A 265,469-nucleotide genomic window follows, 5' to 3' on the forward strand; every position below is an offset into this window, starting at 1 on the left:
GGTTTTTTTTTGTTTATTGTAAATAAATATGCAACTCATGAAAACTAATGGTCAATTAGGTTATGTTAGCTACATTATAAATACTTCAAAACATTGTGGATGGTTGATTTGGTTAGGATAGCTACATTAAAAATACTGTGAAACCATGTAAACGGTTTCCTAGCGCTGGATAGCTACATATTAAAAAGTTAATTGCTAAGCAACCATAAAATGATTTTACAGTTTTTTTTAATGTAGCTATACTTACCTAATATAACCAACCATCCACAGTGTTTTAAAGTATTTTTAATTACTTCTTGCTAATTTTAAGAAAAGAAGGCTTGCCAACGTGATGACGCAGTCCCCGCTACCTCTGAGTATTTAGACGTGATTTTGTTCAGTTCGTGATCTCAGGGAAGGTTCGGCCTTGTGGCTAGAGGTAGGAGTCAACGCAGTAGGGCCCCCCGAGCTTTTGAGGCCACTCGGGACGCCTGAATAATAACACAAAACTTCTTCAGATAGTTCGTGAATTTAATACAGCACAGCCCAATACATGGTGCTGCCCGTTCTGGCCGTAACGGTTTGCCCGACGCGACTAGTCAGTGGCGGCTCACGATTCTTATGCGCGTGAGGGGCAGACTCGTTTACGTGATGCGAAAGTTACAAAAGACACTCTGACATGGCACACGATATTTTGAAGCACAATACACTACACTAATACCTACCTCTGGATTAAGTTTGGTGGCGCACTGCCGTACGACGGTGATACATAAGCCCTGACATGACGAATTACACTTAGGCGAACAACTATTCCACTAATACATTACACTTGATAAACTGGGCTAGCAGCACGTAGGCCCGTGTCTCCGGCGACTCTACGTGGTGTCTAGGTGTGTCCCAGGGACTGAATCGTTATTAAGTCTGATAGCACGTGTCGCCTGCTGGCTGCCCCGTGCGGGCCAAAACTAAATAGCCGGTAGGCTAGGTTGGGCGTGAAGCGCCGACGTGAAATCACATAATCTCCCCACAGTACTTACGTATGACGTGGAACACTCATCTTGAGCACTGATTGAATTAAGTTAAGTACCTCATGGTAAATTTAGGCCGACCGCGGAACTGTACAAAAGGTTGAAAAGAAATTACACTATGGAAAACTACATGTCGGTGAATGCAAAGTTTGAAGGTTCCGCGTTGCGCGCAGGCTGCCGGCCTGGTTGAGCTCTCGAAGGACACTAGCGGTGTCGCCGCGCGCGACCCCCCTCCCCCGCCAGCCCTCCCGCGGAAACGTGTGAATTTCGCGGGAAACTGAACCGGCCAGGTTCGGGACAAATCGCACATTGAAACATGATTTTGCAAAGACTTAATTATTAATTAATAAAAAATAATGTTTAATAAAATCCTGTGGAAAAACATAATTATAACAATTTGTTGTAGTGCGGCGGAAGGATATGCCACACCCGGCCGGATCCTTCCGCCGGCGCAGCACTCGTTGCATGGCGTTCGCCTTGTTGCACGAACTGCACTTTGCTGCGCGCACGGGCGCGTTCGGTGCACACGCTTTTGCGAGACGTTGATGAGGCATAGCGGTCTATGCGACAGAGGAGCATTGGCGGTCGGCGTCAAATGCCCCCCCTTCTCTGAGACCGCTATGTGCATCAACGCCTCGCTTCACACGCTGAGCACTTCACTGACGTTCGCCGCACTGCGAGCCCTACACTACGCGGCGGAGTGGTGGTGTGTTGTGATGTAAACATTCTGCCCTGAATACCTCTCCCACTCAATGAATAATAAGGGGTTACGCCCTGACCCGTGTCCTTTCCCCCCCTGGGACTGGGCAGCGACGTGCGCCTCTTCTAGCTCAATATGGTGACAAGTGGGTGGGGGGGTCAGTGTGGTCGGGGTGTGGCAGGGTGGTGGAATGGATGACGTGGGCGGGGGGAATGATAGGGGTCCGGCCACGAGTGTTGGCACCCCTGGATCGCCCCTTACGGGCCGCGCCCGGGTGGAGTAGCTCGACGGGGACCTGGACCACTCGTAATCCGCCAGGTAGGCCGGGGGTCGGCGGGCCCTCTGTGGTCGTGTGGTGGGGACTGTGCTGGTAGGGGTCTCCACTGTGCAGAGTGTGGTAGGTCCCCTCGTGTCCGGTTGGGTGGTCGGGCAGCTCGCCTCCACGGCGGGGACAGGAGCGAACTCCACCGGCTCGCTGTCGTCCGCGCAGCACGTCCTGACCGGGGCCCGACGTCTGCGGGTGGGGCGCCTATCCCTACTGTCCGGCTCCTCCTCCCCCTCCTCGGGCTCGTCCACGGATACCCGGAACGTGGCGTCCGCCAGGCTGAGGTCCAGCGGCCACAGTGGCTCGTCGTCCTCCTCCTCACAGACCTCCTCCCCCTCCTCGTCAGGAAACCAGACCAACGGATTCCCCACCTCCTCGGGGACGTGCGGAACTGTGGCCAGCGGCACCGGGGACCTGCTCGGGGTGTCCCGGAGGTCGGGTTGGTTGCACTCATGTGCCTGATCAGGGCTACCCACGTCTGTGTCGCCCGTGTGCATGTCCCCCCGGGTGGTGGGTTCAGGTGCTGCTCCTTCCCGCGGCGTATCTGTGGCTTCCTGGAGTGTGGGGGATGGTGAAGAGGGGGTCGTTGGGCCAACTCTGACCCCGTGCGCGACTACGCGCAGGTCGTCCCGGTGCACTTTAGCGGGCCGCCCCCTTGGCATCCGGACCGCATAGGATGAGGGGCCCGTCCTCCACAGGACCTCCCGCGGCTCCGACCATCGGGGCGCCAACCCCGCACAAAAGTTACGCACCCCGGACGACAAGTGGTGCTGCCTGACATATACCAGCTGACCTGGCTGGATGGGGGGTGGGGGGTGACTAGTCATGGGCGTGTGGGCCGCCAGGAATTGGGCCTGCCGTTGTCTTGCGTGCTCCCTCCCCTCCTCATGATTGGGGGGCGCCACCGTGCCCATGGCAACATCGGCCACCCTGCTTTCCCCGGGCAAAGCCAAGTTCTTCCCGTACAGAAGCTCGGCAGGGGAATGACCGGTGACAGCGTTGGTGCGGCGCCGGAGGCAATACAACAGCTTCGGCAGGTGGACGTCCCATTTGGAGTGGTCGTCCCCCAACCTCAGCCGCAGCTGCGCCTTGACCTCCTGGTTGCGCCTCTCAGTGGGGTTGGCCTGGGGATGGTAAATGGGGGTGGTGTGGTGGTCGAGACCCCAACGGCGACAGTCAGCTCTCCAGCGCCTCCCGCTGAACTGACAGCCGTTGTCCGTCAACAGCACGCGCGCGAAACCATACCGCGGGAATATCTCGTGGTCCAGCAGGGCGGCTATGGTTCCGGCGCGCACGTTGGACACCGGGAAGGCCTCGACCCACCGGGTGAAAATGTCTGTGATGACGACCAAGAACCTCCTTCCCCGGGTGGTCCGCGGGTAGGGCCCCATTATCTCCAGGGCCAGGGTGTGAAACGGGTCGCGGGGCCGTCGGGGGCGCTGCTGCTCCACCCCGTCAGACCGCCTCGTCTTCCTCTGCTGGCACTGCTGGCAGCGCCGCACCAGGTCCCGTACGTCCCGCGTCACCCCCGGCCAATGGAAGGTCTTACGGATGTCTAACTGGGTTTGGTGGCACCTGGGTGTCCCGCCAGCTCGTGCGTGTGGTGGAAGCCCATGACCTGCTCGCGGGCACCGAGCGGCACATGAAGGCGCCAGGCGTCCATGTCCCCTGGTACCCGGGTCTCCAACACCCCGTCCACGCACCTGTGGTAGGGGTGAACCTGCTCCCCACATGACCGCACCTCGGCCTGTGTGGGGTCGTCTGTCCGCTGGGCCTGTTTCACGAATTCCACTAATCCACTCAGGGTCTCCACAGGCAAGACGGCGGGATGATCGGGGGCCCTTGGGATGTGAAATAAAGTTGCGGGCGCCTCCCCTGGAGTGACCGGCGGCGCGACTCCCCCTGGCGGCAACAGCCCCTCCCAGTCCTGGTCATCCTGAAACGTGTTGTGTGGGTCGGGATGGCGCGACAACTCGTCGGCGAACTGGTTGTCCCGTCCAGGGACGTGCTCGACCGCGAAGTCGAAGTTCTGGAGCATCAACGCCCACCTCGTGAACTTCGACTTGCGGCCCTGGGCGGAGTCCAGCCAGCGGAGACACTGGCTGTCCGTCCGCAGCGTGAACCGGCGGCCCTCCAGGTGGTGGCGGTAGCGGCGCATAGCCCAAACGACGGCCATGCACTCCTGCTCGTTCACATGGTACCCGCCGTTCGGGCTGGCCGAACTTGGCGCTGGCGTACTCCACCACCCGGCGCACGCCTTTGTCCCCCACCTGGTATAGGACGGCCCCCATCCCCTCCTGACTGGCGTCTGTCTGAAGGAACAGGGGAAGGTCAGGCTGCAGACGGGCAAGCTGGTGGCACTCGCGGAACTGCCGTTTCACCGCATCCAGGGCGGCGTCCGCTTCGCTGGTCCACTGAAACCGGAGCTTGGGTGACAGCAAGTCCGTCATCGGGGCGGTGACGCTGGCAAAATGCGGAATGAACGAGCGCAGCCAGTTGAGAAGGCCCATCAACTTCTGCAGCTGCTTGCGGGTTCGAGGGGCGGGTTTGGACTCAATAAGGTTCAGGTGCTTTGGCAGAGGGCGGCAACCCTCCGCGTCCACCATGTGCCCTAGGTACTCCAGTTCAGCCGCGCCCACGTGGCATTTCTGGGGGGCACACGTGAGGCCGTGTCTGGCCAGCCGCTCAAGGACCAGGCCGAGGTGCCGGGCGTGGTCCTCCCACGACCGTGACCAGATGATGACGTCATCCAGGTACGCGGCGGCGAACTCGCCCGCGTACCCGTCTAACACACGCACCATCATGGCCTGGAAGGTCGCGGGGGCGTCCATCAGCCCGAACAGCATGGCACAGAACTGGAAACGCCGGCCGTCAGGGGCAGTGAACGCAGTCTTCGGGCGGTCCTCTGGACGTACCGGCACCTGCCAGTACCCGGACTTGAGGTCCAGGGACGTGAAGATGCGGGCGTCGCCCAGCCCTGCCAAAGCGTCTGTTATTTTGATAAGCGTTGGTGGGGCGGGTATGGTTACTGAATTGACTGGTTTGAAATTCACACAAAAACGCATGGAACCATCTTTCTTGTTCGCCATGACAATCTGGCAGTTGTATGGCGACTCACTGGGTTCGATGACTCCATCGCGTAACATTTCTGTGATCTGGGTCTGGATGACGTGCCTTTCAGTGGGTCCGAACCCGTATGGTTTTACGAACTGGGGTTGGTGAGGTCGGGTGGGGATGGTGTGTTACGTGGTTGTGGTACGGCGGAGCATATCTGTGGCCGCAAACACCTGTGGCTGTTGAGACAAGACATTGTTTATGAGCTCTACATGGGCAGCGGGCACACCGTTCCTCAAGTCCGCGAGCGTGATGGGTGTCCCCTGCTCGGCAGGTGGCCGATAGCCCAGGCTGTAAACTGTGCGCCGCTCGTGGTGGCCAACGTGCAACCTCCCCTCCCTGACTTACACAGTGGCGTCCTCCTGCGCCAGCCAAGGCAGACCTAGGATCAGTGTCTCCCGTAGTCCCTCTACTACTAGTGCTGTTGTGTGACTAACATGGTCCCTGATAGAGATGGTGATGTTCGCGCGACCGACAATACGCGCTGTCGCCCCCTGCGTCGCTAACTGTACCTCCTCCGCCCCTGAGTCAATGTCCCGGACGCTCGAGCATTGAGCCGACACATACGTGTGGCTGGCGGCCGTGTCGACAAGTGCATGCACTGGCTGTCCATCCATCCTGACGGGAATCCGGAGTAAATGCCCTGCCCCAGGTCCCAACTGCCCTAATTGGAACGACTCACCGCACTGCTCCCGGGGCGCTGCCGCTGCCGTCCGGCGGTCCGCAGGTGCTGCCGGTGTCGCCGGGGCCACCTGGGGTACGGTGCGGCTCGCCGACGACCCGGTGCAGGCCGCTGACGAGTCGGGTGAGCCGCGCCCGTCCGTCCTGACGGGGCGTGCTGGTGCGTACGTGGGTACCGCAGGTGCTGCCGGTGTCGCCGGGGCCACCTGGGGTACGGTGCGGCTCGCCGACGACCCGGTGCGGGCCGCTGACGGGCTGTGTGTGCCGCGCCCGTCCGTCCAGACGGGGCGCGCTGGTGCGTACGTGGGTACCGCAGGTGCTGCCGGTGTCGCCGGGGCCACCTGGTGTACGGTGCGGTTTGCCGACGACCCGGTGCGGGCCGCTGACGGGCTGTGTGTGCCGCGCCCGTCCGTCCAGACGGGGCGCGCTGGTGCGTACGTGGGTACCGCAGGTGCTGCCGGTGTCGCCGGGGCCACCTGGTGTACGGTACGGCTCGCCGACGACCCGGTGCAGGCCGCTGACGAGTCGGGTGAGCCGCGCCCGTCCGTCCTGACGGGGCGTGCTGGTGCGTACGTGGGTACCGCAGGTGCTGCCGGTGTCGCCGGGGCCACCTGGTGTACGGTGCGGCTCGCCGACGACCCGGTGCGGGCCGCTAACGAGTCGGGGGAGCCGCGCCCGTCCGTCCTGACGGGGCGTGCTGGTGCGTACGTGGGTACCACAGGTGCTGCCGGTGTCGCCGGGGCCACCTGGGGTACGGTGCGGCTCGCCGACGACCCGGTGCAGGCCGCTGACGAGTCGGGTGAGCCGCGCCCGTCCGTCCTGACGGGGCGTGCCGGTGTGGCAGCGGACACCGCAGGTGCTGCCGGTGTCGCCGGGGCCACCTGGTGTCAGGTGCGGCTCGCCGACGACCCGGTGCAGGCCGCTGACGAGTCGGGTGAGCCGCGCCCGTCCGTCCTGACGGGGCGTGCCGGTGTGGCAGCGGACACCGCAGGTGCTGCCGGTGTCGCCGGGGCCACCTGGTGTCCGGTGCGGCTCGCCGACGACCCGGTGCAGGCCGCTGACGAGTCGGGTGAGCTGCGCCCGTCCGTCCTGACGGGGCGTGCTGGTGCGTACGTGGGTACCGCAGGTGCTGCCGGTGTCGCCGGGGCCACCTGGTGTACGGTGCGGCTCGCCGACGACCCGGTGCAGGCCGCTGACGAGTCGGGTGAGCCGCGCCCGTCCGTCCTGACGGGGCGTGCTGGTGCGTACGTGGGTACCGCAGGTGCTGCCGGTGTCGCCGGGGCCACCTGGTGTACGGTGCGGCTCGCCGACGACCCGGTGCGGGCCGCTGACGGGCTGTGTGTGCCGCGCCCGTCCGTCCTGACGGGGCGCGCTGGTGCGTACGTGGGGACCGCATATCGAGCCAGCCTGTCCCGGTATCGCTGTAGGAATTTTACGGGGTCTTCGTGCTCCTGCCCTCCGAACTCCGTGTCGCAGGTACAGGTGGCGAAAAAACCCTGCCGCGGCATGAGATGTTGGCAACCCTGGCAGAAGGCATGCGTGGCATACCCCTTCCATGTCTATGCTTATCGCTCTGTCACGGCTCATGTTCATGCTCATGTTCGGCGCGTAGCAGCTGCGCAGCTGCGCCACCTGATCCGTGTGCGAGGCGCGCGGACTTCCGCTCCCACAGCCGTTATCTCGCCTGGCGCGTAATTTGATGCGCGTCTGGCGTGTAACTTGACGCGCGCCTATCGCCAGGTGCCCGCTCCTTTGGCTGTCTGCGCGTCGCGTCCGTTTCCGCGCGATTCCCGACTTCCTACGCGAGCCCTTACTGGTACACTAATTTGAGAAAAAAATTTGAAAAATTTGAAACAAAATTTGGAAATTAATTTTTAGAAAATGAAAGCCACACTAGTTGGGCGCCAATTTGACGCCGTCCCCGCTACCTCTGAGTATTTAGACGTGATTTTGTTCAGTTCGTGATCTCAGGGAAGGTTCGGCCTTGTGGCTAGAGGTAGGAGTCAACGCAGTAGGGCCCCCCGAGCTTTTGAGGCCACTCGGGACGCCTGAATAATAACACAAAACTTCTTCAGATAGTTCGTGAATTTAATACAGCACAGCCCAATACATGGTGCTGCCCGTTCTGGCCGTAACGGTTTGCCCGACGCGACTAGTCACACGCGCAGCTCACCTCCTCAGTGGCGGCTCACGATTCTTATGCGCGTGAGGGGCAGACTCGTTTACGTGATGCGAAAGTTACAAAAGACACTCTGACATGGCACACGATATTTTGAAGCACAATACACTACACTAATACCTACCTCTGGATTAAGTTTGGTGGCGCACTGCCGTACGACGGTGATACATAAGCCCTGACATGACGAATTACACTTAGGCGAACAACTATTCCACTAATACATTACACTTGATAAACTGGGCTAGCAGCACGTAGGCCCGTGTCTCCGGCGACTCTACGTGGTGTCTAGGTGTGTCCCAGGGACTGAATCGTTATTAAGTCTGATAGCACGTGTCGCCTGCTGGCTGCCCCGTGCGGGCCAAAACTAAATAGCCGGTAGGCTAGGTTGGGCGTGAAGCGCCGACGTGAAATCACATAATCTCCCCACAGTACTTACGTATGACGTGGAACACTCATCTTGAGCACTGATTGAATTAAGTTAAGTACCTCATGGTAAATTTAGGCCGACCGCGGAACTGTACAAAAGGTTGAAAAGAAATTACACTATGGAAAACTACATGTCGGTGAATGCAAAGTTTGAAGGTTCCGCGTTGCGCGCAGGCTGCCGGCCTGGTTGAGCTCTCGAAGGACACTAGCGGTGTCGCCGCGCGCGACAACCCTCCCCCGCCAGCCCTCCCGCGGAAACGTGTGAATTTCGCGGGAAACTGAACCGGCCAGGTTCGGGACAAATCGCACATTGAAACATGATTTTGCAAAGACTTAATTATTAATTAATAAAAAATAATGTTTAATAAAATCCTATGGAAAAACATAATTATAACAATTTGTTGTAGTGCGGCGGAAGGATATGCCACACCCGGCCGGATCCTTCCGCCGGCGCAGCACTCGTTGCATGGCGTTCGCCTCGTTGCACGAACTGCACTTTGCTGCGCGCACGGGCGCGTTCGGTGCACACGCTTTTGCGAGACGTTGATGAGGCATAGCGGTCTATGCGACAGAGGATCATTGGCGGTCGGCGTCAGTGAGTATTCGGGTATGTCCAGAAGGATGTGTGAATCGTAGGCTTCCCGCTCAACGCCGCATCAGTGCACATCATGAAAATTAAAAAATTCCATATCTCCTAAAGTATTTGGAATTTCTGATCTCCGCCGGGTTTAATGAAAAGAGGAAGTTAAAGAGCACAGAATAAAGGTATTTTCGGATTTTTTAAGTTTTTTTTTAAAAAAATCGCCAAAAAATGAATATTAAAAAATTCGATATCTCCAAAAGTAATTGGAATTTTTTATCTCCGCAGGCGGTTCTGAAAAGAGGACGTAAGATAGCATATAATGAAAGTTATTTCATATTTGTACGATTTTTTTTGGCGCTAATCCGTACAATACAGATTTACCCGTAAAAGTAGTATAATTATTTCAGAACAATGTTGACATAAAATCCCAAAATACACCATAAATTTGATAAATACACTTACCTGTGAAACGACACCGATGCTCCTTTGACAGATTTTTCATTACAACCGTAGGCAACACATTTCTGAACCCATTTCACAGGCAGCTGCACATAGCTTCAATGTATCCTAATAGCAAAACAACAGAAAACGGCCCACAATCAGCTGTTCGCGGCGGGAGGACATGTTTGCCTCAACTTTCAGAAGGCATGCTGGGTCTATGTTATATATACGTCGTTGTTTCTTCCTGTGTTTGTTTAAATTCAAAAAACAAATACATAGATATATATATATAAAAGACATAGAGAAGAAAACCAATGACCTGAGGAAAACCTTTGGTAAATGCATAGAGGTAATATGGGTAGAGAGAGCGTGACGTCACAAATGCGTGTTCAACATGGTTGGCTCGAAAAACACGTGACTTAAGGACGATTGCTGTTGTTGACATATCGCATCGGGGCGAAAATACGTGTTATGTGCTAATTTTTGAAAATGGTTCTGTATTGCTGTGCGTTTGGATGCAAGTCAATACATCATAAAGGAAGCCAGCTAAGTTTTCACAAGTAAATATGCTTATTTACGTGAATATTAGCATTAAAATACGCTGGTGTTTGGTACTTGAGAGCTATAATTGGCTTTTTATCTCTCAGTTTTAATCTTTTTCAGTTTTCCGAAGGATGAAAACCGTAGAAGGTTGTGGGAAATCAAAGTAAGACGACAAGATTTCAAAGCAACTTCGGCGACAAAAATATGTTCCAAACATTTCGAAGAGGAGTGCTTCGATACAGTGAAGTTTGGTGGTACATGGCTAAAGAACACTGCTGTTCCCACAATTTTCGATTTCCCTCCGCATTTGCTTACCACTCTAAACCCGAGGAAACCAGTCAAACAGTTGTGTTGTAGAGGAATGTCACGACACTAATGGAAAGAGAAGTAAACAAGGTTATGTCCGAGATACGACAAAGGCGACATACTCGTCCGAAACGTATGTGTCAACAGAGGCAGAAGGTAAAGAAATACATCACTTAACAAAGTTATAATCATATTTCACCTAAATGTGCAACAAAGTATTGCATCCACTTGTTGTGTAATCATTTCGGCTAGTGATCTCCGGATAGTTAATTGAATGCATCATTGTTATACATTGATATAATATGCAACACAATGTTGTAACCTAGCTATTCTATTTGAGTAAGTTATAGGCCTACACAAAGCAATATTTTTTTATATTTATTTTTATTAAATTCCTAAATAAATTTGGAGTACAAGTCTCATTGGATGTAAAATAAGTCAATAATAATAATAAAATTTTATATATATAACATAAAATAGGTAAGACAGATAAGTAAAAGATACAACATACAAAACAATATAAGAGTATACCTAAAGATGTAAAGGATAAATTAGTACAAATGTACATAAAAGAGTAATAATTATATAAATAAACAGACACGAACAGATCCTTTGAGAACTCCATGGTAAATGATCCGAGTATTAGAAGTTGAATTTGTTCATGTCATGTTATCTTTTGTAATTACACTTTGTATTCTAGAATTAAGGTAAGATTTAAGTAAATTTTTGAAATTATTTCTTATTCTATAGTATTCCAGTTTTTAAATAAGGATTTCATGATTTACACAATAAAGCCTTAGGTAGGTCATAAAAATTTTAATAACACCTTAATGATTATTTAGAGCTAAGATTTCCGTGGTTAGTTTAAATATTGCATTATCAGTAGATTTATTCTTTTCAAAGCCTAATTAAGACACAGTTAAAGTATTATAATGCATTATAGGTTTTAAAAGTCTGGTGGACTCAAGGAACAAATGTGTTACAATTTAAAAACAAAGAACATACATTTACAAGTTTTTGGAACATTAATTAAATTAACCTTAAAATAAATATATTCCTTCTTAAGTAACTGTGTAACTACTTTGCAGATTTTTTCGATTAACAAGTTTTTTCCAGCCATGTTTGGTAAAGTATTTTCTCTCAAATTCCAATACATCCACCAAACCAACATTACTATAACTAGGTACCACAAATTAATTTAACTTACTGTTTTTGTTTAACTTCGTTATTGACATGTGACTCAAATTTCAGTTGGTGCTGATGTAGGATACCCACTACTACTACATCCTTGGTTTAAGTGAGCCTTGGAAGTTGCAGTTGTAAATTTCTGAGGGCATTTTAACTTTCATTATGACTTTACACCTAGAGTAAATACCATACTATGCTTATCAATTAGTATTACATCCACGATTGATACAGTGAAAATGTTTAACAAAACTGGTGCACTATTGATATTTTATTGATGACTTTCTTTATGAGTAGGCTTATGATAGTAGTGTTTTAATGCACACACGTTAGCCTATACTGATTTCATAGAGTGTGACTTGATATGTTTTGTAGAATTATGCATAAAATACTATCTATCTGTGGCACGCAATTGGGTTGTGGACTGCCTGGTTGCCATCCCCTCTTCTCCCACTCTATCCTCCTTCACAGTACATTATCCTTTATTATGTCCACTAATGGCGTTCTAAACTTGTGTGCTAAATTCATGATTATCATTATATAATAAATTCTATCTGTCCTTGCTACAATGAATGAAAATTAGTCAATTTAACCCCTGTAATGTTTTACTAGATGGTGTCAACTATCATATAAAAAAATTTATTTAATTTATGTCACTTCTGTGTAGTGTCTGTTTTGTGTTATTTGATCGAGATGTGAGTTTTGTGTTCAAATTGTGTGTTGAATATTTTTTCATTAGTTGTGCTCTCAACAGGTGGCACCAGTTATGTTTCTCCAAGATACCAATACATTGGTGACTTAAATGAACAGGATATTCAGTCTCCGAGGAAGGCCAAGAAGTTTCTTGCTATTGTGAAAAATGGACTAAAGAACCACAGAAATAAGTGTAATGCACTGAGGATGAGAAAAAAAGACTTGTGAAGAAGTTTATAATTAAAACCACTACGAAATTGCAATGCATTAAGCACTAGCCTTTACATTAATCAGTAAGTTCGGTCTAAAGTCATAATATAACTTTTGCATCACAGTAATGCAACAGTTACACAAAGCAATATTATTTTATTTATTTGTATTACTTTCCATAAATCTATTTGTAGTACAAGTCTCACTAGATGTAGAATAAATCAATTATAAAATTATGCACAATTCATACAAAACTAATTCACAGATTCACACACACAATACAAGGCATAAACAAAACGTACACGTGGAAATGGTGAACTGCGCTATCACATCTATTCAAGGGCGCCCATAGGATGAAAAGGGGGGGGGGGGGGTGAGCAGACCTTCAAAAAGTGCCAAAAATTACTAAAATTTGCCAAAAATCTTCAAAAACACCTAATTTTTTTTCTTTTCCTGAAAGCTATGGTGAGGGGGGCATGGCCCTCGCCTGACCATAGGTATGGGCGCCCTTGTATTTATTACAGTGCATTTTAAAGGAGCAAAATTATTCAATAACCTACCGCAGAACATTAAGGAAATAAAAATTTTTCAACAATTTAAAAAAAAAAGTTTTTAACTTGCTACTTCAAGAATGCTACTACTCCACAGCAGACTATCTAAATAGAACAACATTAACTTCCACTTTATACCTACTTTATTTTTGATTATTTATAAATACAATTTCAATGTTTACGAGATACAGTACACTCCCGATTATCCGCGAAATTAAGTGGCGGGGCCACAGCGGATAGTGAAAATCGCGGATAATCCGCAAAAGAGCCGAAAAAGGGAAACAAAAAAGGAAATATTAATTTCAACTTAATATATTAAAAATTTATTTACAGTAAAAGTTACAATTTACAGAAAAAATTATAAAATAATGCTAAAATTGTAGTATTTAACTGAATAATTAACATACAATAAATTTCACTGATATAAACATAAAAGTGCTCGGTACTTACTTCGTAACAAGGATACAGTACATACTGTACGTACTCAGACACTTCATTAGACATTAAAAAGCACAACTCTTAAAATTTACAACTTTTTGGAAAAAAAAATCAGTCAGTTGCTTTTGTATCTTGCTTTGGAAACATCTTTTCTTAATTCTTGATTGAATTTCCGCAACATAAGTTTTTCAGCCAACTGCGCATCGTCGTCTTGTTCCTCTAAATAGTGAAGCAATGCGACGATGTGTTGCCAAGCCGCTTCGTGAGTCATCTGCGCCTTCGCACTGAGCTCGCCTGTGGTGGTTTACTGTATACTGCACACCATACACTCGTCAGTAGAGTTCAAATTTGCTCACTTGTAATAAAATACAGATTTACATATGTACTGTATTTGTTTCGTAGCATGCGCGGATAATAGGGAGTTTACTGTAATTCGTAATTCATATCTTGTACAATATTTGTCTCTACTGTATTACTACTTTAACTTTATGCATGTAGTAATGTTAAGATATGTTTTAATTGTATTGTAAAATATGTAATTGTAACTGTACTACTACTGTTTAAATTGTAGGGCCTAACTGTATACAATTGTATTATTGTATCAAGCCTATACTTCTACTTGTATTAATGTTTCTGCAACCATTTTGTGTTAAACTTGTGTCAACTGTCAAATTTAAAATTTTATCTTTAGAAGCTGTATATGTACCTGTAACACCAGTTTTATTATTTTTTTCCCATGACTGGATTTTTGGTATTTTTAACTTTTACTGTTTGTATGTTAAATTATATTTCTTGATGTGTCCTATACCATTTGTGCAAATGTCTGTATGTTCAGATGGACTAAAATAAATAAATAAATTAACAATAAATTATTTTTATATATACACACACACACACAACACATCAGGTAAGACAGAGTTTCATTTGTATATGAAAAGTAGATTTTTAAGATCTTACTATATTTCACAAAGTCTTGATTTTATTTGAAGAGTTGTTAATGTTTTTACTTTTTTCATTTTAATTTATATATTTAATTTTTTTTAATTTTTACTATATTTTTTATAATAAATTTTATCTTCAAGGAGACCCGTATTTCTAGATTTTAGATATGTCTCTTTTAACTTGACAAGATTTAGCTATACCCTTTGTTAACCTTGGACAGTGATGTAACCGGGGGGGGGGGGGTGTTACGGAAACCCCCCCCCCCTTTTTCCCTTCAGGGTTTTAAAACAATAAGAGCCAGTGAAATCAAAATAAGAAAATTATAAGCAATACACAAGGTTACACAGGGATTAATTTGAAAGTATTATTGTAATCCTCATAGTGGCCTACAACAATGCATCCCTCCCCCCTCTTCCCACACAAATCCAAAATATAAAATGTTTATCTGTCTTTTCTCTAGCAAAATCACTACTTTAATTTATGTGTGTAAGTAATGGACTTATATAAGTGAATTGTTTCCTAAGATGTTAGTGTGACAGAGTTTTATTTAACTCAATGAAAAATATGTAAACAAAACTTAACCCACCCACCCCCCTTTTCATAAAAAACTGGACCCCCCTCCCATTTCACAAAATGGGACACCCCCCCCCCCCCTTCACAAAATCCTGGCTACGGCCCTGCCATGCATTTTGATATATAGATTTTTTGGGAGTACTACAGTATTTTATGGGGCAACAAGCATTGAAATGAAATAATAAAATCTTTTGAAAATTGTTATAAAGTTGTAAGAATCAGATTCAAACATTAAAGGCTCCCAAGATTTTGACTAAAGAAAATTATAGTAATTTAAGAGAGCTGTCATATATTTGTTTATATCTAACTTTTGTTATAGACTTATTTACATTACTTAAATTATAATTTATGTTCAAAACCTGTGGATCATGTTCAGACTGACCATTTAAAATAGCCCCTTTACTAAATGAATGATAATTTTTAGTTATTCTTAAATATATTACCAATAACTGTTGCTGTTGAGAATGTTATTCTATTTGGAAAATTACCACATTGATCATACTGTACGTTAAGAAAAGAAAATTTAGCAATTTTTTTGTGAGTACTTTCCACCATATAATTCACATTAAATCACCTCACAAAATAAAATAAAAGTTAACTGAAAAAAAAATTACATTTATTTGCCAGTAACCCTGCTAGGTGCTCCCAGCTATCCCTCACAGAGAGGTGGGTGACAGCACCTCTAACATTTTGATTAATTAAATTAAGAGTAATATTATTTAACTTATCTTAGGAACTATTTATTTTACTCATAATTTCAAAATTATAATCAAAAGTGGTTTCTATTTGAATTTTTTTTTGTAGAATCAAACTAGTTACTCACTAACCTATTTAAAAGTTATATTTTTTTGTATAGTATGTATTACAATTTAACAACAAAGAACACATGTACGTTTACAAGTTTTTTGGAACAATCATTAAATTATCATTAAAATAAAGAGGAACATCATCTTCCTTCTTAAGCAACTGTTTAACTACATTGCTGAATTTTTCACTCAAGTCTTTTCCAGCCTTATTTAGAGAAAATCCATGTTTGGTAAAATATTTTCTCTGAATAGCACATCTAACACTCCCAAAGGTATAAATACTCTCATTTAATGATCAGCGAACGCCTACAGAATCGTTACGTTCATGCTTTTGTAATTACGAATCTGAAACAAACTTTGAATTCCCGCGCAAATTATCCTTAAGTCACGTGATAGGTGTTGACCACACAGTTATACATGTCATGGTATAGCCAACGCTCCCTCTACCTATTATACCTCTATGGGTAAATGTATATGTGAACGGTTAAGACTAAACAATCTCATGATTCTGCACTTATGTGTGCGAAGTTACAATAAACATGTGGCAGAGAACTGAACATATTGGGGTGGAGGAATATTTTTGGGTAAAGTACGATGGGTAAGTAGGTATCCAATGACAGTCAAGCGACTCCTTGAGGGAGAATGCCAAGGGCGATCTCCCCCCTCCAATGTTTGTGCATTGTAGACTAAGATCCCGACTAAGGTTGACCTTCACAAATCTGTTTACAAACGAAATTTTTTTTTTATTATTATCATATTATAAGAATAAACATATCGTAAATAGGTTGCCTAATTGAATTAAGTCAAGGTTACCCTTAATTAAAATTAAGGTAATAAACATTTTCTTAACTTTTTTCTTATTTGTTAACAAAAATAAATCCATATTGATTGAGAGTAGGAAGCCTAAGGAAACGACATCCCTCGGCCTAAGGTCCCTAATTTCCTGTTTACGAAAATGTCCTGTTTTGCCAATGTAGCTCTCGTCGGTGAGGAGTGAGTTCAGGCCAACGTAGCCGGGACCGAAAAATACGGGACCTGGAGGGAATTTTACGTGGGGAGGAGGAACGGTAGGTAATTCCACGGATTACTCGGCGATTTCCGTTTCCACGAGCCCCTTTTATTTCCGTATAGAGAACCTGCCGCAGCCTGGCCGGCACGTCGCGGAACGAGCGCCCTCCCCGCCGTGACCCGGACTCCCGGAAATAAGTCTCGTCCTTAGAATACGTCCCAACACGAACAGAGGAGGTAACCCCGTAGCTAATGGTTCCGGTTACGATTGTTCCATATTGATTCACAGCGCGTACGCAGCCCGTCACGTAAGAGGAATAAAGACCAATGAGTGCTCGTACTGACTGAGATGTTCGGTGGTCCGGAGAGGCACTTACACAGCCTATAATGTAGGCAGGAGAAGTCCTGGAAAAACTCGTAAAACTGAGTACGTCCAGCGATATAACGAATGCAGCTCAGCTGCAGAGACGACCCGTGACGTTTCACTGTCGGCGAACTTCGAGATGAGAAACGCGTCTCCCGAGCAGCGCGGAGCGGAGCGCACGTCTGCTCGCTCTTGCGTCTCGTTCACCACTGCCGTCCCCCGCCCGCTAGCGGGCCGAGGCCCGCGGGCCGCGGAGGAGGGGTGGGGAAATCGTCCGGCGTGAGAGAGGCCCGCCTCGCGGTGCGCCAGGCTGCGATTACATTACTAACATAGCATTAGCACTTGAAAGAATCACAGAATTATTAAAACATGACAAGTAATTAATTAATAAAACGAAATACACATGAATTAATTAGTTACGAATAAATGACAAGTGAAGTATTCACACAATGTTTCAGACGTGAGAGTTTTGTTACGTTACAAAATACACGCAATTGTGGAGGCTCGTGACCACTTAAAAGTACATAATAAGCATAATTATTTACAACACAAAAAAAAGCCCACTGGCATGCTAGGGCGCACGCGGGTGCGTCCCTGACCGTAGAACTTCACAGACGGTGCACTGGGGGGACAAACCTCCCTTAGGACCACGTCGGTGGACAGGTACGGCCTCTGCATCTGGGAGGGTACGACGACTGTCGTCAGAACAAGAAAAGGTTGGGTTGTCTATCTTTGTCTGGTCCCTACTATAGAATTTCCAGGTATGAACATGTAAGTAGATAATATATATTTACACTTGTATGTTTTTTATTGAAATATATGTAAATATAAAGATAATTTTTAACGAACACGATGGTATTAATTTGTATAAGTAAATTTGGTCAAGACTTGTAGTTGTCGTAATTTAAAACAGAATGTGTCAGAGAAACATTGCACGAACTATTCAGAGTGATAGACAAGGATGCAGCGTAGCAGCTGTTCGTGATGTAATTACTGCTTAAAAGAGAGTGCACATGAACATTTTCATACATGAATTACCCTTTACACACCTTTTGGTTTCTAGATCATGGATTATTAAATCTACCAATACCTTTAGTAGTACATATTCATATGTTTTTCATTAAAATGTGAGCTCGACTCGAAAGTGTTCTTAACACGATGGCTGACCTCCGTAGCGTAGTCGGATGCACACCGGCTTATTGTGCGAGGGGTCCTGGGTTCGAGTCCCGGGTAAGGCATGGGTGTAATATTTACATGATGATAATTGATTACCTACGAATTACTAATGATGATTCCACTATGACACAATGGCCCTTTGCCCAATTGGCGTCAAGCTGTAGGCCACGCATAATGTTAAAAAAAAAAAAAAAAAACATAATGGAATTATCCCGTCCTGGTCCTACTCTCTGGTTCTTACATCTCGTATTTCGGTGTGTGGTCTTTGGTTTTTTCATTGGCGTTTTGAGAGGTAATGTTGTTTGTTTTAAAAGCTGAACTTAACAAATTTAAGCAATTAATTCAAGTTTTGTAGATCGTATAAATATTTATTTAAGGAATAATGGTTGTAGTGTCTATATTGCAGTTTTAATTAATTAGGTTGATAAATTATTTGTTAACTGCAATTTGTCTTAAGTTAACATGGTCTGTAAGAGACTTAGAGACTGTTTTTGAAAGGTTTTTCAGGAGAATGGCTGATAAAATAATATTGGTAGTTTGTCCCAGTAGTAACGTCGTTGTTGTTTCATACATTTTGGAACTAAAGGAGTTTCCTGATTTGTGAGTTTATGCTAGTAGTCTTGCTACAAACCCTGTTAGAAATAGCAGTAAATAGAATGTCTTTAGGATAGGCTTGACAATTGCAGAGGGCTGGATTTTTGACATGGTGGAAGCTATAGATGCGTGCCTTATAGATTTTTGAGAAAGCTTATAAAAAGATGCCACATGGCATAGTGAGGAAGATGGATATATCTATGAATGAAAAGATGGTAGTAACATAACTGGGAGATTTCTTTAGGGTTAAGCTGGAATCGCAATGCCCCGACGGGTCCGACACGACAGGCCCGACAAACTGTCATGCAGCATCTCAGCACGACAGATTTAAAAGCGTAGGGTCACAATACCACGACAAAAATAACCCGACGATTTTCAATTTGGCCTTCGGCAAATCGTGCCAAGCTAAATACTTCAATTAAAATGCATTATAGAATGCGCTAAAAACAAAGTAGGCTCTTTTATTTATTATTGACAGTTGAAGTGCAAAAAAATATTTAGTCGTCTGCGATACGAAGTAAGGTTAAGTTGTTTTGTAAAACAAAGAGTAAATTATTATACTTACAAGGAAACAAGATAAAGATATGTCAGTGAGGGACAGAAAAATACTCCTGATGTTAGCTGTGCGAAGAATTAAAAAGATGGATTCTAAAATAACGTCTTTAACCATAAAGACTGTGATATCTATTTATGTTTATACAAACAGACTAAGGCAAGCTACAAATTTTTCAATTTACCCACACGTAAAACGAAATTTCACTTTTCAGCAAAAAGTTTTACCAAGTAGGTAAATATTTTTGAAATTTAGTTCTGTACTGTTTCCTTTCCGTTGCCGTTTTCTTTTCTGTCGGTCAGCCCGACACAACGAAATTAGAAATAGAATCTATTCCTTGCGGGGCGTCGGGGTGCGTATTTTGTCGGGCTGACGTCACGGCGAGCTTGTATTTCATTGGCTATTGAACTTGTCGGGCCTGTTGTGTCGGGGCCGTCGGGGCATTGTAATTCCAGTATTATGAAGCAAAGGGTTAGGTTTGGGTAAGGGTCAGGAGAGTTTCGTTTACGTATAAAAAGAACAACTCTAAAATACTTTGTTTATGCTTTAATATGTTTTCGAATCATTTGGAACTACTGTGTGTGCGCGCTTGCAAGGATGGTGGACGGATCAATTGGAACCGATGGACTGGCGAAACTGATGGCTTACATCATGTTGGACTGTGGACTCGACAGCCTTCAGTCCGAACTGCCGTTTATGGGAACAGCATCTCGCCAGTCCAAATGTCAGTTTAAACAATCAGTCCATCAGCAGATTATGACAGAGGTTTTTGTTTCTACTCTTTGGTTGCTTTTCAATGTTTTTTTCTAACTAAGTATAACTACAATTGCAACATCAAAAGAGTTTTCCGTATTTGACGATGAAACTATACAAGCAACATCAACTACAAGACTGATTATAAGTGGGGAATGCTTCTGTTTGGTCTGAACTGAGCACCTGCACTGATTGTGTGTGTAAAGGGCCTCGATTCATTCCAAACTGTCCGTTCGGCAGACCTGTCCGAACTGGGAGCTGGACTGTCTTGTGCCGGGGCCTTTAGAGGGGATTGGGATACTTCATGTAGTTTTCAGTTTTATAGAGTTATATATTAAATAATTTTACTACGTGACTCAAAATATTATTTTTAATGCAAATGTCAGAAATCAAAGATTCTGTAATGAAATTAGTTATTTAAAAAAACTACAAACATACAAACAAAAATAGAAACTTTAAAATTTCCCATATAATTTCAATACAATCTTCTTATTAACTCCATTGATTATCAAAACAAGACCTTTGTTTACTAAATTTCTCCAAAACAAACACAGATACCACACGGAAAATAAAAAAATGGCCACATCAATAACACACATTGTAATGAAAGCTATAAACTGTGATTTCTCAAAAAAGATTAGGGATTTAGAAATGCTGTTTTCAGGGTAAATACATGCCTCTAATGTTCAAAAATATATATTACAATTTTATTTTCACTTTATATAAAAGCCTCTCTGTAAGAATATTAGCTAAATTATTTATTGTTAGCATCTTTGTATTTCTTTGTTATTTTTCCGAATAGCAATGCTTTCTCAGTTATATTGGAAAACTAGGAAACCTTTTTATCAACGTCAGCCTGCACTGGCATTCATTTTGTGTCAAATAAATTTTTGAATTAACTACTCCACAAATGATTTCCTGCATTAATGTTGTCTTTCCTGCAGGTGAGAGTGACGAAGATGTCTGGAATAGCTATTGCTAGACTGGCTGAGGAGAGGAGGGCTTGGAGGAGGGAACATCCTTTTGTAAGTTTATATTGTTCTTGTGTTCAGCGTAGTGTGGTCTGTTTTTGACAAATTGAAAATACTTGTATTTGAGTCTCAGCTATTATACCTCAATTAAACTTCCTTTAATCTCCACCTTTGAAACTCCTACAACCTCTCGCGTCAATCACCTTCCCCTCAACCCTGGGCCAACTCTCCCAAACCGGAGTTCCTCCCTCCCTTTTAAATTCCATCCATGGGCTCTACAAGCCCTCTGCAGCCTGTTCCCAGCTTGCCACAGCCTGCTTTCCCCTGACAGCTCTAAATAGCCTCACCAGACTTTCTGTTTGCCTCCTCTCTTTAGCGAACCCCGCCCAAGGTTTGCACCCACCAAATATGGTCTGTGCATCTATCTCCTATCCCCTCCGCAGTCTCTCTTTGCTCGCATACACTTCCACACCACACACTGCACTTGTTTCCTCCACCCCAGATATTAGTATTCATCCGCCCCTACTCTCTCCTGCCTCTTCTCTCTCGCTGCAACTCGTTTCTTATAAATCTTTGCAGTCTCGTCTTGCTGACTTGTAACCTCCTCCCATTCTCTTCTGGCCAGCGCCCCAACATTGCAAAGTCCCGTCGCAGTCTTACATGTGTTACTGTACTGGTCGTCTACTGTAAAGAAAATCAGATAACGTACATGTTTACCGCCGTGTGGCATGTACTGTTGTCTGCTTTGTTTGTGTACATTCAACAAGTCTCTGTGAAAGACTAACCTGAGAAGTAAAATGCCCCTAAGTGTTAAGTTAACTATTTATCACGATACGGTTGTGAGGGAACTAACATCACCTGCCACTGAATCCAGGCCGGGAATCAAACCTGGGACTTGTGGCCACCAGCCATGAGCTCCAATCAGCTGTGTTGTTGCCAGGCTTAAGAATTTTGTGGGATACCAGAATACAGTTACACTTTCCAATAAAAAGAAGCGACGTTCAAATATACATGCACCATCCTCAATTACCTTCAACCGTTATAGTGCATTGTGTTATTAGATTTTCATTAGATAGTTTTGAGAGCTTTCTTGAACCTTATCAAAATGGTCTCTTTGCAGGGTTTTGTTGCACGGCCCATGAAGAACCCGGATGGGTCGTTGAATCTGATGAACTGGGAATGTGCCATCCCTGGTAAAAGAAATGTAAGTTTTCATATAATATTGTATATATATGTTAAGCATGATCATACATTTTTCTCGTATGTTAAATATATAATAATTTATAACATCTCAGTGCAGTAAATTATCAATTAATGGACATTAGGGTAATAGATACTAAATCTAAGTGTTATTGTAATTTGTTGAGTTTAAATTTGCAAAATGGATGCTGACCTTGCGTTTACACAGGTTTCCACGTTACTGCTAGTGCGCCGTAGTAAGTTCCTGCACATGCAGGCTCTACTTTATATCCTAGTGCTGCATCTTGTGAATACATCAGTAATGTGGTTTTAGGTTGATGGGAGTTGTAAGGTCACAATGATAAAGATAAAGATAAGTCTTTAAATCATATGCACCTAGTAAAGTGTGAGTGCGGGATGTTTACTTTTATTAGTGGTATATGTGCAAACCATTGGGAAAGAAAATCACAGTAGTTTTAAGATTGGGTACTGCCCGCAGTCGTGTAGGAGTTTGCATGAAATTGGAATAAAAAAGTTAATTTTATTTTTGCAAGGGGAATGTTTCATTGTGTATTATAAGTTTTTCAGTTAAAATAGTTTTTATTTAAGTTTACACTTGGTTGTGTTTGCTGCCCTACACAACACTAGCCCTAAGGTAAGTAAAAGCCAATAATTGTTTTGTTTATATTAGTCCTTTAGGTGACTAAATTCGATGCAACCACAATTAAAAAAAAATACATTTCATATTCTGATAAACTAATTTGGTTAAACTTAAGTTAAAAAAATTGACACCAACTTTTGTCACTGCTAATTGCACTTGTATCACTGAGGTGGGTATTTTTATATTGTTCACGTATTTTAAGGTTGAAATTTCATTTTGCAGGTTTTTGTTAATCTTTTACGAGCTTCATAATTATGTTAACACAATGTTTGCTAGCTACGTAGGTATAAAAGTGAGCAGACCATTTTTACAATTTGCGAAAATAAAACCAGAGAAGTGTGCAGTTCGGGTCCATGCCGTAGATTTTTTGTGTAAACATCAGGATAAAATAATAAGTTTTTTATATTAGTATGTAATTTAATTATCAATCTCTTTAATGCAACTTGCATTTTCTATAATTCCGAGAATAAGAGACGACATCTTTAATTATTTTGTAATAACGCGCGTGCGCCTACACCGGTACAATGTCACAGGCAAATAAAATACTGCGTGACAAACACATGTACAGACATTATCTATCTGTTTTGGACTTTACCATTGTTTACTCATATTAATCTCATAGTTATTAGAGATTCAAATCTGACTATTTTGTTGTGCAAGTCTGTTGGACCAACTATCACTGTAATGAGCAAAGATGTTTTTACGTCAAAAATTATACGACAGTTATATATATATTTTTTCCATCGTAACTTAAAGAAATGTGTAAAGTTTTGTACATACTTTTTTGGTGATAATATAGTTGCCAACTATGTTCGTCCCAGTGGCAGTATGTAGTTGCTGGGCAGTAGTATAAGATCAGAATTTGTTGTAGAATTCCACATAGCTTTTACTATCGCTCTTATAAAGAGGTTTACAATTATATGAGAAGTGACTTTTATGTTATCAGGGGTATGGAGTTTATTACAGACTCAGTTTTAGTGGGGTAATGTGATGGTAAGAATTGATAACATACTAATTGTTAAAAATATTTATCATTTAGAATAATCAATTTTAGTGTGTATTGTAGTAGTTGTTTTCAAAGATTGTGTTTTCTTGGTGATTTAAAATTTGACTTCTTGCACAATAGTAACTGTTGGTTTTTTAAAATAAATGGCATGACTTTCTGGATTGGTGTAACCGTTACGTTAGTTTTCAGTAGTTTTCGTCCTGGTGGTTTGAGACACTAACCTGTTAATACATATGAGGCCCTGGGAAAATATGTTTTTTTATGCCTTAAATTTAGATAAATGATTCATAATTGATTTAAAGATTTTTTTTTTTTTTAATAATAATTTTGAGGGTTCATGTTGGCAGGCCAAGTTCCCCTTATTTCTCTTTTATGATTCCCGTATTTTAAGTATGTAAGTTATTAGCACAGTGTTCTCTTAGCAGTGAATATATGTGTGTGTCCTTAAAGTAGTATTTAGTTTACCATGCACAGTTCAGTAGAATTTTATGTGTAGTGCTAGTAGGAAAAGCTTGGGGGGGGGGGGGGGAGGGGGAAATAATGTAAATTGGTGTGACGCCTTATTTCAATTTCATTAAATATTACCATTTATTATCATTAACAACCATATCAAAGGTAAGTTTATTAATAAGCCAGACGGTACAACCTTTAACTTGTTAATGTCCTGGATTTACGTTGGACATGGCTTAATCAAAAGTCATTAGGTTTGTGACATGGTATGTTGGAATAATAGTAATAAATAATAATTTTATTTTTCAATGTCCAGTTTTTTTTTCTAGCTCAGGGAGAAAATTTTGAAACTACTTGCTCAACCTCTGGGTGTGAGACGATTTATATTGTGCTTATTATTGATAAAAAAAAAATATTAATAACTTCAATTCATTTGCGTCAAGAATGCGTATGCTATTACATTATAGTATATAAATTTAACTCTCATTCTAATTAAAAACAAATCATATCTGTACACTTACTTAAAATCCATCCAATCGTCCTATATTGATCAAGCATTATTCACAAAAAAACAAATTAAATATACATGGCCTTCCCAAAACCTTTCCTTCTTTTTTTTAATACATTCTCGTATCCCATTTCCATAGAGGTACTTAGCTTATAACACAGCAACAACGATCAAAAAAAATTAAATGCTGAGAGAAATACGACAAAGATAAAATAAATAAATGAAGTAATCACAAACTGCACAGATATGCAGTAACGACTGTGATGGTGACGTCACATTGGGGAAAGCAATGTAGGATTTTCGTCACCTTTCACAGCTTTGGTGTCATGTTGCAGACACCCTGGGAAAGTGGCCTCTACAAGCTGCGTATGATTTTTAAGGATGATTATCCTTCAAGTCCACCTAAATGCAAGTTTGAACCACCTCTGTTTCATCCAAATGTTTATCCATCAGGTTAGTTCATATAAAATGTACGTAACTGATAATTTATACTGTGTGAAAAAATTGTTCTAGCTTTAAGTGGTAATTAATGCAATATGGATTGACATAGGGTTGTCTGTTGTCTTTCAGAATCCTTAAAATTCATGTTGAAGAATCCTTTCTGAATCTGTGATTTTAGTTTTTTTATAGGTGGAGAGAATGGTGGTAATGGGACATTTATGTGTTTTTATTTATTTGTAATTTTTTAGTTTATGTATTGTAGATTTTTTGTTGCTTTTAGTGTGAGAAAATCTTAAAACCTGTCAAATATTCCTGCTTGTAATGAAGACAATAAACAGAATGTGTTACATAACCTGAGTTTTGGCATAATAAAGTGTGTCTATGTGTGTGCGTACTGCAGGCACAGTCTGCCTCTCTCTACTGGATGAGGAAAAGGATTGGCGCCCAGCTATAACAATCAAACAAATCCTGCTGGGCATACAGGATCTTCTGAATGAACCCAACATTAAAGATCCCGCCCAAGCTGAAGCGTACACCATTTACTGGTGAGTGCATGTCACTGGCTAGATGTAAAGAAAGCATATCAACAGAAACTCACTAGCGTTCAAATTTCTGCAATTTAGGTAACTCTTTTGATTATTCATGGGCAGATTATACATTATGATTAGGCCATTATCATCGGCACCTGTGCTGCAAGCTTATTAGATTCCAAATAAATCCCAGCAAAAATTAAATAGCAATGAAAAGTAACATTTATCAGTAGATGATGTGTATGTGCTTCGCCATGGATGTGTACAGGCAGAAAACACTTCCACTGCTTATCGTACATGAAGGGTGCAACATACCCTTTGTTAGTGCTGCTGTATGACATGACATATGATGAACCTATGTCAGCTTTTTAAATTTAGAATCTTTTATACATAGATCAGTCAGTAACTGAGTGGGTTTTGGATTTCATTGTTAACCCGTGAAATTATAGCAGGCCATATGAATGATTAATAACTCAATTAAATGAAATTGAAATTAATAAAGAAACATTATATTGACAACATTGACATTTTATTCGTTCAAAAGCCATGGTAAAAGTACACTATCTTGGGGAATGGTAGCAGGTATGAAGAAAAAATTGACCTAGTAACTTCAGAGGTTATCAGTATTGAATTTTTCATTTACCTACTTTATATCTAATATTTTTCTTAGAATTTTTTCTCTTGAATATTGAGTCCTTTGACTTAGAAGTTGATGGTATTAGTGATAGATATGGCTTATTACAAAATAATCATATTTGTTGCAAGAAAATTGAACCGGAAAAAAAAATGCTTTTAACGGAAAGTAAGGTAATGCATTTAACAATTTCATCTTTTTCACAACAGTTACAAGTAAAAATTCCTTTTCTTGGAAACTCACAAATTATAGACTAAAAATCACCTGTAATTTCTTATTTGCAATTAAAAATAGCTTATGCCTTTTGTCTTTTAATGTGTTCTGTTATGTCTTTTAAGTAGTTTCTATTCTGTATTTTTATGTTATAAATGTTGGCTTATCTTGGGCACTGCTTATTTGAACAAAATTATTTTAAAAATGAGATAGTAGGCATTTTTTGTGTATTAAATTTTCAAGAACTAAGTGTAAAACAGATGTACATAATTGTTGTATTTATGAGTTACTTACCTCACAAAACTTTATGATGTATGGTATTTAGTCTTAATCTGCAGTTGTGTGTCTATAATGGCAGTATTGCATTTTCAGTGAGTGGGCATACCGGCACATGCTATCTTGAACAGTACTGTATTACTTGATGATTCCTGCTCTTCTTTGCTGTGTTGATCAACTGCAGTGTTGTTGCGTTAACAAAGGCATGTGTGGTGTTTGCAGCCAGAACAGGCTGGAGTACGAGAAGCGAGTGCGGGCGCAGGCACGCGCAATGGCCCCACAGGAGTGAATCGTCTTTTGCAGCTCATGATCAGCAATGAAGAATTCTCTGTCAGATACAAGCTCTTTTTTGTGCTGTTAAATGCAAGAACTCATTGTGTGTGTGTTAAAAGAAAAAGACATTGCATATGCACATTTTATACCCAATTTAATATGTTAATGATTTAATTTTTATACGAACTGAAATGTAGTATTTTAACACCTAGCGAAGAAGTTTCATATGTAGTTCAAACAGTAATTAATTTAATTTATTCATTGTAGGTTAATGTTATGTAATGGGTTAGATTCTGAAGGTAGAGAGTCTCCAAACAAGTAGGTATTTTAACTATACATAGGCATTATATTTTCCTATAATAGACTTCTTAGCACATCTTAAGTCATGAAGTACAATCTTTTTTCTGTTTTTAAATAATCATCTTTTATTTTTAATGTACTTGAATGATTTATGGTAGTGTTTCAAATTGTACATCCATATGCATACTAGGTTAAATAAATGAGTGGTTTTCGTTATGTATTTGTGTTAGTGCTTTTTATGTTAGAATGAATATATACATAGCTAACATTTGTAATTCGAACCACCAGTGTAATTGTGGTTTTAAGACTGCATATCATCAGTATCGTAAAGCACTAAGATTGAATAAATGTTTTACATCATTGTTCTGGTTTTATTTTTGTGTAGTTATTTTACCCTAAAGATTATAAAAAAATTAAAATATCTCATTCTGGTATTCATAGTTACTGATGCATAGCAGTTAAATTCAAAGCTTAGCCAGTGTTGTAACAATGGAAGTGCGAACTTGTATACAAGAATGTATTAAATCTATCACCGGTCCATTATTTTCTTTAATTTATTAATTTCCTTTGATGTGTATAAGTAAAGAATATTTTGAAAACCATTTTTTTTAAATAATTTTTCTACTTAAATTAAGCACTTAAGCTGCAATATATAGCATTTTACAGCACACACAAGCGCACATCTTATTGTCAAAAGTTTTAATTCATTTATGTTAAAGATGACCAGATATACAAATTTTTTAAATTGATTCAAGTTCAATATTTATACTGATGATTTGCAGAAATATTTTATTTAGGTGCTGTAAAATTAAGTGTACACTGCAATAAGGTAACAAGCACACGGGCCGGGGCGGACGTGTGATCCCGCAGGGAGACTTCAACTTTTGTACTTCTGATTCATTCTGGTAACTATAATAATTCACTAAAACCTCTTTCCTCTCTCCACGTGCCACCGTGCCCTTTTCTGGTGCAGGGCTTATCCCGGTCGCTTTAATTTTTGCTCGCCACGGAACAAAGGTTCGCGACGCAGTCATCTTACGGTTCGGGCCGACTTCCGCGAACAGAACTTTACGTAATTCATCGAGAGTACGCCTGCCGACTGCAATCTTAAAGACTTTGCCACTTAATATTATCTTCGTGGTCCCGCGACTCACACAGGTGACCCCGGGCACGAATCTATCTACAGCTCATCACGGGAGTGGCCGTTAATCCACCCAAACTCTTCGTTGACCCACAAATCAATGTAGGGACCTTGTTTGCAAGTGTCGCAATGTAACGTCCATGTAATATGTAATTAATTATCAGTGCGAGTGTATGTAGTGCCAACGTATTTTTTTGTCCAGTGTAATAATTGTGTAACCTGTGCCCCCATCCACACTATGTGAGATGCGAGATTAAAAAACCAGCACCTAAATACCGTTTCTTTATTTCGTAAGCGCCTCCTGAACAATTAGGAAACAGTCCTCTATACTGTTTAGGGCCAGTGCTTGTTAGGAGTAGGGGCTCCCTCCCACCATCAATAGCCGTCGATCCTAGTGGAACACGCAGGGGCAAAAACCCACGACCACCTCGGTTAATCCTCGAATCAACCTGGCGCCCGCTGGAGATTTCCTTTAGAGCCACTGAAAACCACTAGGACCGCCACAGGTCTCGATCCCGAGACCGCGGGTAACGGCAGTCTGTAAAGTCGGTTTACGGACAATAATTTTATGTGATAACGTCATAAGAAAACATTGATGAAAAATTCCATACATTTTAATTTTCAAATTTAATTTACAGTTTTTGCAAATAATTTAAATTATTTGATTAAATGTAATTACGAACAATTAGTTAAAAATTCCGCCTTAAACTGTTTGACATTATAAAAGTTTTTCTCACACAGTGGTTGGCAGGTTCTTGCACGCTCGGCTCAGGAGGAACGTGACAATTTTTCGTGCGTGCAGCCGGCGTTCATCGATTTATAAGACGTTACCACGTCAAAAAATCTAATGATAAATTATGTGGCTGAAAGCTTGAAAAAGCTTAAATATTAGATTAAGATTAAAGTTGCAGTTACTTGTCAAAAATTAAGATAGGCCCCAGGCCTTAAGGGTAAACACTGGCATTCACAGAATATGGTGCTTCTAAGGGGGTTTACATGCTTGTATGATGCACATTGCGTGAGCACAAACAGAAATTAAAGAATAATTAACAATGCTGGCCGCATATAACAACACTGAACACCCTCCTGTGTCGGCATTAGTGATGGGTCGTTCGTGAACGATTCGTTCAAAAAGAACGAATCTTTGAGAGAACGAAATCTTGCGATTCGTTCGCGATGTAAAGAACCGGCTGTTTGAGAGCCGGTACCTTGAAAGATTCGGAAGAACGAGAACGAGATGAGAGAACCGGCCACGCGCCCGGTCTGATTCGTTCGTGAAATTATTCATGACGTCAGGAGTCTGAAGAATTAGTAATCACAGCGTGCGCATGTTCACAAGAGCAAACGATAACTGATCAAATAAAATAGGGTAGGTAACATGAAAAGTATCTATACCTGAAAATGTCAATTGTTAAGTAGTGGTTTAAAATTGCTTTTTCACATTCGTATACACAAATTTGGGGAAAAAAAAAAGAAAAAAAAACGGTATGGATTAAAAATAACAGGGAAAGTAACCACAAAAGTTCACACTTACCATTTTTGGGTTAATTAATGTACTTCATTTGTCTCTCTTCATACTGAATCGCAGTAGTATTAAATTTTTGTCTTTTTTCCTCTAAATGTGTTGGTCTACATGTAAACACTTGACTGTCAATAGAGTGTAAATAGTCTGTATATTAATATTTGTAACTTAAAAAGTAATAAAATATAAATAATCTTGTTTCATTAGTTACGACACCTGATAAAAGAGCCAGATCCCATACACAGAAAAGAACGAGATGAACGAATCATTTCACGGAACTGATCCTAAAGAACCGATTCGGTCAAAAGAACCGTTCTGCCCATCACTAGTCGGCATAGTTACATCTTTGACTCGGGAGAGGGTTAGAGGTGTTTTCCGCCAGTGGGATCTGGTACTGGTAAGTCGGAGACCGTGTTTGTTTTACCACAGGGGGTACGTAGTCAGTACATAATAAAAACAATTAAAATCAAATTGGAACATTTTAAAGACTTGATATTGATTAAGTTGGAGTTGCTCACCATATAAATGCTATAATGTTATGACATAAATTTACGATTCACTTTTAACACTTTAATATACATATGTTTATAAAATTCGCAATAAAAATTGTTTGTAATAATGCTTTAGGTATACACCGTTCACACTACGGACGTCTTAATCTCAACCAAACGCAGTATCTTCCACTATTTGTTCCTAAACCTATGCAAACGAGCTCTAACTACCACCACGAGTATAATTATTTTATTCAAGTTCTTTTATTTTCTACCAATTCTTGATTGACACGAGTTCTCTATGCTGATTTTATTTAAGTAGTATTGAGTATCAAGTTTAAGGAAGTATTTGTATTGAAAATTATTTTTAATATCGGAATATATTTCAGTATGATTCAATATAGTTGAGTAATTCTTTTGGTTGTACTAGAGACAGTATTGGAAGTAAATTATTTTTGATCAGCTATTGAAATTTATGTGATTCAATAGCATTTTATGTTTAGTTGTCATACAAATTTTATATATAAGTTTCAGTGTGTTGCCACGAAAATCTTGAGTTTTTTTTTATCAAGTAAGTAGTAAAGCATTGTTAATGCATATTTAGGGGGGCGTGAGCTTCTGGTTAGGCACAAACGTTTGATGAGTGTTTACAATTAAAAAATAAATTCACCCTCTGCGGCTTCGAAATACTACACGAAATTACAGCTCAAGTAATCCTTTATTTGTAGATTGATCTCGTTTTCTATGTTACAAGGTAGGTAGAATTATCTAATTTGAGAATATTTTTATGGCGGGAGGTAAGTTTGCAACGTATTCCACGACTATGTACTCATATTCCCAAGCGGCGCAGTATGTATGTGGGACAAGGTAGAAAGAATCCTTATTACACTTTGTTTTGTTTAATTAATGATTGCACTTTGACAATTTATTAAAATCTCTGTACTCACTGGCAGGGGCTATGGTTTTATTTATTTGTTTTTATACGTTTCTGGGTGCTTCTTGGGCCAGTTCCAAGTTTAAGTGTTATAATTTTGCTCGTATCTGTATGTGTAGGTGTGCAAAATATTGGGGGGGGGGGGGGGGGGGAGGACGTAGTCCCTCCAGTTTGTCGTCCAACTGGTTAAAAATTGCAAGTGGCTATTGTACTCCAAAGAGCAAGTCACTAGGATTTCAGCATACAAATAATGTTTGATAATCCTGCGAAGGGGCTTGCTTTTTACAGTGGATTCTAAGTTACTCTGTAGTGAGATCTCGGAAGAGTGGGAAATTTTTGGTGAAAATTATTCTTTGCCTTTGTTCCAACTCCAGTCTCTTCAAAGACAAAAATAATTTAAAAAAAAAAAAGGGGGGGGGGGGGCATGAAGTGTTGCAGGTAGATGTGTTTGTCTTTCACACTTGCTCCTGTTTTTAGTAAAAGGGGTAGAATTAAAAAAAAATGTAACTCCCTTGTTAGACACACTATAAAATTCATTAGAATTGTTTGTAAACATTATAAATTTATGTAAAACTTTTAACTGGAACAATTTTTGGTTAGACGTATAATTGCTGTAAGGGGTTGAAAATGAGGGGTAGAATAAAAAAAAATCAGAACTCCCTTATTAGGTACACTATCAAATCCTTTCAAATTGTTTGTACAAATATTTTTTTCAAAAATTTTTGTATAAAGCAATTTTTTTTAGAGGAACCGTTCCTGCAAGGGGTTGAAAAAATGAGGGGTAGAATTAAAAAAAATCAAAACTGCTTTAGTAGGTACACTATCGAATCTGTTCAAATTGTTTTAAATATTATTATTTTTACCTAAAACTTTGTCTCAAGCAATTTTTGATAGTACAAACCATTACTGCAAAGGGTTGAAAAAACTGGGGTTGAAATAAGAAAATAAATAAAAATTTTCTACCATGTACTCTATTGAATTAACGTTTATTTTTGTTTAACTTTTTAAATATTGTGGAAAACTTTTGTCTAAAGTTAATTTTATATCACAAAACATTACTGCAAGGGGTGGAAATAAGGGTAGAAAGACATGTTAAATAATTTTTATTTGATATACTATCAAGTCCATTATAATTTATTGAAAAACTCCTAAAACCATTTCATTTTTAATAAAAAGACTTGTTTTAAAAGTATTGTGGTGTAAATCAACTAACCTGGTGTATACTCACTTGTGTTGTGTGTTGGACACTTTGTGCCAGTTACACCATGCCAGTTTCCTCGGGGTGCTCCTGATTCTCCCCACGTCAATTGTCACTGATCCATTGCACTCATGGTTACAGTTCTTGGTCTTCAAGCTGGCTGAATTTGGAACTCCCTGAATGGCTTAGCATCCCGGGCACGTTGCTTGGTGTTTGTTGATTTACCCAAAACACGTTATGAAGGGATGTTTTGTGAAAAAAAAAATGTTTGAATCAGGGTTGACTGATTTAAACCACTATGGTTCAAACCAAGTGTTTTGGTTTTAAATAATGTATTTTTTAATAAAATATCTTAATTTTTTGAATAAAATGTCTAATTGTACTCTAATAACAATAAAAGTTTGCTAATTAAATTTTCTTGTTATTTACAGGGAAAAACAAAATACTAATCAAGAACTTATCATTTAAATTATCTGAATAAGTTGTAAATTATAAATAGCTAAATACTCTAAAATTAAATTAATTTGTGAATTGTAGTCAAAAATAGGAAATAAATAAATTTATAAATTTAAAAAAAATTCCTATTTTGTGGGAAATCCATGACTACTCTAAATCCCTATTTTGTGGGAAATCCTTTTTTGAGAATCCTTCTCCTGTGCGGAAATACGCTTTTTGTGGTTAAGTCCCAGTGCAGATTTGCTGGACTTAAGTTCTTTGATGTTATATCTTTGCTAATTCAATATGAGTGGCAATAAGTGGGATGTTTAATGGCTGAGAACAAATAACTAACATAAAAAAAAAGCTGGTTTAAACAAAACACATAACTGATATAATTTTTTTTTGGTGTATGAGAAATAATTACACATTCTTTGCATATAAAAATGTTTTAATGTTCATTAATACATTGTTACAAACATTTTTGCCTGTAATGGTATTTTTACATTGTTGTTTTGCAGGTTTTAGTAGCCTCCCTGATGTCTGGGATTGCCATTGCTAGACTAGCAGAAGAGAGAAAGGCTTGGAGAAAAGAACATCCATTTGTAAGTTAGAATTATCTCACATGAGAATGTTATTTTGAAATTTTGTATTTTAAGCGAACTGCATTTTTGAAATGAGAAAAACAAATACTAAAACATAATCATCTTTCTTGCCAAATTTTGAGGTTATAGCAAAAATACATACTAATATTACTAGAATATTATGTATTTCATGGAAGAATATATTCTGTAGCATTAATAAAATACTATGCAGGGTTGGCAGTCATTTTCCCAACGTGCTGGTTTCGTGTTGTGTTTTTTTAATAATAAAACCCATTTGAATAAACCAGACTTTGGTTTATCTATAACAAATAAATAGAAATAAAAATGGGATTTTGTGAATTTCAAATGGGAAATCTGGAAAACTCTGGGAATTAAAAAAAAAAGTTAAAAACCTTGGAAGCAGTGGGAATTTATCAATATCTTAGTTACAGAACAGTAATTTGTCATATTAGCATGTTTCATAGGCGTATCCAGGATTTTTTTTTGGGGTGGTTGGTCCATATTTGAAAAACTCCATAGACTGTAAAGATTAATTTTTACAATAATATTTAAAAGACCATAGACTTTCATCAGTAACTTTTCTTTTTTCCCATATTTTATTCTACAATGTGACCTATAAAACCAACCTATTGCATTACTTATTACTTAAAAATAAAAAAATACCATATTAAAAATTAAAAATTCCATTAACCGGGAACTTGCGGAACATGTGTGATGATGTGGGTTACATCGGAAGATCTCAGGTTTCAAGTGACCCCAAAGGAAGAAATCACACGCTGAAATGTCAGGGGATCTTGGAGGCCAGGAAATGTCTCTGTTCTTGTAGATGAGATGACCAGGAAAGATGTTCTGTAGCACGTTAATGGAAATCCGTGAGGTATGGCGTATGGCCCCGTCCTGTTGGAAAAATGTGTTTCCAGTTACATGATCAGCAATCTGTGGCACTTGGAAATGGTTTAACATGTGACTATAACGTATCAGTAACAGCATTGCCGCGATCGTCTTAAAAAAAATAAGGTTCGATGATTCCAAATGATGATACGCCGCACCACACTACCACTTATTGATTGTGAAGTGACTTTTCATGAAGTGTGTCAGGATTTCCACGTGACCAGAATCTAAGGGTTTGCTTGTTAACAAAGCATGACAAAAAAATTGACCTCATCGCTCATGATCAGATTGTCGCACAGGCCTGGGTTGTCATTCACGAGTTCCAACAATTCACAATTGCCATGTAGCTGTCTTTTTTTTTATAAAAAAAAATGCCATTTGGCAAAAGCACGTGGTTCACCGGTCCAAGATGCTATCTTGACTGGATACAGATATCAGGGTCAATGGCAGAGGTTTGTTGTCCATTTGGCACCTCTCCAGTTTTCTGTTTCCTAAAGTAAATTGCTATTTCTAGGGTTGCCAAATAGCCTGTTTCACTGCTGCAGCTGGTATTTTCCATCATGTATTCATGTGTTTTTATTAACATCAGACAAATTTAAGTGATACAAACAGCTGTGTATTGATTTAAAACAAATTAAATGTTGTATGCTTAATCATATTAAATAATGTATTGTTTCAGTTTCAGGAAACAAACATGTTAGTTTTCTTTTTCTAGCTGGCAGTGTCGGTTTGTAGTGTTAATGGAAATTATTACTTTGCAACTTTATACCTCAAAATTGGGGGACTATAAGTATCAAGGTGAATAGAAACAGTCTGCTCAAGGAATCTTAATATAAATATTTTTCAATGAAAATTACTAGTCTATAGACCTCTTAGTACTTCACTAAAAATATCCCTTTGAAATATAATATCCCCACTTGCTTTTAACTAGAAAAACTAACTGTAAAGAATTAAGTATAAATTAAAAAAAAAACATTAAAACATGAGTTATGAAATTTAATATTTATAGAATCTTCATAAGAATTTTATTTGAAATATTAGTTGGTCCATTAAAAAATTTAAGGGAAATGTTATGTCAGATTAGAGATTACTTAAATCCAAAGTGCATGCTGTTAAAAGAGAAATAAAAGAAGTCTTACTAATGTAATTAGTTTTAAATAATTAAACTGCCTTTAATATTAAAGAAGATTGAACAGTAATTTTTCTAATTTTCTCGAAGTATTTTACAGATTTATTTTCAAAATAGTGTTTCTTTGCTTTATTTTGTACAGTATAATTGAGTGTTGTTTTTTTTCTTCAGGGTTTTGTTGCCCGTCCTGTTAAGAACACAGATGGTTCACTGAACCTGATGATGTGGGAGTGTGCTATTCCTGGAAAGAAATCAGTAAGTTAATAACTTCAGGAGAATCTTATAGAGTAAGATCATGATGATATTGTTGTTGTCTAATGTCTATACTAACTTATGCTCTATTGCAGGGCTAATATTCATTAGTAATAATTTGTGAGAACAGTAGACTCCCGATTATCCGGGTGCGGGTTATCCAGTTTGCGGGTTAACCATGCCAAATTTTACTTCCATAAACCAAAAACACAAAAATAATTTTTGAATTTTTATTTATGTGCACGCACAATGGAAACAACACTTGTGTAACATTAAATACAATGCAATTAATTAGTAATGCAAAAAATTAATAATGTGACGAATCAACGAACAATATTTTGCCCTTTCCTTAATCAATTCGCTTCCTGTAATGCATATTTATTTCCAATGGCGCCCAAGCATTCAACCAATGTTTCTGTTCCGCCATTCCACTATTCAGATTGTCAGCAGCAGCTCTGGAGAGAGAAGCCAGAAGCTTTCAAGATAAACATCACCAGCAACAGTTAGAACACTAGGGCGAAGGGGCGGGCTTGCATCAGGATGGTAGCTGTGTATATCTACTCAAAAAACATGTCTTACCATGTCAGGATGTTTACAGCCAGTCACATTTTTTTAACAGATTCATACAAGTTTCCTTTGCCAAGTGTTGAATGTGACTAACCACCGGACGGCCTCAGGGTTGTGTGCTGTTTTCAAGACAGCTATAAAGCCTTATTAATTTACGGACAGTTCTAATATATTTTTTTCACGGTTCCTCAAAAAGAGGTCATAATTGACGGGGTCGTAAGATTAGGGTTTTACTGTAGTCATGTTCTCTTAGATTTTTAGGTTATGGTGGACACTCTTTTTTTCAGTAATATCGGCTGAAAATTAACAAGTGTACCGTGTATCTGCAGAAATGCCGATTCAACTAAAAAGCTGCAAAATTGGCTTATATGTTATATTGTATCACTCATAGAATTTGTTAGATATCAGTTACTTTTTAATGCTAAAGCGGTATCCCTTAACTTCGCCACTTAAAATAAGGCAATAAATAAATAAAAAAAACTATGTGACATTGCAAATTATTTAAGAATTTACATGGTTTAAAGTAGAATAATTTTTGTTTTGTTTTAGTGTTATGAGAGACTGTAATGCATTGAATATTGTAAATTGCCAAAATTAGCGTGATTTTTTTATTGTATTTTGACCAAATTATTGTGATTTTTTTGTCAGACACCTTGGGAAGGTGGCCTGTACAGATTGCGCATGATCTTCAAGGACGACTACCCTTCAAGTCCACCTAAGTGCAAGTTTGAGCCACCTCTTTTTCATCCAAATGTTTACCCATCGGGTGAGTTTGCATGGATGGTCTGTTTCTATGATTGTTAAATTGTAGTATAATAGCAGTTAGTGAGTTTATTGGAAATCGGTGGAACACAAATGTTATGGATTTACGAGCTGTCAAAATACCCATGTATCTAAGAAAAAATTTTCTAGGTACAATGTTTCTTAGTATTGAGGCCTTTAGCATGCTACAGTAAATGATGTTCTGTGTATGTTTTCTCAGTGTCACAAGTTCAGGAAATATGTTTTTCCATGGAAATTAAAACAATGATAATGATGTTTTAAGCATAAAAGTTAATATGGCACTTTTTTAAGTACATATATTTCTGACTTTTTATCTTCTGCAAAAATGTTTCTCTTAAAAATGCTAATTTTTTACATTTACATCTGTACTTCAATGAACTTGAAACATTATTTTATTTTATAAGCAGCGTTAGGCTTTAATAGACATGAGCATATGGTTTTTTTTTAAAGGTTTTTCAAGTATGAAGGCTTTGCCTGAAAAGAATGATTTCTCACATATGATAATACTGTATGTATCAGCTGAAGCAAAGCAGGTGCATACCTGAGTGAACATGAGCTGAAGATTGCACCCGACTTTGTTCAAGTCCTGTGACACAGCCCAGTTTGTGTGGTGTTGGTTTCAGTTATGATGAGATTTGCAAGTAGCTAAATAAACAAAGTTGTGTGTTATGTGTAGGGACTATGGAAAATTGGAATTTATTATTTTCTTTTGTTTAGAATATTATTATTAAGTTTTAAATAAGTTAAATGTTTAGAAACTAAATTTTATTCATTTATACAAATAAATCAAAAATTTACAAATTAGTAACATTCTCATTTGGTTTTGTACAAAAAAAAATTTTGTTCATGCCTTTATAGGTTAAAATCACAAAATTATTACTTAAAAATTGATAGCACAATCCAGAAAAAAATTGGATTTTTGGTTGGAATGTATTTTGAAGTATTTTTAGGTACATCAAGGATGTATTTTTCCTGTGTGAAGCAATAAAAATAATTTTGCAATAATTTTGTTTTATGTTGTTTTATGTTGTTTCAGGAACAGTTTGCCTCTCGTTGTTGGATGAAGAGAAAGATTGGCGCCCAGCGATAACGATAAAACAAATCCTGCTGGGCATTCAGGATCTTCTGAACGAACCCAACATTAAAGATCCTGCCCAAGCTGAAGCGTACACCATTTACTGGTAATTATGTATACTGAAATGATCTAGGAAGTAATCAAATTCTCCAAAGATAATATTCTGTTTAAATGTTTTAAAAGACAATGCTGTCCATGAAATTTAAAGCCAAAATAAATTCATAATGTCAGCAAAAATCATATTGCCTGCACCACCACTATCATTTTCAAAAAAATGGTAGTGTTATCTAGAAAAACAAATATTTTAACTTGCAACATACATTATTGCTGTTCTATTTTGGTTAAAATGACAAAAATGTTTCCGTGACTGAAACATGCGGTGTTATTTGCCAACTTTTCTAAGAAAAAAACCAAGCTGATATCAGTTAACTATAGTTGGTACATTTATGTTTTTGAGGGTAAGGGTAGTGTGAGATGTGGGTAAGTTGGCAGCTGTGTTGAGCATCGTGAGATGTAGTGTGTGTGTGTTTCTGGTGTTTGCAGCCAGAACAGGCTGGAGTACGAGAAGCGAGTGCGGGCGCAAGCACGTGCAATGGCCCCGCAGGAGTGAACTGCTCTGGCAGTCCCGCACTTCACCATCTCTTCAGACGGGAGCATCATCCTCATTTCAACACTGCAGCCGGCGAGCTAGCTCGCAGTGTGTTGTTTCTTCTATCACCGTTCATTTCGATCCCTTGCATAATGTGAGACTGCAAATTAGTGTGCAGTTTCATATCTTCCAGAAAAGGAATCTTTATTTCCTTTGTATTAGATATAATTTTATACGTGTTAAGTGAGACTGAGTTTATTACATGTGTACATTGTAGTTAACTTGAAACAATCATTTCTGCATCTTATTTACTAAATGTGTTGTGTTGATACCAAAAGCACTATGAAAATATTTGCTGCTTATGTATTCTGATGTTAGAATAGCCATTATTTTGTAAATTATAATGCTTGGAAAAAGGGTAAAATGTCACAACATAAATATAAAAAAAAAATATTTATGTCCTGTATTTAATACATTGACTTAAAGAAATTAACAGTGAAATGCCCACAGTGCGTGACTCATTCTTCGCTACTGACGAAGATTCAGTATGAACTCACTGAGTGATTGAATGAGCATGAGCTTGAACACATTTGTGTTTAAAATTATTTAATTTGATATTGCTGTGTGTTTGTCCGACAGTTTCAGGAAATTGAAGATAAAAATATGCACCTGTTTTGTTATAGATGACAAAATAGGTGTTTTTGGTAGGTAGTGTTACGCAGCACGGCACAGGTTAAAATGTGAATGTACCGAAGGCAAGTGTAATAGGAAAAAAATAATTTAATGTATTTTTTCTTAGTATCTTTTAATTATTCACTGATGTATAAGGGCATAGTCAGGAGAGGCAGGGAGGGATCATACTTTCTCTAGAGGAACTCATTAACCAGCCTAAAATAACGAACATATGGCTGAGTTTATGGCCACTGTATATGATAAATTATAGCGTAAGTATTCTTCTTTTTGAAGCAGTAGTACATTGTGTTAGGATCAATCTTATAAGTCTCTTTTTATTTAAAAATTTTGAAATTTTGAGAAAATCACTTGAAGGTCATCAGACAAAAATGTGTATTAAAGTTGAAAACTTTTCTGGTGGAGGAACACCGGACCAGTCACTTTTCTTTGACCCTTTGGCGCAGGAGGGGGGAGGGGTTAGACCAACAAAAATAAGACTATCAAAAATTTATTCTTGTTTTAGCTTCTTTTGGCTCCAACAAATCCTGTGAAAACTACCAAATTATTTACTACAATTCAACCAACTTGTATAAAAAATTTTTTTAGCAATTACATAATGAATGCCATGTTATGTATGTCATTGTGTCATCTTAACATTGTAACAGGTGAATGAAAGTATTTCCATTATTTGTAGTATTGTTTGTTGTAGGGTAGTACAGTTTACTGATATGGGACTTTTGTTTCATGCAACGATATGGTAACAGGCTAAAAAAGTTATAGGTAGTCAGCGAATGGTTTATTTTATGTACCTAATTGAATTACTGCTTAACCGTATACAGCCTAGGTTTCTTAATTGGTGAAAAGTTAAGGTTTCCATTGCAGGCTCGAGTATGTTTAAAAATGTAAAATCAAGCATTATGTCTTTTTTAATACAGGAAGGAGGAATCAATGGTGCAACAGGTTTTAACAGGTTTGAAATTTGTTTATGTTTTGTTTGAAAAGATTTGATTTGTCATATGACAGATATTGCATTATGTGCTGAAAAATCCTGTGCTCTAAAATATACAATTTTCTTTGTTTAAACTTCTGAAAAATTAATGTAGACACATTTAATATTGGCATGTTCTTTACGATCTTATGATCTGCTTATCTTATTGGGTGTTTTGATTGGTACAGAGAAATTTTGTTGTTCAATGTTCGTAATACTTAAATGAAATATTAATATAATTTCACTACAGTTGAAAGTTTAGTATAGAAATTGCTTATTTTACATAATAGTTAATAATTTTACCAAATTGAAGAAACAAATTCTTGTGAATGAAAATGAACAATTTACCAACTTTATTCTTCATATCATTTTGAAGCAATGTTTTTCTGATTTAAGAATTTTAAGTTATTGTAATTTTTGCCTTTTAACTTTGTAAACATTTGTAATAAAAATTAAAAAGAAAAGTATGCTGAAAATTCACAGATTACGTATGGAAATCAAGTGCATATTAAGTGTACATTATTTTTTCTTAAGAAACTTAGAATCTTTTAGATTTTTTATTCAGGAAAAACTTTTTAAAAGGGTCAAATTAGGTGTGAAGTAAAAAATAACATTATTTGAACTTAGTGAGCAGGAAAACAAAGATTTATCATACAGGATTTTACTGTATATTCTTCTGTATATGAACAACAATGTCTGTTAATTTTTGTAAAGGATGGACTTGATTCTGTACATGTCATGTTACAAGCTAGGAAGAATACATTAAATAAACATTTTTGTATTTTATGCTTTTTTTTGTGAAGCCTGATTCAGGAGATTTCTCCCCTTCCCAAATCCAAAAAAATATATCATTTCCACCAACAAAAGGAATGAAATTGAAAGTAAACAGCTGGCAAAGAGATTATAATCCCCAATAATTTGTATGCTTCTCCTTTATCCTCTTATAAAGCCCAAGAATTTAATTTTTCAAGTATTTACATAACTATTCTGCATCATAAATGGCACACATTAACTTTGGTATAAGATATTTTTATTGAGATAGGATTACAGTAGAGTCCCGCTAATCCGAAGCCCGCTAATTCGAAATTTGCCTAATCCAAACAGGCCTAGGACAAAAAAAAATTAATTTTTATAACATTTAAGAACTAGGAAAAGTAAAGAAAAACAAGTTTTTCAAGTAATGTTGTACGTTTATTAATATGTACATAAGAAACTTATAATTTATCTATTTCACTGTCTAACTGAAAAAATAAAAAAAAGGATTATGTACATAGTACTTAAACACACATGTACGTATTGAAAATTTTTGAATTTACTTACATACTCTATGTAGAATTCATGTTCTATACAGGATTGACACAAAAAAAAAACTGAAAAAGCAAACCATTATCTAAGAGGCACAGTCTGTAATCTTCCTTTGAAGCAATGCACTAAATCGGCTTGAAGATGCAATGTTTCGCCAACGCCGCATAAACATAACAACTGTTGGGGTTCCATCGGCATGTTGCTTGACGTAGCGCAAAACCATATCAAGGGCAGTGGCTGCTGCAGTGTGAGAAACAAAATCAGTCGGCGCGTTCCCTTCCTCCTCACTGTCGTCTGCATCGAGATCAGTTGACGTTCCCTGCACAGCTATTACGATATCTTCATCTGTGTATTCCTCGTGGCCACAGTCAATAGCCGTCCACTTTTCAACGCACTCATCTGCATTTTCGCAACCTGGTACAATTTTTTTTACTAGTTGAAGAAGTTCAAACTTTTCTTTTGCCGAGGGGAAGACCGTTTGGACAAACTCTAAATCAGGCCAGAGATTTTTCCATGATTACTGTAAAGATTCCTTTTGTGTTTTCTCCCAAGCTTCTGCTACCCAGTAAATGACATCTTTGATGGTGATTTTCTTGTGTTTATGCAAGATTGTCAGTTCTTCATTCTCTTAAAGCAGGCTACGAAGAAGCATTTTTCTGTAATTCTGTTTCAAAGCCTGCAAAACTCTTTGGTTCATTGGCTGCAAAATTGAAGTGACGTTAGGTGGGAGAAAAATGGCTTTGATATCACCGCAAACCAGTTGCATTTCTTCAAGATGTGACGGAGCATTGTCTATGACATGAGTAACAAAGCACTAGAAGGCAATCTATTTGCTTTGTTAAAAGCCTATACTTTTGGCACAAATTGTTTTTCAAATCAGTCTTGAAACAAGACACAATCCATCCAAGCTTTCTTTTGGTTTTTGTAAAATACGGGAAGAGTGTTCATGTTCATGTTTTTAAAACAGCGTGGTTTGGCCGATTTGCCGATAACCATCAGTGGAAGCTTATTTGTGGCAGAAGCGTTGCAGCAGGCTAACACAGTTAGACATTGTTTATCAATTTTAAACCCTGATGGAGATTGTTCCTCTTGCGATGCAACTAGCTGTATATGATGTGTCACCATCCATGAGCTTGTTCAAATGAAGCGCTTTTTCTTAAATCAGAGGGCCAGTGATAGGGATTCCTTTTTGTCTTTCTTGGGTAAACCATAAAAAAAGTGCTTCGTCCAATTTTTCGTAAGAAGACACTGTCATTTTGCTACGTTTTTCAATAATTTTTTCACTTGTGGTTGTACAAAACTGCTCAATTTTACCTCTGTTATTTTTCCAATCGGAAATGGTTGCTTTGCCGACACCGAATTCTTTCGATATTAGAGTGGCATTTTCACCTTTGTCAAGTCTTTTCAGCACTTCCAGTTTTTCTTTTAATGTACATGAGTTATGTTTACGCTTGTTTGTCATGATGACCAACAGCAGGGACAAGCACAGAATGTAAAAAACCACACTACACACCGCTCACAAGGGCTCACAAAACACAGGGCAAGTGCGCAGTAGCAGGTGACACAGTAGTAGCATGTGACGCACTGACTGTCTGACTCCTCATTGTTGGGAACGGAAGAGGAGAGGAATGCGCAATCCTATGCGGGAAGGGGGATGGGAACTTTATTTACTCTGGTTGAAGGTCACTGCCCTTCCACTAATACACACTCACGAACAGCCCTTCAATTCGACCTAATGTTGTCACGTAATGTAGGCTGTTGGATTTGTTAAACTCAGAATATTTGAAATGGCAGTTTAGGCTATGTGAGTAATTAAAAATATATGATACTAAATATGTATGCTAAATAATAAAGGCGTATTTTTCGTCTGACCTTACATACATATTTGAAATATCAGACACTAAATACGCTTCAAAAAGACAATTATGGCATTATATGACAAAATTCTGCCTAATCCGAACAGGGTTCGGTCCCAATTCGGATTAGCGGGATTCTACTGTATATTGATATTTATATGTACAACCTTATTTTTTAGTTCAACATTTTATTTGCTATATTTTTAATTAGTGTAGATTTTGAAAAAAAAAAAAATGTCATGGAGGGAAAAAAAAAGGGAGTGGAAATTTATTCAATGTTCACCCCTACATAATTCAAGAGGAGTCATTTATCCATGCAGCCTCTATTCCTTTCCATATCAGGTTTTTATTTTGTTGACTTGATGTCCTTTAACACACGTTCTAGACAACTTAGTAAACAAGTTGAGGTTTTTGGAGAAGAAATAGGCCATTTAATTTTGGTAGAAAATCAGCCAGCCCAGCATTTTATGTTATATTATGGAACAGTGTGCCACCTCGTCCATCTGTCAACATTTTAGCCGGCAGTAGACATTGTGGTGTACAAATTACTTTGCAACATGAGTATGAATGTGAATGGTTCCTGAACGCTATTACTAGACTAGATTTTATGGTTTTATTTTTAGGCCCTTTTTGTTTTTAAAATTGGAGTGTTCTGTTTTATTGTTTTTATTATTTTATGAATTCTGCTTAATCATAGGGGTAACATATTAAATTAACAAATACATTCATGATACTTAAATGTTTTATAATATTTATTTCACCAATACAATGTCATTTTGACTGAGTCTATGATGCACTTTTACAATATAATAATTTGTAATAAGCATTACTACTTCGAACAATAAAATTAAATCTGCAAGCATTTGTGTGTTTGAAAAAAGTACCAAAATGCAAGTTAATACACCATTTTGCTCAGAAATGCAACTAAAATCATGAATTTAATGAGCATTTTTAATCAAAACTTAATTTGTCACTGTTCTCTGAGCAATGTATTTCCCTTATTTTACACTTTCCCACATTATAAAACATTTTCCAACATCCTCTTGAATAGTGTAAAAAAGGGGTTCTACTGTATTAAAAAATATGTCTCAAGCCATCATTTTTGTAGGCCAAACTGCTACAGTTCACTCAAGCTAGCAATGCTGCTGCGGTACTGAGGCGACCCCTCCATGCTTTCTCACATCGGACTCTGATCCTGGCAGGGAGTTGCAGTGACCAATGTTGCTACTGACATAAATATTTGCTAAGGGAGGGGGTGTTCCTGTCTCCTCCAATACTGAGTGCCTCGGCTCAGGCTGATTAGCTGTGTGCCTTGCCACTAAACAGTGTGCTTGCAGAATGAATGAATGAATCAGGGGTCAAAATGGCTTGTCACTTTGTCAGACTTAAGGATATTAGAGACATATGAAGGGTGAAAGAGATGGTGCAGCAATGAAATGCATTGGTAGGGGATACTGAATCATGTTGATAAAACCCACCAGCTCCCTGCTACTTCTGCTATGTTTACCAGTTGGGAAAAGTCTGGGTTGACCAGACTGGCAATCACACCCAGACCATCCTGGTGGGAGGGGAGTTATCTGACCACTAGATCATTGTAGCTTCATTTGCTTAAATTACAGAGCTTAAGTAGATTCTGATCAGTTGAAGTACTACCTACTTGACAATTCTGAATTGAGCTCAGGTTTATAGAAAATTTTTTTTTAAATTTAAAGTCCTTGTTTCACACATTTTTAAGAGGAGTGTTGTTCCAAACATAAAGAGTTTCATGTAGAATGAACATAGTGTTGGTGTCCATGAGTTACAAGTATGAGGATAAGGTAGTGTATCTGCTAGAGTATGAGAATATCATGAATGAGTTATCTGGGGTATTACTTGTATCCAAGTTCTTTGTAATTACTTGTGTTTAAAGAATTTCCTGCAGGTTTAAGGTTTGTCATGACTTAGGCCCATTTTACAATTACACAGAAACAGAGACGGATCTCACGGAACAGAGGCAGCCAGACCCCGGAGACATACCCTTACGGATTAGCTCTGCAATGCTGAGCTTTCCCGTTTAAATTGCTCTGAGCGACCAATAGAAGCCAAGGAAGTAATTTTGACGTGACAACGTCTAATAAATCGATGAACGCCGGCTGTACGCACGAAAAAGTGTCCCGTTACGCACATTGTCCCGTTACGCTGTGTCCCGTTATGCTCATTTTATATTGCTCTTTGCTAACCTGAACCTCCTAGCATTGCGACCGAGTCCGTGGCGTAATTCTGTTTTCATGCATTTCAATGTAACATTTTCATTGCTCTTTGCTAACCCGTTCCTGGTTCCTCCTAGCATTGCTGCAGAGTCCGTGGCGCAAATATATTATTTTTGACTGCATCTTGGTGTTGGGTAACCCATTTTCCTTCACATCATCCTTGAAACACTCCCATTCGTTTCCTACTTTTCCTATCAGCGTCCTATCCTTAATAGAATAACACAGATTGGAAGAAGTTAAATAGCAAACATGTATAAAAGTTATAGTTAAAATAATCTCTTCGTTAAAGTAATAAACATATTTGAATTAATGAGTGCAAATAAAAGTAAATTTATCAATTAAATTGTAGATTTCATTTCACTCCATCTTTGTATCCATACAAAATAGTGATAATTCAATAAAAATGATTCAATTTTATTCATAAAAGTATGCAATCATTTATTAATGTTTTGTTATGACATTGTCACGTTAAAATATCGTCCGTACAGACAACCAATTTTTGTTTATTATACATGTAAATTCTGCAACTGCAATGATCTTTGAAGCTTTTTTTTTTTATTAAATTAATATTTCGTTCACGTTTCCGTGCCATTGTAAAACGGGCCTTACGACCAAGGTCACGTCGCAACGCCCTTTGCTGTGTTGCTCGCGCAGTTCATAGCCCCGGCCTCCCCTCCCAGGGGAAGCGTTGAAGCGGGGACGGGGAGGCCGCGGCTCGTTATCAACGCAGTAACGGTTGAGACGCGCGGGAGTCGATACGCGCGGCGCCGCCTCTAGTCGCGCGAATGGCACAGCGAGTCTGGCGGTGAGCGCGCACAGCGCCGGAGGAGCACAGACGGTATGTGCTGCAGTGGCGGACCGGGCTCCGAACTGATGGGGGAGGAGGGCGTCCAAAGGGCTATTTTAACATCTCTGACGTCTTGACAAGTCATTGTCAAAACTTTGGCTTCATCTAATTTTAAGATTATCTACTGACGTTAACAGAAAAATTTCACCCAGCACGGTAGCACATTTGATTAATATTTTATTTATTCACAAAGAAATTGAACTGACTTCGAAGGTTAAGTGGGGAATGGAGTAGATTTTTTTTTATCATTATAGTTTTTTTTTGGGTAGGGTTTCGTGGAGGAAGGAGTGGCAGTCGTAATCTCGCCCCATCCAATAGGACCGTATGATGTCGCTATCTTAAACTGACTTACTCGTTCGTGGTATTTCCTGAAATATCAGTATTGCTTATTTCGTAACAATTTCAATTTTTTCCCACAACACTCTTGGAGACGCCAAACCTATAAAAACCAAGCAACCTAAGTCTTCAACTCCATTAGCTGGAGCAGAGCAAGCGGCGAGTCCAGGATGATAGTAGCATGTGCACAGTGAGCGTGCTTTGCCGGGCGGAAAGAAGTGCAGTCGTTAGCCAAGGACTCAGCTCGGGAGATTGCGGAAGGAATCTGTTCTGCCTGTGGCAAGGAGCCGTCCCAGCAGTGGCCTGGGGCGACTTCGGGAAGCCAGAGAGAGAGCAGATGTCAGCAGTTCGAACTCCGGATTCCTCACAAATGTGAATCCAGTTTTTTAACACGAAGAAAGTACGTTTGAACAAGCTTGGCTTCGTGTGGATCCCCTCGCGAGCCCAAATTGTATTGTTTTGTTTTATTTTTGTGGTTGTACAATGTTTACTTACATTCTTAAATTAACGTGTTAAAAGTTTTCTTTCGTCAAAAGTTTTATTAAACTATTAAAGTTCAGTATTTGAAACTGGTGGGATCTCGGATAAAACGCCTAGTTTGGCCGGAAAACGCGTTTTTAAGAAATTTTCAAAGTTTTAAAAATGTACGATTTTATTGTTGGAGGGTTTAGTGGGCAGAAGCAGAAGTCCTACCCTAGTGTAAACAAATGTGTAAATGTTCCAAGGCCAATCTCTGGCATGCATCCTTGTTTGTGTGAAGGCCCCCCGTGAAACGTTTTTCTGGAGCCACCCTTGGGCTGTATGTAAGAAAACCACCGAAAATATGACATTTTAAAAAATGTCTTGATACATATCAATTTTTTTACACATAAAATATACTTACAGGTATTTGAAGTCGTAACATTCTATTATATTGTTGTGGAACAATGTTTGAATTTAATTATAGAGTTATTTAAATTAACCAAATTTTGGAAGTTAAAATGGACGGTGGGCGAGATCCGGAAAGTTGTACATTTTTAAATAATTTTTTTTATATATACCTTTCACCATGTTAGTGCCACGCCCGGCCAAGCTAAAAGCCATTATGTTTGTTCGAACGACCGTCAAAGAACGTTGTGAGGAATGTGCTACTGAACTCAACACGAAGCTTTAGACAGTGTGCTCGTTCTGACGTCTTTTACGTACCGATGGAAAATCACTAGTTAATTTAAGTTCCCATTTTAATGTCACCGCTGGTATAATATAGGCCCCGTACGTGGCCGCAGGTCAAAAGGGATTCATTTGTTTAGTTCATCACGTGAAATCAATTCCATCTTGCGTTTCGAAGTCTTGAACAAAAACTTTCTAATTCAATATGCTTAAATGTTTTTTTTTTCTCCTATTGACAGCCCAATTATACGTATCCTTTGCTTCATAGCTTACTCAATTAATTACAGCTGATGTTTTTAAGGTCCAACGCGGCCGATTGTTTGAATGGCAATGGGCTGCTTAAGGCTCTAGCCACGATCGTTGAAACAAAATTTCAAAAAAATAAATTTTTATTGTAAATTGCAAAACGTGACGGACGTTGCTGTGAGATGCTGTGGGTAGGAACTCGTTTGCCCCACCAATCACCGCCCCGCATCACCGTCTCACCCTCCAGTTCTCTCTGATGGCCGCAAGGTCGACGAGGTGTTAGACATGCATTTTGCGGACCAAGTTTCTGTTACGATAGTACGTATCTGATTATTTATTACATGCACACACATACACTACCGTGTAAAGTATTTAAAGTGTGAAGCAGGTTACTTGTGATTAGGACGGTATTATATGCAAAGTGGTGTTAAGAAATGTGGAATCGATAATATTGTATAAGTACCAGCGGGTTGATAAGACATTGAGTGAAATTTCGAGAAATTAATTATTTCATTGGACCTTTACATGCCACCCCTTCCTCGAGCGCTTTTAATAAGACGAACTACTCAACGACTAATATTTAAACTTGCAATTTGTAATACCACACTCTGAGTGATTCCTTCACAACTCACCCTCTATACCTCGAGAAATATTAAGCAGGCTAGCATCTGGAGGTCTATAGCTTTAATTTGACAGCTTTGTAGGGCCATTTCAAGACCGTAGCCAGGATTCTGTAAGGGAGAGGGTCCGTTTTAAGCATGATATCGTGTTTTATTATTAATATTGCCACGCTAAAATATCAGGGAATAGTAGGTATATAATTTTATATATCAGAAGTTTACACATAGAAATTTAAGTAATTATTATTCTTAAAAGAAAACTGAACAGAGCATATTAAATTTTACTTTATGTTTTTTTTAAATAAATTGTTACTGAGTCAATAATTTTCTTATTAAATCTTCGCTTGCTAGTTTTTAAACCCTGGAAGGGAGGGGTTTGGACCTCCCCGCTGGCTACCTTGATAAGTTATTCTTTCACGGCAGCTTGCAGAGTTAGGTAAGTAAAACCTAAGCAAATACTTTGCAGGTTCATCAAACGGAAGAAAATTTTCCTTTGCCTCAAGTCACGACTTTTTTAAAAGTGACTAGTATTTACATAAACGAATACATATAACTGAATAAAAACTGTTTGAATGAGAACACTGATAGCACTGCGAATTAATGCAGTAAATTAAATTTTCCTGTGACAAAATACTAAAACAATGAAACTTTAAATAACTTTGTAAATAATTTAAACATTGCATTACGGTGCACGAGCCATGTAAAGATGACAGGACACCGGGAAGTGGAGGTCTCGGAACCACGTGTTAGAAATGTTGGTGGATAAATTATGAATCAAACACTGGGTCTCAGATCAACGCTCGAATGAAATGACTCTGCCATATGAACGCGGTTCCTCACACCTCTTGCATACCTAATTAGGTATTGTTTAGAATGCACAGTAGAAACTATACTGCAATTGTAAGCAAGTTTGATTTTCTTACAAGTTGGATACGAAAACATGAAATAATAATAACAACAGGTGTTCAAAATATGTTGAGCATTGATTTCAGGTCGCACGAAGACAAATACTTTAGCCTCACGTGAGCTGTTTTGTTGGTTCGATCCCAACTCGCGACATTAATCAAACTCATTATCACGGAGCCGGTATCCAAGAGGTTCGAAGCTCGCTGTGACTTGCGAAGCACTGTTTGGTGCCGAACCACGGGACGAAAAATCATAACTTTACCTGTAGCCGTTTTGTCTGTCTTTTATAGTGTAAATGTGATGGTGTTTATAGGGCAGCGCCCTAATGTCTGGTCTTATTCCTCCTCTTAATACAGTCACCCAAAATGAAGCGCGCAAAACTATCAGGAATTACAACTTGGTGCTTCTGCCGTCAGAATACTTGGTCTTACTTCCCCTCCCCCCTCTTCTAACGAACTGTTCTCACCCCGAGTCTCGAACCACGTGTGCTGAGGCATAGTGGATATACGTAACTAGCGCGCTTCATTCACTCCCGATAATACACTCGAGACACGGTCTTCGGCAGAATAACGGCTCCATAGTCCGAGTCATTCCGAAGCCCGGCGACAGGCTGGTATGTGGTCTGACTGCCACGAGAACACACTGCACCAGGCATGCTTTCCTTCTTCCCACACCTCATGCCTGATTCTTGCTGGGGGCAACATGCGTGTTCGTTTGTCGCGAATGATGCTTTTTCTCTCCGACATCCGACGCTGGCTTCCTTGTGTTATATTGCGATCCCAGCAAGGCTTCGGGAGGGCTAAGACAAGCTACATGGCAGATAATGGCCTTGGGATATTTACAAGTTTACGGCCACAAATACTGAACTTTTATAGTTTCATAAAACTTTTGATACAAGAAAAGTTTAACAACTGAATTTTAAGTATTTAAGAAAACATTAATATACCTTCAAAAAGAATGCAATAGGGCTCGGGAGGGTGTATCTCACTCTTTGGAGCAACATTGGCTCTCTTTTGTCCCAGAAAATGCTGTCTGTTCTCGTGATGCTCCAGCCTCTTCAGTGACAGCCAGTTGATGCCTGGTCTTGCAACTGACTCTTTACTGTATGCTGGATTCAGTTGGAATGGACGTGTGGTTGGTTATTCGCACTCAAGAACAGGGGGTGCTCAAGTTACGCTTTAAGGCTCAGTCCCACGCGCCTAGTGGTTATTATTTTTTATTAATTACTATTAATTAGGAGATTTTAATAAATTCAACCCAGAAGCTTTCTCGTCAGATATTTTTCAACGCAATTTTCGAGTTGTAAAAGGTCACGCAAGTGATCATAATAAAAATGACATGTACCGCAATTATTTTAGTAATTGTAAGTTACATGTTAAAAAAAACTTGAGATGAAACACAAAAAGGAAAGAGTGCCGTCGAAATAAATGTACAGGAAAAGCCAGAAATAATAGAAATGACAAGAAAATGAAATAATCAATACGGCGCGTGAAACAAAGCCAGGAATTATAACAGACCATCGCCTCCGTCTGTCATCCGCCCGTCAATCACGTGGTTTGCAGTCAATAAGATGGTCGTAAAAATTTCATCCGTCCGTCAAAAGATATTTTTTTAAGGACGTACGGTCGGAATCTTCCGTTTGTCCGTCGTCGATGTACGTCGTTATTTCATTCGTCCTCCAAAATATTTTTCCCAAAATAAGTGCTCCCTTCAACCTGTGTTTTCCTCTCAGATATTTAACTCAATATTGTTTGGTTCATGTACGTATTGTATTATAAAATCCTTGGATTAAAAAGTTTGGACGCGAGTTTTGACAGCCCCAATGTTACTGTACGCAATACACATGAACGAACCGATGTCAAACTCCTCAGGCCTGTATTCTGGTGGCAATTGCCTGGCATCCGTCCGTCAAAGGTATATGAGTCTGCTAAACGTTTGACGGATGGATGTATTATATTTCCCGGACCCCTCTGAGAGGCGCAGGTCACGGGATCGACGGCTAGTGACATCGTGGAGAGACCAGGTGTGTGTGTGTGTGTGTGTGTGTGTGCAGGCACCATGATGGTGACGAGGACGCTGTGGAGGAAGCCTCGCTCCAGGGGCTCCAGCCCGGGCCAGCCGGCCCCCGCCAGCAGAGGCAGCGAGTGAGTATTCCGTGGCCGTCAGGAGCGAGGCTACATCCAGGCTGGCTTCTCCGCCCAGCTTCAATCCCCGCTGTTTGGTTGCTCCTTTCACGTTTGTTTTTGAAGAGATGTTATCTAATTCATGGGCGTCGCAATGATATTTTTTTTGGGGGGGGGGGGGGGGGGACTTCAATTGATTTAGTTGTTTAGGAATATCCATGCCCTGGAAAAAAAAGCGGGGGGTCCAGGGGTCCACCCCCGGGAAAATTTGGGGTTTGAAGGTGCAAAAAGGTGGTTTTTAGGTATTTTCTTTCCTAAATATTCTAATTATAGTTGGTTGCAATATATAGTTTCTTTTTTATAAAAAATATTTTCAGAGAACACATTTGTAATAAAAAAATAGTTAACATATCTGCTGGTGCTATATCCACACAAAATCATTAATTTAAACATCAGGAGAAACCTGAATGTTACACTTAAATGCCGCAGCAGTATTAAGAATATTTCGCACATTTACACAAACATAAGTAATAAAGTGATTATATTCACTATTATTATAGTATCTCTCCTCGGTATCGGACCTGATTTTGATTTTACACGAAGATCGAATTAAAAAGTGCTCACGTTACCACGATTGGACTTAATGCACCATGCGAAACATATGGGTTATATCACAGAAATCATATTTTAATATAACTACGAAACTAAATATATTATTGGAGGGGACGAAATTGAAGACTTTTATTATTGAGGGGGGACGTGTCCCCCCGTCCCCCCCGGTTGCGAAGCCCATGTCTAAGTGAGACTGCAGAAGCTATGTTGTATGCGTTGCCCAGTTGTTGAAAGCCATTTTATGTGACAACGTGGTGGGTGACGCAGAGCCTTAAGGGCTGCTTGCACACCCAGGTAAGTAAAATCCACTTAAAAATCTTTGCAGGTTAATCAAATGGATACATACTTCACTTTGCCTCAAGCCATGACTGTGCAAGCCGGCATGAGTGCCGGTCTCACACGCCATGTTCACTTATTTTCCCTTCATTTTCTCGTCATTATAGTTAAGTTCGGTTCCTGTAAATTTAAAACTAGGTATACCGCTCTTGAATTTGTTGTTCTGTTACAAATATTTTCAACACATATTCACTAAGTGTAATATAATGAACGTAAAAGTCGCGCAAGTGTTTGTAATTGTTTACTGCATTGATATCACACTTTATTAAATATCAATTGAAAATATTTGGAACAGAACAACAAATACAAGAGAGGTATGATGTTAAATGTACGGTTCCATGAGTACTTTCAATAATATCTATCGGATGTTTCATGCTCGAATATTATGAAAACAAGCGTTATAGCCACTTTAACTCTTCTGAAAACACAGTTTAAAAAACCGAATGAAACAGAACTATTCATCCGCACTCTTTTCGTAACCGGACACCACTCGTATACCTAGAGCACTGTTTTAATAGCTTGGTTTTTCCTGAAGCTCTGTCCAGCCGTGTGTCCGGGTAAGGAGGGCTCATGAGCCCGCTAAGCCAGCGGTAGACATAGAGCCTGGGGTATCCAGCATTCTGTGCGTTCACGGGAGGCGGAGTGTTTCGAAGGAAGCGTTATACGATGCACCGTGTTTTGATGACGTTCCAGAAAAAAAAATCTTTTAATTCAACGAACTCATTTCACGCCATTAACGGCTTCATCATAGAAGTAAAGGTCTTAAGAGGGCTTTCCACGGTTGAGGTGAACATGGTTATGAGGACAAGGGGATAGGAGAAGTCAGTAGAAAGAAGGAAAAATAATGACAAATATTTCGAATAAAAAGCCGAAGAAGGTATATTTTCGTGATTATTTTTTTGGTTGAGAAAAATTGGTTCTACGTCACTGAACTCAAAAATTACTAAGCAATCCTCGTGGACAGCATGGACCAGGCAGCACCGAAGTTTCTCAAAACAGATACTACCTGGACTATTGCTATCTTCTTATATGGATTCTTAAATTACCTCTTTAGCTAATATCAGCTACGAAATGTTTTTTATTTTGAAATAAATTTCCTTGACATGAAATTACTGTGAATATTGTGTGGTGTTGCTTGATATACAGCTCGAGCAATATTTTTTTTTCTAATGATGAACATTTAGTTTGCTGTAGTAAGATGACGACCTGTACCAGGGTGACTTGATGTAAGATTTTGGACATACGCCATTGCTAAAGCACATGCACGGTATGTCTGTAGAAGAAAACTACAAAAAACACAAAAGACAAAAACACAAATTAAGCAAAAAATTGCTGTTGTCAACAGGATATAAACACCACATAATATTCCATAACAGGAATATGGTCAACAAACAAAGAAAAACAAAGAAAATGGACTAACAGAACGAAAAAACACCCACAAATGATGACAGCACAAAAATATTGAACCCAAAAAAATTCAGCACAACAGTTGAAACGTGACAAAAACACAGCAAAACGAAAATACGAAACAAGCACAATAGTTTTCTAAAAACAGAAACAAGCTACGTTTCGGGAACTGCTATCTGCTCCCGTCCTCAGGCAGAGACGCACATGGTACGAACACAGAGGTGCGACCAGGGTGTAGTCAGTACGCAGTCAGGATGACCGGACCACAGTGGGCGCGAGGAGTGCGGCCGTCTCTTACCGCGCTCGCGTGCGGCCCTGCAGCCCTCTTGACCTCGCCCGGGGAGGGTTCTTGCCCCCGAGGCCCCGCCTCGCTTCCTGGGCGCCGCACGCCATGCTCGCGTGTTCACGGACCCTGGCCGGCAGACTTGCGGTCACGTACACTTCCCGCTTCACAGGCCTCTGTCGTCTTACAGGGGGAGAAAGGGAAGCGCCGGGGGGTATGGGATAAGACCGGAACATTTTAAAAATAAACTCCAGAAAACAATGCCATCATTCTAAGTTATCTTAAGAAATAATAAACTCGGCTTGGTTTTATTAATGCTAACGACCAAATTACGGCGAGAATCGCGCCATTATATGAGGCATTAAAATTTAGTATATAAATCATGAAAGCTCAAGTAATATTGATATTTAAATTAGGTGCTAATAAAAATAAAAATTTTCGTTTTCCCATTAATGTCCTTATTTTCATAGGAAAACTAGACAAGCAAGGACTACAAAAAAAATAAAATGGCGGACGAGGGGTTTGCTAGGCGCAGGGCTGGGCGGTTGCCCGGCTTACCTGGCCTGGAGACGCACTTTCACTGCAGGAATGATGCTTGACCACGTCTCGTTGTTGTTGCAGTTAGAGATCTTTAATCCGGCATGTTTGGGACCGCGGCCATGCTGTATTAAGAGATTTTTCGGGAGTATCAAACTTCAATAAAGTTGAAACGGGAAATGTGGAAATGTGAACTGCAACCCGCTAGAAAACAGGAAACTCTGTATTGAAATGCAAACTGACATTAACGACGAGCTCTGAGCAAAATAAGAACGTCGGCAGCGCAGCAAGTTCAACAAATCGAGGGATGTGCCGAACTAGAGAACGGCGGATTAAGCAGTTTTCACAGAACGTATAAATTAGAATGAAAGTCGTACCACACGGTCACTTCAACGAAGTACAGTCCTTTAAAACTGTTTCCACAATGCAAACACTGCTCTTCAGCCAATGTTCTGGGTGTGTGGGTGTCATGGCGCATGTACAGTTCCATGAGTACTTTCAATAATATCTATCGGATGTTTCATGCTCGAATATTATGAAAACACGCGTTATAGCCACTTTAACTCTTCTGAAATCACAGTTTAAAAACCGAATGAAACAGAACTATTCATCCTCACTCTTTTCGTAACCAGACACCACTGGCTGGCGCATGTTCCCCGCTGCCGGCGACACACAGAAGCGCGCGGCTCCAACACCCTGCAGGGAGTCCACTCTCTCGGCAGTTACACACCACCAACCTGGTATCATCACGGCATACAGACGTCTTCACACGGCTTCTGGATTCCTTGGCAATTGTGCCGTATTTTTCGCATGAACTTAACAAAACTGTAGGAAATAATAAATTATTATTCGATTATGGTTACATGTAAAAAATATAACGCAATAAAAATACCAAAGTCACACTACAAAACATGTCTTAACGTGGCCTGTTATTTAACAAAAAAAATTGTAAATTAAATAGGGAAATAATGTATAAAAACCCAAAATTAAGTGGACTAATTTGCCTTAAGGTGCTGCATCCCGTTTTTTTATTTGCGTCAAACACAGTTAACCTTTTAGATTTTTGAGTGACTTATATCAACAAAATATTAAAAAAAATGTATGGCATACAAATATATATAGATAATTACATTTATTACAGAACTGAATTTTTTTTTATGTTTAATGAAATATTTAGGTAAAATAAACTCATGATAAAATTTAAAACTCTTTGAGAAAAAATGTTAATTTAATTTACTGAGCAGTTATTCCACTCAAATTTCAGAATTTTAAAACGCTAGATAAAATTAGTTTAAATTTGCTGAAATAAATAGAAAGGACGATGACGACTAGGAGGCAGCTACTAGAAACGTCGTGTCGCATGAGCTGCGGCTCGCTTCCAGTGCTGCAGCGGACGAAGAAAGTCCGACAGAGATTCCTGGCGGCAACTGGGAGAGGCATCAGGTGGCACGGAGAGACTCTGATCGAGTCTTCCACTGGACAGGAGCGACTGGACAAGGGCAAGAGCTGTGACACCATTTCCACGATCTTCTGCAATACCACCTTGTAACGTCACCCATCGGCAGTTTCTTCCCAGTTGCCACTTTAACCAACCACCAAATTTCAGGCCGTGAGTTTTGGAAAGCTCGTCAACTTCTCCGATCTTCATGGTTGCGTGCTTAGTGGGCGATGGCTAACGCTCTGCCCTATGCTGAACTTGAAGATTTCAATCCGCAAGCAGATCATGCTTAACAGGGAATAGAAAAGTAGCCATTCACATCGTCGAGTGTGCTAGCGGTGCCCGGCGGGAGTCTGCCTGATTGCATGCTGTGCGGGAACTTGCAATTGCGACTTACAAGGAGGATAGTGATTCATTTCCTGTAAGGCGACTGCGTGAAGAGTAATCACGTTCAGAACAATCACGAAGACTACCGGCTGTCAAGGAAAGGTCACGGAAAGATCGTTAAAAATTCCAAGATGTATCCAGTATAAAAAAAAAAAATTAGACGCACGATAGCGCAGTGGGCATTCTTCTTCCAGATACTCAAAGAGTTGTGTGATTATCCTGAACACGCATCTTTCGAAGTGCTTGTCGAACAAGAGGCACAATTAATGGCCTATCTTCTCTTCCACGCAACAAAAAGGGGATAAAGCACGTGGTTCATATGGATTACACCTCGTTCGTGGTCCTTTAAGGTTGTCAACCAATTCGAAACGAGGCCTTTTTTTGGGAGCGCAACACTGGGCGGAACAACGGGTGTTCCGTGATCAATTATTAACTGCGTGGACACCACGGCGGTAGCCCTGACCTCAGGTCGCGGGGTCGATATAGCGTGGGTCGAACAGTGCAGCAGTTTGCTCCGTCACGACCGTAGATAACGCGGAGTGCTGCGCCGCGTATTGGATTTCAGGAACTAGAACTGCCGAAGAGCGTTCGGGTACTTCGTGTCTTGCACTCCGAACGCGACGAAAATTTTTAGTATTTGCAATGACTTGCGTAACGTTTGAGACACAGTGAACGGACAAGAGTTCTTTGCAATCTAAGGCGAATATGTGAAAATTGTTTCAAACTTACCGAGCCAGGGATCGTAAAGGCGCCACGCTCAAATTAAGGTCGAGGGTTCGATTCCAGCCCCGTCATCAAGGGCGCCCATACCCGGGGGCAGGGGGGGGCCGTGGCCCCCCCCCTAGCTTTCAGGGAAGGAAAAATATATAGTGTAGTCAGGTGTTTTACTTTAAAGAAAATTATTTAAATTCGGTATTATGTAGAAGTGATTCAACACGAAGATATTATTGTATATCGTTTTTTACATGTCTATTTCATTTGTTATGTTAGTTCAAGCATTAGTTTCTGCTGCTGCGATATAAGGTGTTGTGTACAGGGAGAAAACGCTGTTCAAGCGCAACGCCCGTGGCGAGTCATTCCCCTTCGTATTCCTACCCAAGCTCGCGCGATAACACAACACAACAGATTTAGACCAGTCAGAGTTAGACGACGCGACAGTTGACATGTGCTTGTAGACGGCGAAATGTTTTGCTACTTTTTCGTCATAATAATGTGTATGTTCACAAATAACATCTCAAAACAGAGATTTTTCAATAGTCTTTAGGTCTACCTACAGTTTTATGCATCTGGTCTAGATTTAGTTTAGTGTATTCAGTCAGTATAAATAACTTAAGTGCAAATAAATAAGTGAAAAGTGTAAAGATAAAAACCATTGTTATTATGTAGTGTTTCTTAGTTTTCCTCATTCGTCACATCCGCTCAGAATATTCACAATTTTTAAGGTAAGCTAACACCTTTAAAGTTACTCAAATAAGAATTATTGTTCAGAAAAGTCTACAACGTAAAATTTATGTTGGAATTTTTAATTTAGAGGAAAACCACTTTTTCCCTTCAAAAGTGTTTAAAGGGATAAGGATTCCGCTACCTTCAGTAGACTCGAAAGCAATTTACACTGGAATCTCGATTTTACGTATGCTCACAGTCGCTTGGATTGCATTCGTAAAATCGTTATCTTCATAAAATTTCAAACACCCCACCCTGTGAAGATACATGTTATAATTTATTGAACGGAATATATATAATATTAAATAGTAAAAACAATGACTGCTGTCTGCCCTCTGCCCTCCCCTTATTTTTTTTTTTAACATTCCACAACTTGCTTCATTGCACGAGTGATATAAAAGCGACATCACAGCGACTAAACACAGTTGCACCACGCATTGCATCATGTTAACTTTTGTGTGGTGACAGTAGGTTGTCCGACATGCCTTTCTTGGATATCTTTCCTTTTCGTAAGACGCGTGTTACTAAAATAAATTTATATTTGAGTTTGCAAACTTGTCCACTCCTTGCCAGAGACGACTGAACACAGACGAGACTATCCAGGGTCGGGTTGATGAGCTGGAAGAATTCCCTGCCTTGCATTTTTATGGACTTCACCTTATCATATTTATCAGTTAATCTTTAACAAATCAGCTTGAAAAATATTAATGAACGCACTTTTAGTAACATAATCGAGGAGAACAAGCACACAGTTCAGTGTACACCTGTACTGTTTCATAAAAGTGATCATAGGTAGGGACTGGAAAAATTCGCGGTTTCAATGACCACTAGGATAGACTAAACGATTCTCCTATGTACTCTGGCAACTATCACATGGTCATTGGCTACCGACTCGGGGAAACTGTTTACTGCGATTCTTATGATTCGATACTTCTTTTGTTGAGTGTTTGCCATTGGCTCAGAGTCCTTCAGGTAAATTGCGGTCCAATCACTGACGCAGCATTAAGCTAAACGAGTTTGGATTCCAGCCTGTCTCGAAAGGAATCCGCGAATTTTTACGGTCTTTAATCATAGGCTTATTTGGTGAAAAAAAACGCTGCTCTTTAACGACAGACATTCATTAAAAACACAGTACATTTTAGTGCGAGAAGCCCTTGAATTTGTGATAGCCATAGGGAATTATTTGTTTGTATAGTAAGTTAAAAAAAAGCTTAGTTGAAAATCCGCTCGTCACGTCTACTTGCTGCGTCACTTATACCATTTTTGAGCGTTTTTTACTGGGAAACCGATGCAGCGAAGGTAATTAATGCGAAAATTGTCAAGATAATGCCTAATGGCTTGGGTTGCTGGATATTAGCGGAAAGGAGAGGAAGTAGCTACTCAATATCGTTTCTTTCTCTCACGCTTCTCAAGGTTTCAAGCTCAGTTGCTATGTTCACGAGCTGGAAATGTTGGAATGGGTAAGGAATGTTGAGTATAGTTCATTTGCGGTAAAATAAATATTTTTACAGCCTTGGCATAATTTTTCAATCTAAGAAATTTCGAACTTTGCGACAAATAAAGTGTACCTAGTCCATTTTTTTCTTTTCGATTTTGAGTTTGATGCCGCAATAACTTATACAATATTCACTAACGGTAAATGGCTGTTGTATTAGCTTTAAAATATGAATACGCTGTGCATTAAAAATTAATATCTTTATATGTTTTCATAGTGTTTTTTTAATTTTTTTAAAAATATATTTTGGTGTCAAATTTTCCGAATTTTAGATGGTTCCTGAAAAAAATGTATTCGTAAAATCGCGGCTTCGTTCAGTCCGGGCTCCGTAAAATCGAGGTTCTAATGTACTCTTAATTCTGAAGTTAAGTTCTGAACATGTTATTTAAGGGTTTATCAATGCCGTATTTACGCGCAGGCTATCTAGGCTGTAGCCTATGGGCCCGCACCACAAATGGGGGCCCGCACCACACGACACGAAAAAAAAAAATTATACTGCGATGTGGATCTTCTTATATTCTTAAAATACGCGTCGACATAGTATGTCCAGTTGTTTTGTGTGGATTAATTGCGCCGAACTAAACTCTTCTGTGGAAAGCTGATATATGAGTTATGTCAGCATTTAGAAATTTTCGATTATTTTCATTGGTTTTGGTGTCACTTAATTCCTTAACATCTAAATACTGTTTGGTTAAATAGTCTAGTTTAATAATAAACTAATTTTTTCTGTGCTTTACTACTGAATCCATCTGTGCTAATTTTAAATGATAAGCAATTATGATTCATATCGAAACATAGTAATATTCATTTAATTGTGAAACAATTTTTGACTGTAATTATAAGCGTAGTTCAGGTGTTACATTTAAAAACAACTGTTTTCTGACTGTGATAACATACTCAAATCGTTTCTCTCCCAAAGTTGAATCTTTTGATCAACACGTTTTAAACTTTATAATTATTTTAATTTAATTTGTACGCGACATTTATTTAGGGGTAAAGAGAGCAATTAGTTGAAGGACTGTATTCTTGATATCCGTGTACCCGAGACGCTTCAAAAGTATAAGGACTCTATTCCTGCATTTGTGTTTCTAAAAATTCATTTGTTTCAATAAAATAGTTAATATTTAATTAATAAAGTAGCCAATAAAGATTTTTTTATGGCGAATGAGTACTGTGGTCTATTATTTTAGTAACAGGACAAAAAATTTTAACAGGGTCAGAACTGGAACTATTTTATGGCTAGTAACAAGCCGCAGTTAAGTCTTCCAAAATATTAAAAATACTTAATACCCCTAAGTCTGGCCCCCCCCTACAAATTATCATATGGGCGCCCTTGCCCGTCATGTCTCAGTTTGAGGGCTCAAATTTGGTGCTCACTAGTTCGAAAACTACGTAAACGTTGGAGGTCATATTCCTTTAAGTCACGTGTGTGACGTAAGATCCTTACATTTACTTTTTATTCATATTAGGGTCTCTGGAAAATTTACTGATTTTAAAGATAATCAAGTTACTCTGATAAATATGTTACTATACGCCAGTTAGGAAGTGCAACAAAAACTTAAATAATAGCAAGGTGTTGCTATTGGACAACGGCATGCTAATAGTTTATTGACAAAATTAGAAAACACAATTTTGCTACAAGAATCTTTCGTGATATCAAATACTGGTGGTAATACTCGGGATCAAGCTTTCTACACACTCACTCACTTATGCTGTAAGCAAAAATATTGGTACAGTTAAATTCAGGCAAATATATTATCACAAACACTATGTAAACAATGCTAAGGGCGGAATATTAAAACGACTGAGCTATCGCGAAAAATTAGAGGTTATAATAACAACAACAATATTAATTTACCGGCTCTTTAAAACAGACGCACAGAGCTCGCATTAAAACTTTAAGCGTAATAAAGAAATGCTCACAAGTAGTGCCAGCTGTAATAGTAAAAATCAAAGCAGCCAAAGAAGTATCAAAGCTCTTAGTCAGGCATGAAAAAAAACAACAACTCATCATTAATAACGCCTAGTATGACTTAATTGTTAGCAACATACGTGATGAAATATGAACTGATACAATAAGAAATGTTATCGAAGTCCACCGCGGCAAGTGCGGTTCTTACAAATGTTGTTACTCGGCTTCGGTTATTATCTTGTCGACCAAGTACCGGTGGTTCACGCCTCCCCAAGCGAGTAGTCCACCTCGCTCTGTGACGTCATCAGCCCGAACTCGTTCAGTTACTGGCCACGCTCCAGAGCAGTGGCGAGGCGTGAGGTTTACATGAGGGGAAGCAACAAATCCGTTCACATCATAACATGAGGGAGGAGGGGGGGGGGGGGGGGTCCGGGGGCCCTCCCCCGGGAAAACATGGATTTCAAGGTACAAAATGGTGCTATTTAAGTAGTTTTCTTAACTGAACATTGACTATTCCACATGTAGAAAAATTGACATTTTTTTTAAATAATTTATTTTTAAAAAATAATGTTTGACTTACATTATTCTGATAGTAAAATACCTACTCTACATTACTTATATACTAAGTGGGAATGTAGTATCATCGATATCTGGTACAAAATATATAAACATACAACACATGGCAAAGTAAGTACATAAAATAAAGAGAAGAACCTCATAAAAATTTACTAGAATAGTAAAAATTAAATCTTGGTATTTTTCGTACCAACACAAAAGAAATTATCTTCATACGTGATCAGAAACTCTGTTAACTGGTACGTGTACCAAGAAACTGGCACGTCAATCATTCCTGAAACGCCACGATTTTTTTTCCTAGACTAAATTATTCTAAGTGTGTAAGGGGAGGGTCCAGGTTAGGGGAGGACCTAAGTGTGTCTCAGGCCGAAGCCTATACACTCTACCATGCGGGTTTTTAACCATGCGGGACAAGGGCGCGTGCATCGTGTGCTATTGGGGTTTACTGGCCAGCCATGGCTGCGATTGGCGCCATGACTGACGCCCCATTGGTCGCCTAGCTTAAAAGCTAGCTAATGTGACCCAGGTAAAACCTGCATAGACACAGGGAAAACCCTGGGCCGGGTCATGCGGGGATCAATTAACATGCATTAAGCAAGCAGGTAACTACTGGACAAGAGGGAAGAAGGGTCCAGGTAAGAAGAGTTGGAGGGGCTAAAAAATCAACCATGCTGGAGTTGGGTGATTGGGCTTTGCGGCCCGCATTTAAATGTTGGGTACTCCTGGGTTATTATTAACCAGGGTCGCATGCGCCCCCAGGGGCGGGCGACTTCAATCGTCAGCCCAGCCCAGCTGCCCAGGCAGCCACAGTTAAACCAGATGTGGGCAGACGAGCCAGTAAACCGGCTCGAACTGCGGGCGTACGGGGCGAAAGGCAGCCTGACATTGCGCTATCTTCATCTTCCTTCTTCCAGTCAACAGCCAACAACCTTTCAAGCCAGGGTGGGGGTAAGTCGTTCAGGCGAATTAAGTATCTTGCGAGTCGGACCCTCTTGTCCTCCAAAATCCCGGGACGGTTGAAGGTCGCGCCGCCCAGGCTACCACTGGCTCCAACAGGGCCCCAACTTAAAGGCGCCGCCATCTCTTCCTTCAGAGTTACGATGCTGTTCAGTTCCGTTGCGCGCGCGGCAGTTCACAGCTCCGCAAGTTCCAGCCCGCAGTTCGTCTACACTTCGCATCCAGGGCACATCGAGCTCCCCTGCGGTGCCTTCGCCGACGGAACTGCTTTCTGCCGCGCGCCGAGCTGCATTCAGGCTACCCTTCACACCGACAGCCGTAATAACGACTCCACAGGCCGGCCATTGGTCCGCGGACTGCTATTGGTTATTCACAGTCACCCCAGCGAGATTGCAACTCTCGAGCTGGGATCCCGTATCCGCCACCCGCGGGACGCGTACGCCCACCAATCCCCCACGCACTGCTAGCCAACAGCCCGCGGGAGAGATGCGCGCTCCCCGAGAGACGACCGCCGACTGAAACGCGACCTCTCCACCTACCCTGCCGAACTGTGGCGGACATAGCCGAAGCAGTCGGCGGAATAATTCCACCGTCTGCTTCGGCCATGTTCGCTTCAGTTCGGCAAGAAAGCGCTACCTTCGTAGCTTCTACCACGTGTTTTTACAGCCAATCCCCTCCCTGAACCTTTGTACCATGCCACCCCCCCTTCCGAAAGGAAACTACTGCGGCAGCCTTCCTGCTGAAAGCGGTCCTACCAGCGCTTCTAAACCTAGCAACGCTTCTAAAACAGCATGTTTTGTGTGTCAACGAGTTCTTTTCTTATAGCGCACAGCGCACAGTACTGGGTCCCAAGAAGATAGTGTAAAAAATACATACACCTAACGGCACGAGCCAAACTAAAATACTATTCTGAATAAAATATTTATTTAAAAAATACAATGTCTGGAAACTGCCTGGGCAAGCATTGCTTGCCTTGCTTGCCCTGACGAGACGCCACTGCTCCAGAGATGCCGGCGTGGTCCAGCACGAGCAGTCACGGACCAGCGGGCTCGTTCACCTGAACTATGTTACACAGCGCAGAAAACAGACACCGTCCAGCTAGTTGTTTCTTGTGCGGGAGAGATATGTAATGGGTAGTGGAAGACGTCGGAGATGTTATGAAACAATTATGGGTGTCGTCGACGACTGTCATTCGGCATAGACCAAAGTACATGTCATCATTTGCAACGTCACCTGCCTCACCCTCACCGTAGGGTCCGGTCCGGTACTTACACGCCCCTATCCTCTAGTAAAAAAAAAACTATACTCGCTGAGCGAGTACCAATATCCACTCGACTTGCTCCTCTTTGAAGAACGCGCCGAGACGTTCAACTCCTGAGATGACGCTTTGTAATTGTATGTTTAAACTTGAGGATCGCTGGGCTAACCAATTTTGACAAAAACCGTAGGCGTAAGTGTAGGAGGCCGGGGGCAGCGTGACGTAGGCGTGAGGCTGTACTTCGGTGGCGGTCGGGCTGCCTCGCCTCCGCTCGGCTTGCAGACGTAACGGACTTCGGTAACCAGAACGTTCTTAAACTTGAAGCCTAAGATGCATATCAAGCTCTGTCCCTGCCCGAACACGCCCGAATATTCACCTTCGGCCAACCTCGGGTTTATTTATATATATTTATATTTCTCTGTTTATTTTAATGTAGCTATACTAACCTAACTAACCGTCCATAGTGTTTTAAAGTGTTTTAATGTAGTTAACCTAACCGAACACTTTTAATATTTGAATTCATTTTCCTGCGCAAAAATAAAACAAATCCCGAGGTTGGCCGAAGGTGAATATTCGGGCGTGTTCGGGCAGGAACAGAACTTGATGTACATATTAGGCTTCCCTTCTTAAACAGGCTCGGCCTCCACCTGGCGCGTTCCTCCGGTGACGTGGTGGTCAAACGCCCTAGGGCCTAGACTATTGGTCGATAGCCGGGGCCAACTTTACTGGTCCTGTAACTACTGGAGCACTGCCGGAGCGTGGCTGGTGGTGTTCCGACAGAATTAAGGGACGAAACAAAGTACAACTTTACAGTATGGGTGACAACCATCCTGCAACAATGTGAGTCATGACTTACATCGAAATACACTGATCCAATGTTCTGGTTAAAGTTCATTATTCATACTCGCCAGTCAGTAGTATGTTCATTAACAGATTTTTGTCATTCAGAAGCATTCGATTATCGAAATCGCTGAGTTAGCTTCTATGCGTAGATCTCATTTTAATAACTGCTTCAGTGTATGTTCTATTAGTTTTAAATTAATTTACGTATAACATAATTGTAATTAATTTATAATGTTACAAAACCGATCAATCGATTTCTATACAAGTAAGACGTATTTTCATGACGACGAGTGTGGAATGCTTGTCATTTTCTTACGAGGAGCTTCACCACATTGTAGGTCACTGGGTCGGGGTCCCGGCTAGCCAGGACGTGCACAAAGAATTTAAAAGAAACAATTATTGTCAGCGAATGATGGTTGCGACAGCGAGAGCACCTGCAGCGTTTCTCACGTTCTTACGGCCGTCCTCCGAGTACACAAACTGACGAAGAGAAATGGCGTGGAATCGATTATTCCGTAACACGCCGTGCCACTCTGGGAGCCACATGTCATTAATAATTCCTCGACTTTTTCTATCGCACTGTCCATCTCCGCCAACAAGTGGCGTTCCGAGCTATCGATTAAGAACTTCACTTTTAGTGGAGGGAAAAAATAACGCAGTAAAATTGGCAATTACTAACATACATCAGAAACTACATATATTAAAATAATATGTCAATTTAAGGGTGCATTTTAGTAAGCAAACGTTATGGCTATCAAAGAAATTGTCAGTATGATCATAAAATAATAATGAAAAGATTCTATGAATTATTGTAATTTTCCTTTTAAAACTGAATGTTTTGAGGATTATTTTATCTACACGCATTACAGTTGTAACGGAAATTTCGTCAACAACTTTCGAATTTTCACTAAAAAAAGTCCATTATTCTTTTCTCGAGCAAAATAATTACTTAAAAATACTATTTGTAAACGTAGGGTTACTAAATGTCTACTATTCCATGAGATTTTAATATGACAAACAGTATTCTTTTAAAAATTAAATTTTTTTTAAACATTGGTACTTACTCGTAAAAAAATGATATAATTGTTATACTGAACTCCCTCCTTCATAATATCCTGGCTACGGCCTTGTGCATACCAATATCGTTAACTTGTAAATGAGGGGGGGGGGGGGGAGAATACAAAATACAGCAGCTATTTCACATGTGTAGAATTCCCTTGAAAATTTTTCCTAAATTTTGGAACGCGATTTGCATTGTTGTGTCAAAACGGTATTTTAACAGTAATTATTGAAAACTATAATATCAGTCCTTTTTCGACTCATAAATCGCCACAGACTTATGTTGCGAATAGAAGCCTGAAGATGAGGTTGTGATGCCTCCTAGCGCGGGAACGCCTGTCGAAATTACACCCACAAACTGGTCATGCTGGGTTGTATTGAAGTGGACGGCAGTGTCTAGTGCGTGGATGTTGAAGATAGTGGCGGCGCGTGTCGGCGCCGTTGTCCGCAGGTGCCGCCACGCCTTGTTTACGAGTGCGTGACTCGGACTGTGTTACCCGGTCAGAGGCGTGGCGTGTGCGTGGCGTGTGCGTGGCGTGGCGTGAACAGGGGTGGACAGGTCGGGCTCACGCGCGCTCAATCACGTGTTCTGCCGCCGCCTCTCTGTCTCCATCCTCGGTGCTTGGTTATAAGTGGAGAAACCTGGAATTCCTTAGCGTCTGAAGCATTACTGTTATTCATGATTTTTTGTTAACCATTTTATTCCATTAAGACAACTTAACTATTTACTTGATTGTGATGGTGAGTGTTCCCTCTTATAATTTTTTTTTGCTCGTGTAAACTAACAACAAACAGAAAATCTGCATACTCGCCGGGTACCGAGTAAGAAATACAAAAAAAATTTTCAGATGAGTTCATTTAGCCAACTACATATAAAACAATATAGATGGGTAAATAATTTAATTAAATGCTTACGTAGCAGCCATAACCCACGTATAATTGGAGAATTTTATGATAGATTAAGATTGCAATGCATACATAATTTCACTTGTTTGGTTCGTTTACAGGAAAAATATGCCAAGTTGACTAAGTTCAAATGATGAATAATAGGCCATATCGACAGTCGAAAGACTGAAAATGTTCATTGAACTAGTCGCACGTGTTCATGTAAACGCACAGCATCCAAAAGTTTTGCTTCCGCAGTTTTTAAATTTGTACCTGAATGACAGGAAATTTAGAAAGGTTTTTCGGTCAAGGTTACATTAAGTTATGAGTATCTACTATGTATGTAAGAGTCAGCGACACTACATTGCTAAAACTTGCAGTAAATTTATGAACTTTTCAACTAGTATTCAGTTTAATTAAACAAAGAGTTCTTCTTAATTTCAGATAATTGTGTCTTTGTAGAAACAACGCCGTATTTCGATTTCAGATCTCTTTTTTCCGGCATAAACAGGTTAAATGTACACTTGGCAGAAATAAGTGTGATTTTTTTTGCAGTCTTCTGAACAGTTTTTGAATGCTCTTCATGTATATACTAATATTATTGTTGTGAATCCATGTTCGAAGTATGTGAACTTCGTAATCAGGGGCGCAACAACAGGGGGGGGGGGGCAAAGGTATTTTGCCCCCCCCCCCCTCTGAAACTTTGAAGTGGGGGCAAACGGGGTTAAAGAAAGTGCTGTGTAATCAATTTTTAGATAATAAAACTGCTAAAATAGCACCATTTTCCACCTTGAAATACAAATTTTCCCGGGGGAGGACCCCCGGACCCCCCGCTTCAATAGGGGGATCGATGATTCTTTATAAAAAGGTATATTGCCCCCCCTTTGGAAATTTAGTTGTTGCGCCCCTGTTCGTAACCGTAAATTGACGAAGATAACGAAATTGTTTTGAATAGCTCTGGGTAATGTGTAACCAGTTATTCAGGTTCTTCGTGACAATTTTTTAACAGTGTAGAAACATAAGGGTGCACGAAGGGGCTAAACGACTGGGAAATAGATGGCTGCTCAGTCGGAGTGGAGTGTGATGACTTGAGGTTGTCCTCCGCCATGTTGAAGGGAGTGGCGGCTACGCGCGAGCGTGCGACACGGGACGTGTGTGTGTTTCAGCAGCAGCAGCACTGCCAGCTCGGACAGGCTGGACCAGTCGGGCCCTCGGAGTCACGTGGTCTCGCCTGACGACAGCATCAACGTGTGTGTCCGGTACGCCGCCTCCAAACACGAATTTTCCTAACCTAACTAAAACTAAGTGTATTTTGGAGGGGTCCGGGTTAGGGAGGGACCTAAGTGCGTCTCAGGCCGAAGCCTATACGCCTAGTCATGCTGGGATTAGCCATGCAGGAAAAGGGTCGCATGCATCATGTGCTAGGCGAGAATCATACGAAGCACAACGACTTCTCGGGATGCCCGAATATTTACCGTCGTGTTACCTGGGTGCCCGAACAGTTCCGAAGTTTACCGAAGTTCGCCGCCATCTTGGGAAAGATGTCGAGGCATTTTTTTTTCGTAGACTTTAATGATGGAGAAATTAGTTAACTCTCAGGCTACATTAAAAATACTTTCAAAATAGTATGGATGGTTGGTTAGGTTAGGTTGGATACAGTAAAAATGTTGTTAAATGTTGTGAACAGTTCGATAGCTTAGGTTAGCTACACTAGAAATAATATAAAACAATGACAATTTATTACGTTGAATTAGTTGCATTTTAAATGGTCAATTCTTGTCCACAGTATTTTTTTATGTAACTAACCTAACCTAACCAATCGTCCACAAAAGTAAAAGTATTTTAAATGTCGGTAACCTTACCTACCATTTTCACCTTACCTAACCACATATTGAAATGGTAAACTACTTGCAGTTTGGATTTTTTTTTCAGACAAGCTTCTTTCCTTCAGAATTACCAATTAATTTTAACCAATCAACATAAAACTTTCAACCAAATACTTACAGCTCGTACGCGAAGAAATGAAATTTAGGGTTCAACTCCTGGACGTTTTAATTTTAGGTAAACAGAGAGAGGAAAAACTGCGACAAGGTCCCTGGCATTACTGTAGCAAGCTATCTACAAGCACAGCAAGGGCAGATAAAAATAAAACCCAAGTTACACGAAGGTAAATAGTGCTTGTGCTTCGTAGGCTTCCCCTCCAGACGCCTCTCCCGGTGGGACGAGCAGGTGTCGGTACACAGCACAACGTGGGAGGCACTTCTTTGAGTATTATCTATGGGTTGCTGTTGGTTGCGTGATCGCGAGGTGTAAGCCCACGGAATGGAATAACGATCTTCGGCTCTCGTGACCATTGTCTGGAATTGCTTGGCTCCTGGGTTCTAGCGTCGAAGGCGCAAAATATCACCGACTTTTCGGTTGACCTTGCAGTCGCCATCTTCAGGGCAGCAGTTACTTACTGCTGCCGACCGATTGCAAAGCCCGACAGAAGCGTCAGCGAAATCTTTGCCTTTGACGTGGCTAGAACCCAGAGGCCAAGCAACTTCACACAAGAGAATTAGTTTATGTTTACTTACTGGATGATGTGCATCTCTCCGGCGGCTTTCTAGTGCACTCGGCCGCTAAAACCATACTATTTCTTATTATTTATCTACATTTTCTTTATGAATAATATCTGGATGGAACTATACTTACAAAATTCCCTCAATATCCATGAGTAAGATATTTGGTCTACGAATAAGAAAATTATCATCAAAATTGTTACGTTAGTTACAGCAACCAAATATAGTTTTTTTTTTCAAACTAAATTTTTTTTTATACATCGGGAAACCACCCCAAAAAATTGGTGAACATTAGAAATGTACTTATACAATTTCCATAGTTTTTTAATTTTATATTTTATTTTAACAGATCTTTAACATTGATGCCAGTATGTTATATAAAACGCAGATGATAGACACAGGCCACGGATATTGGAAAAGGTTACGACCATCACCTCTGGTAAGGAATCATCAAGAATTTTCCTGGAGTAATTTCGGGATATAATGGAAAACCGAAACAGGAATTTGAGACTTTACTCCTCAATTTCCATAACTTTATTACATGTGTGGATTTTAATAAACTTTTACGTAAAGACCAAGTGTCGTTGAAACTTCTATTCCATCCTTCCTTCCTCGATTCCTGTTTCAACATGTGACAGGTTCCAGCCCGACTATATAAACGTTAGTCTTTTTATATCACCTAATGCTACATTCTCATTGGGCCAAATGATTATGCTGTTCCTTATGAAATACCTCGTCATTTCTACTGCTATTTCATTAACGCTATATTAAGCCGTACGTGCACAAAGGGAAAGGAAGTAGACTGTATTATTATTCTTAATTTTTTGAAAAAGGAACTAAATAACGAGGAATAAAATCAGCCTTCTGGTGAGAAACTCTTTTAGTGGTTTCCCAGTCATAGGTTACACGAAATTATACTAGGAACGTGATAAAATACTTAAAAAAACAATGCATCAGTTTTAGCAATATGAAGTTCATTCAAGTTTATCGAACAATTTTGAAACAAATCATTGAAGGAAGAAAAAACGCAGCCCATTGACTGGATGTATATGTAGTTCCTCGTATGATACAAAAGTACAATATTTTTGAGTGGCTGCCAGCTAAATCGGGATGTTTTAGTTCATGTACAACTCATTATTTTTTTAAGTGATAGAATTTTTTTTCTAATGTTTCGGCAGTGTGACTTTTCTGCACCTTCACTAACGCATACTTATAAGTTACGTAATTCACGTGCCGCAGCAAAGTTATATTTTAGACATATGGTGGAAGGATAATGAAGGTAAACCTTAAGCAGAGCTCTTGAAATATTCATTCAAACGCAATAGACTCATTGGTTTGGTTACAATTTAGGTTACTGGTTACTGGTCGTGAAAGTTGAAAAGGCCAAACAACCACATCTGGTGTGGTCGAGTGCCAAACCTCAGCACCGAAGTACCTGGTCGCCGCCTCGATGTTGCTTGCGGTAGGGTCGATGCTCGCGAGAACTACTGCCGCGGGACACGCACCGCGGGCTGCCCTGCCCCTCCACCTGAGGATTTCAGTCTCCAGGTTCCTGTGAAGCCACTCTTCTAGCCCAGCGGGTGCTGTAGTGGTGGAGGGGACATGTTTTCTGGATCTGGTAGCTTCAGTAAGGCGGGGCTCTGGACTATACAGATCTGTAAGCAGACTCCCAATCTACCCTTAAAGGGCGCACATTTGGGAGGGGTGGAAGGCGGGTGCGTTGGCCTTCGGGCCTCCGAAAACATGCCCTGCCCCTCCGAGCGAGCCGGCTGGCTGCTCGTCCACTCGCTCACAACATGTCTGCCTTCATATGACGGTTTTTCGCGCAGATTTATAGAGGTTTTCATTTACTTTTGAAGTGAAACTTCTTTGCTGAGGGCCCTACAATTTTCGAACGTTACGAAAATTACGAGGGGAATAGTTAGATACGTGGTGGGGGAACCGGTAGAGGAGGAGAATAGTTAGTTACTTGGTGGGGGAACCAGTAGAGGAGGAGACGACAGGGGAGAGGTAGAAATGACGCAGCAAACTTGCACACTTGTATGGTTGCACACTTCCACACTCGCATACTTCCACATTCGCATATTTTCACACTTGGATACTTTAGTACTTGCATACTTGCATATAGGTATATTTTTTGATCTGCGACCTCAGCCAAAGAGATTTAGGTTTCCTATACCTAATATTATAATAAGCAAGAAGTTTCACTTCTGTCGCACGTGGACTCCACGCACACTCTTTATTTAGGTCTAAATTAAATTGAAAAATTACAAATATTATCAATTGATGTGTAACATATTAGCTCTCGTTAAACGCCATTTGGCAGGAGTAATATCGTGAATGGAACGGAAGTCGCATGGAACGGAAATTTGTAACCACGGTGCTGCCATCTGTGGCGGATGGCGTTAATCTAAGTTCATAGAGACAAGGGTAAACGTTATAGTATTAACTTTTTAATGAATTTTAACAGAATCATCAATATCTTAATACAATATTTTGCCGAAAATTAGGTCCAAACCCGGGGGTTTATAATTTTTACAAGTCTTTTTCGCATTTTTATTATATGGTTTACAATTTCGGTCTGCAAATGGAATTGTTCGTTAGTCAACGTAACTGCTCCTGTAACGAATTCTAAAAACACAGCAACGGCAAGGTAGTAAGTAGGGATAAAAGTAGACCAGTCTCGAACTTTACTCGGTAAAGTAGAGCGAGCTGTGAGTATCAAGACGGCGCGATATCACGAAGCGAGTTTTTTTTTCTCGCAACTGGAAGGTTGGCAGGTGCTCAGCTAGTAAACTCCTCTGTGTAACCGACGCTTTAGACGTTTAGACGATGCCGACGGCTGGTAGGGTCGTCAGCTATCGGCGCGAGGTGGCGACCGCGCTTGAAGAGGGTAGCACTGGGTCGTGTCACTCTGCAGTGTCGGCCGCGACTCGCGCGGAGTGGGGGAGAAGGAGCAACACGTCACATCCGGTTCCCAGCGAGAGAAGGGAGTTCCCCGCAAACAGCAGATATCCGACATGGCTGGGATTATAACTCGGGGCTTTCTAGTCAACTGAAACAATGGCCGGGTGTTTTAAGACAAACATTTTCGTGAATAATTCGTAAAAATACGCACAACTTTATTTTTATTGTTTTTTTAATAAAAAAGAAAAATGAAACGAAAGATTCAAGGTGTAAATAATGAATAATGCTAAACAGCTGTTATGTTAAAATTAAAAGATTATTAAATACTTGAGCATCAGAAAATTTACTAAATTAACTTTAAATTAGTTCATATACATATTTGAGTAAGTTCAATTAATGTCATGTAGAATAGTACACCTTAAGTTATTATAAGTATACTATATATTTAAAAAAAAAAATGTTTCGATCTCATTTTCCTCCAGCCTTTGACTTACTACATGCTCTGTAAGTTGTTGCACTGCCGCCATGCTGGCTGTTCAAAAGTTGGGAATTTTAAAGACTTTATAATTAACAACAACAACCACCACCATCACTAGCGTAACTCATTGCACTGCTTTTATTCCTGAAACACATTTCTCCTGCGAGTTTGCAGAGATTATCACCACGAGAATCATCATAATTTCATCATTATCCAAACAGCCGTTCAGATAGCATGGCCAGAGAAACCAGAGATAGCTCGCGTGCAGCAACGATATGCATGTAGGTTATGTTTTAGAGCTACCATAGCGCATTAAGAATTACATTGTTTTATTTACTAAAGATGACTCTATTACTATCTGTGTTCACGTGAACTATTTGTTCAAGAGTTCGACCGCTAAACAACAAGGAACAGCGGAGTGGAGACGGGTCTACTATTCAGTTCCCCGGCAATGGACAGATTTTGGTAAGTTTCGACATCAGAATTTAACAAGTGGTTATAAACATGTTTTGTTAGTAGTCATAGATCGCCTAACTTTGAAATCATAATACAGAGCAGTAGGGATGGTATCGAAATGTTGCATGAATAGTTCCAACGTGGAGAAGACACTTTGTTAGACTTTACGGAGACAACAAATACATTCGGAACAGTTCTTGGTATCACATGTTCTAAACAATGTCTAGTTTTAAAGTTTCTGTGGTTAAGGGGTTTACAAATGAAACTTTTATAATTGCATCATCCAACGGCAACCCGAAATGATGAAATACAATATGGCGACAGGAAATGTAATCCAAGATGGCGTCCGGAAATGACGTAATTCAAGATGGTGGAGGTGACATCAGAAGTCAAAGATCGCGACAGTGATGTCAAGGCTCAAAAGTCACGAATCAGAAATCCGAAGCCCCAAGCCCCTGTTCTCGGAACCCATATTTCTAACTGCTTGAGTTGTATGGTTTTTTCCAATCTCTGCTCAGAGTGGTTTACTAAAATTGTTTCAGTACTCTTACAACTGATCCGTTAAATGAAACTAGTGAAGGAATCGTTTTGTAGTGGGATACCATCATAGCATTTGCCTAAGGCGAATTCGGGAAACCAACCACGGGAAACAGAAATCAGAACAAATTTTTGGCCCAGTTGTTCCAGAAGCCGCGGGCCCTCGCCTCCCACTGAGACGAGCCAGGCTCTGTTTCCGGCGGGCCACACACCGATGTTTTACAAGAGGGAAACTTGGTGGACGTTTCCATGAGCCAATTGTTTATCTCGGGGTATTACCGGTCCACCCCACCCAACCAACCGAAAAAAACCTCACTTTATCACGTTAAGTTGCGATCAGTAAAAAAAGGTGACAGGGACTCGAGTACCTCAAATCCCCCCCCTCCCCCCGGCGAAGCAAAAGTACGAAGAAAATTGAATACTCGTTCGACCCCAGATATAACCAATTCTAAGCTACATTTATCACGTAATGCTCTTAAAGCAGGTGGGAGAATTTGGAACTATGGTGTTTAATATTCTGAGGCCTAAGTTTTGTTTTATTCAGTGACTGTTACATACTTTGATTGTTGAGTAACTAACTCCTTGGTTTCTGAGCCGAGGCCACGTCTGTATAATTGATGACGTGCCCGAGGTCCCGACGTGCCTGTAATCAGCCATCGTCAAGGCGTTCGACAAGCTCGAAGGCGGCTGTGACAAAGCGCGCCGCCACGGAAGACCACGGTGTAAATGTCTGAGTGCTCGACGCGGATTGGCCGCAGATGGGCGACGCGAGCGCGGGCAGCAAGCCGCGCGTGTTCTCGTACAACGTGGTGTTCGAGCCGGGCGCCAGCCAGCAGGACGTGCTGGAGTTCTCCGGCGTGAAGCGGCTGCTGGAGATGGCGCTGGAAGGCTTCAGCTGCACCGCCTTCTGCTACGGCCAGACGGGCAGCGGCAAGACGCACACGCTCACCGGCCCTCCCGGCATGGTGGGTGGCGCACACTCGGCAGCCCCTCTTCAAAAAGTTATATTTGCACGTCAGTAGATAATAGATTTTGTTATAATGATGTTACACGGTGGTCAGGGGCGACGGAAGACTGCCATACTGGAAAACTACCATAATGACAGAATTCCGGAATTCCGCCTGGCCTCTTCGAAAAAGGCGGAAAAGTACCATAACGGAAAACTCCCATAACGATACGGAATTCTGCCATATTTATTTGTACACTCCATGGAATGAGTACAACTGCTTTGCTCTCGAAGTAGCATATAGAATACGTCGCTAGGTAGAGCTGTTAACCCCCTAGCCAGCGGTTTCTAGCGGTGATTTTCTGTAATTCGTAATAAATCAACTCTACAGATCGCGCACTAGTGTAAACAATCGTTTCCAAAAATGGGTTATTGGAAGCAGCACTTTATACTTATAACCACGATCTGTATAAAAATAAAAATATGGTAGTTTTCCATTATGGAATTTCTCCTCCTGTTTTGACAGGGGGCGACGGAAGACTGCCATACTGGAAAATTACCATAAGTTAAATAGTAACGCAACCGTACAGTCTTAATACTCAAACGATATGAGTAAATTATGTCTATTATCGTAGGAAAATATTGTAGAAATAAGCAGTATACAAAGTCTTGTGTTTCTAATTCATGTGTTAACTCCAGGTCACTAGTTGAAATTAAATGCAATCTAGTGACCGAAAATCACAATTCCCTGACAACCGACGGTTATTAAAATATTGCATGATTTATATCATATGTTTGAAATGCCACGACAGATTGTCACCATCAGGCGTATAGCCATCTATAGTACTGAGGTGACAATTCAATTGATCTTATTTTACGTCATGTCTATCAAAAGAACGATAAAACAAACTTAAGCATTAATGATTTCACAAAAAAAGTTAATGTTACTACATCATTAATAATACCCACATTATGTTTCTGGTGGGATGTTAGGGTTCAATTTTCGTGGTCTGACTTCACTACGACCTTACTTTTTAATGGCTGTGGTGTTGTGTTTGTCGTGTCGGGGCTGTCACAGGATATTGTGATTCCAACATTATGTTTTCAGAATGTTATGAAAAACCACTAGAAGAGTATTTTAACATATAGGAAAGGTTCGAACATAATTATTTAAAACAACAAAATTATAATAAAAGTCAAATCTCTTGTTAAAGGATATTTTACTTTGTACATAATATTTCTTTTGGACGGAAATAAACATACATAACCATTAAATGAACTTTTGATACTGTAACAGTTAAAAAAAATACATACTTTATACTATTACATGTAGAAATAATACACACACATAATATTTAAAACACAGTATTCCAACTTTTGTTACAATTAAAATTACAAATAATTAAATAGCGATGTAACTGCGACGTGCACAAATATTTAAAAAAAACTTTCTGTGGTTTTGTACTCATAGAAGTTCATGTTTAATAATCCCGATGATTTAATTAGGTTTCTGAGGGTTTTATTGTATGAAATAAAACACATGCTCATGCTTAACCCTGAGGTAAGCTATTTCCAAGAATTCTGTACTCAGGAGTATTACAAGTTCCAATAAATATTTTTGTATTCAAATAATGTGAATATTTCTAAATACGTAAACAAAACTCCAAAACTAGTGTCATCTAAATTCTAAGTCTTCACAAACTGATCGATTTAAGGTCAGTACTATCATTACCTGAAATTCCGGCGATGTTAGTATGAAAATGTATCTTTTAATTTGACACCTCCAACACTATCACAGATTTATTACTTAATTTAAGATTTTGAAAACTCATATTCGCAAACAGTTGTTTGAATAGCTTTCCAGTATTAGCTGCGCATATTAAGCACGGTCAAACAAAAGAAAGCCAAAAGTGATATAAAAAAGTTAACTTTTCTGTGGTTTTAAAACCAAATAAATAAAATGTTTATACAATAACTTCATGCTTGTGAGCACACACATATTTTTACTAAACACACACTTTTAAAATCTAACATTTATTTCAAAAAAACGTTACTATCGATAATGAAGGATTCTTACATTTTTTTTTTACTAATCTATATTTATATATAATTATTGTACAGCGGAACTGTATGTTTATTTGCAGGAAATCGACTAAAAAATTACCAGACTAGTTATACAAATTATATTTCACTGCTATGATATTATATAATTTATGTTGAACGAACAACATAAGAACACATAAATTTGTTCGTTACCGAGGTTAGATGTTACTGCACGTACTGCACGTGTTGATGACACACGAAACTACAGTAAACTCGTGGAATAACATCATGCCAGTGTTAAGAAGACTGCAAGTATCAGCTCTACCACTCTGGTTCTGGGGTAGAGCGCCTGCCTTGTGACTTGTAGGACCCGGGTTCGCGCCCCGGCTCATCCAAGGCGGATTGCCCAGACAAAATGGCGGCATTTTCTCTGGTAGGAATACAATCCATTGTAACAAGTCAGGCTACCAAAGAAACGGTGGGTGGAACAGAAAAAAACCTTCCAGGTGGCTTCCAAATGGGGAGCCCGTTTCTTTTCTTGGGCTCCCCATGCGGTGGCCGTTCCGGGGGTTTCTCCGGGGGAACGGAGTTTTGCAAAAAAAAAAATATATATATATATATATATATATATTAGTGTTTAGTAACTGTAGCATTATCATTCTAACATGTTATAAATAAACAAACAAACATTAAAAATTGTTTGCTCTTGTACATAAAATATTAGAATTAAATATGTATCAGTCAGTGAGTGGTTCTATACCGATGTTCAGCCATTTATCGGTATATATTTTATTGAAAATATTATTGTCAGTTAAATTTTAGTCACAAACTATTAACTTTATGTAGTATTTTAGAAGTTTATAATGGAAAAATATTTTTATATTTTCATATGCAACTAATAGTACTATCCTATATAACTCGAAGGTATTAAAAGTGGACACCAATTTTAAATTTTAATGTCATTACTTTTTACTAAAGGTTATACAGTAAATGCTATCGTATTTAGGGGAAATATCTTACTGAATAGTTTCACAAACATGTTTTCCAATTATATATATTTTCGTCAGCATCTTTTCTTGATCAATTCTTCATTACATTTGGAATATCATTGATTAAATACTAAGGAGTTGTTGGATATAACCTATTACTTTGAGGAACACCGAATACCATGAAAGTGCATTTGCAAATTTGATTTAAAAGCGTCTATTTGTAAGATAATTAAAACACGTGTATACCACGTATTGCTTGACGGGGACCAAAACTGATAATTTTTGCTTCACGTTGAAATAAATAGAATATTTGATTTATATCTGGATGTTAATACTGGTACACATTGTTACAATTCTGCTGTTAGTTTATAGTTTTACTAAATATATTTTGGCAGCTAGTTTCCGAAGATTTATTCATAACAGACTTTTTTTTTATGGTTTGGTCATTATGGGTACATGGTCTAAAGGACACACATCTAGGGCTGCATTAACTTTGAATATTGACAATTCAAATAGTATCTTGTGAGTGCATATTAACGTGGGACCGAATAACCACAAATAAGTATGTGCATGCACAATGTTGTTACCTTGGAGGGGGGGGGGGGGATAGCGTTGCAGTGGTAGAATGCCGTTAGTTTATAAAGATGGCTGACTGTGAAATGTTGACGCCTGTGCTCTGTGGTTTGTTCAGTTCGACAGGAGGGTGGACCCTTACTCCGAGAACCACGGGCTGGTGTTCCGCTCGTTCATGTACCTGTTCCAGCTGCTCAGGGAGAGGAGTGAGCTCCACTTCGTGCTCAAGGCTTCCTTCCTCGAAATATACAACGAAAAGGTAACGACAAGTTAGGAGCTAGTGTGATGTTTGAGATTGCTCGAGGTTTCACGTTCGGCTATGTACGTGGTGCATGGAAATGTAACTTTCATAACAAGCGAATTCAAAGTGTTCTCGTGTTGCAAATTCACTTATAATACGAAACTCGGATTTCGGACGAAATTTAACGTAGAATTTTCTTTAAAAAAAAAATAAATAATAATAATAATAACAATAATGACGAGCGTGATGAATATACGCAAGGAGGGTTTTCAAGTAATTTTTGGACGCGAATCACGTGTACTTTCCGCGCCTGCCGCTAGAATTCGCTGCCGGAATTGTAAAAGTGGTTTGTAACGTTCGCTATCAAACCATTTAATTAGCAGAAAGTAATTTTTTTACTATTATGATATATTCGCGCCGATAAAAGCAAAAAAAAAAAATTGAAAAAAAAAAAACAACTAAACCCCGGCTTTGGACCTGAGATTCTCTACAAGGAATTTTATTAAAATGCTGCCCATCTTGTAAAAAATTCATTAAACCGTTAATACGATATGCTTTGTCACTATGAACTTATATTCGCGCCATCTGCCATAGCATTGAACAAATTCGTCAATAATTTATTTTATCCAATCTCAATAAATAAATTATAAACCCAAGAAACTTCACTGCTACAACATAGCAACACAATACAATTATTGTATAAATCCTTATATATTTTTAGTAAAGTTCAGAATATATTGAGTAATTGCCATGGTAGGACATTTCTTAGCGTGATTTAGTTTTGGTTGGGTAGAAGATATAATGTGTCGTATGGCATTAAAAATAACAAAACTAAAATTCTGTTAGAATATTTTCGAGCTACTTTTCCTGCTGCATTGTGCCAGTTATGTAAAATTCCGCTAGGGACATCTATATTGTAGATCCGCGTGGCACGGTAGTGTGTAATTTCGGAGAGGACATATTGGAAGAGAGGTCCCAGGACAACGCTCTAGCAAACAAGAGTGGTAATTTCCGAGCAGTGTTCAGTTTGCACAGGAAGTAGGTCGCGCGCGCCGCAGTGGAGTCTCTCTGCTCGTATCTGATCCGGCGAAAGGTGCGGGCGTGTTGCCCACCAGCGCCCAGCTGTCACGTGACATGGCGGCAGAGAAGCGCGCATGGCTCTGGTGTGTGTGACATGCACTCGCCAGTCTGCCAGCAACCACTCCGACTCCTCGGCTTCCTGCGAAGGAACACAAGTAACGCTCACAGCAGCAGCAGTCGCTGAAAGGCGGCAACAATCCCGTACCTAAAAGCAAATATTCGATGCAAATGCAGAAATAAAAAAACACTTTCAGAGCTTCAGTAATATTTCACTTTTGTTAATAATCTATATGGAAATTTACGGAAATACGTTAAGTTAATGTTTTAAGTATAAGAAGGTGTCAAACTTTAATTGCAACAATGCACCGCCAAGAAGGTTTTATGAACAATGAAGTTAAAATTTGGTACTTCCGTGATGTCATATTATTTACTGTTTCGGTTATGAATTTTAAAATGGGCTCTGGTTAGATCGGTCTCTTGCACCTCTCTTTCCCCCGGTCCACAAATCAGCATTAAAATTGTGTGGTCTGAAGTATACAGAGTGAGTCTGAATTCAACCGAAAAGCATCGGATGCAGATTCATCAGGGAAAAATGAGTTGAAAACATATTTACGACTTACGGTCTAAAGTGCTTCCCAAGACTGGTATGAGAGCTTATGTAGTTGGAGTTGAACAACTAGTTTATTACAAATAAAGAGAAACTATTTAAAAACGGAAAACTAAATGTCAATATGATGATTCATCGACAAAAAATAAAAACACATTTTGTTGTTGCCTTGAGCCGCGCTGTTTCTGAGAAATGCTAGTATCAAATAAAGAACGAAAAACTTCCAACTCGTGGCAGGTTTAAACACGCACAAGTCCCGTTATGCCTGTGCTGCACAGGGGCACTAATAGTAAAGTGAGGTAAACGCCTACGAAAGTATTTGGAAAATAAATTTAATTAACAATAAAAGTTATTTTGAAGTGCATGTTAATAATTCACCTTTAAAAATCACACTGTACTTCCGCGTCACAAACATTTATTTAAATGTAATCATTTTGCGATGGTCGTAGAACCTTGATTAATAAAACATTGTTCAGACCTCGGTCCCTATTATTTGAAATAAACCATTTGTTCATTTACAGCCTGTAAAACAAATGTAGTTTTAAATACAGAAAATGAATTACCATTTGGTTCTCGGGAACATATGCAAAAAAAAACTATACGCTTTAATTTAAAAGTGTAGTATTATTTATAAAGGTGGTTAGGCTCTTAATGTTTTTAAGGTTATCGTATTTTGTATTGAATTGAGTTCATACTGTGTACTGCACCACAAGTTTGTGGTAAATCGCATGCATCACAGATTTTCCTGATTAATTACAACCGTAGGTCAAAGTATATACCTTGTCTGCATATTAGCGATTTTTATCAAATTGCCAATTGATATATTTAATACAATCAATTTGGCGGTTTTTTTTATGTGAGGTTCGAAAACTCCCACAAAATAAAGCAATGCAAGTTTTAGGCATTTCAGAGTTTGAACCTCAAATAAGCCGTGAAAGTTTTGTGTTCACTTTTCTACCACTGCCAAAAGGGTAATTGATTTTACAAGCTTTACCCCTAAATATTGTGTAGGATTCACAATCTGAACCGATCTCACACAGTTCCCACATTACCTTAGGGCAGGACATGTTCCAAAGTGCTGACACCGCGCTAATCACGTCTCGTGCGCGGCGGCGGGCAAGGCCACGGCTGACGTGATCAGCTCCGCATGATTGTGGCATATCGATAACTTTGTATGACGCAGGTGAAACGCTCGCGATCAATAGTGCCAACCAACCACTGTTAAAACCATCTCCATGTAGCTTACATGTTGCCTCTGACAAGGCGTGTGTGTGCCCCTATTATGACAGATGGATACCTTTTACGATTTGTTCATATTTTATAACTATAGTTTCACGAAGGCAAAAGACTCAGCTATTTTCTGTAATTGTCATTGTTTTAGATTTTCCAAACGGCTCGGTAATGATTTGTGACGCAAAAAGCTACATGAAACTATATGAAGAAATCAATGCAGTGTTTTATACACAGGCTCACGCGTTTTAGGGCTGATTTTGATTATTTTCACAGTATTCCTACAACACAAAGATAAACTCGTGTCCATTAATACAAAACTGCTTGTTTTGACGCAACTGACATAATAAATCAGTATATGTATGTGTAAACATAACATACTTAATATATAATGTTATATCATTTAGAAGTAGCAGGTATTCGTTAAAAAAAAAAAGCATATTTACTCCTTTTAAAACCCATTTCTGCCTTTAAATATTTATTGAAATTGCCGCTGAGGAAATATGAGTTTATAATTATTTATTTTCAAAAATATAAGCGGGTGAATAAAATCAACATTAATAGACGATATTAAGTTGTTGTTTTTTTGGGGGCGGGATTATTTCCATGGGAAGTACCACAAAAATTTTAAAACAAAACTGAACATTAAGTCCACGTCATACTTGGAATGGCTCACACAATTGCATTGCTTTATTGAAGACTGGCTGGGGGTTGCGGACAAAGAGACGGCAGAGCCGCGCGGGTCGTGCTTGCAGGTGATAGACCTGCTGAACCCGGGCACGGCGAGGAAGCCGCTGGCCGTGCGCTGGTCCAAGAAGTCGCGCGGCTTCTTCGTCGAGAACCTCTTCACGGTGGACTGCGAGGAGCTGGACGACCTGCTGGCCGTGCTGGAGGAAGGTCAGCCCATAGAGTACACGGCGGCGCAGAGCGAGTCTCTGGCTCACGGTTTGTCACTGCGACTGTCGGAACACATCTGCGGACGTGAATATACGACAATGGGAAGCCTACTACTCACGTAGTTTCGGTCCCCTGCAAGAATTTCCGAAGATTTCAGAAGTTTTGCGTTTTGGTATTAACGCCACTTCAGCCGCTAAATCAGAAGTTTCCAATGAAAACAAGCATGTTGTGACTGACCTAACATAACCTAACCCTTAGATTTTTTTAAATTTAAATTTTTGAGAGAAATTCGAAGTTGCACGAACGTGGTAGGGAACCGAAACTACGTGAGTTTTAGGCTTCCCATACGACAATTATTGCGTTTGTTTCTTTTTTGCTTATTCAATTTAAATCAAAGTTTTATGATTCATATTTTCAAAATAAAATATATTTTGGCTATGGTACAGTTTCACATGACAAAACATTTAAATGCTTACTTCATTTTAATATTTTACGTTAAAATAAAACTGGACACGTTTCACGGAACAATTGCCTCTAAAAAAATTAGCGAGATGCGTCCGCCATTATACACGCTTTCGACAGTTCTAATGGCAAACAGGTCGTTCAATGTTGACGTTAAGTTCAGTAACACAGTAACTAATCTTGCGAACCAAAACCTAAAGTAATAAAGCATACCAGTATGCATAATTTTATCTTAAAATTAAACAATTATTTTGTAAATTGTAAACAAACCCCCCTCCCCCAGTTTTTATTTTGCCAAATCTTAACTCCTTAGAATTTTATTTTAACTTCACTTCAATTCTAACTTCGCTGACCAAACATTAGTTAACATCAACAAAGCATAATTTGCTACGTAGTGCCCTTTTAAAAACAAACAAACCCTCACTACCTAATGGTTGAGCTTTCAGGCTGCAGGTTGAGGGAGGCATCACGCCGCCTGTTGTCCTCGGAGTAACCCCGAGGCCCTGTTCCGGCATTCGGCCCGCGTTCAGTTGCAGTCAGTAACGGCTGCACGGGTATGCAGCATTGGGCAACCACTCCGGGCCTTGGACTGCGGTCCGTATGTTCTGTCTTGCAGTTGGTCCACGCTTCGACACAGGTCATGCGACCCACTAGGCAGCTGTGAGACTTGTGGGAACATCGTGAACCTATCGAACGATGCTTCAGTGAGGGGAGAAAGTGTCATGGTGTCAAAAAATGTATAGTCTCGCCTGCTACATACGTCGTATTTCCTAAAATAATTACTTTGTGTTTTAAATTTGGCGATCTGCAGCTCGAACTGCCGGGAAAACGATTGCCACTTGTTTCAGGCATGAGGAACAGGTCCGTGGGTAGCCACAGCATGAACGACTACTCCAGCAGGAGCCACACGATCCTCACCGTGCACATCATATCCGAGCAGCAGGTGTGCCAACATTCCCCGCTCTTTCTGCCTTGTCCCTCGCCCACTGCTTCTTTAGTCAAAGATTTGTTCCACCAAATTCCAAGGAAAACTGTCCTTTTTTTTTAAAAAAAATTAAGAATGTGCAGGTAAATACTGATGCCATGTAGTAAATCAGTAGACTACATATTTTATAAAACCACGGGAGGTTTATGCAGGGCCGGTGCAAGGTAAATTGGCGCCCTAGGCTAAAAATCTTAATGCCTTCCCCCCCCCCCCCGGCCGGGCCGGTCACCCCAAAAAAATTTTCCTTGCCTCAAAATACATCACGTAAGCCTAAGATTTTGTCAACAATCAAATGTAAGCAGACTTGTGTTTTTTTTACTTTATTATTTATTACAAATCATAAAAAGGTCACCGTGGACTTTAAATAATTACTCATATCAATATAAACATTCCAAACTGTTACAAAAATCCATTTTCATCTAGTTTCAATAATCTTTAAACATATTATATCATATGTTATGTGTCGTGCTGCGCCGCCCCCAGCTACTTGGCGCCCTAGGCGGTTGCCTAGTTCGCCTATATGGACGCGCCGGCCCTGGGTTTATGAAATTCGGTCTAGTCAAGTATTGAGTGCTAGTTTGCAAAGACGTGCTATCTCGAACGCTCACTCGTGGCTGCAGATGGAGGATGGCGTGTTCATATCGAAACAAGGCAAGATCAACTTCGTGGACCTGGCGGGGAGCGAGATGACGAAGAAAACCCACAGCGAGGGGAAGACGCTGGAAGAAGCCAACAACATCAACAAGAGTCTTATGGTCCTCGGTGAGTTACATCACGTTCAAGAGTGATTGGGTGTCGTAACACACAAAACTGCGAGTTGGGGTATGTTTATTCAGAAAGGGGTGCATTAGAGTTCAGAAAAGGTTCGTCAAATGTAGTAACAGGAGTTTTCATACTGAGTGAATTGAAATGAGGAGGGAACTTAAAACATTTTAATTTTGATTTTGTTTACAACGTATATGTGTGCATTAATTAACGAAAACTAGTGTGATACTTTCCCCAAAAATAAAATAATAATATGGTACTAGAGATTGAAGTACCTACTTATCGTAAAAAAAATTAATTTAAACATCTAGTATTTAGGTTATGTTTTGGTGTGAAAACAGTAACACTGTCCAAACCACTCGATGTACGTTAGAGATGACCACCGAGCGAGGTCGAAGTACAAAGCCACGTCGGTAGAGGCCTCTACTGCTGCCAGGTCATCGACAATCGATACCATCCTGGCGACTGGCTCCTTTGAAGCGTTCACAACGGACGGACAGCAACGTGACGAATCATGTTTTATCAAGGCACGTTACAAAACCCAGCGAGGCGTACTTCTGTGAATCCATTTCGTCTTTTATGTGAGGCTATTAACCGTGGTTTTTATTTGTAAGAGAACGGTAACAAAGTGTAGAGGTCAACAACTTACTGTTTCAAAAATAAAAGTTCACGATTTTTTTGGTGTGTTCTTTCTAAGTATTACTTTACGCCAGGGAAAATTAATCCCACGTAGTCCTTTCTCTGATAGGTCATGAGATCCTGTGATATTCCAGGTAGTTAATTATTCACGGAAATTATGCAATTTCGAAACTTTCTAAATCTGAATTGGGCAAGCTGTAACGATTGTTAAGGCGTATCTGTGCCCTCTGTGGCCGTGATTGCTAACAATCGCGCTTACGTGGTGAGGGTCGCGGGTTCGATCGCAACCTCAGCATGACTCATAATTGTGACTCATAATGGGGAATAAAGTGGTTCAGAACCCACTATAATCTTACCAAATATAAAAAAAAAGCAAAGTAATTATAGCAATTATTTTACTCGCTTACAACGATGACGCAATTCTGCTAGGAAGATACTCCAAGAAAATTTCGAAGCGATTTCTTACCAAAGATGATTGATTCTTTTCCGACAGTCAATTGTTTTGTATGGTTCAGGCTCAAAAGACGCCACTGTTGGCGCGATTTAAAGACAAACAAATAAACACATGGCTTTTTTTTATGTGAAAAAAGGTTTATTTCTATTACCACTGCAAAACGAGTAATCGACAGGATTTTGTCCGATTCGATCTTTATCACTGATGAAAAACAATAATCCTCGAAATGACGCTCGTATGTTTGTTTTCTCTGCCAACTAGTTTATGTACACATTTATATGGTGTACGAGGTGGGGATCCCGATCTAGTAATCCTGTTTCCAGTGATAAACTTCAGTTAACACGGTGTTTAAAAAAAATTATTTTTAAAAATCCAACAATTATCTGTTGTAATAGCATGTTATGTTTGATTTCTCAGCATGTTCTTTCATAATGCATAGCAGTTGTTTACCGGCCTTCCCCTCGATAAGTCCGCGTCACCGAACAGACGGGTGACCTTAACGTGAGAGGTCAGGCCTCGGGATTCAAGCGCGGCTGCGAGCAGCGCACACGCTACCGCGGAGCGAACTTCATTGTTGGGAAGTCAGGACGCGGGCGCGGATTAAGCATTCACGAGAAAGGGCTGTGGCTGTCTGCTGCGAGCGAGCGATACTTGGCGTGCTGACAGTCAGCGCTGACGCGAGAAAGCACGGCGGAGTACGTGAGCGAGCAGGCGGAACGATAGCGACCTGTTTCCGAAGTACAGACTTCTGTGGCCATCGACTCCCAAACATTTTCTGTCTCAGTGCTGAATTATCTAAATGTGTTTTTTTTTTCAATAATGATATTCTATAAAGTGGTTATACGTAATCCTTTTTTAATTTTTTATTAGTTGGTTTTGTTATGAATTTAACATTTTGTACACCGGACAGTTCATTGTGTCAATTTTTTTTTGTAAAAATGTTTGGAACTACATACACTTATTAAAATAAGTACAATATCAGCAATACCCTGAAAACGCGCGAGCAAAACCTTAGGTTAACAGCTAGTTATTTTATGGAAACAAACGGAACGTCACTTTATCCCGAACAAACAACTCTCCTTCCGCGAGGTTCTCGTGGTGTCTGGACGTGTTCATCTGTGCTGTCGTCGTCACGTCGTCCGTAACACCTCTTCAGGTTCATCGTCGGGTTTTTAATCTGTTCGACATCAGCTGATACAGGCTTGTTCTCTGTGGGTTTTTCCCCCCGTGACGAACAGTGCAACAATGCAATGACACATGCCCGAGAAACTGAGTTAAATCAATTACCCCCCCCCCCCCCATTCCAAATGCATGAATAATTGAAAGAAGGTCTCCCGGGAGAGCCGGCGGGGAGTGGTGACGCGGGGGCGGCGTGGCGTGGCGGTGTTGCAGGCTACTGCATCGCCTCGCTGAGCGACAGCAAGAAGAAGCACGGCCACATCCCGTACAGGGACAGCAAGCTGACCAAGCTGCTGGCGGACAGCCTGGCTGGCAACGGCGTCACCCTCATGGCGAGTGTCCTCCGCGTGTCCTCCGCGTGTCCCGCTGTCTCACACGTCCTGCACCCCGGAGTAGTGGGACACCGTGTCGCGAAATTGTAACTTTTCAGGAAACAAAGTTCTCGGTTTGTTTCAGCTTTATTTACTTGCAGTATAAATTTATTGCCTAGTGAAACTTATCATATAATTATTAAACTTATATATTAGATAAAAAAATTAATGTTCGATTTTTTAACGATTTGTTTTGGAAAAGTGTTGTAGGCATTTGAATATACAAAATTTAATTTCGGACATAAATCGTATACATAGTGCGAAAACTGTGCATCATGGGCATGGTGCCAACTATATAATTCGTAATAAATGTACATAGTGTTCTTTGCCTCTAAGGTTCAGATATGGTCAAGCTGGTGGGCATTCGTTTTGCCCACGCTTCGTGGAAAATTCAACTTTCAGTTTGGTCATTAAAAAAATTGTGGGCAGTTTTAGTTTACTACATACCTACTCCACTTTTCCACATAATCGCCGTTCAGTTCCAAGCACTTTTCGTAAACTGCACCAGTTTCTTCAACTCCTCTGCATATAAGTCCGCTGCCTGGGAATTAAACCAGTTGATAAGGGTAGTCTCGAGTTCCTCGTCGTCAGCTTGCCGACGGACCGCTCGTAGTCACCCACAAAGCGGCGGCGGCAACATCTTCAAAGGCAGTCCAGGAAACAGCAAACAGCAGCAAGTCTCTCGGATCGCCGAAGCAAGCAGGCGAGTCACACGTCCGGCAGACGTGGCTACTGGCCGGCGACCCCAGGTGGCAACGACAGCAAGGGCAGACGTGTGATTCGATTGTTGTTTGCACCTGCCCCTGTGTGCGGGCTTCCCGCTTTACTCGTCTGCACTGCGAATAGCCAGGCTTCTTGGTGGTTTAATTCCCAGGCGGCGAACTTCTACGCAGAAACAAAGAAACTGGTGCAGCGTTACGAAAAGTCCTTAGAACTGAATGGCAATTATGTGGAAAAATTAAATAGGTATGCGATCAGGCTGCAGTTTACGAAAGTTTCACGTTAATCTGTGCATCGACGTTGCAATTTTTTGTTTTGTTTTTGCAACTGATTAGAAGTGATGAGTTTGAAAAGTTACCGTAACCTTGTGTGTACCAATGTGTGTGTCACAAAGCGACCAAACCAGTAGAACGCGGTATTGCTGCCTGCAGATAGCGTGCATATCGCCGGCGCGGTCCAGTCTCAGCGAGACCATCAACACTCTGAGGTATGCTGCCAGAGCTAAGAAGATACGCACCAAGCCCATTGTCGTGATGGTGAGTGCAACATTCTGGTGGGGGCCATGTGCAGCATGATGGTGGACAACACTAATATTACACAGGGAAGTAGCCACTGGGGTACAGACCCCTCCCTTCTAGGATTAAAAAAAAAAAAAAGTAAAGGCAGAATAAGAAAATTACAGAAAATTAGCTACATAATGTCGCAGAGAGATTATTTTAGAAGGATCACTCTAATCCTTAGTGCAATACAATAATGTATTTCCTACTCATGATAGCCCGACATACGGCAATAATTATATCTCCAAGCAGTCTATAAATTTAATGCCAGTGTGCACGTATTAATGCATTTCTTTCAAACAAACTTGATATGTGTGTTTTTCATGTATTCACTGACTTTAATATATATGTATTTATTACTTGTTTTAATAAAATCATCAAAAATTTGACTTAAGAACAAAGTATTGAAAACAATTAAATAAAAAAAATCCATAGTATAAAATGTTCAGTTTTAAATTTCTGTGTGTAAACATTGGCTTTCTGACATTTTAGTTTAACAATCAATTTTCCTTTAAAATTCTATGGTTGTAGGCCTACTGAGGCGCAGAACTTGCATGGGGAAGTTTAGGCTTCACCTTGTCCAGTAACAAACTTGGGGAATCATCTTGAGAGACAAGACTGTGGGACCATTTATTTGTTCACTAGTCGATGATATCGTGTACAAATACCTTTCAGACACACTTTATCAATTCTTAAGACATACCTAATTTTAATTGTTTTATTGTAACTAAACTTTTTTATTTTTATTTTTGTGTGGTAATAATCTTACGATACAGTTATAATATTAATGTATGGTAATTAATAAAAGTAAAATAAAGTGTATTCATTTCATAGATATAAAGTGTGATGTCCACTAGAAGTTAAGTAGGCTGTAACCCACACATTTAAGGTTTTACAAATTTCATGTATCATTGATACATATATGCGTGTGTGTGTTGGCTTTAACAAGTAGCCAAAGGTAAGTCATACGCCATGCCAAACCAAAAATATTTAGCACTGGAGATTTATTGCAAGCGGTATCAAAATATCTGAAATTGCAAGATGGCGAGGCATGATTCATGGTATTAGTACGTTAAATGAAACATATGCCACAGATCTTAATTTCATTTCAACGCTCATAAATACCGCAACACATCGGATGTTACTGCAGCCAAGAACAGCTGTTGCGGGTGCGAGCAAACAGTCTGCGAATTGATGCTTGAATTACCACTCCCCCTGCCGGTCCATCTGTGCTGGCTCTCCACGCCGCTCGCCAGAAACAACAGACTTAAGGCTTTGTCTGTAATAATTCATTTATTGCCGGTCGATGATATAACCAGGTTTAGTAAGGACCGCGGTGGCTGAGAGGTCAGATAACTCGCCTCCCCCCCCCCCCCCCCCCCCACCAAAGAGATCCGTGTTATAATTCCAGTTATTTCGCAAGCGGGAAAACGATTCACAGCATAGACTAATAATTGTCCTCTACGTATGAGGTCGATATTGGCTCACACAATGCCATGTGTGGATCGGGCTTTCGCGGCCATCCATCCAGTCCACTGACCTGTGGTTGGCTGAAAGGAGAACCTCGATCCAAGAGCACCGCGAGGCGCTCTGGCAGGGCCGGCGCGTCCATACAGGCGAACTAGGCAACCGCCTAGGGCACCAAGTAGCTGGGGGCGGCGCAGCACGACACATAACAGCTGATATAACATGTTTAACGATTATTGAAACTAGATGAAAATGGATTTTTGTAACAGTTTGGAATGTTTATATTGAAATAAGTAATTATTTTAAGTCCACGGTGACCTGTTTATGATTTGTAATAAGTAAAAAAGTAAAAAAAAAAAAAAAAACACAAGCCTGCTTACATTTGATTGTTGACAAAATCTTAGGCTTACGTGATGTATTTTGAGGCAAGGAAAAAAATTTTTGGGGTGTCCGGCCCGGGCGGGAAGGGGGGGGGGGGGGGTGGCGGCATTAACGTTTTTTCGCCTAGGGCGCCAATTTACCTTGCACCGGCCCTGCGCTCTGGGACTCCTGAGGGAAGAGGGAAGTGCAGTGGGAAGGAAATGTGCTCAGGACCCGCGGGAGTCGCTGATCCTCAGCCTCAAGAGGGAGGTGAACGCCCTGCAGGAGGAGAACGACCACCTGCGCACGGCGCTGAACCTGAACGAGGCCCGTCCTCCCAGCCAGGGCTCGCGGCAGGGCGTCGGCGCCGCTGCCCCAGGTGCGTGGGTCGACTCACACCAACAATTGTAGAAGGGAAATATGAGAAACTCATAAGAAATACGCGAGAAAAGTGATGTCAGCGATCCTGGGGACGTGGAGTGCACCTACGTTTTTGTACAACGTGCTTGAGAAAATTACAGTAGTGGAATCTAGCGGCGTGAAGTGTAAAATAACTAGAAACCAATGCAGTAAATTGTCTTGCGCTTCGCCAATGCTAACTGGCCAGAGTTTAGGCAGGGTCATTAAGAAACAAAGGCCTCGGGGGCAAATCATTTTGTCTGCCCCCCTCCCCATTCCTTAAGTAACTTGTCAAACTATCAGAATAAACTCAGGCAGAACAATTTCGAAACTCAACCGGGCCCCAGGGAGCAGGGACTTTGCTCTTCTCTACATGGCCCTGCACGTAAGAACTAACTGTCTGCGCTCACAATTCACAGAGGCGAAGTTGCGCTTAGAGAAGACATTTAGAAGGACCTAGTAGCGATCCAAACACAAGGTCAATATCATGCAGCAAATTCTAAAACAAGTAATTTAAGTAGGCCTAGTTCAGTGTCTAAAAGGCATAGCAGCATGAAAATGCCTTTTATGTTGGCTGTATTAAAAAGTGTTTAATATAATTTTTAAACAAAAGTAAAATATAGTCTATTTAAAGTGGCAAGGTATCAATTCAGAAAGTCATTTCCTTATTGAGTGGAGGTTGCAAATACGTTCAGTCAGGGGCGCAACAACTAAATTTCCAAAGAGGGGGGGGGGGCAATATACCTTTTTTTATAAAGAATCACCGATCCCCCCTATTGAAGCGGGGGGTCCGGGGGTCCTCCCACGGGAAAATTTGTATTTCAAGGTGGAAAATTGTGCTATTTAAGCAGTTTTATTTTCTAAAAATTGTTTACACAGCACTTTCTTGCCCCCGTTTGCCTCCACTTTAAGGTTTCAGAGGGGGGTTAAAATACCCTTGCCCCCCCCCCCCCCCTGTTGTTGCGCCCCTGCGTTCAGTGGTTTCACGTTTAAATCAAATTGGCTACTGACAATTTCGTAGGTTTACGTGATATTTTATAGTTTATAAACTACGCAAGAACGTGGCTTACGTTTACGACGGCCATATTTAAAGAAAAGTGTTCCAAAAACCGTTAAAAACGCAGCAGACGTTTTGTGCAAGAATCCCATGATGTTCTTTTTATTATATAGGTACATCACTTGTATTCACTTGTTAAAATTCCGCACAGTGAAAGAGAATAACACTTTTAAAGCAAATTATGTACAACTTCTCTTGTTTTCATGATACATATATATAAATTATGAAAAGAAGCCTGGGTAGACAATTGAAAGTTGTAAGGTTGGTGACGTAGGGAAGCCTACAACTCATATAGTTTCGGTTCCCTGCAAGAATTTCTGGAAGTTTTGCGTTTTGGTATTAACGCCACTTCAGCCGCTAAATCAGAAGTTTCCAATGAAAACAAGCATATTGTGACTGACCTAACTTAACCTAACCTAACCCTTCGATTTTTTTAATTTCAAATTTTGAGAGAAATCCGAAGTTGCACGAACGTGGTAGGGAACCGAAACTATGTGAGTTGTAGGCTTCCCCGGTGACGTAAGCTGTTCGGCGCGCAGGCGCGCGGGCTACGAGGACGCCGCCCAGCGTGGACGCGGAGAAGCTGCTGGAGATGGAGCGGCCGGACCTGGCCGAGCTGATCCGCCACTACCTGACGGAGAACGAGGCGCTGCGGCGGGAGAACCAGGAACTGTTCACGACGAGGGAGCTGCTGCTCCGCGACCAGGAGCTGGTGTGCCGCGAGAACGAGCGCCTGCTCAAGAAGCTCGAGGACGTCAACTCGTGAGTCGCTCGCCGCCGTGTGCCAACGGTCCTTCCGACTCATTACTGCCTCTTTGCTAACACACAGGGGCGTAGCCAGGGGGAGGTTTTAGGGGTTCAACCCCTCCCCCCCCCCTGAAGCACCAAATATTTAATTAATTTCTTATTCATCACTCAAACAAATTTCATATTAAAATTAATAAAAAAATTTACCATTACAATATTTAAATTTAAGTACCAAAAACTGCTAAAATAGCACTATTTTACACCTTAAAATCCAAATATTCCCGGGGTAGGACCCCCGGACCCCCCCCCCCCCCGCTTTAATCCGTGGGGGGGGGGGGGGGGATCATGCCTCTTAACATCCCCCATACACAAATCCTGGCTTCGCCACTGCTAATACATAGTTAGCACATTCTAGTGAAATATGACATAATTTTGTATTTCAAAGGTTTTTTTTTGCAACAAGTGTTTGCATTACCAGAGTTACTTACATATTTTCATTGTTAAATTATTTATTTAAAACTTAATAACTTTAAGATAAACTTGCGTCTGTTAGAGTAACTAATCATTTTTATACATTGGCTGAATTAGAAAGGAAGAGTGTACACATAGTTTCATTTCGGGAGAGGGGGCACACAACCTGTTTGCCCACTTTCAAATTATTCCCATTTCATTAGTCATTAATTGGAATGATAGATTTTTTAAGATTTCTTAGGATTTGTGGGGTGGGGGGGTGGGGGATATACCCCTAATACCGCTCCCACCTGCATACAGCCCCGTTTGGAAGTTCTGTAAGCCAATGTTGGCCTCACTGGTAGAAGACAAGAATCCGTCTGTATTCTCGTCAATAGTCTGTGGTTTATTGTACCCAGAATTACATCTCATCGATGGATGGACACACACCTAAAAAAACGAAATTTGGGAAAGGAATATGGAATGGCCAGCAGTAAAAACCATCCCAAACCACACTGGAATTAATTTTCTGACACTTGTTTATGACACTGCAGAAATTACATTCATTTGTTTGGGGTATTTCAGAGAGAGTGAGTTCGGGTAAAAAAGCAGGGTTTGAACCAATGTCCTAGGAATGTCAGTCCAGAGATACACCACTGCACCACCTCACATCATCTGGGAGTGGTGTTTGCGAGGGGAAGAGGGGGGATATATTGCCGCCTTCCCCAAAAGGAAAGAATTTGAAAGCAAACAGCGGGAAAAGTGGTACTAGTATCACAACCCCCCCCCCCCCCCAAACCAAAATTTACAAAATTAATCTCTGCATTCTCTTGGTCATGTGTGTTTAGGTGTGCACATGCGTGTGCGTAGGAAAGGAGTGTTGGAGGAAAGATTTTGTGTTGAATGTTTCGAAATATTGTTTTTAATAACAGTAGTGGCCATGACATAAGTCTGTTGAGATGTGTGGCCATTGAGATCCTGTTTTAATGTCGTAGGCAAAGGTATGGAGAAAGTGTAGTGATAAAAACCATGAGAATAATATGCCTTATTATTCAACATACCAATTTCTTACAAGAAAAAAGGGGGCAGGGAAAGAAATCATCACATTGGTGTTACTCAAATTTATAAGTATTAAATCAGTATATGTAGTAATCGACAATGAATGAAAAAAAAAATGGAAAAAAAAATTGAAGAAAAAAAATCCTACCTTCCATTTTTCACTTTATATTTTATATAATCAGTACTAGCGGAAATCTGTAGGATTCCCAGGCAAGCCCACTGCGGAATTATGTTTATATTTCCAGTTTCACAGCTACGATTCTGCAAGGGCAAGTGAGCCCTCCGAGAGGCTTTTTAATTCCAGCAGGTCCCCCTCCCCTCCTGAGGTTCATGCCGATGTTGCCAGCTAAGCTGTATTTTGACCATTGGCTTTTATACAATCATAGAACCAGTCATGGAGAAGAAATATCAGTGAAAATTTTTAAAAACAATGAACTAATAATGCCCAAAAAACTAAATTGCTGATAAAGAACATTTTTTTGACCGCACCTTGCCATAAAATAGTTATTTCAATGATAATTTAATTCAGAATTTTAATTATTTGTACCTGCCTTTCCTTTGTAATCAATGATTTACTCTTTGAAGTTCTGTATGTGGTAAAACTGATTGAAATTATGTTTAATAGGTCTGAAATGTTTTGTTCTGGTATATATTTTTCTAATTTAAAATTTGTCTATTTTTATTTTGGATGCATTTTGAACTAAAAAAATTGCTGATTCAAATTTTATTTCTAAATAAATCTGAGAAATGAAAAAAATTAATGTATTGGCGATGGGCTAACAAACGTTTCATTAAACTGTGTTAAGTTGCTGTGGTTGAAAATTTTATTACTTATTGTTTTTGTGTTGGAAGAGAGGTCATTACAGATAAATTGTGTTTGAATTTGAGTACAAGTACAGCTACAATTATTGACTGTGCTAATTCAGGGTGTCTGGGTTTAAGAGTTAACAATTAGGACTTTTTCGTGAACTTGACCCTTTTTTTTTGGTAATCACATGCAGGGGCGTGCCAAGGGGGGGGGGGACGAGCAGGACCGAACCCCCCCCCCCCCAGGGCTAAAAATATTTTAATATTAAATTCATAAAATGAAAAAAATAAATATTTAGTATGATATTAAAATTAATTGAATGACACAAGCATAAATGTTTAATTAAACAGTATTTTTAGATAGCCTAAATCAGCAATATTGAACACGTATTTTTCAAAATTTTCCCGGGGGAGGACACCCGGACCCCCCGCCTAGCTGGGGGGTATTCCATACCCCCCAGACCCCCCCGGAAAGGCCCTAGCCTTCTGCCTGACCCCCCCCCCCCCCCCAGAGCAAAATCCTGGGCACGCCACTGATCACATGTAAACTGACGCTAATGTCACAACTATCTGCCATTGATTATATATATCACTTCTAGGCAAAACTAAATTTTTCAAAATATCATATCAAACATCTTAACCATTTTTTTGTGTTAAATCAAGAAAGTTCGTTATAGAGATGCATAATTTATTGACTTAACAAAAATGTATTGAAAATTCACACAATTTTTATTGCTTTTGAAACCTTTTCTACAATTCATGACTTTGATAGGAATTATGTAACCCAAAATACACCTTGTAATTTTATTAAAATTTGTAATTTCTTACCATCAACAGCGTTTGTTGCCGTTCTCCAATCATCCCAGCAAGACCAACTTACTCATCGGAAATGCTCAACATGTCCATGAATGGGGATCTAGATGCTACAAATATCTGGACGAATCCTCTGAATGCTACAGTTACCTTGAGTCAGTCAGCAAGCAGCATTATGCCTGGGCCAAAATTCAAGGTGATTTTTTACTCTTGGTTATTAAATAAATTTACAGTTCATTTTTTTATGGAAAGTAAATCAACTATAATATCAGGTATAAGTGTAAAACATTATTAAAATATATTTTATTACACTGTATACATATATATATATATATAAAATTGGATGTTGGGATGTAGGTATGACATTGATAAACTCCGACACCGTTTGACTGATCGCCATGAAAGTTGGCACATCTAAGTGGTTTTTTTTTTTAATGGAGAAGGTTTTCATGCTATCCATTTTTTGTAACTCGCCGCTAGATGGCGCTGCAATGCACCAACTTCTAAACCGTTAAACCAATCGCCATGGGTAAACAGAAAATCATAGGTCATATACGTACTCTATGTCCACCACACTGTCATATAGCGCTATAACCCTGTGTTCAGCCCGGGTAACGCCATGTACTGCAGCTATGAATAACTATTATTCTTTTATTTCTGGCAAATAACATTTATATCATATGCAACTAAATGAACTTCTCAATTCATTGGAACCACCGGGAATCCTACAGCACAAACTGACGTTGAAAATTGGCTCATCAATACTGTTCCTTCGGAATGGGAACACACCAAAGTTACGAAACGGAACCAGACTTTCTGTGAAAAAACTGAAGCCAAATGTGATTGAAGAAACAATAATTAACTGCAATTGTCAAGGAGAAGTTGTTTTGATTCCGCGCATTCCAATGATTCTCACCGATTTGCCCTTCACGTTCAAACGTCTGCAATTTCCTGTGCGTCTTGAGTTCGCGATGACAATAAACAAAGCTCAGGGCAGTAACTGCATGTTGCAGGATTAAATTTAACAAATCCATGTTTTTTGCATGGTCAACTATATGTTGCTTGCTCCGGAATAGGAACTTAAAAAACTCAATACATGTATACACCAAATCAAAAAACCAAAAATATTTTGTTAAATCATTCATTTTTAGTTATAAAAAAATAAAATAAATATACACAGGCAGGACAGTGTCTGCTGGGTTTGCTAGTAGTACATTATAATCTCTGTGTTATGAAAGTACATGTTTTCTGTTTCATTACAGCAAGATATTCTTGAAGGAAGATTATCGACAAAGCCTCCTCACAGACTTCCAGATTCCATAAATAAAGAAATAGAAAAAAGAGGCATTGGCAGAAGGTGGGTATAATAAATTAAGCACTAAGTGCATTATTATATTATCATAATGATTTAAAATTGGCATCACTGCTTTAACCCAAGTAAGCATGCATGCTCATAAATATTCTTGGACAAATGAATATTACATACACTGGAGGATTCAGACTCTAAGGAAAAATAGTATCTCAAAAGGATTCCTAGACATGAACCATAGTCAATTTAATAAATTAACATATATATATATATATATATATAAAGTGTTTACCTAATGCCTGCAGCCAGGGGCGCAGCCAGGGGGGGGGGGGTTTAGGGGTTCAAAACCCCCCCCCCCCCCCTTAGCACCAAATCTTTAATTAATTTCTTATTCATCACTCAAACAAATTTCATATTAAAATTAATAAAATCTATACCATTACAATATTTAAATTTAAGTACCGAAAACTGCTAAAATAGCACTATTTTACACCTTAAAATCCAAATTTTCCCGGGGTAGGACCCCCGGGCCCCCCGATTTAATACGGGGGGAGGGGGGCATGCTTCTTAACACTCCTCATACACAAATCCTGGCTACGCCACTGCCTGCAGCTTCATTTGGAATACATGAACAGCACTGGTTTGTTATTTAGTTACAAAAAATAGTGGTTTGTAGCAAAATGGAGGTACATGAATGCCACTACATATGATAGAAAGATAACATTAGAGAAAAATTATTAATCTACATGTCAAAAGTACAATGAACAATGTCGCCTTGTTTCACTACCCTATACCCCACCATAACTAATATAAAATTTGGAATGCCTGGAGGACATGCAACACTCACAACACTCAGTTTGAATCAGAGGCACTTAAATTCTGAAGAATGCATTTTAAATATGAAGTCTTTTAACAACTGTCCGCACTTACATGAACATAAACACAACTATCTATCTTCTCGTAATCTGTCAATGCTATGGTACATGTATGTATTCCGGCACTAAATGGGACATCATGTTTCCAGCGGCTGTCTCTTGAGGCGTGACTTTAGAATTGAAATGCATTCATACTCTTCAGATGCTAAATTTTGTGAAATGTGGTACCTAAGGCAAAGAATCCTTTAATTGACAAGTTATTTTTTATGAGAATAAATTTCCTTGCAAATAAAGGTATGACTACATTTTTCTCTTACTGTGTTATGATACTCAGCAATCCATTTTGGATTTATGTTAATGTGTTTTAATTACATTTGCAGTTGTTTTAGCTCAATTATTAGTTCAATGTTTTCTTCTAAATACATTTATTTGCATATTCATCACTTAACAATCAGTGCCCCTGATTTTTGGCAGCCGTTTCAAACCAAGTGTTGTGAGAGTTGCATACCTGCCAGGTGTTGAAGTAGTTCGTTGTAAATTTTATTTTAGTTATTCTTGAAAATGGTGGGGTATAGAGTAATATAACAAGGCAACTCTTTTCATTACTTTTGCCATATAGATTAATAATCAGCCATTAAAAACTACATTCTTCCTCTGTGCCACTAAAAGTTATGGTAAAACAAAAGTAAAGTTTTAACCTAAATGATTTCCATTAAATTATTTTACTTCAGCATCAAGATTTGCAGTGTTTAAGAACTTTGTTCATTTGACATTACGCAGATACTTGGCGTTTCATCATAAATATGGTAGTTACTTTATTATTTTCAAAAAGCAACGGGTTCAGCTGCAACTTCAAAGGTGCATACCAGTCTTGAGAATCACTTAAGACCATGTGTCATAACTATGTTTGTCTGTCCAATTCAGACTCATTCTGTATATCATTGAAAATTACAGAGTTCATGATAGTGTACATCATTTTAGTTTACAATCATCAGATTTTAGAGTAGTCATGACACGGCATAAAAGCACTTAAGAAGAATAGCTGTTAGTTTCAGACATTCATAAATACATTTATATAAATAAGTAAGAACACATTATTTTATAGAAATAAAAAATAGACTTAACATCACTTTAGAAAATAGGTACCGTAATGATGATTTACTTATTGCCAAAACAAAAACAAGAAGGTAGGTACTAGTTGATAATGTTTAATTTAAACTAGAAATGCAGCAGTCACATTCTTTCTTTAAGAGGATTAGTCCTGCCATCTTGGATTTTTAAATATTTTGCACAACTTTAAGTACAAATTCCATATTATGTTTTGTTTCACAAAGCCATAGGCCCTATCATTGGACAATTGTTGAAGTCAGTTGGAGTCTATCACGTGAAATAATTAGTTATGTCTTTCTGGGGGTTAAAGACCTGGGCCTTTTAATAAACATCTGGCTAACCACATATAAAATCTTTTCAAAAAATTATTTATGCTGTATCTTGACAGAAAATATTGATTAATAATTAACTAAAATTATGCAAAAACTGAAATATTTAATATGGCAAACACTGATTTCCCTTTATCATAGCTTTTTATTTCATTTATGGTGTGTATGTACTTTTTTTTCTGGCTCTGCAGTATGACGAACATTGCAGACACATACCGTGAGAAGAGCTATCAAAGGCACAACTCTTGGGATAATACGAACACTGTTTCAAATATTGATGGTGCTGAGTCTGCACTTCGTCGGAAGAAACTTACAGATGTCATTGAGTAAGTAGAATGATAATATCAATACGATTTTTCACTTAAAAAAGTTTGTACTCCTTTGTAACAAAAAAAAAAAAACTAGTGAATTTTAAGTACTTTTTGAAGGACTTTTCAAAATCAAGGTAGTGTCAGATATCTGGTCTGAAATGTTTGCATAATTTAGTAAAATTTTACCCATGCTAATTTTGCATGTTTAACTTTTCATATATTTATTACACGTTGGCTAGTAAGGTCTTTAAAAAGCGGTTTCAATAATGAGCATTCGTTGTAAAATTTACATGCTTTAATATTTAATTAAATACCTGAAGATAATTCTCCTGTATTTAAAAAAAAAAAAAAAAAATTGTTTTTGGATGCAGAACAGGCCTTTTAAATTTTTTATCCAGAGATATTGTTATTATGTGGAAGACTGCATTATTTCACTCATCATTCCTTATACTGTATTAACAATTATTTTCAATTTAAGTAAAAAATAAAAAATTAAAAAAAAATTAAATATTTAATTTTGTGCACTAAGACTGAGATTAAAGACACCTTAAATTCAATATGCCTGATATTTTAGATTAATGCTTTTTATGAAATATGTATACTATAATAATAATAATATATAAACTTTCTAACAAAATTTTCTCAAGTGTTGATGTTAATTGTATCATTTTACAAATCTATCACCACATTGTTTCAATTAGGTCAGTTTGAATGTAAGGGTTTAATGTTAATGAATTTTCATTTAGTTTTTGTTAAGCTAAGGTAAGACTGTCAAAGCTGTTGTAACAGTGTTTCAATTTTGTATGCAGTCATCATGGCAGCGACAGTGCCCCAGATCTTCAGTCAATCTCCTCGTCTCCTCCAGACCTTGGTCCTCGTACCATGTCCGAAAAGCCTCAGAGTCCACCAACAAACAATGCTCACACTGTAATTAGTCAAAATAATTTCTTTTCTCGAGTTATCTTACCTGAGGGGATTCAAATGGGCGAAAATTCATCCGGTGAGAAATCACTCTTCAATAACACGAGAGAAACAAAATCCAGACAAACTAAAACAAACGAAAATATTGTTGAACGCAAATCATCCATAATGAGACATGCCGAGTCTTTTGGACGTAGAATTCTTCAATCCATGCATTCAGACTCCTCGTTGCTTAAATCCGATGACGATATAGACACGTCATCCGGCAGTGTGCTGACTAACTCCACAGACACCCTATCGCAACAGTTGCTTTCGTCTAAAATAAGTGGTCAAACCACGAAAGACCCATTTGGCAGCATTGTCTCTTTGTGTGATCCAAATGAATATATAAATTCACAATCGCATCCTAAAACATGAAATGAGCGATTGCTCTTACAAAATTTCAAATAAAATGCTGAAATTTTTAAGGCTCAGAAAGTGATGTAAATAAAATTTAACTAGCATGAGGCTGAATTATTTAATTTCTCACTTTATTAGTCTCAAAAAATTCATAGATTCTGAAGAAAGTATCAGCAGATATTACACTGTCAGAAGAAAGTTTTGATATGGATGAAACTTGGGAGCAGAACACAGTAATACCCTCTTCAATTGCTGCTTCGTTTACATAGCTAAATGCTAGTGATTTGTTAATTGTTTGCTTCGTATACATGGTTAAATGTTAGTGTTTAGTTAAATGTTTGGACAGGAATTATAATTACCATCAGTCTATAAATCATTAACGAGCAATCCTTTCACACTGTGAAAGATATATGCCATTACTTCATCTAACCTGTGGCAATATGAGTAGCTTCCTGTTCCTCCCAAGCACAGAGCACATCTCAGAAAAAAAAAGCAATTCAACCAACTTATAACTCTGAACTACTCTCTTCCCCCATTCTCTGCCTTTGGTAGCAAAGTTACCCAGTGAAAGGTACTAATACTACAAAGTGCCCACTTTTTTGACAAAACCAAAAACCAGGTCCTTTTTTCCAGAATTTTTAAGGTTGATCTAAGAATTTTTTCATGGAATGTTACTATGCTAATAAAAATATAGCAAACAATTTACGTTACATCAGAGGCTAACAACACCCAACCGACCATTAAATATTAAAGATTGGTCATTTACTATTATGTGAATAAAAATAACTTTAAAATAAAAACTATTCCTGTAAGACTATATTGTTTATGTGATAAAATTTTTTTTTTCTTTAAATAACTTAGTTGTTCAAATATAAGATTAGCATTCAATCACAAAGCATAAGGGGGGGAAAAAAAATTACAACAGCTGCCAATTATCAAAATAATTACACCTATTATAAATGCAGACAGGACAGTGATGCACTCCAGGTTCGAAGCTGGCTGGCGGCCCCTCATGGCCACTGATGTCACACACTGTCCACTGACGTAAGGCATGCCACGCGTGCCTGGCCGGATTACAAGGGCCCTCACTACCCACCCCCTCCGCTCCCCGCGCACTGTCCCGCTACGGGCTATTGTCACCTTTAGCGGCATGGAAATTCTGGGCTTGCAGAGGCCACCGCGAGGAGTGGCGTGAATAAGCGTCTCTGTTCTGGGTGTTTTGGGCGTCGGGTCGGCCCGGGATGACGCGTAACAGCCGCTCTCGTCCTTTTGAGGACACCACGGGTATAAAAGCGATGAGCTGGCCTCCACGGGAGTTCCGAGAGTTCCCGAAGTGAAGGGAAGTGAGACGCCGGTGAAGAGGGTGAGTAAACCTCTCGAGAGAGTTTCGCGACGAGGAGCGACGGGATCGAGAGAGTGCGACAATTCTTTATAAACGGATACATTCCATACTGTCTGTGCTGTGCTGGAATAGCTACGTACTGCGGAGGTTCACAAGAACACAGCACTCAAAAATTATATGAATATGCAGTTTTGCAGGCACTGCATGCAATTTCTCAACCAAGCTTTTCAACCTGCAAGACAAACAGATAAGCCCACTGCTTTCAAAAATTCACAGGTTCTCACAGATTTTCCTGGCACCTTAAGAGTTCAAGGCTAATTCAGGGTTTTCTTTTTTTTTTTCCGGTCGAGTGGCCACGCTGTACTACCAAAATCTATCAGACTAAATTTGAACGACTAAAGCAAGAGAAAAATTCATACGTTTCTTTATTAATTAATTTTGCTGCCTTTTGTGTTTATTTCAACTTTATCACCAACCATAATGACATTTCACCTGAAACCTTATCTTAGCCAAAATTTTTAATGCATAAATTAAAAATTTATTCTTTGTCCTACTCTTCTAAATATCCCTTGTTACCCTTTAACTACTAAAATTGAAGACTTCCACAGGTAGTTTCACTGCTATCCACTTAAATTGCAGTAGAACCTTAAATGTGTTTCACAATGCTTAGTGATACGTTGGCAGTTGACGGAGAATTTTTTCGACTTCCTGGCATCGTTAGCAGTTGACAACAAATATGGAAGCTTTTGCGTTTCATTAATTTGGCTGGATTATAATTAGCATCCATGCACACAGTAATACAAGGTAAAAAGGCAATTCAATGGGAAATGTGTAGTTTAAATAGCTCACTTCTGAGTGCAGCACAAGGCACAACACTGCTCCAGCAAAAATCAAACTATCAAAGAATGTAACAAGAGGAATTGCAGACTTATGTAAAAATCATTAGTTACTTTTCTAAAGACAATGTTTACCAACACTTTTGCTGCATTACAGTATTTTACAAAAAAATATTAAAGTTGGATATAGTGTCAAAGGATAGGGCTTGCTGGGCAAGTGCTACATCATTTACACTACCCTGCCTGGGTACACATACGGAGTGCAGAGCTTTAGGAGAAACCACGGAATTTGAAAACTTATTATGATATCCAAGTGGTGTCCGTTTATGAAGAGTATTTAATACGTTTAGGGAACACGAGTAGTTCAGTTTCTTTATTTTGTTTTTAATCTGTATTTTTAGAATAGTGGAAATGGCTAAAAAATTATGTTTTCAAAATAAAATTATTTTTAGGCATGAAACATCCTTTACAGATTCTGGAAAGCAATCAAGGGACTTTGATTAAATATTTTCATTTATCCACCATATAATGTTACGGTTACTGCTCACTCTTAACACTGTGCGCTAGTCCAGTGCCTTTCACTTACGAGGCAACACCACTAGAAGCACCACCTAAACGTGCACTTATCACCCCTGACTAGGCAGGCACCTTACATACTTGCCTTTCACCTCAATTATTTCGGAAACTACTGTATGTGGTATAAATTCTTTAAAACCTAGCACCACGGGCAAGTTGCCACATAATGTTCATTACATGAGACACTTCTAAATCAAAGTTACCATACCATACGTGATAGTCCTCACCATCAAACATGCTTCCAAAACTTTCATCCTGTCCGGTCCCATCCAGTATCTCCTGGCTTGCAGTCACGCTGCTCTACAGAAGCAGGCATCAGCAGCTGGTATGTGAACGGTGAGACCAATACTTTCGTGCAGTAGAGAGCTCTGCCATTGCTTCTCTGGTCGTCTAACTGTTCAGTGTTTTGTACTTGTAGTTGTAGCATTGTTTAATATTTGAACACGCTGAGCGGCCAGTGAATTATGAACATCGGTACTTTAACTGTGAAACTGACTGGGTGTCGAGACAAGAACCTGATGTAAACAATGACTTTTGATATATTTTTGATTGTTACCTAGCAAATTATCTTCATTGCATAGTCCATAGTGTATTTGCATTGCCTTTAAGGTTAACTATACCTAATTATTCCTCAAGTTTGAGTGTCTCAATTTAAGTAAATTTTAATGTGAATGGGTGGGAACAGTAACTGTAAAAAGTTAAGTGCAAAATACCATTTGATTAAAAAAAAAATTCAATTATGTTTGAACCATGAATTGTGAGAGCGATTTACTGGCATTTATAAATGTATGCCAAAAACTTATAATATGGGCAAGCATTTTTGGTGTTTATTATTGTAAAGGTTTTGGCATTAATTTCCCATGAAACAGCACTACTTTCTCATTATTCATAAATAGTAAATACAGACCTCAAGTTTTCAGGTAGTAAGCAAGACTGCATTTTTAAATTCAATGCCAAAAGTAGAATACGTAATTGTAGACAACACTTTTTTACTTCCTTTATATTTTTAACAGTGGAACCCATTGCCACACAAACACTAATTTAATAAATTGTGTTGACAGTACAGTACTCCATGTGGTTCTTTTACAGTTCACTATATGCACAGAAATTTTAATTCTTCAGTGTTCAAACCTCCCTGCAGGATTATTTTAGTCATTGGAACCACGCTACAGTATGCTTTTGATCATAATTCATTGGTCACTTCAAGTACTCATGTATGTTCATGCACTGTGTACCTACTATTTGTGCTGCCACAGTCATATTTTTTCTATGAAATAAGTTAAATTAAAAACATTTATTGTAGCACACTTGTACTTTGACACTAGCAAAAATTTGAAACAATAAGCTAGGTACTCACAGAATATGAAAAATGTTCGTAAATTTTCCAGTTTAGTTATTGAGTCACTAGTTTCATTTTGTGCAATTAATTGTTAATAAATGGTAATTGTTATTAGGCTTAAGAGATTGCAATTCTGAATGCAACTTTGGTCAAAATACTATTACATTCTGTATCCGGGAGGGTTCCTGGATTCGGGGATCCACTTATGACAGACGGTTGGTGTGGATCTCATGTGAGGCGTAATTGTTGTGGGGTTGTGCATTGGGTGTCGAGGGTCTCTGCTTCCCCTACCACAGTGCGCCGATGGCTGGGGTACAGTGTTGGCCAGGAAGTTCTCGTGCAGTTAGCCCCTATTATAGCCCGGCAAGATACTTGTGAACCTGCGCAGACCCCAATTCGTGGCCTGACGCACACTACCGTCACGTGATAGTCGCCAGGGGAAGTGGAGGGGGTCAGTTCCGCGCTTGACTCGGCTGCGTGAGGATTGCGTCAGCGCGTCATGCCGGGACCTGGGTTACACGGTACAACAAGCGAGCCTATCCCATCAACCTCGAACCTTATTCCAGGACGACCCTTGCGAGGACAGGCGCGTGAAATTGTATACAACATTGCGACGCATCTGAAAGAAAAGAAGTTGCTGTACGGTTTAAAATACAATGTTACTGAAGCAACAAGTGCTGCGACGGGTGTGTCTGAATCAACGGTTAACAGGATTTTGGCTGAGGGGAAAGTAAAAAGTAAAATTGGTCTGAACTTTTCAACACCTACTGGCAAAAAAAAAAGAACGCAAAAAACTGTTAGAAGTCGACGATTTTACGTGTGGTGCTGTGAGGAGAAAAGTGCATGAATTTTACACTGTCAGGAAAACTGTTTCAACTTTAAATAAATTAAAGACGGCTTTGCGAGATGATGGTGTTTTGGACTGCAGTAAAGAATTTTTGAGAAAACTGTTAAAGAGACTGGGATTCCGTTGGACGAAGTGTCAGTCAAGGAGAAGGATTTTGATTGAGAAGCCTGATATAGCAGCATGGATGGGGCGTTTCCTACAAGAAATGCGCAAGTTTCGAAGCGATGGTCGTTCAATCGTTTATGTAGATGAAACGTACATCCATGCTACCCACAGCGTTAGTTCTTGTTGGCAATCGTACAATGAGCTGGGTGTTACAGAGCCAATCTGGAAAGGCCAGCGTTTAATAATTGTGAATGCAGGAGAGGAGGGATTTGTACAGAATGCATTGTTGATATTCCGGTCAAAACAAAAAACGGGAGATTATCATAATGACATGAATTTCGAAAACTTTTCGAAATGGGTTACACATAAACTGCTTCCAAATTTGCCTGAAAACTCCGTCATTGTTCTCGACAATGCAAGTTATCACAATGTACAGACAAATAAGAAGCCGACTTCCGCTAACACCAAACAAGTGATTCAAGAGTGGCTAAAAATAAACAACGTAACTTTCTCCTCTGACCTAACAAAAGCCAACCTACTATTACTTGCGAAACAAGTGCCCACTTCCAAAACTTACAAAATTGACGAAATCATTAAAATGAACTCCCACGAAGTAATCAGGCTTCCAGCCTATCATCCGGACCTCAATCCGATTGAGCTAGTGTGGGGATATATTAAAGGAAAAGTGTGCGAAGAAATATCATCCTCACTCGAAGACAAGAAGACATTATGTGAACAGCTGTTTAGTAGCTACTCTAAAGAGCAATGGAAAGAATGCTGCCGGCATGTGGAAAAAATTGAGAATGAATACTGGAATAGTGATAGGTTATTAGATACTGAAATAGATAAGATTATTGTTAATCTTGAAGAATCTACAGACGAAGATTCTTCTAGTGAAACGGAAAATGCCAGCTTCACATCAGACTCAGATTAGGTAAATAACATACTATAATAACTATCTAACTATTAAAATATTAGGTTCGCATCTTAAAATTATGTATCTATAATCAACACGCGGTTTTGCGTCAAACATTAGTGACGCAAAAAGTAGTGACAAAACGCAAATGTTCTGTATTTTACCTTAAAGAAAATGCTATTTTTACAGAACCCTTAACCAAATGATAATTTTATAACCAAGCCTTCAAAGAAAGAGTAATTTAACACATGCAGCATTTTTGTTTATGATAATATAGTTTTTTCACAGAGAGGTTTTTTTATGACTGCAAACAAATAGCGTAACTGTTAGCATACTGATGTTCTGTTAACTTGATTTATTTTTGTAAATATGTGTGTGTTTGAATGATTTGGACATGGGTTAACGATGTAGTGTATTTTCCAGTTGTGATTACATGATGCAGTTCATGTGTTATAACCCTTGTGTCGCGTTCGTGTAAGACGGGCTGACACTCCATCGCCTTGATTTGGAGGGGTCGCCACGCCTTCCCCTCCAGACACTGTCGTTGCGCTAAGGGGCGGTAAAGGGGGAGGCAGCCCATGCGCGCAGCGATAAGAGAGACGGTTCAGATTTAACTTTTCCCCCTATAGGATGGAGTCATTTCAGGCCAAGTCCACAAGTTACAATCAATCTTTTTCTTCCCATGTCACAGCCGGCCTTGCATTGGCTTCTCATACCATCACAAACACACTTTATTTTGTCACAGGTATGCAAAACCACAAAGTCAAAAAAACAAATTAACATTTCAACAATAAACATTGGTTTTTACATCAAGGTAACATATGCAGCAAACCATTTTAGGGCTATTTTGTTAAGGGTAAGTTGTACACGCTTGCTCTTATAAAGTATCATTTTTCTCCCCAGACATGTCTATTAAATATTTCTATAAAAGATACCATTTTTGTCTTAAAGTTGAATATGGACTTCATGTGAAAAATGTAATTTTTGGGTTTGAGATGGGTCAAAATCAGTCCAATCTCAGGAGAGAGGGGAAAAAAAAAAAACCTTTTCCTGGAAACCACTAAGTTACATGATAAACAAACCGTTGGTTGTATAGCCGAAGCAAAGGCACAGTATTTTTTGAAGTGAAAGCTCATCCGAACGAAGACAGGGTTGAAAAAAGTTTTTTTTTTGTTTTAAATTAAAAATTAACTCCTTTTTTTTTGTTTAAACCAGGTTTATTTATTACGTTAGTTATTTTGGTTCTCAGCATGTTCAAATGAAAGCCATACAACATCCTGCTTTCTGCCACTCATGTTGAACCAGGAAAGTTATATCAAAGAAATGAATCACAGCAAATCTGCACATCTGACTAGGGCTTAACCACAGAAAGGATATTATTTCCCAATAGGAAGAGTATTCTCCTTAGAATGGGTGTTTCCCACAGAATAAGATTTTTTTAAAAATAATAAATTTATTTCCTCTTTTTATTTAAGTCTAAATTCACTAATTAATTAAATTTTACGGAGTATTTAGCTGGGTATAATTCACAACTACCTAATCCAGATAATTTAAATCATATCTTGATTAGTATATAATTTTTTTGTTCCTGTGAATCACAAGAAATATAAACGAGCTAACTTTTGTTTCTATTAAGAATGAAATCAGACCTCATTAAAAAATTAAGATATTCTATTGTTTTAAAAAAAAATTATAATACAAACTACTTAGTTTAAACCAGCCAGCCCTGTCACAAATCTTAATATTTTCATTCCATTTGAAAACCATTTAACTATCTTTCTTATATTCCCAGGTGATCTTATAATTTGTGCCATACACACCATGTTTTTATGGCTTCTTGAGAAGGAAGGAGGGAGGGGAATAAAAGTTTGTGAGTGGAATGTCTTAGAAAATGGTACCAAAGCCTAAAATAAGTATACAAAATTAATCTTGTGTTCCTGTTACAGATCGTGTAGATGAAGAAGAATTGCAGAACTACCACCATACAAATCATTACGACAATATTGGCTTGTTATAAAATATGTACAGTGTTGTTGGTACAATTTGTTGTTAACCATGTTGAGATGTCAATTTAAGGAAATTATAAAATTGTTGATCATCTGGTTGCATAAGCTAATGTATAAAAATAAACTACATTAAATAAATTAATTTAAACAATAACTACTTCCACTACATTCCCTGCACCATTTACACAAATGCAATTTTTTCCTGGGGGAGGGGCTGTAAAAGTAAGAAAGGTGTACACTCACCCCTTGAAGTACAGCTGTTTGATAAGCACGGTTTTGAAGTTTTAATGCCACAAATTACAGCATTTGAAGTAGCGCTCTATACTTTCACGTTAATTTTTATTTCCATGCGCCAGAATGCAACCGCACTTGTGTAGCATTAAATTCAACTAAACAAATTGGGACAAAATAAACATTATTTTGCTATTTCCTTGATAGCTATCCACTTTCTTCATTGCATATTTATTTCCCACAATGCTCAAGTATTCCGCCAACATTTATATTCCGCCATCCTACATGTCAGCAGCAGCTTTGGAGAACAAAACCAGAAGCTTTCAGGGCCAGGCACAAACATTTAGTACACAACAGTGTCTGGAATTACACTAACAGGTTAAATCTTTTGAAAAATAGAAAATATTAAGTTTATGCATTTTTAAAACATATTAAATAGCTAATAACTCCTATTAATAACATATCATTATTTTGCAACTCCAAAATGCATTGTCCAAGTGGGATACATATAAGAGAAATTTTCTAGATGATCGAAACATCAATTAATCGAAGTGCGTTTTCTTGTTAGCTAATGTTGGTGCAATGTGTTTAACTTCACTAGCTTCAAAGTGCATTTCAGCATGTCAATAGTTCTAGGGTCAATAAATTGTAAGATGGTGGCAGCATTTATTTGCTTAAACATAATATACTTACGAAGCAAATGGGGAAAAAAAAAAAAGGTAAATTCTACAGAAAATTTTTGAAGATTTTTAATTTTTCCTTTGTTTTAGCAGTGTTTTAGGTGGACTGTGAAAAATACTTTGTTATTTAGAGATACAAATACATAAGGTTATATATGTTTTGGCAGGACTTAACAGCTTCTTCGTTGTAACAAGGATTTCGTTATAAAGGAATTCATTGTATGAGGTTTTACTGTATTTTGTTGAGTGGAATAAATAATGTATGATCTAGGTAAGCAAACAGTACAGCACAACTGAATAGTGTGCAATGCTGCCACCCAATAGTGGTAGGATTTTAATAGCATTAAGCTAAACCACTGTTAGAATATCACTAACTGTCATTGCTATCAACTAGGGATGGGTTGAGTACACATTTTTATCGATTCCGATACCAGTACCGATTCCTAAATTTCGATTCTCGATTCCGAGTCATTCCAGTTTTCGATTCCTGGTAATTCTGGTCACATAATTAAAACTACTTAAGAATTTAATGCATTACATAATGATAATAACATGTATAAAGGATAATTATAGACTTAGGATTAAATGTTGAGGTTTTTTTTTTTTTTTTTTCAATTACCAGTGAAGAAGCATTTTCACATAAAGTTTGTTTGCTAGTAAGTACTAGGCTGTGCACAAAGAAGTTCAACATTTAGACAAGGTTCTTTAACAGGCGATAACGCCGATAACATAACATCTTTGTTCAAAATGGGTTCAAAGGTAGCACTACTTTTTTCTGTGGTACCTTTTGACTTAGTTGGTGACAGTGCTGTAAACAAAAGTTTGTTTTTCTTCAAAGACTATTTTTTCTGGTAGTAATGTGTGCCGGGATTTCAAATGCTTCATTAAATTGGTTGTAGATTTATAAGTACCGCTCCGTGAAATTTGCGCACTACCATTATTACAAATTGCATATTTGTCATTTTCACTATTGATGCGAAAATGTTCCCAAACTTTAGACATGTTAATACAATATCAGAACATTTGCATCGTAATTTGAAACGACAGTCGGCGAACATTTTTTTACTAACAAACTAGCAAAACACTTGAAAATAGTTTTAGCAAAACAATATTTGTGCCAAATAAATAGCATAAATGCGAAACAATTCACAGTAACCTCAATAGCACGACGGTGAATTACGGCGTAATTCACCGTCGTGCTATTGAGGTTACTGTGAATTGTTTCGCATTTATGCTATTTATTTGGCACAAATATTGTTTTGCTAAAACTATTTTCAAGTGTTTTTCTAGTAATTATTACGGTTTTCCTTTGCAAGAAATAAACACGAGCCTCTGTTGGCGGTATGGCCAGAGAATTCTTTATTATCGATTGTTGCTTTCATTATACAATTTGTCCCGTACGCAACGAATCGATACGTTTCGACTTGACTTTATATTTTATGGCCACCAGAGATTTTGTGGAGGCCATCATCCTTGAATGGCTCACAACTAAACTGGTGACGACACGTGATGTGATCTCGTTTCATAACCGTCACTTTCTTCACAAAAAACAATGGACTTTTCTTAACTGCAAATAAAATTAATAACTCTTTTTACAATTTATTTACGTCTAATACATGAGTGAGGAATAATGTTCTTCGATCGTGGAGTTTTAATTAGAGGTTAAACATGCCCGGTAACATTGTTTTTATTTCTTTTTATTCGTATAAAATTAATATTTAATAATAATGAGCATTATTAGGAATTTTATGCGCATACGGCAGGTAAGATATATTAAAATAAGTAAGTAAAGTTCAGACGAAAATATATTACTACTGTATTTTCTTAACTTAACCGATTCCTAACCTACCTTGCCCTTTTTTAGTACCCGATACTGAGTACCCAAATTTTTTAATAATCGGTGGTATCGAGGAATCGGAGAATCGAATCGACCCATCCCTACTATCAACTAAAGAATTAATTTAAAAAACACAAGAAAATTTGCACATTTTAATTAATATATTTTTTCAACAAAACTGATTAACAAACATACAAGTACATGATAACTCAAAAATGTATGCCATTTAGTAAGATGTAGTACATGACAGGACTTTAAGATGAGACTAAGGCTATCTTTTTCTTCATATAATTTTAAGACCCATTCTTCCTACAGTAAACACTTTTTTTTACATGCTCAGTTGTTTGTAGCAAACTTGCAGCTTGGACTGCATGACATACACATAAATAATTTTACTGCTACAGAATATCTGAACATTGGATGACTGGGGCTACCAAAAGTTGTCTACTATTTCCACTTCTGCCCTCTCACACCTGAAGATCTGCAATCAAGAAAAATTTAATTAAATCTTCATACTTTACAATAAAAATACAAACTATGTTAAAGTGACCTCCAATTTGGTAATTTTGCTCAGAGAAATAATTTTTTCAGGCATATTTATTTTTAACATTTTGTTTTTATAGCAAATAAAACTGAGGCCTAATTAAATCTGCATGTTACATTTATTTTTCAGACCAGTAAAAAAAAATTTGTTAATGGAAAATAACACATTACTTGAATGAGTGAACCATGCAAGGACAGTAACAATACTCACTGTTGCTAGTCTTGCACTGGCGTAGAGCCTCGTTGAAGCCCTGGCAGAGAGAGAGGTCAGACTGGGTGTCGGCACAGTGGAGGAACTGCTGTATCTCGTAGGCACAGGGCCCGGTCGGCTCCGGGCGAGCCCCGTAGTTGGACTGGGCCGGGGCTGCGTAGGACTGCGGTGCCTCTGCGGCCTCCTGGGAGCCGCCCCCACTGAACATGCCCGTCATGCCGTGGCCCACGACGTGACCCTGCAGAACACACCGTCACACTGCAGGCTCCAGCACTAACTTAAACCTTTATTTTTTTATTTTATTTATTTATTTATTTATCGTCTTTATTGGTAGCGAAGTTAAGGCGGGTACGCCTTTTCTTACACTTAACCACTTTTCTGCAATTACACCGAAGAGTTGAATATTAAAAATTAAGCATGATATAAGCAGATGTTGAATAAATATTATAAGAACAAATTAAAATTTTAACTTAATGTTTAGGGTAGTTGTGAAGTTTAAGGGCTGTATTTGATAATAAGCTTATTATAAAAAAATATTAAATTTTTTTAGGGTCAAACTAGTTTTGGTTAAATTGTATGCAAAGGTGTATAAATTAATTCAGAGTGCCTTATTTTTTGATTGCCAATCTTCTCTAATTCCCGTGGAGCAAGAGGGGAAACTGGCCAAATTCAGCATTTGTTGTTAATTATTTAAAATACAAGATAAAACAATGCATGTTGACAGGTGTGTCCTGCCTGTGCTCCAAGAAGCAGAATGGTATCCATTAGTGAATAAAATTAAAAAATAAGTGAAAAAAAAAATTAGAATTTTATAATTTGCTTTTGTGGTATGATTAAAAAGCAGCAACCAAAAACATTTAAACACCATTATTAGACTAGAACACCCAGATGAAATTTCTGTAGACTTTAGAGGGTTCTGAAATGTTTCCCCGCGCTGAGCATACACACCACTGCGGAGCCCACTGCGACGCCGCCTGCGGTCGCAGCCATCTGCTTGAACATGGACGGCTGCTGTCCGACCACGGCTGGGGAGGAGGGTGGGGGGGCATGCTGCTGTACCGGGGCATGCGTGGCCGCAGGGCGGGCCGGCACGCTGCTCACGTGCCTGGAACAAGAGGCCAACATCGGTGCAGATGGCTCCTCGGTGCGTCACGTGCGTGTGATGTATAATACCAGTGGTAAATATTAGGTTATTAAGGCTCTGATGTTGATTGTTGAATATTTCATTTTCTCATCATTTCTATTACCTAATGGTTATTTATAAAATTTTACCCCGAAACCTCAGCTGCATTTGTTCTGTAACAAATTTTTTTTACAGGATATTTTCTAAGTGTAATATAATGGATGTTAAAGTCACGAAAGTGATAATTAAGAGCACTTACTCAACTTTTTACGCTCATTGTGTTACACTTATTGAATATTTGTTGAATATATTTGTGAGAAAACAGTAACTGCAAGGGAGGTATATAGTTAAAACTTCAGTTTTAAATAATATTACTGAAAAGAAAATTAAAAATTAACATGGCATGTGAGATAGCACTTTAGTTTTTTATTCTTACATGACTATGTTCCTCACTCTAATATACGTAAGGCATAGAGGACACTCTTCAATATTATGACATTTTTCACAGAAAAAACAAAATACTGTTAACATTAATGAAATCAGTTAATAAATAAAGTTTACAGTGAATAAATAAGTTTACAGTGAAATTTTAAGAGTTAAAGGTTGTTGAAAACAAATTCCCTGTCAAGGGTTGATGCCTGTGTTTGGATGGACAGCAGGGAAACATGTAATTTTTTTAAAATGTATTATTTACGTCACATTGCGTAACAATATCCAAATCAAAAATAAACTTGTTCTAATGTACAAAAAACCATAGGATAGACAATGCAATTAAAGCACAACATGGCGACAGTAGTTCACTGCATAGACTATCTAATGTGACCTACAAACTGTCATTTCTCAGAAACCAGTAGGAATTAAGAAATGCAGTTAACAAGGTAAATAGAGGAACGTCTTTAGTGTTAGAAAAAGGTATTTTCAGAAATTATTATTTAGTCATGGAAAAGCCACGACGCGAGAATTTTACCTTTCACTCAAAACATAACGGAAATGGTACTTTATAACATCTGTTTGGTTGGTAAGTATGAATTAAAACTCATACGTTACGTACTTTCATTAAAAAATAGCCATTTAAAACTGTTTCTACACTGCAAACACTACAATTCAGCGACTGTTTTGGGCATATAACCAACATGGTATAAAGACAATATTTACGCTTTATAGAAAGTAAATATTTAATTTCATGTAATATTAATTTAGTTTTTTTATATTTCATTTCTTATGTTTATTTGGACTCTGTGATCAACCCACACTGTAAATTTATTTCGTTATTGTTTGTCTATGTATTACTATATGTTAATTTTATTTTTAAATATTGTCAAAGTTAGTATGTATAGCAGTAATATTTTGAATTAACGATTAATTTAATGATGAACACATCAGAAATGGTCAGTAATTTTATCATCTTTTGTTTTAAAACAAAGGAAAGAAAATAATTTATTAGTGAGGAAAAAATATTCTTTTAGAACGAATGGAGACTTGATCGAGACAGCAGCTAAAACGCAAAGCATTTTGATATTGATATAAAAGTTAATACATTTATTCGAAGATTGGAAAAAACTGCTACTACAAATAGTAGTTGAGTTTGCAAGACAATAACAATATTTAATCCACGGAAGATTATACTCAAATACCAAGATTTTAAATAATTATTTCTAAGAAGAGAAATCGTGGGAAATCTGTCGTCAAGAGATCGCCAAATTCACTTGATATTCTATAACTACTACGAAGACTGAATACTGTTTGTAATACGAAGAAAAAAGAATCCTGTCAAAATGAGAAGTCACAGTTCGAGCCCAGGAAGGATGAACGTCGCGCAGTCCAGTCCTGTCGCAGCCCATATCCGGAAGGATGGAGGTGTTACGGCGCGTATTCCTGCCACACGCTAAACGACTGAGGAGCTGCACAACTACCGCAGTCCTTGACGTGTTGAACCAAGGAGTCTCCGAGAGCCTACACGTCTCGTGGTTATCCTACATCAAGGTTTGGTCCCTTACCCCATCAACCGAAGACTCTCCATATAGAAGTCTCTGAACTAATTTCAGTTTAAGCGCAACGAACATTGTTTTGACTGATCTAGACTCTTTAGTATTATAATGGATATCCTCTGTAAAGAAAACATTTTTAACTTGTTCATCTTTAGATTTAGAATCAAATCCCGGAATCGCGATCCCAATCATGATAGTATGACTCAATACAGATGGAATTTGGTAGTATAATAATGTGTTATTATCTTTTGCTGACAAGTACTGCTTGAACGTACCCAGTGGTCCATGCTCTACAGGACTGATTTTAGTTAAGAATTGATAACTTACTAATTTTACCTTTCAATTTAATGTGAGCCTAATTGTACGAAGTACTTTAATTTACCTACACTTAAATATTTAACATTTGATAGTGAAAACAACTCACTCAAGTGTTAATAGAATTGTTGGATGCTTGAAATTGATAGTCATATCAAATTCCATCTGTAGCTTAGAATAAGGTAGTTTGAGGTAATCTTCATGTTACGTGTTGTTTTATATATGTCAAAGTGTATTGTCTCCATCATAACATCCACTACACATGAATATAAACAGTACATTTGGATTTTGATTACACTTTATTCCAAGGTCTAAAGTTATGATATTATTATTTAACGTACCTTTGAAACACCTTACCTTGACTTTTACACTAAGTATCATTAACACATTTCTTGGGTAAATATGTACAGTCGCGGTAGATGCCCAAAAAAATGCTAAAAATCTGAAAATACTTTTATTCTGTGCTCTTTCACTTCCTCTTTTCAAATCAACCGGCGGAGGTAAGAAATTCCAAATACTTTAGGAGATATCAAATTTTTAAATTTTCATCACAATACCTGCGTAGTATGCGGCGATCACCATTGTTTCTTGTCATAGATAATAAGGTTTCTTGTTTACGAGTATCATGTTTCTTATTGGACAATTTTGTCACGTGACTGTTCCGTGATTGGCCAGTATTCAAATGAACCAATAGGTGATTATTTATTCCGTGATTGGTCAGTATTCAAATGAACCAATATGTGATTATTTATTCATTTATTGTTCAATACGATGTTTAATTAATCGGTCAACTTCTGCCGTGAACGACTACATCATTTCCTTATAGTGGCAAAGCAAATGTACCCGCCTCCAACTTAGGTGAGTTTTTAACGTTTCTAATTTTAAAGTATTATTTTTTTATTTGGATATTGTTGCGCAAGTAATAAGTAAAAAAAAATTACGTGAGTTGTTAATGTTCATCATTTGTCCGGGTTTTGTTAGGTCAGGTCAGTTACATTATAAATAATTTAAAACTAAAGAACCATTAAATTAAATTCACATTATTTTTAATGTCCGCTTAGTTTGAAAGTATTTATAATGTAACTGACCTGACCTAATCGACCATTTTATTTATTACGCATTCACTAACACACGTCAAAATAAAAAATGGCGACGTTTGAAGGGTTAAACGGGCGTTGTATTGCTAAATTAAAAAATTCGATATCTCATAAAGTATTTGGAATTTCTTATCTCCGCTGGTTGATTTGAAAAGAGGAAGTGAAAGAGCATAGAATAAAAGTATTTTCGGATTGTTAGCATTTTTTTCCGCATGAATACGCAGGTATTGTGATGAAAATAAAAAATTCTATATCTCCGCAAGTAGTTGGAATTTCTTATCTCCGCCGGTTGATTTGAAAAGAGGAAGTGAAAGAGCACAGAATAAAAGTGTTTTCGGATTTTTAGCATTTTTTTTGGCATCTACCGCAACTGTACATATTTACCATTTCTTGATACTGGGAGAGTTCGGCTAGAATTGAGGAAATTAATTAATAAATTAGATAATTTCATTTTAGACACTAGCTGGCTCCACAATGGCACAATTAGCTGGAGGAAAAAAAGGCTTCACACACGATGTAATCATGGAGATATGACCACCCCCCAATTGTGACGGTTGCTTAGGTTAGCTACATTAATAATACTGTAAAATTTTTTGAACAATTAACTATGCTTTACCAATATAAAATGTAGCTAACTTAACCTGACAACCAAACGTCCTTATTACGGCCAACCATTCACACAATTAAAGGCCCGTCTACAGTTGCAATGTTCTAAACTGTGTCCGATGGACACTGATTGGCCCACATGACCCTCTTGCATCATGTGTGCTGTGGGCCATCTCCCTAGTCCGAATACATTGTCAACTTGAACTTTTTGTCCCAATCTGTGTCCTTTGGTAGCATATAACAACATAACACTCACAATATTTGTATTTCCAGTTCACGTTTCAAAAGGTAAACAGGAAATAATGGACATTCATTAGCATTTATTTTTGCCTTACAGAATAAATATTATTGAACTCCCACAAATTTCACAAGTTCGCAGAATTTAAAGTATTTTTAATGTTGTGAAGGTGGTTAGATTCACGAGGAAGAGGAAGGTAATGAGGGAAGTGTATAGCTGCACAATAACCTTAGATGGGTTCAGCAGGTGGTGGGTAAGGGGAGAGGAGGGGGGGGGGGCGACCGGGGTTGCTTGGCAGGACCCTACAGGAAGCAGGGAAGATGGTAAGGGAAAAAGCATACTCTATGTTGGTCAGGAAAATGATGCAGTATGCATATGTAGGTTTGGATCCATACGTAGTGACTGTGGCTATGTAGCTTAAGGATTTTTTGGCAAATTTCTAGGGTCATGGCTATATACTATAAAAATTTTTTAAAAACTACATAAGTGACATTTTTCAACACTACAGTCCTTCCTCTATTTACCCTAAAACCATTTGAACATTTCAAACGGATTTTGAGAAACTCGTGTTTTTAGACAAAGTGACCACTAGTTTAACATTAGGTAGGTACCACTATGTGTGTGCTGAGTGTATCTGTTTTGGTATTACTTGTCTCAAGTGTGAATTTGTAATAAGAAAAATAACAGTTGTGTAATCTTATTGGTACTAATAACATGAGTGGTTTTGCATTAACAAGGAAAATCATCCTCCGTAGGTAATCTAACACGTATTTTTGTGATTGCAACTACAAAGACAAATTGGTAATTGTTCCACAGCACCTATCCAAGTTTATCCCTTAATCCTGATGGCATGATCTTATAAATACTAATACTGTGGTACATGATGCTTGCTGTTTTAATTTTGTGAGTCGAAAAATCCTGCCCATAATAAAAACTTGAAAACTTGTGCTATACCAATGAATTATGATCTACAATGGAATAAAAAAGGAAATACATTTGGTATTCCAACTTACGAACATAACTCACTGTTATATCACAATTTTCGGTAAATATTTACTTGGGCGGTATTTCCGAAAAAAAATGTTAAAAATCCGAAAATACCTTTATTTTATGCTCTTCAACTTCCTCTTTTCATTAAAAGTGGCGGAGGTAAGAAATTCCAAATACGTTAGGAGATATCAAATTTTTAAATTTCATCATATGTACTTGAGCGGTATTTGCAAAAAAAAATGTTACAAATCCGAAAATACCTTTATGATATGCTCTTCAACTTCCTCTTTTCATTAAAAGCGGCGGAGATAAGAAATTCCAAATACTTTAGGAGATATCGAATTTTTTAATTTTGCAATACAAGACCTGTGGAACCATTCGAGCGGCGCCATTTTTGTTATTTTGCCGTGTGTTCGTGAGACGTGAATCGTGAATGCGTAATTAATAAAATGGTTGATTAGGTCAGGTCAGTTACATTATTAATACTTTCAAACTAAGCCGACATTAAAAATTATTTTGTGAATTAATTTTAATGGCTGTTTAGTTTTAAAATATTTATAATGTAACTGACCTGACCAAACAAACCTGGACAAAGGGTGAACAGTAAACTAAAATGGTCGATTAGGTCAGGTCAGTTACATTATAAATACTTACAAACTAAGGTGATATTAAAAATAATGTGAATTAATTTTAATTATTCCTTAGTTTTAAATTATTTATAATGTAACTGACCTTACCGAACAAACCCGTAACAAAGGATGTACAGTAACAACTGACGTAAATTTTTTTGTTACTTATTACTTGCGCAACAATATCAAAATAACAAATAAGACTTTAAAATTAGAAACGTTAAAAACTCACCTAAGTTGGAGGCGGTAATTAAACACCGTTTTAAACAATAATTGAACTAAATAATTACGTATTAGTTCATTTGAATTCTGGCCTATCACGAACAATCACGTGACGACATTATCCAATAAAAAAAAAATACTCGTACGAAAACAAGAAACAATGGTGCAGTCACGCACGCCACAGGAATGCGCTGGTTTTGTGCTGAAATTTAAAAATTCGATATCTCCTAAAGTATTTGGAATTTCTAATCTCCGCCGCTTTTAATGAAAAGAGGAAGTTGAAGAGCATATAATAAAGGTATTTTCGGATTGTTTACATTTTTTTTCGCAAATACCGCTCAACTACATATGAAGAAATTTAAAAATTCGATATCTCCTAAAGTATTTGGAATTTCTAATCTCCGCCGCTTTTAATGAAAAGAGGAAGTTGAAGAGCATTATATAAAGGTATTTTCGGATTTTTAACATTTTTTTTCGGAAATACCGCCCAAGTAAATATTTACCCAATTTTCTGTTATGTTTAGGATCTTTAGACATACTTTTTAAAACAGCAAGCATCATGTTTTCCACAGTATTAAAATATACAGGATCAATGGATGAAATTGAATACATGATATGGAACTTTTAGAGATATTAATTAAAGAGACTGTGGAGTTGAGTGGCCGCCACCTGTGCTTCCTACAATGACATAAATTTGTTGTGATTCAACTGCACAGACTGTTTCCCACGAGAGCTATTCCCAAATGTGGTTACCGCCCTAAAGTTTCCTTGATACCAGCTGCAACCTGATCCTGTGGTTCTCTAGTTCATTAGGAATACAGAATAGCCCAAATTGTTTTCTAAACAAAGCAATACTGAATGTCAGTATGTTACAGCCGGGAAACAATCAGGTCAATCTCTCATTGAAAACCGTCTTGGCTATACTGTCACTGCAAAAGATATACCTCTTGACCTATAACAGTTTCTGAGAATCAAGTTGGCATTTTCAAAAGCATATTTAGGGTTACCTCGAGAAAAGTCTATGGTGTTCGAAAAAAAAAAAAACCTTTTCGGAGTTTTTTTTATTTATGGAAAAGCCGGTACAATAGAAATTTACGATTACTTGACGTATTTATAAATTGCAAAAACATAGAAATAAATCGTCTGATTTTGGGCAGATGAACAATTAGTTCAAATTTAATTATTCATCCGAGGGTTACGTCAGCTGCATTAATAACATGTAATATGTTTAAATTTTATATTCTCAAATAATTTCCGAACTGATTTAAATATTGATACACTAGTTAATATTTGCCGTATTACCTAAAATATACTTTCGTTACGTCATCTGCAATATGTAAAATGTTTAAATTATTAAATAATTAGTTTCTAAACTAATTTAAATATTGACATGTTAGTTAATGTTTGCCGTAATACCCAAAACAAAATACTTTCAATATTCTAACTATAAAATACGCAGTGCTTAACGATTACATAACCAAACTCTAAGAACAATTTTTTACCTCCTAGGTGCTGGTGGAGGTGATGCTGACCTGCCTCGCCTAGGCATATTGTGTGCAATTAGTTTCTTATGAACACAAACTTGACAATTAATGTCAAAACTCAAAACCAGATAAAAAATCTGGAGACGAGTCCAATCTCACTTTGATCTCTTCGCTTCTAGAAGGAAACTACCATAGAAGAAATATATACCGGAAATTAAACCACTTGGAGGGTAAAAACAAATATATAAAATATAAATGCTTTCAATTTCATCATAGCATAATGCATTTATATTGGTCGTAGAAATATGCTACTCTGGTAACAAGTATATCTAAATTATTCTTTTTAACTTTTCCACAAATTTCATTAAAACAAATAGTGAAACACAAAATTCAAAAAATATATATATTTCTAAGAGTCTGTACTACCAGAATATTTATTAACAAAAACTGCTGTGCAGCCAGCTCAAGAAAAGTTTTGTTTTAGCTATAAACCAAATATATGTATAAACGCTTTTATGAATTCCGAGCTGAAGTAAGAGAAATTCATTTCCTAGGGTCACGGTCATATAGATAGGTCTGGCTACTTACCTTCATTTGCTGTTCGTTTAGTGAAACCAACGACCTTCTAGGTCATTGAGTGAAACTCACGGTGGCCTCCAAACTAGCAGCGCTAGTAGTAGTATACTTCATTTTTAACATTGTGTTAAAAGGGAGTTACATAAAAAATTGACCATTTTAGAAACTTTATTTTCGTTTTAAACTTTTGTTACAGTTTAAGATTTTAAGTTTATACAATTTATTGTGTACCCGTGTTCTTTTTTATGTACCCATGTTTTTTTAATCTCTTTCTTACGTTTGAAATGTAAAAAGTACGGTGTAATATTTTTTTTTGTGGTTGTACAGTTTGTTTGTATATATGTATATATTTGTATTAACTGATTTGTTCTATATCCCGGAGTCCTTACCTCCATATGGGATCTACAGAACAAAAATTGAATAAATAAATAAATTAATTAATTAAATGGAAGTTTGTTAGGAGTTAAAAGCATAGCAATAACTTGTAACTTTCTGCAGTTGTCAGCATTTCCCTCCTTGTTTTGTGGTTGTCAGTTAAAAGTTGTATTGTTGAGAATGCTAAACCTAAAATTTCCAAAGCATATTTTAAATGTCAATTGCGTATTTAAATAAATGATATTTGTTTGATATACATTTTAATATTCAAGCAAGTGTAATTTTTTCAAATATAATATTTTAAGATCCAGTAATTCTTTTTAATATAAGCAGAAGATTATTTTATTTTGTCATAATCTAAAGACCAACATATGTGGAATGCTGTGAATTTTAGTCTTTGTATTCAAAAACTTCTCCATGTAATAAAATTTTAATACATTATAATTAATTGAATACATTATCTACCTTCTTTGAATGAATGCTATTTTCATATTTTGTAATTTTTATATTGTATTTTGTGCCTATAATATGATTTTCGAATTTAATTCATTTTGAGACATTACTTTATTACCAAACTAAAATTATTATTTTTTATTATGAACTCCAAATATTTTTCAATTTCAAATGCCGTCGTCCGGATTCTCGTGTTTGAGGTCCGGCGTGGTTACTAGCGAAAAGGCTGGTTTTTTAGTGAAATTGTATCCGGGAGGGAACCAGGCTAGCTCTGCGGCTAACCAAGAGTTGGGTCTTTGGGTGCGTATGTCCCTGTGTGGCCCGCTATGACCGTCGGCGGTGGTCGTGGTTAGAGGAGTCCCTTGTTATTGATACATTACTGGCCCTACACAGCATAGCATGCTGATCCCTGGCTGGGTTAGGTGAGTTCACAAAATAACATACATGGGTTCGGTTTTGTACTGTCGTATACACGTCGCGCATGGAGTGTGCGGAGTGGACGTTTATTGGAATCAACAATTACACTTGAAGTTACAGTTACACGATGCACATTGATTTTCCCTACACAAATTACACTAAGTTGACACTGGGCACTCTGACGCACCGTCACTAAGATTAAATCCTCACGCCAGTCGTTGTTGAGGGGGGGGGGGGGGGAGTTCGATTGGATGCGGCCAATCCCGTAAATTGCAAACGGCGACACCCGGGCCCACCTGTGTGGACCGCGGCACGTTATGAAATTTGTTATAAGTCTTTACGTCGTTGTTGCCGGTGCCTGTGCACTCGGTGATTATCCAAAAGTGTTTGCTGGCGGGAGTCGGTCCGTGCTGTATGCTTCACTGCCCCGCGTAATGCCTTGTGCGGGGAGTTTACGTTTAAGTGGGTGGGATAGGCCCAACACCGTAAAAGGACCGGGTGCACATGGGAAGTTAATTACGAAAAAGGTTTAGAGAGTGATTATAATATTACCAGTAGTGAATTCAGTGAAGGCGAAAGTTGAGGACACCCCGTGGGACGCACGTCTGCCCCGGTCCGCGAGTCGCTCGGTACTGGCGTCTGGCCTTGGCGCGAGGGGAAGGCTCAGCGTCCTCTTGTGCCCACGTTTCTAAAGTTCCGTTATTCGGAAATTATTAAATTAATAAGAGATTGAAAGTGGCTCTAAATTCACACATTAAATAATAAAAATTAACCTAATACACAGATACTCTTTAGAAATTAGATTTAACAAGTTTGCATTAATTAAGTTTGAATAATGTGAGTCATACTGGAGACTGTTCGTCACTTGACTGCTACAGTGGCGAGTGATACACAAAAATTGGGTGGCAGGGGCGTAGGAACCGGGAAGGAAAGTGGGGACGTGTCCCCCTGAACGTTTTGGGGGAAGGGGACTGTCCCCCCCAACTTTCTAGACCGTGATATTTTTATTTTATAATATTATTCTGCCCAAATTTATTTGTAATTTCTTCAATCTAAAATTTTATCTTAAGGAAACAATAATAATTTTAACATCTATGTATCCAATTGTTAAATACAAAAACTGCTTAAAAAGCGCTATTTTGCACTTTTAAAATCAAAATTTTCCTGTGGAGGAATGGGTTTACATGACATCAAAATCATTATTTGTCCCCCCCAACTTTATGAACACAGCTACGCCAATGTGGGGAGGTTATAATTACGTCACACACTACTTTATTTAATTTAGGCTAAAGGCCGCAATGGGAGCACTCACAAATTTATTAATAAAAATCCACACGTGAGTGACCCAGGCACTCCTACGCCGCACTTCCTTTCGACGGGTTTTTTAATTAAAAGTGATGTTATCATTAAATTATGTTTAATTTATAATGAACAGGGATCGTGGTGGCATGTTCTTTAATTCTACCTTTTGTTCCCTTGCTCGCCTGACTCGGGTGGGCCATGGCTAGGGGTACGTTCCGTTAGCGGGGTCGGATACTGGCGGTTGCAGGTCGGGCTTTAGGGTTGCCTTCGGTCGGACGACGTCACACATATGTATGGTTGTTGCCAAATTTTTACCAAATGTAATGCTTATAAGGAAAGCTAACAGGTGATTGATTACTTAACAGAAGTAACATAGAGATGATAATAATAATAAAACCCAAAAAGATTCTTATTTAATGAAATTTAAAATTTATGGTTTAACAGAAACATTATGGTTTTGAGATGCTACCTTCAATTCAACCAGACACAATTGACCTCGCCGTTCGGTGCTCCCTCTGGTCGCACAGGCCGTTGTGTGTCCTCTACACCCGACTAGGACGTGTGCAACGAACGCGTCCGCGCGTGTTGTATAGAGTGATTAGGGCATTGCGAAAAACACCTGGAAGTAATCCCGGCTTGCGGTGTTGTGTGACGCGCCTGGCCGGGTGTGGCGTTGCACTATCAAAACATAGTGCCCACATAATTTTTTGTCAAACAAAAAACTAAAACTTTTTACATTCTTAAAAACTTTAATTAATAAAGTAAAGTTGATTCAGACGCGTTTTCGTCATAACACTGGCCGTCACCATCTTCCCGCGCTCCGTATCCTTCCGCGGTAGGTCAAGCCCTCCTTGGCCTGGTGCCAGCGAGCACCAGTGGAAGTCAAGCACTCATCAGGGCCGGCAGCCCTGCGCGCGAGGAGCATTTATTTTCGCGCCAAAACTGACATGTAGTGTTCAATAGGTAAACTTTCTTAATCCGTTTTCATCCGTTCCACGGCCGGCCTAAAATCGACCGTGCGATGTTTCCCGCGGTCCTTAAATAAGTGACTGTGGCTCAGACATGAACATTTTCTTGTGTTAGGTAATTTCTCTTTGTTAAGGGTAGGTACCATGCCGATGGGCCCGCGCTTCACGCTTTAGTAACTCCGCTAGGAGTCTGGACTTTGCCCACGCGGGGCTGATTAGTAGCTAGATGCATTCAGCGATATTTTTTAACGACTCAATTTCTGGGGTGTGCAACTGTCGCGTGTGAGTTCTCCGTGCCTCCAGTACTGCCGCGCCCACGCCCAGTATTCGTGTCCGCTACGCCACAGCGAGGACGGAACTCTGGTAACTATTTCCAATCCAACCTGAACTGTTCTTCTTTAACAGATTCACTGCGCTCCTCAGAACGCTTCCATGTCAGGCTTTAGTCATACAGTGGTAATTCTAGTGTTAGTTTCGGCTATCAGCCGCGTGTGTTGTCTGCCTGTGCCAGGGGCGTGTTAAGTGTGGAAGTATCCGCCACATGTACTTTGCAACTCCATAATTCTCTAGGTTAATTTATAGGCATTTTAATTATTTAGTCTTGTGTATTCAACTTCTCCGCCATCCGGCGAATTCTTAACCTTAGCCTCCCGACACGTCACGCGACGCCATATTTCGTATCGCTCGTCTCAGGACAGCCTGCAACCTCTTGTTGTGTATTTCGCTGTTTTCCGCAATATGTTAATCAGTACTGCCATTCGAGGGCTGCGTGTGCGGAGATTAAAAGGTAGACAATGATACGGCCAGTTGCGTGACAGCGCCATGTACCATTTGACGTGTTAATAAATTCAGTTGTATTCAAGTGTTTTATCTTAATCATCGAGGCGTCCTGGGTGGCCTAAACAGCCCGGCGGGTCCTTTGTCGACGCATCCCTGCCTGCAGCCACGTGGCAAAGAACCCCGCCCTCGAGATAAAATTACACATTCTAAATCTAGTAATTCAGGAATCAGGCAGCGGGGACGGCGTCACAGTACAGCTACAAATGCAGAGAAATTTTAAGGCATTGGTACAGATTAAGCTCTTACCAAGCACTCAAACGAATGAAAAAATACTAATATAAAAAACAATTTCAAAAATTGAGACAGAATTAGAAATTTAATAATATTACATAAGAAACTACCATTTAACAAACTATTAATAATGGGTTCTATCAACTATTGTAATAGCAAAAAAAAAAAAAGGAAACTGGTAAGAAATATGCGATACATGTAATACCAGCGAACCTAGAGGAGTGGAGTGCAGATATGTATTTAAAGCTTGAAATCAATGCTGTAAATTGTTTCGCGCTTCGTCAATGCTAATTGACTAGAGTTTCCCATATTGACCTATTACGATATTGGGTTTTACTTTTACTAGTGTCGATAGTTCGCGGGCCGCTGCGAACTTTATTAAACGGACGAGATACCCCAAGGCAAAATATAGGAAGTTGCCAGACCTCTATAAATGGCAGTGGTACTTAGGTACTTGGCTAGAGGCTTGGAGAAAACTGACATTTCTATTGGGACTAACACATTCTGACATATGTGCCTAAAGAAAAAGCTGTAGGTAATGTGATTATCATACAATTGAAACTGAAGGTGTTGTAACAGCTCACCTCACATCACTCAAAATAAAATACTGCTTTCACTGATATTTTGGAAATAAATTTCCAACATCTAAAAATGGGCAAAGGGGGGCTATCACTATTCTTCCCTCCCCCCACCCATCGTGCCAGAGGCGCACCCAGGAATTTTTTTTGGGGGGGGGGGGGTTAAGTTTTTTTTTATGAAGGAACACCTGTTTCAAAATTAAAGAGGGGGTCCGGGGGTCCTCTCCCGGGAAAATTTGGATTTCTAGGTGAAAATTTGTGCTATTTAAGAAGTTTTTGTATCTAATTATTGAATATACTGCTGGTAGAAAAAAGAATAATTTTTAGTACAGTATTAAATTTTGTTTTAGACAAGAATCAAACAAAGATACCTTTATCAAACCCAGGGTCTCGTCCGCTCAAAATCAGTATTATTTTAATACCATGAGAATCATAGCATGCACATTCTGTGCAACTTAAATCAATGACAATGATGGTTTGCTTTATACTGCATTCACACACACAAATTAAGTTCACTCTACGAGTAAAAATAAAGGGTATAAAATTCACACATATAATGTCTAGTTAAAACTGCAGAAATACAGTCCAAAATTATGCAAAAATTGAGATAAACGTAGTGCAAAAACAATTCTTAGTTTGTATATAACACAAACTAATTTGTAAAATATTAAAGTTATTCACGGTAGCAGACTACAAATGTAATACTACAATAACACTGATCAGCGATCACTATGGACACCTGTATTTCGCGATTTCATTTCATGTCAAGGTATTTCACAAAACACTGTAGCTTTTTCTAAGAGTCATGGCAAATCGTGAGGGTGCAGCAGTACGGTGACCACATTGTCATTGGCCCCGTCAAGAGCGGGACGACACCACTCCCTTACCTCAGACAATAACCACAGGAGAAAAGCTATAGTATTTTGTGAAATACCTTGACACGAAATGTATTCGCGAAATACAGGTGTCCCTAGCGATCACCAGTCTTTACTACTGAAGTCCCGAAGCCAAAGGAAAGGAAAAATATATATCGAAATGAAGTAACTACAATTTTTTACACTTGTGTTAAAGTTCGCACATTACACACTTTAAAGGTAATATATTATAAATCTTTTACTGGTTATAGTAATTTTGGAAGTCTCTAATTTTCAGGAATATTTTTTTTGGTATAAATCTAATCTAGTATAATACATAGCAAAGTAAATAATTAATACACAGCATCAGTAAAAGAATTGTGTCACTGCATTTGAAGGAATTATGAAAATCGACTTGTTCTAATGTTCCGTCTGTCCTTCCAGGAAACGGAAGCCTCATATTTAACAATGCTGCATCAGTTCTGTCAACTACAGTTTATGATACATATTGCTGACATGCTAAATGAAATGTTCGTGGTACATTATTAAAAAAACCTTCACGACAAGGCAATATGATTGGTTTGAACGATCAAGCAAGTCTCGTACGTCGAAACTCGAATGATTTCACTTATTCCATTCCAAGTATTCCGTCTGCGCTGCTATAATCTACTGTTAAAGCATGGCTCCATATATTATCTTTCCCCCCCCCCCCCCCAGGTTATCGGCTGGCGACGTTCTTGGGCTTGGGTGAGTTGGGGACTGGGTTCTGTACTGACAGACCATTTCCTGGAAAATGTGCGCAGGGAAACAGTTGTTTACTCATCGCGAGATACTTGTGAAGACATGCACGCAATCATTGGGTCGTGCTTGCACTGTGGTAGGAATTATTCGTCTAAAAATGTGAATTAATGTTTTTGTATTGCACAGTAATGTATGCTCTCTGGAGACTAGAGCCACGTGATATCACAAGTACCTCTGTCCCACCTGCATTCCTGCCACGCATCTAACCATCATCATGAACTGCAGGTTTACTGTGTTGTCCATGTTTTGACGATTCTCTTCCGAGAAAGACGTCCGCCCTCTCCATTGTATTGGTAGTGGTGCTTAATCCTAATACTTCCCGGCTTCTTGAAAAAAAAAAAAAAACAGGGTCTGTGCTCTCCTGTTTGCGTTTACAGGCCCTTTTCTCGGAAGAGCAACATAAAAAAATGGACAATTACTTGAAATACCGTATAGTAGCTGACACACAAATGAGAAATCTATCAATTCCCTGCAAGCCGCTTCCTTCATGTTCAGCATCATAACTAGTTCCTGGCTTTGGTCGTTTGGTGAAGTAGTTCAGTAAATTAAAACCATGCTTACGTTTAGACATTCTGATACCGTACTCTCTATCAACATCAGTTCTAAAACTCGCGAAGAAGAACACTGCCCAGTTCCCACAATCTTCGGTAATGTTACACGGTCGTCATCCTGCTCGTGCAAACTGTACCATGTCTATAGTGCATGGAGATGAGTCCCTGCTCAAGCACACAACAGGCTAAGGAACTGAAAAAGCACAGTGTACAGTGTCGTGTAGTTACAAATAACTTTAGTATTTACAACAGTCTTCTTTCATTCCCGAATTATGGAATCCTGAGTGGCCTTAACAGCTCGGGGAGCATGTACCGACTGCGAGCCACAGACTTCAGTCAGTGGCCAATACCCACTCTCGTGTACCAGCGCACGGTAATTCGTTGGTTAGCACTCTGGGCTAGCTCATTCAGCAAATTATCCCGGCAGGCAGTTGGACAGCCGTCAGTACATGTGGGCTATTGAGATTGCACTCCAATTCGGTTAGCATTGAGTTAGCCTGGTGCCTTCTGGGCATTTTAAACACCTTTTAAATGCTAATATTAATACTGCTCTCACCCAAGTTATCGTCCTACCGATGGTGCAGATGGTGGGCCAGGGCACCAACTAGTGCAATACTGTGTGTGTTAGTTCACACATCACTATTCATGGCAAGACATGGCCTCGTGGCTGGGCGGCAGCAGTATTGTGTGGTCTGGCATTAATACACTTGGTTGGGAGCTTACCAGGATGCTATGCTAAAGTTGATGAATTCAAAGAACATTAATTGGCTAAGAGTGCTTAATTGCCACCCACCTCGTATAAGTGCTGTTAAAAACATGGCTTGTCCTAGTCGGAGCAATGCAACTTGTTTTGGCATGGTGTGATGTCACAGTCGAATGTTACATGGATGCATCGCAGCATTATGGGTTGGTTTTATGCTGCCTGAAGTTGGATGCGCATCCTAAGCATAATTCAAAATGGCGGGAAACAAAATTGCAGAAAACACAATGGCGGAAAACAATATGGTGGATCCAAGTCGACGGCTGGATCAAGGTCATCTAGAATGACCGCCATGACGTCACAGTCCAAGATGGCGGTCGGCACCTCTGCACCACACTCTGGCTCCTGCCGCCGAACATACATTTATAAACAACTGATGAAAACAAACGAAAATCAACATGGCGTATGAGACCCAGCCACAAATTTTGAGTCTATACTTATACCAGGGCGGAAGTGAATCTGAGATGACGAATTTGAAAGGTGGACCTCCGAAGTCATAAGCGTGATATTCCAAAACGTGAACCTTTCACAAGCGATGTAGGATATATATATATATATATATATATATATATATATATATATATATATATATATATATATATATATATATTACTAGCTGCCCGACCCGGCTTCGCACAGCTATACTAATGGAAAAAAAATTATGCCACATCTCCCATTTACAGTAATGGTAAATAAAAAAAATTCAGAGAAAATTTATTACAATGCTGTATAATGTACCGGAGAGAAAATGAATAGCACCGATGGTTTCCCGACTCGTGCACGCAACGTACAACTGATGTACCTGTACTTCGCTACGGCAGTATACAGGCAGATCACTCTTGCGCCGCTCATTATACATGCCCCTCGTTGTGGGTACGCCACTGCCGCGCGATGCCCGTTGCCATGGAGACGCAGAAGGCATGAACAATGCAAAATCCTGTTCTCATGCAGACAAAGTACCCACTGTTGCCTGGTTTTAACCACCCATGGGATCTAATTTTCGGAAAATGTCATTACTGTGAAGTTTCAAGTCTGTAAAATATATATACTTGAAAAAAAAAGGCAATAAAAAACAAATTAAACAGAGAGAGAGGAAAAAAACAATAGTTTAGGTTTGCGATTTAAAGTGATAAAAAGTATTTAAATAATAGGCCTTCTAATTGAACTCTTATGAGGGTACTGATTGCTTCGTTGTTAATATCACACGGGTGTTTTTTACTTGTATGGGAAAATTAAGAATGATAAGGCATCTAGTGCGTGGCAATAATGTTAATAGGCAATAGGAAAAAAAATACTTGTAGCGCCTGCGGCATTGTCGACACATACTTCGTACGTGTACTGTATGTTGTATCTAACCCCCTCCAACGCATTTGATACTGAATTGGACTTTTAGTAAGGATCCCTAATGTTATTGATAATATAATATAGCCTATAGCCTTCCTCGATAAATGTACTATCCAACACTGAAATAATTTTTCAAATCGGACCAGTGGTTCCTGAGATTAGCGCGTTCAAACAAACAAACAAACAAACTCTTCAGCTTTATAATATTAGTATAGATTTAACACAATGACATAGTACTATGGAAATTTTATTGTGATTAGAAATTAAAACGTTATATTTTGTAATGAATTTAAAATGTACGTATTTTAAAATAGCAAATTAATGCAAGTCGTAACTGTTCTCTAATAGGTTTATTGCTGAAAAAATAAAAATAAATAATAAATAAAATTGAAGCAAGTATATATTCAACTTCGGTAATAGAAAGAATACTAAAGTTTAATATTAAGAAATATACTTAGGGTCTATATGAATAATTACTAACACTTACATTCCGTACCTTGTATATATATACTTTTAATAATGTGGACTACACGTCTGTATTCTATGTTGTGATGTACAAAAGTATTCTTTTCTCCCGATGATAAAAAAATTAACATGCTCTTTATTATTTACAGAAAACACGTCTCGCCATTAAAAAAAAACATAGTAAATATTGCTCTATTGTTGTGATGCTCACGCGCCTACAGATTTGTTTGTAATGGTACTGGTGGTTTAATTTCCAACTCTTTTACGGCGATAAAAAAAGGAAGTGATAGGCTTAGCCAAAGATTATTCACCTTATCAAAGGAACGCAGGAAAAATTAACTCCTATCTGAAAAATGTGGCTTTAAATGGCGAAAATTTTAAAGTAATATGGTTTACTTAGAAATAACATGAAGCGAGTTGATACTAAGGAGGCTCTCGATTTGATGCAAGCCGTTTATGTGAATTACGTGCCATGTCTGGAGTTTTAGCAACAACAATTACTTCTTATTGTTTTAAAAATCATGTTGGTGTGACTAAGCTAAAATGACGCCAATTCACTGAACGTTAGGGATTACGCTAATAAAGTAAAAAATGTAACTTAGAAGTGTCGATAAATCAAGTAGAGCATGCTTAATCTCCTGGACGAAATGAACTAGCCGTACGTGTAGCTACATAAAACGTGGTTATCTGCGGGCATTTATCAGCACGTAGTTTATTACAACTTATTTTATTGGATGCTACTTTAAAGGACAAGACTCTTCTCTTCCCTAGCAACTTCGTCATTTAGTGACGCCGTTCTTTAGTATTCATGTCGAAATCGTAGAGATGTGGCTGGGTTTCGTAGCCTAATTGTTTGTACGCCAAATTACGGTTTGGAAAAATCCGAGGAAAAAATGGCCTACATTTGATATTTTCTTAATCTAAGCAATTAGTCAACGTGTCTGATTTCGAGCACAGAGTCGGTACTAAAGTGGTTTGCAGCTCGCTCTATGTTATTTGTGGTAATGTTGCGGTAAGTCTTTAAGAACACAACTATGCAACATAAAACCCTATACGTGCCTTTTCTCATCTCAAGTTGGTCACATGCACATTATTCGCAGGATATCATAAAGCACGGAGAACGACGAAACTACCAATGAAAAAGAGCATACCTATTCTAAGATGTTGATTACAAATACGTAGTTTTTTTTTTTAATTCTTGAGTTTTCATAGCGTATTGTGTAGGTTATAATTGCTTTTAATCATTTTTAATTGGTACGTGTAGAAACGCACAAAGTGGTGGGATCTTGTAAATATGGTGGACGTCGAACTAGCACGCCACATGCGACATCGTGCACTTAAGCTGGGTTCACAATCAAACAATATAAGCAAATGCACAGAAGATAATGCACACGACTGTGCACGCCAATCTGTGCGAAATCGGTTCGCGATTGTTTTCATCTGCGTTAATATTAACCGATGTAATCTGTCGATAGTGTTAGTAAACAAATATTTTAAGTACGACACGTCCAAGAAAGCTGACGAGCAGTCATCGCAAATTAGTTATGAATTTTCTCCAACTACAGCTTTTTGCTCCTTGTTTTAAAAATTTTACCTCACTTCGGAAGGAGGGCAACTAACCACCCCCTCCCCTTGCCATCACCCTAGCACCTTTAAATACCATTTTTCAATGATAAATGATATTAGGTTATGGGTTATGCAAAATTTGTAGAAGTAATATATTTTTGTCGGTCCTGCGGCTGTTTCACGGTTCAGGAGGGAAGGGACGGCCGCCATCTTAGATGAACTTGCCGTTGAACTTTGACCTTGACCTTGACCCTGGCCGCCACTATGGATTACCTTGACCTCGATCACGATTTTTAATTCCGAAATTTTGTTTTAGAAAACTTTCCGCCATATTGAATTAGGACATCATGTTCACCATTTTGGTTTAGTCTGCTAGAGGTCGTCATCTTGGATTTCATTTCATGATAGAATGCTTTTTTTCATGTTCGGATTACCCCGCATTTGGAAGTCTACATCTGGTGTCAACGTTTTTAAAAATGGAATTTGCAATATCGTCAATTTCGTAAGAGCCGACAGGTAACTGTATCTCTTGAGCGATCTCATAATTTTTCAGGATGTAGATTTTGCTATTATCCCTATCGATATTCTGTATGGCATTATAAGTCTGAAAATCTGCGAGGCCAATATACCATTATCCTTACAGTTTTAGAGATGAGAATGAACTGTTCACAGCTCTACTATTACCTGACAAGTAAGTGTTATAGGAATTACTAATTATTTATCAGTACTGCGTAGGTATAATGTTTATATTTTATAGTCAAAAAGCCAAGGCGCAAGTGACTGCAGTTTGATTAGGTGACTTTTCGGTTTTGTAATTGTAACACAGCATAGTCACACCAAGATACCGACGTAGTTCTGGAGGTAGTTTCAAATTACCGAAACTATCGTAGTACGCGACCTTTTTTTTTCAGACTTTACGTATGCCACCCAGTGCGTGCCAAAACCTGCCGATGTGTCTTAAGTTAATATTGGCGTGTTCGTGAGTCTTTGGCTTTGCTGGTAAATTATCTCTCTCAACATATGTTGTGCGGACGTAAGTATAGTCCTGAGCTTTTTTTTTAACCCATGGCAATGGCATTGTGTCTTCGTACTTATGCCAGCTGTTTGTGCTCGTTCTTATAAGTGACCCAGTTGTAAAGAGTGTTATCACAAACTGGGATTACCTGGGTGTAGAAGAGAAGAAAGAGAAAGCAGAAAATTTTATTTATGAAAAGATTTGAATAAGTCGCTGACTTACTAGCGGATGCACACATTGCTGTCTTAATTTGTTTTTCTTTTCTTTTAACTCGTGCGTTCCGAACAAGGAGAACAGGAGGGCATGCTTAATCTACGAAATCTCTCTTGATACTGCGACAGAAGTGACGCTCGTGTGCAAGGTCGTGTGCAAGCCGCGACTTTCTGTCGCTCAGTCGCTGCGACAGAAAGTCGCCCGTGTGTAAGTGCCCTTACTCGGACTTGGAAGCTGAAATAACCAATACACCTGCACCATCAGTACTTGAAGTTTCCTGGGCCTTGTCTGATCTATCACCTACAACAACAGTAATGCCAACTGGTAACACCAGATAGCCTTCATTGTTGAAGTACTCGTCGCCATTTTTAATCGAATGACCTCACCGGATTTCGGAACAGAGAACTGCAAGGTCCACGATGTAAGTGCGTTTTATTATTAAAATTAAATTTTAATATATTTTTTTAAAAATGGTGGAATACAAGAATAGCGAATGGTTCTAGTAACAAATTTAACTGAAAAAAATTATGAAATCCTACAGCAGAAGAAAATTAGATGGGGATGTGATGTCATAATCCAATATGGCGGAAATGTCTCAAAAACAATACAATTAAATCCAAGATATCAGAATACAAGATGGTGGAAATTTATATAATACAAAATAGCTGAATACAAAATGGCGGTTAGGGAAAAGATCATCCAAGATGGCGGCCTGGGTCAAGATCAAGGTAAAAGGTCAGTAACAAGTTTAAGGTTAATGTCAAGGTCATCCGAGATGGCGGCCGTGACCTCACAACAATACAAGATGGCGACCGTCTCCTCGCTCCTCAACCGTGAACCAGCCACAGAAAGTATACCACTTGTAGTGAACAATATTTTAGGAACTTAAAAATAGTAGGGTTTTTTTATGTATGCTTCATTTATGGTGGATCACTTATGTATTTAGATAATTACGATGACTTAATTTTAAAGCAGCATTTTTCTCAGAAATGTAATTACACGACAATTTATTGCCACTATATGACACGTAAATAATGAACAGTTACCAACACCCATCAAAGTTACAAAATGCTATCCTACTCTAGTGTCTTTGGCTGTTGCGCTGTGCGTCCGCAGCAGAAATTAAATACATAAATTTCCCTCCAATCGGCACGACCGTACTACGCGTAGTTGTAATTCGGTAGTTTCGAAATCATGACGATAAAATCTTGTGCACATAAACCATGATAGCCTATATAAGTTACTTTTATTTCTTTCACTCGTGAACCCACCTTAACCTTGCCGTGCCGACGGCGTGAGAGGGATTATCGGCCTGGCACCGAGAGGTACAGTGCAGCGAGACAAGGCGCTAAACGAAAACATAAACATGAGCGTGAGCATTATGCAGCTGCGCAGTTCGGGATCACATTTGCTCAGATTTTAACTTCATCCTGGAGTTAAAAATAGATCTGATTGACAGTGTAGGAGGTAAGCCATCATTTTGATTTTTTTATTTACTTATTATTATTTTACATAGTTTACATTATAAGCTATGTTTTATGGGAAATAATGAAACTCACAAATGCTATCTTACGTGTGGGCATGGGCGTAGATCCCGGGGGGGCCAGGGGGGCCCGGGCCCCCCCTGGAATTAATGGGCCCCCCCTTGGGGGGGGGGGCCCACTTCGTGATTTTAAAGTTAATGGTGTACACATAATATATATATCAGATTATTATTTACAACGACGACAGACACTTTGACATGCTTTACATTCATACTTTCGAGTTCCGTAGTTATTTTCCCTTACCCCTTCTGCGAAAGCCATGGTATGGAGTTTTCCAGTTAGAACTTTGAAACCCTTAATTCCTAGAAGCCGTTCATTCCAAAGGACGAAGCTAGGGTAAGGTTCCGTTAGCATTTCCTCCCCATTGTTACCCACACTACCTTGTCCTCTGAAACGACAGTATTATAGGTTTCAGGTAGTCTGTTTTTAAAGTGGTTTTGCTCTCGTGTGCGCCAGTCTTCTACTTTCTTGGCAAACATCAACATGGATAAGTTCGTGACGCGGAAGACACGGAAAACAGAATCTGATTCTCACCTGGTAAGCTTGATTGTTTTATAAGTAGTGACTATTATTTAAGTAATATGTTTTATTTAAGTGATTTTGTAATATTTTTTCCAGTAAATAAACAACTTAATACTTTAACAGTAATTATAGCAGAATTTAGTTTATTTACGAACTGAAACTTATATACCATTTTCTGGAATTTTTTAGCTCATCTTCATTCTGTAAGGCTAGCTGCTCTGTTCGTTACATGTGAATAAACAGGGAATAATTTTTTTCCTCGTCAATATGGAATTTAAAATCACTCCCCTTTTATTATCAATCGATAATTTTCACAATTCATGGCCGATAATCACTTTATAACATTTGTTATTTGATAACTGCAACACTGCACGAGTAAACAGAAGTAAGAGTGAGAAAGAAGTATTTAAACGTTACAAATCCGTATTTAAGTTAATAAGGAAGCAAACGCGTCTCTTTAATAACTAATCAAGCGGCATATTTTAACTAAATAATTCACTGCCAAAACACTGATTATACTAAATATAAGCCGAGAAATGTATGTAGTTCAATTAGCTGAAGGATAAATTTCATAGTTCTATCTCCGAGATTTTTCATTTGTGTCATTAAGTTTTTTTTTCTTTTTTACCTGGTTGATGCCTTTACTAAATAAAATAGTCTTTAAGGGTTTTAATATGATTCGATCGTTCTTTTGATGTTGATCCGTTTATTAGCTTTGGCGCTTTGGGTTTTTAGGGCGCATCAAAAACTGTGAACTAAGAATTTCACGAACAGCATTTGAATCGCAGTAATTATGTGATGTGGCATAAAAAAACCCGACAAAGTGCGAGTCTAACTCGCGCACGAAGGGTTCCGTACCATTATCTTTAAAAACAGCAAAAAAAATCATGTCTGTTGTATGGGAGCCCCACTTAAATATTTATTTTATTCTGTTTTAGTATTTCTTGTTATAGCGGCAACAGAAATACATCATTTGTGAAATTTTATTCTGTTTTCACGTTTGTTGTATGGGAGCCCCCTTAAATATTTGTTTTATTTTAATTTAATCATTTATTTTTAAATTGAAATTAGAATAAACACTTTTGGAAAATGGTAATGTATGGGTGGGGTGTTATATATATGCATTATAGTCACGTATATTATTTTTATATATTTTTTCATGGATATTTTATGTATTTAGGTTAGCAAATTATTCAAACATGTTTGAGAGATCACTGCTTATAGTCATTAATTAATAATTACTAAAACATATGTTTCTCTGCTTTATTGTTGATATCACTTACGTAAAAATAAAGTGTATAACATACGAGCTTATCAGCCAGAGAAGACTTGTTTCGGTTGACCTCTAGCGTAAAATTTTTAAACCACATCATTCCCGGGCCCCCCCTGGAAATCCTACAGATTTGCGCCCATGCGTGTGGGTGTTACTAGTTCACTTTACAAACTACTAGCTGAAGCACCCGGCGTTGTGCGGGATAAACACACAATAATATAAGGAACACCACTACCGTGTTTCAAGTCTGTAGGAAATAATTGAAAAACGGAAAATTTTTGATTTTTACAGTCCCATTGATTGCACAATCTCGGTGCATCAAGGCTAAGCATCAGCAATACCGGGACGGAAATATTCAGCTTCATTTTGTGGGAAGGCAGGTAAACCCTAGGAAAGACGTGACGGACGCACCAAACGATAGCACGTTACAAATTCAGGGCAACGCCATCTATTGACGAAGTTCTAGAACACACGGTTATTTGCGCCTTTAGTTCGCTAGCCGCCGCGAGCTTCACTAAGCGGATGGTTTCGCCAAGGAGAAGGATAGGAAGTTGCCAGACTTTGCTATATAACCGCGTGGTAGACACAGAAAAATGACACAAACTCACTGTCTGTCTGTGACCTACCTCTTATGATTTTATATTATAGAACAGAATTTACCCCCTTTTTAACTCATTTAGGGGTAGTATTTCATAATTATATGTAGTCTATGTCACTCTCCGGGCCATAAATTATAATATGAAAAAAAAATCATGTCGATCGGTTGCTTCGTGAAGATGGAAAAACCTTACGCTCTATCTGTATATTTCCCTAATCTCTGGTGTAGCCAAGGTGCTGACATCTGCGGCGGATGGCGCGAATCTAACTTAACAAACCTAAAGGAAAACTTATAGTATTAATTTTTTTAGTAAATTTTAATAAGTTGAGTAGTGTTTTAATAAAATTTCTTGTCAAAAATCAGGTAAAAAGCCGGGGTTCAGTATTTTTCAAGTATTTTTCGCTTTTATCGCAGTCGTTTCATTATATACTTATGTATTTCAACTTTTCGACTTGCAAATCGAATGATTCTACAGTCGACGCAGCTGCTCCGGCAGCGATTTCTAGCGGCGAGTGCGAAAAACTTCATGTGTTTCGCGTCAAGAAAATGTACGTAGTTGAAAACACAAATTTCGAATATTTCTTACGCTCGGCATTATTTTTTAAGTAATTCTACGTAAATTTTGTTGTGTCCAAGACCCGAGTCTCGTGTTGTAAGTGCGTTTGCGACGTGGAAACACGTGAAATAATTTGCTCGTTACCGAGGTTTGGGTGTCACACATGTCTGGCGAGTACTGAAACACTCGCTCACACACCTACATACACACACACACCCAGTGGCGTAGTCAGGATTTGTGTATGGGGGGTGTTACGAAGCATGGCTCCCCCCCCGTATTAAAGCGGGGGGTCCGGGGGTCCTCTCACGGGAAAATTTGGATTTTAAGGTGTAAAATAGTTCTATTTTAGCAGTTTTTGGTACTTAAATTTAAATATTGTAATGGTAAAAACTTTATTAATTTTAATATGAAATTTGTTTGAGTGATGAATAAGAAATTAATTAAAGATTTGGGGCTAAGGGGGGGGGGGGGGTTGAACCCCTAACCACCCCCCCCCCCTGGCTTCGCCCCCGCACATTAAAATCGTTCTACTTTAGCAGTTTTCGGTACTTAAATTTAAATATTGTAATGGTAAAAACTTTATTAATTTTAATTTTAATATGAAGTTTGTTTGAGTGATGAATAAGAAATTAATTAAAGATTTGGTTCGCCCTGGCTTCGCCCCTGCACACACCTACACACCTACACACACACACACGCACATATATATATAAACTGTGGGGTTTGGAAAAAAGTGCGTTAAATAACAGGGGGGGGGGGGAGGCCCGACACGAGTATCTCTCGACGGATGGGAACGGCGGGCCGCGGCGCGCGACAAGGGCGGCTGCCCGTGACCGCGAACCGCTCGCAGGCGACGGACGGACGGCGAGATCCGCAGGCCCACTTAGCGGCGGTGGCCCGTGCAAACACCGGAGCACGCTCTCTCCCGCCGCGACCCGGGTTCGATCCCCCGACCGCCCGGCCGGCGCGTACTTTCGCCCGCCTCGCCCCCGCGGCCGGCCCTGTCTCCCGTTCGCGGTCTCGTTTCCCGAGCACCACTTCCACCTCGCGGCGGCTCGTCCCATTTCCCATTTCCCATGGCTGTTCAGACGAGCACCCGCGACGAACAATCACGTGTTGTAGCGTTTCCTGTTCATTCTACAGAGGGAAGCCTAAGATGTACATCAAGTTCTGTCCCTGCCCGAACACGCCCGAATATTCACCTTCGGCCAACCTCGGGTTCATTTATATATATATTTATATTTCTCTGTTTATTTTAATGTAGCTACACTAACCTAACTAACCGTCAATAGTGTTTTAATGTAGTTAACCTAACGGACCACTTTTAATAATTTGAATTCATTTTTCCTGCGCAAAAATAAAACAAATCCCGAGGTTGGCCGAAGGTGAATATTCGGGCGTGTTCGGGCAGGGACAGAACTTGATGTACATCTTAGGCTTCTCTTTTACAATAGTCCCCGATTATTTATGTTAGTAAAAGACAGACCAAATAATGTATAGGCGGCATATACCTACAGCTTATTTCGAAAACCTATTGAACGCTACCAGTGGCAGACACAGGTGTTTTTTTTTTTGCGAGAGGAATTTAAAATAAATATTAAAAAAAGGTGAGATAGTCTTTCAGTACTCGCCAGAGATGTGTGACATCTAACCTTCGGTAACGAGCACATTCTTGTGTTGTCATGTGGCAAGTACACTTATAATACGAGTCCGAATAACTCACATATTATTCATTTTTTTGTATGTGTATCATCTTAGCTCTCGGTACACGGCTTTTGGTGGGAGTAATTTCGTGAATGCGACGGAAGTCAAGGAACGGAAATGTGTAACAACCGCGGTGCTGCCATCTGTGGCGGATGGCGCGAACCAAAGTTCACAAAGTCAAAGGGAAACGTTATAATATTAACTTTTCAATGAGTTTTAACAGATGGGCAGTATTTTAATAAAATATCTTGTCGAAAATCAGGTTAAGAGGCCTATACAGACAGTCTTCAGGGCGTGATTGTAGGGCCTTTTGTTAAGAAGAATTTGCAGCTTCCCATTACAGATAGCACTGTCATTTTTTTTGCGTGTATAGGGAAAGGATGAATGCATCGATCTATGATTTTTATAATGCTTTTAAAAATTCGTAACATAGGTAAAAATATTTCCGAATGTGTGGTTTTTCGCAGCTGTTTTATGTATCGTGTGTAATGCATACAAAAAAAGTAGACACACACAACGATAGAGTATCAATCGTTGATTAAAATGGTGTAAAAAAATACATAGGTCACCGCTGAAAAACTCCCAGAATTCTTCTACGACGAAATGCATTTCCGCACATTTATTCTGCCGGGAAGTGTCTCCCTCGCGCGGCGTATTCTTCAGCCGGCGACTGGAGCCGAGGAGTGGGGCTAGCGGCTGCTGTGAAGGCAGCGGAGGGGAAGTTCGTCTGACGGCTGCTCGGTGGCCTTGTCAGCGCGTCGGGGTATCGGATATCGCGATAAGCACATGTATTCGCAGGAATAGTGTCTACCACTGAGGCCGCCTGGTCGGGAAGGGTCATTCCATGCCAAATCAACCAGAAAATAATAATTTTTGGCATCACCATCTCAGAATTAAAAAAAAAACTCGGCAAATTAGCAGTAGGTGTGCAGAAAAGTGCATTAGCAAAGTTACAGCCCCCTGTGAATAATACTTTTTATACCTCAGGGTTGCCAACTTGTGGAAAAAGTGGAATTTTTGCTGCGCGAGGTCCAATAAAAATATTTGTAACTTCCTTTGTAGTTGAGTGAGAACCTTGATGTAGGGCTCAATAGAAAGCTAGAAAAGTGTACTTTGAGATAAAAATAAGTTTTACGAATTTTAAAAAAAATTTGTTTCAAGGTCATGTTCATGTAACCTGTGACCTTGAAAATTTTGTAAAGTATATTTTTGAAAAATGTGAAAAAAAAAAATATGTTATGAAGTTCGTTACTGGCTATAAGTGACATAAGTTTCATTTTGGGATGGATCTGGGATCAAACACTAGAACATTGTGATTTAGGCCATGTTCACTAAACTACTCTAGTAAGGCATTAACACAATTCCACAAATTGGCAACCCTGCTGTATAAAAAGTATTATTCACAGGGGGCTGTAACTTTGAAAATTCACTTTCCTGCACCTGTACTGTTAAAGCCCTAAGTTTCATTGAATTCGGGGATGGTGATGTCAACAGGAGTGCGAAATGGCATGGAATGACCCGGAAGTAATAAATTCTAGGATTCAGGCAGTTATTCCCAGAGAAAACCTCAACCATTCTACGCCCACCATATCGCGCGGCGAGAAGACTCAGTAAGGCATACTCGGAGCCAAGTGGAGGTTACCTGTAGGCGGAAAAAGTTGAGCGACTGTTATTTTTACCCCTTGTTAGATCGATATTTGGCTTTGTAACAGCATCGAGAAGTACTATTTTATGCACGATTTCTTTTTCAAGAGTGGATGAGAAAAGAAACTGGAGAAAATAAAGAAGAATCATCTTTATATTTATGCAACAAGAAAGACAAATGAAGCTACTCATCTCAAAGCATACTGGAGTCAAAGGTCAGTTTGTTTTGTAATATGTCATACAGTATACAGATGGCGTTCATTAGCCTGCGTAGTCGAAACTTAGTCTACCTTGTGATCTCTCACCTCCAACACCTTCCCCACCATAATGTTGAGTTATCTTAGATGAACAGTCGCATATTGAAAAGTTTATTTAAAATATATAGGTTAAATATGTATGTTTATGATATGTAATGCATCCATAAGTTATTAGTTTGGACAGACTGAGCACCCTGTTGGGTTGGGGGGGGGGGGGGGGAAACAAACTCTGGCTCCTCACAGTCGAAGCATATAATATGTGTTTGTATTAACGTTGTAGTATTAACCTTTAAAATGTGTAATGTGTACATTTTTTTTTTATTTGGCACTTAATTATCTATTTATTCACAGAAAAAAAACTATACCTAAACAAAACAATGTCAATGAAGAATTGGAAAACCAGAGCCTATCAAGAATTCACTGCAGCCATCAAGCACTGATTGAAAACGAAATAACTTCCGGAGTGCATGAAGTAGTGTAGGTACTATGAAGAAAGCTATCCGGCAAAGTGAGTAACTGTTTACATTTTATTTAAAACAAATCTAAGTTATTATTTTAGAGAAAGTAAGATTGGCAACGCAAACAGTTCTATTAATTTAACAAATATGTTTTGGCCAAAATATACATAAGATTTTTGGTCTGTTCAGTGTAAGGTCATTTATTGCACAAAAAAATAAAGAAGTCGGTATTAAAAAGGATAAATTTTATGCATTGCAGGAAAAAAAATTTAAACTTGATAGCTGCAGTTATCAAGTTCCGGAAGGTAGAGACTCACGAGGTCACATTGGCAGCCAGGGAGTAAAAACGGCACAAGAAATTTCTTCAAGAGAAAATGACACATCAGATTAAGAGAATAACTACTCTGTAACCAATTTACTGCACAATTAAGATGGGCAGTGTATATAAGTCCCTTAGCCCACTTTAAAAATAAGTTAATTACAAAGTGTTTTTAATACATGCTATTTTTCTTTCTTCAACTATTTCCTGAAAAATTGTTTACTTTTTTCCGTCGTATCATTTGCACACGGTCGGGTAGTTATACTATTACACGAAACCGAAGGAGCCATTGACATTCCAAACGAGCTGGTGGACAGGAATGAGACAACTGTAGACAGTAGATGTATCAACAATTCAGAGACAAGCAATCAGGTTAGCTGAATGACAATTATATTGCTTTTAATTATATTGACCTGTTAAAAAATTACAGTTAAGTTATAATTAAACTTTACGAATATACTTCAATTGAAAAATTACACAACTACTCAAACTACATAAATGTTTTTTATCAGAAATTTCACTAAAAACAGGGCTAAAAAATGAATACAGTAAAAAACCTTATCCCCATTTAGTGACAATAGACAGCATCTTTTTTTGACCTTACTTAATAGTGATACACCATCCCCAGTTAAAACATAAACAGCATTCATAAGAACACTGACTTAAGCACTAAAAATGTTTATATTGTAGCAAGACTTTTCAAAGTATGCATCATACATTGGACAAAAAAACTATTAAAAATACTGCAGATACTATAAGTACTTTTACTGCTATCAATATTCCTGTTTTATTCGTAACTTGGGAAAAAATAATCTATACATATTTTATGCACATAGAAATATAACATGATTTTAGGTACATTAATAGATATAAGTTATTCAAAAATAATATATTTATGAATGATTTCAGCCGAACAGTATTCATTACTCCAAGAAAATATCAACATTTGGATGAATATATTGAACATGTAAAGGAAGACAACGGTTTGATACTCCAAAAGCAGCAAACATCCACTATGGTCCTCAATGACAGCCTGACATGGATCCAGAAACATTTGAGGAACAGAAACAAGCTTTCCTCAGTAGGTTACAACTAACACAAGAGGACCGTCAACAGTTAGAGAGAGACACAATTCTCCAGGCAGGAAGCGGAAAATGGCTTGAAACACGTAGAAAAATTCTAACGGCTTCGAATTTCGGGAAAGTCTGTCGTAGACGTGCATCAACAAGTTGCGTGAACTTAGTTCGCAGAATTGTTTATACCTCCGATATTTTGAACGTGCCTGCAATTGATCATGGTAAAAAGTTTGAGGTGATGGCTATAGAACAACTAGAAAAACAAGAAGGAATATAAGGTTGGAAAAAGTGGACTCTTCATTGACAAGGAATTACCTTTCTTGGGTGCCACTCCGGAAGGTGTTATTGGAGAAAAGGGTCTTGCAGAAGTTAAGTGTCCATCATCTCCAATTGAAATAGATGTTACTGCAGCAGTTAAACAAGGGAACATCCGATATCTGAGTTTCGAAAGAGATGAACTGAAACTGAAAAAACACATTCATATTTTTATCAAGTTCAGGGACAGCTGCACATTTCAGAGAGGGAATATTGCATTTTTAGTGTTTGGACATCAGTGGAAAAAGAGATGGCAATATTTCGAATTGAAAGGGATGACAATTTTTGGAAACAAGAAATGGAATCACATCTTAAAAAAATTCTATTATAACTGCATTTTGCCAGAACTGGTGGACCCTAGGCATACGAGGAGCATGGAAATTCGAGACCCTCCATACATTATTGACGCTATTGAAAAATGAGCAAGAAAAAAATTTGCTGCTGTCAAGACTTGTTCAGCTGCTCATTAATTACCTCTGTAGCGTATCTTCTTAAAAATGTGGGAATATAATAAGTATTTTTTCTTAAAGTATTTATTGCGATATAACATTATTATATAAGAAAATTTAAACTCAGTGCGCTGTTAAATTATGCTTGTAAAAGCAGACCATCTAAATGTACTCAACTGTATCCAAAAACTCATATGTTTTTTGTCTTTGTGGTGTGTAAATGTGTTCAAATTCAATTATATTTGATTAAAGAAGATGTATTTGTACAACTTCATACATTAACTTTTTTTTCTTCAGAAAAGCCAAAAATAATTTGTACAGATAAATCGATGATTGTTATTTTCTGAACAGTTATTGGGTGGAGATGCATACAAATATTTTAAACAGCAAATTGTAAACAATCTAAACATGTACAAAATACAAGGTAGAAAAAATAACATGATTCTGTGCCGTATTGAAAATGCATTTTGGCACAATGATCCTTACCACACTTCTTTTTAAAATCACTAATAATTGATATTGACAATGTTGAAAATATTCTATTTGTAAAGGAATAAAGAGTTACAAATACATGATATGACATGCTAAGTTATCGCGTCATTATTACAAAAAAACTATTCACAAACAACTGGTTTGTGTACGTTTGGAATAAAAACTGTGAACACTAGTCACTCACCGTAAACGCCACACATCTTCCTGTATACTCACTTCATGTTATAGAATGGGGAAAGTCCGGGTGAACAAAATTAAGATTTTTGCCTCATAACGTCACCACGTTTCGGATGACTTAGACGACTAGTTCCGTAATTTTGCAAACTTCAAATACAATTTGCAGCAACAAATAGTACCTGTGACTATGTTTATGACTTCGTTGAGCTAAGAGATGCATTTCAACCTGTTGTTGAAACTAACATATTTTTATGTACGAATGTTTGTTAACTGATTGTTGCATCAGTGCACGCTTCAATTCGTTTGTAGTCGTATGATAAATTGTAGTTTAGTACGTACATTTAAATCTAATACGTATTTTATGATGAACGAAATTGTAAATATATATATACCGGAAGGGTGAAAAATCATGTAAACTGTTGATGCGTTATTTCTGAAACCCAGTAATAATATAACTACGTTCGTACATAGTATAAAATTGAAAATTTGGAAAATATTATTCTTTATTTGATTGTAATCATATTACTTCTTTGCTGGTGGACACGTAATAGCACACAACTTGAAGGATAACCAGACCCAAGTGTATAACTGAATTATTAATTATTATATAACTCAAGTCACAACTTAATTATTTAAGTAAATCATAGCTTGCCAATAATTGGCACAAATCTATTTTAATTTCTTAGTCAGCAAGGTTTAAAAATACAAACGAAAATTTTCCCAGCAAAGAAGTGTGCATGTGTCCGCGTATGCGTACCTGTGTTGTTTATGCATAGGTATGCGCACTTGCTATGCTATGTATGCATTATTTTTGACTAGGTAACATGTAGGCCTACATATTTCCGACTATGATATTAAAATATGTAATATTTTTTGGTTAAATATAACGGAAAATGCATTTGATTCGTTATATGGATATGAGTTTCGTAGTTTTGACAGCTCCATAGAACTTGCAATGAAAGTTCGGTGCAGCTCCGAAAGCTTGGAAAATGAGAGATCTCTGAGAAGAAATACTCCAGCCAATAGTCTTGTCTAGTGTAAATAACCTGGCCAGGGGAGAGAATTGGGAGGTTGGTGGGCAATGCACTCAAAACAACGCCAAGTGCGGCCTTTATCCACTGACGTATAGTAAATAACTGTGCCTCGAAGGTAACTCGACACCGCGACAACACGAGACTCGAGGACAGAGCGATAGCGGGTACGGAACACCGCGATCTTTCCTAAAAGACACTGTAAGCTGGAATGCCGGCGGGGTGGAAAGTGTTTCCCCCACTCCGCCTCCCAGTCGAAGTGACGCGCCGCCAAGATAACCAATCCACGTCTCCTCCTTCCAGCTTTGTCCCGCCCACCTTGCACGATGTCGTAAGCGCAGAACCCGCTGGCGGAGTTGCGCCCTGTCTGTATAGGCCTCTTAATAGCCGGGTTTTAGTATTTTTTCAAATCTTTTTTTTTTTCATTTTACTCTGAGCTCTTTCATTATATGGTTTAATTTTGGTCTGCTAATCAAATGATTCAATAGTCTACATCTGCGCCGGCGGCGAATTTTAGCGGCGGGTGAGGAATGTGTGATTAGCGTCCAGAAATGTAATTGAAAATACAATTTGCGCATTATTTTAGAGAACTCTACGTTAAATTTTCGTGTTCGAGGCCCGAGTTTAGTTTTATAAGTGTATTTTCGACACGAGAACACACAAATATGCTCATTGCCGATGTTATATGTTACACATTTCTGACGAGCACCAAAAGACTCGCACACACGGTTTATTATTTAATTAGCAGCAAGTCTTCCATTAAAAAATAAATAAAACACAAAGAACGGAAAACAACCAAAGGTGAAGTATATTTGAAGCATAAGACACGTAGCGCGCGAGTGTTGATGCAAGTACTAAGAGCAGAAACGTCAAAATAACACAGACGCTCGCTCGTCCAGGCGGCCACAGACCGCGCATACGTGTTCCTCGAGCCTGTACGAGACCACGTCATTCCACCCGCGTTCGTTCCTTTCACGCCGGATTTTGAACTTGAGTTCGAGTACCGGGCAAGGCACACGTGTACATTTTTAACTGTTTGAATCAGTCGCAACTCTTGCCGCAGTCAGTAATATTGTCAAAATGAAAATTAAACTCATCAAAAATTAGTCATAATAGAAGGAATGGTTGGAAATGAAAAAAAAAATAATAATTTATGTAACTTACATTTATATCATTTTATTTTTGTTGAAAACATTTTTTTAAAATTTCCCGCAATAAATTCACATAAATTAATCTTAAATGATAAATAATAATTACGTCCCATAATCAGCCAAGCAGGAAAGTTCCAATTCTAAATAATTTTTTTTCATTCTTTCGATAGTCTCCAGAATGTTACAAATGGGACTTTAGGACAGTCGCGAGCGTATATGTTAAATGATGAACTTGTGCCAGCAGGCTTAAGGGTGGCAGGGAAACAACGGTTTTATGTTGGGGTTGCAATGACGCAAATGAGGCGACGTGACAGAAAAAATATCGCATTATTTAGAACATGTTTTTTTTTCCCCTTTTCTTTTTTTTTTTTTTAAACCGCGTGGCAATACATTGCACTACGTATACGACAGCCATCAATGTTCACAAGCTGGTTTTACAGGTCATGTCTGAGAAAAATTTGTCTAGCCAAAATTTTATATTTGCCAGCAAAATAATTGTACAAGAAAGTTTTAAAAAAAAAACAGTAAAAGAAAAAACCTATCAAAAACAAGAATAATGACTGCATCACCAACACGAAAACAAAATTCCGAGTAAGTTCGTGCCAACAAGGCGTTGGAAATAGGAAAGATAATCTGTCGTTTGCAATAATTCAGTCACACTAATGTCACAGTCGTTACGAACATGATCTGTTGGAAGATTAGTCCGTTCGCGTCGCGTCCGTCGCGCTGTGGCGATTGCAGCGCTGGCGCGCGCCGGTACCTCACCTACCATAGCGCGCTCGGCCGCCGAGCAGCCGACTGCTGGAGGAGGGGGGGGGGGAGAACTTTCCCTATTGTAGCCGGTTTGTCTGAAACGCCCTGACGAAACACGCCCGCCATCTTCAGCGGCGCGCGCGCGCCAACGGAAAATGTGACGTGTTGCGCAATCGCAGAACGTGACCCGTGGAATTAAAAACGTCCCTAATCGCGCAGCTCTGCTTCGTTTCCGCGCTGCGCTCTTCGCCGCGAGTCCGAGGAAACACCCGCCCTGCGTCCCTGGAGGGAACCCCTGGCTGGGCGCGCTCGCACGCCGTCTGCCTTCACTGCTCATCGTTACACTCATTTGTAACGTTCTAACTCCGCTTGTTTGTTCCTTCACTGATATTTTCAACATAAACATATATATTTTTTTTGACGTGACAATGTCTAATAAATCGATGAACGCCGGCTGCACGCACGAAAAATGATGACTCACTGTCCCGTTACGCTTTGTCCCGTTACGCTCATTGTACGCTTGCGCCGCATCTATCTCTCTTCCACTCGATTGGAACAACCATCGATTTGACTTTTTCGACGCACATTAAACTTGAAACACTCCCATTCGTTTCCTACTTTTCCTAGCATCGTCATATCGTTAACAGAATAACACAGATTGGAAGAAGTTAAATATCACACATGTTTAAGCGTTATAGTTAAAATAATATGTTCGTTAAAGTAATAGGCCCTAAACATATTTGAATTAATGAGTGCAAATAAAAGTAAATTTATTAATTATTTCATTTCACTCCTTTGTATCCATACAAAATAGTGATAATTCAATAAAAATGATTCAATTTTATTCATAAAAGTATGCAATCATTTCATCAATGTTTTTTTATGACGTTGTCACGTTAAACTATCGCCCGTAAACCGACTTTACAGAGAACCAATATTTTTAAATTTTATTTTCCTTTTTCTTTTACACTTTGACAATATTATTCGCTCAATTAAAAAGGGAACTTAGCACACACAAATGCAAGCTTATGTGTGGGTGCACCTAGTCACTTTAATTTACGTGCGGTATTTTGACTACTGTTAATATTTTTAAAAATTGTAACAATTGAATAAATAACATAATAAAACTTAAATTTGTATTCATGGAGTTCAAAGTTAAAAAGAGAAATGAATTTTAATACACGCTATAGTATAACATTGTTCCAGAAATATAGGCCTATGTATGATATTCACTTTGTGTTTGTGATATAACGGATGTAAAATGTCGCGCAAGGGATGATGATAATAACGAAAGACTTTCGAGACTTTCTGCGCCCATGCATATAATCATGTTGGAAATATTTGTGGCAGAACAACGAATGCAAAGGAGTTATCGACTTTAAGTTTCAGAAATAGCCCTTCAAGGCCCCCGCCTACACGGCGCGCAGAGCTTCGGGAAAAACAACGCAGTTTGAAAACTGCTCCAGACATCCGAGTGGGTCTGTTTACGAAAAGCATTTAAGAATTAGCTGAGGGCGGATAAGTAGTTTTGTTCCCGGATTAAGTTTTTGAACGACATTTTTAGTAGAGTTGAAAAGGCTGAAACGTTTGCTCTCAGAGTTTTTTTTTTTTTTTGCCATGAAACAACCGGTACAGATTTTGAAAAGCTCTTAAGGGACTTGCATTTCACTTTTATCTTTATTTACTCGCCACTTAATGTTACGGTCACCGCTCAAATATCGTAGTCGGCCAATGAACAACGAGAAGACTGCGCGCCAGTCCACAGCATTGCGCTTAGAGGCCACACCGCGCCAGAAGCACCAGCGAGCGTCGCACTTAACATCCCGCCTCACTAACACACATGCACCCTTGACTAGGTGGGCCACTCAAATAAAATATTTAACAAAAAATTAAAAACAAAATCAACATGGCTTGTGATATCGAGCCGTAAGGAATTACCAAATACGGCGTGATGGCATGTGTGCAGTTTTTCCGTCGTTTTTAATCCCACCCATTTGGTATTTTTCTCAAAACTGAAGGGGACTAAATCAGATGATAAATTTACATGTAAAAAAAATTCACTCGTAAGTTGGATGTCCTAATACATCTATAATTTTTTTTTTCGTTGGAAATTATGTAACGATTCAACGGACACGCGTTGTAAGATTACTTGCATAATGAGCTGGAAGGTCTGAGTGAAAAAATTCCCTTTTTGGCCCCGATAAAGTACTTCGGAATATTTTTTTTTACAGAACGTTTAATTTCATAACAGTACGCGTGACGTGAATTAGGAATTTTTTTTTCTTTCAGATCCAGAACGGATTGCGGATCTAGTTTAAAAAAAGAAGTGTATTTCAAACATCCTACAGCAAGGGCGTATCTAGCTCAAAACGTGAATGAGGGCGGGGGGGAGGGTAGGAGAGGGTGATTTTTCGGAATTCACCGTCTTTCAAGGGAGAAGTGGGCCCATGGGAAGGACATGCAATAATAAAAAATATTAAGTAAAAGGAAGAACATCGTGCATTACAATTTTTTTTAACAATAATTTTTAAGGATGGTTACAATTTTTTTTTTTAAATATTGCTCCACGAGTCACACTATCAAAGATTCTTTTGGACTGAGCTATTTCAAACTTTCAATTTTAATCTTATTTTGAAATATATACATTTTTAACTAGTCACGATTTTTGTGCATGTATTAACTTTTAAAACCTCTATAAATTTAACTCGTGGTATAATAAAAATTACGTTCTGTGATTTTTTTTTTAAAAAAAGAAGTAATCGACAGCATTTGCTTTTCACGTAAAAAAAAATTATTTCGCATACAACATTCATACTTACAATATTTTAGTATTTTCACCTTTTAAAAACTCTTTAATCGTTTATGTTATGTGACGGGAACAGACTCTAGTTCCGTTTCCGCTAAGCACGATTCTGATCGGCTGATTCCATCCAACATACAACATATCGCGTCCTTGATGGAAACTCAAGCCACCCAACTTGTCTAACATGGCTGCGCTGGTGTCGCTTGCGGCGACGTCATTGCTTGAGCCGACATGCTGGAAGGTGTTGGGAGTGGAGGTTCGACAGTGCGCGGAGGGGCTTTACTGCGTCGCGCTCGCCACGCGGGCTCGTCCTTGGAGACCTCGCCGGCACGAAAGCGGGTTACGTAATTACCCTCGCTGGCCGATGACGGCGACAGCCTGTAAGGCGACGTGCTAATTTGGGCAGTTCAAACTTTACCTCAGCGACTCGAGGCGGGCAGGCACTGGCGGTGAGATGCGACTCGGCGCGTGGTTGCCCGCCCGAAGCAGGGTCGGCGTGGATGGTGGTGCGACCACTCCCAGGAGCCGGCCGAGGGACCGACCAGCTCAAGGGCGGATCCAGAATGAGGCTCAGGGAGGGGCCAAATTAATTTTTTTCTAATAAATTTTAGTATATTTATAATTGTAATGCCGAACAGAAAGTTTAGAATGGTCTTGATTATCTTGCGGCTCTATTTAACAGTGGGTTGGATGCTGAATAATAATTTTGTCGTTCTTATTTAGTCGTGTGCATTTTATTTCTGGTTAAAAAAACGTCCTATTATTTATAGCACTGCAGTAAAATAATACTTTAGTAATTTTGGAAAACTATGATTAGGAAAATCAGAAATGATTGAGTGTTCAGGGGGGGGGGGGGGGAATCCAATGGATCATCAGCCTGGACAATGCGCGAGGTGAGGTGAGACGAGGCATGGAGCAGCGACGGAATGAAGAGGTGGAGAAAACGGGGGCACCCCGAGGAAAAACCCACATGCCACGGCAGAGTCCTCCACGTTTACCACTTGCGAAAAATCTAGTCCAGACTCCGCCGAGAATCGAACCCGTATCGACTGGGTTGGACTGCGAGTGTCATAATCAATGAACCACCGCGCCTCTTAAATGGCTGGATATCTTTGCAAATTATACATAAACATACATTAAGAATACCTCTTCTTTTCAAGCATATAAATTAACCACAATGCTTTTTTTTTTTATCTCTTAAGGACGAATACAAGGGGCTCGGGGCCCACAGTAATTCATCGAGCTCTTATCGTCTCAAACCACTGTGCTTAACCTGGTGAAGTAACGCCCTTATCGTTGTAATTTATCCTTGTGATTAAGGCGTGTGTGTTGGAGTCCCAGGCAAGAAACGTGAGCGTGCACTTTTTTTTTTCTTTTTGTAAATGGAACATGTAAAATTACAGAAAATTTTACTTTTACATGAAAACAACTGTATCACTTCAAAACAGCGTTCGGAGTAATGCTGGGTCCAGATCCTCACCCGGAAAATTTATGCTTTAAATTGTCCCTGTACCTCCAATAATTGAAATTATTTGTAAACCATTCCCTGAATAGCTTTCCAGTATAAACTGCACTCATTAATAAGCATAATAAACAACTAACCTCGGTAACGAGCCAATTCACGTGTTCTCGTGTTGCAAATAAACTTAGAATACGAAACTCGGACTCGAAATTTAACCTAGAATCCTTTAAAAAAATGTCAAGCGTGATAAATAAACTGAAAAATAAAACACTCTCTTTCCAAATACCAACATTTCTAGATGCAAATCACACACATATTTTCTGCGCCCGTCGCTAGAATTCGCTGCCTGAATCGTAAACGTTGCTTGCTACCATCATTTGAAGATAGTAGAGAAGCACGAAACAATAAGAAATTTTAATATATTAGAAACGGCTCCGATAAAACCCCGGCTTTGGACCTGATATTCGTCAAGGAATATTATTGAAATACTGCCGATCTTGTTAAAAATTAATAAATTTAATACTATTAAGTTTACGCACACATTAGATGTTATACTTATATAGTATTACTAAAATGTTAACCTGAAACATTTTAAAACACTATCACACTACGTATAAGTTTGTATATTTGTTTGTTTGTTTTTTGCTTAACTACTGAAATCAATCTAGAAATACTTCCTGCAAACAAATCTTAATGTTATGTTACAAAGTTATTAAAAAGTAATAAAGAAGTCATAAAAATTCAGTGACGAGATTTTAACTATGTCTCTTGAGGCTAACAAGCGTACGCTTTACCGCTGAGCTACTGAACTGCTTTGATAGAAAGAGAAAATTTAATTATTACGTTGTAATGCGAATTTTCTTTATTATTTTTAAACTTGTGATGACTATTTTAGTCTACTAAATATATTTCAGGTTAGTTACATTATCATAAAGTTTCATTTGGAACACCAAGACGTTTTTTATGTACACTAATGTTTACGAAAGTGACTATATGCGGGTTTATTTTGCTACACGCGAGTCCGCCATCTTTGTGTCACTTTCCGTTCCTCGACTTCTGTTCAATTTTCACAAAATTACTCCTCCAACGAAATGCCGTATATCGAGTGTTTACGAGTCAATAAAGTCAAATTATTGAATATTCGATGAATTTTTCCATGGTTTTAAAGAATTATGCTTGAATGAAACATCAATTAAATTTATTAAACTACGAGCAAATTTTCTTAAGAAATACTGTGTTATCTCGAAAAACGAATTTCATATATGCAGAGTAACCGTAGCCGCGTGTTGTACAAAGTTACAATGTACATGTATTCTGTAGTATTTCAATCTAAATTCTTGTCAACGGGTTATGTGAAGGTACGGAGTGTTTGTACGTGTGTATGTTCCGAGGGACGTCGGTTCCGTTGCATCGCAAGCCCGCTTAGTCCAGCGATGCGGGCCTTGCTGTGGCAGCGGCTGTCGGGCTGTGCTGCTGGTTTGGGCGGGCGAGCGCGACGGAACACACGGCACAGATCAGGAAAGAATACAGACGGAGCATTAGCCGTCAGAATGGAAGGCCCTCCCCCCCCCCCTCCCCTTCCATTTTCCCTTCTGATTTTCACATGCCAATATGGCGGAAGTTAGTTAATATTTGCATCAGCTGTTCTACTTTTATTAACGACTGTAGTTAAAGCTGTTCGAAAGAAAATTAAATCAAAATATCACTGGTTAATATGCTTAAATATACTAAAAGTCCCAAACGAATCTTCATAATACTAATGTAATGTTATGGGTTGACATTTTTTCTCCAATTTAACCTCCAATACAGGTGCATCTGATTCATTTGTAAATAAACGGCCGCCATATTGGTACGTGTAGTACACTGAAATCCCCCCTTCCCTTTTTGGCTTCACCCCCCCTCCGCCAGAATGCTCCCCTAACCGCTGAGGTAGAGGCAGAGGCAGGGGCGCAACAATAGGGGGGGAAGGGTATTTTGCCCCCCCTCTGAAACCTTGAAGTGGGGGCAAACGGGGGCAAATAAAGTGCTGTGTAATCAATTTTTAGATACTAAAACTGCTTAAATAGCACCATTTTCCACCTTGAAATAAAAATTTTCCCGGGGGAGGACCCCTGGACCCCCCGCTTCAATATGGGGGATCGTTGATTCTTTATAAAAAGGTAGATTGCCCCCTCCCCCCCCCCCTTTGGAAATTTAGTTGTTGCACCCCTGCGCAGAGGTGCTGCAGGACCGAGTCGCCGGAGCAACGTCTGCCGCGCTGCCCGCGGATAACTCCTGGGTTGACCTCGGCGGGACTCCAACCCGGAAGACCTTGGTCCCAGGCGCTGACGGACACGCGGGCGCGTCCCTGCGTCGCTCCGCTAAACGCCCTGATGACAGTCTCTGCGCTCTTTGTCCCCCCCCCCCCCCCCCCCCGCGGTGAACCCTGGTCGTTTCCGACCCTCCAGCCCGACGGAGTCTCCTTGGGAAGTCCACCTCAAAGGATGTCGGCCATTTTTTCTAACAATAATCTAAATGTGGCTGGATCCTTACGCAATCGCCGTCGCAGCCTTTCGCAAAAGGACTAGTCGCTCGCGCCCTCTCGTGGTATCCCTGCGGCCTTTTGAGAGTTTTGTGACGCAATCTTTTAGCCAGCCAACTGTTAAGTTCTTTAAATGATTCATGCAATGAGGAGTTTCTATTTAATACAATTTCTTTGGACACACGCCATTGCAGTTTTGCACAGTTTGTCGTGGGAAAAAAAAAATTGAAGAACGAAAATTAAGAAATAAAAAAAAATAAAAATGAAAACATAAAACCCTACAAGCACAGGCCTAAATCAGCTGATGTCAAACAGAAAATAAACCCAACAATGAGTCTAAACCGTTATTATGGACAACACATTGACGACAGCATTGGTGTTCTCTGTGGGTTTATGTTTTCACTTTTTTAATATTTTGCTTCTTAATTTGCGTACTTGAGAAACTGCAATGGCGTATGTCCAAGAAATTGTATTAATTCTGCCAACTGTTGTCTACATAATAGTCCCTTAAATGGTTATCTGTGAAACTCAAATCATTAACTTGAACGTGTAAAAATTGAAAAATTGCCTGAAAATTATGGAGGCATTAGTCTATGGCGTGGAGGTCTGTTCTGAAGTTGAAATCAACTGGTTAGAAATTGAATAGCAAAACAAATCGCTAAAATGCTATAAATTTGTTTAATAGCTTGAAAAGATCTCGCTAGGAAGAAACGTAAAAGTGCCATCATGAAGTGATTATTGCTAAACAAACATGATACCAACACATCTGCAAGAAAATAGCGTTTAACTTTATTATAACAAAACATTGATTTGCTATGCATATAGGCAAGGGAGGTACAATAACAGTCTTGTTGACGTACGTTTCAAGAATACTTAAATTCTAATTTTCTTTTCTTCTTTTTTTTGTTGTGTTACATCTTAGCTCATGGTATACGGCATTTGGTAGGAGTAATTTCGTGAATGGAACGGAAGTCGCATTGAACGAAAATGTGTATCCACGGTGCTGCCATCTGTCTCGGATAGTACGAACCAAAGTTCACAAAGCCAAAGGGAAGCTTTATAACTGTTTAAGGAATTAAAAAAAAGGGGGGGGCAGTATTTTAATACAATACACAATTCCTTGTCAAAAATCAGGTCCAAAGCCGGGGTTTAGTAATTTTTCAAGTCTTTTTAGCTTTTATCGGAGCCATTTCATTATATAGTTTAACTTTTCGTTCTGCAAATATAATCATTCGATAGTCGACATAGCTGCTCTTGCAACGAATTCCAGCGGCGGGTGCGGAAATTACGTGTGGTTCGCGTCCAGAAGTGCAGTTGGAAAAACAAGTCACGTTCGGCATTATTTAAAGGAATTCTACGTTAAATTTTGTGTCCGAGTTTCATATTATAAGTGTATTTGTAACTCGAGGACACATGAATTAGTTTGTTATCGAGGCATGCGCCACTGCATCTTTGCTGTTCGGGAACAGGTCGTGTTGTTTGTCTGGTTGTCGGAGCCGGGTGTTGGCAGGCCTGCCCGGCAGCGAGGAGGAGGGGGGGGAGGGGCGGTGCCACTTCCCGCGGGGAGAAAGCGGGTCGCGGGTCGCCCTGGAGAGTAGGTGGGCCCGGCCACCACTTTCTTTACTACTTTCTTCCCAGCCTCCTTGCGCTCCGCGAACTGGGATAATAGGCCTTCGCCCCCGCCGTGCAACAACGGCGCACCTCCGTGGTGCCGCCCTCGCTTCCAGGGGCTCTGGGCTGCTCGTTTCTTCTGTCCCGTGCACGCGGAGTCCATAACTGCCGAGACTGAGACGCAGATTTTTGAAGTATTTTTGGGTAATGGCTATTAAAAAAAAAAAAGGAGCAGCTTAGAGAAATGAGGTTTACTTTTATTGGAATCAGTATACATCCACATTTCTTTTTATTATCAAGTTATGAAAATCACATCAGGAATTTTGTGGCCAACAGCAGCAATGCATCGATGCAGGCGATTTCAGAACTCTTTGTCCGCGTTCACAATTTGAAGGGTAAAGAGGTGCTTTACTTCTGAATTCGCATCTTCAGTTCTTTCAAGGTGTGAGGACGATGTTTGAAAACCTTTTTCCTTGAGGTAATCACACGGACAGAAGTCACAACAAACGCTCTGAGGGGTGACGTGGTGGGGGCGACGGAAAACTACCATACTGGAAAACTACCATAATGGATGTATTCCGCCTGGCCTCTTCGAAAAAGGAGGAAAAGTACCATAACTGAAAACTGCCATAATTTTAAAGGACGAGGCGGAATTCTGCCATGTTTTCTTATACACTGAATGGAATAAGTACAGCTGTTTTTCTCTCGAAGTAGTGTGAAGAATATGTCTCTAGGTAGCCCTGTAAACCCCCTAGTTGTTTCTTAGTTTAACTTAAAAAGTTACAGATAGCGCTTCTGGTGGTGACTTTCTGTAGTTCCAGTCATAGATTAACTCAACAGATATTGCACTAATAGAAACAAATGTTTCCAAAAATGGGTTATAGGAAGCAGCACTGTATACTTATAACTACGATCTGTAAAAATAAAAATATTGTAGTTTTCCATTATGGCACTTTTCCTCCTGTTTTAACGAAGGTCGACGGAAGACTGCCATACTGGAAGACTACCATAATCGAAGAATTACGCCGGAGGGCGACGGAAAAGTGCCATAATGTAAAACTATCATAATATAAAACGCGACCATACAGTCCTAATACTCGAACGACATGATTAAATTATGTTTATTATCTTAGAAATAATTTGTATAAATAAGTAGCATACAAAGTCTTGTGATTCTAATTGATGTTTTAACTCCAGGTCACTAGTTGAAATTAAATGCAATCTAGTGACCCAAAATCACAATTACCTGACTACTGACGGTTAAGTAAGTAATATATTGCATGATTTATATAATATGTTTGAAATTCAACGACAGATTATCACCATTAGGAGTATAGTCATCTATAATACTGAGGTTGCAATTCAACTGAGTTTATTTTACGTCATGTCTATCAAAAGAATGACAAACTAAACTTAAGTATGAATTATTTCACAAAATAAAAGTTTACGTTACTACATCTTTAATAATACCCACATTATGTTTCTGATGGGATGTTTATGTTCACTTATCATGGGCTGACTTCACTACGACCTTACTTCTTAGTGGCTGTGGATTTGTTTTTGTAATCTCGGGGCTGTTACAGGGTATTGTGATTCCAGCATTATGTTTTTAGCATGCTCTGTGAAAACCATTAGAAAAGTATTTTAACATATAGATGTACAGAAAAACAATTGCCATTAAGAATAGAAAAAAAAACACAAATGTGAATACGGAATAGTGAGAGCTATTCATGTTTGCTGTTTAAGTTTTATTGATAAGCAGTTGTGACACTAGGCCTGTATTTTAACTGCGTCAATGACAACGAAATCATTTCAGAATATTAATTTATGAAAGCCTTGAAATAAATTTTATTTTTGTTTACCAGAAGAATAGTCTATTTACGATACTATTTTTCTTCTTATACTGAAATGCTTGCTTGTCCGTAAACATATTAATCGCGAGGTCAATGCAGACGACAAAACACAACGCCACAGTAGAGCGACAATATGAAAGGAATTAGCCATGACCTACAGTAAGGAACCATCCTACCATTTTTCTAGAAAAAATCGGTGGGGCTGTATCGAAAGTCACGGCCGTTGGTTTCACGTGAAACTTCTACCTGTATGTCAGCGAGTCGCTTTTAGTGTAATACGGTAGTTTAAATTAAAAATAATAAAAACGAGACATTGACTACGTACTAAAAGTTTTAATCAAAACAGACTCTAAATGGTAGCATTTCAATTAATAGTCGAAGAAAATTCTGTTTAACATTGGCCTATGATATGAAAAATGAGATACCGAAGATTTAATATTAAAATTAATGTTTTTTGGTGAACGTACAATATGTGTTGTCAGTTCTCTAAACACAATCACACGAATCATCGCGCTATCACATCTGAGTCGTGAGCTACACTGAACAGAATTTTTTTTCCGAACCTAAATTAAAACTAAGTGTATTTGGGAGGCCTAAGTGCGACTCAGGCCGAAGCCTATATAGTTAGGAAAATGTTAAAGCAAGATGATACAGACGTTTTCGTCAGACTTTGTATGGTACCCATTATGTTTCGCTGTGATTTTTAAGACATTTCACGTCAAAACGATATGGCAATTACCAGTCGGGATTAGAACCTATGTTCTCTGGAATACGAATACAGTGTCTTATTACTCGGTCCATAAACTTCGATAGAATTTCTTTTCTCTTCTTCAGATTGCCTTGTAGTGATTCCTTATGCTACAGGTGTGAGTGTACGATTATTGCATAACAGTACTAATACATAGTTTCAGTCTATAGTATTCCATGTTGGCTATCATCACTTGTCTTGAAAAATTATTGATATCTAATATTGTAATTAAAACTATCAAAAATTACGGTCTCCAAATTTTAATTAATGTCTTTTGAGTATATCGTGTACTAGTGCGTGTAACTAACTATATGTGATTTTGTTTACACATTTACCATGGGTGTAGACAGTATTTGTAAAAGGGGAGGGCAGAAGCCAGTCACTCCTCCGGAAACTATTTTACAAAGATAATGCTTGAAAATACATATTAAGGTTAGTTGACGATCCCTTAAGTACTCTTTGAAATTTCTGCCATTGTAATTTTTGTTAAAATATAATTCTGTGTCTAAATAAATCTGGCAACCCTACTTCCCCCCCCCCCCCCCGTCACCCCCTCCCCTCGGTTTTTTTACTACGCTCTTGACTCTTTTGAGTAAGCTTCTCTGCATTAATACCTGTGCCTTTTTGACAGAAGTGTAAACAAATATACACATAAAACAAACAAAACACAAATCGGTTTTTAGAAGGTCATTATCTATGTAAATATAAAATAATTCAGTGTAGTTCATTAAATAAAATGTCCACTGACAAACAACAATTTAAATAATAGGTAAAGTAATTCAAGATGATGTAGTTTCGGACATACGTCATTACTCATTAAACTGTATGTCATGACAAACCTCAGTCTGTTTGTGTCTTAAGAAGGGAATAGATCTCTTTCCCGAAACACGGCAAATGTTCGTCTGCGTTATCATAGTTGTGGTTTTCAAACTATCTGTTGTTTTTTTTTTCGCTCAACTGTTGCTTACGGTGTTCGTCTGTGCTGTCATCACTGTTTATTCACATCGCTGGGTTCACATGTGCGTCTCTGTATAGCCGTTCCCCCCCCCCCCCCCCATAATTATCTGTTAAGTTTCATCGTTGTGCATCTTTGTAAATGGAACAGAAATATTCATGTAAACTTACATATTTGTTAATTTGTACATTTACATTAAAATAACTATATCACTACAAAAAAGTGTTACCATTTAAGCTTCGTGTTGCCCAGTAGCTCCATTATTGAGTTATTTGCAAACAGTTGTTTGAATAGTTTTCCAGTACTATCTGCGCAAGTTAAACACGGTAAAGCAAAATAAAGCCAAAAGTAGTATAATAAATTAACTTTTCTGTGGCTTTACAAACAAATAAATAAAATGTTTATTCGATAACTTCATGCTTGTAAGCAGACACATATAATAACTAAACACACTGTTTTAATATCTAACATTTATTTCAAAATAACTTTACCATCGACAGTGCAAGCTCTTACATATGTTTTTACTAGTCTATATTTCTATATAATTATTGTACAGTGGAACTGTAATTTTGTTTGCAGGAAATCGACTAAAAATATTGCCAGACTAGTTGCACAAATTATATTTCACTGTCATGAAATTACATAATTCATGCTGAAAGACCAACATAAGAACACATAAATTAGTTCGTTAGATGTTACTGCACGTATTATTGACACACGAAACTACAGTAAACTCGTGGAACAACATCAGTGTTAATAAGACTGCAAGTATTCGCTCTACCACTCTGGTTCTGGGGTAGAGCGCCTGCCTTGTGACTTGTAGGACCCGGGTTCGCGCCCCGGCTCCTCCAAGGCGGATTGCCCAGACAAAATGGCGGCATTTTCTCTGGTAGGAATACAATCCCTTGTAACAAGTCAGGCTACCAAAGAAACGGTGGGTGGAACAGAAAAAAACCTTCCAGGTGGCTTCCAAATGGGGAGCCCGTTTCTTTTCTTGGGCTCCCCATGCGGTGGCCATTCCGGGGGTTTCTCCGGGGGAACGGAGTTTTGCAAAAATATATATTTTTTTAGTTTTAAGCGTTTTAGTTTTTAGTAACTGTAGCATTATCATTCCACCATGTTATAAATAAAGCTCAAACCAACAATCAAAGCTTTTGTACATAATATATTTGAATTAAGTGTGTATCAAGTCAGTGTGTGGTTTTATACCGAAGGTGTGTGTTCAACCATTTATCGGTATATATTTTCTTGAAGTATTATTGACAGTTAAAATTTAGTCACAAACTATTTACCTATACCTCTGTTATGTAGTATTTCAGACTTTTTTGACGAAAAAAAAAATTTATAGGCACATGAACTGTATTCCTAAAAATATTATTTCTGAAAAACTACGTAGTTTTCAATCAGAAAGATCGTCTATTATATATATTTAATTATCTTACAAATTTGCAAATGCAATTTCAATTTCATAATATTAGGTGTTCCTTAAAGTAGTAGTTTATCTCAACTACTCTTTAATATTTAATAAATGTTATTCTAACTGTAATCGGAATTACATATATATACATATATGTGTGTATGCGTGCGCGTTAGTATAACATCCATATATAAATAAAATATTCTATTTATTTCAATTTTAGCAAAGTTTTATTAAATTTTCCAACCCAATCTTAATATTAAAAAATTACTAATTTTAGGCCTTGTCAAACAATGCTTGGTTTATATTTGTTTTCATTATCTAACAAATAGAAGCTTTGCAGTCAATTTTGCAAATGAAATTTCATGGTATTAGATATTCAAACTGTAATCGGAATTCATCAAGAAAAGATGTTGAAGGAAAAAAAAAACGAAATATGATTGTGAAACTATTTAGCAAGATATTTCAGCCGTCTAGATCTGAATTACGATAGCATTTAGTGTATAACATTTAGTAAAAAAAATACTAATTCAATTAATTTGAATTATTACATTGTAAGAAATGACATTAAACGTGGTGTCCACTTTTAATACCTCAGAGTTATAGTGGATGCCAAGTTTTTATTTTTCACCAACATGTAGATAATACTATTAGTTGCACTTGAAGATTAAATTTATAACTTTGTCTGCATCAGTACATGATTGTAAACTTTGTTCTTCAAATTGATTAGCTATGAAGTAGAATATTGTGTCGTAAATTGGAATTAAATAACTAATTTTGATTGTAATAGAATTGAAAGTATGCAGAAAAAATTCTTAAATTAATATTTTAATATTTCAGGCTTTCAAATTCCTTTTAAAAATGCTACATTTATATACTAGACGTTCAAACAGTGATACACATTTTATTATATACTTTTTATTACCATTTTTGATGCTTCAGACATAATAGTGACACTTTTAAAACCATTAGTAACTATAAAATGTCTAAAAAATTATAACTCCTTTTGAATAATCTAGAAACATTAATTTGTAAAAAACTTAGGCAAAAAGTTATATAAAACTTTTATAATTTACATATTTATTTTGTATACTCCATTTTAGTTTCTGTTTAAGTTTTTTTTAAAACCAAAGTAACCCATTATGACCAATTAGTTAATATGAACTTTATCAATCTATATTTATCTGTGTGCTGTGTTGTTTCGTGTTTTGTCGTAAAGTTATTGATATGTATCAGTGTATGTATTGTGTTGTTATCGTGTTATATGGTACCTATTTTTTTTTATGTATGTCATAATTCGTTTGTAAGTGTTGTAAGGCACGAAGAACTGAATTTCAATTTGATCTGACAGTTTTAAAGAAGCAGAATAATATGCTACGCATAGTAACTTTTTTCATTTCCTATTAGAATAAATACTCAAATTTCAGTTTTTTTTAAAGGCTGCAAGCCTGTGCAAAGCCCACCAACATTCCATGTACGAGCCTATGTCTCCCCTAGAGCGCCTGTGCTGCTTGCCCTGTGCCAACAAACTACACTACACTACGCAAAAATATTTCCCTCGCATTTCAGCATCTTAAAAACACATTTTGTAGACCTTAAATAATTTAATATGGACATTAAAAATCGTAACATCTGAGGTTTTTTTTTTTTGTGTTCTGTCACCCTAAAAATGCAAACATTTCATAAGAAAACCCTTGAATATTTGCGTTGGATTTGCACTCATTAAATATTGATCTACAATTACTTCAAGTATTCCAGTGTGCAAAAATGTAAATTCTATGGAGCTAGTTACATTACGATTTTACGAGTAAGGCCGTGTTCATCATTCCGTAGAATGTACAACAATTTTTGGCAGAATTCTCCTTCGTGCATAGGAAACTACCATATGTATTTTTTTTAATCGTCAGAATAAGAATACAGTGCTGCTCCCTATACTCCATTTTTGGAAATATTTATTTCTTCTCGTCCGCGAACTGGAAGTTATTTGTAATTGCTACTATCACCGTCAGAAGCGCTATCTGTATGCTTTAAAGTTTACCTGAAAAACAGCTAGAGGGTTGACAGCGCTACCTACCGAGTATTCTATAGATACACTACTTCGAGGGCAATGCCGCTGTACTCTTTCCACAGAGTGTATACGAAAATATGGCAGAATTCCGTCTCGTCCTTTGAACGTATGGCAGATTTCCGTTATGGTACTTTTCCTTCTTTTTCGAAGAGGCCAGGCGGATTACTTTCATTATGGCAGTCTTCCGCGCCACCACGTGGTGTGGCCCGCGCGCTCACCGGATTGCAGCGCGATTATAAAAATATGTTCTAATAATAATTTACACATATTCAGTCTCACATCACTGAAACCACAGCTAGACCTGAATGCGGGCGTTCAGTAAGTACCTGAACGATATCTTCTTAATGTAATTGTTTACTTTAAAGTAGGTTTTTTCCTTGGTCAATAAGCTTAGATTTATACAGTCCTTGATAAACTTCTTAGCAAAATTGGACTGTTTTTTCATTGAATCTGCACCTTTGCCCTTAAATTTAATGCTAAAGTGGTTCATACACATTATACAAAAACGAAAGGTTCGCTCGTAATTCGAACTTATCTCAAGGAATTGGGAAAGGGGCGAAGCCTCCCTCATTCTCAAGTATAGATTGTATTAAAGATATGTGGAATCCCTTCTACAATTAGGAGGAGGGGGGCAAACACCAATGATGAAAACTGGACTGTGGATTGTGCTTAGTTGTGGAGTGTGTATTCTATGGCATAGCAAGGATAGTTTACCTGGTCAGATTCCGTCGCCTGGTTGCAATAAAACATAGTACAGTTCGTCCATAAAGGAATGTCCCAGTTATAGGCTTTAATAGTATCGACTGTAAGCGTTGAAGAGTTTTGGTTCAAGGTCACAATTAAAGAGTAAGCGCATGCGCGAGTGCTGCTTTGTTGTTTTCTCGCTTGCAGCGCCACCTACGCAAAATGGCGACTCCTGAGCGTAAAGCGTTTTGTGTTATGCAATCTGCTAATAGTTGATCTGTAACTTCAGTTCAACGTCGTTTCGTTTAAAGTTTAATTGTCGAAGTCCGTGACCGTTGTATTGGTCGTAACGGTCGAGACGACAGAGCTCTTTTCCGCTGGCCTCCACGTTCACCTGACATAACGCCATGCGATATTTTCCCTCCGGAAGAGATCGCGTCTACGTTCCGTCGCTACCTAACGATTTTCCAGATTTGAGACACAGAATTGAAGAGGGTATTGCTTCCATTACTCCGGACGTGTTAACCAAAGTGCGGGAAGAAATATTTGGACTTTTAAGTTGGATGTGTGCCGTATAACTAAAGGTACACATATATAACATTTTTTTAAAAAAGAAAAACTAGGTTTGTTTAGCTTCAATTTGACGTAGGATTTGTTTCAGATAATCTAAATTGTACTGTTAAAATATGCCATTGAAACTGGAAGATTGTGTTATGGACGTCCTGTACAGCTCTAATGTGCAGCAGTTTCCTGGTGGAAGAGCTGGGTTGGTGTGATGACTCGCTGAGCGCCCGAGCTGGGTCACCCACGCGGCGCCGACGCGACGGTTAGAAGTGGGAGCTGGGTTGGTGGCCCCAGCCGCTGGTCATTGCCGAAGCTCTAATACCTTCTTGATCCCCAGCAGTTCTGTTTAGTCTATATAGCTCTCGAATGTATAACACGAACTGAAATTTTTCCCACTCTACCCTGATGGGGCGCACATGTGGGAGGGACCGTGAGAATGCCGGCTGTAGGTCGGAACAATCTGTTGGAAGTGGGAGATTGGGGTAGGCGCCAGCAGTGCTGATAAAGTCTGGTTAGCCGATTGAGACAGGGGGCTGAGGCGATGACTACGCTGGGTTGTCCTAGTCTGGTCAAGCTGAGGCTCTAACACCTTCCTGATCAAAAATGGGGGGGGGGGGGGGGGGGGCGTACTCCCTTGACAGCTCTGTCGTAATATTACTTGCTCTGGAATGTAAAAAAAAAAAAAAAAAGGATCTGTAAGCCGACTCCCAATCTACCCTTAAAGGGCGCATATTTGGGAGGAGTGGTGGAGGTTGCCGACCAAAAGCTGTTAGGGGTCGCCCCTCGGTCGAGCGCATCTGTGGGGCGCGGCTGCGAGCAGGTTCTGACATGCGCCCAGGCGGGCTCCCACACGCCATGCTGATCTTCACGTACTCTTGACATTACCAATTCTGCAGCTACGGACGTTTTCTGTAAACTTAACACTATACCTCTCTTGCATTTGTTGCTCCGTCACAAATATTTTTAAACAGGCGTTCACTAAGTGGCACAAGTGATAACAATTACCAAGCACTTTCGTGAATTTTCACAACCATTGCGTACTACTTAGTAAAATATATGTTTAAATTATTTGTGACGGAACAACAAATGCAACGAACAGTATTATAGTGTTAAATTTGCAGAAATAGTCCTTATCTAATGTGCAGTAATGACGAGACAACGAAGTAAAAAAATTCAACATGACCTGTGAGACTCTCTACCTAAAGACACGGACACAATCAACATCGAATTAACACATGTGTAGATATAGTAGCGACAACACAAAACTAGCACAGCGGTCTGGCTACAACGGATAATTAACTTAACCCCGTTCATTTGTTTATTTTGGTTATTTTAGTCTTCAAAAAATTAATGTTGCTCTGGTTGGTAGTCTGTAATTATAAGGAAAATTATTAGTATCAACAGAATAAATATCGCAATAGCACAGCAATGGCTAAATTTAATTCAGAAATATATTTTTTTTTCTCCTTCGGAAATTGGACCTTGATGTTTGTAGCTTAACTCTAGCGTGCGACCATAATAAACAAAATAAAATATTATTTGGCAAAATCTAATAACCATCGCGTTTTTCAAATGACGACGTAGTTGGACGTTCAGAGTTTCTTATGACTGGCCGAAAACATATCATGCATTTAGCAATGACGTAGCTTAAAGCAAGAGTTAAACTTAGAGCATCTCGACTTGTTGGTAATCGATATGTACGGATGTAGCTAGTCAGATTGAATTAAATGGAGTTAAACTGTTATGTATAATACTGTGTTGTGCTTATGTTGATTGTGGCCGGGACTTCACTCGTGGCTCTCGAACCACGTGTAAAGCTGAAAAAACGTTTTCGTAATCAAAGTTTAGAATTTCCAGATACCGGTTGAGAAACTGGAGATTTGGAATGGTGCCACAGCAGAAAACATTTCCCCCCCCTCCTTTTCCATCAGACATGATGTAGGACGCTTACATAGATCTCTGTGGTTTCACGCGGCATCACGACACAAACCACGCGCCAGGTTGATGCCTCGCGCGAAAGGTAACCGGTGTGTGCCGCATTTCTCGGGAGACACTGCTTCTCCTTCTTCTTTTTAGAACTACAACGCCGTGATCTGAATGTTGCAATTCGTAAACATTTCAAAACTTGTGTTCGCTTGTCACAGCCGCGTTCACTACGTCACAGATCAGACACGTCAATAGTATCAGAAACTACAGTCGGGTAGTTTATGTTGATAGCCCCTACCTTGGCCGTAGATCCCCGGGGGGGGGGGGAAGGGTTATCCCCCTGGAATTGATAGGGCCCTTCACTGAGGGGCCCAAAAATATGAGCAGTATACAACATACAAGCATCCTATCCAGAGATAACTCCAATGGCACAACTCTCGTGAACGTGGAAACACCCCCCACCCCCTTCCCCCTAGAAAATCCTACAGATTTGCGTCATTGGCCCCTATATACACAATTTTTTTTTATGTTTACTGAACACAATTTTTTGAAGTGAAACGTATTTACTTTTGGCAGTGTAATAAGAGCGGAGTGTGGGAGGGGGAATATATCGAGCACCCCACTCCTCACTGTCGGGGAAGCTTTAGTAAAAACAAAGCCTCAGGGCTGCATTTTTCGTTACGATACTGACACACAGCGACACACTCGTCCCACAGACCTCCGCTCCTCGCTGGAAACATGGCGACAAAAACTCTCTGGTCGTCTCCCGCCTGTTTATACCGTACACATGATGGTGTTTAGTACGCAATTAGTATGAAGTTTCACTTCTCCCGCACATGGCGACCTGGCCCCCACTTCCCCTTCCCGAAATAATTTAATGTCGTAAGGCGAAGGAGGATTGCAGCGCGAACGCCGTTGAAAAAACAATTTTCTGCCGATTACTGGCACCAATTTTGTCACGGAAATACGTCGACTCGCAGTGCTGAAGTTACGATCAGGGTGGAAGAGCTGCGAAACCGCAAATGAAACATGGTGAGGCCGGCTTTATAAACTACGCAAGAATGCGAGATGCAAAATGTTCAGCAAACCACACTTAGAATAGAGGTTTGTAAAAAAAAAAAAATCCACCATAACGCAACGCAAGAGTTCAACTTCCAAATTTTTTTTTTGCGTTTAGTGTTGCGTTTTCGGCGACCATATCGGAGAGAAGTATTCCGTGAACTTTTAGAGACGCAGATGTTGTTCATAGAAGGTCACTGTCCTTTTTACTATGTACACCATCTTTATACTTGTCAAACTTTCACACAGTGAAATAAAATAATACTTTAAAACCATATTATTAACTATATTTTTTGTTTTCATAATACATATGAATCATCGAAAGAAGCCCAGAGTAGAATTTTTTTCTATTTTAAAATTCTAAGTTAATAAATAAGTTGACGTCTTGCGACCTGCGTGATTTATAAACGACTGTGATCGTGTTGCGTATTGCGCTGTTGCGTCGTTTTTGAACCTAGCCTTAAGAGTTAGGCGTCGTTCCTTTCATTTCGAAAGCAGCCGAGAGTCTGCAGAGTCGAAAGATTTGAAAAGTGTAAACGAAACAAGTATCTACAATAAGGGTGGTCTGTCAATAGACCGCCATGCATTCGTGAGTGATGGCGGAACCACGATAGCGCGACAAAGGAGGTGCGAAGGAGGCGACGCTAAATGTAGCATCATCGTGAACGAGTTTTCAACCATGTGACAGACAGAAAAATAATATATCGAGATACAACAATTTTTCTTGTCCTTTCATTCGTGCTACATTGACGGCAATCTTCACTGAGTTCAATATGGTTTTAACGAACATATTCGAGGAAAAATTTGTTTAAACTAAAGTAAAATATTTTAATGTGTAAAGTTTTAAAGGATTTCTCAACCGAATTTAGTAAACCAAACCTCATAAATACACGAATAATGATTGTACTAGTTACTGATGCACCAGTTTTACCATCATTGGAATACCAAATTCTGCGCTCATTACAATAACTGCGCGTTCGCGACGCGAGGAAAATTGAAAAACTTTCTAATCGGGAAGCCTGCAGCGTCCGCAAATTTCGTAGTGCTGACGTCACAAATGCGTAAACATGATTGGTTGGAAAGTTATTTTATTCTCGCCCGTAGAGCTACTTTGATTCCGGCGTTATGCTACATAACCTACGTACGCGCATGCATTACTACATCTTAGGCAAGGTCATAATGCATCCGTTAAACAGAACTTCAACATTGCTTCATTTTCCAACCGTACAGGGCGTGGCTGATAGCGGGTTATTTTAAAAAATCGCACCATGGAAGAGTGAATTAAACACTGACAAACAAACTAAAAAAAAAAATGTTTCGAACCCAGGAGGGAAGAAATGTCTCCGAAAAGGAGTTTGTGAAACAAAACAAAAAAACCTTTTCTCTCATTTTTTTTAACGTGATAATGTTTCGTAAAAAGAAATATTTTTTTGTCCTTTTTAATATTCATATTATGCAATGTATCAAGTATTATTATAATTTTTTTTACCATAATATTAATTTTTTAACTGTCTCATATACATAAAGTGACTGAACGAGTTGGCACAATTATAAAACACTGCACTTGCGATATAAAACAATTTCTTGGACATACATTATTGCAGTTTTGAACCTTTTTGTCATGGTAAATATTCATAAATGCAAAATAAGAAATAAAAATGAAAAAAAAAAAACATAAACCCACAGAAAACAAGCCTAAATCAGCTGATGTCAAACAGACACACCCAACGATGAACCTAGACATATATTATGGACAACACAATGACAGCACAGATGATCACTTCTATGGTGTCGTCGTTGTGAATTCCATGGGAGGATCCAAGGTCATAGGCGCTACCTGTTACGTCACAACAGAGGTATTACCGGACCGGGCCTTGATCGGCTGTTGACTTCCTAGGCCGTGGTTCTTTGAGTCGGTGGGCATCCGAGGTTCTCCTCTCTGGTGATACCGATATACACCACAGTTTGGGACGCCTGACTGTGCAGTACGGGCTAATGCTTGACGTGCATGGATCCCCGCTGAGGTTGTTCTACGCATGTGGTCCGGGATCAGATGGATGTAGGACTCTCCACCTGGGATCACGGCCTGGGGGAGCCCCATCCCGTTGAAGGCGGCAGTGAGAGACGGAACAGCTCAGGCACTTGTGAGAGATCTGGTTAGGTTCAGTCAGCGTGTTTCGGTTTTCACTTGAGCCAACTGCCGGTTTTCTGAGTTGGTTTTTTTTTTCTTGGTTGTAGGCGGCGGGGAGGGAATCGTTTGGTGGCGATGCCGAGATGGGCTCCTCAGCCTCTTGGCATAGCTTGACCTCTTCCGGATCACGCTGAATTAGCGTATCCATTTCCTTGTGGCTATATTTTTTTGCCCTCAAGAGAGCATATATGCACAGTTCTCTAGCACGCTAAAGAAAACATCGCGGCAAGCATACCAATAAATGTCATACAATTATTATTTTCCTATTATTTACAATGAATTATGTTCTCAGGCTTTCACGGCCATTGTCTGAAGTAACTTGGCTCCTGGGTTGTAGCCGCGTCCTTGGCGAATAATTCACCGACGTTTCGGTCGACCGAAACGTCGGTGAATTGTTCGCCAAGGACGCGGTTACCGGTAGGTAACTGCTCCCTGATGATGGCGACTGCAATGTCGACCGAAACGTCGGTGAATTATTCGCCAAGGACGCGGCTACAACCCAGAAGCCAAGCCACTTACTATTTACGATGAAGTTTGTCGTCGAGATCCGGACTGACCCCGGAGAGTCGCCGGTTGCCGACCGCGCCACGCGCTGAGGTGCCGGCCGGCGAGGAAGTCAGTGCTGGCCCGAGAACAATGTCCCTCGCGCTCCGGTTCTCAGCGCGGGACGACCCCTGGCGAGCACTCGTGGCCCGTCGGAGGTTACCGTCACGTGCGGTGCTTTTCCACCGCGCAACCACGTCTCGTAACAACTCGCCAGACGTTCTCGTTGGCATCATGTTAACTCGGCGATATTTCACAGGTTCGTATTGTTACGTGTTGAGAAGACAGTCCAGAATATTAAATACATTTTTTTTTATTTATTTACTACTATCGACATTATAGATTAAATAACAACACTTAAAATGTCTGTGCACAAATTAATCACTCTTTCATTCAGTCCACAGTTTACTCTCTTCACTGAATCTCAACAGTGTCTCTCCCCACTGCTCGTCTCTCACCTCGCACCTCTGTCCCGACACACTGCCTCGCGCTTCTCTCTCGTCGTCGCACACAACACGGTCCCCGCACACTAGGCCCGTCTTCTCTCGTCGTCCGCTTTCGCTCACCAAGCCTCGGAGGCTGGCGTCGCCGTTTTTATACCCCTCAGCCCCCTTCTGGAATGTTCTTGCGCCCCTTGCGAAGTGTCGCGTCATCAGGGCCGACTTAACACCAGAAGCTTCCAAGAACAACATTCACTTCACGCCCGAACCCTCCAGAGGCGCTGAGGAATTGTGACCTGCGTTGTCCAGGTTTTGTTGTCTACCTGCATCTACTGTTATTGTTGAAACTGCATCTCATTGTCGGCCTACTGGTGTCGGTCCGTGCTGTTATTACTTTGTTTAAATGACTAAATTCCTTAAACGGAAATCTTGCGATGTCTGATATTTAAGTTTGAATGTATTCGTCTATGCTGTCGTCGTTGGATTTATCTGTTTGACACTATGTGTACTGGTGTTTTCATGTTTAATTCTTAATTGTCGTTCTTAATTTTTTTTTTCCATGACAAACAGTGCAAGAATGCAACTAGAACAAATTTCTCCATTGCATGAATTATTTAAAGAACGTGTCAGAACCACGTGTTCCGGGGCTGCGAAGTAACCTGCTGAACTGAAAACGCTGGCTTTGGATGAGACCAGCTCAGTGAAAGTGACTTATTCCAGGCAGCTTGGACTTCGGTGTAGCTTTCTCCGTCCAGTTTTCACGGGCTCGCGTTCGAAAACACACAGAATTCCATATCGGGGGTTTTGTGGGGGATACAACCACTTTGCCCGCTGTTTGATTTCAAATTATTTTCTTTCGTTATTTGATTTTTTAGGATTTCGGATTCTCTATGTCCAGCTTGGCCAAAACAGATTTTTTTTTAATTTGTCATATGCGTAGTGGAATTCCAATTATTTGTTGTTATGAGGAGTAATAGTATACATTTATATAGAGAAAGAGAAGTATTATATTTCTACCTTTTTTTTTATCTGGTGCAACAGTGAAACTTGATAGTAAAGTAATTCATTATAAATTTTGTTTTCATCGCTGTTGTGGGTATATTTAGTTCGTAAGGCAAGGACGTTAGTAACATATAAAGGAAAAATTAATATTTGGGAGAAGAGGACGCGAGATAAAGGCGTAAAAAGCCCATAACCCCCCCCCCCTCTCCAACAAATCCTCCCATATACCCTCCACATTCTCTTTTCACCTTCAAATTACGAATGATCTTTATGAAACGTAAGTATTGCATAAGAAGATGATTTGATCCAGGATGTGCAACTGTATTTTTTAACGGAATGGAGTGCTGTTAGTTTAATAAGCATCTGCCAATTGCTACCTCCACCGCCTTATCACAGTGTGACTTTCCCGGTTTTAGCACCAGCGCTCATTCCTACACCGACAGGTTTGTTCGTACATGGTAAACAGTGGCGGAGAAAAGTTTTCACTTTCACTTATTTGAGGTATCGCTTATAAAAAGGGTTTAAAAATTAGTGTATTATTCTTGTCATACTATTTTAATTTTATCATCTAGAAATATCCAGGCGGTAAGCTGATGGCCAAACTAACCAAAAATATATTTTTAAGGATATCTGTGAATAAATGACTCAGAGGTAATAATTTTCTCATACACTTTTGTACGCATTTTGGCATGTCGTAACAAAATTAAGGGAATATATGACCTGTAGTAACTAAACTCAAAATACATTATTTACTTGGGTTTTCTTTCAATCCACATCCGTTGACACTGAAGTAAGTTTACCTTTTAAAGAGATTGTCTAAAAAAATTTCTTCACGGTTGCAATATTTTTAAAAGCAATAAAAATAACATTAAAAAATAATTACTATTGTATGATATTATATTATTGTGCTATTGCTACCGTGAAACCTGCTGGCCCTCGCGTTAAAAATGAGAAGGAAAAAAAACTACAATTCCTTCGAAGAGAGTCGTACTCCATGAGTCAAGCAGGGCACGTACACACACAAACCACAATGTTTATACTCGAATGTAGGGCTTGCTGAGTGGTGCCGAAGGCCAACAGTGACTCATTCTGTCGAGATGGCCTTCGCCGGATAAAACCTCTGCGACCCAAGAGTGAAAACTGTCTCTATTCCTCGCACCTAGAGGAGAAGTAGATACAAAATAGAGGACGGAGTCAGCAAGTGTTTCAAATTTATGTTCGTTGAATCAAACCTCGGACAAAATAACTACCACTTAAAATTAAATTTTTTTTTTTTCATTGTATTTTATTTTCCCTGAAAACTTCAGATCACCATGATTGTATTTAAATGTAAACAATGCAATTGCATTTGATATATTATACACGTATGTTCATGAGAAAAGTTAAAAATAGAGAAGTTGGTTACTCGGAGGGATTTAAAACCGGGGTCGGAATTTTAATTAAACGTTTACTTTTCCCACTTAATGAACTGTGTGCAAATGGGATTTATAGCAGTCCCACATCGTGATTTTATCTAAATTAAATATTTAAAAAAAAACACCTCAAACGGTTTCACTGATGTTATTTTTCACCTCGCCTGCGATTGCCACTGAGTCTAAAACTATCTCCGTCCGAATTCATGCAGAGGCTCAAACTCAGAACAGTTGACCACGTTTTAATTGGCTGGTTGTAGGCCTACTTGTAATTTTATAGCATCAGACGCCGTAATTTCTCATCCTATAATTGTAGCCTTGTTTACTAACTTGTTTATTTATTACGGGTAAACGTAACCAGACCACGTGGTCACTAGAGACGGACAAACTTCATTCGGTCAGGAAAGGTAGGGAAGATATCATCCATGCACTCACGTAGTGTAGAAGTCACTCCACGTGATTTCGAGGAGTCACGGAGAGAGACTTAAATCAACATGGACGGGCCAGGGCTGGAACCCGGATTATTTACTTGTTAAGTGAGTTCAAGGAGAGGTTCAGAGGTACGTAACACGCTTACAGAACACGCCATGGGAAACCTGGCACACGCTGTTACGTAAGTTAATGCACCATAAAGCGAGGGCTTATTATCACGAAATCCTACTACAGAAGACTACCTGTTACCTCCTTGGCTTCTACGCAGTATTTTTTTCTTTTCAAATGGTGATCATGTCCTTGACGCTGGAATCATAGAATCGTGACAGACGCGATGCATGATTATAAAATAAGACTATCTTAATGTTATGTTTCTTGTCATTACATTCACACGAAAGCCGCTGCAGAATGTGCTTGGAATGTATTTGAAGAGCCAGTAAGGCAACGAATTCTACACTCAGCTTACAGGTCTGTTTAAAAATATATATATATATATATATATATAATTATATATATGTAATAACAACTTGAAATGGGTAGTGAATGTGATTCTTTTATTTAATTTTTTTAAGTAGCCTCAGGTACGTGTGTGCGTATGTTTGGCCTATAAATTTTATGTGATATGTTAATTAGCTTAACATGCATGGTTAAATAAATAATGAATAGTTTTTAAATTTTAAAGTAATACTGTGTAGTTTACATAGGTTTTCATTATTTTGTAAATTATTGTTCTTGTTTATCAATCTTTTTAAAGTTTATATATACATATATACACAAATATATATAAACATATATAGTCTACCTTTTCTCTGTAAGAAATCAACCCACCATCTAAGAGCACATATTAAAAAATTAACTAATTATATTTTTTCCGTAGTTTAAATGTTTAGCTAGTATTTTTTTTAATGTGATCGCTTCTTTATTTTTTTCTATTTAATATTTATTTTAATTAGTAAAAATAATGTTTTTAATTTTTTTTAAATCTATTGTTAATTTCAAGACAATGCTGTGTTCACGCCTTAACTTTGCCACATGTTAAAATAATACGAATAAATAAATAAGATCAATGTATACAAGTTTTATAAATAAACCTGTTTGAAAAAAAAATATTTAGTAAAAATTCAAATTTTTATTTTTAAAAATATATCGTGCGTGAATTTATTTAAAGAGTTTACAATCGAACTTTTGTTTTTAAACAGAACTTCAAAAATACACGAATAACGAATGTACCACCAAATGCCCCAGTTTAAAGTTGACTGGAAAACCAAATTCTGACGCTCATTTCAGCAACTTCGCCAGCGACGCGATGGGAATAGAAAATGAAAACTTTCTGTTCGTGAAGTCTGTCGCGTCTGCGAATCTTGTCACGCCGACGTCACCGACGTGTAGAAAGTGTGTGGCTGGAAAATTGTTTCATTCGCGCTGCGTCCATCGCGCTATTGTGGTTCCAGCAGTTGGTAGACCTGGCCGAGTCGTCTGTTTCTTGAGTGGTGTGCGTCCCGTTCCGGGTCATTATTTTATATTTACGTCCCACACGGTTCAACGTGCCGACTCTGAATGGCTGACCTTTCACAGAAAGGAAATACTTAAACCTACATGTCGCATACTTTTGGCGTGATTAGCAAGCAAAGTTACAGTTTTAAAGTTTTTTTTTTTTTTTGCAGTATGGATAAGGATAATGAAATGGATTATAAAACGGGAACTTCTTAGGTTTAAAGCCGAATCTGACTGTTACTATGTAAAATTGTTTAATTTTTGACGTGACAACGTCTAATAAATCGCTGCACGCACTAAAAAGTGTCCCGTTACGCACATTGTTCCGTTACGCTGTGTCCCGTTACGCTCATTGTACGCTTGCGCCGCATCTATCTCTCTTCCACTCGACTGTTTATAAAGTGAAGTGAAATGTTAATGTGGTTTTCATTGCTTATTACAACAACAATTTTGGAAAAAAGGTTAATTATTCTTATATTTTAAAAATCTGATTACTAGTATAATTTCAAGTATTTATTCTTTTATTATTAAAATAAATTAATTCAATTTTATTCATAAAAGTATGCAATCATTTCATCAATGCTTTGTTATGACGTTTTCACGTTAAACTATCGTCCGTAAACCGACTTTACAGACAACCAATTTTTTTTTTTATATTTATATTTTTTTACTCGTTCTATATAATTATTGTACTGCGGGACTGTAAGTTTGTTTGCAGAAAATCAACTAGTTATACAAATTATATTTCACTGTTATGAAATTACACAATTCATGTTGAACGAAGAACATAACAATACATAATTTTGTTCGTAAACGAGGTTAGATGTTACTGCACGTATTATTTGACACACGAAACTACAACAAACTCGTCGAATAACATCATGTCAGTGTTAAGAAGACTGCAAGTATCCGCTCTACCACTCTGGTTCTGGGGTAGAGCGCCTGCCTTGTGACTTGTAGGACCCGGGTTCGCGCCCCGGCTCCTCCAAGGCGGATTGCCCAGACAAAATGGCGGCATTTTCTCTGGTAGGAATACAATCCCTTGTAACAAGTCAGGCTACCAAAGAAACGGTGGGTGGAACAGAAAAAAACCTTCCAGGTGGCTTCCAAATGGGGAGCCCGTTTCTTTTCTTGGGCTCCCCATGCGGTGGCCATTCCGGGGGTTTCTCCGGGGGAACGGAGTTTTGCAAAAAAAAAAAAAAAAAAAATTAGTTTCGTAGCGTTTCAGTTTTTAGTAACTCAAAGAAACATTTAAAACATTTTAAAAAAATGTTTGCTTTTGTACATAAAATATTTGAATTAAGTGTGTATACCGATGTTGTGTATTCAACCATTTATCGGTAGGTATATATTGACAGTTAAAATTTTTTTAGTTAATAACATATTTTCTCTTCATTTAGTTGAAGTTCGGCCTCTGTAAAAGCCGTGCTGAACGTGAACGCGACGCGAGTCGGGACCTGCAGGCCGCAAGACGCACCGAGACTGTCTGTCCCGTCGCGGTTGCGGTCCGCCGCCCGGACGGACGTGTCGAGGCCGACTGCAGCAGGGCTCCTCCTCGCCGGCGAGGGTCGCGGGTTCGAGCCCGGCGCCCCGGCAGTCGCTCCAACTGCTCGGCCCCGGGGCGGCAGGCCGCGTCTATTTTTTTTTATATTAAGTGGCCTACAGCTTTCGCCAACGGCCAAAGGGTCATTATCTTCAGAGGGAACCTCAGTTTCAAGTCGTTATCAAATATCAGAATATATATGGTACACCCATGCCTTACCCGGGACTCGAACCCAGGACCTCTCGCACCGGCGCAGCCGTGTCTGTCTGGTCCAGTCGTTCCCAACGACTACCGGCTGCACCCCGCGGCGTTACACAGACACGTGTGTCCACGTAAAATAAATAAGTAACGCACATATCAATTTTTTTTAAGTAGGAAGATAATTAGTAACAATGAAATTAATTACTTAAAAAAGGGGGGTTGTGTGTAAAGTCGGTTTACGGACGATAATTTTACGTGATAACGTCATAAGAAAACATTGATGAAAAAATTTCATACTTTTTTAAATTTCACATATTATTTACAGTTTTTTTTTGCAGTTTTAAATTAAATAATTTGTTTAAATATAATCACGAACAATTAGTTAAAAAGCCCGCCTTAACCTGTTTGATATTAAATAAGATTTTCTCGCACGGTTGTTGGCCGGTTCTTGCACGCTCGGCTCAGGTGGAATGTGACAATTTTTCGTGCGTGCAGCCGGCGTTCATCGATTTATAAGACGTTGTCACGTCAAAAATAAAAGGAACTACAGGAGGCTTCTGATTTGCCGCACGTACCGACAGCGTTCGTCAGTCACCGGTAAAATGGCGTTAGTGATTACATCGTCCACTGTGGATGAGCAATGAGCTGTGATAGGAGTTCTTCTTGCAAAAGGAAAGAAAGTTGGAGAGATCCGTTCGTAGATGGTGGAAGTTTGAGGGAAAGACTGTATTGACCGTAAAAATTCGTGAAAAATTGCAGGATTACGGTTGGAAAGTTTTGGAGCATCCGTCATTCAGCCGGAACCTGGCACCCTCCGATTTCGATATGTTCGGACCGTGGAGTTCATCGGCGGTGAGAAGTGTGACTCAAACTGGCCCCGCAGCCGATGGAATTCTAGACTCCGGGAGTTTCAAGCTGATCCATCATTGGGACTAGTACCTCAACATGCATGGAAACTATGTGGGAAAGTAATAAATGGGTAATATTTTCATTACTGTTTCAGATTGTCTTTAATTGCTTTGTTCTTCTTTATGTAAAAATGATGAAAGTGTATATTTATGATGCGCGCGCACTATGCAACGAAATTTTCACAAAGATATGGTGGACCACGTGTATGAACATAAACCGTTTATAGTCATTTTCATAACAATTAGGTGTGCCAAATGAAACTTTATGAAAGTGAAACTATATATATTTTTTTGTAAAATAAAATAGTCATATTAAATATTGATTTCAAGTTTTAAAAATCCTAAGGCGGTTGGTATTACATCAATCAAGTAAATTAAAAAAATCGGCGTGTGCGATTGGAAATGTGTATAAAATTATTAAATTCACACAAGGAAAGCTTTTATAGTAACCAAATCTTAGAACGAAATATATTTCAATGATGTGTCTTTTACAGTTGTTGATGTGATGTTTAAATAAGTTAAAATTAGGTTTGAAATCTAAAACAATTGGCAGAATAATATGGGCAGGATGCGATAGGCAGTGTACGGTATGATAGGGCATCAGGATGCGATAGGATACATTAGGATACGAGATCATACGACTGATAGAATAGGGTAAACTGCGGTAGGATGCGGGACGAAGGAAGGTGGTCTAGGAGGAGAGTTGGACAGGACGTAACGGTGTCTCGTGCTCGAACCTCAAGCCGCGTCCTCTTGGCGGGAAGCAGACGAGAGAGGCAAAACCCGTAGTTCCCCGAAGTTCATGTTTTTTTTTTTGTATCTTTAATGTAGCTATCCTAACCAAATCAACCGTCCACGATGTTTCTAAAGTATCTATAATGTAGCTAACCTAACCTAATTGACCATTAGTGTCCTTTTATCAACACCGCCATATTTATTTACAATGAACAAAAAAAAACCCGAAGAGGCACGGTCGGGCGTTTGGTTTCTCTCGTCTGTGAAAAGAAGGCTTCCCCCCTCTTGACGGCCCTGACGCCTCCGAGGTTGCAGGCGGCTCTGGCTCGAGGGTCGCGCAGGCATGACCGTCAGGAAGATGGCGGTGTGGAGTTGGGAATGGGGGGGTCATATCTGGCGCGACACGGTCGTGGTCGCGGCCTTGGCAGTGCACAGAGACACTCCCCGTCAGCGGCGACGCGGGAGGCACCTTGGGCGGCTATCTCCGCCGGGACAAGTCGGGCCGCGGCCGGTCGCAGACCACGTGTCCGCAGCGTGTCCTCTCAAGGGGGGAAGCCTACAACTCACGTAGTTTCGGTTCCCTGCAAGAATGATTTCCGAAGATTTCCGAAGTTTTGCGTTTTGGTACTAACGCCACTTCAGCCGCTAAATCAGAAGTTTCCAATGGAAACAAGCATGTTGTGATTGACCTGACCTAACCTAACCCTTCGCTGTTTTTAATTTCAATTTTTGAGAGAAATCCGAAGTTGCACGAACGTGGTAGGGAACCGAAACTATGTGAGTTGTAGGCTTCCCCTCTCAAGGCCCCGGAGGACCAACTAGAATAGCAACACGCTTTTGTTAATTTCTTCACTTCGACGCAGGCCTTGCCACACCGAACACTTTGCGTGTGCACGTTTCAAGATTTCATCCAAGGCCGCCGCTAACTTCAACATGCAAATTACAAACTTCAATAGATACATACATGCAAAAGAAAATTAATATTTGATAGGTCATAAACAAGTAGTGATATGTATCCCAAACTTTAAATGCATTTTTTTTAGTCAGCAAAAAAAAAAAATAATTGAAAAGTTTGGTAACATCCGAGCAGCCTTGTAAATTTTTTTATTAAAGTTGGAAGAATTTCAGACGAATTACTTTTTTTGCTATGGCGTTCTAAAGGAAATCGAGCCTTTTATTTATTAATTCTTTTCATTGAATTCTTACGAAATTGCTTTATTTATTTCAAAATTCCAGGTGCACCATCAATATCATTATATATATATATAGTTTTGTGATATTTGACGTTACTTCAATTTTTAATTTTTTTAAAGGATCTTAGAGCAGAAAACAGATTGTTTTTAGTGCAGCTTTTTAAATCGCATGCCTAATAAAAAGGCTGTCTTCAGTAATTTATATAGTGGATAAACAACTAATAACTCGCGGGTCAGGGTTTTAGTCCAAACGCACTCACATGCATATTTAGGATAACAAATATTGTAAGCTGTTTGTCACTCAGACATTCAGAATGTAATAAAGCAAAAATCTGACAAAAATTAAAATATTAAACTATACAATCTAACAAGATCATTGCAGGACCACAAATTAAATGTGTGTGTTTATTTGTTTGCTTTGAAAGGTGGATGACATTTTTGGTATAGTTAAAGAAAATATCGAGTGAGGTTAACATAAGAACATGCCTAAACCCAGACAAACCTTACTCACAGACAAAAAAAAATCAATAATAAGCTAAATTAAAAAAAAATTGTATATACAGTTTATAGTTTGTAACCAGTACGACTGTTTACAGTCATATGATTATTATTGTAACATTAATTGTATATTTCATAAACTGATCTTATGTATTTAATTATTTTATTGTAAAGAGGACAACCAAAGTTAACCTATATAACACATCTAATTGCCAGAGACAACACACTTTTTACTTCAGGGTCTTCTAAGCATTATTCTTTGGAAATTTATTCATTTGCCTTAGTTCAGCACTCTTGCACGCTAATATCCAAGTTTTATTTCACTATGCAGTTAATTTGGTTTGCTGATTTTTCCATAGCTCCTTGGTTGCTAGGGACGGAAAATAAATAGTTAGCAGGAAGAAGAAAGGGGAGACGCCATCGCCATCTTGCAGCGGGAAGACGTTTCTCGGGCTGGGGCGAACCAAAGCCTTGGTTGCCGCCCGAGGAATTGAAGATTCGCGTCATCCGCGGTCGTGTGCTATCTAGAATCCTCCACACTATTATTTGTGAGAATAGTTCTGGACTGAATAAGTCTCAGATAGGGAGTATCGGTGACATCTAGTGCCCACTTCCACGTCGGTCCCGTTCGTCCCCGTAGTGGTTCCGGACGACTGATATCAGCGCCAGCTACGATCGGCCACGACGTTTGGTGAGACCGATCCTAAATTAAAACAGACTGTTTAGGACGAGAGGGAAGTCGATTCTTCAGCCGAACCCCGGCTACATCAGATCTTCTGTAGTTCGCCAATTACAGCTTCCAGCGTCCAGTGTTCCAGCATCGCAGCAGACTAGCTGGAGGTCCTAGGAAGAGAGCCTCAAGCCTCCGACAGATTATAGCTAGACCCGGCATGGTAGTCGATGTGTTCCTGTGACGTCATTTACATCTACTTACTGACACCTAGGTCTGAACAAAATGATGACATACACAGTAAATTATTTTGGTTGTTCCTCTCGCTGAATTACATGTTAACAGTAACTTCACTTCAATATCAAAGAACCCATTAAAATCGTATGTTTTCCAACTATTACTATTTCATTTACAGTAAATGTCAGTTACGTATAAGACAGACTTGGTCATAGGTAATGCAAATTTACACTAGTAACACAACACTACCAAATTTCCTTTTAATAATTATTCTCTTGACAGTAGTCCAATGCAGTGACGTGCTAGCTGGATTAGCAGTCTGGTTAATCGATACAGCAGCAGCGTTCCTGAGATCTACTGCGGAGAGAATAGGCGCCAAAACCCCGCAAGAACAATAATTATTTACAGTTGACCATATATAATACACAGAGTAATTAGAGTGGCACCCATTATCGTGGGGCTTGTACAGTTGGCCACACACAAGAGTTTAATTAGAAGTTGATGTAACATAATATGTAGTTTATTTAAGACAATTATTTATGTTGGTACACGCATCGTTGAACGTTCATATTATACAAACGCAGAAATGTTGGAAGAAAACTGGGTAATGGTATAGTCACTATAATAGTGCATTCATGTTTATTTTTTTTCTCTTTGAAATCTTAAATAGAGTAAGGGGAATGTCTATGCTAGCGTTTTACCACTCACAAGATAATTACTTGGCATTAGAATAGTCTTTGCTCCTAACAAGTTCTGTTGAGATCGGTTTGCTTTTTATAGTGAGCCATATTCGTGTTTAGTGGTCATAGGGTAATGCGTCTGTGGAAGGCATATACATAATGAGTAACGTACATGTAACCAAGGAGGTAAGAAGTTTTGGAGCTGTGTTCAATGATTTCCATGTTAACAATTCAAGTAAAAATGAGAAATGCCACACCTCCTCTGGATAGCAAACGTTTTGTGGTTAAAATGGAGTTGAATGATAATATCTGGCTGATTTTTGTCACCATGTTTGTTTGAATATATACACACACTTCATGATAGCATTTTTACGATTCTTCCTAGCGAGTCCCTTTCAAGATATCAGCAAACTTCTAGCCTTTATGCAGCTAAGGCTTGTTTTGCCTAACTAAATGCTAACCAGAGTGACCAACATTTGCATCATTCATCAACCGCTCCACTGCACTAATCATGTGTCCATTTCCGGGATACGTGGTCAAACAATACCTACCTATTTTAAAAATGGTGTTGAGAAGTAAGAAAGATGGTGTACAATATTTGCCATGTTAATACCTGAAGTGAAGTTGAGGAAAACCCCCCCCCCCCACTTTTTTCAATCTACATTGCAAAAATATTTTTTGTTATAATAAAGTTAAAAGCTAATTTCTTGCAGATATGTTGTTATTATGTTTGTTTAGCAATATTCACTACATGATGGCATTTTTTTATTCTTCCTAGCGAGTTTTTTTTTCAAGATATTAACAAATTTATAGCACATTAGCCTTATACAGCTACGATTTATTTCGCTATCCAATTGCTAACCAGTTGAATTCAACTTTGGAACAGTATCCGCTCCATGATTTTAAGTTTATACTAAAATAACTGTTTTGTGGTTAGTCAAAATAAAAAATCATTGTGAAACTAAAAATCTTTAATTTGAGAATTTAACTATACAAACAACGTTAAATTCGGGTCCACTTGAAAGTATTCGTTATGTATGCCACTACTCGATCATTTGTGTGGTATTCAAAGTTGGCGTTAAAAATATGTCTGTTTTTTTTTTTTTGTATTTTCATGAATTACTAAGATATCAAACTATACATAGTTCGTTTAAGGGACACGGCAGGTTATGGAGAATGTTATCAGTGTTCTCACCGATAGTGACATAGATGGATATCAAAAATCACGCAACTACAGATTAGGCGATGATGCTTCAGTTGCAAAGATAATTTTTTGAAATACTTGACGCGTTTAGACCACTTTTCATGCAGGTTACTGATATAACCAACATGAAAGTTATATAAATGCGCGAAATAATGTAAATAGAAAAAAATTTAAATTTGCATAATATTCCTTTGGAAAACAGTTACCAAGAAACAGTTTGTGATACTACAATAAAGATATTGTAACTTTGTATAACACATGGATATGGATATTATTGCATATATGAAATACGTTTTTCGAGATAATACTGAGCATTTCTTAAAATAATTGGCACATAATTTTATGTTTCATTCAAGCAAAATTTTTTAAACCATTGAAAAGATAATACAATATCCAACAAGTCAGCCTTATTATCGTATTATGTGCGCAGTTAATACTGGAAAGCTATTCAGGGAATGGTTTACAAATATCTTTAAATATTGGAAGTATTGGGGCAACGCAAACCATAAATGTCCGGGCAAAAATCCAACACAGTATTATTGTGAACACAGTTTTATAGTGATGCAGTTTTTTTTCCATGTAAATATACAAATTTACAAATATCTGTAGTTTCACATGAATATTTCTGTTCCAATAAAAAAAATACAGAGTAGTTTCGACTCAGCTGTTAGAACACTCTATAGTTTACTTTGAAAACTACTACATACGTTGTCGACCAAGCAAACTGTGCTAAATTTAAATGTTTATATAAGGAAATAACGGTTTGCTCACTTATCCGTTACTATCACCCGTAAAAAAGATTTAAAGATAAGATTATTTCCATTTAATGATTACATAACGTATGGTAGGCGAAAATTAATCGTACCACAAAACCTGATGTAGCGGATACTGAAAAATCAATTTCTAAAACAAGCAAAATTTTTAAATTAACAAATCGTTTGTGTAATTGTGTAATATACTCAACGTTTAGCCAGTTCAAACCAAACTCCAAAGAAATATTATCACAGGCCAGTGTAAAGTGGCTTTTCTGCAGAAAAAAAAAAGCTAGGTTCGTTCGTGGTCACGTTATGTTTGCAACCACACAGCTGCTGACAATCCCCGCCATCTCGCTCTTAATGTTTTGTAAGTTTAGATGTCGTGCCGTGAGAAACATCCCAGTACCTGCTTTTATATTTCGCTTTTTCTCATTGTCCTGATTACAATGCCATTGTAATCTCGGTGATAAGGTGAAAGACAGTTACACCATTGAATATATATTCAATGGTTACACCGACCGTCGCTCTTCGGGCCATTGTCGCGACAGTGAGGTTTCTGCACCTGAAACGACGAACTCTTACCTGCTATCAGCAAGGTGTTGCATTTCTGCCGCGTATTTATGCTGCAACAATGCTGCCCAGCTCCGTGGCGTTGATAGGTGCTACACTAGCGTCAGTTATGTTATCAGCAGTATCTTACTTCGTATCAGGTCAACTAAAGTCTAAATTTATCAAATGACTGAGGAAACTTATTTCCATTTATTACCGATACTACCATTCTCATAATATACGTATTATCACTAGCAATTTTTCTAAGTAGTTAAAATAATTTTTCAGTATTGACTCACGTGTACGTAGGCATTCCTTACTTCCTAAGGGGCCCGCCTTCTGAATGACACATGCGGTTTGCAGAGCTTCAGAAGGAAAAAAAAAAACCCATACAGATATCCGAGTGGTGACTGTTTAGAAAAGCATTTAAGAATAAGCTAATGGTACGCCGAGGCCGAATGAGTAATTCTGTTTCCGGATTTCGTTATTAAACTGCATTTTTAGGAGAGAGGAAATAGCTAAAAAGCGTGTTTTCGGAATAACTTTTAGGCTTGAAACACCTAACGTTATGGTTACCGCTCAATTCTCATTGTTGCCCTGCGCACAACGTAAGGATTGCGCGCCAGTACAGAGCCTTTCGCTTAGAGGCGATACCGCGCTAGAAGCACCAGAGGGCATCGCACTTATCATCCCGCCTTGCTGAGTCAACTGGCTAGGCTCCCCAGGTTTTAAGAGCCCCGGGGCGCTAAGGGTGACGCCGGCTCACGCGTAACGCATTATGTTCGCCTCTACGCACCAAGCACAGAACTGGGGTGCAATCCTCGCAACGGTAAAGTACCACTATGGGGACTTTAAGCAGTAAATCTACATATTCAAGGTAGAATGTTAAAAATTGGTTGTCTGTAAAGTCGGTTTACGGACGATAGTTTAACGTGACAACGTCATAACAAAACATTGATGAAATGATTGATCCAGAAGAAAAGGAAATATCATATTCGGCATGAGACTGAGCCGTAATAGGTTTTTGCAACCAAACCATTTAGGCATTAAAAATATTATATTCTTTGAGGAAGTATTTTTTTTTTAATTTTTCAATCTTTTGCATGATAAAATCTACCTCTGCATACTTTTATGAATAAAATTGAATCATTTTTATTGAATTATCACTATTTTGTATGGATACAAAGGAGTGAAATGAAATGTGCAATTGAATTAATAAATTTACTTTTATTTGCATTCATTAATTCAAATATATTTATTACTTTTGAAATGTTGCGTGCGCCGTATTTATTTTTACAAGTACAAAAAAAATTAGGTACGCTAACCACACGCCCACGAGGCCATACTAAGGTAATGTAGTTTCAAATGTTATATATATATATATATATATATATAAACTTTGTTCACGGTAGGGGTATAATATTAACACGATTTTATAACAAATACGCATCCCAAATACACCAAACTTATTTATAATGTGTTACAATATTTTTTAAAACATTGTGCAAAAGATCCTGGGTGTAATTTGAATTATTATGTGTAACTGTAAAACACCATTGTTGGTTCAAAACGTATTTGAATTTTCAACATTACTTTTAAATAACCGTACCGATTGTGCTGAAAATCGGTGGACGATCGTTAAATTACATAATATTAATAATTCAAACGACTAAAATATGATTGAAAAGTCAAATCGATGGTTGTTCCAATCGAGTGGAAGAGAGATGCCACGCATGCGTACAATGAGCAAACAGAACACATCCTTAGTGGGACATCCGTAGTGGGACACTTTTTCGTGCGTGCAGCCGTCGTTCATCGATTTATTAGACGTTGTCACGTCAAAAATAAAGGCTTCCATGTAGCCTACATAACTACCATATACTTAAAATACCAAGTACCAAATTTTGAACGCCTAAGTAGTACATGAATAAAAAATAAACTTGTTTGAGCCTTTCTCGCTGGCAAAAAAAAAAAGTGTTAAAAACGAAACCATATTACAGTAAAACTCCCACCAATCGTTGCCGTCCGGACCAGGATTGAGGCGGATAACCGATTAGAAGGATAACAGTAATCTCTTTATAAATATGTACAGTTGCATAATTTCTCTGCGGGCTTGGGATGAAAAAGAAATTATAATCTTTTAAAAGTAAATAATACGTACACACACACTGTATTTTTTTTTGTAAATGGAACAGAAATATTTATATATAATTACAGATATTTGTAAATTTATACATTTACATGAATGTGTTAGTAGTGATACTGTTATTTGTGAACCGTTCCCTGAATAACTTTCCAGTATTATTTGCGCACATTAATAATCACAATAATAAATAAAATCCAATTATTGAATAATCGATTATCTTTTCCATGTTTAAAAAAATTATGATTGAGTGAAACAACAAATTAAAATATAAAATTATATAGGCTACCAATTTTCGTAAGAACTACTTAGTATTATCTCGAAAAACGTATTTCATATAATATGCAAAAATAGCCATAGATAAATTATGTACAAAGTTACAACAACTATTTCCTGGCAACTGCTTTCCAAAGGAATCGTTTATTAAAGTACAGGCAATTGTTTTCTGTGCAGGACAGGACTGTGTCGACCCTTCATCTGCGTGCTGCGGAAGGCGACGGAAACCCACCGCAAGCACACCCCGCGGCGTCTCCTGAGGTCAGAGGTCACCGTGCTCGGACAAAACACAGGTCAACTGCCAATCACTTGCTGAAAAAAAAACATTACAAGTGTAACTCGGCGAGAAATGCGAGATTAAACGATGTTTTTTTTTTTGTGATGTAAATAACAGGAGGGAAATCACACTACGAAAATTTAAAACCGTTCGTGAAAGTTCAAAGAAAATTTTAAATATATGTTTTTTTATTTAAACAGTCAAAAAAAGGATTTTCGCGTACTGCTTGGCGTTATAACTTATTTACAATAGAAATATATTCAAGTCCCCAAGTAAGAAAGAATATAATAAGACATTCGGTTAAAGTTAGCGACATAACAATATGTATCTTCATGCCTTACTGTGTACATTAAAGCAAGTTGAAATATTTAAGAGATTTTTCTCATGGTTTTTGTGAAATCGAAGGGTTTGCAACAAAATGCATCTATATCTATTTTCGGAAGTTTTGGTGAAACAAGAACAAAATACCGTTATTAAAAGCATCTTTATTACTTTAAATCGTGTAAGATTCGTGTTATAAATATGTGGAGTAGACTAATATATATATATATATATATATATATATATATATATATATATATATATATATATATATATATGTGTGTTGTTTTACTCCAAAAGATAGAATTAATTTTAAAAAATAAAGCTGGAAATAAATGTTTGGGAGCTAGATCGTGTTTCATTCGAACGATTCAGATGTGTTCCCGCAGCCGTAGCCGTCCAGCTCCTGATGTCCGCGCAGGCCCGTGTACTGCTGAAGAGGGCCTGGAGAGACCACGGCAGGGGCGACCTTCAGGGCCGAGAGAGGTAGAGAGCTGGCATCACCGCCGCCACGGCGCCCGCACCAGGCGCCCCGACCTCCGGCTGGTTAGCGCCGTCCTCGCTCGCTCCGCCGCCCGCCCTCTGTCTCGCGCTACCGGGGGGTCGAACCCACGAGCCATGCCAGCACATCGCCCGATGCCCCGACCCACACACGTGCGTTACCTACATCAACCATCCAAACCTAATAACTATTGTCACGACCAGAGGCAGCGGGCGGCACTCCGCGGCCCCGCGGTTCCATGCCCTGATCCGGCACTCGGAGTCCTCTGCGGGCGTGCTCGCCGAGGGTCGTGATCGTGTGAGCACAGACTCGGTGCTCAAGTGGTTATAATCTTGGACGTCCCGTCACAAGCCTCTGGGCATGACCGTGCTTACTCACCTGCAAAATTAAGAGTTATTTGCTAGCGTCGGGCTCGTCTACACACTCGCGTGCACAAACGGGTCGGTGGTTTTTTCGCGAACAAATCTGACCACTCAATATAGGACGGGATTTGCAATAGCCCGTCCGTCCGTCCGTCAGTCATCCGTCCGTCAGCCACTATATTCGCAAAATGTAAATCATTTATTTTGTTCATTGACCGCTACGACATTTTACATTTGGTCCAGATTCCGTAGGGTTGGATCCCACGTGTCATACTACCCATGTATTTTTCTCGCCAAAACATTTCCAGACCAAGTGAACTGGGATGAGTAGTGTGTGCGCCGCGGAACAAGCGCCGCGGACGCCTCGCAAGAGTGCAAACAGCCAGTTACTACGCAGGTAGTAAGTGCGCCCCAAGGCTCGTGTCTCCTCGCCGGCGAACACGTGGCCGTCCGAGCGCCTCGGAGCAGGGGCGCCACCACAGCCGGGACATGGCCACTACTTACGAGAAGTGCCAACATCAACAACTATAAACATAGCAATGTCTTTAACATAACAACATAAAAAAATTAGTATTTACTGACATTCTCAGTTCATAATTTATGGAATGGTGTATTGATGGAGTGGCGTTTCGAATATAATGACGAAATATACTTTGGAATATTTTTTGCCAATGTTAAATTATTTCGGCAGCAATTAAATAAACATAACTGCAAATCGAAATCTTGGGCGTGCTTTGCTTTCGCTCTTGTGTAATTATTATTATTATTATTATTATTTTTTTCAATAGAAACGGAGGTTATGATTTTCAGCACTCGAAACTTTGTGACCATGCAGTTTTTAATGTTTAGAAACAAGATATAAAGCATTTTAACATATTGTTTTGGCTTACCCGTGTTGAAAAATAAATATTCGTAAACGTAAGAGGGTTAATAAAAAAGAAAAGGCTGCCAAAAAATACTTTTGAAAAGTTAACGACTTTCAGGCTGTTAGGTTTTCTCTTTTTCTCTAAATCCCGATTGGTTCTCAGTATTCTAAAAATAAAAATAAGACCGTTACGTATAGCATTATCTTCCTTGCTTCGTGCACGAGTCCCCAGCCACGGCAGTGCAGTCAGACAGCTCTATGCTACTTAAAACAATTGGGTCATTTTTGAATCATTTCTGCTGTGAGGAAGACTGGTTTAACCTTACACCTTGGACGCACGCCGTCGCTGGTTTAGGCTGGTTGTCATATGTAGATGGAGCCACGATTTATTTCGCGGATTATTTTCGTAGCAAAGTACACTGTGAATGTTTTTGGATGCCCGGACAGTTTGAGATGACACCCTGCGTCCTGTTGCTTGTTAGCGAGGCACGTTGCAGTCGAGTAGCTTTCCGCCCCATGTTACGACGGGCTGTCAACAGACGCTGCTCGTAGCTCACACTGCCTCTGATCCCCTGACTATTCCGACCAGTGCAGCGTGTCTGGCTGGTGGTCCGAGGGCCCGGGTCCGATTCCCGGCCCTGGAGGGGATTTTCCAGACATTCTCCCTGGGTTCTAGACTGGGTGTTTGTGTGACGTCACCTTTCACCTTCGTTCCGCGGAAGGCAATGGCAAACCACCGCGGAATCGCGCTGCCTCGGCAAGCACAGGAAACGCTACGGCTGTCATCACCGTGGCGTTTATTGTTCTCACGACACCCATTAATGGGTAAAACCACTCATCATCATCATCATCATCATCATCATCATCATCATCAGCGTGCCAGAGTGTTAGTCTGGTTAGGCCCACGAGCAGCGTCAGGCAAGCAAAATCTAAGCAAAAACCCCCGCAGGTTAATCAAATGGAGGAATGGTTTCCTTCGCTTTAACTGTGCAAGCGGTCTATAATCTGCCTCACGCTAGAATCACAGGGCAGAGCAAATGGCGCCCAATGTTGCCACATTTATACCTATCGGCTTGTTAAAGTGAAGATTATTATGTATACCATCAAAAATATTTTTTTTCTTTCGATTTTTCATGAACGTAAAATCGTGTATTTTGACAGTTTTGTTATATTTGCATACATTCTGGAAGAAAAGAATATCAATTCTTTACACCAATCAGGAAAAACTATTTGTAGCAGTCTGTCACAATTTAACAACAAGACATTCCATTAAATATGTTTTATGGACCAACAGAGTCAATATTCAATTATACAAAAAAAACTTTTAATGGTTTAAACTTTTGAAACCAAGATGGCGTCATTCAGTTACATTTCCTTAAAAGTATTAATTGAATATTATCAGTCAGATGATGCACTTGATAAAATACAAAAAGAAAATGTATTTTCAAAATTCATAACCCAAATTTTCCTTCTAAAGATTTTTTTTTTCCGTTACATTACAAAGTAGTGTCTACAACTTGTGTTCTATGGGAGTAATGCCAGGCGACAGAGTACACCGAGACAAAAGACAGCGCTTGTAGCAGATGCGCGTTGGAAACAGAGAGTTTGGCCTCGAGGCCGCGCGCGCGGTATCGGCCGCTCGCCAGTTGCCCCACGTGGTCGGTCAGCGCTGCCAGCGTGTCTCCGCCGCGGCCTTGGCCACCGATACCGAGCCGCCAAGGCCGCCCGAGCAGACGACACCCTGGTTCGAGCCACACTTCACCTTTCACGTGAATTCGATGAACGCCTTGGCGACACGAAAATAGGACACTGAAACGCCCACTGCGGCCAAACTATACTCTCGGGGATAAAAATAACTACACCACCGTAAAGCCCGCTCTGACAGCGACGGGAAACGCCGGCGCAAAATTACCCCCCCCCCCCCCCCCTACGGCATGACCATCGCAGTGACGTCACCTCGCGGCAGCGAGCGCTAACATGCGCAGTACGCGCGGCAGGCGTTCTTTTTCCCTCTTGTCCAGTAGTTTTCTTGCTTGCTATGCATGTTATTTTGATCCCCGCAAGACCCGCGACCCAGGGTTTTCCCTGTGTCTATGCAGGTTTCACCTGGGTCACTTTAGTTAGCTTTTAGGCTAAGGCAACCTAAGGGGCGTCAGTCATGGCTTAAAATGGTGCCATGGCTGGCCAATAAACCCCAATGAGCACAAGATGTACGCGCCCTTTTCTGAATGGTTAATACCCCGCATAGTAGAGTGCATAAGCTTCGGCCTGAGACACACTTAGGTCCTCCCCTAACATGGACCCCCCCCCCTTTACATACTTAGATTAACTTAGGCTAGGAAAAAAAATGGCTAGCGTTCAGTTGAGCGCGAGCTGGCAACGGAAGTACGTGGTCGATTTCCTCCAAGCAACTTTTATTCCTTACGTTAGAGTGTAAACTACGTTTTGTAAACAAATTCTTTAGTACCTCATGCACAATATATTTTTTACGCAAGCATCAAGGAACATTGCCCAAACCAAAAGTGAAGAAGTCGAAGAAGCAATGAGTGACCCCCTTTCCTAACCAGCCACCTACACTTCCCGATGCAGAGAGACGTCGGCTCTATCTACTAAGAAAGAAGGAAGCCCAGGGAAATGTGATTTTTTTTCTAACCTAACTAAAACTAAGTGTATTTTGGAGGGGTCCGGGTTAGGGAGGGACCTAGGTGCGTCTCAGGCCGAAGCCTATACGCCTAGTCATGCTGGGATTAGCCATGCAGGAAGAGGTGTCGCATGCATCATGTGCTAGGAGGAGATTGGCCAGCCATGGCAACGATTGGCGCCATGACTAACTCCCCTCACTCTTAAATCTAGACTATAACTAGAGATAGGTTGGGCCCAGGTAAAACCTGCATAGACACAGGGAAAACCCTGGGCACATTCATGCGGGATGCAAATTGGCATGCATTACGTGTAGGAATTTACAGGAGACAGAGGATGGTCTGGATTAAGAGTTGGATAGAGTAGAAAAGAGTCTACCATGCGGGGGTTGGGCACTTGGACTCGTGGTCCGCAGGGAAATGCCACGGACTCTGCCCAGACGAGCAGGCACGACGCAACACGACCCTCGAGTTGCAGCCGTCTGCATCGGCCCAGCCAGCGATAACGCATCGCATATACAATGAATGGACCTGACAACCCAGAGGAATAGGGAAATCACAACATCGCACCCGATCAACATTTGTGTTTATTTTATCCATTCCTTCAAAGCAACCTAAACATCCCACTTTGGAACATGAGACGCATTCACGAAAAAAAAAATATATCAATATTCACCCCGACATCTAACCACCCCAATTTTTTTTTTTTTTTTTTTTTAACCGAACACTCTTAGCGTTCCGATAATATTTCAACGTGAGATTCAACTAATTGCAACGTCCGGGGAGTGTGACGTTCGATTTCAAGATGGCTAAATTCAATATGGTGACTAAGGTCAAAGATCAAGGCCACAGTTAAAGGTCATCCAAGATGTCCACCGTGACGTCAGGTGGTGACCGAAAATTTCAATCCTCACCCAGGAACCTAACGCCAGGAGTCCCTTTTATATACTGCTATACATTTATATATATATATATATAATCTTTAAGAACGGATTCATAATTTTAATATAGTTGAAACTAAATACACTTTGACGTGGCTGAGTTTTGAAAGCTAAATTTTTGGATTTTGTTTAATATTAAGTGTACATTTATGTAAATAATAATAAGAATTGTTTATCTTGCATATTGTATTAGTTACTCTTAAGTGAAATTTGTATGCAACATATAAGTGTATGTACTAAGAATACATAAAAACTGAGTAATGTTTGACTGGCGCACTAGACACCTTACGTTTTCCAACAATTTTGTTTGTAAATATTACTCGTATTTGTTATTTAATTACAGATTTCTAACATTGGAATTGTATTAATGAAAATAATGTAACATAATTGCAATCGTACACGATTTCACGTCATTGTAATTCACACAAGAAGAAAAAAATAATAGGACTTTTCCCAGCAACTTCCCACTTGGACGGTGTTATGTAAAAATGGTTCAACCCACAAACATTTTTAACTGAGTAAATTGAGCTCAAAGCTGAACACGCAATAACCGGTATTTGTGTCAGTGCGTTGAATGTTTGGTCGCAAGACGGCATAGTAGCAAGGAATGTCGGTTAAAAAAAAATTAGCTTTATTATAAGTGTCATTTTACCTACACAATTATTTCAATAACTTTTTTTGTTTTTCCTTTTGTTGGTTAACTCATTTTGTGCATAACACCATCCGCTTATTCTCAAGTAAAAAAAAATGATGGAAAGAATTTGTTTTTTTGGTCGCTAGTGTGCCGCAACGTATTGCACCGTGTCGCAACTCGGTGCTGAAGAGGCGTTATGGTTCGGCCCGGCCTGGCCTTGGCGGGCGGCTGGCGATCCGACCACCGCACCGCATCACACACACACGCTTGCGCCACGGCGCGGGGACGACGATAGCGGCGCGGCGCGGGCTGAATGGGAACCGCTTGCCTCACGCGGGGCCGACCGCCTCTTGCCACAGCGCGCGCCCCGCGCTACGTGCGGATATTGCCCGCGGAGCACGTGACCGAACCGCGGTGTTCCTGACCTCCCCGGGATGAACCGGCGGCTCTCCGAGCATTGCAACTGCACAGCGAGACAATGTACACAGAAAAAAAGAAAATGAAACAACGTGAGAGAGGCTTCCAGTACTCGCCAGAGATGTGTAACATCTAACAAATACACTACCGGACAGCTCTGTACTCAGTGGCGTAGCTAAGGTGACTGGCGCCCCTGGCCAGACTTGAAAATGGCGCCCCCTCTTGGATTAAAACAGAGGGGGGGGGGGGAGCGTTCAGTATCCGCGAAACCGTCGCGGCAGCGCCCCTGGTGGGGGCCATCCCTGCCACCCGCCTGCTACGCCACTGTCTGTACTAACACAGGCGACGGGGTGAAAAATAACCTGGCGGCAAGAGGTGCAACCACACAGTATTTTATAGATAAATCGTTAAATTATATATTATATTATCTAGTGTCAGTCAATTACTTTAAAAAAAAAGACACTTGAAGCACTGAAAAATATGTATCATTTTTAGAATTAATTTTTATGAAAAAAATGGTGATTTTTTTCCCTTTATTTAATTATCACATCATGTAAACATGTTATCATCGATTGTAAAATAGTTTTTAATTGTGACAGAATAAACAAATTAGATTATATATGTGGTGCATTAGTAGTATTGAGATTGAAAAAAATATACCAAGTTTTCATTATTATCATAGGCTTTTAAACACACTAACGTTCATCAAAATAGGTCCAGTAGTTTTTGCGTGATACTCGAAGACAAATATTCAATAATAATAATATAGAAATTCAAGATAAAAATAATTCAATAATAAACTGTTTTAATTCAAACTATTTCCAACTCAATAATAAAAAAATATATGTAATGATACCAAATTTAAATGGATTAACTGCGTGATTTTTGCTAAAAAAGGATCAATACATTTGAGTTCTTATTGTATGAATATATATTGTTACGAACTAATGTGAAGAGAACTGGGTTCGTAAGGGATGCCCATTTAAGTTTTATTACCGTTTTATTAATTACTAATAAACGATTGTACTTAAAAATGTCTTTATCACCAATCTGCCGCACTTAAAAATGTTTATTCGCAAGTCAGTCGATGTCCGCAGTTCGCACTCCTCACTGGAGCTAGGCTCATCAGTGATTCGCCCCTTACCTCACGCCTGTCCTCACACACACACACACTCGTGCCACTCAATCGCACTCTCACGGTCTCCAGGGGGTGTCTCGCCCTCTTCGCCGATGTACTTCCCTTCACTCGTGGAACTCTCCGGACTTTCGGAACTCGCTTGGAACTGCCGCGGAGGCCGGCGTCGTCGCTTATATACCCGCCGGCAGTCCTTCTCGAATGGACGGGAGTGGCCGTGACGTGTCGCGCCATCCCGGGCCGACCCGACGCCCGAAACACCCAGAAATGCAGTGTTCATTCCCGCCACTCCACGCGGCGGCCTCAAGAAGCCTGCGCCGTAAGAAGGAAGTGACGGGGTTAGGGGGGAGTGTGGTGAGGTCGAGCCACGCTAATGCGCGCGTGACGTCAGCAACCGTGCGGTCCGCCAGGCCAGGAACCTGGCGCGTATCGCTGTCTTGAATCTTGCGTTCGTAACAGTATTTTGATATGATCTACAGTGCAAAGGGCTGTTTTTTTTTTTTACCTTAAGACATGGTCTCACACGCTACTGTTGGTTATTTCACTTTCTTGTTCTTGCTATTTTCAAGAGTTTACTCCAATTCATCACGACATCTGTCTTCCATTTTATGTCCTGACACAAACGTTTCCACCAGATATTTTCTAACAAGTGTAATCTAATAGCGGTAAAAAGTCACGCAAGTTTTCGCGTTTACGATCACTTGCGTAACAGTTCACAGCTCGCAAATCACGTTCAGTAAATATGCGGTGACAAAATTTGCGACCAAACAACAAATTCAGGAGTATTGCCGTGATTTATATGCAAGAAGAGAACTTCAGTGATAATTATGACCAGAGAATGTTATAACCAACATGGCCTGTGTTGCTTCTACTTCAGAGCTGACGTCACGTCTGTGAGGAAAATGAAAGGCGCGAAGTGGACACGAAGCTCGAATCTGTCGTGACGCCGCTCGGCGAGAGGGATGTGCTGCGGTCATTCTCTACGGCGTTTTTCCTTGTTCTCCCGCCCATGTGCTGTGCGACCCACCAGTTCAGTGATTCACGTGCCGCGTTTATCGCGTTGCGCTTTTTCCCCCCTCCGTTACTTCCTCTTCTCCTCGCAAAATTTTTTTTTTTTTTGTTATGTGTAACATCTTAGCTCTCGGTATACGGCATTTGGTGGGAGTAATTTCGTGGATGGAACGGAAGTACCATGGAACGGAAATGTGTAACCACGGTGGCGGATCGCGCGAACCAAAGTTCACAAAGGTAAAGGGAAACTCTATAGTATTAACTTTTTCATGAATTTTAACATGCTGGTAGTATTTTAATAAAATTCCTTTTTGAAAACCAGGTCCGAAACCGGGGTTTAGTTTTTTTTGCTTTAATCGGAGTCGTATTCATTGTATATTTTATATAAGTTTAACATTTCACTCTGCAAATGGAATGATTCGATAGTCGACGTAGTTGCTCCAGCAGCCTAACTCGGACACAAATTTTAAAGTAGAAATTTTTTTCAAATAATACCGAGTGAGATAAATATACGCAAATTATGATTTCAACTAAATTTATGGACGCGAATCACAGGTAGTTCCCGCACCCGCCGCTAGAATTCGCTGCCGGAGCAGCTACGTCGACTATCGAATCATTCCATTTGCAGATTGAAATTTTAAACTACATAATGAAACGGCTCCGATAAACGCGAAAAATACTGAGAAAAAAATACTAAACCCTGGCTTCGGACTTTATTTTCGACAAGAATTTTTTTTTTTAATATTGCCTATCTTGTTAAAAATTAATTATCAGTTGATACGATAAAGTTTTCCTTTGGCTTTGTGAACTTTGTTTCGCGCCATCAGTCACAGGTGGCAGCGCCGTGTTAACACATTTCCGTTCCATCCTCTCCTACCGAATGCTGATTACCGAGAGCTTCGCTGTTAGACAAAACAAAAATACCTTTTCCTGTGATCCGCGTGATTGGGCCTGAGCCAACGTGCGTAGCCTCCTCTGGCGCGGACGTCCATTCAGCCTCGCGCCCACGCGCGCGGCGCGGCTGTTGCACAACACACGCGAGTACACCCTTGTTGGTCCGCGAAGAAGGAGGGGGGGGGGGGGGTTGACTGTCAGCTGGAGTTGAGCCGCGCGCCGGCCGGCGGCCCGCTTACGTCACGCTCGCGGCGTTGCCAACCTGGCGGCCACACCGCGCTCGAACCCCCACGCGTGGCCGCCGGAGCCACGAGCTAGCCACAAAGCTAAAGAAGATAAAGATTTGCAACTCTGATATAACTATCGCTCTTTTTTTTTCTTTTTTTCTTTTTTTTTTGGAAATCCGAGGGCTGTGCAGGATTTTAGAGGCAACCTAAAAACCTGAAATTATGTGTTAGCAACCTTGATTTTTTTTTTGTGGTCGGTCATTTGCTGGGAATAATAACCGTATTACGTTTTAAGGTGATTTATTTTTTCAATGCGGAACAACCAAAACACTATGTTAAAATTTTTATCTTTTGTTTCAAAAATTGAAAACTACATAGCCGCAAAGTTTGAGCGCTAAAAATCATAACCTCATTTTCTACTGCAAACAAATACACACGAGCAAAGCACACTTAAGAATTGCTTTGCAGCCATGCTTATTTCATTGATATCAAAATAATTTAACATTTGCAAACTTTATTCCAAAGTATATTTTGCCATTAAAATCAATATGCCACTCCGTTAATACACCATTCCATAAATTATGAAATAAGAATGTTCGTTAATATACTTTTTATTTTTGATATTATGTTTAAGAAATGTATGTTTTATTCATTATGAAAGCTTAATTTTTGGTGTTGGTATTTCTCAAACGCTCTTGCCATATTCCGCATTTACAGTTGCGCCCCCCTGACGCTAGCGAAAGCGAGGCCAGACAACGGGACAAATTATACTCCAATCATGGCGGTCTTAATATATCCACCCAGTGTTTGTTTATGGATCACACGAAAACGGATGTTTCCAAAATGGCGCAATAGTATTTGTTCTCCATCCCTCTTGTCTTCACTGCGGCCCTTCCCCTTTTTCTCTTCCTCATTCGCTCTAACTGGTGTCCTGACCAAGCTATGAGAATTACTTTATCGGTTGCAATATTGCATGTTTCGTGTGCAGCAGTTCATTATCAGTTGGTTAACATTTACTGTGTTTTACGTTGTTGCATTTGGCTGTCTGTTTTTGATGCGTTAACATCTTAGCTCTAGGTATTTGGCGTTTGGTAAGAGTAATTTCGTGAGTGGGACGGAGGTCGCATGAAACGGAAATGTGTAAACACGGTGCTGTGACGGATGGCAGGAACCAAAGTTCACATATCCTTATATTAATAGTAATCTTAGGTAATGAACTTGGCCTTAAGGGTCCTGCCTACCTGGGCACACATGCGGTATACAGAGCTACAGAAGAAAAAAACTCGAGATTTAAAAACAATTGAAGATATGGTGGATGTTTGCGAATAACAATTTAAGAATACTATGAGAATGGATGAGTATATCTGTTTCCGTAATTCGTTTTTCAAAACTGTATTTTTATCAGAGTGAAAATGTCTAAAAGGGGTGTTTTCATTTCTCAGAATATGTAATTTTTAGGCACGAAAACACCAGGTACAGATTCTTGAAAGCACTCAAGGGACTTGCATTACACCTTTAACTTCATTTCTCCGCCATATAGTGTTGTTGCTACTCCAATTTCGTAGTTGCCCAGTCCACAACGAAAAGACTGTGCGTCAGTTCAGTGCCTTGCGCGTAGAGGTGATACCGCGCTAGAAGCACCAGGGAGGGTCGCACTTATCACGCAACCTCACTAACATAAATACACCCCTGACTAGACGGGCCCTTTAAGTGTTAAGCTTGGTCTCATAATATGGCGAAATTAGGATGAAATAAGGTTAAAATGAAGAAAGAATGTTAACAAAAATTCTTCATGTCATTAAAAAAATTGCATTAAAATATTTTTAAATATTTTTAAAACCTTTTCCTACCAGCCTTTTAAGCAAGTTGTAGCAAATCTAAAATGCATGTCGTCTCATTTTTTAGGTCGCGGCAGCTGGTAGCACTGCACAGACGACTGTGGTCGCCGGACATGCTGGCGACCCGACGCTCATCAAGATACGGAACTGCACGCAACTGCGTACAATGGCGCATCGTGACTTGGGGGGGGGGGGTGATACCTGCTTCGCAGATGAATCAGTCGAGCACAAATGCGCTCTTCGCCATAAACGTCCTTGTGTTGGTTATTCATGCCGCTGTTCGAGGTTGGCGTGGGTGGTTACGCAGTCGTGTCAGACCTACTTCTGTTAAAGGTACAAATTGACTAGAATTTTTCTAAAGTTTCGGCCCCACACGTAATATTAATTTTATTCCCCCCCTCGTCGTTACTTTTATTGTGGGAATATTTATTTAAATTTTAACACGGCACCGCTCTTGCTTTAGTTGTTCAGTCAAAAACATTCTTAACAAAAAGTGTAATATAATGGCTTTAAAATTTCGCTTAAATGTTCATAATTATTAATATCATCACAAAAGCAACATTTTACCTCCATTACTTAGAGAATCTATATTTAAAATATTAATGACAGAACAACAAATACATAGAAGGTGTCGAATTAAAATTTAAAGAAAAAAATTAAACAAAAAAAATTGATATGGCGTAGTGTTCGTTAGTTTCTCATCGAAGCCCTACGCTTGTTGCACGTTTCCAACCGCGCGAGATGTTGCGTCTTCAGGTGGCGTAAACAAATGTGCGGGGATTTACGAGATCGAGTGGCTTTCCCACGTCACTTCGCGGAAAACTAGTCAGGCCAACCTGATTCGCTTAGTGCGTGTTTTCCGCGCCGCGCTCGCCGCTCTCGCTCGTTTAAATAAAAGAAGAACACACACGCAAACCTACAAAAAAATATATACGTGTGGAAATTCCTGACCACTCCCTTGTTTCGCAAAACTACATATACAGGTTGTTTCAACACCTACGTTGCGTGGAAGGTGATTCCCTATGGGGAAATACGTACCACGAAAAAATACGAAGTAAAAATTTAAAATTTTTGTTAAATAAGCGTTACTAGAATATTAAAAAAATATATTAGAAACACCTAAACCTATGGTAATTAAACTTAAAGTAGTAAATAACGTATTTTTGTTGTAAATCAACACCTACCTCTTCTGAAAACTTGGTTTGAATATTAAAATTGAGTTCGAAAACTTATCTTTTAATGTGTAAAACTTATTTCTCGTAAACGGCATTTAGTGGGAGTTTTTTTTTTTTTCGTGAATGCGACGGAAGTCAAAGAACGGAAAAGTTTAACAACCACTTTGCTGCTATCTATGGCGGATGGCGCGAACCTAAGTTCACAAATACAACGGGAAACTTTATAAAATGAATTGTTTGATGAATTGTAACAAGATGGGCACAGTTTTAATAAAATTCCTTGTCAAAAAACCGAGGTTTATTATTTTTAAAGTATTTTTCATTTTTATCGGAGCCGTTGCAATTAATGGTTTCAAATTTTGGTATCCTAATCAAATGATTCAATAGTCGACGTAGCTGCTCCGGCAACGACTTCTAGCAGCGGGTGCGGAGACTACGTGTGATTCACGTCTAGAAATGTAGTTAAAAACAAACTTACCGTACATTTATCACGCTCGGCATTATTTAAAATAATTCTACGTTAAATTTTGTGTCCAAGTTTCGAATTATAAGTGTACTAGCTGTCCGACCCGGCTTCGCACGGCTATACTAATGGAAAAAAATCAAGCCACATCTCCCATTTACAGTAATGGTAAATTAAAAAAAACTCAGTGAAAATTTATTACAATGCTGTATAATGTACCGGAGAGAAAATGAATAGCACCGATGGTTTCCCGACTCGTGCACGCAACGTACAACTGATGTACCCGTACTTCGCTACGGCAGTCTACAGGCAGATCACTCTTGCGCCGCTCATTATACATGCCCCTCCTTGTGGGTACGCCACTGCCGCGCGATGCCCGTTGCCATGGAGACGAAGAAGGCATGAACAATGCAAAATCCTGTTCTCATGCAGACAAAGTACCCACTGTTGCCTGGTTTTAACCACCCATGGGATCTAATTTTCGGAAAATGTCATCCTGCGTAACATAAGGAACATTACTGTGAAGTTTCAAGTCTGTAAAATATATATACTTGAAAAAAAAGGGCAATAAAAAACAAATTAAACACAGAGAGAGGGAAAAAAACAATAGTTTAGGTTTGCGATTTAAACTGATAAAAAGTATTTAAATACTAATTGAACTCTTATGAGGGTACTGATTGCTTCGTTGTTAATAGCATACGGGTGTTTTTACTTGTATGGGAAAATTAAGAATGATAAGGCATCTAGTGCGAGGCAACAATGTTAATAGGCAATAGGAAATAAACTTCTAGCGCCTGCGGCATTGTCAACACACACTTCGTACGTGTACTGCATGTTGTATCTAACCCCCTCCAACGCATTTGATTCTAAATTGGACTTTTAGTAAGGATCCCTAATGTTATTGATAATATAATATAGCCTATAGCCTTCCTCGATAAATGTACTATCTAACACTGAAAACATTTTTCAAATCTGAACAGTGTTTCCTGAGATTAGCGCGTTCAAACAAACAAACAAACAACCAAACTCTTCAGCTTTATAATATTAGTATAGTTTTGCAACATAAGTACACATGAATTCGCTTGTTACCAAGGTTATATGTTATACATCGCTGGCGGGTAATGAAAGACTCACACAGATTTTATTACATCCAAATAGATTTCTATATACAGCTGAAGGTATTTGGCTAAACTTTCACATGATAGTAAGAGTAGTAAATTTAGTATATTCAAATATGCTTATCACTCGATTAACTTCAGAGACAAGGTTGATTATACTTCGTATTCAAACCATTACGTCCAACAGAACATCAGAACACCAAGGCATCATTTAGGCCTATGGTTTTCTTGGGGAACATAGATAAATGTTACCCCATGTGTTATGTTTATAATTTGTGACCTTGATTCATACACAATATATTACTTTCTTTGATTCGTTTATTATAATACCATCGCATTTGAACCTTTTAGAGGGTGAATTTTGAAATAATTTATAACCTGGTATGTGTTTTTTTTCCAGTTTACAGGTTACCTCTGTTTCAAAATTTATCATTATTGGTTCATTAGTAAATAGGTGATTGAGTTACACACATCCAAACATTTACATTTATAGGAATATTATTAGGATATATTTAAGAACATTTAACTTTCTCTCGCAGTTTATGCGTGTGGTAGTACTTTAACTAGTTGGAAATATTACTACTTGCAATTCTTTCAGTCTGAAATTTAAAAAAAATATAGCAACGGAAAAATATGAATTTTTTTTTTTTTTCGTTCTTTTCCTGCTTCCTTTCGTTTATTTTTGTATAAATTAAAATTTATCTTAGTTCATGAAGCTTGTTATGTCAACTTAAAACCTAATTAGGCCATAACTCCTTATGTTTTAGATTTTACGCTACCGTAATAGAGCAGCGCATGTTTACAATAACACAAAAAACAGGCAAACATGATAGCTATGATAGCTAGTCCCATTGTGAACGTTCCGTAATAAAAAAAAACCCTTTTGGCAAACCCTACAGGTGTAAGTAGATTCTTAAGAACCTATTTCCTTCTTCTGGAACATTTCTTCTATAAACTCCTGAAACATTTTAAAAAAACTTATGATATCCTTTATGTTCTCCAATATTCCAAAATTATCAGATTCCATGCAGCGAAAATATTTTGAATGTATAAATTCAATGCATCCAGCATTGTATAGCTTAGAACGAATTTCATATTATGCCTTCAAACATTATTATTTTTGATCCCTTGCACTAATACGTGGTTGTATAAAATTTTCTTTTTACGAAGGTGTAAGACAATATTAAGATGGTTTTAAATAAATTCGAAGAATATTGATACTAAGGAAGTTTTTTTTTAAATTTAAAACTCTGTTTTTATAGTTATGGTTTGTTTTAATCAAAAATGGTTTCAGCCAAAGGTTTTAAATAAAGTTTAAAATTGTTTACAATAAATTATAACAGATGTGACTTTTTGTCTTTCAACCTTTGTTATTTTCACCCCTGGCAGTAATGGTTTGTGAAATTAAAATTTACTTTAGACAATATTATAAAGTTAAACAAAAATAAGAATGTATTCGAAAGTGCACATGGTAGGGAAGTTTTTTTTTTTTAACATTTTTTTATTTACTGCATGATTTTTTTATCCCCTTTCAGTTATTATCAAAACTTGTTCCAGACAAAAGTTTTAGATAAGAATTATAACATTTACAAACAATGTGAATGGATACGATAGTGTGAACAACTAAGGGAATTATGACATTTATGTCATTCAACCTCTGTTCATTTCACCCCATTATTAACAGGTTGTTTGTTGATATTTCAACACTTTGTAAGAAACTTATTATCAATCGTATGACGTCATGGATCCTCCTACCTCATGAAAGAGAGGACGAATTTCCAAAAAAAAAATGAAAAATGCTCCCCTTCACATAGCTCTCTCCGTTTTGAGCTGGATAAACTCTTGGCTACGAGACTGTATAACATCAACTAAGCGCTGACTGCGGCCGCCATGACAGTTATATTGGCGATTCTGTTGCCCTATCCTAACTTATTCTACATATGTGTACTGGGTTGGGAGGGATCCGGGTTAGGAAAGGCTCTAAGTGCGTCTCAGGCCGAAGCCTTTCAACCATGCAGGAAGGGTAGAATGCTTTAATCGGCGATTGGCCAGCCATGGCAGCGGTTGATGCCCTATCTTAAATCTAGCATATAACTAGTTAAGGAAAAAAAACCTGCATAGACACAGGGAAAAAACCCTGCGGGGTGCAATGAATCTTGCAGATTAAGCACGTGACAAGAGAGTATGGTCCAGGAGAAGTGTTTTTGGACTGGGCAGAAACATTATTTCTAACATACGTTTTTTTGGGGTGCTTGGACACGTGGTCAGCATTAGCTGCGACGAACTCTCTCTTTAATAACTGGCGAGAGCGCCCGCGCGCGGTCTTTACCCGTGACTGTAGCGCCGCGGGCGGCCGTTGCGCAACTCGCGCCCGGCCGAGCCCGCTATCGCTGCCTCGCGCGGGAGGGCACGTGATCGGACAGACAGTCGCCCCTCCCCCACCCTCCCGCCGCGCGGCGCTTCCGCGTGCGATAGTCGGGCGCCCCTGTCCGTGGCAGCTGTCCGCCCTGCGCCCGCGCTAGCAGACACACCGCGTGGCACAACCTCCATCTGCCCCGGATCTTCCACGCATATCAAATTATTCTGAAATCACGCGTTTAAGTCATTTTCACTCTTATATATATATATATATATATATACATATATACATACATACAGGGGCGCAACAACTAAATTTCCAAAGGGGGGGGGGGGCAATATACCTTTTTATAAAGAATCATCGATCCCTCCTATTGAAGCGGAGGGTCCGGGGGTCCTCCCCCGGGAAAATTTGTATTTCAAGGTGGAAAATGGTGCTATTTAAGCAGTTTTATTACCTAAAAATTGATTACACAGCACTTTCTTTGCCCCCGTTTGCCTCCACTTCAAGGTTTCAGAGGGGGAGGGGGAAAATTCCCTTGCCCCCCCCCCCTGTTGTTGCGCCCCTGTATATATATAAAACAGTCTGAAAACAAGATACGGAAAAGGAACTATTCATCCGTTCCCAGAGTATTTTTTAATTGTATTGCGTAAACAGACCCCACATTGATATCTCGAGCAGTTATTAAATCGCGGTTTTTTTTTCCTTCTGAAGCTTTGCACGCTGTATGTGTGCCCGGGTAGGCGGGACGTTAAGGCTTCGTCTCGTACGCCATGTTTTTTTTTTCTTCTCATTTAATCGTCTTTACTATTGTTTAAGGGTTCTTCTTGACATTCCAACACGATACTCCCTTGCATGTGTTGTTTATGCCACCAATATTTTAAACCGATATTCACTAAGTAATGGGTGTATAAGTACATAGTGCAAGTGTTTGTAATTATTATAATTTACGCGAATTTTTACACCTACACTTTATATTAAAATTATTGAATATATTTTGAAGATGATAGTGACAAAACAAAAAATGCAAAGGAGGTATCGTGTTAAAATTTCAGTAACAGCCTTTAAACAATTTCTATGGCGATTAAATTACATAAATAAATAACATGCAGTGTAAGACCGAGTCTTAAGGCCTGATCTACAATGGCACGGAAACGTAAAAAAATGTAGCCAAAAAGGTTGTATTTCAAAGTCTGAAATATTAATTTAGTTAAAAAAATATATATATTTTATGCTTCTAGATCGTAACATGGGTAGAATTGAAAAATATTATAAAAATAAAACACAACTATTATCGTAAAAACAGAGGTTAAAATTTAAAAAAAAAAACCTTGTGGGATTTATTTTTAACCATTTTAATATTACCTTAAATATTTGCAAAAAAATTATACGACCACTTATTAGTGTAAGGGGTGAAAAATATTGTTTAAAAGTATAAATAATTGCATAACTACCTTAGTAGATATAATATGAAATTCGTTAAGACATTCAATACTGGATGCTTGAGTTAAAAGCATTAAAAATATTTTCGCTGCGTGGAATAAGAGAAAATGTTTAATCGATCATTTTTGAATATTAGCGAACATATAGGACGTTATGTACATTAAGTTCTTAAAATGTTCCAGGAGTTTATAGAAGTTTCCAAAACATTTCCAGAATAAATAGGTACTTCGAAATCTATCTAGGACTGTAGGCTGTGCCAAAAGAGATTTTTTTTTTTTTACTCGTTATGCTTCTCGTTGGGAAGTTTTGCAGATGGCGCTGCCTGACCTCGTCAGCTCCGGTCAGTCGGATACGCTCCGCTCCCGCGAGACTGCGCCATCGGCACATCGCGTGGATAGGTCACGCGGACCAATCAAGAGCCGCATCAGCTCCGGCAGACAGACGGGGGGACGTGACTGCAAGTGTGTGGCGGGCCCGCTGAGGTTAACAGCGAGCACCGAGGTCGGGCTCACGTCCGCAACGAACACTTCACGGAGATCTGCTTCCGATTAGCTCACCTTCCTCCCGTCACGTCGCCATTGTCATGTTCGCGTCCGCACTAGTTCACATCGCCGTCTGCATCAGGACGAGGATTCGTCATTTCGAAACAACGTAGAAGGTGATCTTTCATACAAACATACTGTTAAGGTACGCGCGCACTAGAGCGTCACGGCAAGCACGGACGGACGGACGGTCGGTACGGACGGAAATTGTTTCGGACGGTACAGTGTCGCCCGAGCCACTGCAATGGAAAGTGACGAAGAACTTGTAGTTGTTAGTACAATATTAATGGAAGTGGAAGAGAAACGCAAACGGCGAAGAAAGCGTAAATTCTGGATCCAAAACATAAACATTCATGATGGTACCTATTTCTTCCCAACAGTTATCTCGCCTAGTAATGTTAAAAAAAAAAGCATGCCGCATGTTATATAGCTCTTCATAATTTTCAACCAACATTATTAACTTTGAGAGATCCATTTCGCACGACGTGTATAACAACTCAAATGGCGGTACCGGCCGTCCTGTCCTGTCCTGCATGTGCGACTGCTAAGAATTGCCGATGACTCGTCGGGACGGACGGTACGGCACGCACCGCACTGTCTTCTAATTTTTTGTATTTTTCTGTGACGGCCGTCTGTCCTTGCCGTGACGCCCTAGTGCGCGCGTACCTTTACGAGGGAAAACAGGTTCGAAAAGGATATCCCAATTAATTAACCTCATATTTATTTATTAATTTTTTTTTGTCAAAATACCACGGAGTTGGCATCGCCGGCTGGAGCCCTGCACGCCCGGCAGGCGGGGGCGAGGGTAGTTGCAGTTAGTTCCCCGCCAGGGCGCAGCACCGTGCCGGCGACCTCGTCGCGGTGGCGGCGCCTAACGGCCGTCACGGCGCGCGCTCCGCGGTGCTGTCGAGGGGATACGGAACGCTCCCGCGCGCCCCGGTTCCCCGCAGCAGGCCGCGCGCGCGACCTGTGCCAAGTCGGGTCGCAATCGAGACCTTAGGCCTACTGTTGATTTCAGCCAGTGAACATTCGCGATGTATCCGACATCTGTTGTCAGCAGGGGCGTAACCAAGGGGGGGGGGGGTTAGGGGTTCTAACCCCCCCCCCATTAGCCCCCATTTTTTTCTTGTCTAAAAGCAGGTTAGCTAAAAGCCTGGGTGTCTTACTGCTATCACCGGCCACTGCACTGGAGGGGAAGAGTAAGAGTAAGCGAGCCCTACCGATTCTCCTTCCCTTCCCCTACCCCTGTCACGAGCAGAAATTATAAGGTTGTGACGCCGTGACGGGTCCCAAGTTTTCAAATATCTTACACCTACTGTATTTAACCAGCGCGGTAATTATAAGCAGGTGGTGACTGGGTAACTCTTCAAGCTAAAGGTAATTGTTTCAAGGAATAGGCCAGTTCTGCCGAAACCCAACAATTTTTATTCCTTTTTTTTTTTTTTTTGTATTGTCGAGCTTCGAGCATGATTTATGATTTTGAGTGGACGTGGACAAGGCACTTGGATTGATTAAAATATAATTAATTTCATACTTCATCACTCAAACAATTTTTTTATTAAAAAATTAATAATATTTTTACCATTACAATATTTAAAGTTAAGTACCGAAAACTGCTCAAACAGCACTATTTTACACCTTAAAATCCAAATTTTTCCGGGGGAGGTCCCCCCTAACCACCCGCCTTAACAGGGGGGGGGGGGGGAACCATGCTTCTTAACCCCCCCCCCCCCCCCATACACAAATCCTGGCTACGCTACTGGTTGTTAGTGCTAGTAACTATATCAACTACCAAACGACTATACCGTGACATCTGACAAGCAACTTGTTTGCACAGTTTTTCAACATATAAATAAGGGTTATACCAAATCTTTAGTAACTATTCTAACCACGACACATTATTTACAATGACTTATAAGCAAATAGCATTAATTCATTTTTAAATCAAAAATCACACCTGCGCATCGTATCCCTTAGATAAAGATGGTGTACCAATATCCCGTAGATAATGGTTGTATTGTTAAATTTGACTAGTTGTAGGTGTGTACATATATATAGGCTATATATTGAAGATTAAAAACCATCTGAGAGTGATTAAAAAAAGTCTTTGTAAAAAATTACATCTATCAACTTCGTTGAAAACAAAATAAAAGTACTGCTTGAAACTAGGTCACACGGTCTATCAAGATAAAAAAAATTCTGCGCAGGTAATTGAGAATTTAGAGATGCGCGTCAATTGACGGCGATAGAAGCAGCTAAATTCTACACAAGCACCCAATGGTCTTATTGTGCATTGTTAAGGAGTGTGTTCAGTGGGTTAATATTCTGTGTTTTGTTAATCTTTTAGAGTTTTTAGTCGTAACATATGCCAAGACGCTCTCAAGTATTGTAACATCCCCTGAACTCCAAATGAACCATTTCAACATTTTTCTGCATTTAAGTCGTAAAGAGTGGGCAGAAAAAAATGGACAAAGAAACCACAAAACTGTTCTTTACACACTTAAATGATAGACTTATTAGTAATCTCTATTTAGGACATTAAATATGTTTTAAGTAGATGAGTTTAAGAAAATACTTGTAATTAAATGTTAATGAGCTATTATTTGCTTCATCAACGTCAAATAATGTTTCCGCCCACCTAAACAATTATAAAATACAAATTACACAATAAAAGTGCTAAAGGGTAACCCTCAATAAAAACCATAATATACCTCTTGAGGGCTCGATGTTAGAAATTAATTTACCAGCCTTTACATTTATAACTTTTACGTTTCTTTAAAAAAAAAAATTAATTTTCTAAGTTACAATGCAAGTTGCGAACCAATATGAATACATAAATGACAAAAAAAAAATGCTATGTTACGAAGTGATGTTCTGAAAGTACTACATGCATTAATTATTGTAAAGTCAATATTCTCTCGCTCTCTCCTCCAAATTATAGTCAGATTCCACAAATTAATTCAATTACATTTTATACCAATCTGAGCATACCAAATGAGATTGGTCAGAACAGCACAAAACCACACAGAAAGACGATACTTAGAGAAGAATTATTTTTTTTAAGTTTATGAAAATCCTCGTACTCAGAGAAAGTTAAATTGACGATAACTTAGGTCACTTGAAAAAGGAACGCGTGATAATGTAAATATATATTTCTCCTAAAATCACAATAAATTATGATGTTTCAAGACACTTTTATATTAATCTTTTTAGCCCAATAAATATATCAAACAACTTTAAGGCACATAGAGGAATGTGTTGCTTTGTAAGCAAATGACCATATGACTACGCTTGTACATCCGCCTCCATCGATATTCCGTTCCCACGACAGAGCTCAGTGTGCGGCTAAGCAAACGTTTCCCATTCCAAACACATCACTGCAAGGCGCAGATCAAGTCGAGATGTAGAGCAGAGATTATATCGGACCCTCTGGGACTTGAACTGCAACCTCACGTGTCACTCCGGGCGGGGCTTGCGCAGATCGCTCAGGACTTGAGACTTATGTCAAGTCAGACTGCGGGCGTTCTCCTAAACTGTCACCGCAACGATGTCAGTTTCGAAGCATATATTCGCCGCGTAGTTAACTCACATCACTAAGATTTTATGGTTTTCCTAGCCGTTTTCCCGATTGGGAAAGTCAGTTTTATCAGCGTTTTTGACACAAACTTCCATATTTCTTACTTTAGAAATTAAAAAGTACTACACAAAATTTAATCCCCTATTGAACCCCGTTAGAGGATAAATTAAAAATAAATATTTTCTAAGTGCCTACCTGCGTTACGTAAGGAACTCCAATGCAAAATGTCTTTCTTCTAGACCCACCGGTTTAAGCTGTGCGTCGTCTGTCATTCAGTCAATGTTAGAGTTTTGCTAAGTAGGTTTTTAAAGGCCGATTTTTTTTTAAACTGTAGCTTTAGGTATTATTTTTATAAGCTGTATATGTTATTCACCAAATATGACACTGAAATATTTCTTATTACTTATTTCACGAAAACGTAATTTTTACTGCGGTAAATGTTTATTATTTTTACAATCAAATATTTAGTAATAAGTATGCCAAGGAAGGAACTATTAAGAACATTAAAATAATTTTGTAAGCATTTGCGTATGTAAAAAATGCTGGTTATGTAAAAAAAAAAGTGATAAATGAAAGATCAAACAAAGTGAAATTAATTTTTTTCTATCGATTTGGTTCACATATTTTGAAACTAAGTTAATTAAAAATAAATAACATTCATTGACTTTATATAAAAAAAATTGTGATTTGAATTAATTTTTGTTTATAAAAATAACTAACTTCATGACTTTATATCGGTGTTATATATGGTACTGGCATTTTTTCGGTGTATTTCGGTTTTATCGCACCTTCATTAAATATTGTCTCTACACATCACACACAACATATGTTAGTAACTTACTTTCTAACAACACTTTACCACACAAAAAAAAAGTATTAGTGTTCTACCAAAATTCACACCTTGAAATAATACACCAACGCTGTTCATAACTACTTGTTGGATACTTTCTCTTCACTTTTATAGTAAACGATATTTTTCTTTCACAAATCGTAGTTCGTAATAACGTCTCTACCCAGAGCTAATTAACACCTTACACGCCTGCTGGCTCGAATACAGTGGACTTGCATTTACTTACAGCTGATCTCATTATTATAAATTCATCACGTGCTGATAACGCCTTTAACTGTTAAGAGCAGTGGTAAACCAGAACGCACATAGTAACGGAATCAGGACTTCCCCAAAAATTATCACACAATATGTGCGTAGTAGATAATAAAAAATAAAAAAAACTATCGTGCCTTTTCTTTCCTTTCAGGTCAGTCACAGTTTTCCAAGCACCACAGAGATGTTTTCTTCAGTCTCACGGGTCACGTAGACATCTTAAACTTTACAACTCGTGAAGACAATTTATTATCGCTGGTAGCATTTGTCCCGCTTTCGAGCTCACAGTGGCCTTCGTATTTTGAGCAGACTGTACTTACTCTTATCACGCTGTTGTAAAATAGCTTGGTATGCATTGATAGGATTTTATACATCCGTGGTTATTATTATTATTAATAATAATAATAATCTAGTGTACGTTTATTTAACTAATTTAATTACAGTTTTGTGTTATTTAATATTCACAATACTAAAGTAAATTCTGGCAGGTTGCATTCTATTTTTTAAATTCTCTCTGAGCACTTAGCGCAAGTAGTGCTAATAACTAGGAACAATTGCGCATTGCGAAACATTTTACACCCGTTATATTACAATTAGTGAATATCTGTTGGAAATATTTGTGAAAGAACATTACATTCAAAAATTTCAGAAATAGCAACAAAAAAAATTGAAACACGTCGTGTGAGACCGAGTATTACTGAAATGTTATTTTTACCTGAAGACTGTGGAAGTTGTAACATTTATCAGTTATCTCATCAAATACATTTTTTTTATCGGTACAGCGCTATCTTAACTTACCCTACCTTCGCACCGTTTGCCGAGTGATAAACAATAGACATATTCAATCAAGTGTTGGGAATTATTACATTCTTGCGACATCGGTACGGCTAAGCAATCATATCGTCTTTCCAACAATCTGAAGTGATAGCAACGCCATTTCAACAGAACTACTCATTTATTCATATAACTTATATCATCAAATTACCTAAACTGTATTTATTCACACTCTGTTCAAGAACTGAAAAAACATATTTTTAGTCTTGTTTTAACAGAGCACAAATATAATAAATAACTTATAACATTATTTATGTTACAGCATATTACTCTTAAAGAGAGAAAATACAAGCACGTAATTCACAGTCAATTCAATTTTTTTCGAACAGAGCACAAAAAAAAAAACTTAATTTAACACTGAACGTGTTACAACATAGTAATAAGAGAGGTGCATAATATACAAACACGTAATTTAATGTCAATACGATTATACAAAAAAAAATCTTCCAAAACGTTTATGTTGTCCTTGTTTCGTTGGTTGCCGTGTTCTGTAAATATTTACATTGATTATTTTATTTGTCATTCTTAGTTTACTAATACCCTACATACGGCCATGACTGCTTCCCAAATCAAATTCCAAAATGTATATGCGTGCTAATAACCGAGTTAGTGTAAAGAAGAATGCGCCATGTCGCTCTGCCTTCTGGCTCTGAGGTAGAGCGGCTGACTTGTGACTTGTAGGGCCAAGGCTGGATTCACAATTGAACAAATAACAGTTGCAGTAATAGTAGGTCGCGCGCACAAGATTTGACCGCCGTTTTCCAACCTACTGATTCACAATAGCGCATAGTACGGTTGTGTGCATAGGAGAGAAATGTTTATATTTTATTTCTGGTACGGACGCATGTCGCAACAACCAATGAGAGTATATGGAAGGAAGCCATTTTGGCGGGACTAATAACTGTTTATATTTATTTATCAATCATATTGTGGCACAAATCTTCGAGATATTTTAATGCTCAGGTGTAATTCCTACTTTAAAAATTAATTAATGCTGTTACTTATAAGTCACTAGCAAAAATTGCAAAAAAAAAAAAAAAAATGTGTCGTGGTTAGAATGGTTAACTAAAATTTTTATATAACCCTTATTTATTTATATGTTGAAAAACTGTGCTAACAAATTGCTGGTCAGATGGCACGGTAATCACGTTTGGTAGTTAGTATAGTTATTTACTAACACTACCAACAGATGTCGGATACATCGCGGAATTTCATTGGCTGAAATTAACAGTAAGGTTTCAATTGTGAACCCATTTCGCACAGGTCGTGCGCGTGGCCTGCTGTGCACTAGCTTATGTTTTTTTAGTTGTGAACCCAGCCTTAGGTTCGCGGCTCGGCTTCTCTAAGGCGGATTGTCTCAGACAAGTGGTGGCGATTGTCTGAAAGGAATGGAGATCCCTTGCAATAAGTCAGGCTCCAAAAAAGCGGCTTGGGCTTCTAACAAGCGTTAGAAATTATACTTATTTTTGTTTTAAGACACTGGCCTATTTTGAAATTTTTGTAACAAAATTAATTAAATAAATACTCTGCATCCAATATTAATATAAACATGTGTATAAAATTAATGATTTAATTTAGTAAAATAATATAAAAAAAGGCCAAAAGTTATATAACAAAGTTAACTTTTCTGTGGGTTTAAAACCAAATAAATAAAATGTTATACAGTAACTTCATGCTTGTAAGCACACACATATTTTAACGAAAAACACTCTTTTAATACCTGACATTTATTTCAAGATAACTTTACCATCAACAGCTCTTTACAATTTTTTTATATTTATATTTTACATATTTTTTTTTTTACTAGTTCTATATAATTATTGTACTGCGGGACTGTAAGTTTGTTTGCAGAAAATCAACTAAAAAATTGCCAGACTAGTTATACAAATTATATTTCACTGTTATGAAATTACATAATTCATACTGAACGAACAACATAAGAACACATAAATTTGTTCGTTACCGAGGTTAGAGGTTACTGCACGTACTGCACATGTTATTGACACACGAAACTACAGTTAACTCGTGGAATAACATCATGTCAGTGTTAAGAAGACTGCAAGTATCCGCTCTACCACTCTGGTTCTGGGGTAGAGCGCCTGCCTTGTGACTTGTAGGACCCGGGTTCGCGCCCCGGCTCCTCCAAGGCGGATTGCCCAGACAAAATGGCGGCATTTTCTCTGGTAGGAATACAATCCCTTGTAACAAGTCAGGCTACCAAAGAAACGGTGGGTGGAACAGAAAAAAACCTTCCAGGTGGCTTCCAAATGGGGAGCCCGTTTCTTTTCTTGGGCTCCCCATGCGGTGGCCATTCCGGGGGTTTCTCCGGGGGAACGGAGTTTTGCAGAAATATTTTTTTTTAGTTTGGTAGAGTTTTAGTTGGTAAATATGTAGTTGGGCGGTATTTGCGAAAAAAAAATGCTAAAAATCCGAAAATACGTTTATTCTATGCTCTTTCACTTCCTCTTTTCAAAACAACTGCGGAGATAAGAAATTCGAAATACTTTAGGAGATACAGAATTTTTTAATTTTGCAATACAAGACCTGTGCAACCATTCGACCGGTGAAATTTTTGTTATTTTGCCGTGTGTTCGTGAATGCGTAATTAATAAAATGGTCGATTAGGTCAGGTCAGTTACATTATAAATACTTTCAAACTAAGGTGATATTAAAAATAATGTGAATTAATTTTAATTATTCTTTAGTAACTGACCTGACCTAACCAACCGGGACAAAGGATGTACAGTAGGAACTCACGTAATTTTTTTTTTTACTTATTCCTTGCGCAACAATATTCAAATAACAAATAAGACTTTAAAAGTAGAAACGTTAAAAACTCACCTAAGTTGGAGGCGGTAATTAAACACCGTTTTAAAAAATAAATGAACTAAATAATCACGTATTGGTTCATTTGAATTCTGGCCTATCACGAATAATCACGTGACATCATTATCCAATAAAAAAATAGATACTCGTAAACAAGAAACAATGGTCAACGCCACATGAATGCACTGGTATTGTGATGAAATTTAAAAATTCTATATCTCCTAAAGTATTTAGAATTTCTTATCTCCGCCGCTTTTAATGAAAAGAGGAAGTTGAAGAGCATATAATAAAGTTATTTTCGGATTTTTAACATTTTTTTTCGCAAATACCGCTCAACTACATATTTACCTTTTAGTTTTTAGTAACTCAAACAAGCATTTAAAACATAAAAAAATGTTTGCTTTTGTATATAAAATATTTGAATTAAGTGTATACCGATGTTGTGTATTCAATCATTTATCGGTATATATTGACAGTTAAATTTTAGTCACAAACTATTGACCAATATCGATGTAATGTATTATTTTAGACGTTTTTGACGAAAAAAATATTTATAGGCACATGAATTTTATTTCTAAAAATTATATTTCTGAAAAACCACGTAGTTTTAATTATTTTACAAACGCAATTGCAATTTCAATTTCATGATATTAGGTGCTCCGCAAAGTAGTAGTTTATCTCAACTAGTCTTTAATATTTAAGAAATTATATTCAAACTGTAATCGGAATTGATCAAGTAAAGATGTTGAAGAAAAAAAAATTGGTTGTCTGTAAAGTCGGTTTACGGACGATAGTTTAACGTGACAACGTCATAACAAAACATTGATGAAATGATTGCATACTTTTATGAATAAAATTGAATCATTTTTATTGAATTATCACTATTTTGTATGGATACAACGAAGGAGTGAAATGAAATCTTCAATTTAATTGATAAATTTACTTTTATTTGCACTCATTAATTCAAATATGTTTATTACTTTATCGAACAGATTATTTTAACTATAAATTTTATACATGTTTGCTATTTAACTTTTTCTATTTATTCTGTTAAGGATACGACGATGATAGGAAAAGTAGGAAACGAATGGGAGTGTTTCAAGTTTAATGTGCCTCGAAAAAGTCAAATCGATGGTTGTTCCAATCGAGTGGAAGAGAGATAGATGCGGCGCAAGAGTACAATGAACGTAACGGGACAATGAGTCATCCGGCGTTCATCGATTTATTAGACGTTGTCACGTCAAAAAATTAATTAATAATGAAAATCAATAAATATGCCGAATGTTTACTATATATAATTTTTAAAATTTACTTGTTTAAAAATGTCATAATTTATAATCCAAATAAATTTATACATACGGAAAGATAACATCACTTCTATAAATACACTTTAAAAAGTTTATAAACACATTTTATATCACTAAGTTCACAATAAATAAAAGTGTTTCATTATATGGATCAGTATTCAATATCAATCACTAAATTTCTGAACGAGACTCACACGTAATTCCACACCCGCCGCTAGAATTTGCTACCGGAGCAGCTACGTCGACTATCGAATCATTCTATTTGCAGAGCGAAAGCGAAAGTTAAAATACACAATGAGACGTCTCCAAAAAAAAACGAAAAAGACTTGAAAAATACTAAACCCTCGACTTGGACCTGATTTTTGACAAGGAATTTCATAAAATACTGCCCACATTGTTAAAATTCATTAAAAAATTACTACTATATAATTGCCGCACACGTTAGATTAGAAATAATCAATCTAATCGATTGAGCTATGTATTAAATTATCTTATATTAATACGATAAACAAATAAATTGTATTCACATATATTTGTTTAAACCATTATTTGTATAATGCAATTATTTTTTAATTTAAAAAAAACTGTTCACTGCCGTGTATTGAACCTCGTTCTGGAAGTTTCTTAACCGTGCAATATAACTACTGCGCTACGAAGATTGTACGGTGGTGATAAATTGTAAGGAGAGTATGTAATTTAATTGATGTAATACCAGCATCCTTCGGCTTTTTAAAACTTGAATTTACTGTTTGCTATGACTATTTTAGTTTATCAAATATATTCCAGGGTAGTTTCACTATCATAAAGTTTTATTTAGCTCACCAATACGTTTGGTATGTCTCCCAACTTTTATGAAAGTGACTATATATGTGTTTATCTTCATACATGTGGGTCCGCCTTATTCCTGTGAAAATTTCGTTGCATGGTGCGCGCGCATCGTAAAAATTCATCCTCATTATTTTTCCATAACGCGCCTAAGGAAGTATAACTTAAAAAAAGTTTTAAATGCAGCATTTTTAATCCACCATGTTAGAAATTAAGCTGAAAAAATCTCAATTAAAAATTTGTTATTCAAATGTTCATAAAAACATATGAAAATACACGCCATTTAGTTGTTTTTCTCCAGAACTGAATTTTTAAAAATATATGTTTTGACAAAAAGACCTGCGTATTTAAGCAAGAAGTTTTGAAAATCTGAATACTTCGTATCCGCAAAGCTAATTTAGCAAACACTTTGACATTGTCCGCTAATAATAAATATACACAATCCATCAACACATTAGGTATCATATGTTTCCGTTGGAAGGTATGCAAGTAAACGAATCTGTGTACGTTTTGCGTTCTTAAAAAAAGTCGCCATTTAGAAAAAAAGGTTTTGTAGGTTCTTTTTGTAGCCTTGATGTTCTTTACTAGTATTTCGTATTACGTGCGTGAAAATGTGCTTTAATCGAAGGTATAACCGATGGACTTGAAACAAATTTCATACAGTCAAATTGTAGATCTTTGCTAATGCTGCTGTTCGTTTGGTTTACAAAATGATTGAAAAAGTACGTGAAAAACATACCATTTACAATTGCTCTAAAATGTTGACTCTATCTAAGATATAACCAATGGAGAACCGAAAATTTACTCCTTTATAGTGTTATCAGTATTTTAAGAGGTTCTACCGTTTGGTCAAAGTGCACCTCCGAAGAAAAGTATGTACCGACTTTGAAGCTGCATTGCAATTTTTATTTTTTTTTTTATTGAAAATTAAAAATTTGGAATATATTTGTCTGTTACCGACCAACAATTTGAGCCGAGAAAATATCCAGTTTTCAGCTCGTCTGAAAATGGTTCAGAATATGTATAGATCAGTGAGTGAGTGGGTATATGTATATGGTCGTGCTAAGTTACTACTGTCTCCAAAAATCCCCTCGAGGAGAGGACAGCACTTACCGATATTGGCCTATTTCCAATACGTTATCTTCAAAAGTACCTACTTACGCACAGCACCCACGCGTGGTCTACTAAAATGATTGAACTGGTGTTTTTCGTTAACGAGATTCTGTAGAGAACGACTTTGGCAAGATAAAGAACAATACTTAAACTTATTCCTATAACTTCTATGTTGGAAAACACGCTCATGTTTAGTTTTGACAGAATGGATTACGTTGTGTAATCGACTGAACCACGGTTAGATTATCATCGTTTGAACCACAACGGTGTTGCCACAGCCAATTTTTTTTTTTTTTCAGCGTGATGATAGTTATGAATCATCCGTTCATGCTGTTGAGAAGAAACAGGTACAAAGATTGGTTCGGATGAAGATACATAAAAGATATAAGAAAGTTTGTGTTTCTCCTAATCGCAATTATGTACATAAATCACCCAGTTTTGCACTTTTTTTGTTTGTTTGAAAAATTACAAATAAAAAACTAGCGTTATCTGGATGGTTTATGAGAACAGAAACATTAGTACTGGAACACGAATTACGTGCATTTTTATCTTTATTATGTCATAAATGATAAGGCAAGAAGCTGTCATTCAACTGCGTATGGCGCGCCCTGTGAGGTGGTCAGATCACTCGCCTTCCACCACAGCGAGCCGAGTTGGGATCCTGTCGCGGGGGGGAGGAAGGGGGGGACCTTTATTTGTTCACAATTGGGAAACGTAGCGGACGTTGCCGTTAACAGGTGGATTTTCTCTGAGTGCTTCCGTTTCCCCCCTAAGTTCATTCCGCCGGTGCTGGTTATATCATCTATCACCGGAGCGACGCGTCGACTGTCTCCAGGATGGCACTCCCTGAGCAACGGGCTGCCGAACTACATGACGCAACCAACCATCGATGGTAAACATCGAATTTAACGTAATTTTTTTTTTGTTGTCGTCCCCTCCACCTTCCCCCACTCGTGGAACATCATAGAAACCCGCCACTGCGCTGCTTTATCACGCAGCACGTTTCACTCGCCTTCAGCGTCAAGTTCAAAAGCATGAGGTTTCCAAACTTTTGACGGACGGATGGAATTTCTCAGGCCATCTGGTTGGCTGCAGGTCACGTGATTCACGGACAGACGGAAGCAACGGGCTATTGTAATTACGTCTTCACACCAAAGCCCAGTGAAGCCTTATATAGTTTGTGACAACTGTATACATTCAGGAATACTTACAGCTTTAATTTCCGTCTTACGTATCTGATACTGTTGAACTATATGAGAAAACTTCCTTCAGCGTAACCGTTGGAGCATTCCATGCGCGTTATCGAGTAAGCTTTACATACGTCACTACCTACTAAAAAAATGACATCCCTCAAACGGATAATGTGGTGTTTTGAAGACTCGTAAAATAACTCTCAAGCCGGAATTATTATAGCCCGCCGCCTCCTTCCGACATTCGTCCGTCCGTTAACACTTTCGTCCGTCAACGCCACGCAGCCAAGCGATTCACGACACGACTTCATCGGCGCGTCAAAATATTTTTTCCAAATCAGCGCAGTCAACAACCCATGTTTTCTCTCTCAGAGATTTATTTCGATGTTGTTTGCTATTTATGTCGTGTTCATGTAGGTACCTAATGTAGGTATAAATAAGCAAACGGTCAGAAAAACTTCAGAGGCTTGATCGAATTGTTTGGACGTGAGTTAACAGCCACAGTGTTCCTGCACAAGATGTAAATACCGAACAGTTGAAGGAACAAAAGAAAAACAGGCTTGTTTTTTGATAAGACTTGACTGGCAAAACCAACCATTTATATATTATTTTCGTCCGTTCGTCAAAAGTATAAGTTTACTAAACTTTTGACAAACGGACGGATGGGATTTTTCGGGCCATCTGACTGGCTGAAAGTCATGTGATTCACGGACGGATGGAGGCGACGGGCTATTGTAATTCTGTCTTCACACCAAAGGTATAGTTTGTGACAGCTATATAATACAAGAACACCGTTACCAGCGAGAGACGACTCTCCCGTCAGTGAAGCAGCCGATAAGCATTCTCGAACAGAATGCGCTAGATGTGTTCGTGACCTGTTAATCAACGCGATCTCTTCAAAACACTTATTAAAAAAAATACAACCAGAACTCTCTGACGCACATTCAAACGTGCCAAATCTACAGCGATGCAATGATTTATTTTTTGGCGAAAAGATAAGGGATAAAAGAGCAGCGAACCTTCACGATAAAAACATTTCCGCGCAAAATAATCAGACTTTATAACATTCAAAACGTACTTCAGATGAAAGATGAAAGTTGTATGAAAAAGACTTTTTTCCCGTAAGATTAAGGCCTACTGTAACTGCTCCCTGATGATGGCGACTGCAATGTCGACCGAAACATCGGTGAATTATTTGCCAAGGACACGGCTACAACCCAGAAGTAAAGCTACTTCAGACAATGGCCGTGAAAGCCTGCGAACATTATATTCGTTTTAAGTTTTACATTTTCAAATCCCATTTGCATTGAGAAAGACATTAAGCTAAACATATTTCAAATTCTTACTTCGGCTCTACTCAAGAAAAGAAAATAGAAATGCATTACTTCAAATATTGAACTGTATTGCTTCACGTAAAAATTTAATGTTATGCTATGTCAATTAAACTCATCTTATTATTATAATTTCATGTACCCCTTAAATCCTCTTTATAATTGTCAATGTCACTTGTTTTTCATTTTCTCCATGTCTCGTTCGCAGCTTTCGCTTGTTTGTTTCGTTTCTCTGGATGAGACGTCCGAATTTTACCCGGAAGATTAATAATTTAATATTCCAATAAAATAAAATTTATTTATTCCAAGAAGACTTAATTCACTTTACTTCTTCCTAATGATGCTCACTCTGTCCCTTGAACCTTGACAAGTGTTTTTTTACGACTACTATTCAAGTCAGACACCAGCCTGCTGCCCGAGAGAGATGCACAATTCCGCGCGACCTAACGGCAGTGGGTACGTGCAACACAGGCTCAACTACTGTACAGTCCCAGAGAAGAAATGTAAGCAAGTGAAATATAAAAAAAATTAGTGTTATAAAACTGGATATGTTTTGGGTGTTTCAAATTACTGAAACAATCTAATCAAGTTTTATTTTTTAGATTCAGTTTCAAACTATCAACTAACAATATCTGACAGTTTTCCATCGAGAGATTAATTGTGATTTTGCCAAAATTTAAATATCTAATTTAAGCAACACTCATGTCTGAACATACATTCTGCAATTTTATTTACCGCTTTTATAGTAAGTAATTTTGTTGTGCATACGGTACAGATCACGTCAAAATCCGAGTTATTAAGGGGGGGGGGGGAATTAATAGTTAATTAAAAACCTGTTACACAAAAACCAAAAGTTATCAGATTTCTTGTGTAATTATTTGAAAACTATGATTCTTTAACCACAAACAACTACAATTTTATAACATCTATGCACAACCCTTTTACATATAAAAATAAAACAATCTGTGATATACAGCGTTAACTACGTGATAAATCACTTAATCGATATCTCGGCTGAAACATGCATGTGTGACAAGTCTTGTTTTGGATACAACTGCCAGCACGGCCGTTCTATACGTGCGCCAGAAGTACACTTGCTCTTCCATGTTGACATAGATCGCCAAATTGCGTTGAAAACAAAACTCGGCGCGGTAGATAACCCGACTGCAGCTGCAGGAAGGGTGTTTACTTCCTGTTCGTTAACTGACCGTGGCAGAACGAGACATTTATGGACTTATCTGCCCTCATTCTCCGAGATCAGCGCGCGATAGCGCAGCGACTGACCCAACCCAAACCATCAGTTACGTAAAGTTATCTGCGTCGTGCGGGCGATTGCGTAACCCCAACTTAAGGCCACTTCACACCATCGAATCATTCATTCCTTTGAATTATTAAATTGACGCATTTGGAAGTATGTTAAATATTTATTTTCATACATACTTTTTCTTGTGGTTTTTTTTTTAAGTTAATTTCTTTGGGCGCGATGAGAGTAAAATTTCAAGACCGAATTTTAATGAAACGTTTCCGTGAACCATTGTTATGAAACTTTTCTGGCGCGAGTTAGGCTGTGTTAGCGATGTTAAAAATATTGTAAACAACGTGTGAACAGTTGCTTCGTTAGGCTAGGTCAGCTACAGTAATAACATTGTTTAGTATTTTTTTCAAGTCTTTTTTTATTCAGTTTATCGGAGCCGTTAGATTATATAGTTTAAAATTTCAGGCTGCTAATTAAATGATTCAATATTCGACGTAGTTGTTCCGGCAGCGAATTCTAGCGTCAGGTGCGGACACTACGTATGATTTGCGTCATGAAATATTGTTGAAAACACAATGTGCGTATGTATTTAACTCTGGCAAACACTAAAAGACTAGCTAACATTTTTCTTCTTATTTTAGCTGTAAATATTTTCTGTTTTAATTGGGTTTGCCAAACATTTCACCCATCATGACCATTGTGTGTCGTTTGTCTTCTTTCGATGCTGTTTATTTGACAATGTTTTATTTTTTGCCCAAATCAATAGTTATTGCGAATGTAGCATGTTTTTATGGCTGTGTGTTTGTATCTTCCATTTGTTCGATAGTTAATTGACTGTCAACGGTCTCTGCTGTTTCACCCTGTTAGCTTTTATTGAGCTATCCTGTCGTTTGTGATTTTTGTTGACTCATATTAGGCAATGGGAAAAGTATGTTTGTGCTCGTATATAGGTAATAAATTGACACTGCCGCTAATTTTTATCTGTGAAAATCAACAGTTACTTTTAAAGCTATTTAGGTTTTATGTAGGTTTGTAACAGTTATGGAATTTCTTATACGTATACTATAAACCATTTTAAAAGGAATGATTAAATTACTGGTACGAAATAACAGACTTCTAGTCCAATAGACAATTATGAAGTCAGGGGTGCCCACAAGGGGGGGGTAACGACGCAGACTGCGTCATTAAAATTTTAGGGGGGGGGGGGGGTGGTTAAAAGACGAGAAAAATGTATATATTATTTACATAATTATAGCTTCTAATGTGAAAATACGTTTCTGGTGCTTTGATAATTGAAAGGGATCTTGTAAATCAAATTGGCAACCCCGCACTTTCATCAACAAAAAAGTTTGGCATCTGTCGGTTCAGGATGGAAATATTACCTGATATGACCAAAATTATTATTATTAGAAAATCAGTTTTAATTAATGCAAAATGTGATAAAATATAATACTAAAAAGTATAATATTATAAAATAATTGAGTAAATCATTGAGAAAATGGCATAAAAAATTTCGGGGGGGGGGGGAATTATTAGGTTAGGGGGGGGGGCGGGGTGAGTCACAGTGTTTTGGGGGGGTGGGCACCTCTGATGAAGTGAAATGATTTAGAATTTTCACTAGAGTGACGTCATTTTGTATTACAGACGTTTTACGGGATGAAGGAAATCGCTGTAAGTAAATGATCCAGGTAAAATTTTAGATGACCTTTACATCGAAACACTTTCAACTTAGCTTATGTCCGAGAAAGCCGGAATGTACTCGGAAATAGTCGCCACTGTACGAAGAAACGAATTCATGATGTCAGGGTACATCTGCATGGTGTCCGTGAGTGGTTGAAGGCAGTTTTACAGAGAGGTCTACTTGTTTTACCTTTCTGTAGCAGTAGATTGCATCTACCAGTTTTGGAGAGTCTTCCTATAGCCTGCTGCGCACAGTTCTAGAAACCTGCCGCTGATTAATACTATCGCCAGAAAGGTTACACGGAGTCTTATCGTACAAATCCATCAAAACACGCTGTTATTTACAACGCAATATAGTTCGCGAAACTGTAAACAAACTGTCCGAGTTCACTGTAATTGGGCTCTTCTTTGATAGCAGATCAAATATTCGCAGTAAGAGATTAGACAGAAAAGTCGTGCTTTATAAATAAATTGAAACAACGGGCCATTGTTTTTTGCGTCCAACCAACAAGACACACAGACCATGAGCTGAAAAAAAATTTTTTTTCACCCGGTTACAATGTAACAATCATGCATACGTGGACACACTCTGCTTCATTAGTCGTTAGTAAATTTCATTCGCGTTTTCGATTTTTCTTGCTCGTTGTAACGAATGATTTAGTTATTGTTTAAATGAACATAAAAAAAAAGTTTAAACCGTTTTCTAACTGCCAAAAAAAATATATTAAAACATGAACCCTACTAATATATATATTTTTTCTGTTAAGTGCAAAATAATTTTATATTGTTCACGGGATGTGCCGAACCATAGAATGCCGGGTTCAAGTGTAAGATGTACGACAAGCAACTGTGTGTCGCCCAGCAGTCACGTGATCCCGCTAGTGCGTCTCCGCCGCGCCTTGTTGTGGGAAGAGGAGGAGGTGTGGGTAGGTTGGGGGGGGGGGGAAGCGGGCGCGGAGGCGCGACGAAGGACGCGGCGAGACCTTGCGCGCGGCCGTGAGCCGAACCGCCGCGCCGCCGCCGGTGAAATTAATTAGCCGTGCGAATTAAGAACTAAAACAGCCGCGGTTTCCCGTGTCAGTTTTGCACCTACACAAGCAGCAAGCATGCTAGGTCCTTCCTCGGTAGGTGTGCTGTTCGTTAAGTCTGGGCACACACGGAACGAGGCACGACACGACGCCGACACCATTTTGTCTCATAGTAGCCAACCTAAATGCATTTATACGCAAGCAACGCGCACGTGATCAGACGCGGCGCGACGCCACAAAACTGTCGCGATCAGACACGAGGCGACAGCATCGCGTAACTGTTCCAACTACGTCGCGAGCAAGAATCGCATAACTGTTCCAACTACGTCGCGAGCAAGACTGTCTGGTGGCTGCAGTAGATATTCTGCGCATGCGCGAAATTTAAAAAAAAAATTTCAACAATTGGCGTCCCGTAGTTTTGTTTATAGCCGACTAAAACGTGCTTACTTCTGGCAGTTGATTTGGGAAGCAAGTAACATCTAACCTAAGTAACGAGCAAATTAATTTGTACTCATGTTACAGATGCGAAACTTGAACACGATATTTAACGAAGAAAACTGTAATATAATGCAGAGAGTGATAAATATACGAAAAAATGTGTTTTCAATTTAAAATTTTGATCAAATGCACTGAACATTTTCCCTTTTTATTTGTGAACTTTGTTTCACGCCACAGATGGCAGCACCGTGGTTGTTCCACATTTCCGTCGCATTCACGAAATTACTTCTACTGATATGATGTATGAAATAATATATATATATTTAATTAATATAAACGCGCACCAATTATTTGTATCTCGACCTGCGTGATCTTTGTCGCAGAGGAGTGATCCTAGCATTTGCTGACCGGCTGGTTGTGGTTTACGAGAGACGTCGTTTTTCACGAGACACTTATGTGCCAGTGGAAGGCTACTGGCGGCCCACGGGACATTGCTGTATTATCGACTGTCATGTGTCAGGCGTCTGCGTTTGCATGCATGTTACATAAGTTGTCAGCAGACATAATTCGGAAGCTTGGATAATGCTAAGTTAACCCGGGTAAACCTAGGTTTACTTATTCTTCTAGCATTACCTGTTACATACAGAAATTCTTTCACGGCAATTCTTCTTATATTTAAATTTATTTTTAGTATTTTAAATACTATAAACAATTTTAAAGATGGTTTGTTTTCCAGAATATTTCACATATTTTACGTATCTATTGGTTATTCTACAAAATAATACCACATTAAAAATATTGTTGCGAGAAATGTCGTATTAATTCATATGTGTTATATTCTAGAGTGGTTTCAATTATATCTCGCCCTCGAAAAGAGTTAAGTTGGCCATCACATCTAAACGAACGACTCGTACGGCACATGAACATAATTGTAGAGTTGTCACGTTCACCTTGGAGCTGAGGAGTTAGAGTGAATTTGTGTAATCTTTGCCATGTTAATAATTTAAGTCGAAATGAGGACGGACCCCCCCCCCCCCCCCTTTTTTTTTCCTTTCTAATCTATATGTAGTACAAACCTTTTATTATATGATTAATTTTAACGCCAATTCCTTGCTGATGTGATGTTAACGTGTTAGTTGAACAAAAATCACTTCATCAAGGAATGTTTACAATTTTTCCTAGCGAGTTATTTGTAAGCTATCAAACAAACTTACAGTACAATTATTTATTTATATAAGGTTTGTTTTACTGTTCGTAAACGGACACCACTCGGACCTGTTGAGCCGTTTTCAAATCACGTGGTTTTATTATTTTATTTTTACCTTCAGAATCTCTGCTCACCGTGTGTGTACTCGGTAGGCGGGACACTTTTTTTTTTTCATTCGACGTCATGTTTGTTCAAAAAAAAATACTTGGTTAGTAAATTATAAGTATTTTTGAAGTTGTGATTATTTCTGGTTATGACTATTATAGTTCAAAAACTGTGTTACAATATAGTTTCCTATAGTAAAGTTTAATTTGGTACATCAATACGCTTAGTTTTTGCCTCAATATTCACGAAAGTAAATATAATTGACGACTTTGACTTGTGGTTATAACGAAAACGAGCATGTGCATTGGACTTCAACCTGCTAAATTTCCGTTGCATGAAATACACGCGCATTTCGTTACATAGCCTAATCAAATTTCACCCCCAACGTGTCTAAATAAAACAGCTAATATTTAAATACAATTTATTTTATTTACTAGAATAAAATATTTGTAAATTAGTAGATTTACATTAAAACAACTGTAATACTATGAAAAAGTGTTTGGAATAGTACTCTTACGGATTTTTATTTGGGAATTTATGCCTTGTTTTGCCGCAGTATCTAAAATAGTTAAAGTTGTTCGTAAAACGGTCCTTGATTAGCTTTCGAGTATTAACTGCGCGCATATTAAGCATATTAAAACAAAATAAAGTCCAATTTTTTAATATTAGCTCATTTCCCCATGGTTTAAAAAATTATGCTTGAATTATAGGCATCGAGAGGCGAGCACGCCCGAACATCGCCGATTCCTCACGATTGGTAATTGGTAAGCCACAACTGAGTAAGCCACCAAATCGTAGTCCCATAAGAGATACATTGTCCCCGCAGCCTCGTTTATACACTACTATTAGCATTTAAACCAGACTAAATGTACATTTTAATTTCCATTTATAACGCAGGCTATTTTTAATTAATGGTGGGAATGTTTTATTTAAGAGTTACATTTTGTAATCCTGCTCATGTGTTACCATATTACAACATATGTTAAAGTAGAGTAATTCTTTGTTACCTTTTCACATTTTATAAAGATCCTATACGACAGTTGTGATTATATGGAAGGGTTAAAGTTACGTTCGTGTAAGTAAAATTTGACGTTTTGTAAAAATTTACATGATGAAAATTATGTTGTAATGTTATCATTAAAAAGTTGTCACCTGGAATCCAAATTTAACTTGGAGGCTTAAATTGAATTGTATTTGTACAATGATACAATTGAACTTCTGAAGAATACAACTCACACTACTGAAACTTTAACCCGTCCGTAAGTCCCCGCAAGATATAAAACGGCAACCGAAATTCGGTTCTTCCTTTTTCAAGTGTTATAAAATTAAGTAAAAGTTATATTTTTGAGGTTTAACATCTTCGCTCTCTGTACACGGCATTTGGTAGGAGTAATTTCGTAAATGGAACGGAAATGTGTAACCACGTTGCTTCCATCTTTGACGGATGGCTCAAACCAAAACTTCACAAAGCCAAAGATAAAATTTATAGTATTATCTGTTTGACGAATTTTTAACAAGATCGGTCCTCAGCTGGAGTTTAGTTTTTTTTTTTTTTTCCAGGTCTTCTTAGCTTTTCTAGGAGCCGTTTCATTATATATTTAAATTTTGTGTTCTGCAAATCAAATGATTTATTATTCGACGTAGTTGCTCCGGCAGAGAATTCTAGCGGCGGATGCGTAAACTACGTGTGATTCGCGTCCAGAAATGTAGTTGGAAAAAAAAATTGGTTGTCTGTAAAGTCTGTTTACGGACGATAGTTTAACGTGACGTCATAACAAAACATTGATGAAATAATTGCTTACTTGTATGAATAAAATTGAATCATTTTTATTGAATTATCACTATTTCGTATGGATACAAAGAAGGAGTGAAATGAAATCTACAATTTAATTGATAAATTTACTTTTATTTGCTCTCATTAATTCAAATATGTTTATTACTTTAACGAAGAGATAATTTTAACTATAACTTTTATAATGTTTGCTATTTAACTTCTTCCAATCTGTGTTATTCAGTTAAGGATAGGACGATGATAGGAAAAGTAGGAAACGAATGGGAGTGTTTCAAGTTTAATGTGCCTCGAAACAGTCAAATCGATGGTTGTTCCAATCGAGTGGAAGAGAGATAGATGCGGCGCAAGCGTACAATGAGCGTGACGGGACAAAGCGTAACGGGACAATGTGCGTAACGGGACAATGAGTCATCCTTTTTCATGCGTGCAGCCGGCGTTCATCGATTTATTAGACGTTGTCACGTCAAAAATTGCGTATATGTTTATACCGCCGGACATCATCTTAAAGAATCTCGCGTACGAGTTTTGTATGCTAGGTGTGTTTGCGTTGCCCTGGCGAGTGCTGAAAGGGACCTCCCGGGCACAGGACGTGGGCAGCGGGGGGCGCGGGGGTCTGGCCACACGAGACGCCTCGTGTTTGTGCCGCTGCGTGCGCTCAAGGACGGGAACTCCCGTCACGGCTTACACTTGCACGGAGACGTGCACAGGGACTACCCGCTGCCAAGTGCCTGCCCGGGCAGGGCACGCACTATGACACCCAGGGCTTCAGGTTGTATTTTATGACAATTTTATTAAGGTATACCTAATTCATTAAATGTATCAATAGATTTTACAATTTTTCCCATACTAATTACTCAATTTAAATATGGCGGAAATAAATCAAAATGGTGAAATCTATTATAATAATTTTTATTTAAATTAAATTAAGTTTTTTTTATAAAATTTAAATTTTTCGAATAATAATTTTTTTTTCAAGGTGGTGGCCAAAATTCCAAATGACGTCGTCAGTGTGCATAGACGTATTTGGGTGGGTGGCTTAAAAATTGACAAGGAGTTTAATACGGTCCCGCAAAAATTACGTTCGTTACGACCCTTGTGGTCTCCCTCCCTCAGAAAATCCCTTGAGCTTCCCTCCTCCCCCAGAAAAAAAATACCTGGATCCATCCTTGTCTATTTGTATCAAATGCATTTTTCGCCATCGGAACTGAACAAGTATGTAAAATTTCAGCTCTCTCTCTATTTCAAGCGGGATTGGTTTGAAATTAACTTGCAAGATTTTAAGTGGGCACATGATATATTGTTTTAGTGAGACACTGTTTCTACACCCACTATAAGTACAAATATGACTGTATTTATTTTAATTTTTCTTTTAACTTAAAGTTTCGTACCAAACGCTACGTGATTGGTGTATGGTGTATTGGTAGAGACCGGAAAAATTCGCGAATTCATTTCGCGATAGGCTAAAATACAAATAGTTATACCTCAGTGCTGCCTCTGCTATTGGCTCACAACTCACCTGGATGACTGTGAGCCAATGAGAAACACCCGACCAAAGCTTTATCGAATCACAGGCTGCTACGCTGGGACGTCTCACAAGACAGCAGCCAATGAGTGGGTGACATTTGACCGAGTGTACGTAGAACTATGGAGTTCATCCTGCAGGTCATTGAACCCGCGAATTTTTCCGGTTCCTGTGTATTGGGAATTTACAAATAAAATAAAAATTACCATGCGTTTGAATTGTCGTTGTTCCTCGCTGCGCGAAGCCAATGCACGAGCTGGGTAAGTCACGTGGCCAACCGCACACAGCCGCCTTCTCTCGGGCCAATCACGCGCTCCCTAACTTCTACGCCAGTCTGCTAAGCCTGCTCTCATTAGACCGCCGCCAAGCTCGTTAGCGCCTGCTTGGTCTGGTCGACAGGAACCACAGCGTAGAGGCGCCCGAAGGTTTCACTCGAGGGAACCCGCCCGCCATCTTGGATTTCATCAGTTTTCATTGAAGGTTTTTTTTATGTGTAACGTTAGCTTTCGGTATAAGGCATTTTGTGGGAGTGATTTCGTGAATGCGACGGAAGTCGAGGAACGGAAATTTGTAACAACCACGAAGTTGCCAAGTTCACAAATCCAAAGGGAAACTTTTTAGTATTAGCTGTTTAGTTAAGTTTGACATGTGGGCAGTATTTTAATTTCTGGTCAACAATGAGGTCCAAATCCGGGTTTTTGTCAATCTTTTTTAAAAGGCGTTTTCGCTTTTATCGGAGCCGTTTCATTATATATTTTTAAAATTTCGTTTTGCAAATAGAATGCTTTGGTAGTGACATAGATGCTCCAGCAGCGAATTCTAGCAGAGGGTGCGGAATCTATTTAAAAGCACATATACAATTGTTATGTGTATGTAGAATTTTTTTTTCATCCTGTAAAAAATTTCTTTGCAAGGTGCGCGCGCATTTTTGTTTTCATAACGTAACTAAAAAAGCGTCCAGAATAGTTTCGAGCAAGGTGAACAATTGAAACCAACCCTTCATGTTTGACTGCTTGAGGCGAATACTGCCAGGTGCCTCGAAGGCCAGGCGATGCAACGACCTCCGCGCTAGACTGCACGGGTCCCGTGCTCGCTCGGGGTCGATGGCAGGGTCCCCCTCGTCGCCGTCGGGTGCTCGCCATTGGCCGGGTGTTCCCCTGGAGGGCGTGTCCCGACCCCAGCGGCGCGTGTCGCCGAGACGCGGAAGCCGGAGGTGCGGGCCAACGAACCGCGTCGCGAGAACGAGGCGGCGGAAGGACGGTGTGCGCGCGCACCACAGTCCGGATTAGGCCCCGCCATCTTGCACTTTTACATCTTTTTGCTATATTATAACTAGGGACACCTGTATTTCGCGATTTCATTTCATGTCAAGGTATTTCACAAAACACTGTAGCTTTTTCTAAGAGTCATGGCCAATTGTGAGGGTGCAGCAGTACGGTGACCACATTCTCATTGGCCCCGTCAAGAGCGGGACGACACATCTCCCCGACCTCAGCCAATAACGACAGGAGAAAAGCTACAGTATTTTGTGAAATACCTTGACACGAAATGTATTCGCGAAATACAGGTGTCCCTAATTATAACTAGAGACTGGAAAAATTCGCGGATTCATTTCGTGATAGGCTGAAATTCAAACATGTGTACAATACTGCTGGTTCTGCTATTGGATCGCGGTTTAACTGGAGCTCTCTGGGCCAATGAGAGACTATCGACCAAAGAAGCGTCGAATCACAAGCTACCCAGTGGAAACGACTCACAATTTAGTACCCAATGAACATGCGTGTTTACTTGAGAAGTGCAGAGGATAATGGAGGCAATCCTAGAGGTCATTGAATCCGCGAATTTTTCCTGTCCCTAATTATAACTAGGGGCAGGCATTTTTCGCGAAAAGATCTGAACACTTATTAGACTGCAACAAGGTATACCCGCACCTGTGGTTTCTTCCTTGTGATTGGTGGCCGTCTGCGAGAGAAGTCGTCGCCTTATTTGACCGAGCCACTCAGGATGTGTTTACTTCCGCGCTGAATCACTGTGATTGGTGTTGTTACGATCGATATGCACCTGAGAGAAATTCACCCAATCACGGAACACAGACGGTGCTACAGTGTTTTAACTTTTATCTAGTCCCGAAATATTTTCGCGAAATCTGCATGCCCCTAATTATAACCAATGTGTAGCATTTCTAGGCATAAGTACATAAGTCGTATCACCCGGACCTTATATACATTGTTGCAACCACGTAGGCCTACATACTAACAGGCTCTAGTCCGTAAGCTCCGCGAGGAAATATATATTATTATTTCATGCGGGCGACTACAACAACTCACAAGTGTTGACTACAACAAGTAGCCATAGCCTATGTCATTTCAAACAAATAAAATTCAGCACAAAAGGTTTATTGCAAGCGGAATCAAAATATTTGAACTTGCAAGATGGAGAAGCCTAATCCCCCGAAAAGCCCTCACACACTATCAGTCGGAACTGCCGTGTTTGGGAGCAGCATCTCGCCAGTCCAACCAATTAGTGTCGTGGCTGACATCTTTGTCTATTATATTTGGTCACTTTCCAGGTCCAGTAGCCTCTCGGCCAGTTCCAGTAGCCTCTCGGCCAGTTCCAGTAGCCTCTCGGCCAGTTCCAATATCCTCTCGGCCAGTTCCAGTAGCCTCTCGGCCAGTTCCAATATCCTCTCGGCCAGTTCCAGTAGCCTCTCGGCCAGTTCCAGTAGCCTCTCGACCAGTTCCAGTAGCCTCTCGGCCAGTTCCAATATCCTCTCGGCCAGTTCCAGTAGCCTCTCGGCCAGTTCCAATATCCTCTCGGCCAGTTCCAGTAGCCTCTCGGCCAGTTCCAATATCCTCTCGGCCATTTCCAATATCCTCTCGGCCAGGTCCAGTAGCCTCTCGGCCAGTTCCAATATCCTCTTGGCCAGTTCCGGTAGCCTCTCGGCCAGTTCCAGTAGCTTCTCGGCCAGTTCCAATATCCTCTCGGCCAGTTCCGGTAGCCTCTCGGCCAGTTCCAGTAGCCTCTCGGCCAGTTCCAAAATCCTCTCGGCCAGTTCCAGTAGCCTCTCGGCCAGCTCCAGTAGCCTCTCGGCCAGTTCCAATATCCTCTCGGCCAGTTCCAATATCCTCTCGGCCAGTTCCGGTAGCCTCTCGGCCAGTTCCAGTAGCCTCTCGGCCAGTTCCAGTAGCCTCTCGGCCAGTTCCAGCAGCCTCTCGGCGGAGGGCTGTGAGTTCACGGGCGTCACCCTCGGCTGGAGAAGTAAGCCAATCACTGCCCGTCAGCTCCGCCCAAGCGCAACATCGATCCGTCGGTCGGTAGACGGCCAATCTCTGCCTTGGCAAACTACAGGCAGTTGCCTGGAGCCCAACATAATGTAATGCTGTAGCTGTAATTATTTACCTGTTGACGTGAAAGCGTCTATTCGTTCGTTACTTTCTTGTGCGACAAAATACCGTCATTTGGATCGCTAATAACTACGAGAATAGTACCTAATGCGTCAACAATGGTTGAGCCCATAACAGATAGATCATGTTTGTCGTGCAATATTTGATTTTCCTGTGACGTCACCATACTCACCGTCGTGTTCCAATTAACTTGGTTATTTTATATATTTTTAAATAATTTTTCTTTAATATATATCAATATTATTAACTAAGGAAATTGGCTGCTTTCTTGACGTACGATGATTAAACCGTTACAAATATAACAGTCTGTAACATGTAGATCCGGCACGTGGTGCCAACATTCGTTAGAAATATGAAAATATATGTATATGTATATATACACATCGTTGTGTATCTCTAAGTCATGATCGTTCTAACTTACGACATATCTAAGTTACGTGCATTGTTTGCCGATAATTCTAAGTTCTGGCTGTTGTAAGATGTGTTCTGAGCTACGCGTGGCTGCCCAGTACCCGTGGGGTATGGCGAAAGCACTGCAGCCGGAATTACAATAGCCCGTTGCGTCCGTCAGTCACCCGTCCTTCCGTCATCCGATGTCCGTCAACCGCCGAGCGATCTACAACACTCCGTTCGTCCGTCATAACATTTCCCTCATACATGTTGCCAACTGTTGAGTTAAATTAAATTTTGGAGAAAATTTATTTTGTATGATTAGATTAGATTGACAATCATGAAAGCTACGCACTAATAACTCATTAAACTCGATATTTTTCACTCTGGAATTTATTTAAACATTTTCAGAGTTATCATACGTAATTAATTGCACTTATGTGAATCGGACGATTTTTCTTTCAAAACACAAACTTTAATATGTGTTCGAACATAGTTAAAAAAAAAGGGGTGTGTTTGTCTGTAAAGTCGGTTTACGGACGATAATTTTACGTGATAACGTCATAAGAAAACATTGATGAAAAATTGCTTACTTTTTAATTTTCAAATATTATTTACAGTTTTTTGCAAATTTAATTTCATTAATTTGTTTAAATATAATCACGAACAATTAGTTAAAAAGCCCGCCTTAACCTGTTTGATATTATAGAAGATTTTATCGCACGGTGGTTGGCCGGTTCTTGCACGAACGGCTCAGGCGGAACGTGACAATTTTTCATGCGTGCAGCCGGCGTTCATCGATTTAAAAGACGTTATCACGTCAAAATTAAATTTCAGCATCTAAAGAATTACACAATCTCTATAACTTCTAATATAATAAAATTTGGCACGCAAAACCGTTGCAAACGTTTAGAGGTTACGATTTAATCCATCCGACCGAGAAAGATATGAAGTTACCAAGCTTTTTAACGGACGGACGGATGGAATTTTTCGGGCTGCAGGCAAATATCGTAATACGTCAATATGGGAAACTCTGGCCAATTAGCAGTGATTTCTAATAATTTTCCACTGAACGTCGCCAGATGCCACTTTAGTAAGTTTTCTCACGCATTGTTCAAAAAACATAGGTAGCCTACACTCCACGCCGCCAGGTTCGCTGACATCACTTGTCTCGCGTAATTCTCTTAGACCCGTTCTACAATGATGCGGGAACGGAGACGGATCTCACGGAAACAGTTTCAACAATAGCACGCAGACGGAGATGGACGCGTACGGACTAGCTCGGCAATGCTGAGCTCTTCCGTTTACGAAGGAAATATTAATATGTAGGTGCCCATTCATTGTTTCACATGTAGCTGCCTGAGCAGCTTGGCTGGGCTGACGAGTGAAGTCGCCCGCCCCTGGGGTGCATGCGCCCCTGGTAAATACAACCCATGCGTCCCTGGTAAATAAACCCCATAAGCTCCCAACCCCTGCATAGTTGACTCTTTCTGCCCCGTCCAACTCTTCTTACCTGGACCTTTTCCCCCTCTTGTCCAGTAGCTCTCTTGCTTGTTCTAACGCATGATTAATTGATCCCCGCATGACCCGGCCCAGGGTTTTCCCTGTGTCTATGCAGGTTTTACCTGGGTCACTTTAGTTAGCTTTTAGGCTAGGCAACCGAACGGATGCCAGCCATGGCGACAATCGCAGCCATGACTGGCCAATAAACCCCAATAAACACACGATGCACACGCCATTGTTCTGCATGGTTAATACTCCGCATGGTAGAGTGTTTATGCTTTCAGCCTGAGACACACTTAGATCCTCCCCTAACCTGGACCTCCAGCAGACACTTAGATTAACTTAGACTGGAGAAAACAAAATCTTCCGTTTACGTTGCTCCGTGCGACCAATATAAATCGAGTACTTGGCTGCGGTGGTAACAATTTTTTGTTCATGTTCTAAATACGTTAAATTTGGTTTCAACTACAAAAAGATCTAGTATTCTCAGGGGCGCAACAACAGGGGGGGGGGCAAGGGTATTTTGCCCCCCCCCCCTCTGAAACCTTGAAGTGGGGGCAAACGGGGGCAAAGAAAGTGCTGTGTAATCAATTTTTAGATAATAAAACTGCTTAAATAGCACCATTTTCCACCTTGAAATACAAATTTTCCCGGCTTCAATAGGAGGCATCATTGATTCTTTATAAAAAGGTATATTGCCCCCCTTTTGGAAATTTAGTTGTTACGCCCCTGAGTGTTCTATTATTACTTAGTCGTTTATTTTTGTGATATACGTAAATTCTGCCCGTGCATTGGCATGGAAATATAAATAATATTTGCTGACCTTGAAAAGCAGTCTCACTGGCTGCCAATTGTAAGGTTCCCGTGCAGCTGCAGAACGCGGCTTGCGAGCTGCCCATATTGCCCCTGCCACAATGCTCGCTGCAGGTCACGTGACGGGGCCCCTGGGGAAAGCGCGGGTCCCACGGGCTGTCCCCTCGAGTGTGACGCTCCGAGGCCGTGGAACACGACACGTTTTCACTTCGCCTCGCAAGGGCATGGAAACCATTCTAAAACACCTCTGTTTTCGGTCCGGGAACAACCTTACAGCCGGATCAAATGCTTCAATATGTTGTTTTTTTTCTGGAGCGCAGCTGAAATGTCCATCGAATTGGACCGGCGGCCTTTGATTTGTTTTCCAAGCCTTTAAAGGCTAATTCTCGCACGACATCTTTGTTATTTCGTGTTCTTATTACTGTTATTGAAGGGGGTGATTTTTATAAAGTATTTTGCTTCCAATATTTCCGGTTTTTACACACGATTTTTAATATATTCATAATATAACTACATTTAATGGTTAATAAAAAAAAATTCTTCTAAACTCGTCCTAATTTTTCAACTTTTATGTCATTAGAAGCGGCATTGAAAGCATGACTTAAGGGGATATATAGTTTTGGATTCATCATTTTATGTAGCCTTCGTTTCAAAACTCTTAATTTTAGTATATCATTCATAAATCAATAAAAATCAGCAAAATCATAGAAACTTGAGTTTTTCCGGGTTTTGGAGAAACCTTATATTTATTGATTTGTGAATCATTTACTAAAAATAGTTTTAATACGAAGGTTACATACGAACGTTTAATCCAAAACTGTACACCACGTGATTTCATGCTTTCTGTACTTGCTAGGACTGTAAAAAAAAATGCCTTGAAGTTCATTAAATCCATTAAATAAGGAATTGTAAGTAGAAAAATTATATAAACAATTAAGTATGGTTATATTATGAATTTATTTAAAATCATGTGCAACTACATGGAATATTTAAAGCAAAATAATTTAGAACAAAACCCCCTTAAAGGCTACTTATGTAAATTTATATCAATAGCTATCTTGTATTTTTAATTCTTTTCCAAATTTTGTTACCAGAAATTAATTAGTATGTGTAATCTAATTGCTGCAAAAGTTGACTCAAGTGTTCCGTAATATGACCACTAGTTTGTTTTTTAAAACTTGAAAATAACTTTTAATAAGTATCTGATGACAATATTTTTAACCAAACATAAAATCAAAGGCGGGAAATTGTGATGAATTTACATGAATAGAACTTAACGGGATATGTCCCGTTCCAGGTCACTATTTTATATTCATGTTATACACGGTTAAACTGGCCGACTTTTTAAGTGGCAGACCTTTTTGCATAATTAATTGGAAAAGTTGTATTTTTAACATTATTGTGCGGTTTGGATATGAAGAATGAAATTGAATATAAAACGGGAACATGTTTGGTTTAATGTCAATTCTACTGGCTATGCTTTCAATTCTTTCAGAAAAAAAAATACCACGCATTTTAAATTCGTCATAATTTGAATGATTTAAAAAGGATTAAATAAAATTAAATAATTTTTTCTGAAAGAAATGTATGCCACAACACGCAGGAGCCATCAGCCTTGCCTTTAAACCCAAACATGTCCAGTTATTTATTCCCTTTTATTCTCCTTATCGACATTGCACGATAATGTTAAAAATTAAAATTTGGCAGATAATTATGCAAAACGTTTGCGCTATATATATATATTTTTTTAGACGTGACAAGTGACAACGTCTAGTAAATCGATGAACGCCGGCTGCACGCACGAAAAAGGATGACTCATTGTCCCGTTACGCACTTTGTCCCGTTACGATTTGTCCCGTTACGCTCATTATACGCTTGCATGGCATCTATCTCTCTTCCACTCGATTGGAACAACCATCGATTTGACTTCTTCGAGGCACATTAAACTTGAAACACTCCCATTCGTTTCCTACTTTTCCTATAATCGTCCTATCCTTAACAGAATAACACAGATTGGATGAAGTTAGATTGCAAACATGTATAAAAGTTATAGTTAAAATAATCTGTTCGTTAAAGGAATAAACATATTTGAATTAATGGGTGCAAATAAAAGTAAATTTATCAATTAAATTGTAGATTTCATTTCACTCTTTCTTTGTATCCATACAAAATAGTGATAATTCAATAAAAATGATTAAATTTTATTCATAAAAGTATGCAATCATTTCATCAATGTTTTGTTATGAAGTTGTCACGTTAAACTATTGTCCGTAAACCGACTTTGCAGACAACCAATTTTTTTTTTATTTGTTGAAGTTCGGCCACTCGAGAAGTCTACAAGTTTAACCATGGTAAAAGTAAACATAAAATAATGAGCTGTAACGGGACATACCCCCTTAAATAATAGTATGACACGGAAACCAAGTGACCGATACGGATGGTGGGACCGATCCTCGAAGCAGAATGGTGGTAGCACAACTGGCTGAGGTTATGGAACTACGGTATACTTGGTTGGCTCTATGTGAGCATCCATGAGGAAACGGAACTCAGCGTAGCAACAGCCACCTCTCATTTCAGCCGTTACGACCGCGCGTAAGAAACGTGGGTATTTTATTTTGTATACTGAAATACCGTGTTTGCAAACTACATTTGTTTACAAAAAAAAATATATGTTACTTGTGTAAGGTTTCACAAGTTGTCTATACATTCCGTTCTGGCCGAAACAATTCCTCCGCGGTGTTGTTTATGTACCTTGGGTTGCAGAACACGTTCTGTAATTACTATTAACAGCGCGCACGGCACGGACCATAGCGTAAACACTGTGCATCTTCCTGTTATATAATCTCATTATTGTATAAATAACGAGCTTCAAAGTTACAATTTTACTCCGCTCGTAAAGACGAAAAAAAAAAAATTACCTGTAACCTCTTTGCGTAGTCATTTTCTACCAAATTTAGTATCTATGACGTACGATGTGCAACATTATTTACGTCAGCATATTGTTTTGGGAATTTGCGATTCTTACGCCAAATTTAAAATGCATATTCAAGTGATTCCGAAACATCGCTAAAATGATCGTACTTTGAAGGTTTCAGATGCCTAATTTTTTTATCTTTAAAACCCCTGAAACATGGAAGGAACTAAGAATCACGTGAAATTCGCAGCTAGTAAAGTATAAACCAGCAATGGTGCATGTCCAGAAAAAAGTTCCAAAAATATATCCCCCATTGCAAGAATCATTTAAAGAACGTATAGCAGAAGGTTTAATCACGACGAAATTATCTTTCCTGTGCCATAAAAACGAACGCATGAATCACAAAAACACGTTTCCTACGCACTCGCGATGATATCATGATACGCCTTAATGTTGTAGTCATGCATATTAATATGTCAGCTGAGTAATGTAAGTGGCTTTCTTAAGATGCATGATGTTCGTCCCGTTGTTTGCCTGGAGTCACCAGTTAAGGAATGAGCTTTGTACCAAACATGTGGTGACTTCAGTAACTACGGAGGGATTGCCGCCACATACAATTTTCAAAATAATGCATGCAATTAAAAAAAACTATTATTTAGAATATTTAATATCCTTAGTTTTATAGATATGTGTATTTTGTAATTTTTTTGAACTCTTGGTAATTTTTTTCTTCATTAAATGGATAATATAATATAATACCGCACGTAGCATAGAGACTAGTAGCACTTACGCACAAGCTTGTTTTGTGATTGTTAAATTTCCTGAAAAACTTAATGTGATTGCATAAATGATGTAAATAAAGGAAAACAATAAATAAAGAAAATGTATATTTTTCTCTGTGCTTCCAGTACGCACCTTGATTTATTTAATTTTACACTAAGGGATGTATAAGTTATTTAATAAACCAAAATTTAGTTTAATATTTTTAATGTTGAAATACATAAACTGTCTTGGCTTTTGACGCTGTTCTGCCTCGAAAACCTAAATAGTTTATTAGACAAAAATGCCTAATTCTATATATTATAATACTATGTACTAATAAATCGTTTCCAATAAAAATAGTACCTATTTGAAAAGTTTTTTTTATGTAATCTTTAATTTTACTGAGGGTTTCAATCTTCTTCCTTGGTTCACAATTTTTTATTTCTTACGTAAATATGATATGAATTCAATAAAACGTTTGAATACTCGGTTGTCGCCGTGTAGTGTCGACATGGTACCCATTCGCAACAGTGGATAGGATGGAATTATAGTCCAGAATAAATTACATCACTGATACAAAAAGTGGTGCATATTTTTATGACAGTTCAATCTCATGGTCGGAAAAAACTCCTAGAAATGTCACGACTCGCGACGGCCATCTTTGTCGGCGGTAATTGAAACAGCAGGAAGTATAGAAAGTTTTATCTATCCTTTGTTGGCCCGATGAAGTAACGTATCGTGGGGCGCTCGTCATTAACGGTCGAGAAGTCTACGTGCCTGGAAACAAAAACACCAATCCCATCGGGTTGCACCGACGGTCACGAGTAGAACGATAAGGTGCTCTCTGCGACGCAATGTAAAAAAGAAGAAGAAGAAAAAATAATAAGTTGCAGTGTGACGTTTGCGAAACAAAGCTTCATTGAACGGTCTGGACGAAGTTGGCGTCACAGCCATCGGCAGTCACTGCTCGATTGTAGTCCTCAAAACTTCGGCTGCTCTCGTGTCAAAGCGCCCTGGAAACCTTTTCAACGTAGATCTACTCAGTGGGTGGTCCTTTGGGAGTGACGATGGAGGTGATCGCATAAGCCTTCTATAAAACTCAAAAAAAAAAAAAAAAAAAATCCACTCCAGTCCACACCTTACCTATAATCCTGTTCAGTTTTCTTTGTTCCGTTGTATTATTTTTAATTTGTTAGAGTACTTTATTGCATTTCTCTTAATTTAAATACGAAATTAAAGACTTTACAAATAAGTTTTTAAACACACACATATATATTTTTTAAATTTCGGATCTCCAATTTAACCAGCCAAGAACTCTTCGAATTGGTATATAAATGTATGTCCTACGGCAGTTCTGGTTCGTGGTACGTGGTGCCAACCAATCTCTGACGTCACGGCGGCCATATTGAACGATGCACTTTTCTTTACGCACGACATTTTGAATTCTGACGTCACAGCGGCCATCTTAGATGGCCAGCTTAAATTTCGCCATCTTGGAATTGAGCGCACCAATCCCCAAACATTGGAATTTTAGTTACGACCACCATCTTGGATTAGTATGACTTCACCATTGCACGTTTCGTTACGGACACTATCTTGAAATTCCGTAAATAATAAGCTAGAAAATTGGGAAAAAATTTAATATTTATAATACAGTTTAATAATAAAACTTTAATTAAAATAACTTTCACAATTTTGACATTCGTCCGGCATATTGAAAACCAGAAATTTTAAGCTAGAAAATCGGGGAAAGATTTAAAATTTAAAAAATCATTTAGTTGAATTTTGATGATAAAATTTATAAAAAGGTACTGGGTTAGAACACAGCCAGGTCATTCGATTAAAAATGGCGACGGATCCTTCCTCCACGGAAGCCACCGGCAGACTGACCTCCCACCACTAATGTCAAGCCAGTATTGTGTCATGGCGGCCATGTTATTTTCGTCTGCTGGTGGCAGCCATCTTGGAACCGACATATTGTTTTCGTCTGCTAGAGTGCGCTGCCGCTGTATTAGCTTAATTTTTACCCACTATAGTACAGTAATTATTTATTGCAGGGTGCCCACCATTTTGTCAGCCATTTTGTCCGCCATCTTGAAAAACTGTAATTATTTAGCTGGAAAACCCGGGAAGAAATTTAAAATTCATAAAAAAATCACTCGTTAAAATAATGATTGATAATGATTGATTCAATCGATTACAGTGATTGCTTCTGCCCTTGACTGACATTGAAAGTTATAAAAAAGCTAATGGATTTGTAATTAAAGTACTTATTGTGGTTTCTAAAGTATTTCCTGAGAATTTCGTACCCAAAAATTATTCTTTAAATGCCTCTTTTCAACCATTTTCACTCTCAAAAAAAATATAGCTTGAAAATGAGATCCGAAAGAGAACTACCATTCCGACTTCAACTAATTAACAAAAACCACTTAAATATATTGAGCCATTTTCAAACCGTGAAGGTTTTTCTGAACATGGAGTTAAAATTGTCAATAAATAGCATTCTGTTACGTAGATGAAGTCATTTTCTACCTCACCATCGCCATATTTGCAACACCCAAAACATAGAGGAAATGGTGCTTTACAACTCCTGTGTATTAATTATCATTTCCGTCGCTGAACGCAGTCACTTCCATGCAATGATTTAAAACTATTTCCACGCTGCAAACACACTTTTAAACATGTTCGTCTTAAATTTTTCCAAGAACAAGGGTTATAAATTATCTAGGGATCTTCGCAAATTAACAGATATCTTTCGTAAACTTAAGGATGAGGAGTTCATTTAAATTGAAGAATAACTCCCAACCATGATCCTGGGGTATTGACGAAACTTTCAAAGACTGGCATGAGCACTCGTCTGTTTTTCCTTTTTTGAAACCGAGCACAGAACTAGAAAGTCGGGCGCAGTTTTAACGAACGTCCAGTTATTTGGAAAAACGAACAACTCTTCGTTTATTTCAAGTGCTTTCTTTGTTGGAAAGTCCGTAAATTTGCTGTAATTTTTAACGGTTTGCCCAAGACTTCAGCCAATGTTTTGGGTGTAGGGCCTATGTCAAACACGTCGGGAGGTCAGCCCAGCCAGAAGCGGCTTCACGCGGGGTCCACGCTGTAACGCACACTGTAAAAAAAAAGGTGTAACTTTTACATTAAATGAATGTGGCTCCACCGAAATTAATGTGATTTTACACCTAAGTGTATTATTGTATTTTTACTCTTGTGCTCAAGTAAATATACCATCAAAGGTGTAAAAGTACCATTTACTATTGTTTTGTAAATATGTCATAGATCTTGGTGTATTTTAACATTGTGATGTTCGCATGCAAATATCTACCCCAACTGCCAGTTATTTGAATGCATCGTTGAGAGAATTTTCTATAAAAAAGAACGTGTTGATTTGTACTATACTTTCAAAATTATGTTTTATTTTTATTTTTATTGTGTCTTATAGGTGTTAATGAACAATGTGTACTTCAGAGCGATTTTTAATCTTATCACTTTATTACATTTACTGTTCAAGTAAGCACAGCTAAACAATCTAGTGACTTGGCGGAGTTTCAAACCCACGACCTTAAAGTTGGTAATTTAGCGTCTTAACCTCTTATCCAACACGCACACATTTTGATATTGTGCAAATGAGAATTATATATATAATATAGCATCTGTACTATTTACCGATAATTTTAGCAGCAAGAAATAAAGTGACTACAAAAGAAGAATATACCTAATATAAAAATTCAAAAAAACAAATCTGCCAAAAAAAAAAAATCTTTCGGGCTTTCAAATACATATTATACACACAAAACACAACAATAACAACAGTTTTAATTAAAACTTAAAAGATATAAGCATATTTAAACATAAAACTAAGATTTTTGAAAGGGCGTGAGTACAATAGGTATACCAAAATATCAACAGTCGATTCCCAGTGACGCTAACTTAGATTTTCAAATAGTGGAAGAAATTTTTCACCATTTTTTTGGAGCTAAAACTTTTTGAGATATAAGCCTTTTTTTAGTAATTATGAACACAGTTATTCGTAAGGCACCTAGTGATGAGCATAACGAACACTCAATTTAATAATTAAGGCAGGTTCCACCAATGTTACACTTGCAACCTCTATGGAGAAGGCTTGGCGTGACAGTGAGGGACTGCAGCACACGTGTTTGACGGCGTCTCGCTCGGCCACCCGTGGCTCTGCAGCCGGCCCCGGGCTGGGCGACGCGACCTCGCCGGGTTGTGGCGTCACCGACGGGAAGAGAGCTCGCCGCCCGACGCCGCCCGACGCCGCCCAACGCCGCCCATTGTCTCGCGGTCCTCTGTCTTCGCTTCGCGAGCTGTGCGGCGACGGTTATGGGGCGCATTATCCGTTTCAACTTCGTAAGGCACGGGGCAGGGCTGTAGTTCGGTGATGCGCAGTGGCGTAGCCAGGATTTGTGTATGGGGGGTGTTGATAAGCATGCGCACCCCCCCCTTCCCCCGTTTTAAAGCGGGATGTGGATTTTAAGGTGTAAAATAGTGCTATTTTAGCAGTTTTCGGTACTTAAATTTAAATATTGTAATGGTAAAAATTTTATTAATTTTAATATGAAATATGTTTGAGTGATGAATAAGAAATTAATTAAAGATTTGGTGCTAAGGGGGGGGGGGGTTGAACCACTAAACCCCCCCCCCCCCTGGCTACGCCCCTGGGTGATGGTACAAGGGGGAAGGTATTGGAGGGTGGGGCGATGGGTCAAATCCACAGGGAGCCAGTGGGGATCGGTTTAGTTTCAAGATGCTATTTTTTTTTTAAATTCAAGAGTCTACCTTGATAGTTGGACAAAAATTACAAACATATTGCTAATATAATTATTATTCATTGGAAACCTTGCAAGTTTACGCTTATGATATTTAGATTTTATTTGAATTGTGTGTTTGGAAAAAAAAATTGTACATTAAGTAATGGGGAAGGGACCTGAAACAATTATTGCTTTCACCCCCCGCCCCCTTTTTTTTCCCATGGGGTTTTGGCTTCTCTCGACACTGCCAGAAAATCTAAATTGTCCAGGAGAGCGGTTCATTGTTTTGTTTCCCAGCCAAACTGTGAGTTCTGATTAAAAATTGGTTCAAGTTTGAGTTTCATAATTTTAGTTTGAAGGAGGATCTTTTGTCAGATTTCTTTGGTCTTTTTTTTTTAATTGTACATAGTGTTCTTTACCCCTACTTCATAAATCGAAGAGGCGATTTCAAGAAGAGCCATACCGACAAGTTTTTGGAAACTCGCTTTTTCATTACAGCATAACGAATGTTTAGAGATTCATATTGGTGGTGAAAAGGGCCCTCAATGGGTGAAAAATGGGGCGTTAAAAATTGTGCATGTTTCAAGAAGGGCCTCACTGCAGTTGTTGGGCTCTTATAGAAATAAATTAACATAAATGCGTCTCCATACGGATATGGCTTATATCTCCATGTTTTGGTAAGTTATAAGGTTGATAGCCCTGCCATCACAAACTATTTTTTGACGTGATAACGTCTAATAAATCGATGAACGCCGGCTGCACGCACGAAAAAGTGTCCCGTTGCGCACATTGTTCCGTTACAGTGTCCCGTTACGCTCATTGTTCCGTTACATTGTGTCCCGTTACGCTCATTGTACGCTTGCGCCGCATCTATCTCTCTTCTACTCGATTGGCCTATGCGTCCGAGGAGAAGAAAGACAGCGGCAGCACACAACTTACATCTACACGTGAACTGTTTCGTCGACTGTTTATAAAGTGAAGTGAAAAGTTAATGTGGTTTTCATTGCTTATTACAATAACAATTTCGGCAATAAAGGTTAATTATTCTCGCATTTTAAAAATCAGATTACTAGTATAATTTCAAGTATTTATTATTTTATTATTAAACTATACATTTTAATTTTATTCATAAAAGTATGCAATAATTTCATCAATGTTTTGTTATGACGTTGTGACGTTAAACTATCGTCCGTAAACCGACTTTACAGACAACCCATTTTTTTTTGTGTTGGAGCAAACAGTAAAAAAAGTAAATAACTTATAAGATAATATCCTTACCGACTCGAAGACTGCACTCCAGGTTGGTGCCTGGCTCGGACTCTTTGTTTCTAGTGGTTTGCAGTATGTTTGAGTCCTTGTATGGAGTTTTTTTGGTGTCATTTTTAATCAACAAGAAGTTACACCCGTGACTCGAACCTGTAACTCCTCCCACGGAAAGTCGCCAGTATCCGACCTTGCCCCCGAGGTCGGCTCTCTGAGAAAATCTCCCGATAAAATGTAATCAAAATGTTTTAGTTTTTACGTGAATTTCAACAAAGTTGCTCTCAGTATTCCACGATAAGGACTGCTCCTTCATTGCGTTTATTTTTGATATAAAATAATATCCACTCTTAATTTATTAGAGGAAGCTGGGGCCGTTTAAAGTTGCTGTGGAGCCTGGGATGTAGATCAATATCCGTACGCACCTAAAAGCTGCGGGGATAGTGTCAAGAAAAACTGCTTTTCATTTTTCATACAGTGTACGAGACATGAAAGGCACTTTATCGTAATCGTGTCTAGTATATCTATATAATATATGGTATATCTATTTCGTTCAAAATCTTAAATCTCAGAAAGTTTTTCACCGATTGCTTTGAAATTTTGACACAACTTTGAATTCGCATGAGCGCGTGTTTATCCGTACCTATCGAGGGCATCATACCAGAAGGGCGTATCAACGAAAATGCAAGTTTACAGGGGATTATGCACATACGCCCATCTAGCATGACCTGATTTCCTTTTCTTATTATATGCCATAATGTAATAGTTCACCACCACCTAATCTAATCACATTGACCATGCGCCCTTCTGCCACAACATTTATCACATTATTAGATACCCTTACGCCAATTATCTTGATATTGCAAAAAGTGTTGATACGCTGGTATGATGCCCTCGCTATGTGAAACCTGTTACAGGTAAAAAGATAGATAAGAAATATGATATGTAAAAACGTAAATTTTTAATATTTTCATAGCTATAGAGTGGCATATATTGAGATATATAGATATAGGAATATAAAGAATATATATATATATATATATATATATATATATATAGAGAGAGAGAGAGAGAGAGAGGGCGAAATATATGTAGAGGTAGATGTATATACCTAGAGATAGCTAGTTATTCATATTTCATGAGTCGTTTGAAATTGTGCAACTGTTTTGTTACACCATTTGGTCGGAAATGATCTATATTGGCATTTGAACCCACCTGTAATAGCATTTACGTGTTAAAGCTAAACGTCTGTGATTCTTATTCGGGTATGAATTTTATGTCACGAGCTAAAATTCTGGAATTTATTAGTTCAACTGTAACAAAATGACTGTGGTATTCTGATTGTATTTATCACCCCCCGCGGTGAGTCAGGCCGTTTCTTCGAGGTGATCCTCGTATTAACGACCTTGATTAAGTTAAGGCACGCGGTGTGACGCCGTACGTGAGATCAATTTGCTGCGATCGCTGCGCATTTCACGTTGTTCGCACTTGGCGGAGTTAAGTGAGCGGCCTCGCTCGCAATTCTGCGCGCCGACGATAGCGCACGGCCCAGCTGTCCGTCCCACAAAGATAGTTTATCCGTAACTGGCTGGACAGCTCGGCAGGCGGCCCACACATCTGCCGCCTGCGTGTGACGTCACGGGCCGCGTCACCGTGACGGGGTATGGAAGGGGCGCTAGGTCTCACCGACACTGAGAACTCTGTGGTGTTATGGAAGAGAGGGTTAAGTCAAAAACATCAAATTTTAAGAGAGCTGGAAGAAAGTCGAGGATTATTTGAAGGATATGCCTTTTGACACTTTATATGGTTTGTAGTTTTGTGTTGCCTGTATAAGATATCAATAATTTATAATATAACGACTAATATTTGATCGTGAAAATAATATTAGACTTTCTTCCACCTCTCTTAAAATTTAATGTTTTTGACTTAACCCTCTCTTCCATAACACCACAGAACTCTCTTCCGACCTTATTTACCAGAATGTCTGACATTACTTATCACGAGTTGAAATCCGCTTACGGTTTGTTTTTGTAAACATTGGCAACTAACTTCCTGTGGTTTGTACAGGTATCTGCGCGAATCTTCGTGGGTAGATGTTCGAATACAGTGGACTCTTTTTCTTCAGAAACGTAACGATTCCCTACGATATTATTGGAATTTTTAGAAATTTTAACAAGTAGATTTATTTTTAAGTTAATTTTAAAAAGGCAAAAAAAAAAAAAAAATGTAAATAGTAAGCTAAATTTAGTTTTGTGTGTCGATGATTTGAATTTTGAATGTGTAATTGGCAATGATGTAAATTGAATTTTATTTAATTGCGCAACTATTTTTTAGTAGACTGCTGTCAACGTCACAATATTTGTGAGCAGGTGACAGCAGATGAAGGTAGTCTAGGAATGGTGGAGCTGGAACAGGATTAGGCGTGTGGTGCGTGTCACGCATGTTGCTACAGCAGGCAAACACAGCCGTGTGCAGCTTCGAGCGGTACAAATGTGTGGAAGTGGACGGAAACATTTTTTGAATACCTTTTGTTCTTTTTTTATGCGCCATTGTGATGCTCAACTGTAATCAATACAGTCTGACAAATTAACACTGTGTTCAACTATGAATGAGTTTATATTGTATTCGTAATAATTTTTTTTGTACTTCTAATCACTCTGTTAATATTGGGTTAGGGCGCTTTGCTCCATATGACGTAAGGAATATATCCTTTTAGTGGCTATAACTACCCGCGTATCGTCATGTATATGCTACGGGTAGTGCTAGAAGAAGAAGTAAACCTATGTGTACCCGGGTTAACTTAGCATTATCCAAGTTTGTTGGGTAAAGTCCGAATAATCACTCAAATAAATTTGATCTCGGAGTTTACTCGTGTACACCTAGGTCTTCCCAGCGCTTACTAGGTAATGTAAGGTGTTGCGTCATTTTTTAACACGTTAGGTTAGGTTAGGAAAGGTTAAATTAGGTAAGGTTAGGTTAGGTTAATTAATTAAGGTATTAATGAAACTAAAGTAATAAATTTGTTTTTCTATACAGACAAACAGGGGGATGGTTCCTTACAGTAGACCATCGTCGATTATTTTTCCCGATGTATCTGTGTTTCCGTCGCTAATAGTCTCGTTTTAGTCGAGACGTAAAAATAAAATAGAAATATTAACGAAATAAAGAAAATTAAAGAAAGTGTTTGAGTTGTGTATGTCACCGGTGGGCCCTGAACAGAACCTACTCGTTGATAAACATTTCAGAAATGTGTTGTTTGTATATAATTTTATTTCCCACTTCAGAAGGGATGCAGTAGTCTCTTGTAGCCACCCCTTGAATACGCTTTTGGCAAGCACGATAGCTTGATTCAAGCCAACTAATCTCCACGTGCCAATCTTGCACCAAGCTTGCCACAACGTCCAGATGCAGAGAACAATTCGAAATAAGCAATCGGCAAGCTGGCAGAAAGCAGGCCCTGCCTAGTCATGGGTGTATTGGTGTGGGTGAGGTAGGATGATAAGTGCGGAGCTCGCTGGTGCTGCTAGTGCGACGTCGCCTTTAAGCGCAAGGCTGTGGACTGGCCCGCAGTCTTCTCGTCGCGGTAATCACATGATGATATGGCGGATAAATGAAGATAAAAACGGAAGGCCCTCGAGTGCTTTGAAGAATCTCTTCCAAGTGTTTCGTGCCATAAAAAAATAGTCTGAAAACACGCGTTTTCGCGTGCAGTTGAAAAACGAAGTACGGAAACACAACTTACCATCCTCCCTCAGAGATTTCTTAAATGTTTTTAGGTAAACAGACGCCGCTCTGGTAGCGGGAGCAGTTTCCAAAACGCGTGCTTTCTTCACCGCACCAGTGCCAGGCAGGCTCGCATGAGGCTTGACGTGTGAAGCCTGATCCAAGTCAAGGGGGGTTCCAGACCCCCCCCCCCCCACATCATTCTGTGGGCCCCGTTGCTAGAAGTCATGATGCCCCCACCCCTTTTTTTTCTAACAGTGATAAAAAATGTTTTTCCTTTATGTACTACATTGTTTTAGTTATATATTTTTTTAACCTTTTCACAATTATTTTTAAAACACATTAAAACGAGTTTTAAGTCAGTGTTTCAATTGTCAACGTAAATTTATTTTGAATAACGGCAAATAAATTAGTGTAAGTGTTCGGCACTGTCAACATGGTGTCACGTCAATTGGTGTGTGGTTTTGTTACTCACGGTTGTAGATTCAGACACGTTCTGTACGCACAACATATTCCGAATCATATTACTCTGGTGTGATATTTCGTCGGTAACTAAAATTAGGCCTTACTGTTTAATTGTTTTCTATGATTTATTTAAAATTGTCTACTTTTTCTTTTTTCTTTTAGTTTTTTTTTTCTGTCCTTCGCAGGGCCCCTAGACCCATGGGCCTACCGTTGCCATAGCAACGGTAGCACCGGCCATGTGGGGGCCCTGGGGGGTTCTGCGTCTCTGGGCCGCGCGCGACCCGCCTGTGATCATCAATACGCAAATAAAGCCGCCCACGGACATCCGCGCACGCGCGCGCCCACGCGGCCGCGCTCGAGCAGGCGGCGCCGCTTCCTGTTCCTGCTTCGTGCCGCGTGCCGCGTGCCCGCGTGCCCGCGTGCCGCGTGCTGCGACCTCGCGGAGGCGCGGGCAGCTGCGACCCGGCGCGGGTGCCACCCCGGCCGGACGTCGCTGCGCCGTTTCCTTTGTCCTGCTCCTTGGCGTGCCGTGCCGGTGTTCAACCGTCTCTGTGTCATAACGTTCTTATACCGTTTAAAATTTGAACATTAGCATTCGTTACGGCGTAAACCCCACTGTGGCACGGAAACGGAGACGGATCTCCCCGAACATTTCACTCACTATCGCGTATGCTTCTTCCACAATGCACGGGAACGTAACAAGTGGCGACCAATCAGAATGCATTTCAAAGTTACGAAATATAATTATAATTTTTTTTTAATTATAATGGTTCAAAACCATAGCACGGGCATAATTTACATAAATAATAAAATTACACGACAAAGTAATAATACTAGTATACTTTAAACAATTTATAACGTATTTAGAACATTAAAAAAAAATGGCTACCACCGTAGCCAAGTATTCGGCTTCTACTGGTCGCACGGAGCAACGTGAACGGAAGAGCTCAGTATTGCCGAGCTACTCCGTACGGGTCCATCTCCGTAATATTGTGGAAACTCTGCTCCGTGATATCCGTCTCCGTATAAGTGATCCGTCTACGTATCTGTATCATAGTAGAACGGGCATACGAGTTTAAAATTTTAATAATATTAACAAATGATAATAATTAATATAATAATAAATAATAACATATTGTACAATGGCATTATTGCAGCTGTCGTCATTCCCAAAATATTTAATGAATACTAAACGTCAATTTGTAGAACCCAATCACTATTAATTTCAGGCATTCTACGAAACTAAATTCTAGGCTTTAACGAAGCCAAATATTGCATATCAAACGATAACAAAAAGATATGGCTTGAAAATGGTTGAAAATAAGATTGTATTTTTCTGTTTCAATACCTCCCTATATGTTGGAATCAAAATTGCATGACAGCAAATATCAGTAAATAAAACTTCAAAATTACACTAATAATACTTGTTTTATCGACGCACCAGTTCAACCAACATTCGTAAATACAATTCTCTCCGTCGTTTCAATGACGTGGCACCCGCGACGTGACGGAAATAGAACCTTCTAATATGAAAGTATGTAGTATGCGCGAATTTTGGTAGTGCTGACGTCATATAGGTATGTGTCAAACGTGATTGGTTAGAAAATTATCGATCCGTCCGTCGCGCTTTAGTGATTCAAGCAGACTTCGTACCTACGTGATTATACATCACCTCGCGGTACATTCCAGCACCGAGCTATCCCTGCAAGAATCAGCGCAATTGGAAAATCTCTCGTGTCAATATAATCATTTAGGCCGGTATTCCAAGACACAAAAATAATGGTTTAGGTATTGACTATACTACACCTGTACACTAACCGTATTCTTAAAAAGTACTTGAGAAAATTACAAAAAGTTTCTATTTTTTTGTGCGATGGTGTTGCTATCTCTAGTATTGCTGCAGTAACAATTGTATCGATGGCTGCGAAACGTCCGCTAGAATGCGTTGAAACCTGTTTCTAGCCTAACGCAGGGCACCGTTTATTGAAACTGTTGCCGATTTGTTTCATTTCCTGGGATTATGTTTGGACACGTTCTGGAATACGGCCTGCGAGTTATGTTACGGTTGTATCGCAATGAGGCAATGCTTATTCGCTACCTTACCCGAACGTCTTGGAATACCGCCCACGTGGCTTGGCGAAGGACAGATGTCGTATCACAAACGGCAGGTAATGGATAGTTTACCATCCCTCAAGTGTGAGTAAGACTTTGGGAGTCTAGTCAGGTGGTTCAAATAAATCACGACATGATAGCGGCTCCAACGATTACTTAGCCTGTTATCCGATGTGTCCGCTACGGAATAATACCTTTTAAGGGGCTTCCGCACGTGGTTCTTATACGAGAACTATGATATACTTCCTTAACGAAAAGTACGATTCCGGAAGACAATTTACGGCTTGGGAATGAACATTATTTTTAAGTCACCCAGCAAGGTCAGAAACAGCATTTTCATATCAATGTATCACAAATCATACTCACAGAATACACGTACGACCTGTTGTGAGACATCCATTATTCCTAACTACAAACTACATAAATAAACAAATAATGTCACCGTCTCCTATCTCATTGATACTAGACTGTAGGCCTATTTATAAATCGATAATACTCGTGGGACTACGTCCAAGCATGGCGGTATTTATGAAATCATTATTTTCTTGGACGCTTGTAATTGTGTCAATTTTCTTTGTACAATGATCTGCAATAATGTGACGAGTTTTCTATAAATATCCTGACGAAAGGAGCGCGTTTGTTCTTCGACGCTAGTCATTTTATGTCGCTGGAGATCCGAAAAGTGTGTCATGGTAAACATCAAGGCATCGCTGAGACAAAATGACGCCTGACAATCGATTACATCACGCGGAGCCTTTTATACCGGCGGCAACTGTCGTGTCACGGTGCTGTCGGGGCTGCAGGGCAGCCAAACCCAGCGTGGTCGGTGTGTCGAAATCTCGATGGGTGCCTCTGGCACGCCGAACTAGCGCGCGCTCTTCCACTCGACTTGGCGCGGCGAAGCGGGTTCGTATACCGCTTCATGAATACGCGTCATTTTACGTTTGAATACGAGTTCGCCCCAAAGAACCGGTTGGACACTCTGAAGTAAGTTTACTTTCTTTTTTTTATCTTCCATCGCTTCTAGGGTTCTTCTCCAGTCGATCAAAGGTATCTTAAAGTTTTAAAATGGTCACTGGCAGAAGCGTACGCAGAATTTCATCTCGACGGGGAAGGGGGAGGTGGTGAGAATTATTGATTTTTTTTTTTTTTTAGGATTTCGGGTGTTAGGGTTGGTAAGATGCTCCTCCCCCCCCCCTCCTGCCACCCTCTCCAGAATACGTCCAAGACCTCAGAAGATCCAGCTTCAAGCGCAGAGAAACCATGACGTTATCTTCCATACATGTCGACACAACGAAATTTACAGCGACATAGATAAGGAACTAGTTTACACACAACGCCTCGGTTCTGCGCTACTTACGTGACTCAGAGACCTGAGACCACACACTAGCGCCTCCCGCCGCCGACGATCCATCACGTTGCCACCCGGGGCCTTTGTTGTGCGAGAGGCCAGAGACCTGGTTTCTGGAACTCACTCTGCGCGTGTTATTTCAGATGCGCACCGCGCTTTCGTGTAATCACTCGGATCAACATCTCGCCTCACGAGGTGCAACTTGCACTACTATACGAAATGTGCTAGGAAAAAATTCCGTACTTGTACAAAATATCCCTTTGGAAACAAGTAGCCAAGAAATAGTTTGTAATACTACCAGAAAGGTATTGTGACTTTGTACAACACATGATAATGATTACTTTTGCATATATATAATACTTTTTTAAAGATAATAATCAGTAGGTACCTACTCCTTACGAAAATTGGCGCATAATTTTATATTTTTAATTGATGTTTCATTCAAGCACAATTTTTAAACCTTGAAAAAAGATAATAGAATATTCAATAATTGGACTTATTTTGTTTTATTATGCTTATTAATGTGGGCAGTCAGTACTGGAAAGCTATTCAGGTAACTGTTTGAAAATAACTTTAACTGTTGGAGGTACTGGAACGGCACTAAGTAACTACTAAGAACTCAGTAATACTGCGAACACTATTTTGTAGAGACGCAATTGTTTTCATGAAAATGTACAAGTATAGGTACAAGTATCAAATTTGCATTAATATTTCTGTTCCATTTACAACAAAAACAAAATGTTTGTACAGCGTGTACAAACGGAACTACTGGTTAGCTAGGCACTTAATCACACTAGCCTAACTAAAACCGCATGCAAAAAAAAAAAACGTATTTCCAATTTCTCTGAACTTCGTAATTTTATCTTACTTAAGTCTAACACGATGAAGTAGCCCTCATAAGGGCGATGTCTGTGAACGCCGGGTCTTTTCGGGCTGTGGTTAGGGAGTAGGTAAGGGGGGGGGGGTGAATTGGGAAGTCTTGTCGTGTGCCAGAGATCGGAGGGTGATACCATTGAATATATTCAATGGTGATACTTGGAAGGCCATGCACACGAATTACAAAAACACGTTATTATTTTTATATTGCCATATCATAAAAAATATTAATTAATCCTCACGTTTCACACGTGAGAGTTATTATTTAAACCACACTATCAGCTTGTGACAACTGAGATGTGGAAATCTTGCAGTGATTCGTAACGATCATCAAGACAGTCAAAGCTGTTCTAGATTATTCGGGACTTTGGGCCATTTTAACTTCTGCGGGGTCCTGATTTTTTGGGGGGAAAGTTAGAAAACTAAGCATATATTTTAAGTCAACATGGAACTTAAATTCCGATTATGGTATTTCTACGTTATCTTAAGAAATTTATATACTTATTCCTAATAAATTATCTTCGGGTTAGGTTTCAAGTTCTATCAATCAAAATCCGGTGGAATCGTGTCATTTTACTAGGCTATAATTTTTTTTAATATATATATATGCATATATATATGGAAAATAAGGGGTAAAGGAAGAATTAAATTGCGTTTAGCATGTAATTTAAACATCTGGCAATACTCTTTCGATTTCAATTGAGTTTCCGTGATTTCATACTATATAGCCTATATTACGTGCTAAAAGATTCAATTTTTTTCCCCTTACTGATCATATTTTTTTAAATTAAAACTATATAAAAAAGATAAATAATAAAAAAAAGTCAGTTGCGGAGCCTTATTAGGCGCGGGGCTCTGCTAGATGCGGAGACCTGGGCGGTCGCCCGGCCCTGGAGCCGCCCCTGAAGACAGTAATTAATATACAGATTATCAGCAAAATTGGAAGATGTAAAAAGACAGCTCACTTTAAGCTAGCAAAAAATGCTTTAAATGATTTCAAAACAGCTGCTTCAGCACACGAGGAAAGAAAACCAGAGGCTTGCTTTCTTTCTTTAAATTTATTGAAGTTTACATTTATGTCCATGATATAATTTTGGTGCATTTTTTGGGTATATTGAAAAGGTATATACGTTGCTTCACAAGTAAATCATAAGTACCTATTGATGCCTCGGTAAAACATGGCTATGACCTCATAGTTCTTTAAGTTCAAGTTTTACAGCCGATGCAAAAAATGGATTCCAGGATTTGGCTCAAACGTTTTTTAAATGTTGTATTTAAAAGTGTAAGGCGTGTAAATTTGAGGGTGTGTTGTTATCTGAAGAAGGCTAATTTATAACCACTCTTCTATAAGTAATCAATCAATTACATTCAGAAAAAATAACAATATTTCAGGTCATGGAAAGTATTGATGCAAAAGTCCAGTTTTTACGCAAGTGGAAGCCAGTTTTCTTCTCTTTCTACAGAGAAAGTTTCAAGATGCTTGCTGCAGAGTTGACTGGTCTGTGTAAGGGTAAGAGCGAAAGTTTTTGACGTGAATTTGCTGAACGTCTTTTTTTTTTCTTCGCACGGGGGGATTATTACAGAATCTTGACGACACAAAAATAGGATAATCTGAAACGCCCACTACGGCCAAACTATTCTCTCGAGGCTAATAATAACTTAATCATAGTAAAGCCCTCTCTGACAGCAACGTAAACGTTGGCGCCAACGACCCCCCCCCCCCCCCCCCTCCTCTTTCCCGGCGGCAACGAACACTAAAATGCGTATTGGAAATGTAACTAAAACATTTTTGAAGCCTAGAAAGACAGGAGAGTGCTACTGTAATTTGTGTTTGCATGTATTTTTATATTTTTAAATATTTCTTGATAGTGGAATATAAATATGTTTTTATCTTGGAAGTAAGAAGAGAGTGTGCAAACTTTTTCATCTTTATACCTGAAGTCACCCATTTCCTATCTGGATAGCAAAACATTATTTTTGTTATAATTAAGTTTAAACCTAATTACTTGCTGATTTGTTGTTAAAATCTTTATTTAACAATATCAGCCGTTATATTCATATACTTAAGGCTAGTTTTGCTAACTGCCCGCTAACCAGAGTGACTTCAAGTTTAGAACAGACCCCCACTCCACATACTAATATCTCCATGGTTATTTTGTCTTCCTAAAAAGTATTTGGTACATATCATTATGTAATTAAATTTGGTTGATGGCAGTTCTACTTAGCTGCTTAACTGACTCCTGCCCTGGACGTAATTAGGACTAGACCCGTTGCTCTGCACCTAAGTGAAATTGATTGTTTTTATGCAAAACGAAGTGTCTTAACTTCAGGAGAATATTGGCCTAAAAGCCGAGTCCGAGCGTCTGATACTGGAAAACAGAGGTGAAGTCGGATTCGAACACTTTGCCTTCTATTCTATCGTGAGCATGACTTATAACCTATGCATATGACTTTTCACCTTTCCATTCACATCTAGAGTGCATTTTGCCTAGAAAGATGCTAAACAGTTTTTAGTTATTTAATTATATTTTAAATAATATTTTTTTCTCATCCTTTCATGTTCTAAAAACGTAGGATTCTACTATCATATTGAATGTTGTCACAAATTGATGCGTTTACAAAAAATCTTAAATTATAAATAAAAAGGTTTCATAAACTTTAGAAAAAATTTTAATTCTATAAAATATTCAAAAACTAATCTCTGGTGTACTAGAGTACTATTACAATTTGACTGTCACAACTTTGAACTAAATTATTAATTAGTGTAGGTTTTAGTTTTAAACATTCAGACAATTTATTAAATAAGTTCACTTTTAAAGTGTTTAGGATCAGAAATAAAATTTGCTCATTAACATGTACAAAATCCTTTAATTGAAAGAAACGTTTTTACATAAAAAATGTCCCTTACTAAACATTTTTGTAGAGGATAAATAGGAGCAATCATTTAATTGGACTTTCACAGAAAACATAAAAACTATAATTTAAAATTTATAATCTTTGACGTCCTCGACTAGACCTTACTTCCCGTTTCTGTTGTGTAAATCCTATATATAAAACAATTTTTGTTGTGTAGGTACTTACAGCTGCAAGAGTCCTAATAAAAACAATACTCATCCATACTTTGGACCAAGTCGTGAAATTTTACTCACGCAAAAAAAGAAAAACTGTTCGAGTTTTATCCTATTAAAAGATATAAGAAGTTTGATTTTGATAACATTGAAGTTTTATTAGCGTCACACGTTATACAACAAGATAGCTTACAGCGCGATTCTCGTTTACGAGCGAAGAGCATGCTTGAACCGTGTGTGAACCTGTGAACGACCTTGTGCAGCTCGAATATGTTGGCAATGCTGTTGTGCGAAGGCTACTCATGCTCTGTTATCTCGCCAACAGTCGCGTAATATACAGGAATGGTAGTTGTTGCTTAGCTTTAAAAGTTAAAGATCTCCTACGCAGTTGTGCTATCTTTTAAAAAAAAAAAAGTGACGTACGGTGTTCTTATCACTTGCGACGTGTCGAGTACTTTGATCCCGTCTCGTTGTTACATCTCGATTAGCATACATGCGCTTTATTATAAGAACATCTGAATTTTTTTTAACTTGAAGGATCTTTGATTGGGAGTAATAAATAATGTATCCGTTTATGGGTGTATGCGTGTATTTGCATATTGATGCGTACGTACATATGTAAATTTATGTCTGTATCCATGAACGCGTTCACATATAAGTAGGGGCGGGTATTTTTCGCGGGAAAAAAAAATGATGTTCCCTCTTTAGACTGCAATTAGGTATCCTGCGCCAGCGATTGTTTTCTTGTAAATGGCGGCCGTCTGCAAGAAAGGCAATTGCCCTAACTGACAGGGTCATTCAGGACACGCTTGCTTCTGCACTGGATGTTAGACAGAGGACATGCATCTGAGTTAACCCAGCCAAGCACGAAACACAGCCAATGCTACAAAATTTTAGCACACAGTTGGTCTGTAAATCTTTTCGCGAAAAATACATGGCTAAGGACCAGAAAAATTCGCGAATTCATTCCGTGGTAGGCTAAAATTCAAATACCTTTGTGTTGCTTCTGCTATTGGCTTTTATGGAGGACTCTGTGAGCTAATGAGAAACGCTTAACCTAAGTGTTTAATCACATGCTACCCGGTTTAAACGTCGCACAATTCGGCAACCAACGAAAATGCGACGTTTTCCCGAACATGTAGAGGACAGATGAGTCTGTTCTGGAATTTTTGCAGAGTCTCTAAACATGGCCTGAATATATTCTCTGTGTGTGGCACTAATGCATGAATAAGTAAATATTCGAAATAATGCACTTTACGCTTGCATGTGAGCGAGTATGTATGTATTTATTTGGGTTTTATGTTATTTTGTGAGGGGTCTCGTGTGGTAACAATTGCTAACGCACCACGCTTATTTAGCGAGGCTCGTGGGTTTGATCCCAACATCACGACATGACTCCAACTTATGGGCACCGAGTCAACCCTATGTGCACGCTGTTAGAAATAACAGTAAATTTAACGAAGAAGTTACCTCAAATAAACGAAGATTTCTTCGTAATTTAAAATAACTGAATCTTCGTATTAACTACGCCGTACTTCGTCTTCCGAGATGTGTTTTTCGTACTAAACAAAGTTAAAAACACATGTGGACAAAAGAGTGTACTTTATGTAGATTGATATACTGTACATATTTTTTTTTAATGTTTTGTTAGTATATTAAGAAAATTCTTTTTGATTCATGTTCTAAATAATTGAACTGAATATGTTCGAAAATTTACGAATATCCCTGGATAATTTGTAATTAGCATTCTTCGTGAATTGAAGGATAACATTTTTAAAAACAGCAGAGGCATAACCATGCGACGCAGAACTTTATCGAATCAAGCAATCAGTAGCGCAGCCAGGATTTGTGTATGGGGGGTGTTAAGAAGCATGCCCCCCCCCCCCCCCGTATTAAAGCGGGGGGTCCGGGGGTCCTCCCCCGGGATAATTTGGATTTTAAGGTGTAAAATAGTGCTATTTTAGCAGTTTTCGGTACTTAAATTTAAATATTGTAATGGTAAAAATTTTATTAATATTAATTTGAAATTTGTTTGAGTGATGAATAAGAAATTAATTAAATATTTGGAGCTAGGGGGGGGGGGGTTGAACCCCTAACCACCCCCCCCCCCCTGGCTACGCCCCTGCAAGCAATGGACCTCCAGATATCCGACTCCGCGCGTTCTGCAGGATGCTTGCCCGTCCGCGGCCGGCGCCCATGTAAGGCTTCGCCGCGCGCGGCCTCCCGCGAGGAGAGACCCGCCCGACCCCGAGACCCCCCAAGGCCAGCGCCGCAGTCGGGCCGCACCAGGGTCCCCGTCTGGTCCCCGAGATGCGCCCGGAGCCCCTCCACTCGGCCGGTGCTTGCGAGCACAACAACAACAACCCACGCAAACATACTTCACAGACGAACTATTGTTATATCCTGCACCCATGGGCGTCGAAACCGGGAGGGGGGGGGGAGACACGCCCCCCCCCTCCAATAATAGAAGTCTTCAATTTCGTCCCCTCCAATAAAATATTTAGTTTCGTAGTTATATTAAAAATATGATTTCTGTGATACAACCCATATGTTTTGCATGGTGCATTTAGTCCAATCGTGGTAATGTGAGCACTTTTTTAATTCGATCTTCGTGTAAAATCAAAATCAGGTCCGATATAGAATACAGATATGTTAACTTTGTTTTTACAAATTTTTTCTCTGAAACTATTTTTTTTAGAAAATATAAATTATATATTGCAACCAACTATAATTAGAATATATAGGAAAGAAAAATGCCTAAAAACCACCTTTTTGCACCTTAAAACCCCAAAGTTTCCCGGGGGAGGACCCCCCGACCCCCCGCTTTTTTTCCAGGGGATGGATATTCCTCAACAACTAAATCAATTGAAGTCTCCCCCCCCCCCCCCCAAAAAAAAATATATCCTTACGACGCCCATGCTTCACAGATGAACAATTGTTAAATCCTGTACCTCGGAGGCGCACTGTTTCCACGTTCGGCCCCCCTCCTGCGTACACGCTTAGTTCTTAGATAGGTTAGGGAAAACAAATCGCCGGCACAGGATAAGAATGCCTGTTCCTCCACTTGCCTGCGACTTCCATTCGCCGACAGTTCCTCTGTAACTATTATCATTACAGTTGCAATCGGAGTAGTGTATACTAGTATCCAAACCCTAGTTACTAAGTAGTAGCTTTAAGGAAAAAAAAAGTTATTAAATAATTTAAAAAGTTTTAAAAATCACGAAAATAATAAATTTAGTCTTAGAATATTGTATTACGTCTGTTTTGAAGTAGTGTATACCTACGCCTCGGCTGTATGCTGTGCACATAGGCGTACCCAGGAATTTTTTTCGGGGTGGGGGGGGGGTTCTTCCAGATATTTCTCGGGCGGGAGGGGGGGGGGTGGTTGGGGAAGGGGGCTTCTGTTTTTTTAAGAAAAACTCCATAAACACCAAAAAATAATTGTTTATAATAAACTTTTTTAAGCCTCCAAACGTTTTACAGAAGAATTCTTCTATTATTATTATTATTATTATTTTTTTTTTTTGGCAAATTCCGTAACCACATTCTCCGGGTCGATGTGGATGTTGTAGTGGACATTCAGTAAGGCCAATCCATTCAGTCTGTCCTGAGATATGGTGTTCCGCAGATAGGATTTTAATCTTCTTAAGCAAGAAAATGTCCTCTCCAGAGTTGCAGTTGAGACGGGAATGGTCGCCAAGACTTTTCGGGGGGGGGGGGGTTTCAACCCACAAACCCCCCCCCCCCTGGGTACGCCTATGGCTGTGCATATCATAGAAACTAATTAATCAAGTGTTTTGTATGTAAGTTTGCCGGATTTTCTTTCTTCTCTAGGTGCTGACTGTCAGCGGAGTGGCCAGTGTGGCCAGGGGTGTAAGTGCTTCTGGTCATAATTCCAGCACTGGATAAAAATATGAAAGCGGACCACGCGTCCAAGCTCCCAACTTCCCGCGTGGTAGACGCTTCTCCTCTGTCGAACTCTTCCTCCATGCCATCCTCTGTATCCTGTATACCCCTTCGCTATTGTTGCATGTCCTTGCACCCCGCATGTCTGTGCCCAGGTTTTCCATGTGTATGAGCTGGCTATGTTGTATGAGTAGTCGCGTCAGAAGTGACTTTCATTGGTTTGTTGCTATGTAACATATGTCTTATAGTTTGAGGCCAAATAGTGCATTTGTGTGGATACTTAAAAGATGTTAAAGAAAAAAGAATTAAAGAACATGCTTCATGAGAGAGAAAATGTTAAAGTAAAAAAAAAATTCCTTTCGGCATAGCCTACAGGCTTAAGTAGATTTCAGCGTACCTATTTCTTCTGGAAATGTTCTGAAAACTGGAATACTTTTCTGGAAAATTTCAAGAAGTTAAAGTATATTACGTTTTTTATGTTCTCCAATATTACAATTTTACCTAATAAATATTTCCACATGTCCATGCAGTGGTAATAATATGAATGTTTTTTAACTCGATGCATCCATCATTGAAAAGTTTAGAATTAAATACATAGTATGCCATTTAAGGTAGTTTTTTTAATTTTTTTTTTTACCTTAGAAAACTGTTTTTCATCCCTTGCACCAATAACGTGGTTGTATAAAAAAATTTTTTCTATCAAGGTTTTTGATAATATTAAGATGGTTTAATATAAATTCGAACAAATCTGATGCTTAAAGTTTTGAATTTTTTTTTAAGTTTCAATCCCTGGTTTTACGGTAATATTTCGTTTAATCAAAAGTTGTTTCAGCCAAAGTGTTAGATAAAGTTTAGGATTTATACAATAAATTATAACGGATTTGATAGTATATCTGTTTAAAAAAAAAATATGATTTCTTTTACAAACAACCCTTGTTATTCCACCCCTTGCAGTAATGTTTGGCTAGGCTAAATGAAAATTATTATTATTATTATTTTAACAAAAATTCAATGAAAATTTTTTTAAAGAAAGTTTTACACAATATTTAGAAAGTTAAACCAAAATTTGTATGGATTCGATAGTGTACACGGTAGGGAAGTATTATTTATTTTCTTTTTCCAATCCCAGGTTTTTCAACCCCTTGCAATAATGGTTCGTATTATCAAAAAATAGTTTCAGACAAAAGTAGTAGATAAAAATTATAATATTTACAAACAATTTGATGGGATTCGATTGTGTGCCTACTAAGGGAGTTATGAATTTTTTTTGTCCTTAAACACTTGCTTTTTCCATCCCTTGCTGTTATGGTAGGTCGTAAAAAATTGTTTCACACAAAAGTTTTAGATTTTATTTATATGATTTTCAAACAAACTGAACGGATTTAATAATGTGCACATTAAAAGAGCTATGAAATTTTTTTGTCCTCCAACCCTTGTTTCTTCCACCCCTTGCAGTAATGGTTGGTTGTATAAAACATTATTTCAGGCAAAAGTTGTAGGCAATAATTTATGGTTTAACAATAAATTAGAACGGATTCAGTAGTTTATATGGAACGTAAATTATATATATATATATATATATATATATACACATATATATATTAATTCCATCCCTGGGTTTTTCAACTCCTTGAATCAACGGTGCGTCTTATCAAAAATTGTTTCAGGCGAATGTAAAAATTATAAGATTTATAAGCAATTTGAACTGATTCGATTATGTGCCTATGAAGGGAGTTATGAATTTTTTTTGTCCTTCAACCTTTTTTTTTTAAACCCCTTGCAGTTATCGTTTCTCGTACCAGAAAGGTATTTAGACAATTGCGTGATATAATAAGTTCAAACGGGTGCGTTTTTGGTCATATTTAGGGATTTATAGTGATTTTTTTTTACTTTCCCCATTTCTACCCCTTAGGTTAAATTTTGCCCATCAACAAACTCGACCAAAAATTTATATTAGGTACTATATTTTATGTATCAGTTTGTGAAAAATTTTGGTAGTTATCGTGTCCATATATACATACTAGTCTACCCGTGCGGAATTCCGCAGTAAGCACCAAATCGTTTTGTGCGGCATTCAATTCTTTAAAAATTTGGGAGAAATGACATTTTGAAGTAGAATAGAAAAAAGTAAACGTGTATTGGTACAAAAGAAGACATGTAATTGAACACATCAGTACAAATAGCTGTTACACATTTTTTTAACAGAAGTATTATATTCAAACATACCAATAAAATACGCGTTTACAAAAACTCTTTAAAAACAATGTTGGAAGTGATGCTGTGATCTTCGTTTACTTTTTGGTTGTAAGTATCTTCAATACTAACTGATGCTAAGAGAAGTAAATGTAAGAGGTTATGTTTGTAGGTTATGTTTGTGATACAAAATATTGTTACGAACGTGAGCAAGACCACGTCACGCGCAGGTGCAGAGCTAGCTGGGCTGCATCACATGCCGCCGTAACATGAGATGTGCAGCGCGCACCTGGGTCGCCGCTTCCCCTCCCTCCAGCCCTCATCTCCCCGCGCGGCGCTGTTAGTTTGACATCCGAAACCTGACAGCTGCGGAGTTACGTGAGTCACCGACACGTGTTTCGAGAGATTTCTGCCGTCGTGTCGACGCGGAATGACGCGACTGGCCCCAGCCAGCTTATAAGAAAAGTCTGACGTGCCAGAAGTTTTGGTTAAGTGGTTTTTTGGTGGAATTTTTTGGTTAAGTTGAAGGATCCTCTAAGATTTATTTATCATAAGTTCTGTTTATTATGACAGAAGTTCAATTTATAAAAGAAATATGTAAACGCTGATCTTTCAAGTGGATATCCTATTCGATATTTATCGAATCCGATTTGATATCTATTGAAAAATCGACGCATCCATTAAAGGACCTATTCTTAGATGATTTTAAATCTCAGATTTAAGAGAAGTGATACATTTTTCGACCGTGGGTCTATTTTTCATCAATAGCCGGTACGATAATCTTTAAAATGAGGAGTAAATAATGGAATTTTATAAAGGAATAAGGAAGATCTTGCGGACCGACAGAAAAAAAGATAGAGAAATTATATGTATTTATATATTTGTATTTATATATTTATTTATATACTTATGTTATATATATGATTTTGGGATCTAACGACCATTAAACGAAAAACTATATAAACATTTTCCGGACCATGGTAACGGCTACAACAAGTAGTATTTCTTCGAAATCCGCATTGAAGAAAATAGATTACATCTTCAAGAATTACAAAAGTTGTGCGAACTTA

The 265,469-nt window shown here is 39.0% G+C and overlaps 4 protein-coding genes and 2 long non-coding RNA genes across 11 annotated transcripts; 5 read left to right on the forward strand and 1 right to left on the reverse strand.

The window, feature by feature from the left end:
• The first annotated feature begins 9,811 nt into the window (after window positions 1–9,811).
• Window positions 9,812–14,251, forward strand: LOC134532826 (uncharacterized). The gene is made up of 3 exons (XR_010075189.1): window positions 9,812–10,016; window positions 10,104–10,461; window positions 12,245–14,251. It is a non-coding gene; the product is annotated as an uncharacterized LOC134532826 (long non-coding RNA).
• A 4,261-nt stretch (window positions 14,252–18,512) lies between these two features.
• On the forward strand, window positions 18,513–27,954 carry LOC134532828 (SUMO-conjugating enzyme UBC9-A). 3 transcript variants are annotated; one of them, XM_063369743.1, is made up of 6 exons: window positions 18,513–18,543; window positions 21,096–21,176; window positions 22,243–22,326; window positions 25,262–25,379; window positions 25,768–25,912; window positions 27,243–27,954. In XM_063369743.1, the coding sequence occupies exons 2-6, from the start codon at window positions 21,111–21,113 to the stop codon at window positions 27,307–27,309; spliced, it is 480 nt and encodes a 159-aa protein (XP_063225813.1). In that variant the 5' UTR covers window positions 18,513–18,543; window positions 21,096–21,110; the 3' UTR covers window positions 27,310–27,954. The 3 variants fall into 3 exon arrangements, with proteins under 3 accessions (XP_063225813.1, XP_063225812.1, XP_063225814.1); XM_063369742.1 differs by lacking the exon at window positions 18,513–18,543 and adding an exon at window positions 18,748–18,783; XM_063369744.1 differs by lacking the exon at window positions 18,513–18,543 and adding an exon at window positions 18,831–18,851.
• A 3,197-nt stretch (window positions 27,955–31,151) lies between these two features.
• LOC134532827 (SUMO-conjugating enzyme UBC9-like) lies at window positions 31,152–41,651 on the forward strand. Of its 2 annotated transcripts, none has more exons than XM_063369740.1 (6): window positions 31,152–31,318; window positions 33,836–33,919; window positions 36,111–36,194; window positions 37,407–37,524; window positions 38,578–38,722; window positions 39,160–41,651. In XM_063369740.1, the coding sequence occupies exons 2-6, from the start codon at window positions 33,854–33,856 to the stop codon at window positions 39,224–39,226; spliced, it is 480 nt and encodes a 159-aa protein (XP_063225810.1). In that variant the 5' UTR covers window positions 31,152–31,318; window positions 33,836–33,853; the 3' UTR covers window positions 39,227–41,651. The 2 variants fall into 2 exon arrangements, with proteins under 2 accessions (XP_063225810.1, XP_063225811.1); XM_063369741.1 differs by lacking the exon at window positions 31,152–31,318 and adding an exon at window positions 31,349–31,501.
• A 5,311-nt stretch (window positions 41,652–46,962) lies between these two features.
• Window positions 46,963–110,138, forward strand: LOC134532830 (kinesin-like protein KIF12). 3 transcript variants are annotated; one of them, XM_063369745.1, is made up of 17 exons: window positions 46,963–47,113; window positions 52,433–52,523; window positions 69,097–69,189; window positions 74,263–74,341; window positions 75,628–75,834; window positions 79,539–79,679; window positions 83,334–83,475; window positions 84,786–84,880; window positions 85,543–85,684; window positions 88,173–88,291; window positions 89,482–89,586; window positions 91,666–91,813; window positions 93,430–93,652; window positions 96,791–96,962; window positions 98,029–98,123; window positions 100,581–100,715; window positions 109,928–110,138. In XM_063369745.1, exons 2-17 carry the CDS (start codon window positions 52,438–52,440, stop codon window positions 109,938–109,940), a joined length of 1,995 nt encoding a protein of 664 aa, XP_063225815.1. In that variant the 5' UTR covers window positions 46,963–47,113; window positions 52,433–52,437; the 3' UTR covers window positions 109,941–110,138. The 3 variants fall into 3 exon arrangements, 2 of the variants coding, with proteins under 2 accessions (XP_063225815.1, XP_063225816.1); XM_063369746.1 differs by having other exon boundaries at window positions 46,989–47,113; window positions 69,100–69,189; XR_010075191.1 differs by lacking the exon at window positions 109,928–110,138 and having other exon boundaries at window positions 47,002–47,113; window positions 93,396–93,652; window positions 100,581–100,688.
• Window positions 110,139–112,873: 2,735 nt separating this feature from the next.
• Window positions 112,874–122,392, reverse strand: LOC134532831 (coiled-coil-helix-coiled-coil-helix domain-containing protein 10, mitochondrial). Its single transcript, XM_063369747.1, has 4 exons — window positions 122,200–122,392; window positions 114,438–114,594; window positions 113,490–113,727; window positions 112,874–113,216 (listed from the first exon to the last, which is right to left on the reverse strand). The coding sequence occupies exons 1-4, from the start codon at window positions 122,244–122,246 to the stop codon at window positions 113,203–113,205; spliced, it is 456 nt and encodes a 151-aa protein (XP_063225817.1). The 5' UTR covers window positions 122,247–122,392; the 3' UTR covers window positions 112,874–113,202.
• Window positions 122,393–133,492: 11,100 nt separating this feature from the next.
• LOC134532832 (uncharacterized) lies at window positions 133,493–189,631 on the forward strand. The gene is made up of 3 exons (XR_010075192.1): window positions 133,493–137,571; window positions 188,764–188,879; window positions 189,574–189,631. It is a non-coding gene; the product is annotated as an uncharacterized LOC134532832 (long non-coding RNA).
• The last annotated feature ends 75,838 nt before the right edge of the window (window positions 189,632–265,469 follow it).

The sequence above is a fragment of the Bacillus rossius genome, chromosome 6, assembly GCF_032445375.1.
Source record: "Bacillus rossius redtenbacheri isolate Brsri chromosome 6, Brsri_v3, whole genome shotgun sequence".
NCBI classification, from domain to species: domain Eukaryota; kingdom Metazoa; phylum Arthropoda; class Insecta; order Phasmatodea; family Bacillidae; genus Bacillus; species Bacillus rossius.

Coding starts and splice junctions, on each gene's coding strand:
- LOC134532831 (XM_063369747.1), bottom strand. CDS start 122,246: ATGCCTAGGCGAGGCAGGTCAGCATCACCTCCACCAGCACCTAGGAG. Junction 114,595..122,199: donor CCTCCACCAGCACCTAGGAG/GTAAAAAATTGT, acceptor CTCTTGTTCCAG/GCACGTGAGCAGCGTGCCGG. Junction 113,728..114,437: donor TCGCAGTGGGCTCCGCAGTG/GTGTGTATGCTC, acceptor TGTGTTCTGCAG/GGTCACGTCGTGGGCCACGG.
- LOC134532827 (XM_063369740.1), top strand. CDS start 33,854: ATGTCTGGGATTGCCATTGCTAGACTAGCAGAAGAGAGAAAGGCTTGG. Junction 33,920..36,110: donor GGAGAAAAGAACATCCATTT/GTAAGTTAGAAT, acceptor TTTTTTCTTCAG/GGTTTTGTTGCCCGTCCTGT. Junction 36,195..37,406: donor CTATTCCTGGAAAGAAATCA/GTAAGTTAATAA, acceptor TTTTTTTGTCAG/ACACCTTGGGAAGGTGGCCT.
- LOC134532828 (XM_063369742.1), top strand. CDS start 18,763: ATGGCTGATAAAATAATATTG. Junction 21,177..22,242: donor GGAGGAGGGAACATCCTTTT/GTAAGTTTATAT, acceptor GTCTCTTTGCAG/GGTTTTGTTGCACGGCCCAT. Junction 22,327..25,261: donor CCATCCCTGGTAAAAGAAAT/GTAAGTTTTCAT, acceptor GTCATGTTGCAG/ACACCCTGGGAAAGTGGCCT.
- LOC134532830 (XM_063369745.1), top strand. CDS start 52,438: ATGATGGTGACGAGGACGCTGTGGAGGAAGCCTCGCTCCAGGGGCTCC. Junction 88,292..89,481: donor GCAACGGCGTCACCCTCATG/GCGAGTGTCCTC, acceptor TGCTGCCTGCAG/ATAGCGTGCATATCGCCGGC. Junction 96,963..98,028: donor TGCCTGGGCCAAAATTCAAG/GTGATTTTTTAC, acceptor GTTTCATTACAG/CAAGATATTCTTGAAGGAAG.